The sequence below is a fragment of the Bos grunniens genome, chromosome 10 (assembly GCF_055505025.1).
Source record: "Bos grunniens cultivar Pamir isolate PY7600 chromosome 10, Bosgru_T2T1.0, whole genome shotgun sequence".
Taxonomy (NCBI): Eukaryota; Metazoa; Chordata; class Mammalia; order Artiodactyla; family Bovidae; genus Bos; species Bos grunniens.
Genome location: NC_141174.1, coordinates 69,370,022 through 69,658,379, shown reverse-complemented (window position 1 = coordinate 69,658,379; position 288,358 = coordinate 69,370,022). Strand labels below are relative to the sequence as shown.

At 38.8% G+C, this 288,358-nt stretch overlaps 2 protein-coding genes and 1 non-coding gene across 4 annotated transcripts; 1 reads left to right on the top strand and 2 right to left on the bottom strand.

Moving 5' to 3' along the window:
• Nucleotides 1-145,177: 145,177 nt before the first annotated feature.
• Nucleotides 145,178-146,539, bottom strand: LOC147364789 (uncharacterized). The gene has a single exon (XM_086318979.1). The coding sequence runs from the start codon at nt 146,185-146,187 to the stop codon at nt 145,645-145,647; it is 543 nt and encodes a 180-aa protein (XP_086175105.1). The 5' UTR covers nt 146,188-146,539; the 3' UTR covers nt 145,178-145,644.
• Nucleotides 146,514-267,314, top strand: SPRED1 (sprouty related EVH1 domain containing 1). 2 transcript variants are annotated; one of them, XM_086318978.1, is made up of 7 exons: nt 146,514-146,649; nt 206,234-206,408; nt 231,261-231,429; nt 233,600-233,649; nt 251,850-252,002; nt 259,528-259,629; nt 262,283-267,314. In XM_086318978.1, exons 1-7 carry the CDS (start codon nt 146,618-146,620, stop codon nt 262,931-262,933), a joined length of 1,332 nt encoding a protein of 443 aa, XP_086175104.1. In that variant the 5' UTR covers nt 146,514-146,617; the 3' UTR covers nt 262,934-267,314. The 2 variants fall into 2 exon arrangements, with proteins under 2 accessions (XP_086175104.1, XP_086175103.1); XM_086318977.1 differs by lacking the exon at nt 146,514-146,649 and having other exon boundaries at nt 206,181-206,408.
• Nucleotides 166,739-166,872, bottom strand: LOC147364788 (small nucleolar RNA SNORA70). The gene has a single exon (XR_015135628.1). It is a non-coding gene; the product is annotated as a small nucleolar RNA SNORA70 (small nucleolar RNA).
• Nucleotides 267,315-288,358: the final 21,044 nt, after the last annotated feature.

Below are 288,358 nucleotides of genomic sequence, written 5' to 3'. Positions count from 1 at the left end.
TGGGCTTTTACTAAGTATTTATCGGAGAAGGCAATGGCACCCCACTCCAGTACTCTTGCCTGGAAAAATCCCATGGACGGAGGGGCCTGGTGGGCTGCAGTCCATGGGGTCGCTAGGAGTCGGACATGACTGAGCGACTTCACTTTCACTTTTCACTTTCATGCATTGGAGAAGGAAATGGCAACCCACTCCAGTGTTCTTGCCTGGAGAATCCCAGGGACTGGGGAGCATGGTGGGCTGCGGTCTATGGGGTCGCCCAGAGTCGGACATGACTGAAGCGACTTAGCAGCAGCAGCAGCAAGTATTTATAGTATTGAGGTGATGTCTGTCAGATGTAATTTTGTTGAACGGGTCCTGTGACACAGTGACTAGCAAGGTATAGGGGGAAGAGGTATAGGTCTGGTGCCTCACCAATCCTAGATGGGCCCAGAAGGAGCACTGGGCTGTGGGATCCCCTCACAAGCTGGCAGAGAGCTGAAGCCAGTCAGGTGAGAATAGTCACTGGGTGGGGGGTAGTTTAGGGCATTGAGACATGGATTTTGGTCCTACCAAGTGTCTTGTTTCCTTCAAGTATGCTGCCCCGAATTCTAGGTGTTCAAATACGTTCAGGAGACACAAAACATTGAGAACCTCAATTTTATTTACCTTGGTTTTCTCTGTTTGGCTAGATGGAAATTGCCGTCAATGTACATAGAATACTTTTGGGGGTAAAAACAAAATGTTCTTGATTTGGCTTAATTAAGGATTGCTTATATTTTAGCAGAAGGTCACGCTTTGCTTGGTCATGACCACAGGTGATCCAGTTGTTGTAGCTTTTGCTCTCTTTCTCCACAGGCAGAGAAGGGACATAGTGCTATGATGCTGTGGTGCTATGATGCTACTGAAACCATAAATGGACTGCCCTCCTTTCTCCCTATCATAAAAGAGAATCTTTTCCAGTTAGTTCTGTTTAAGCACCATACCAACCCCCTCCTCTTCTTATAATGCATCTACCAGTAATGAGAGTTTCAACTGATTTACCTGGAGCCAGGTGTGATTTTGACTACAATTACAGGAGTCTTGCATATTTTAAGCACAATCTTAGGGTAATGCTTGCCATATGATCCATCAGATCACAGAGAAAGCTTGTTAAAAATGTAGATTTCGGAGCTTCTGTGGTGGTCAGGTGGTTAAGAATCCACCTTGCAAAGCAAGGGACACTGTTTTGATCCCTGGTCCAGGAAGATCCCTTATGCTGCATGGCAACTATGCCCACAGGCTGCAGCGACTAAAGCCCACACACTGTAGAGCCTATGCTCCTCATCAAGAGAAGCAACCACCGTGAGAAGCTTGCACACCGCAACTAGCAAGTAGCCCCCACTCTCTGCAACTAGAGAAAGCTCGCGTGCAGCAACGATGACCCAACACAGCCAAAAATAAATAAATTGATTATTTTTTTTAAAGTAACGCCGATTTCCTTAGTTTAATTCTGGAGTGGAATACAGAAATTTGTGTTCTAAGTAAGCACAATTGTCCTATGTAAATGCAGGAGATCCATTAAAAGAATCTAAGAAATATTGCCTTACTGTCTTGTTTATAAACTACCTCAGACACAATTTTCCAGTGTCTCTTTGGAATGTTTTATGTATTCCATAAAATAATAAAGCTGGTGAGGAAGACACAAATTTTAATTTTGTTATTGCATCTCAGTATGCAGATGCCAATTTTTATCCTTTGCTTTCTCCACCCACCATGTGAAATAATGGTTATGTTGCTGCTGCTTGACAGGAAGATGGTGACTTATAGAGAAGACCCTAGAGACAAAAAGCTAGTTCAAGGGCAGGAAAAGAAGGAAAGGCAATTTAGTGTGCTTGTACTTTGAGAAAATTGACTGGTGCACTGAGGAAGTGCTCTCTGGTGTTTCTATTTTGAGGAAATAAATGTTATTTGTAGCAGGGAAATGCTTTTAGAGAGTAGGGACTGTTTGTGCAATAAGGACTATTTCCTTTTAAACTTTTACAGAAAACAGTTTCAGGGCATGGACTTGGAGTGTGAAATGTGTGTGTCTGGAAAACTCAACACCAATATTCCTTTTCCTAACTTTGCTAGAAAGTAATTTTGCTGAACAGGTCCTGTGACACAGTGACTAGCAAGGTACAGGAGTAAGAAGTATGGGTCTGGTGCCTCACCAGTCCTAGATGGGCCCAGAAAAAGCACTGAGCCATGGGATCCCCTGGCCCAGGAGAGCTTTTGCCTTTGACTCCTTCTTCAATTCTTCAAATCAAATATACTGTCTTGCCCATTGAAGAATTTTGAACAACATACCCACTATGGAACTCACATCAGGTTTCAGCAATGGGTTTAGGGCAGCTGGTGATAGCAACTGGACATCATCTTACATGTTCATATATCACTGTTAATTTTGTTTAAGGCTGAGGGAACGCATATAACTGTCAATGGACATTTCCTACCTGAGACTAAAGCATTCCTTTTTCATCAAAAGGCTATTCACCCGTATGTAATAATCATTCATTGTCAAAGGTTTTTCAGAAAATTTCTCTCCCAGAAGTTTTCTCTGATTAAGGGAAAGCAGTAAGATTTCCACATCTCACTTCGGGATCTATTCCTGAGTACCTAGCATTAATTTCTATCTGCTGCCAAAATTCTAACTCCTAGCTGAATTTATGGAATATATGAGTGCACAAGGCAAAAGGCTTGGAGACAGTATGTAAATAAGAGGCAGAAATATATCTAAGGCTAGAGACTTGACTCAGAGAAGGCGATGGCATCCCACTCCAGTACTCTTGCCTGGAAGATCCCACTGACGGAGGAGCCTGGTAGGCTATAGTCCATGAGGTTGCTAAGAGTCAGACACGACTGAGCGACTTCACTTTCAGTTTTCACTTTCATGCATTGGAGAAGGAAATGGCAACCTACTCCAGTGTTCTTGCCTGGAGAATCCCAGGGACAGGGGAGCCTGGTGGGCTGCCGTCTATGGGGTCGCACAGAGTTGGACACAACTGAAGCGACTTAGCAGCAGCAGCAGACTTGACTAAACGTGGCTCAGCAAGTCCAGAAGAAAGCATAAATCTAAGGTCAGCTTTAGCAGAGAAACAAGAACTAAGCAAAGAAGCAAAAACGAGATTCTGTAAATAGATGGGAAAGCAAAAAGCTAACAAGAGCACAAGACGGAAGTTCAGTACTAGGGAACCACTCAGGTTAAGTAGTTGATAATCAGATCTGCCTGCCCAGAAAGCTAAGGCAGCCCAGTGCCAAAATAAAGGGGGAGCATCAGATGCAAAAAAAAAAAAAAAAAGTCCATTCTGAACAATAAGGAGCTGTCCTGGTCCAAAGTGTCTTAGCCATTTTCTGTCAAGACTGAACCCAGCATGTAGCCTGGGAAATTAACAGAAAGGAAGACAAATGATTGGGAAATAAGAACAGATCATATCCTTAAAGTTAGTATTGATAAATTCAAATATGGATGAGAGGGTGAAAAGTGATGTGGAAATGGAAAACAAAAATTATAAAAGACTCCAGCCAGGCATCATGTTCTCAGGGAATCCATTCTGGAATTCCCTGCCTGGGTTGAGGGCCCCTCCTGCTGCTCTCAGAGCCTCCCTTTTTTTTTTTTTTTTTTTTTACCCATTCTGGTATCTGCCACACCTTATGAAGATTATTCATCTCCCTTTACAGGCTGCAACCACCTTAAAGTTGAATCTTATGGCTTGATTATTTTTGTGTACCCTATGCATAGCGGTTTTGCAGTAAAGGTTTATCAAATGTCAATAATTACCTTTGCCTTATCACACTACAAGTTCCTTTTAGACAAGAAATACACCTTTATGACACTTCATAGTCACAGTATTTATCTGATAAAGAAGATGAACATTTCATCCATGCGCCCTTACTCTCTTAAAACTTATTCAAGGAAATTTCCTGGCAGTCCAGTGGTTAGGACTCTGAACTTCCACTGCAGGGGGCACTGAGTCAATCCCTGGTTGGGAAACTAAGATTCTGTATTCTGTGCAACACAGTCAAAAAATAAAATAAAAAGGCCACCCCGAAACCCACTGGGTCATTTGGGGTTTTTAAAAATTGTAATATATATATATATGGAATTTAGAAAGATGGTAACAATAACCCTATGTACGAGACAGCAAAAGAGACACTGATGTATAGATCAGTCTTGTGGACTCTGTGGGAGAGGGAGAGGGTGGGGAGATTTGGGAGAATGGCATTGAAACATGTATAATATCATGTATGAAACGAGTCACCAGTCCAGGTTCGATGCACGATACTGGATGCTTGGGGCTGGTGCACTGGGATGACCCAGAGGGATGGTATGGGGAGGGAGGAGGGAGGAGGGTTCAGGATGGAGAACACAGGTATACCTGTGGTGGATTCATTTTGATATTTGGCAAAACTAATACAATATTGTAAAGCTTAAAAATAAAATAAAATTTAAAACTTTTGAATTAAAAAAAAACAATAAGAAAAAAAAATTGTAATAAAACTCATTCTAGTAATATTTCATAGATAGGTACCCTATAGTCACACCAAAGAACCCTTCCTACTCCTACAAGAAGTATATTCCTCTTACTAATTACTTTATAGAAAGTAAGAGGTAGTTTCATGTAGTGTTTAAGAACACAGGCTCCATAGACCGACTGCCAGAGTTGGATACCAGCTCGTCCACTTATTTTCTGGTGACCTAGGACAAATTATATAACCTTTCTGTGCCTCAATTTTGCCATCTGTAAAATGAGGATAAAGGTCATTGTAAGGATTAACTATATCACTGATAATTTTTTTAAGTACTTAAAATAGTGTGCCTGGCAAGTAGTAGTCAGTATAGATTATATAAAAATTAACTACTGTCATACTTTGCCAGATACTACTGATTACTTTGATCAATAATTAGAATACCCACAATGTATTTGGGACCTTCCTCAAAAACATTACTGCTCTCTTTATTTCATATTTTCCCCTAGTTCTTGGTAAAAGATATTTTTCTGTAAAAACAGAAAATATGCTAAAATGGAGAAGATAATAAGTTATTGCTTCACTTATAAAAATAAGCTATAACTTTCTGAATCTATCAAATTCAGAGAATTTACCTGATGGATCTATGATGGGGTACTGAGGAAAGTGTGTCTCGTTTGTCTTAATCATTTCCTAAGAAGTTACTAAACCTGAGGTCATTATTTTTTATACAGGAAGAGAATCTCTTATACTTCTGGAAAATTTCAAAACTTTGCCAACATATTTTTTGATCACCCTTACTTCCTGTGGTGGGGTTCACAAACCACACCAACTTTCATAACTGCTGAGATTTACAGAATGAAGCCTCATTTGATAATCTTGCAAAAACTGATAGTACTTTTCTTCCTTTTCTAAATCACATATGACTGCTTTTCAGTTCAGTTCAGTTCAGTCGCTCAGTCGTGTCCTACTCTTTGAGACCCCATGAACTGCAGCACGCCAGGCCTCCCTGTCCATCACAAACTCCTGGAGTTCACTCAAACTCACGTCCATCGAGTCGGCGATGTCATCCAGCCATCTCATCCTCTGTCATCCCCTTCTCCTCCTGCCCCCAATCCCTCCCAGCATCAGAGTCTTTTCCAATGAGTCAACTCTTCACATGAGGTGGCCAAAATACTGGAGATTCAGCTTCAGCATCATTCCTTCCAAAGAACACCCAGGACTGATCTCCTTTAAAATGGACTAGTTGGATCTCCTTGCAGTCGTTAAAAAAAAAAAAATTCCAACCAGCCCCAAATCAGCTCCAAGCAGGTATATATGCCATTTCCCTGCTCCATCGCCAAGGTAGCCTGGGATATCCCTCTCCCTCATCATCTCCCTTACGTCTCCCCTAAGTTAACCCAACCTGGAATCTGTTTTATAGAGAAAGAGAGTTAATCTCTGGCCTCCAGGATTCCCTGGCTAGTGTCTCTAGTATTTAAATAAATTAAAACTGGGAAAATGAAAATCAAATTTATTTACCAAAACTGATCAAGAGCTAGAATGTAATTAAAAGTTATCATTAGTAGATTTCCCTGATTAGCATCTTTCAAATATTTTGAATAAAGGAAGATAGCCTATGACACTGAAATCACACTGGAACATAACTTCTTAAAGACCCAGGCTATGCTTCATGATCATGCCCAGAAAGAGCATTCGCTGTTTAATAGAATCAGAAAGTAAAGACAATGGAACTATAAATAAGTTGCTTGTGGAAACCTTCCAAAGTTGCTTTTTAAAGCATGGTTAATTTTTTTTTTTTTTTTTTTGTAAGCTTGCTGTTTGTCTCAAGTTGAAGAGAGAAACAAATTCCCCTTATCTGAGGTTTCTATTTTTTTACTTTTTTTATGTTGCTCATCTTGGCCTTTATAAAACACTTTTTAAAATTTTTATGTTGCTCATTTTGGCATTTTATACTGTACAATGTGCTTAACTCCAGTTTAAAGGTGTATTAATAGGCATAGGCAGGCCAATGATATCTCCTTTGTAAAACAGCAAAAAATAACTTCTTTTTGAAGTCCAACCAGCTCCCAGTATTAGAAGTCTAGAGCACAGTTGAGTCCTCTTCCTCAGAAACCCTGTTGTTACCATGGGAAAACTGTGAAATGCTCAAATGTGGGCAATGTTATAATTAGAACCAAGCGTGGGCTTCAGAGGACCTGTCATGATGTTTCTAGGAAGCAAGTTCTGCGTTGGCTTCGTAAGACATCCTTTTCCTACAATCATGACTCACTGTGACTTCCAAGGCTCTCTCCTCCTCCCAACTTACCCCTTACTTGTTCTGGGGTGGAAGACTGCCCCCACTGCAGAGAATGACGGATGAGTAGGCGGGTGTGCAGTCCACTAACAAGAACGCACTTCTAGGCATTGTGGAAGTGGGACAAAGGATTTTGCTGGGCATAGTCAGAGCTAACGATGTGCTGGGTATATGTTAATCATACATGGGGAGACTCATTGCTTTGGCAGCCTTAACCCACTCGCTAATCCAGCCAAGCCCTCCCATCCCTCCCTCCTTTCTTCCTTTCAGGAAAGCATGTGCAAGTTCTCCGCAAAACGATGAATCTCTTCTCCTCAGGGGAATGTACGAGTCAGAAATGCTTTTAAAAAGGAAAGAGGAGCCAAAGCTTTTGCATAAGTAGGCCAGCTGCAGAGCCTCAAGGGGGGAGTTGGGGGAGAAACCTCCTTGCGGCCAAGGCCCCAAACCTCCCGGCTGCCACTTGTTTCCATTGTCTGCCCACAACCCCAAACAAGCCAACCCACACCTCGATGACTGCACCCACTGTCATTTTCAGGAAGAGAGATGTTCTGAGTCCATCTTGGCATTTCTGTGAAATCACAGAAATAATTCACTGAATCACAGAACTGAAAGAGATGATCCAATCACTTGCATTTTTTAAATGATGAAAATGCAATCAGGAGAGTCTCTCTGACCTGCCCAAGGTCACATAGCTCTAGATACATAGAGCCAGACCTTGAATCTGCCATCTTTTTATTCCCCTTCTTCGGCCTTTTTCACAGGAGGCTTGTAATAGAAGGCCCTGATGGTAGATAACTTTCATCTCAATTCTCTTGCTGTGGTTTGTTTTACTGCTTTCTTGTCATTTTGTAATGTGTAACCAGCATACGGTTGAGCCAAGTCTGATTATGAAGATTTATCTGCAGTACTTGTTAAAAAGAGAAATTCCTAGGACTTTTCCTTGGAAGATTCTGGGATAGGTCTCAGGATTCATCTAACAAGTTTCCCAAGTGAAGCTTGGGATCAAATCAGTTCAAGGAAAAGCAGGGTACAGCAAAAGTTGGGGGGGCGGAAATGTATGTTTGATAGGCAGGGTGTTCCAACAAGAATAAAACAGGGGAGTGGAGAAGACCAGGAATTTTGCCTCCTAGCTGCTTTTTTAGTGGGTTAACCACTAGACCACACTTCCTCTCTAGGAGAGGCAAGGAATTAAAATCAAAGGTTTACCACTGATTCATGCTGCCTGCTAATGCTGCTTATTGCACCATGCTGTGACCCTGCTCTCTAGGGCTTGGAAACAGATGTGGGGAGTGAGCAGCCTGAGGTACTAGGGGGCGGGGGAGGTGGGGTGGAGGCAGACGGCCAGGAAAAGAACTTCCTCTGCTGCTAAATTTCAGGCAGGGGTGGAAGTCAGTCTAAATTGTTACCATGCAGATCTGGAATCATTTTTGCAATCGCCTGGCTCTAGTTCCAGGTTTGTGCATTCTACGACAAGAACTGAAAACTTGGTAATGCCCCTGACCTGACTTTTGCCTCTGCCCTCATCTGAATACATATTATGAAGTTACACATTTAGCTTGACAGTCATTTCATTAGACAAAAGAGAGGGGTTATCGTCCTTGTACCTGACCCTCCCTCCCCATACATAGTTTTTGAAAGGAAGTATAAAAGGGTTAAGCAATTTGACTAAGCTTACTCTAATCTCAATATTGTGGTTGTTTTGATTAAAAGTGCAATCAAACCATTTCAACTAAACTTTCCAAACTCTGTTCATTATATTCTTATTGGAAAACTGAAAAAAAACACTGTATTTATTTTCTCCCACAAAATACTTAGGTATGCCCACAGACGTGTAGTTTACCATGTCAATTTTTATCAAATGCACATGTTTCTTGAGTGTTAACTATTGATTCTAGAGATGGTTTTTGTGATTTCTTTACTAAGCCGGAAGCTCCATGACGGTGGGGCAGAAATTTCAGCTTTGGTTTTCACTAGAGGTTGCAATGTAGGAGTGCTTAACTGCCAGGGGTACTGCACTGGATTTCAGGCCCACAGGGTTTAAGGTTCCCATTTAGCAAATAAAAATTTGAATTTCAAATTTTTAACAATGTTACTCTAAGTATGTCCCATGCGATATTTAAGACATAATTATACTGAACAAATATTCATTATTTATGACATTCAAATTTACCTGGGCATCCTGTCGACCAATCAGGCAACCCTAGCAAGGGGGCTTCCCCATTAGCACTAGAGCCTCCAAGATGACCTCAAAAATGAAAAAATGCAACCCTGTCCCACCAGAAGGTTTCCAGTGTACTGCTTGAGGAGAAGCCAGTCTTTACACAAGAAGCATACTGTGCTTGTTGTTGTCCACTCAGTTGTGTCTGACTCTCTGTGACCCATGGGCTTCAGCACGCCAGGCTTCCCTGTCCTTCACCATGTCCCAGAGTTGGCTCAAATCCATGTCCACTGAATCTATGATGCCATCCAATGTTTCATCCTTCGCCCCTCCCTTCTTTTGCCTTCCATCTTTCCCAGCATCAAGGTCTTTTCCGATGCATCATCTTCGCATGAGGTGGCAAAAGTATTGGAGCCTCAGCATCAGACTTTCCAATGAATATGAGGGTTGATTTCTTTAAGGCTTGACTGGTTTGATTGCCTTGCAATCCAAGGGATTTTCGGGTCTTCTCCAGCACCACAATTTAAAACTGTCAATTCTTCAGCACTGAGCCTTGTTTATGGTCCAAATCTCACATTCATATATGTTCAGGTCAGTTCACTCACTTGGTCATGTCCGACTCTTTGCTACCCTGTGGACTGCAGCATGCCAGGCTTTTCTGTCCATCAGTAACTCCTGGAACTTGCTCAAATTCATGTCCATTCATTCGGTGACACCATCCAACCATCTCATCCTCTCTCATTCCCTTCTCCTCCTGTCTTCAATATTTCCCAGCATCAGGGTCTTTCGCAATGAGTCAGTTCTTCGCATCAGGTGGCCAAAGTATTGGAACTTCAGCTTCAGCATCAGTCCTACCAATGAATAGTCAGGACTCATTTCCTTTACAATTGACTGGTTTGATCTCCTTGCAGTCCAAGGCACTTTCAAGAGTCTTCTCCAACACCACAGTTCAAAAGCATCAATTCTTCAGTGCTCAGTTTTCTTCATAGTCCAACTCTCACATCGATTCATGACTACTGGAAAGAACCATAGCTTTGTCTAGATGGACCTTTGTCGGCTAAGTAATGTCTCTGTTTTCTGATATGCTTTCTAGGTTGGTCATAGCTTTTCTTCCAAGGAGTAAGTGTCTTTTAATTTCATGGCTGCAGGCACCATCTGTAGTGATTTTGGAGCCCAAGGAAATAAAGTCTGTCACTGTTTCCACTGTTTCCCCATCTATTTGACATGAAGTGATGTGACTGGATGACATCTTTGTTTTTTGGATGTTGAATTTTAAGCCAGCATTTTCACTCTCTTCTTTCACTTTCATCAAGAGGATCTTTAGTTCCTCTTCGCTTTCAGTCATAAGGGTGGTATCATCTACATTTCTGAGGTTCTTGGTATTTCTGTCGGCAATCTTGTGCTTTGTCCAGCCTGGCATTTCACATGACATACTCTGCATATAAGTTAAATAAGCAGGATGACAATATACAGCGTTGACACACTGCTTTCCCAATTTGGAACCAGCTGTTCTTCCATGTCCAGTTCTAACTGTTGCTTCTTGACCTGCATACAGGTTTCTCAGGAGGCAGGTCAGGTGGTCTGGTACTCCCAATTCTTGAAGAATTTTCCACAGTTTATTGTGATCCATACAGTCAAAGGCTTTGGTCTAGTCAGTAAAGCAGAAGTAGATGTTTTTCTGGAATTCTCTTGCTTTTTATATGATCCAATGGATGTTGGCAATTTGATCTCTGGTTCCTCTGCCTTTTCTAAATCCAACTTGAACATCTGAAAGTTCTCAGTTCATGTACTATTGAAGCCTCACTTGAAGAATTTTGAGCATTGCTTTGCTAGCATGTGGAGTGAGTCCAATTGTGCAGTAGTTTAAACATTCTTTGGCATTGCCTTTCTTTGGGATTGGAATGAAAACTGACCTTTTCCAGTCCTGTGGCCACTGCTGAGTTTTCCAAATTTGCTGGCATATTGAGTGCAGCACTTTCTGTGAGTGCAGCATCATCTTTTAGGATTTGAAATAGCTCAACTGGAATTCCATCACCTCCACTAGCTTTGTTCGTAGTGATGCTTTCTAAGGCCCACTTGACTTCACATTCCAGGATGTCTAGCTTTGAGTGATCACACCATCATGGTTATCTGGGTCATGAAGATCTTTTTTGTACAGTTCTTATGTGTATTCTTGCCATCTCTTTGTTAATATCTTCTGTTTCTGTTAGATCCATACCATTTCTGTCCTTTATCAAGCCCATCTTTGCATGAAATGTTCCCTTGGTATCTCTAATTTTCTTGACAAGATCTCTAGTCTTTCCTGTTTTATTCTTTTCCTCTATTTCTTTGCACTGATCACCTAGGAAGGCTTTCTTTTCTCTCATTGCTATTCTTTGGAACTCTGCATTCAGATGGCTATATCTTTCCTTTTTTCCTTTGCCTTTAGCTTCTCTTCTTTTCTCAGCTATTTGTAAGCCCTCCTCAGACAACCATTTTGCCTATTTGCATATCTTTTTCTTGGGGGTGGTTTTGATCACTGCCTCCTATACAATGTCACAATCCTCTGTCCATAGTTCTTCAGGCACTCTGTCTATTAGATCTAATCCCTTGAATCTATATTTGTCACTTCCACTATAAGGAATGTGATTTATGTCATACCTGAATGGTCTAGTGGTTTTCTCTACTTTCTTCAATTTAAGTCTGAATTTGGCAATAAGGAGTTCATGATCTGAGCCACAGTCAGCTCCCAGTCTTTTTTGGCTGACTGTATACAGCTTCTTCATCTTTGGCTGCAAAGAATATAATCAGTCTGATTTCAGCATTGACCATCTGGTGATATCCATGTGTAGAGTCATCTCTTGTGTTGTTGGAAAAAGGTGTTTGCTATGACCAGTGTGCTCTCTTGGCAAAACTCTGTTAGCCTTTGCCCTGCTTCATTTTGTACTACAAGGCCAAACTTGCCTGTTACTCCAGGTATCTCTTGACTTCTACTTCCATACTTGACTACTGGAAAAACGGTAGCTGTGACTATATGGACCTTTGCTGGCAAAGTGATGTCTCTGCTTTTAATATGCTGTCAAGGTTTGTCATAGATTTCCTTCCAAGCAGTAAGCATCTTTTAAATTCATGGCTGCAGTCACTGTCTGCAGTGATTTTGGAGCCCAAGAAAATAAAATTTTGTCACTGTTTCCACTTTTCCCCCTTCTATTTGCCATGAAGTGATGAGACCAGATGCCATGATCTTAGTTTTTTTAATGTTGAGTTTTAGCCAGCTTTTTTATTCTTTTCTTTCAACCTCATCAAGAGGATCTTTAGTTCCTCTTTGCTTTCTGCTATTAGAGTGGTATCATCTGCATATATGAGGTTGTTGATATTTCTGGTGACAATCTTGATTCCAGTTTGTTATTTATCCAGCCCGGCATTTAGCATAATGTACTCTGCATTTAAGTTAAACTACTAACACCCCAAAAAGATGTCCTTTTCATTATAGGGGACTGGAATACAAAAGTAGGAAGTCAAGAAACACCTGGAGTAACAGGCAAATTTGGCCTTGGAGTACAGAATGAAGCAGGGCAAAGGCTAATAGAGTTTTGCCAAGAAAATGCACTGGTCATAGTAAACACCTTTTTCCAACAACACAAGAAATGACTCTACACATGCACATCACCAGATGGCCAACACCGAAATCAGATTGATTATATTCTTTGCAGCCAAAGATGGAGAAGCTCTATACAGTCAGCAAAAACAAGACCAGGAGCTGACTGTGGCTCAGATCATGAACTTCTTATTGCCAAATTCAGACTTAAATTGAAGAAAGTGGGGAAAACCACTAAACCATTCAGGTATGACCTAAACCAAATCCCTTATGATTATACAATGGAAGTAAGAAATAGATTTAAGGGACTAGATCTGATAGATAGAGTGCCTGATGAACTATGGAATGAGGTTCGTGACATTGTATAGGAGACAGGGATCAAGACCATCCCCATGGAAAAGAAATGCAATAAAGCAAAATGGCTGTCTGAGGAGGCCTTACAAATAGCTGTGAAAAGAAGAGAAGTGAAAAGCAAAGGAGAAAAGGAAAGATATATTTGCAGAGTCACAGAGTGGATGGAGGAGCCTGATAGGCTGCAGTCCATGGGGTCGTGAAGAGTTGGACACAACTGAGCGACTTCACTTTCACTTTTCACTTTCATGCATTGGAGAAGGAAATGGCAACCCACTCCAGTGTTCTTGCCTGGAGAATCCCAGGGGTGGGGGAGCCTGGTGGGCTGCCGTCTATGGGGTCGCACAGAGTTGGACACGACTGAAGTGACTTAGCAGCAGCTGCAGCAGCAGAGAATAACGCGGAGAGATAAGAAAGCCTTCCTCAGTGATCAATGCAAAGAAATAGAGGAAAACAAGAGAATAGGAAAGACTAGAAATCTCTTCAAGAAAATTACAGATACCAAGGGAACATTTCATGCAAAGACTGGCATAATAAAGGACAGAAATGGTATGGACCTGACAGAAGCAGAAGATATTAAGAAGAGGTGGCAAGAATACACAGAAAAACTATATTTAAAAGATCTTCATGACCCAGATAATCATGGTGGTGTGATCACTTATCTAGAGCCAGACATCCTGGAATGTGAAGTCAAGTGGGCCTTAGAAAGCATCACTACGAACAAAGCTAGTGGAGGTGATGGAATTCCAGTTGAACTATTTCAAATCCTAAAAGATGATGCTGCACTCACAGAAAGTGTTGCACTCAATATGCCTGCAAATTTGGAAAACTCAGCAGTGGCCACAGGACTGGAAAAGGTCAGTTTTCATTCCAATCCCAAAGAAAGGCAATGCCAAAGAATGCTCAAACTACCACACGATTGCTCTCATCTCACACGCTAGTAAAGTAATGCTCTAAATTCTCCAAGCCAGGCTTCAGCAATATGTGAACTGTGAACTTCCAGATGTTCAAGCTGGATTTAGAAAAGGCAGAGGAACCAGAGATCAAATTGCCAACATCTGCTGGATCATCGAAAAACCAAAAGAGTTCCAGAAAAAAAATCTATTTCTGCTTTATTAATGATGCCAAAGCCTTTGACTGTGTGGATCACAATAAACTGTGGAAAATTCTGGAAGAGATGGAAATACTAGACCACCTGACCTGCCTCTTGAGAAACATGTATGCAGATCAGGGAGCAACAGGTAGAACTAGAAATGGAACAACAGACTGGTTCCAAACAGGAAAAGGAGTACGTCAAGGCTGTATATTGTCACCCTGCTTATTTCACTTATATGCAGAGTACATCATGAGAAACGCTGGGCTGGATGAAGCATAAGCTGGAATCAAGATTGCCAGGAGAAATATCAATAACCTCAGAAATTCAGATGACACCACCTTTATGGCAGAAAGTGAAGAAGAACTAAAGAGCCTCTTGATGAAAGTGAAAGAGGAGAGTTAAAAAGTTGGCTTAAAGCTCAACATTCAGAAAACGAAGATCATGGCATCTGGTCCCATCACTTCATGGCAAATAGATGGGGAAACAGTGGAAACAGTGTCACACTTTATTTTTCTGGGCTCGACAATCACTGCAGATGGTGATTGCAGCCATGAAATTAAAAGAAGCTTACTCCTTGGAAGGAAAGTTATGACCAACCTAGACAGTATATTAAAAAGCAGAGATTTTACTTTGCCAACAAAGGTCCGTTTAGTCAAGGCTATGGTTTTTCCAGTGGTCATGTATGGATGTGAGAGTTGGACTCTAAAGAAAGCTGAGCACCGAAGAATTGATGCTTTTGAACTGTGGTGGTAGAGAAGACTCTTGAGAGTCCCTTGGACTGCCAGGAGATCCAACCAGTCCATCCTAAGGGAGATCAGTCCTGGGTATTCATTGGAAGGACGATGTTGGGGCTGAAACTCCAATACTTTGGCCACCTGATGCAAAGAGCTGACTCATTTGAAAAGACCCTGATGCTGAGAAAGATTATGGGCAGGAGGAGAAGGGGACAACAGAGGATGAGATGGTTGGATGGTATCACTGACTCAATGGACATGAGTTTGGGTGGGCTCCGGGAATTAGTCATGGACAGGGAGGCCTGGTGTGCTGCCATTCATAGAGTCCCAAAGAGTCGGACACAACTGAGCGACTAAAGTGAACTGAACTGAATATTGTGGTAAACTGTATCAGAAAATGGAAAGAAGTCTAGACTCACAGAGCTTGGAGCAACTACACAAGATGACCATAGTCATGAAAGTTCTTAGAATTGGTAACATTTGAGCTGAGTCTTAAATGATAATCAGTTCATCAGACAAAGTTATGGAGGATTGAAAAACTATACGTTCTTTATCCATCATCTGTTGATGGACATGTCCACGTCCTAGCTATTCTGAATAGTGCTGCAATGAACATATATATATATGTGTGTGTGTATGTTTATGTGTGTGTGTATGTGTGTATATATATATATATATATATATGTGTGTATATATATATATATCAGAGAAGGCAATGGCACCCCACTCCAGTACTCTTGCCTGGAAAATCCATGGACAGAGGAGCCTGGTAGGCTGCAGTCCATGGGGTCGCTAAGAGTCGGACAGGACTGAGCGACTTCACTTTCACTTTTCTCTTTCATGCATTGGAGAAGGAAATGGCAACCCACTCCAGTATTCTTGCCTGGAGAATCCCAGGAATGGCGGAGCCTGGTGGGCTGCCACCTATGGGGTCGCACAGAGTCAGACACGACTGCCAGGTGGCGGTAATGGTAAAGAGCCTGCCTGCCAATGCAGTAGACTTTAGAGATGCAGGTTCAATTCCTGGGTAGGGAAGATCTCCTGGAGGAGGGCACAGCAATCCAGTCCAGTATTCTTGCCCAGAGAATCCCGTGAATAGAGGAGCTTGGTGGGCTGCAGTCCATGGGGTCACAAAGAGTTGAACACAACTTAAGTGACTTAGCATAACACAGCATCTACATACATAATGGAAAATTAATCAGTCACAAAAAGGAATGCATTTGAGTCAGTTGTACTGTGGTGGATTAACTTAGATCCTGTTATACAGAGTGAAGTCAGAAAGAGAAAAGTAAATATTGTATATTAATGCATATATATGGAATCTAGAAAAATGGTACTGATGATCCTATTTGCAAGGCAGGGATAGAAAAGCAAACATAAGAGAACAGACTTTGGACACATTAGGGGAAGGAGAGGGTGGAACAGATTGAGAAAGCGCTGAAACATATACATTGCCATTTGTAATAGATAGCTAATGGGAATTTGCTGTATAATATAGGGAGTTCAATGTGGTACTCTGTGACGGCCTAGAGGTGGGGGTTGGTATTGGGGGTGGGGGGAAGGTTAAAGAGGGAGAGGACATATGTATACATATGGCTAATTCATGTTGTTGTATGGCAGAAGCCAACACAATATTTTAAAGCAATTATCCTCCAATAAAAATAAATTTAAAAGAAAAAGAAGGAAAGTGTACATTCAGTGTGGTTGATGCACCTCGCCAGAGTTGATGGGTATCCAGAGGTGAGGTTTGGAAGGTTGACTGGGGTAGCTTTGTGAAGTGCCTTTATGTCATGATGAAGAATTTGAGACTTATATTGATGGATAGAGAATCCAGCAAGGGTTTTTCAGCTAAGTGGCATAATCATATCTGTTTTTGAAAGATAATTCTGGTGACAGATTGGAGTGGGCAGAACTTGTAGGCAGGGAGACCAATTAGGAGTTTATTGAAATAGCCCAGGCAAGAAAAGATGAGCTTATTTCAACTAAAGCAGTGGTGGTAGCAACAGTGAAGAAAGCAAAAATTACAGAGATATCTAGGTGGTAGAATCAATACAACTTGGTAATTGATTGCATAAGGGCAGTAAGATAGAACATACAGTTAATGTAGTATAAGTCTCCAGATAAATAAGGGACATTCTTTTTACTCTAATTTTCAATCTGTATACCTATCAATACTACTTAACTCTATTCATTTTTTAAGGTTTCTGTGAAAACTAATTAAATTTATTTATGTGAACCAGTTTGTCAAGTACAAAGAGATATAAAAATGTATTGGTGCTAACTGGATATGCATCTCCCTCCATAGACACTGAACTATTTGAAGACAGAAATTACATTTTACTCATCTTTGATATCTCTTAGCATACTATCTTGCATGTATAGATAACGAACACATGTTTGGAGCATTAAATCAAATTTGAAATTCTACAACGCCAAACCAAAGCAATGAACACAGTTTAGTTTAGTTTAGCTTTTTTTTTTTAACCATCCTGTTGATGTGTCTGAAAGCATATGACGCATCTAGTGAAAATGCCAACAAAATCAGGGCCGCAGGAGAATCAGTTACAGGAGAAATATCCACTTCAGTAATGCTGATATTGAGGAATCTCCTTTCTCTTCATTCACAGATATATCAAACACTGAAGGCCATCTTAACTGCCCAGATGGACTTCCCTCCTTACATTCCTCCCCTTTCTTATAAAAGAAATGATCTTAATCTGCTTTGGACATCACCTCAGTAGTGTCTGATAAATACCACCAGGCTCAGCTTAGTTTAGATGAGGAACACTGTCCTTATCTCTGTATTCAGTAGCTAACACCATGTCTGTGCTATGGTTGGTGCTAATAAGAATGTTTTAAATGCAAGAAGATGATAATTTCCAAACTGAGTAATGACTCAGACTTTGAATATGATTGAGTCTCCATTATCAACCAAGAATAATAAACTGTAATGTTGAATCTTACTATAAAATATGGGTACCACATTTTCAAATAATATGTCCATCAGATTTTTATCCTCCTAAAATAAATCCATTCCCTCACTCTTTTTCCTTCTTTTCTTTTTCCTCTTTGATTCTCCTTCTTCTTAGGCTACTTTGATTCTAAGGATGATCTTATTTTTTACTTCCCCATAATTGTTTTCTCTCTGTTTAGTGTCAAAATAATATCCACAGACACTGCCATAAGCAGAAGTCTTCTATTTCTGGCTGGTAGAAATTATTATTATTAGTGTCATAATGATGATGATGTTATTAACTATTATTCATAGTTATCATTTATTAAGCACATATCATTTGTACTAGAAGCTTTACATAAATTATCTCATTTAAATCTTTAGCAGTCCTATAAAATAGCTCCTATTATCCCTCTTTTATGTATGAGGGACCTGAGGTTTAAAAATATTAATTACATTATTCCAGGTCAAAGTATAACAGAGGCAGCATTCAGACAGGGTCTTGCTGAGCTCACCAGTCATCCACTAGCTACTAAATCAATGGTTCTCAAACATAACAGGCAACAGAATTCCCAGGAGGGCTTCTTAACCATAGGTTGCTCAGTCTCACCTCCAGAGCAATGCAGAATGATTCAATAAAACTGAATGGGACACAGAATTTTTAGCCTGCACTAGTTCCCAAGTGATACTGATTTTGCTGATCCATCAAGCATACTTTGAGAACTACTGGACTGAACATCACTGCCTAATATTGGCCCATTATTATTCTCCAACTCTCTGACAGTCATTGACTGGAACAGTGAGGATACAAAGATGAATCAAGCATTTTTGAACTTAGAAATTTGCAGTCTAGTTGAGGTGACAGACAAGCAAACAAAATATCAATAATACAAATATAATAAGTTTTGTAAAGTTATATGCACAGAGTGTTATGGAAGCACTGAGGGTGTTTGGCAAGTTCCACCCAGGTCAGGGTGGCCAAAGAAGGCACACTGGAAAAAGTTATTCTTAATCTAATTTTAAAGAATGACCAAGAACAAGAAAAAAGCAGAAGGGAAGGGTGTTTTGTTTGTTTGTTTTTCATGGAAACAGCATGCATAAAAACACAAAGATTGTACATGTTTGTTGTAGTAAGAAAATGACAAGTCTACTAAGTAATTGAAGAATGCTAGAGGTTGTCTTACATGTGACCTTGAGTTTGGATTTTATCCTTGAAGAAAGACTGTCCCCTCGAGACATGGGAAGATTCAAAATGGGAGCTAAAATTACAGTAAGAAATAAGGGATCAAGAAGGCATTTCAGTATCATAATTATCTGTGAGGTCAATTAAAAAAATAGATGAACCCCTAGCCAAGTTAACCAGGATAAAAATAGAGAAGACAAAAACGTATTAATATCAGGATTGAGATAGGGGATGTCCAATGAATTTGACTACTCAGATGAAATAAATACATTTTTGAAAACTCACTCAAGTAAAATAGATACTGAATAGCTCAATATTTATTAAAGCACATAAATTTATTAAGAGCTTAAATTTGTTTCTTCCTATAAAGAAAACTCTAAGCCAAGATAACTTTACTAAGAAATTCTACCAAATACTTAAGAAAAAAAATAATTTTATACAAAATCTTCCAGAAAATTAAAGATGGAGTATTTCTCAACTCATTCTATGAGGCCACCATTACCCTGACATCAAAATGAGACAGAGGTAAAAAAGAAAATTACTTTCAATGTTTCACATAAAGATTGATGCAAAATTATTAAGGATTTACAGAATTAAGTCCAAAAATATATTAAAAATAATATAGCCCAGGAATGCAAGGTTGGTTTAACACTTGAAAATCAATCAATATGACTACCCATATTAACAGAATATTTTTAAAAGTTCTCCTTAATACATGTATAAAGATACTTTATAAGCTGCAATATCTATGCCTGATAAAAAGTCTCAAAAAACTAGAAATAGAGGAAATTGTTTTCAACCTGAAATGGCAGCTACAAAAAGTATACAGCTAATGTCATACTTCATGAAAAGGCTGAATGCCTTTCCCATAAGATTAGGAATAAGGCAAGGTTGAATACTTTCATGACTTCTACTGTATTATAGTTCTGGTCAGTGCAATTAGGAAAAAGAAAAAAGAGACATCCAGATTGAAAAGGAAGAAATAAAACTGTCTTTATTAACAGACGATGTGATTTTCTATCAATAAAATCCTGCAAAATCTACAAAAATGCCACTAAATCATGTGTATATTACTAAATGGAATGTAATAGATGAGTTAAGCAAAACTATGGCACACAAGATTAACCTATATTAATTGTATAAGCTATACAATAGCAATGAACATTTAAATTAAAAAAATACAATTTACAATGATACTTGAGGATAAATCTGGAAAAAAGAGGTATATGATGTGTTCACTGAAAATTATAAAACACTGCTAAAATAAGAATACATTAATAAAGAGAAATACCATATTCAAGTACCAAAAGATTCATTTTATTAATGTAAATTCTCCTCAAATTGATCTGTAATTTCAAAACAATGTCAATCAAAATCTCAGCAGGCATTTTTGGCATTATGAGTTCTAAAATTCATATGAAAATGTAATGGACCTAGAATAGCCAAAGTAACTTTTTAAAAGAAGAACAAATTTCAAGGACTTACAATATCTTCCAAGACTTATCCTAAAGTTACAGATAAGCTACACTTATCCCAATATTATGTCAATGAAACAGAATCAGATCAGATCAGATCAGTCGCTCAGTTGTGTCTGACTCTTTGCGACCTCATGAATCGCAGCATGCCAGGCCTCCCTGTCCATCACGAACTCCCAGAGTTCACTCAGACTCACATCCATTGAGTCAGTGATGCCATCCAGCCATCTCATCCTCTGTCGTCCCCTTCTCCTCTTGCCCCCAATCCCTCCCAGCATCAGAGTCTTTTCCAGTGAGTCAACTCTTCCCATGAGGTGGCCAAAGTACTAGAGTTTCAGCTTTAGCATCATTCCTTCCAAAGAAATCCCAGGGCTGATCTCCTTCAGAATGGACTGGTTGGATCTCCTTGCAGTCCAAGGGACTCTCAAGAGTCTTCTCCAATACCACAGTTCAAAAGCACCAATTCTTCAGTGCTCAGCTTTCTTTATAGTCCAACTCTCACATCCATACATGACCACTGGAAAAACCATAGCCTTGACTAGATGGACCTTTGTTGGCAAAGTAATGTCTCTGCTTTTGAATATGCTATCTCGGTTGGTCATAACTTTCCTTCCAAGGAGTAAGCTTCTTTTAATTTCATGGCTGCAGTCACCATCTGCAGTGATTTTGGAGCCCAAAAAATAAAGTCTGACACTGTTTCCACTGTTTCCCCATCTATTTGCCATGAAGTGATGGGACCGGATGTCATGATCTTCGTTTTCTGAATGTTGAGCTTTAAGCCAACTTTTTCATTCTCCACTTTCACTTTCATCCAGAGGCTTTTTAGTTCCTCTTCACTTTCTGCCATAAGGGTGGTGTCATCTGAATTTCTGAGGTTATTGATATTTCTCCCAGCAATCTTGATTCCAGTTTGTGTTTCTTCCAGTCCAGCGTTTCTCATGATGTACTCTGCATATAAGTGAAATAAGCAGGGTGACAATATACAGCCTTGACGAACTCCTTTTCCTATTTGGAACCAGTCTATTATTCCATGTCCAGTTCTAACTGTTGCTTCCTGACCTGCATACAAATTTCTCAAGAGGCAGATCAGGTGGTCTGGTATTCCCATCTCTTTCAGAATTTTCCACAGTTTATTGTGACCCACATAGTCAAAGGCTTTGGCATAGTCAATAAAGCAGAAATAAATGTTTTTCTGGAACTCTCTTGCTTTTTCGATGATCCAGCGGATGTTGGCAATTTGATCTCTGGTTCCTCTGCTTTTTCTAAAATCAGCTTGAACATCTGGAAGTTCACGGTTCACATATTGCTGAAGCCTGGCTTGGAGAATTTAGAGCATTACTTTACTAGCGTGTGAGATGAGTGCAATTGTGCAGTAGTTTGAGCGTTCTTTGGCATTGCCTTTCTTTGGGATTGGAATGAAAACTGACCTTTTCCAGTCCTGTGGCCACTGCTGAGTTTTCCAACTTTGCTGACATATTGAGTGCAGCACTTCAACAGCATCATCTTTCAGGATTTGGAATAGCTCAACTGGAATTCCATCACCTCCACTAGCTTTGTTCATAGTGATGCTTTCTAAGGCCCACTTGACTTCACATTCCAGGATGTCTGGCTCTAGGTGAGTGATCACACCATTGTGATTATCTTGGTCGTGAAGATCTTTTTTGTACAGTTCTTCTGTGTATTCTTGCCATCTCTTCTTAATATCTTCTGCTTCTGTTAGGTCCATACCATTTCTGTCCTTTATCGAGCCCACCTTTGCATGAAATGTTCCTTTGGTATCTCTGATTTTCTTTAAGAGATCCCTAGTCTTTCCCATTCTGTTGTTTTCCTCTATTTCTTTGCATTGATGGCTGAAGAAGGCTTTCTTATCTCTTCTTGCTATTCTTTTGGAACTCTGCATTCAGATGTTTATATCTTTCCTATTCTCCTTTGCTTTTCGCTTCTCTTCTTTTCACAGCTATTTGTAAGGCCTCCCCAGACAGCCATTTTGCTTTTTTGCATTTCTTTTCCATGGGGATGGTCTTGATCCCTGTCTCCTGTACAATGTCACGAACCTCATTCCATAGTTCATCAGGCACTCTATCTATCAGATCTAGGCCCTTAAATCTATTTCTCACTTCCACTGTATAATCATAAGGGATTTGATTTAGGTCATACCTGAATGGTTTAGTGGTTTTCCCTACTTTCTTCTATTTAAGTCTGAATTTGGCAATAAGGAGTTCATGGTCTGAGCCACAGTCAGCTCCTGGTCTTGTTTTTGCTGACTGTATAGAGCTTCTCCATCTTTGGCTGCAAAGAATATAATCAATCTGATTTCGGTGTTGACCATCTGGTGATGTCCATGTATAGAGTCTTCTTTTGTGTTGTTGGAAGAGGGTGTTTGTTATGACCAGTGCATTTTCTTGGCAAAACTCTATTAGTCTTTGCCCTGCTTCATTCCGTATTCCAAGGCCAAATTTGCCTGTTACTCCAGGTGTTTCTTGACTTCCTACTTTTGCATTCCAGTCCCCTATAATGAAAAGGACATCTTTTTGGGGTGTTAGTTCTAAAAGGTCTTGTAGGTCTTCATAGAACTGTTCAACTTCAGCTTCTTCAGCATTACTGGTTGGGGCATAGACTTGAATTACTGTGATATTGAATGGTTTGCCTTGGAAATGAACAGAGATCATTCTGTTGTTTTTGAGGTTGCATCCAAGTACTGCATTTTGGACTTTTTTGTTGACTATGATGGCCACTCCATTTCTTCTGAGGGATTCCTGCCCACAGTAGTCAATCTAATTGACAGAAAACTAGTCAATCTAATCACACTAGGACCACAGCCTTGTCTAACTCAATGAAACTAAGCCACGCCCGGGGGGCAACCCAAGACGGGCAGGTCATAGTGGAGAGATCTGACAGAATGTGGTCCACTGGAGAAGGGAATGGCAAACCACTTCAGTATTCTTGCCTTGAGAACCCCATGAACGTATGAAAAGGCAAAATGATAGGATACTGAAAGAGAAACTCCCCAGGTCAGTAGGTGCCCAATATGCTACTGGAGATCAGTGGAGAAATAACTCCAGAAAGAATGAAGGGATGGAGCCAAGGCAAAAAGAATACCCAGCTGTGGATGTGATTGGTGATAGAAGCAAGGTCCGATGCTTAAAGAGCAATATTGCATAGGACCTGGAATGTCAGGTCCATGAATCAAGGCAAATTGGAAGTGGTCAAACAAGAGATGGCAAGAGTGAATGTTGACATTCTAGGAATCAGCGAACTGAAATGGACTGGAATGGGTGAATTTAACTCAGATGAAACAGAATAGAGGGTACAAAAACACAGCTACACGTGTACCAACAACTGATTTTTGACAGTGTAAAAGCTATTCATTGAGAGAGTACAGTGTTTTGACAAACGGTGCTTGAACAATTGGATATCCATATACAAAAAATAAAGTATCTCCCATCATACCTCCCACTATATATTTTAGAAGTAACTAAAGATCAGAGATTAGAGACCTAAATGTAACATCTAAAATTTTTAGACAAAAACAGAAGAAAATCTTTGTGATGTTGAATTAGGTAAAGATTTCTTGAATACAGCAACAGAGGCACAATCCAAAAAAGAAAAAATTGTTAAGTTTGATTTCATCAAAATTAAAAACTTCTGCTGTTTGAAGGACACTGTTAAGAAGATGGAAAATCAATTTACATGTCTGATAATGCCCTTGTAGCCTTGAATACATGAAGAACTCTCAAAGCTCAATACTATAAAAATAAGCAGCCCAATTAAAAAATTGGATGAAAAATTTGAACAGACACTTTCCCCACAAGTAGCAGACAAGCACATGGAAAGGTCATTAACCAATATTATCAGCTATTAGAAAATTAAATAGAATAAAAGAAGACCACATAACAAATGTCTACATACCTGTTAGAATGGCTAAAAATTTGAAGACTGACCATACCAAGTAAGTGGAGCAATTGGAACTCTCCTACCTCACAGATGGAAATGCAAGTTCAGTTCAGTCGCTCAGTTGTGTCTGACTCTTTGCGACCCCATGAATCGCAGCATGCCAGGCCTCCCTGTCCATCACCAACTCCCAGAGTTCACCCAGACTCACGTCCATTGAGTCAGTGATGCCATCCAGCCATCTCATCCTCTGTCGTCCCCTTCTCCTCCTGCCCCCAATCCCTCCCAGCATCTGAGTCTTTTCCAATGAGTCAACTCTTCGCATGAGGTGGCCAAAGTACTGGAGTTTCAGCTTTAGCATCAGTTCTTCCAAAGAAATCCCAGGGCTGATCTCCTTCAGAATGGACTGGTTGGATCTCCTTGCAGTCCAAGGGATTCTCAAGAGTCTTCTCCAACACCACAGTTCAAAAGCATCAATTCTTCAGCTCTCAGCCTTCTTCACAGTCCAACTCTCACATCCATACATGACCACAGGAAAAATGCAAAAAATGCAAAAAATTCACAGAAAAAAATGCAAAGTAGGTTGTTATTGTTTAGTCGCTAAGTTATGTCCAATTCCTTTGCAACCTCATGGACTGTAGACCACCAGGCTCCTCTGTCCATGGGATTTCCTAGGCAAGAATTCTGGAATGGGTTGCCATTTCCTTCTCTAGGGGATCTTCCTAAGCCAGGGATCTAACTCATATCTCCTGCATTGGCAGTCAGATTCTTTACCACTGAGCCACCAGGGAAGCCCATATAGAATAGGACTACCACTTCAGAAAAAGATTTAGCAGTTTGTTAAAATGTTGTACATTTACTATAGGATTTTCCTTCCATTCCAACCATTCTTCTTCTAGGTACATAATCAAAAGAAATACCCATATAGAGACTTGCACACAGATATTCAATACAGCTTTATTGGTAATAGTCAAAAATTGAAAATAAATAATTCAGATGTTCACCAACATATGAATGAAAAAACAACATGTGATGTAACTATATACTGAACTAGATCGCAGCAGTGGTCAAATAAACCATTCATACGTGCAGGAACACAAATGAACCTCAGAGTTGCTATGCCGAGAGAAAGCAGCCAGAGAAGAAAACCGGGACCTACTCTATGAGTCCATTTACCTTAATTCCTATATTATAAACTAATATACAATAAAAGAAATCAGAGAAGTTATTGCCTTGGGATGGAGAAGATGTGGGGAAGTTTGAGAGGGGATTAAGAGGTGCACAAGAAAACTTTTGGGTGTAATAAGCATTTATTATCTTGATTGTCATAATGATTTCACAGGTCCATATTTATTTCAAAACCTATCAAATGTACATGTTTATCTTGTGTCGATTTTTTATACCAGTTTATGTCAGCTGTACTTTATTAAGACATTAAAGAACTTATGTGTGTTGTGTGCTTTCAGTGTTTAGGACAAGAGAGGATAGAACTCTAGTCTATAATCTGTCAGTTAGTATATAGTTTCTGTTGTAGTTTAGTCTTTCAGTCATGACCTGCTCTTTTGCAACTCCATAGACTGTCGTCCACCAGGCATCTCTGTCCATGGCATTTCCCAGGCAAGAATGCTGGAGTGGGTTGCCATTTCCGTCTCCAGGGGATCTTCCCCACCCAGGGATCAAACCCATGTCTCTTGCATTGCAGGCATATTCTTTACTGCTAAGCCACCAAGGAAGCCTTATATCGTTTCTAGATATTATTTATTGGATTGACCAAAAAGTTCATTCAGGTTATTGTGTACCATCTTATGGAAAACCTGAATGAACTCTTTGACCAACCCAATAGAAAGAATTTTTCAATATTATACATTTATGTCCATAAATCACAATAATAATCTCACAGAAAGGTCTAGCAGGAATCAAAAGGCTCTAATTCTAGTTCTGACTCTGCCATTACCTAACTGGGTGGCCTCTGAAATCACCATGCCTATGGGCCTAGTTTCTGCATTTCCAAAATGAAGGCTTTGTACTACATGAAACAGCATCATACTACATCATAACACAGGAAGTAGAGAGAGAGAGGATGATAAGAGGAGCCAGGCTGGCAAAGCACCAGAACCCTTTCTCCTTGCTAGGGGCAAAATATTCGTGTCCCCCACCTCTAATTCATATGTTGATGCCTTAATTCCCATTGTGACGGTATTAGCAGTGGGGCCTTTGGGAGGTAATTAGGTGTAGCAGAGGTCATGAGGGAGAGCCCTCATGTTGGAATTGGTCCCCTTAAAAGGAGAGCAAGAGGCCAGAGCATGTGCTCTCTCCACCATGTGAGGATACATCAAGAAGACTACCTACAAGCCAGAAAAAGAATCTTCACTCAAACCTGACCATGCTATACCCTAACCTGGGACTTCCCAGTCTCCAGAACTGGTGAGAAATAAATATCTGTGGTTTAAGCCACACAGTCTACGGTATTTTGTTATATTAATAGTAGTCCAGACTAAGTCCTCCAACCAAAGTGGTTCTGCTCCTATCAGTTCTATGTAGTAACTTTGTCCATAACGCTTATTTTGAAAAATTGGTTTTCACAGCCTTCAAGAGAAAATTTATTACTGTAACTGTTAGAGCAGATGACCTCCAAAATCTCCTAAGATATTCTATAATTCTAATTTCTAAAATTAAACCTGCATCCATCAGGAGCAGGGATTTGTTTACAAAGCTACTTCATAGACTATTAAGAAACTCCCAGCAAACCTCCAGAAGCTTCCTACCCAAATCCTTTTGGTATTTTATTTTGATCCAAGCGGAAGTGATGCTCTTCCCTGTGTTTATCGGCAGTGTGCTCCCGAGGGTTTATGTCTGTGAGCAGAGGACAGCAAGATGTGGAGCAAACACTTCCTGTTTCTCCGTGTGCAGAGTCCAGCTTCTGTCCCAACAGCTCCTCCAGTCACATTGCTCCTGTCCATTCTCATGGTGGTTCTTAAGACCCCTAGAATTTTCCATCAGTGAGTCTAAGTAATTCAGAAAATCAGTCTCTCATAAGCCTTTAGACAGTCATGTGCCCAAATCTGCTGGTTTGTGTGGGAGTCATGTTTTCCAAGAGACCCCATCTGCCTTGCAGCCTCACAACTCTTCCTTCCAGCTTCTTTTCCTCCTGAGAAATTTATACGTTGTGCCTGTGTTCTTTTTTATTCCACTAATTGTAGTGACTCAGTTTGTTTTTATAGTGCCCACATCCTTTCCCCACAGACTTAGAGGATTGGAAACCTGGTCCAGTGGAAAGGAAACCTAGACTCTAATTCTGGCTTTGCCATTCAACTTCCTGTGTGATTTGGGGGGACTTAAGTCATCCTCCAGGCCTCAGTTTTCTCATCTTAAAATGGGAGAGTTAGATTCATTTTTTCTAAAGTATTTGACCTACTATCATTGATATGGAAGATAATTCTATGTTGTTGGTAACATATATTTAATAAGCATGGATTTATTTTAATATATGTTAGAAAAATATATGGTTGTTACATCAAAACAGCTTAAATTATATTTTAGTCTGATTAGGAGATTAAGAATAATTGGGCTTCCCTGGTGGTGCTAGTGGTAAAGAACCCACCGGTCAAAGCAAGAGATGCAAGAAATGCAAGAAACACGAGTTCCATCCCTGAGTTGGGAAGATCCTCAGAAGAAGGAAATGACTACCCACTCCACTATTCTTGCCTGGAGAATTTCATGGACAGAGGAGCCTGGCAGGCTACAGTCCATGAGATCACAAAGAGCTGGACATGACTGAAGCAACTTAGCACACATGCTAAGGACAATTAGATTTTTTTCAGTGAACTAAAATATTAAGCAGATCCAAGGGGTAACTGGATATGGAAGGTGGTTCATAATAGTAACCTGGAAATGGTGTTATATTTTGTCTCCATGTTTCACAGAAAAGCTACATTTCCCAGCTTTCCTGTGTTACTCATGTACTTGAATTCTAGCCAATGAAATATAAACATAAGTCATGTATCTCTTCTGCTGGGGACTTCCTTGGTGATCCAATTATTAAGACTCGTGCTTCCAATGCAGGGACACTGGTCTGATACCTGGTCAGGGAGCTAAGACCCTACATGCCACATGGTGCAGCCCCCCAAAAAAACAATTAAATTTTAAAATGTGCCTCTTCTGCGAGAAGCGTGTGCCCCCTTCCTCTTTTTATTCTCTCACCACAGCAACTTTGGAAGCTGTAGCATTATGATATAAAAAATCTGAGAACCTTGAATAATCAAATGAATGAACATGCCAACCCAAATTAGCCATGTGTGGCTTAGAAATAAACTTCTGTTGTGTCAAGCCACAGAGATTTCTGGGTTTATTATCCCAGTGTAGTCTATCTTCTGGTAAATACAAAGCATGATAAGATCATCAGGCTCCATCTAGCTCTAAAATTCTGCATTCTCTTCTTTGGTCTGGTCCCTTCCTACTCAGTTTTAACCTATACTTTTTTCTGACCCTCTAACTTCAAAGAAGTCCCTTCTAAACTAATTTGCTTATGTTTTGCCCTTCCAGCTATCTCTGTTTTTAGAAGTGGCATTTATCTTAATGATGGCTGTAGCTCTGGATAACTACATAGAACCCTCCCTGCATCCAGAGAGGACATGGCAATTAGTGTTGTTGCCTGTGGTGCCTTTGTAAACAGTCTTTGGTAGCCATCAGCTCTTTCAAGTTATACATAAATATAACACGTTCTGCAAGCCTTGTTCACTATTGATATCACTACTTCCAACAGTTAATGAGCCTGTATCCTTGTTTTGATAAAGTCCCTTCTCTTACGGTCTTGTGTCAGACCAGCCATCCTCTAACGACCAGCTACCAAAGGCCACTATCGAGATACGTTGTTAGAAGTGGTGCTATGAGAAGCTCATCTATCAACCTTGTTCGTAGTACCAACCCTTTTCAAATCCCAAACAGCTAGAAGAGCCTACTTTCCTCTAGCTTCATCATATGCCAGAAGAGCCAAACTACATGATGAAAATCATCGTTCAATCCTTGGAAGCTGATTACATTTTGAAACGTGTTGGCTTATGTTGTTTGGTTTTATCATTTAATGAATGGTCATAGATATTTGTTTGTAAAGTGATATTTTTCAAGAATCGTGATTTAAGGTCTGGATCAAATCATAGCCTCTTAGTTTTAATCACTGCCACTGTTCTATATACCTTCAATTTATTCAGTCTGCCAAATTTTTTTCTGCCTGTTCTCCAAAGAACGTTAAAGTTTGATTTAATGTTTTTTCTCTCATGCTTGATCAATCAGTATAATTGATATACTGAATGTGCTGCTCAGGCAATGAAACTAAGAAACAGCTGTTAACAATGTAAGCTGATGGAAATTTTTGTATTATGTATAGTGTTTTCTCTGCTCAAGATAATACAGAAAACTAGTTCTCTCGAGGGTCAATGTATATACCAGGTGTGACTCAAAGCAGTGGTTTTTACTCTGTGAGTTTAAAAATGGAATAATCATTGATTTGTTAATTATACCATAGAAACTTTCCAAACTGATTTGAAGATTACCTTAGAACTGCTAAAAATCTTCAGCTATTAAAAATACAGTATGTGTGACAATATTGATGTTCATTGGTAATCACAAAACTGTGGAATTGTAGATGAGTGGAAATGGAAGAAAGCCATGAACCATATAACTCAGTTCCTTATTTAACAGAAATGAGAAAAGTGGGACACAAATGATGACATGTTGTTACCTGATTTTTTCAGTAAGAAGTTTATTGAGATATAACTCATACACGAAAAAAATGTATCAATTTTAAGTATACAATTCAATGAGTTTCAGTGTATTTGGAAAGTTATGCCACCATCATTACAATCAAATTTGGAACATTTTTATCACCCCTCCCCCCAAAAAAGCCACATACTCATTAGCAGTCATTACCCATTTTCTCACAATCCCTCTGCTGCTGATGCTGCTTAGTCACTTCAGTCGTGTCCGACTCTGTGCAACCCTATGGACTGCAGCCTGCCAGGTTCCTCTGTCCATGGGATTGTCTAGGCAAGAGTACTGGAGTCAGTTGCCATGCCCTCCTTTAGGGAATCTCCCCGAACCAGAGATCAAACACAGGTCTTCTGTACTGCAGGCAGATTCTTTACCACTGAGCCACCAGGGAAGCCCCACAACTCTAGTCCTAGGTGAACAATCATCTACTTGCTATATTTACCTATTCCCAACACTTCATTTTGGAGAAGGCAATGGCACCCCACTCCAGTACTCTTGCCTGGAGAATCCCATGGACAGAGGAGCCTGGTGGGCTGCAGTCCATGGGGTGGCTACGAGTCAGACACGACTGAGCAACTTCACTTTCACTTTTCACTTTCATGCATTGGAGAAGGCAATGGCAACCCACTCCAGCACTCTTGCCTGGAGAATCCCAGGGAGCCTGGTGGGCTGCTGTCTATGGGGTCACACAGAGTTGGACACGACTGAAGTGACTTAGCAGCAGCAGCAGCAACACTTCATTGAAATGGAACCATGTAAAATGTGGTCATTTGTGATTAGTTCTCTCACTTAAGAATTTTTGAGTGTTATCCATATTGTAGCACGCATCACCACTTTATTTTCTTAAACTGCTGAATAATAATGTATTATTGCATTGCTGACTCACATTTTGTTTACCTGTTTGTCTGTTGATGGACATTTGGGTTGTTTTCACCTTTTGGCTACTATGAACAATGCTACTATGAAAATTCACATAGAAGCTTTTTTGTGAGCATATATTTTCGTTTCTCTTGGGTATACACCTAGGAATGGAATTTCTGGATTAAGTGGCAACTCTGCGCTACCTTGGGAAGAACTGACAGACAGTTTTCCAAACCAGCTACACTATTTTATTTTCCTACCAGCAGTCTAATGAGGTTCCAGTTACTCTGCATCTTCACCAAAATTTATTATCTCCTTTTAAAAAATATGATCATAAGCATTCTAGTGGGTGTGAAGTGGCATCTTATTGTGATTTTTGTTTGCATTTCCCTGATGGCTAATGATGCTGAGAATGAAGATTCTCATATGCTTATTAACCATTTGTATATTTTTTAAGTTGTGAATTTATTATTTATATTTTTTGGCTGAGCAGGGTCTTTGTTGCTGTGCAGGGGCTTTCTCTAGTTACAGTGAGCAGGGGCTATTCTTCGTTGCAGTACGAAGGCTTATTGCGGTGGCTTCTCTTCTTGTGGAACGTGGGCTCTGGGCACTTGGCTTCAATAGTTGCGGTGCATGGGCTTGGATGCCCCATGCCATGTGGAATCTTCCTGGACCAGGGATCGAACCTGTGTCCCTTCCATTGGCAGGCAGATTCTTAACCACTGACCAGTAGAGAAGCCCTGTATATTTTCCATAAACATCTATTCAGATCCTTCGCCCATTTTTAAATTGGCTTGTCTTTTTATTATCGAATTATGAGTTGTTTATATATTCTAGATATAAGTCCCATATGATATATATAATTTTAAAATATTTTCTCCCATTCTATCAGTATTCTTTTTGCTTTCTTGATGGTATCCTTTGAAGCACAAAAAATTTTAATTTTACTAAAGACCCATTTGTCTGCTTTGCTTTTCCTTTGTGGCTTGTACTTTTGGTGCCCATCTAGCCAGTCTCTGCCAAAATTATCATTCTCCTCTATGATAAAGTTGGAGAAGGAAATGGCAACCCGCTTCAGTACTCTTGCCTGCAAAATCCCATGGACGGAGGAACCTGGTGGGCTACAGTCCATGAGGTCCTGAAGAGTTGGACACAACTGAGTGACTTCACTTTCACTTTTCACTCTCATGCATTGGAGAAGGAAATGGCAGCCCACTCCAGTGCTCTTGCCTGGAGAATCCCAGGGACGGGGGAGCCTGGTGGGCTGCTGTCTATGGGGTCGCACAGGTTCGGACACAACTGAAGGGACTTAGCAGCAGCAGCTATGATAAAGTGGCAAAATAAGAAAATTTTACTCCAAAACCTTTCTACCCAAATTGAATGTCTAATATATATCTAATATATGTCTAATATCTCTTACTAAATATCAATCTTCCCTTGACCTAAACTTAGAAATCTGTAATTTTAGATTCAAAATTCTTTTAATCATCTTTTATACATTTTTGAAAATGACATAATATAACAAATTATTTTTATGTCAAAATTTAATTGTTCACCATATATGTTGGCAAAGATTGTGCATGTTTAAATATTTCTAATGTGTGTATCTTTACATATATGTCTTATTTAATTAGACTGAATTTCATAGGGGAACAAAAATCATGTCTTAGCTTTGCATTCCTGGCACCTGGAATGATATCTAGAACATCATACTCATTCATTTATTCAGCAAACATTTGTTAAGAGGCTACTTTGTAAAATTTAATGTGTACGTATTAGAGTACAAAAGAAGACAATAAAGAAATTTCTCTATCCTCAGAAAGCTTACAGTCAAAACTTCCATATCAACCAACAAGGTGACCTAGAGATCCTGAAACTCTGCTGCTGCTGCTGCTAAGTCACTTTAGCCGTGTCCGACTCTGTGCGACCCCATACATGGTAGCCCACCGGGCTCCCCCGTCCCTGGGACTTTCTATGCAAGAACACTGGAGTGGGTTGCCATTTCCTTCTCCAATGCATGAAAGGGAAAAGTGAAAGTGAAGTCGCTCAGTCGTGTCCGACTCGTATCAACCCCATGGACTTCGGCCTTCCAGGCTCCTCCGTCCATGGGATTTTCCAGGCAAGAGTACTGGAGTGGGGTGCCGTTGCCTTACCCCTACATAACATCTGGAAATGCCTCATAAAATATTAAAAATATTATCGTGGTGGCTTTGTAATATGTTGATTTGGCTAGGCTAACCTATGTTTTCCAGAAATCCCTTTCCTGTCTGATTCCAGTTAGGGATGGGCCCCAAGAGAGGTTTGGAGAGGGGAAGTGAGTCAGCAACCATTCTGTAATTCATACAGGTTGCTTCTCTGCTGATTATCTACTGACTTGAAGAAATAGATACATCAACTGCTCCACCTTAGCTCTTCACAAATCTTCCTTCAGCTGCTCGGACTCCTGAGCCAGGGTGTTTAACTCTGTGGCAAAGGACTATCTGCAGAATACTGGTATCACGAATGTCAGAGACCAAAAGTATTGACATGGTCTTCACTCTGTGCTGACTGCCCAACTCATGCTTGTGAGCTCCAAATTTTTATTGCTCTCTCTCTTTATATCCATCCTTCCTTGCCTGCTCTATTGACTTCAAACCAAGCCTGCTCTATTGACTCTCTGTAAGTACCTTACAGAGAGTTCTAAATCTCTAAGCTTCTACAATTGCTTAAGGTCAAATCCTTGTAAAACAATAACAAATTCTGCCTCTACTTGTCTACCTTCCTTCCTTTCTGTTTATCTATATTCTGCTTCTCTGGGTGAACCTTAAACCCTGAATGATACAACTATTTCAAATAAATAGCTTAGCCTGAAATGAAATAAGAGAAATTGGCTGAGGCCAAAAATCAAACACAAGTCTAGGGAACTAAGCAAGAGCTGAAGTTTTCTGTTCATCCAAACATCATAAATAAGTGTGAACAAAGTGGACTTGCTAGGTGCCAGGCATTTTTCTAAATATTTTACATATGTTAATTCAGCTAATATCCTTATTAACTTTATGAGGTATGTGCTATAATTATCCTAATTTTGTGAATGCAGAAATTAAGACGATTAAGGCCACAAAATTAAGGTCACAAAGCTAGCAAGTTGCAAAGCAGAAGTTGGAATCTAGGTAGTCTGGCTGCAGAATCTGTGCTTTAACTCTGCATTATAAGCCCTGTGGCCAAGCACTTCAGTACATAGTTGGATTAGGAATAATCTTTAATACTGTGAGGATAGAATTATAGAACGAACACTTTTCTATATAAAACCTGGGCTCAGAAAACCATCAATTTAAGCGGAAATTCCAAAATAAAGATCTCTCTGAAGAATGCATAACCTGAAGAAATCAAGACTTCACTTGATTATGAAGCCCATAAACTTAGAACTATAATTTAAAGTGCTGTAAGATCTAGAGGGCCCTGAAGCATCCATCTGGCAGAAGCAATTAATAGCCTTCTGTAGGAAAATACAACCTCAACATTAGACCTCAGAGAACTTCTATGCATAAGAGAAATAACAGAAACTAATTCGTAATTCTTTGAAGTCACTGTACCTACAAGGAACAAGCCACCATGTTTACAGAAACAAACCACCAAAAATCACAGAAACAGACACACACAGCTTTTAAAATAGACCCGCAACAATTTCAGGTATTAGAATTATGGATATAGACCATAAAAGACATATGCTTAGTGTGTCTTTTTTTAAAAATTAAGGGAATGATAGTATGAAAAAGAGCAGAAGACTATAAAAAAGTAAAATTCAACTAAAAAACAAATATATCTAAGATATAAAATGTGTAATTCACATTCAATGACTACCTCTGATCACCTTATGTCTTGGTTTATAATAACATTCTCCAACAGGGGTCCCTGGAGAAATGGCTGATTCTAGGACTTCAGAAGAAATATACAAAGTTAGGTTATAGTGAGGTTATACAAAATATACAAAATGAGGTTATAGAAAGTAAGAAAGTACAAAACGAAAACAAAAATACAGGGACACTGGAGCCAACTGAAAGAGCTCCCAGTAGCCAAAGCTGAAACAGTTTGAGCAACAAAATAAAATAGTTTTGGATTATATGTAACTCAAATTGTAAAATAAATGGTCATAGTCTGCTGCTGCTAAGTCACTTCAGTCGTGTCCAACTCTGTGCAACCCCATAATGGCAGCCTACCAGGCTCCCCCATCCCTGAGATTCTCCAGGCAAGAACACTGGAGTGGGTTGCCATTTCCTTCTCCAATGCATGAAAGTGAAAAGTGAAAGTGAAGCCGCTCAGTCGTATCTGACTCTTAGCGACCCCATGGACTGCAGCCTACCAGGCTCCTCCGTCCATGGGATTTTCCAGGCAAGAGTACTGGAGTGGGGCGCCATCACCTTCTCCAGGTCATAGTCTGTATTGACTTAAATAAATGATTGAAGCAATAAGTAAATGGAGAAGAAACAAATCTCCCATGAAGAATTCCAAATAATTTATCCCATATTCCATCATCAAAGAGATAGAGCATAACTCCCAACACCTCAGGCACGGGCTGTACTTAGTGACTCCTTCTAAGGAGGACACTACGGAAAGTGGATTATGTGGGGAGAGATTTTATAGTGGATAAATCTGACCAACACTACATCAGCCAGGTGATAAAAGTCAACATGAACAATCATAAATCTTGTGAATAGTATATACTTGAGATAATATGATGAGAAATGGTAGTTTGACTTCTGTAGTCAGAAATGTTCTAGTAGAAAGACATTTTACAAAACACATGTCCAAGACTCCTTAAAATTGTTGTGGTCATCACCAGGCAAGGAAAGAACTGTCACAGCCAAGAAGAGCCTAAGGAGACAGAACAGCTGAAGGTAATGTGGGATCCTGGATGGGATCCTACAACAGAAAAAAGAAGAGGCTATTAGCTAAAAACTAAGAAAATATAAATAAACATGAACTTTAATTGGCAATACCATATCAATATCAGTTCCTTAGTTACAATGAATATACCATACTAATATACTATACTAAATGTTAATAGAGGAACCTGGATTCAGCGTTTATGGGGATTCTCTGTACTATCGTTTTTGTTTTTCTGTAAATCAAAAACTGTTCTAAAAAATAAAGTTGATTATGTTTCTTTTTAAAAGTCTCACTAGATGGACTAAAAAGTGGTTTGGACATAGCTGAAGAGAGACTTATTTTTCTGGAAAATAGATCTGAAGATACTACTCAGAATTCAGCTCATAGATACAAAAAGAGGTTAAGAGACTAAGAAGGTATAGCAAAAAGCCCCAACACATGTCTAATTGAAACTCCAAAAAAAGAACAAGGAGAATGGATGAATGATGAAAGTTAAAGACAAAAAGTCTGAGAATTTTTCAGAATGAGAAATACAATTCCTTAGACTCAAGAATTCCAATAAATACCAAACAGGAAAAAAAAAAAAAATCAAGACAAATTGTATGCAAAAAGACAAAAAAGCAGTCAGAGGGTAAAAAAGCATAACTACCTAGAGGGTAACATGAATGAGACTAAAAATTGACTTCTCGATCAGAAGATAGTGTAATAATATCTTCAAAGCTGTGAGAGGAAATAATTTCATACTTAGAATTTTATATGTGAAAAAAATTAGTTTTGAAGAATGAGAATAAAATTAAGATATTGAATATTTGGATAAACAAAAATATAAAATATATTTTATGACACAGGTCATGTAAAACACACTGTCCATTGTTGTCTATTTAAGCCCTCATTTATAAGTGCGACTAGAACAGTAAAAAAATGAAACATAATCAAATTTTTCTGTCACCCATATTTCAGCAGCCTTGCCAGCCTATGACTACAAAATAAAGACACTGTTTATATCCAAACTATAATTACACATGCCCCAGCTGGCCTATTTTTGGAAAACAGTCTCCTTAGAGCTTCCCCCAGGTATTTCTAAGAGTTCCTCAGTGTACTACCTCACATAAACTTTGAAAAAAAGAACACCAGTTTCTTCCACACCAGCATTCTAATATTACACTTCATTTCTGCTGTGAATGATCTTACGTGCTCACCACTTCAAGGAACATGTCCATTCGCTGCTGGTGAACTACCACTGAGTTCCCCCCTACTCTGACCTCAGGAAGTGCACATTTTTCTCCCTGAATTCCCATATCATACCTATCTGTGACTTTCAGCATTATTTCACTAAAGATGTAAAGAATAATGTAATTAACTATAACATGAAGTGGCTATCAGAACATCTGATTATATCCAAAGAAGATATGATCAACAGATATACAGCCAACAAATGGTCAGTGGGCACATGAAAAGATGTTCACTATCATTAATTATGAAAGAAATGCAAATATAAGCTGCAATAAGATACTGCCTCATACCTGTTAGGATGCCTATTATCAAAAAACAAGAGACAGCAAGGACTGGTGAGGTTGTGGAGAAATTAGAACCATACTACACTGTGGGTAGGAATGCAAAATGATGCAGTCTACCCTTGAAGACAGAATAGAGGTTCCTCAAAAAATTAAAAGTAGAACAACCATATGATCCAACAATCCAACTTCTGGGTATTTATCCAAAAGGACTGAAATCAAGATCTTGAAATGATGCTAGCACGCCCATGTTTATTGTGGCACTATTCACAATGCCAAGATGTAGGAACAATCTAAATGCCCAAGATAGCTGAATGGATTAAAAAAATGTGATACAAACCTGTAATGGAATAAGCCCTTGAAACAGAGGAAATCCTGAAATATGTGACAATATGGATAAAACTTGAGGACATTATACTAAGTAAAACTAGCCAGTCACAGATACTGCATGATTCCATTTACATGCCATACCTAAAAGAGTCAAGCTCATAGAAATGCTCAAGCAATTGGTTAAATCAATGGTTCCAATCCATGTATTGCTGCACCAAATGGCCATTGGTCCCTTTTCATGGTCTCTCCTCACATATTAAGTGAAGAGATGAGCCTGTATGTATGTGGGGTAGAAGTCTAGTTCCCCAGTGTGCTGTGAAGAAATGCTTGGAAAAGATCATTGTATGAAAAGGGTCATATGAGCTGCTATTAGAAATTTCAACAGATATGTTTTATTTCCCATTACTTTAATGATCAAAGATAACATTCCACACCTGCAGTAATGTTCCTCTTCAAGGCAATTCGGGGACCTGGGCTTCTTTCTTCTTTGGGCCCTGCCATTCTCTAGACTCTACATCAATTGAATCCATCAAAGGAAAGAAGAAAGAGAACATGGAAAAGTCCAATCCACTTCTTAAGAGCCTTAGCCTAGAAGCAATACACTTCATGCCCACTAACATATTTTCAACAAGAACCAATCACAAAGTCAAAACTAATTGTAAGGAAGGCTAAGAGATAGTAGTCTGGCTTTGTGTTCAGAAAATAAGAAAACAGAGAAAATGGTTCATAAACAGCAGTTTTTGCAACCACTGCTGCTGCTGCTAAGTCGCTTCAGTCGTGTCCGACTCTGTGCGACCCCATAGACGGCGGCCCACCAGGCTCCCCCGTCCCTGGGATTCTCCAGGCAAGAACACTGGAGTGGGTTGCCATTTCCTTCTCCAATGTGTGAAAGGGAAAAGTGAAAGTGAAGTCGCTCAGTCGTGTCTGACTCTTCGCGACCCCATGGTCTGCAGCCTACCAGGCTCCTCCATCCATGGGATTTTCCAGGCAAGAGTACTGGAGTGGGGTGCCATTGCCTTCTCCATTTGCAACCACACACACATACAAATAATCAAAGAAAAACCAGCTTCTGTCCATAAGGCAACCTCCATCCAGATTTCCAGGGAAAAACGATCCAGTTCTGCTGGAGTACAGTTGTGCTAGTACACTCAATTTATTTAACTAATTATTTTACAGCCCAGTTTGAAGCAAGTACATTTACATTGCTTTATTGCATTCAGAGCTCCCCAAACAGTAGGTAGGGAGGCCTCTGATTTAAATCTGCATGACTAAAAGCACAACAATCCCTCCCAAGATGAACAAAAAGGTTTCCCTAAAGACTGATTCCTACCTGTCACTTTATGAGCCAAAACTACATTCAACTTCAAAATGGCAGTATTCCATCTTTAAAATTTTCAAATTCAGTCTCCACTGACTCCCTGTTACAATTAAATTATAAAGTCTTTGGGAATTCTCCATCTTCATATGCCACATGATGACTCAGACAATACATCTGACAAACCTAGCTGTCAATAAACATATGTGAAATTGAACTGATTTGATGTTGATGACCTTCTTCATCTTCATTTCTCCACTGGAGAACAACCCCTGAATAGTGACTTATGAAGACCCTTTAGTCTTTGTTTCCCCTTCATTATGTAGGAGAGCAGTTATGGGAAAGGCTGATGATTTTTTTCTATCAGATTGGAGCAAGAATGCATGTACACAGAGAGAGTTTACCTGAAATATCTGTAGCATAGCCTCTATATAAAAGTAAAAATGACTGTACAGGTTTTAGATTCAAATGAGCTAGTTAACCCAAGCCATTTGCACAAGAACTTTGAAGAACTTTTGTAATCCTGTTGTGTTAAGTAGGTGTGCCTTCCCACACATGTTTGTGTATAGTACTGACTACTTATCGTAAGCCCAGAGCCTATGTGTTGCACCAGGCTTTTGGCTTCACTAGACTCCTATACTTCTTTCTTCAAAATCCTGTGTCCAAGGAAGATCTGCATGCATGGATTCAGCATGTGTGTGTGTATATGCTCAGTCACTTCAGCTGTGTCTGACTCTGCAACTCCATGGACTGTAACCCGCCATGCTCCTCTGTCCATGGGGATTCTCCAGGCAAGAATACTGGAGAGAGTTGCCATGCCCTCCTTCGGGGGATCTTCCCAACCCAGGGATCGAACCCATGTCTCCTGCATCTCCTATGTTGCAGGTGGATTCTTTACCGACTGAGCCACCAGGGAAGCCCTGGATTCAGCATAGTATCAGCATTTATTAAATAGAATTTTTTGGCAGTTAGGTTCTCATGTAAGTCCCAGATTTTTTTTTCCTCCTGATTCTAAAGTTTAAGCCAGCAGCTATCATGTTTTCAGCCTACAATATATTCTCTACATACCAATGAGCTGATTTTTTTTTTTTTAAGTAAATCTAAACCTAAAGATTCCCTGGCGGTTCAGGTGATAAAAACTGTACCTGCAATGCAGAAGACTCAGGTTTGATCCCTGGGTTGGGAAGATCCCCTGGAGAAGGTAATGGCTACCCACTCCAGTATTCTTGCCTGGAGAAGCTAAACCTATAGCTGACACAATTTATGAGCTCTCCCAGAAGGTGGCTGAAGGGAAAAAAATAAATAAAAAACTTATAACAAACTGGGAATAGTAAAAAATTTCCTTAAGCTGATAACAAACATCTATTGAAAAGACCTCAAACAATACTTAATGGCAAAACAATAGAAAAATCCCAAGTTTTGTAAGAAAGAATATATGGATGCCTGTTTTCCTGGTTTTATTCAACATTTTATTGGACTATTTTTGTAGTCCAAGAGAACAAAATAAAATGTGAGGATAGGAAAAGAAGAAATAGAAATTATTGGAATTAACAGAAAGATAGCAAGGGTTCCATCTGCTAGCAATAATCAATTAGAAAATATAACAGTAGCTTTTCTAAAAAGTTCGTCCATTGTAAGAATAAAAATCCTAAGTGTACATCTTACCAAATATGCTTAAGATATTTATATAGACTATTTTTAATAATATTTTGAAGGGCATAAGAGAAGGTCTCAATAAATGAAAAATGTGTGATTTTTGTTGAGAAAAATTTAATATCATAAAAGTGGGAATTCTTTTCAACTTACCCTATAATTTCAATATAATCAAAATCCCAGCAGCGTTGTTATAAAGGTGATTCTGAGTTTTGTGTGGAAATATAAAAGGCTAAAGCAACTAAGACAGTTTTGTATTGAAGGAGAAGTGGTGGAGGAATGATAATATCCCACCAACTGTTGAATTATTATAAACCTACAGTTAAAAAAATATGGTATTTGCAGGGATAAATAAACAGACTGATGGAACAGAATAAAAAGCCCAGGAAAATATCCACATATATAGGAAAACTTGGTATTTGACAGAAGGTAGAAATGATATACCATTAAACAAACAGTACAAGAACTTATCTACATGGAAAAAGGTAAAATTAGAATTATCCCTACTATGTTCAAAATTACATTGCAGGTGGATTAAAGACTTAATTAAGAAAAGCAACATTTTAACTCTTTTAGAAGAAAACACTGGTGAACACAGGAAAGGTTTTTGCAAATAAGGCAAAGTTTAAGGCTTTTTAAAAAATGGATACATTGACTTCATTAACATTTAAAAATTTGTATTTCACAAAGTATCAAGAACAAACGAAAAAAGACAAACTATGTCCTAGGAAAATGTACTGACAACATATATAACAAATAAAGACTAGGTACCCAGAATATATAAATTATGTTGACAAATCAGTTTAAAAACAACAACTGAGTAGAATATTGAGGAAAGCTATGAGCAGGTAAGTCAAACACACAGGAAGAAAGCCAAATACAATAAAGCATATACAAATGTCATCTACAACACTAACAAAAGAAATGCAATTAAAACCGTGAGATATCCCTTCACTCTCACAAGACTGACACATATTTTAAAGTTGGTAATTCCAAGGATACATGAGGATGGGGTAAATGGGAGCTCTCATATATGCTGGTAGAAGGGAAAATTGGTTCAACTGAGCAATGTCTAATAAAACTGAAGAAAGAATTTTGAGGCAGCTCTTCTGTCTAGTTACATATCCTAGTACTCTATGTGTACTAAGAACAATGTGCAGGCATGAGTGCTAAGTCACTTCAGTCGTGTCTCTTTGCAACCCTATGAACTGTAGCCCTCCAGGCTCCTCTGTCTATGGGATTCTCCAGGCAAGAATACTGGAGTGGGTTGTCATGCCCTTCTGCAGGGGATTATCCTGACCCAGGGATTAAACTCAAATCTCTTACATCTCCTGCATTGGCAGACAGATTCCTTGCCACTAGCACCACCTGGGAAGCCTAAGAACAATAATTGCAGTCCTGTTTGTAAAAGTAGAAATAAATTGGGGAAAAAAAAAAAGAGAAAAACCCTACATATCATCTTGGGGGAGGGGAGTGGGTAGTAAAACAAATAATACAATTGAATACTACATTATACTTTTCATTTCACTTTATTTTATGTTATGGCTGTGCTGGGTCTTCATTACTGCTCATGGGCCTTCTCCTGTTGTGGTGAGCCATCCTTTAGTTGGGGTGCACAGGCTTCTCACTGCAGTGGTTGCTCTTCTTGCGGAACACCGGCTCTAGGTGCTCGGGCTTCAGTGGTTAGAGCTCACAGGCTCTACAGCACAGGCTCAATAGTTTTGGTGCACAGGCTTAGTTGTCCTGTGGCATGTGGGATCTTCCCAGACCAAGGACTGAATCCGTGTCTCCTGTGTTGGCAGGTGGATTCTTCATCACTGAGCCACCAGGGAAGCCCTACATTATGATTTTTTCACATCACATTTGCATGTATGTTAACATGTTATTAACATAGACAAAACTAAAAGCCATAATTTGAAACATTATTAAATCAGCTAATGGAAATATGAGTATCTACTAGGTATTTATCTAACCTTTTTGTATGCATAAAATATTTTATAATTTAAAACAATAAGAAATTACTATTTTACAGAATATTAAGCAGAATCAGCTGAATCCAGGTATTTCCCAAGTGATCTTCCTCTTGTGAATTAGTGTGGACAACATTTCACAACAAACTGATCAGTCAATTACGTCAATGAATTTTGACTGATTTTTGTTGTTGTAGTTCAATATTAGGCTGTGTCACCAATGAAAAGAGTATTTGTTAAATGTTGAAGTAATAAAACAACTTTTTTGCCTAAACAGCAAAATGATCACCCTCCTTTGGACACATTATGAAGAGTTCTGGGGCTTCCCTAGTGGCTCAGAGGATAAAAAAATCTGCCTGCAATGCAGAAGACCTGGGTTCAACCTGGGTCAGAAAGGTCTCCTGGAGAAGGGAATGGCAACCCACTCCAGTATTGCCTGGAGAATCTCATGAACAGAGGAGCCTAGAGGGCTACAGTCCATAAGGTCACAAAGAGTTGGATACAACTGAGTGACTAAGCAGGCATGCACACATGAAGAGTTCTACAAAGACAAAGCACAAATTCTCTAGGTTTCAGGCCAAGCATCTGTGTTGCTAATGAGTCTCAAGGATTTGGGAATTTTATATTTCTTCCTTGACTCTCAGTGTCATGTTCTGTGTAATGGAAGTTTGGACTAGGGATTTCCTAGCAGGAATACTAATATTCATAACTCAGTGACCTACAATTTGACTTGAGAACAAAAAAGTAAACTTAAGTTCAAGCATCCCAAGCTCAAACAAAAATGAAAAAAAAAATCTTTTTGATTAGTAATGTTTCCTGAAGAAGAGAGAAACTACTAATTAAGTGATTAACTGGGTGATTGAGTATTTTAAACCTCATCATAAATGCAAAGCATAACTTATTAATATTCTGGTTTTTGAAGGTCAGTGGCTGGTTGAGAAACTTAAGCAATTGAATTTAGAATATTTGCAAATACCCAACATTCATAAACCCTGTCTCTTTTTGAAGTCAGACTGCTACAGGCAGACAAGTCATAGCTTTGACTTTAAGATATGTCCACAACAACTGATTACTCCAAATCCTTTTATTTTTTATTTTATTTTTCTCTCCCAATGACTAAATGCGTACATTGTAAATACCTCTATAATTATAGTAAACATAGATAACAGTCTCTAAAATTGCAGCATACTATTTGGTGTTTCTAACCTATGGCCTGTCTATAAAGAGCTAGATTAAAAGAGGCCATCTGGGAAGTGGACTCAAACACCAGATTCCAGGTGTTTGAGAGGCAATGCAAAGGCATTTCCTTCTTTTCAGTACTTAATGAAAATGGTTTCAGTCAGTCAGTCAATTCAGTCGCTCAGTCGTGTCCGACTCTTTTCGACCCCATGAATCACAGCACGCCAGGCCTTCCTGTCCCTCACCAACTCCCGGAGTTCACTCAGACTCACGTCCATCAAGTCAGTGATGCCATCCAGCCATCTCATCCTCTGTCGTCCCCTTCTCCTCCTGCCCCCAATCCCTCCCAGCATCAGAGTCTTTTCTAGTGAGTCAACTCTTCGCACGAGGTGGCCAAAGTACTGGAGTTTCAGCTTTAGCATCATTCCTTCCAAAGAAATCCCAAGGCTTCTTCAGAATCTCCTTCAGAATGGACTGGTTGGATCTCCTTGCAGTCCAAGGGACTCTCAAGAGTCTTCTCCAACACCACAGTTCAAAAGCATCAATTCTTCGACGCTCAGCCTTCTTCACAGTCCAACTCTCATAAGCTATTTTCTAGCTTATTTACAGAAAACCTGGAAATCTGTCTAAAACTATATTATAAATAATATTTTAGTTGATTTCCAATCCCTTGTCATCCTTTCCCACTCCCTGACCCCCACAAGAAATCTCGAGTAATCCAAAACTCTATAAAATAGAACTCATGATTCAAATATGTTCAGCAATCATTGTTCTTTATATCTTTCATTATTGTTCACTCGCTAGGTTGTGTCCCACTCTTTGCAACCCCATGGACTACAGCATGCCAGGCTCCCCTGTCCTCCACCATCTCCCAGAGTTTGCTCAAATTCATGTCCATTGAGTTGGTGATGCTATCTAACCATCTCTACCTCTGCTGTCCCCTTCTCCTTTTGCCTTCAGTATTTCCCAGCTTTAGACTTATTTCTTTCATCTTTTTCTATTTTTTATTTAGCTGCCTCCCCCACCTCCTTTCCTATTTTTAGTTAGAATATAAGGTTTTCTATTTGTTGGTGGGTAAGCTGTAGGTCATATTTCTATTCTAGTGATTTCTCTGAACATATGTACTTAACTATATGTTTTTCTAACAAAATATAAATTATTCAGTATTGCTCTCTTTCAAAGAAATGCACTTTCCACTTAAGGATTCAATTCAGGAAAATTCTCAGCCAGTTTCCCTTCAAATATTGCCTCTCCAAGACTGCCTTCTATCTCATCTTTTATATAAACTAGACTCTCTGAACCTAATATCTATATGCTTTCAGAGTCAATGAAAGCATTATTTTTGTAGCCACCCACAGAAAAATCAGTATGGGTTTGCTTATACAGTAAACAAATATTCAGTTCCTCAACAAAACAGATCTTTTAATTCACAATATTTCCAGTAGTTTTTCTTTGAGTGAACCACTCTTGTTTGGCTCAATGAAAGCATTTAACTTTGGGTAAACTCCTTTTAAATTCTCAGGCTCATATAAAGTGGGAAAAATTCTAAAGCGTGTGTTTGTGAATGAATAGAGCCTGTGACTTGCCTGGAAAATGACTTTACAAAGGTCTGTAAGCAAGGTCTATCATAGTAAAATTATGGAATGGTCACGATAAGGAAAAGTCCCTAAAACATTTCTTTCACAACAGTACTAGAAACATAGGAACCATAAAATGTTCAATCTAAAGGAAGCAACATTTTTCAAAAAATACACTTGAGACATAGAAAGATTAAGGATGATTTCAGTTTCCTTTCAAGCTGTTGTCAGATTCAGTATTAAATCCCAAATCTCCAGAATTTCAGTATTCTTAATGCCATTCCACATTTCCTTCCTAAAATATTAGAAATATCTTAGCTATTACATCAAAACCCCTGCTCAGTTCACTCTCTAATCCAGCGGTGGAGAGTCTTGAATATCAGGGATCCCTGGAGTACCAGTGGAATAATGAGGGGTTACCCCACTCACTCACCAAATGAGTAAATTGGCCCTCCAACACTGAGCCCTGCCCAAGCTGCCAAACAAGAGTGGTTCACGCAAAGAAAAACTCCTGGAAATATTGTGAACTACAAGATCTGTTTTGTTGAGGAACTGAATATTTGCTTACTGTATAATCAAACCCATACTGATTTTTCTGTGGGTGGCTACAAAAATAAGGTTTCTACCAATTTCTTAAGAACTATATTGGAAGAGCTAATTGGCGGGAATTGATTAACTAGAAGAACTTTTCCATGGGCTAAAGAATGTCTAATCATAAGTACCAAAGAAAACTGATGCCTGATTGAAGAGGAAGGAAAAAAAATGTAAATCAAGCATGGAGGTAATCAGGCAGGCAAGATGAACTATGCCAGGGGCATGACTGTCCCTTGAAAAATGGAACTGAACAAGAGTTGAGTACTCTTTTAATCTAACAATTGATGAGTAATTTCAGTATTTCAGTTTGTGTTATATGCCCAGCATGCTACTACAGGTATCATGGGAAAAGGTCAAAAATTATTAGCAGCTGAGTTCATAAACACACTACACTGTGTTCTCTCTCCCTCTTCACACAGCAACAGGAAAGGGAGAACTGCAAAAGGTAAGAGATCCCATTTGTCAACTCTGGGTAAGGCAAAGCTGGATGTAAGTGGACTTTGCACACAAGCATATAAAGACACAGTTCTAAGTCAAACAAACGCAGATCTTCAATCTGGTTAAGGAGTCCAAAAAGAACCATTCATAAGCAAGAGAAGAGTAAGGGTATTTCTTAGCTCAGCTTAGAAGGGAGAATCAGATGAAGGTAAAGAAATGTGGACATATCAGGAAATAAAGTAGACTAATAAGATAAACATAGACTAACAAGATAAAAATAGACTAATCTTGCTGAAGAAATGCGAGACTGTCGGTATTTCTCTACCATTGTCTGCGGTGTTAAAGAAAACAAACTTGGGGGTTTGTATTTGAAACGACCATCGGGGATGGAGTTAGGAAGGTAATAGACGAAGAACTAACAGCAGAGTTGCTGTCCAATGGCCAAGGAGGAAATATAAGATTTTGTGGGCCATTTGGGTTTAATTATGAGTCTTTCTTTAGCAGCTTTTGTAGTTAGGAGCAGTAAACAAAAGAGGTGACTCTGAGGGTGTGAGAATCTGATTAACAGGACAGAAAAGTCAAACAGGCTAAAGAGATCACTCTGAAGATATTGAACTTTTACTCTCAGTGAGGGAGGAATCTAACATGGACAGGGGAGGTGAACTATAAGGACTGACAGAAATTTCAGAGATTTGGCAAGGAAAGCACCAGGGTGGATGGTCCCCAAATGTATGGCTCATTCCAAAGAAAGGTGGCCAGCAGTGCCAAATTGCTATCCCAAGGCATGTAGAAAACGCATGTCAGATCCAAGGTAATAACAATATCCATCAACCTGTTTGAGCACAGAGAACCACAGTAGGAGTCATCAAGCAGTAACACATAATCAAAGTAGTTGCACAGTTAGAGGCCCAAGGAGCTGAGAACCTCTGATTTAAGTAGCAGCGTAGGCAACAATGTCATATGCACCAACAGGGTCCAATCTCCAACAGAAGTTGACGAGAAATCAGCCCCTCAGTCAAAGGATCAGGCATTAGGATTATGCTTGAATCCCAGCAGAGACTAAAGTACAGATCAGAAGTCAGGGCAGAAGCCAGTCATAGAGGCCGGGTCTGTGCAGTGGGACGAGGGAGAAAACGCTGAACTAGGGCATTTTAAGCACATAGGCCACAGACCATTTCTCAAGTCTAACGCGAATCCTGAGGAATAAAAATATTTTTCTGACTCTAAACATATACCCAGGCTTGGTCCTTATCAGCTCAGAGGTTGAACAGAGCTAGCTTCAGGTTGTAAGGTTCCAAGTCTATAACTCAGTGGTTCTCAAACAGGGACAATGTCCCCCAGGTAACATCCAGCAATGTATGGAGGCATTTTTTATTATTATGACTGGGAGGACTGCTACTGCCCTCTTCTTAACAGAGCCCTAGGCTCTGCTAACCCTCCTACAATGCATAGGACAGCCCCCCACAGCAAAGAAAGGTCTGGCCCAATATGTCAATAGTATAGAGGTTGAGAAACTGCACAAGGATGGCTCTGGTGGGGACGAGCAACAACAATCAAAGACCAAGTGAGGAAGAAAACAATCACGTGGGGAAACTGTTATTACATTGTGTTCATTCATTCATTCAATCATCCTTTCAGCAAACACTTAGCATTTATTATGTGCTAAAGACTATCCTGGGCACAAGGGATGTGATGGTGATTAAGAAGTGATCCCTGAATACAAACTAGTACAGCCACTATGGAGAACAGTGTGGAGATTCCTTAAAAAATGAAATAGAACTGCCTTATGATCCAGCAATCCCACTGCTGGGCATACACACTGAGGAAACCAGAATTGAAAGAGACATGTGTACCCCAGTGTTCATTGCAGCACTGTTTATAATAGCCAGGACGTGGAAGCAACCTAGATGTCCATCAGCAGATGAATGGATAAGAAAGCTGTGGTACATATACACAATGGAGTATTACTCAGCCATTAAAAAGAATACATTTTTTTTTTTAATTTTTTTCCCCCACCCCCCGCGAGCGCCCATTGGTGCAGCGTCAGCCGCGCTCGAGCCGCTCCACCGTGCCCATTGGCTGCGAGGAGCTCGGGTCCAGGCCCCGGGGCCTTAGAGAACCTCAAAAAGAATACATTTGAATCAGTTCTAATGAGGTGGATGAAACTGGAGCCTATTATACAGAGTGAAGTAAGCCAGAAAGAAAAACACCAATACAGTATACTAACGCATATATATGGAATTTAGAAAGATGGTAACAATAACCCTGTATGCAAGACAGCAAAAGAGACACTGATGTATAGAACAGTCTTTTGGACTCTGTGGGAGAGGGAGAGGGTGAGATGATTTGTGAGAATGGCATTGAAACATGTATAATATCATATATGAAATGAGTCACCAGTCCAGGTTCGATGCACGATACTGGATGCTTGGGGCTGGTGCACTGGGATGACCCAGAGGGATGGTATGGGGAGGGACGAGGGAGGAGGGTTCAGTATGGGGAACACATGTATACCTGTGGTGGATTCATTTTGATATATGGCAAAACCAATACAATATTATAACGTTAAAAAATTAAAAAAAGAAGTGATCCCTGCCTTCAAGAAGTCTAAAAGGAAAGTCTGAACTTTACAGCCTTTATTCACTTTTATCAAAAAATGCCAAGGGGAATTCCCTGGTGGTCCAGCGGTTAGGACTTGTGCTTTCACTGCTGAGGGCCTGGGTTCAGTCCCCGGTGGGGGAACTAAGATCCTACAAGCCTTGTGGCTCAGCCAAACACACACACACACACACACACACACACACACACACAAACAAGAAACCAAAAAATAAATTTATTTCCTTTTAGTCTGCGTTTTGCAGAAAAATGTCAATTATTCCCATAGGTCAACATGGTTTGGGCTTAAAATCAGAGTGGATGCCTTCAGAAGATAGGAAATATATCTAACATTTCCAAGAGCATGACCTTCAACATCCTCAGGAAGAAAAAGGCCAAGAATAAGAATAAAGGTAGAAAAAGTGACAGATGAGGCCAACTCCATACAGAAGCCTCTTGAATAGCTTCCACAGTTTGATCACCAACCAAGAAGATTTTTTACATTTTTTTAAAATGTAGCTTAGAAGTGGAAGTGCACTTGGAAGAAGTGCACTGCTATTTGCAACTCACTCTGAAATGCATCAAAATATAATATAGATTGAGGCTGGACAGAAAGAGGATAGTTTGATTGAAATGTGGAAAATAAGAGTAGTACCATGTTAATGGTGTAGTCTGGGTGATGGGTTCACTATAAAAATCTTTCAACTTTTCTCTGTCTTAAAATTTTTATAATAAAATTTTGAAACAAACGGAACTTAACGCCCTACTTCTTACTTAGAAAAAAATGTAAGACTAAAACATGTATTTAGTTTTGTAGAGTAGACTCTACAAAAGGTTCTAGCAAAACTGAGATTAACTTTTGCTTCAGGAGTACAGCTGCAGTAGACTACATGTCATATGGTCCATGGACTTGACTTACTAGCTTCGTATGAGATCTGAGAAATGCACAGTCTCAGAATTCAAGACGTTCTCAATCAAATTCGGAGTTTAACTAGATCTCCAGGTGATTCATATGTACATTTAAATTTGAGAGGAGCTGGAATAATAGAAAGGTCAATAACCTAGCAGACCCAAGTTCTGCTTTTCATTCATTCATCAATTTTAAACTATATTTATAGAGTCCTATTGTTTTACTGGCCACTGTTTTAAATTCTGGGGACACAGAAATGCTGAAGATAAATTTTTACTTAAATTCTAATGACAGTCAATAATACTTCAGAAAATATATGTGCAATAAAACAAGTAAACATATTTAGAAAAATTGGCTGGAAGCTATTTTGATTAGGGAATTCAATAAATTCTGAGCAGAATCCTGAATAATGAGGTGACAAGCAAAGCAGAGGTGAGGAGACAGAGGGGACGGCAAGCACGAAACCCCAAGGCAGGAAATAGACCTCGCTTATCTGGAACAGAAATTCTTCTTCTCCAAAATAAAGTTGTCATAAAAAAAGATCCTTGAAGTCCTTCTAATTCTCCATTTCATGGCTATTTTTAAGATGACTATTCACGAGTGTCCTAGGAAGAATAGAGAATTGTATTTTCAATGGAATCAAACCCATGGCTACGCTTTTAAGATAGCAAGTATTAAAATGCCCACATGTCCAATGGTTCTAATCAGCATTTAAGTTGCTCATCATTCAAAAATTATTCTTCTGGTATTCTCTCACTTCCTCATCCCTCCATTCATACAGACAAGTCAAAGATAATTGATAATGATCAATCACCAACTAAGTGCTCAGGGAGACCTTGTATCTAGGAGTCATTCCCATCATATGAAAAGTGTGTTCATCACTCAGTTGTGTGGCTACTCTGTCCATGGAATTCTCCAGGCAAGAATACTGGAGTGGGTGGCCATTCCCTTCTCCTGGGGTTCTTCCTGACTCAGGGATTGAACTCAGGTCTCCCACATTGCGGGCAGATTCTTTACCATCTGAGCTACCAAGGAAGCCCTGTTCCCATCATGGTCCCCCTCATCTTCCATTTATTAGTTGATACATTAAACAGTCAATTCCACCTGCCAAGGATGCCAACATCCCTGGAGTTGAGAGTAGTTCTGATATTTAGCAAGTGGGCCTAAGAATATGCATAAATCTAGTCCCATCAAACACCCCGTGGGCTTCCTTTGGAAACTGTTTACAGTTGAAACAAGAGCAGGATGGGAACCAAGGAACTAAGTTACACACCTCTCTTCACAAGTTTCAATTAAAGCAAATGGCTTGGGCCCAAAATCTGCAGGGAGTTTGACCTTCCTCTCAATCCTAAATCCCCACCTCACCAGCATCAGGCTGCTGAAAGGAAGACAATAGGTATCCTGCTAACTTCATCTCCAGCTACTTCTGCTACATTGAGATACACTGAAATGAGTTTAATTCCTCAAATCCTCTTCATTTTCTCTTATGTCTAAGCCTTCAGTTCAGTTCAGTCGCTCAGTCATGTCCTTTGCGACCCTGTGGACTGTCGTACGCCAGGCCTCCCTCTCCCTCACCAATCCCGGAGTTTACTCACACTTATGTTCATTGAGTCGGTGATGCCATCCAACCATCTCATCCTCTGTCGTCCCCTTCTCCTCCTACCCTCAATCTTTCCCAACATCAGGGTCTTTTCCAATGAGTCAGCTCTTTGCATCAGGTAGCCAAAGTATTGGAGTTTCAGCTTCAACATCAGTCCTCCCAGTGAATATTCAGGACTGATTTCCTTTAGGCTCGACTGGTTGGATCTCCCTGCTGTCCAAGGGACTCTCAAGAGTCTTCTCCAACACCACAATTCAAAAACATCAGTTCTTCAGTGCTAAGTTTTCTTTATGGTCCAACACTCACATCCATACACAACTACTGGAAAAACCATAGCTTTGACTAGACAGACATTTGTTGGCAAAGTAATGTCTCTGGTTTTTAATATGTTGTCTAGGTTGGTCATAACTTTTCTTCCAAGGAGCAAGTGTCTTTTAATTTCATGGCTGCAGTCACCATCTGCAGTAATTTTGGAGCCCAAGAAAATAAAGTCTGTCATCGTTTCAACTCGTTCCCCATCTATTTGCCAGGCAGTGATGGGACCAGATGCCATGATCTTAGTTTTCTGAATGTTGAGTTTTAAGCCAACTTTTTCACTATCCTCTTTCACCTTCATCAAGAGGCTCTTTAGTTCTTCTTCACTTTCTGCCATCAGGGTGGCATCATCTGCATATCTGAGGTTATTAATATTTCTCCCAGCAACTTTGATTCCAGCTTGTGCTTTATCTAGTCTAGCATTTCTCATAATGTACTCCGCATATAAGTTAAATAAGCAGGGTGACAATATAGAGCCTTGATGTACTCCTTTCCTGATTTGGAACCAGTCTGTTGTTCCATGTCCAGTTCTAAATGTTGTTTCTTGACCTGCATACAGGTTTCTCAAGAGGCAAGTCAGGTGGTCTGGTATTCCCATCTCTTTCAGAATTTTCCACAGTTTATTGTGATCCACACAGTCAAAGGCTTTGGCACAGTCAATAAAGCAGAAGTAGATTTTTTTCTGGAACTCTCTTGCTTTTTCAGTGATCCAGTGGATATTGGTAGTTTGAGCTCTGGATCCTCTGTCATTTCTAAATCCAGCTTGAACATCTGGAAGTTCATGGTTCATGTACTGTTGAAGCCTGGCTTGGAGAATTTTGAGCATGACTTTGCTAGTGTGTGAGATGAAAGCAATTGTGCAGTAGTTTGAGTATTCTTTGGCATTGCCTTTCTTTGGGATTGATTGGAATGAAAACTGACCTTTTCCAGTCCTGTGGCCACTGCTGAGTTTTCCAAATTTGCAGGCATACTGAGTGCAGCACTTTCACAGCATCTTGTTTTAGGATTTGAAATAGCTCACCTGGAATTCCATCACCTTCAGGAGCTTTGTTCATAGTGATGCTGCCTAAGGCCCATTTGATTTCGCATTCCAGGATGTCTAGCTCTACGTGATCACACCATCGTGGTTATCTGGGTCATGAAGATCTTTTTTGTATAGTTCTTCTGTGTATTCTTGCCACCTCTTCTTAAGCCTTAAAATATGTCATTCCCTCTCCCTGGAATACTCTGCATCCACAACTCTCTTGATGGGTCATATGGTAGTTCTGTTTTTAGGTTTTTATGGAGCCTACATACTATTCTCCTTAAGTGTGTTAGTCACACAGTCATGTCCAACTCTGCAACCCAATGGACTGTTGCCTGCCAGCCTCCTCTGTTCATGGAATTCTCCAGGCAAGAATACTAGAGTGCATAGCTATTACCTTCTCCAGAGGCTCTACCTGACCCAGGGATTGATCCCAGGTCTCCTGCATTGCAGGCAGATTTTTTGCTGTAAGCCACCAAAATGGCTGTATCAACTTACATGAAGAAGGATAAGTTTCAGAATTGAAAACTTGCTCCTCTGACATCTTAATGTCCAAAAAAGAATTTCTTTTCAAGAGTCCCTAGGAATGGAAGCATAATATTTTTTTAAATACAAGAGAACTTTTTTTTAATCCAGGAATCCATGACTCCTGTGACAGCTGAAATAAATATACTGTCTTAATCATCACTATTCTCTTAAACCAGTTTGAGGAAATATGTTTTGCTTTTTGTTTAAACAGGAACAGATTGCTCAGGGTTTGGGGGAGCCAGACACAAATCAGAAAGCCCTTCCTCTTTCATTTTGCAAGTCGTTGCCCTCTGCCCAGCCCTAAGATATTTACTGAACTGCACATGAAACAGACTTCTTTCTCCTCTCCTGGCAGCCTTGTGTGGTGTTGAAGAGCGAAAGAAACGGTGAGCACTCCTGTAGCTGCCAGCCTCAGAACCTTAGCACCCACGGAGGAAGGCCATGAATTTTGCTCACCCTGGACACAGGAAACTCTGAACCCGAGTGGCCTGAGTCTAAACTTGGAGATGGAATTGGGGTTGAAAATTAACTCCTCAGCTGCTGGACAAGCTTAGCAAGTTGTGGAATGCTACTATTTACCAGACCAAAGGAGAAGCAAGTAATTGATATCTACTCCAAAAGTCTTCTGGCATTTCCCCTCTGGCTCTGAACTAACCTGTTCTTTTAAAGTTTCTAGAAGTACATAGAGAAGATCCCCTGTGCACACACAGAGGAAAACCAATATTTACTGAGTTTTTTTTTATGTACCAGGCACTATGCTGAGTGCTTTACAAGCATTATCTTATTTAATCATCCATACAATCAAGTGAGGTATTTATATTTATTGTCATTGTAGAAAGAAATTGATGCTTGAAGAAAGTAAGTACCTTGGCTACTTCATAAACAATAGAGCCTAGGTTCAGATCCAAATCTAATAAATTCAAAGCCCAGTATTTTTTTCCTCCTGCACCCGAGGAGTTGTACCTTGAAATCATAGGAAATTGTCTAACCCTTTGGAGGTAGCACAAAATTTTAAAAAGTTCTACACAGCTCATAACATCATAACTATTATTATGATAAACTAATAGTTGATCATTGCCAGAACATTGTCTCCAGCTGTATTGATAAGACTTTTCTGAAAGACCATTTTGACAAAAATTAGCTATTTAAAAAAAAAATTTTGGCCATGCCTCCCAGCATGTGGGATCCTAGTTCTTTGACCGGGGATGGAACCTGCACTCACTGCATTGGAAGCAAAGTCTTAACCACTGGCCTGCCAGACAACTCCTGACAAAGGTTAATTATTTATTCAGATAATCCAGCTTCCCATTACAACTAAGCATGATTCTGACATCCAGAAATTACATATTCCCGCCTTAAACAATAGCTCTAAGCACTTAGAATTTTCCCTAACATTATATATCTATATTTTATAGCCTCTATCCAGGTAGACTATAATGATTTATTTATCTTCCCCACTGCAGCATGAGTGTCTAAAGGATAGAGAAGCTAGAGGGAACATGATTCACTTTTGTGTTGCTTAACCCAAGTCCTGGCACTCGTGGCCACTCAGATGTTTTTGGATTGATTTGGCAGAGATCATGATTGTGAAAACAACTGGCTATAATGCAATTTGATAAGAACAGCCATTAAAATAGGTTCAATATGAGGTATAAGCATGTAAAAACAATCAATTAGTTCTCATTAAAAGAAGACGTGTTTGGGACAATTGCACAATGTAATGAGTTCACTAAGTGGAGAAGGAATTAGAAGAAAGGCATTGCAAAGATAGCACAGCAAAGGCAAGACAGCAGGAAATATGGAGCAAGTACTTAGGGACTTGTCTTCTTGTACTTTTCAGTAAGACAGAGAAAAAGCAACAAGACTCAAAAGAGTCAAGAATTTTTGTCATAATATCAAAGTGTACCTACTTATTTCCTTACATTTTGTGCTTATGAAGGAAGGCATGGCTGTAGTTCACAGGCTATGAAGCCTGGGGCATGCTTATACATAGGCCGTTCTCTTAGACTGCTTACTCCAAATATCACTTGTAGGACTTCAGGGGGAAGTGATATTGAGTGACCTATAAGAGTACAGATTACCAGTACTGAAGAAATCTTTTGGGGAGAGACAATCTCTTCCTCCTAAGAGTAAGAAGTGAAGTGCTTCTCATAGTATTTGTATATCAACATATCTCTGATCAAGTTATTTTGGGAAGCCCCATGGCCAAGGACAATGAAGGGAAGTAACATTGAAATCATCAGGAGCCCTAGGGCAGGTGGTTCTAAACCTTACCTACATTCTAGGATCATTTAGGGAACTTCCAGATACCCCGATCCTCAGGCCATGTCACTGACCAATTGATTCAGAATCTCTGGAGATGGAACTAGGCATTATAATGCTTTAAAAGCACCTTGAGAGATTCCCATACGCAGCTAAGTTTGACAGCAGCTGCTTCAAAGAGTAAACAAGTTGTTGGTGGTGGGTAGATGGGATGGTGAGGTTGTGATATATTTAGAGTAAATTTGGGATGAGGGAAATCTTTTTCCAAGGTTGAATTAAATATTTAATAGTACTTAAACAACTGACCTAAATGTGGAATATTTACAGAATTCTCAAGCAGGGGAAAAAGTGAAAGCTGTGACAGATTTTATTTTCTTGGGCTCCAAAAATCACTCCAGATAGTGGCTGCAGCCATGAAATTAAAAGACCCTTGCTCCTTAGAAGGAAAGTTGTGACAAACCTAGACAGCGTATTGAAAAGCAGAGACATCACTTTGCCAACAAAAGTCTGTATAGTCAAAACTATGGTTTTCCCAGTAATTATGTATGAACGTGAGAGTTGGACCAAAAAGAAGGCTGAGTGTAGAAGAATTGATGCTTTAAAATTGTGGTTCTGGGGAAGACTCTTGAGAGTCTCTTGGACTGCAAGGAGACCAAACCAGTCGATCCTTAAGGAAATCAACCTGGAATATTCATTGGAAGGACTGATGCTAAAGTTGAAGCTCCAATACTTTGGCCACCTGATGCAAAGAGCTGACTCATTGGAAAATACCTTGACACTGGGAAAGACTGAAGGCAGAAGGAGAAGGGGGTGACAGAGGATGAAATGGTTAGATAGTATCACCAAATCAATGGACATGAGTTTGAGCAAACTCCGGGAAATAGTGAAGGACAGGGGAGCCTGGCATGCTCAGTCCATGCGATCATAAAGAGCTGGGCACGACTTAGCAACTAAACAACAAGTAGGTTGACTGTGAATCACACTAGGGAAAACCCTGGTATAACAGATTGGCCTCTATTAACTCTACAGTGAGGACCACAGAGCTATTTGGAGCCTGGTAACCATGTGTGAAAGACATTATGTAGTAATGGATCATTGTTACATAACAGCAATCTCTAATCTATTCTTATTCCCAGGGACAATAATGCAAATATCCTTCTAGAAGAGCCAGGGCAGTATGTCAGAACATGAAGTACAGAATGTGATGTAGCACACAATTGCAATCTCACACACTGCTTTTCCATTTAATCATATGATTTCTCCAGCACCACCTACACTCCTGAATGTTTTGCTGAACAATAGCACATATTGGTCAAAATATTAAGACTGTGGAGGAAACCTTGCTAATTTCAAAATAAAATGCACCTATAGGGCAAAAGGTGAATACTTAAAAAAAAAATAGATGTATGCAAATATGCAAAGAAGAAATACAAGGATTTTTTTTTTCTCCTGCTCAGAAGATGAAAAGTTTTTTTCCAAGGTTGAGTCAAAGGTTTAATAATGCTTATGCGGTTGATATTAGTGTGGCATGTTTATAGAATCCTACAAATCTGTGGATTAGAAAAGCAGCTTTAGGTTTTAACAAATTTAAAGGAGAATACATTATGTTTGTGATTTTTTTAAAGCAGTGAAGATACTGTCTAACTATCTATCTGTGTCTTGAAAGGCAGTGGTCTTTCTGAATTTGTTTGTGAATTTGTAAGTATTTGGTAGTTGATTGACAAAGCTGGATTGTAGATAATTATCTGAAGAACTTGGGCCAGGAGCCAGATCCCTTTAGAAATGGCACACCAACTCTTCTAGTGTCTTCACCATTACCAGAGAAATGAGAGTCCAGGAAAGCAAAAAGAAGATTTCTCAGAGGTGTATGGTATCACATTGGAGCAACTTTTCCTACACACAGAAATACTGAGTCTTTTATGCCTTCAATATTCCCTTTTATAATGCAACCTCTCTCCAATAATTCACTAGACTGTAGCATTTCTGAAGATAGTAAATGTTTCCTGACTGTCCTTGAGGCATCTCTTGTACAGAATCTACTAACTAGTAGACCCTTCTTCTGCCAAGAACCTTGATGGGTTTGGAAATGAAACTTGGGAACTATGGGTGATTGAACTGAGTCTAATTCATGAAACCAGGTGGCCCCAGCATCTGGCTTATTAAACTACTTCACCACTATGCTTTATAGGAATGTCATGGCAAAAGCCATGTAGGAATTAGATAGATTACTTACAGTTTTCTCAATGCAATTAATTTGATAGATTCGAACGCTAGTCAATCCACACTAGTCATCACTGGCTTCCTATCACCACTTCTAATCAGCTGACTCCCATAACTGCAATGATCCCTCCTTGTTTATTCTCTCTTCTTCTAATCCCAATCCAGTGGTGAAGTACTTCCCTTCATTCTCACTGTCCCTGGTGGAGAAAAGTCTTTTTCTGTTCATGCCTTGATAGACTCTTTGGTTTAAGGTCTTCTCAGTCACCATACCCTCATCGCAATAGGTGCACTGAGCTCTAGTGACTAAATGCCCTAGCAGTGTTCAGGAGCTGCACCCTTTCAATCTCAGTCATCTGAGCCTCTCTGAATTCTAATGATTTTCTCTTATACTAATTTCATTAACTGTTCCTATCACCTTCAGATCATTCTAGGTTCGCTCCCCTAAGGTTCTATAAGTTCCCTTCTATGTCTTAGTCAAGACCTTCTCTTTCCTCCTTTGTCTTCCCTTCTCTTCTTTTCTTTTATTCTTGATTCCAACGAAAAGAATCTCATGCACACTTGACAAACACGATGGAAGCTTTATGAAAAGATCTCAGATAATGGAATCCAATTGTTTCATCAGGGATGGTGAACCGTGAAATGCAAAGAAGGGGAATTTTCCCCTCTTTAATACTGCTTCACTTCCTCATTGCTTTCTTCTCCTTCTTTATTGTCGCCCTGCAAAATGACAAAGACAACCACACCATAGCTCCCAAGTATACATCAACTCAGTTCAAATCCCAGATTCTAGGACCTAAGAATCCACATTTAAAACAGTCAAACTTCCATGAGCTCTTCACTCTTCACTCAGTAAGCCACGGCCTGATCAGGTGGGAAATTATGGTTTCTTGGGCAACGCATGGGTGGAAAAGGATCATTTTCAAAGAAATCTTATGGACACATATTATGCTATAAAAGTCCTTTACCTTTTTCTGTAATTTATTTGGCTTTGCTAAAATTTGGTTTTTAATCTTTTCCTAGATGATGTTTTCCAAACATTTTTAAAGCAACAGACTTTTTTTTCAGCAAAATATTTCACTATAAACTAAGATGTAAAACAGACAAAAAGCAGAGTTGTTCTGATTGAACAGGAGAGGGTAGAGAGCAGAGGCCACTTGTCCCATACATTTTGCTCCATGGTGCCCCCTGAAGACCTGCTTCAGCCCCTCGGGAAGCTCTAGGGAAGCCTCTTATGTTTATAACCAAAGATAGTCACTTCTATCAGGTTGCTCTCCTCAGTCCTGACTTACTAACTTTAGACAGTATCTTTCTGTCTGCTCACTATAAAAGATAAAGCACTTTGACTCAATTTTACTTCCTCTCCCTCCCTTCCTAGTTTGTAAAGTCAACTTACTTGTCCTTTTTTTCATTACTATTCAGTTCAGTTCAGTCACTGAGTCGTGTCCCACTCTTTGCAACCCCATGAATTGCAGCACGCCAGGCCTCCCTGTCCATCACCAACTCCCGGAGTCTATCCAAACCCATGTATATCGAGTCAGTGATGCCATCCAACCATCTCATCCTCTGTCGTCCCCTTCTCCTCCTGCCCCCAATCCCTCCCAGCATCAGAGTCTTTTCCAGTGAGTCAACACTTCGCATGAGGTGGCCAAAGTACTGGAGTTTCAGCTTTAGCATCAGTCCTTCCAAAGAAATCCCAGGGCTGATCTCCTCCAGAATGGACTGGTTGGATCTCCTTGCAGTCCAAGGGACTCTCAAGAGTCTTCTCCAACACCACAGTTCAAAAGCATCAATTCTTCGGTGCTCAGCTCTCTTCACAGTCCAACTCTCACATCCATACATGACCACTGGAAAAACCATAGCCTTGACTAGATGGACCTTTGTTGGCAAAGTAATGTCTCTGCTTTTGAATATGCTATCTAGGTTGGTCATAATTTTCCTCCCAAGGAGTAAGTGTCTTTTAATTTCATGGCTTCAGTCACTATATATATATATGTGTGTGTGTGTGTGTGTGTGTGTGTGTGTGTGTGTATATCATTTTTAACATCTGAACACAGGGTAATTAATAGCCTTTCTAACTGTCATTTCCATTCCTTGAGACACATTGTTGCATAAAGTACTTTTTCTTGTGGGCTTGCTCAGTCATTCAGTCGTATACAACTCTTTGGTACACCATGGACTTTAACCCATCAGGCTCCTCTGTTCATGGAATTTTCCAAGCAGGAATACTGGAGTGGGTTGCCATTTCCTACTCCAGGAGAATCTTCCTGACTCAGGGATCAAACCCTTGCATCTTGCATCTCCTGCATTGGCAGACAGATTCTTTACTATTCTGCCACCAGGGAAGCCCACTTTTTTCCTCACTGGTCTGTAAATACAAAGTTCATTTTAAAAGCATAAGCTCCTAGGAAGCAATGGGAGAGGTGGCTTATATTCTTTTAAATGGCACCCCTCACAGGAGAAAAGGCAGACAGATATGGTGTGATGGTGGAGGTGGTGGAATTCATCATCTCTGATTTCAAGAAGCTGAAAATCTAAATTTGAAACATTCTGGGGAGAGGGAGAAGAGGAATGGTTTCCTGTAGAAACTGAAGCAACCCTTAGATTTCATCGTCTATTTTCCTCCACAAATGCCTCTATTTTTTATTCTATACAACACAACAGAGCATTGCCACATTTAAGCATTGCTGGTATTGTTTTCAACCAACAGCAGCCAGTTTTCTCAGTTTTGTCAGGGCAATCCCATGCCACAACCTCAGACAGCTGTTGCATTGTACATAATGCTCATACTATTTTCCTTGTTTTTGACAAGAAAAGTCTTCCCTCAGTTGCTTCCTCATGCTCTCTTCTACTTTCCCAGCCCTTCTATGAGAAAAATGAAGACACTTTTTCAATTGACCTTCTCCATCAACATTACCTCCCTCTGTAAATGATTTTCTCAGTAATTCACTGACTCCCTTGGGCTCACTTCAGTTTCCAAGTAATTGGTTAGTAATTCAACACTTATGTTGGAGAAGGTGCTGAAAAACTGATGAGGGAAGAAAACTTGCATTAGTGCTAAGTTGTCAATGACTTTTGTAAGTGGTGATAAACATTAAGAATACTTAGGCAGAACAGATTATCCTGGCAGTGTTGGAAATAGGAAGGGACCACTGGGGATTCCATGGAATATGCTTCTCTGGAGTTTTCTTCTTCAATTGTTCTTATTTGGCTCTGAGTTTAGAATGGCTCAGTCTATGGGACAAAAGGGAAAGATTTTATGAGCTTTCAAAGTACCATCTAGTCAAGGTACATTCACCATTGAGCACTTAATTGATTGTGAGTACCTATTGGAATTTAGGAACATTTTCAAGTGTACAATCTTATTTGATCTTCCCAACCATATTATAAAATCAAGAAGGCAGGTCATATGTGTTTTTAATCCAAATCTTTTTGATAATACATCTTGTATTGAGTAAGTACATACAATAATACAATAATCAAAACTTCAAACTTGATATAGAATTAAAACTCCATCCCTCCTCCTGTAAGGATTTTGATGGGTAGGAAATCAGGAAAGTGGCTGGGTAGAGGAAGGAGAGTTCTTCTTTGTATCTCTCCTCCGTTTTGCTAACCAAGTTGTGATCCTTCCTTCTAAGGCCAAAGGGTCTGAGAAGGTAGAAAAGAGACTGGGGAGAGCAGAAAAGCTCTCACCTAATTAATGCTATCATAAAATGGTTCTGTGCGCTGGTGAGTAACACTGACTCTTATGGAACTCTTTAGCAGATTCTTAGAAAGAACCCCATCACTGAGGACTTCTTATCTGAGATTCCCTTGATGAGTCAGGCGGACTCCTCCAGTTCATCCTTCTAAAGCAAAGCAGCCTGTCTGATGCCTTTCAGATTTCTCAGAGGAGGAAACTCAGGTTTTCTCTCTATTCTAATTTCCTATCAAGTTCAGTGAGGATTTCTAAGAAGTCCTTTGCACTGGGCTTAAAATAAAGTAAAAGTACCTCATCTTCCCCCTTAGGGAAAGTTAGAACCACAACTGCTGCAGATATTCAGTAAAACTGAGAATGCATTCTATGTCTTATATAATGCTGTGTGCTTAGTCACTCAGTCGTGTGCAACTCTGTGACCCTTTGGACTGTAGCCCGCCAGGCTCCTCAGTTCATGCAGATTCTCCAGGGAAGAATACTGGAGTGGGTTGCCATGCCCTCCTCCAGGGGATCTTGCCAACCACGGGATCGAACCCAGTCTCCCACATTGCAGGCGAATTCTTTACCAGCTGAGCTAACTGGGAAGCCAAGTACTATACTACAATAAGCAAAAACTACAACAAAATAGGCGTTTCAGAGTTGACTTACATACAACACTCTGTTAGTTCCTGGTGTACAGCATAATGATTTGGTACTTCTACATGTTTCAAAATGATCATCAGATTAAGTGTACTTACCATATGTCATCATAAAAAAATACTATGTAATTATTGAGTATATTCTCCTCACTCTACATTTCTTACCCATAATTCATTTATTTTGTAACTGGAAGTTTATACCTTTTAATCTCCCTTAACTATTTTTCTCACCCTCCCCAGCCCCCTCTCTTCGGGCAACCACCTGTTTGTTCTCTGTATTTACGACTCTTTCTATTTTGTGTTTGCCCATTTGTTTTGCTTTTTAGATTCCCCATGTAAGTGATAATGTACAGTATGTGTCTTTCTGTATCTGACTTATTTCATTTAGTAATAATTCCCTTCAGTCCATCTCTGTTGTCACAAATGGTGAGATTTCCTTCTTTTTATGGCTGAGTAGTATTTCTGTGTGTGTGACATCTTTATCCATTCATCTGCTGATGGACACTTAGGTTGCTTCCATACCTTGGCTATTGTGAATGCATTTTAACACTCATGCATTTTTACTGCCCCCCCCCCCATTTATTGTGTTGATATCATATTTTACATCTCTTTGTTTTTTGTTCTGTGCCTTAGCTACTTATTATGCATATAGATTATTTACTATTTTTGTCTTCAGACCTTCTGACTAGCTTTATAAGTAGTTGCTCTATTACCTTTACTGTATATTTGCTTCTACCAGTTAGATTTTTTTTCTTCTGTACTTTTCATGTTTCTAGTTGTGGCCTTTTCTTTTCATCTTAAGGAAGTCCTTTTAACATGTCCTGTAATGCTCGTTTCATGGTGCTGATTGTGTGAGCTTTTGCTTGTTGGTAAAACTCTTAATCCCACTTTAAAATCTGAATGATAGACTGGACAGGTAGAGCATTCTTGATTGTAGTTTTTCCCTTTCCACTCTTCTGGCCTACAGTTTCTGTTGAAAAGTCAGTTGATAACCTTATGGAAGTTTCTTGTATGTAACTGATTGCTTTTCCCTCGCTGTTTTTAATATTCTCTATCTTTAATTTTTGTCATTTTATTACAGTATGTCTTGGCATGTTCCTCTTTGAGTTCATCTTGTTTGGAACTCTCTGTACTTCTTAGACCTACATGTCACTTTCCTTTTCCAGGTTAAAAAAGTTTTCAGCTACTATGTCTTCAAATATGTTCTTCAAAGCCAAACATTCTGGGGCTCAGCTTTCCAGTCAAGCTAGGAGCCCAGTAGGGGCTCAGACCCTTTGCTCCTTTGGGAAAGCCTATTCAATTGTGATAATCTTCCCATTTGTGGATTACTCTCCCAGAGAAGTGGGTCTTAACCATCTTATATAAGATATAAGGGTCTTATATCTCTTCCCCTCTTACTCAACTCAGTGTGGATGCTTCTTTTCATCTTTAGTTGTAGATCTTTTCTGCTAATCTTCAGGGTCTTCTCATTGATAGTCTTTTGTAAATAGTTTTAATTTTGGTGTGCCTGTGGAAGATGAGCTCAGGGTCTCCTTACTTTGCCATCTTGGCCATTCCTCTCACTGGTATGTTCAATGATTGACCTGCATTATGCATTTATTCCTACCTCCAAAGAGTCAGACATGACTTAGCCACTTAACAACAACAAGCCTCCTAGTGTACCTTCCTTTTTAGCCTAGAAAGCTAAAAACCACATTTTCTAGACTCCTCTACAGCTCGGTTTTGGGGGACTGTGAATTAGTTCTCATCAATCAGATGCAATTACTCAAAGATCAGAAGGTAGAAATGAATGAGAAGCTATGTTCCAGCTGTGTTTGTGTCCTATGGGCAAGGAAATCTTGCAGATTTGGCTTTTTCTCCATTCCTATAGTTTCCAGCTACTTGGATATTATTGGCAGCAATGGCTTCCTGATTCTAGCTTCCTGATGCCTGGATCACAATCACAGAATCATGTTCTTAAAATTCATAGGTCCAGTAAACCTCTTAATTTCCACCTCCTGAATGTGACAAGATAGTAGTTCCCATTCCACTCACAGATAGTGGTATTCTGTGAGTCATTACTGCATTCTTGGGCTAGAGCTCATTCTTCCAGCTCCTCCAGTAATCTCATATGCGCACGTGCACACACACACACACACACACACACACTATGTTTAATCCCTTTCTACTTAAAATACTTATAGTGCCTTTTATTTTTCCTATATAAAACTTGTTTGGGTCACCCTCTAACGTCAAGTCATTCCATAGGTTCCAATTCAAATGTGTCTTCATCCAGGAAATTTGAGTCATCACAAAATAAATGAAAATAAGTGGGAGGGTATTCCAGATGGGAGGTTACATTTTCTCCTATGTACTTTCACACTGCCCTATACATACTGTTATCATTGTATATATCACAGAATCCAAGAGTTTCCTAAAATTTATCTTTCTTCCTTGCTAGACTCTCCTACTTCTCTTCTAGAAAGAGAAATCTTATCATAATCTTTTTTGTACCCCAATCTCCTAGCACAGTCCCTAGTACTTGATAAAACTTCAATATATGTTAAATGAATTAATTACTGAATGAATGAATAGATGAATGGAATGTAAATAGACACTCAAACTGAAGTAAATGATAATCTTTAGTGAATCACTTCTTTTCTGTTTATACATAGCTTATAATTTTCATCTTCATACTGAGAACATTTTAAGAATATCTACTAACTCATGGATGTCAAATAGTGGGACTTTCTTAATGTTCCTTTCTGAAGCACTGTTCTAAAGGAGGAAGTGTAAAATTGCGTGAGTATTTTCTCCAGATTTAGTTTCACAATGAGGGACCACAAATTCAAACAAAAGTAAAGAGGTGCTTCCTCTTATCTTAATATAAATGATGTTACCATATAACCTCTAAGAAGACAGATTGTGTAGTTGTGTGCCTATTGAATACAATAATTAATGGTACAGTTGTCCCTTGATATCTGCAGGACTCCTGCAGAGGGGATTGATTCTAGGAACTCCATAGATATCAAAATCTGTGGATGCTCAAGTTTCTTATATAAAACATAGTAGCATAGTACAGTCAGCCCTCCGTATCTACAGTTTCACAGTTGTGAATATGGAGGACAACTGTGATCATAACTATTATATATATAGCCCTTTTATAGTCAGGAAATTAAGCTCTAACTAATAAAGAGCAGAGGAACTGAGATCCAAATCTGACTTTGATGAGAGACATACCTTAAATATGAAGACAGGTTACAGTGAAAGAGTGGAAAAGATATACCATGTCAAATTTTCCCAAAGAGAACTGATATAAATATAATAACATTTGATTAAGAAGAGTCTAAAGCAAGAAGTATGACTAGAATAAATGGGATACTTTATTTTGCCACAAGTATCAATTCAACAGAAGTCATAAATTTCTATGCTTTTAATAACATAACTTCAATGTATATGTGTATATATACATGAAACAAAATGGTCAAATTTATTAAAACAATAATTGAATATTTTAACATCTCTTTCAGTAACTGAAAAATAGGCAGAGAAAAAGATTAGTAAGGATATATGACATTTAATGATGTGATTAAAAATTATATAATTAATAGAGATGTAACACTATATTCAACAACTTTGTAATATGCATTTTAAATAAATGCACCTGGAACATTTACTAACATAGATCATAAAGAAAGTCTCAACAACATTTAAAGGATATAATCACATGGAGTAAATTCTTAGACCACAGTAGAATTAACTTATAAATCAATAACGGAAAAGAAACTAAAATATCCCAAAATATTTTAAATTAAACAGTATACTTCTAAATAACCCATGCATCAATAAATAAATTACAATGTAAATTTGAACATATTTTTAAGTATATGATAAGGAAGACTTGAAACATTAATACTTGTGGTCTGCAGCTCAAGCAGTGCTGAGAGAGAAATATATAACTTTAAATGCATATGTTAGAAAGAAAGGCCATATATCAAAACTCTAAGTTTTCTTCTCAAGCAACTAGGCTGAAAAAATACATCAAAAGAAAATAAGAGCAGAAATCAATAAGATAGAAAGCAAATATACACGGGGAAATTTAACAAAGGCGAAAAAAGATGATTCTTTGAAAACAGATTTTAAAATTGGTAAAATCCAAGAAAGATTAATCAAGGGAAAAAAGAAAAAATGTGAATACACAGAAGAACTGTACAAAAAAGATCTTCACGACCAAGATAATCACAATGGTGTGATCACTGACCTAGAGCCAGACATCCTGCAATGTGAAGTCAAGTGGGCCTTAGAAAGTATCACTATGAACAAAGATAGTGGAGGTGATGGAATTCCAGTTGAACTATTCCAAATCCTGAAAGATGATGCTGTGAAAGTGCTGCACTCAATATTCCAGCAAATTTGGAAAACTCAGCAGTGGCCACAGGACTGGAAAAGGTCAGTTTTCATTCCAATCCCAAAGAAAGGCAATGCCAAAGAATGCTCAAACTACCACACAACTGCACTCATCTCACACGCTAGTAAAGTAATGCTCAAAATTCTCCAAGCCAGGCTTCAGCAATATGTGAACCGTGAACTTCCTGATGTTCAAGCTGGTTTTAGAAAAGGCAGAGGAACCAGAGATCAAATTGCCAACATCTGCTGGATCATGGAAAAAGCAAGAGAGTTCCAGGAAAACATCTATTTCTGCTTTATTGACTATGCCAAAGCCTTTGACTGTGTGGATCACAATAAACTGTGGAAAATTCTGAAAGAGATGGGAATACCAGACCACCTGATCTGCCTCTTGAGAAATCTGTATGCAGGTCAGGAAGCAACAGTTAGAACTGGACATGGAACAACAGACTGGTTCCAAATAGGAAAAGGAGTTCATCAAGGCTGTATATTGTCACCCTGCTTATTTCACTTATATGCAGAGTACATCATGAGAAACGCTGGACTGGAAGAAACACAAACTGGAATCAAGATTGCTGGGAGAAATATCAATAACCTCAGATATGCAGATGACACCACCCTTATGGCAGAAAGTGAAGAGGAACTCAAAGGCCTCTTGATGAAAGTGAAAGTGGAGAGTGAAAAAGTTGGCTTAAAGCTCAACATTCAGAAAACGAAGATCATGGCATCCGGTCCCACCACTTCATGGGAAATAGATGGGGAAACAGTGGAAACAGTGTCAGACTTTATTTTTCTGGGCTCCAAAATCACTACAGATGGTGACTGCAGCCATGAAATTAAAAGATGCTTACTCCTTGGAAGGAAAGTTATGACCAACCTAGACAGCATATTGAAAAGCAGAGACATTACTTTGCCAACAAAGGTTCGTCTAGTCAAGGCTATGGTTTTTCCTGTGGTCGTGTATGGATGTGAGAGTTGGACTGTGAAGAAAGTTGAGCACCGAAGAATTGATGCTTTTGAACTGTGGTGTTGGAGAAGACTCTTGAGAGTCCCTTGGACTGCAAGGAGATCCAACCAGTCCATTCTGAAGGAGATCAGCCCTGGGATTTCTTTGGAAGGAATGATGCTAAAGCTGAAACTCCAGTACTTTGGCCACCTCATGCAAAGAGTTGACTCATTGGAAAAGACCCTGATGCTGGGAAAGATTGAGGGTAGGAGGAGAAGGGGACGACAGAGGATGAGATGGCTGGATGGCATCACTGACTCAATGGACGTGAGTCTCAGTGAACTCCGGGAGTTGGTGATGGACAGGGAGGCCTGGCGTGCTGTGATTCATGGGGTCGCAAAGAGTCGAACACGACTGAGCGACTGATCTGATCTGATCTGAACTTGTTAATATCAGCTATAAAAATGGAGACTTCACTATAAAATCACAGACATTAAAAAGATAATACATAAACTTGAGTTTAAATGAAATGGACAAATTCCTCGATAAACACAATTTACTAAAAAGGACAAAAAATATATATAAAATCTCAATAGTCCTGTATCTATTAAAGAAATTGAGTCCATATTTTAAAAAATAAAAACTCCTGGCCCAGAAATTTCACTCGTAAATTCTTCCAAACATTTAAGAAAATAAGAACAATGTTATGCAAACTAATTCTGATAATGAAAAAGAAGGACTACTTTCAAACTTATTTTATAAGGCCAGCATAACTTTGATGCCAAACTTAACATTACAGTGAAGGAAAATTTCAGGCCTGTGTTTTTCATGGACATAATGCAAAAATCACAAATAAAATATTATCAAGTTAAACCTATGGATACATCATCACAACAATAATTATGTGTCAATCAAGTAGGGCTTATTACAAGAATGCAAGGTTAATAAAGATTTTTAAATCAATGAAAATGAATAATGGAAAAAAATCTGTATGATTATTCCCATAGAGAAATAAACTTGAGTCAGTCTCACTTAAAATTCTAGGCTTTAAAAAAAGCAATTGAACATCATTGTATGAATAAGAAATACATTCAGCTAAAAATAAAAGAAAATAATAAAACTGAGTAAAAGTAGCTTAAAGAAAAGAGTGTTCATGAAGTCTGGAGGTAGACAGTTAAAGCTGTTTCAGTGTTTAATGATGCCATCTGGGATCTAGACCCTTTCTATCTTTCTGCTCTGCCACTTTTTGAAGTATGTGTAATAGTGCCCAGCACTATAGTAGGTGTTCAGTAAATATTTGTTGAATGACAGAATCAATGTGTTAATCTTCTGAAGCTTACAATCTAGTGACCACAAGATTAGCCTAATAATGGCCTTTTGGCCCATGTTCTAGGTGCAAAGAACAAAGCTGAAACGAGTTTGGTACCTACATCCAGAAAGCTAGAAACCCTCCAATTTTAACTCTTTGTATAGAACTGACCCAATTGGCAAGAGAATTTGAAGAGTAAGTATTTTTAGCTGGGCACATTATTGCCCTAAAAAAAAGGAGTTCTATTATTCAAAACAAAGAAAGAATAGGTACTGAGTCCCTCTTTATAGAAGGCACAATGACAAGCACTCTTAAATCCACAGTATAAGAAAAGGCTCCATCTCTAAGGAGACTGAAGTTTAACAATCAGATAAGAGAAGTAGAAAATAACCATAATACAGGGAAGAGGAAGATAAAATCCCTGCAAGAGGTTCAAACAAAGTAGTCCAGGAGATCAGAGGCAGAAATGGCAACATCTATTAGGGACAACTGAACAGCTTCATAAAATAAAACTTCTGGGTTTTAAAGATGGCCAAGATTTTCACAAGTAATCATGAGCAATAGTATATTTTAGCTGTAAAAGAACCAGTGAAAACAGTTAAGTAATCTGATATCTGAGGAAAAATAAATGTATGCTACTGTATCAGATAGTTACAGACTTTGCTTGAGATAAAACTAGAAACATATATTTGGGATATATCATGTGCTGAGTGTGTGCTGTGCTAAGTCACTTCAGTCATATGTGACTCTTTGCAACCCTATGGACTGTAGCTGGCCAGGCTCCTCTGTCCATGGGATTCTCCAGGCAAGAATACTGGAGTGGGTTGCCATGCCCTTCTCCAGGGGATCTTCCTGACCCAGGGTTTGAACAGGGTTTGAACATGAAGATGTAAGATGCCTCTCTTACATCTCCTGCACTGGCAGGCAGGTTCTTTACCACTAGCGCCACCAGGAAGCCCCAACTGGATCATAGGGTCACCCAATGCTGGGTGAAGAATTCAAACTTAATCCTTTGACAAAGAAGAAACAGTGAAGGATTTGGGGAAGGAAGACAAACATATGTGGTACTTACCCCACCTGCCAAGGTTTATTGAGATGATTGTGTCATACTATGATTTATAATAAGAAATATATGTTCAGTCTTTCTTCATCCTTATCTCTAGCACAGGTCTCCTAAAACTCTTGGAAGTTTCTAAGTGATGAGAGTAACAAAGGAGTCTTTTGTGATATTTCTGAGGTGACTTCTGGACGGCAAGGAAGGAAGGACTGGTGGCTGGTTGCCCAGGGAACCACCCCTGTGATTAGAGGGTTGGAACTTTCAGTTCCACCCCTCAGTCTCTGGGGAGAGGAAAGGGGCTGGGGGTTGACTCAGTCACCAATGACCAATGATTCAACAATGGGGTCTCCATAAACCCCAAAGGATGGGATTCTGACAGTTTCCAGGTTGGAGAAAATGTGGCGATTTGGGGAGATGGGGAGCCTGGAGAAGGTATGGGAGCTCCACACAATGCAAGCTCCAGACACTTCCCCCAAGCCTTGCCCTATACTTTTGTTTTACCTGGCCATCCTGAGAGGCATTCTTTTATAACAAACCTGAAATCTGGTAAGTAGGCTACGTCTCTGAGTTCTACAGGTGGCTCTAGCAAATTAATCAAATCCAAGGAGGTTGTCATTGGAAGGCCTAATCTATCACCAAGTCAATCAGAGGCCCGGGTGACAGCTTGGACTTTCAACCAGAGTCTGAAATTCGGGGAAGGACAGCCTTGTAAGCCTGAACCCAGAACCTGTGTGATCTGACGTGATCCTCATGTAGATAGTGTCAGAACTGAATTGAATAGTAGGACACCCAGCTGGCATCAGAGACCTGCTTGATGGTGTGAAGACTCACCCCTCCCCACTAGGCTGGAATTAGTACTAATAGCCTTACATTTTCATGTAACATTATATCAGTTTAAGGAGTACAATGCAATGATTTGATATACGGTTGATCCTTGAACAACATAGGAGTTAAGGGCACTGACCCCTACACAGTCAAAAATCTTTGTATAGCTTATAACTTGACTCTTTGCATAAGTGGTCCTTTTCATCCACATTCATAGTTATGCATCTGTGGGTCCAACCAACCAAGAACTGTGTAGTTCTGTAGTATTTACTATCAAAAACAAAATCCATGTGTAACTGGACCTCAAAACTCAAACCTCCTCTGTGTATATATTGTGAAATGATTATGGGTGTGGCACTTTTGAAAGTTTACTCCAGTATGTAAAATGTTTAGAACAGAGAGACAAATTTCCAGGTTATTGTGATTGTTTCAAGGAGAGATCCACATTTTAGGCATGCCGCTGCTGCTGCTGCTAAGTCGCTTCAGTCGTGTCCGATTCTGTGCGACCCCGTAGACGGCAGCCCACCAGGCTCCCCCGTCCCTGGGATTCTCCAGTCAAGAACACTGGAGTGGGTTGCCATTGCCTTCTCCAATTTTAGGCATGAAGAAGAACCAAACAGAAAGTTCTCACTGCTATAATGGTTTCAATTAAATAACAGGATGAACAAGAAAGGAAAGGCTGAATGAGAGAGGCACTGGAGAAGAAGAGCCATCTGGAATGGCAGTTGGCTGGATGCTGAGAATAGAGAAGAGGTGGCAATCTTAAGGTCTGAAGGAGGATGGGAACATTGTTAACAGGGGAAGAAGAGGACATCTAAGTGAATTGATTCAGCCAGCCCAAAGTTGCAGCTTCAGGATTCATCCACATGGACACAAAGAATTTCTCTGAAGAAACATGCCTAGGGAGAAAAAAACCTATCATAAACTCTTGGAAGGAGTTTGATTAGTGGAAAATGGAAGAGGAGTCAGTGAAAAAGAGAGAGAGGAAATGTAAGGAGGAGTTAGGAACATGACATTAGCAGGAAGGGGCCAAGGCCTTCCTGGCATCAAGAACAGAAGGAACAGAACTGTTTTCATAATTTTGTTGATTGATTTTTGGCGGTACTGGGTCTCTGTTGCTGTACAGGGCTTTTCTCTAGTTGCAGAAAGCAAGACTACTCTTCGTTGCAGAGCTCAGGTTTCTCATTGCGGTGACTTTTGTTGTGGAGCATGGGCTCTGGAGCATTCTGGCTTCAGTAGTTGCTGCACGAGGGCTCAGGAGTTGCAGCTCCCGGGCTGTAGAGCACAGGATCAATAGTTGTGGCACAGGGCCTTAGCTGCTCTGAAGCATGTGGGATCTTCCCAGATCAGGGATGGAACCCGTATCTCCTACACTGGCTGCCAGAGTCTTTACCACTGAACCACCAGGGAAGCCCAGAACAGATTTTTGTGAAGTATTTGCTTATAACCTATGTCCCTCCCTGATTCTAAATTACTTAAAAACAGGAAAGGCATAATTCATTCTTGTGTTTCCAGTGCACAGCACAAAGCCTGCTACTGAATAGTCAAGTAATGCAGAGGGATAAAGGGAGGTTGGAAGGAAAAAAAAAATAGGGCATTAGGAGGCTCAAAAGCAGAGACATTACTTTGCCAACAAAGGTTCATCTAGTCAAGGCTATGGTTTTTCCTGTGGTCATGTATGGATGTGAGAGTTGGACTGTGAAGAAGGCTGAGCGCCGTAGAATTGATGCTTTTGAACTGTGGTGTTGGAGAAGACTCTTGAGAGTCCCTTGGACTGCAAGGAGATCCAACCAGTCCATTCTGAAGGAGATCAGCCCTGGGATTTCTTTGGAAGGACTGATGCTAAAGCTGAAACTCCAGTACTTTGGCCACCTCATGCAAAGAGTTGACTCATTGGAAAAGACTCTGATGCTGGGAGGGATTGGGGGCAGGATGAGAAGGAGATGACAGAGGATGAGATGGCTGGATGGCATCACTGACTCAATGGACGTGAGTCTGAGTGAACTCCGGGAGTTGGTGAGGGACAGGGAGGCCTGGCGTGCTGTGATTCATGGGGTCGCAAAGAGTCGGACACGACTGAGTGACTGATCTGATCTGATCTGAGGAGGCAAGGAGGAAGATTCTTTAAAAAGTCAATTGGTGATTAAGAGACTGTTCTCAATAGAATGGTAGTAGTAAAAGCCAGCTTGCAAGTAGTTAAAGGTGTGACTAACATAGAATGAGGACAATGAATACAGAAAGCTTGAAGGGTGGTAAAGAGATCTGGGCAGTGAGTTTCGGAAAGTCTGAAACTGCGTTTTGTTTGTTGCTTTTTGTTTTGTTTACTGTGATCGGAAACTCATTTGAGATACTGTTCTCCAGTTTTTCCTTCTGATATTTAAAGCATTCACTCAGCTCTGTCCTTTCTCAAAGTCATCATGGCTTTTTTGGGGGGGGCGTTGTTCTCCCAAACTCTTAAGCCCTTAGGAAAAATGAGGGAATTTGTGGTTAAAGAAGAAGTTTCTTGAAGGAAAATGAAGGGAGACATATTTCCCCCAGACTAGAGTCTTCCTCTGGAGAAGGCAATGGCACCCCACTCCAGTACTCTTGCCTGGAAAATCCCATGGATGGAGGAGCCTGGTAGGCTGCAGTCCATGGGGTCGCGAAGAGTCCGACACGACTGAGTGACTTCAATTTCACTTTTCACTTTCATGCATTGGAGAAGGAAATGGCAACCCACTCCAGTGTTCTTGCCTGGAGAATCCCAGGGATAGGGGAGCCTGGTGGGCTGCCATCTATGGGGTAGCACAGAGTCAGACACGACTGAAGTGACTTAGCAGCAGCAGAGTCTTCCTCAGTCAGGGCAAGAAGTGGAGATAGAAAGAAAGTCAGGTTCCTAGAGAAAAGATGAGGGGCCTAGCAGTCCCTCAGAAGGAGGTAAGTCCTGAGAGACAGAGTGCTATGTGCTCTGTCTAGAAACAGGGCATCCAGAGCAAGCTCAGGGGTGATGCCCACATGCCACAAAGTGGAAACAGACTTCTCAGTGGTGACCAGTGACCAGGAGAACAGTGGCTGCCCTCATCACTCTTCTCCCATTCTCAACCCTTCCTACTGCAGAAGCTCTACTGGAGAGAAAGCATAAGCCCTAAGAAGGAAAGAAGTTAGCATATTTTTTTTACCACATCAGTAGAATGGCGCTTTGAGTCAGGAATGTAGTTGCATTATAAGGACAGAGAGGTGGGTTGTTAGCTGAGTTCGTGTGTGGACTGAGCTTCACTGCAGGGTGTTTGTAAGCAGAGAAGTAGGGCCCTGGAGATTGCAAAGTACAGTCAGAGGCACCCTGCACACACCCCATGATATGGGCAGAACCCCACAGATGACCAGCTGGGCTGTCCTGAAAGAGGAGCTAGGATAGGAGAAACAGGAGTTAAGGAAACGCTCCTCACATGATATCTATTTTTTACCTAAAATTTTGAAGCCAATTCACCAAAAGAGAGGACGGTAAAGGTTTAGAACGGCAATTTTAGGGAGTTGTATGAAAAGACAAACCAGTATATGTGTAGGTGGGCAGCAAGAAATGCCCAGCAGCCTTTGGGGAGTATGCAGTCTGCAGTTATGGAAACCAGCATGTGTGTATGCATTTATGCATTGATCTGTGTGTGTAATTATATTCTACCTTGTTCAACAAAGCATAGAAGGTGCTTACAGGGCATAAATGAGAACAGTAAAGTAAAAAAATAAACTAGAAGCTGAGAAAATATATAAATATAGACTAGAATTCATAAGGAGGATGCTGTAGGCCACACAATTCTGTGTTTCTCCAGCCAACTCTCAGCCACCTGTACAAATGTTAATAGCTGGGCTATGTTGTGGGAATAGTGTGAGAACAAAGATAAAGGTAAGAAAGTGAAGCCATTAGCTGCTCATGGCACTGAGCTTTGTTGGGAGAGTAAAATCAAGACAGAATGGATAGACTGAAAGAAATAGGGAGGGTGAATTTCAGAATACAATTAAGGAAAAGGGAGGCTGAGGCAGACTAGGAGGGACCTTGTGTGCCACCATGGAACCCATTGGACAGAGGAGGATCTGAAGTTTTTGTTAGGAAAGTGACAAGCTCAGTGACGTGGAAAACTATGTCTGGCAGCAGCATAGAAAGTATCTCAGTGGTTGTAAGATAGCAGTCAGGGATACTGCTTAAGACTCTAATGGAATAGCTCAACAGAGATCGAACTAGAGTGAAGTAATCACAAATAAAGTGTGCGGATAGGGGCTCTGAAGACAGTTCTCAAGGATTCAGTAAAATGGACTACCTTATTCACTTCCAAGGGGACTACAAATAAGCATGATCTTCCAAGAGGACAGCTACAATAGATCCATGTAACTTTAAAAATGTTTGTACTTCTTGAGCTCAAAATTCCTTTTCTAGGGATCTACCTTAGGAAAATAATCGGTGCTACAAAAAAAGTTTTATCGTCAAGGATGCTCACCATAGTGTTTTCTAAAATTCAAAAACCTCTTAAATGTGCAGGAATGAGGGAACTATTAAAAAATTATACCACATTTATGTAACACACTACTATTTGATCATTAAAAAATTGTGTGCTTAAGGACTGTGATAGAATGGGAGAAGCTCACAATAAACTATGAAGTTAAAATATTATCTTTTATATTAAATCTAAAATAATAGAAGGTTTGAAACAAATTTTCTAAATAAACATATGCATGAATTTGAATATTAGATTAAAATTCACCAAAATGTTAATTGGGTTTGCCTCACAGTGGTGAGACAGTAGATAATTTTTATTTTCTTCTCTCTACCTTTCCATATTTTCCAAATTATATTCAGTGAATACACATCAACTATATAACCAGACAGTTACTTAAAAAAATAACCAAATACTATAAAGCAAATTCACAATTCATAAGAAGTTTGTGTTACTTGAAAACACAAGTACCTGAGAGAGAAATAAGTCTGTGTCTCAGCAATCAAAGATGCAGTGAATGTGCATTACCATATGCTCCGTGATACCAACATTGCTTTTGCCATAGCCAAAGATTCTGAATCTAATTATGTTATCTTTGTGGTTTTACTACCCAAGAAAAAGGTGAATGAGAGGAATAAAATAAAATGTTACTGTTATGCTATCACAGGTACAATCAAGGCACAGACTTGTATGAGGATATTCTTATTATGTTTAGTGATATCCCTTTACATATCTTTTAAAAAATTCTTGATATAGTGTATTCAGATTCCAAATGGCCAGAAAATTCAAATAACCAGATTTTTCTGTAGGATATACAATCATCATTACTTTTTATAACCATTACAGTAAACTGCTTCAAGATACTTGTTATTGTCCCAAAACTCATGTGATGCTCAGAGTAGGGCTATTTTTCAATCTTCTAATTCTATAAAAGATTAACTCATACATGATATAATACATTTAATTATCTAAAATATTCAAGTAACCAGAGGAACCCCCTTATTCTCTAACAGTGCTGAGTGAAGACAATTTTCCACAAATTTATAATTTCTTTATTACTTTAGTAGCTAGTTGTAAAATATGAACAAGCGACTATGTCATCCTCATTTGCACAAATGTTCCTCTTGAACAGAAGGCGTGTAACTGAATGGAACTAAAAGAAACATCACCCACACTGACCAATCTTTCTTTAAATTCATGACATTCACAACTATTAATTTCAAGCATGCCCTTCACAGTGCCCAGCAATCACTGTGCATTTCCCTAGTCCTAATCCTAGGAAGATGATTCTGTATTTTCTCATCTCTCCTCAACCTTCCCACACGTCCTCTGCCTCTCTCAGCCTGATCTTCTCTTCTCAGCCCTTGACCTTGATTGTTATTTCACTGAGAAACAGAAACAATCAGAAGAGAACTTCCACAAGTTCCCACCCACACCTCCACCCACCCATCAGCATCTGGGCTCTAAATGCTGCCTTCTCTCCTGTTACCAGGGATGAACTGTCCGCGTTCCTATCTACGGCTGAACTTTCCGCTTGTTCACTAGATCCCAAGTGTTCTAAATATCCAAGAACATAGCTCCAGAAGTCCCTCCTCTTTCTTTCTCCTACATCACCATTCTTCCCTCTTCACTAGATCATTCCATTAACATACAAAATGATGTTGCTTATGTTGCCTTCCATCTACAAGCTCATGTTTCCATTCTTTACAGCAATTCCTCTAAAGATTTTTTTTCACGAAAGATTTATCTCTAAACCCTATTCTACCATTCTGTCTAGAATCTCCTTTAATCAAGCTTCTGCTTCTTATGCAAAAGAGGCTTTCCACCAATGGTACCGCACATTGCTAACCCAACAGCTAGTGCCTTTATCTGACCCCTCAATAATGTTTAACACCATTGTTTGTTCCCTCCTTATGGAACTACTTTATTCACTTGTCTTCCAGGATTTGCACTCTTGCTTTTCCTCCTATTTCTCAGCCGTTGCTCATTTCTCCATATTTCATCAACCTCTAATATGGGGGTACCCCAGGATTCAGTCCTTGGCCCTCTTCTCTCTCATGTGCATTTATTCCCTGCATGATTGCATTTCTCATCATGGCCTAACATTCTACCTATAAACTGACAACTCCTGAACTTTTATCTCTGGTCCAGACCTCTCCCCTGACTCCAAACCTGGATGCCCAACTGCCTACTCAATATCTCCACTTGGATGTCTACTGGGCATCTCTAACTTAACACTTAATCTTCCCCATAGAAGGCTTGCTCCTCATTTCAGTCTTCCTCTTTCTGTTTTGACCAAGGAGTCAACCTTGACACTTCCCTGTGTCTTATACCCTGGTCTGTCAGCAACATGTCATCTCTGTCTTCAAAATGTATCCAGAATCTAATGACTTCTCATCTTTTCTACCACTTCCTTCCTGACCCAAGGCATTGTTATCTCGCTTCTGAATTATATGAAAAGCCTCCTGACTGGACTCCCTTTCTCCCCTGTGGTCTACTCTCTTAAGAGTCAGAGAGATCCAAGTCATTACCATGGTCTACAAGACAGTGCACAGTTTACCTCACCCAAACCTTCCCCCTCTGACCTCATTTCCTATGATTCCCCACCCCCAACACACACACACTCTGCTCCAGTCACACTGACTTTCCAACATAGCAGACACACTCCCTGCTAAAGACCTTTCACTATAATTCCCTCTGCTCTTCCCAAGCTATCTCCATGACTCACTCCCTTGCCTCCTTCAGATCTTTGCACAGATGTCACCTGCTCCATGAGGCATTTCCTGACCATCCTATTTAAAACTGCAACCCGCCCTCTCCACCAACACACCCTACCCCTTTTACCTGCTTTATTTTCCTTCTCAGCACTTATCACCACCTGCCGTGCTATTGATTTTATTTATCTGGCTAGGGGTTAGACTGTGTTTACTGTAGCTATGGGTGTCAGAAATTATATTTTCCTCAGGTGTTTTTGTTTTTGCCTCCCTTGTCTTTGGGTTCCCCAAGAGGCAGTCCATGGGCTCGCAAGAGTTGGACATGACTTGGCGACTGAATAACAACAACAGAGGTGCCTTAAATATCATTTGAGATGCAGAGTTCTTTCAGTGGTTATTATAAAGGAGCCCTAAGGATGTGGTGGTCAGGTGTGGGGGAAGAGGAAGCATTTTATAATCCTGTGATTAGGTCTCAGTCTTCAGTGAGCTTGTCTCCCTGGGCTGTGATCTTCACAGGTGCTTGTGATTCCTCCCTCCACCCCCACCTCTCTGAACCCCCGCCCATTACACACTTATGACAGACAAGAAGGTTAAAGTGTGCGGAGCTGGGTATTTCCCTTCCCTTAGGTCAGTTAGTAAAACCCTGGTACATTAGGCTCTGATAAAATAGTTTCTCTTAAGGGCTCTGCTTAGTCACTCAGTCGTGTCCAACTCTTTGGGACCCCATGGACTGTAGCCCACCAGGCTCCTCTGTCCATGGGGATTCTCCAGGCAAGAATACTGGAGTGGGTTGCCATGCCCTCCTCCAGGGGATCTTCCCAATCCAGGGATTGAAACCAAGACTACTGCATTGCAGGTGGATCCTTTACTCTCTGAGCCACCAGGGAAGCCCAAAAATACTGGACTGGTAGCCTATCCCTTCTCCAGGGGGATCTTCCTGACCCAGGAATTGAACCAGGGTCTCCTGCATTGCAGGCCGATTCTTTACCAACTGAGGTTCTCTTAAGGGCAGACCTTGTTAAAAAGAACAGAATGTTCTGGGTGTATTTCAAAATGGCTACTTTCCCCTCCCCTGGCAGTAACACAAGGGGATTTCTCTCTGATCTTTACTGTGAGAACCTAATAGGGCTGCTGGAGGTAAAACTCACAAAAATGTGGGGTCCTCCCCTAAAAGTGAGCCTCTCTGAAGTTTTCATCTCTCACGCTTGTCCGCACGGAGCCTCTAGCAATTTGTCAATTAGGTTTTCCAACTCTGGCACTGGTTCCCAAGGAGTTTTCTGCCCCTGGGCTTCTGATTCTCTATAACAGCCTGTTTGTCTCTCCAATTTTCATGGCAGTGGTTTGTCTTATGACCTCAGTTTTCTGATGCATCTAAGAAGAGTTGTTGGTTTTCAGTTTGTTTAGCTTTTTGTTGTTGTGTGGAGGTAAGACTATTCATTGGAAAGACTGATACTGAAGCTGAAACTCCAATACTTTGACCACCTGATGCAAAGAACTACCTAATTGGAAAGGACCCTGATGCTGGGAAAGACTGAAGGTAGGAGAAGGGGACGACAGAGGATGAGAAGGTTGGATGGCATCACGGACTCAATGGACATGAGTTTGAGCAAGCTCTGGGAGTTGGTGATGGACAGGGAAGCCTGGAGTGCTGCAGTCCATGGGGTCACAAAGAGTCGGACACAACTGAACGACTGGACTGACTGGAGGTGACAAATGACTTCCAAACTCTTTACCTGCTGGACCAGAAACAAGAAGTCCATATTATGTATTTCAATCATTTATTTTTATCTATTGTCCTCCTCTCCCACTAGGATGCAAGTTCTATGAGGGCAGGGATGTTTGTCCGGTATGTTCACCACAGGATCCCCAGTGCTTAGAACAGTGCTGGTGCATAGTAGGCCCTTGGAAATTATTTCCTTAAAGAAACTGAATAAATGAAATAACACAGTCCAGTAGTTTCTGCTAGCCCAGAAACTTCTTATTGGACCGCTGAATTAGGGCCTTCACCTATACTGTCCCTCTACCTGAAAAGCTCTTTTTCATCCTCCACTTTGCTCTTTACTTGGTTAATTCCTGTGCATTCATGTGTGAGCTTAAATGTCAGCTCCTCAGGGAAACCTTTCCTGACCTTCAGGTTGAGGATCATGAGCACTCATAACCCTGCTATTCTCTCTCACACTTATTATGGTTAAATAGCTATATAATTATTTATTTAATATTTAATTTATCATGTTTATAAATTCTTTAAAGGGAGGAATATATCTCTTCTATTTACTTTAGTATCCCTGGCACCTAACAGACTGCTTGACATACATTGTGTGCTTAATCACTCAGTCATGTCCAACTCTGACACACATTCAGTTCAGTTCAGTTCAGTTGCTCAGTTGTGTCCGACTCTTTGGGACCCTATGAATGGCAGCACGCCAGGCCTCCCTGTCCCTCCCCAACTCCCGGAGTTCACTCAAACTCATGTCCATCAAGTCGGTGATGCCATCCAGCCATCTCATCCTCTGTCGTCCCCTTCTCCTCCTGCCCCCAATCCCTCCCAGCATCAGAGTCTTTTCCAATGAGTCAACTCTTCGCATGAGGTGGCCAAAGTATTGGAGTTTCAGCTTTAGCATCGTTCCTTCCAAAGAACCCCCAGGACTGACCTCCTTTAGGATGGACTGATTGGATCTTCTTGCAGTCCAAGGGATTCTCAAGAGTCTTCTCCAACACCACAGTTCAAAAGCATCAATTCTTCGGTGCTCAACTTTCTTCACAGTCCAACTCTCACATCCATACACGACCACTGGAAAAACCATAGCCTTGACTAGATGGACCTTTGTTGGCAAAGTAATGTCTCTGCTTTTGAGTATGCTATCTAGGTTGGTCATAACTTTCGTTCCAAGGAGTAAGCGTCTTTTAATTCCATGGCTGCAATCACCATCTGCACTGATTTTGGAGCCCCCCAAAAATAAAGTTTGACACTGTTTCCCCATCTATTTCCCATGAAGTGATGGGACCAGATGCCATGATCTTCGTTTTCTGAATGTTGAGCTTTAAGCCAACTTTTTCACTTTCCTCTTTTACTTTCATCAAGAGGTTTTTTAGTTCCTCTTCACTTTCTGCCATAAGGGTGGTGTCATCTGCATATCTGAGGTTATTGATATTTCTCCTGGCAATCTAGATTCCAACTTGTGCTTCTTCCAGCCCAGCGTTTCTCATGATGTACTCTGCATATAAGTGAAATAGCAGGGTGACAATATACAGCCTTGATGTACTCCTTTTCCTATTTGGAACCCGTCTGTTGTTCCATGTCCAGTTCTAACTGCTGCTTCCTAACCTGCATATAGGTTTCTCAAGAGGCAGGTCAGGTGGTCTGGTATTCCCATCTCTTTCAGAATTTTCCACAGTTTATTGTGATCCACACAGTCAAAGGCTTTGGCATAGTCAATAAAGCAGAAATAGATGTTTTTCTGGAACTCTCTTGCTTTTTCCATGATCCAGCAGATGTTGGCAATTTGATCTCTGGTTCCTCTGCCTTTTCTAAAACCAGGTTGAACATCTGGAAGTTCACAGTTCATGTATTGCTGAAGCCTGGCTTGGAGAATTTTGACACACATTCAGTTCAGTTCAGTTCAGTCACTCAGTCCTGTCCGACTCTTTGCGACCCAATGAATTGCAGCACGCCAGGCCTCCCTGTCCATCACCAACTCCTGGAGTTCACTCAAACTCATGTCCATCGAGTCGGTGACGCCATCCAGCCATCTCATCCTCTGTCGTCCCCTTTCCTCCTGCCCCCAATCCCTCCCAGCACCAGAGTCTTTTCCAATGAGTCAACTCTTCGCATGAGGTGGCCAAAGTACTGGAGCTTCAGCTTTAGCATCATTCTCTCCAAAGAATACCCAGGACTGATCTCCTTCAGAATGGACTGGTTGGATCTCCTTGCAGTCCAAGGGACTCTCAAGAGTCTTCTCCAACACCACAGTTCAAAAGCATCAATTCTTCGGCACTCAGGTTTCTTCACAGTCCAACTCTCACATCCATACATGACCCTGGAAAAACCATAGCCTTGACTAGACGAACCTTTGTTGGCAAAGTAATGTCTCTGCTTTTAGATACTCAGTGAATATTTGTTGTATGAATACAGACAGCAGTTGTCTAGGTAAGATAACTGTATTATTGATACTTAACAAATTGCCCCAAAACTTAGTGCTTTAACAATAACAATAATCATGTATTATCTCTTATATCTTCATAGACCTTCTATGGGTCAGGAATTCAAGCGTGGTTTTAGCTCAATGGTCTGACTGGAGGTCTCTCATGAGGTTATTGTTAAGACATCAGCCAGAGCTGCAACTATCTGAAAGCCTGTCTGGAGTTGAAGGATGGATATCTATGGTGGATCTTTCACATGGGTGGCAAGTATGCAGTGACCATTGATAGGAGGTCTCTGTTGTTTCTCCTAGTGACCTCTTTTAAGACATATTGTCACAATATGACAATTATCCCGCCCCCCAATATGACCATTAGATGGCCCGAGATGGGCCATCTAAGAGAGATCAAATGGAACTGTAATATTTTTTATGAGAAGTCACAAGTCATAATTTATGTCACTTTCTGTTTGTGAAAAGGAAGTTCCTACATCAAGCCCCATTTAAAGGGCAGAGGGCTTAGACTCCCACATTTGCAAGAAATTGTGTCAAATAATTTGTGCACATAAATTAGCCTATTAATGGATAAGGGAATGAGGAAGAATTGATGCACTAACTCAAAATCAAATTTCCTAATTTTGAAATAGAGAAGGAAAACAACTCTGCAATAGTTTAAGAGCAACAGAATAAAGAATCAAAACAGTAGATTAATATCTGGAGAGATTACTTTTATAATATAGTTGTAGAGGTCTAATGTTCATAAATTATTTTCTACATTAGAATATCTTAGGGGAAAGAAAGAACAAACGCTGGAAGATCAAATGCCAACAACCAACACAGTGATGCCGTGTGTGTGCATATGTATAATCAGTGTGTACGGTAATGAATGTGTTAGTCACTCAGTCATGTCCAACTCTTTGCAACCCCATGGACTGTAGCCCGCCAGGGTCCTCTGTCCATGGGGTTCTCGAGGCAAAAATATTGGAGTGGGTTGCCATTCTCTTCTCCAGGGGATCTCCCCAACCCAGGGATCGAACCTAGGTCTCCTGCATTGCAGGCAGATTCTTTACCATCTGAGCCACCAGGAAAAGAAGAAATGGTAGTTGTAAAATAACTGCACCTTACATCTTTTCAGGGGTTATAATACCTCTATAAATATCTGAAAAAGAAAATCTTCAGTCTGTCCACGCATTGTTGGGGTTGTGGGTGGAGAGCAGGGAGCACAAAGAATTACTTCTTCTACTTACTCATAGCAGCCAAATGTCTGACCCTAGGATGAGAGAATTAAATAGATAAAGTAGAAGGTTAGAATTTGAAAAGGTATCAATTACATATTCTATTGTAATAGTATGATCATGTATATTGCCAAGCATAACTTTAGCACAAGCCAGGATCCTCAAATCACGTTTTATAGAGAAGAAGATAGCCTCAATGTCTTAGTTCTCTTCCAGTTTGAGTGTATACTATCTGCTAAAAATCCTTCTCTAGCTTTAATTGACTGCTGCCATCTCCTTCCCTTCCTTTCCAGGGCCATTTTGAGCACGGAAGAATGGTTTGTAAATCACTTAAATAAGAAATAGCCCACACCACATAAGAAATATGTGAATGTAAGAATGGTGGTAATTTATAGGAGATGAAAAGTCTAGTTTAAAAAATACATGTGTGTTTGTACATCTGTCTGTGTGTATTCCTTTTTTTTCATCTGACTTCCTACTGAATAAAGGTTTCACATCAGTGACCTTTCTGTATAACAAAAATATATTCCTTTAGGTTCTCAAACATTGTTATTTTAATTTAATCACCATTAATAGATATTTTGTAAAATAATATAGATTTTTATACATTTTTGAACAAAGTATTCTAAATACTAACCTTTGCATGATAACTCCAGATTATCATTATTAAGCATTATTCTATATTTTACAAGGCAATCTAGTGCAGCAGAAAGATTATTAGATTAGGAACCACAAAAACTTCATCAAGGTTTTCAACCTCCCTTACAGTTTCTTCATCTATAAAATGGAAACAATACCTTTCCTGGATTCTTCATTGTTTATGATAATATTATATTATATAACATATGTAACTGTTATCAGTTAGTTTTTGATTATAAGAATGGATGTTGCTGTTCAGTTGCTCAGTCGTGTCCAACTCTTTACAACCGCATGGACTCCAGCATGCCAGGCTTCCTTGTCCTTCACTGTCTCCCAGAGTTTGCTCAAACTCATGTCCATCGAGTCAGTGATGCCATCCAACCACCTCAACCTTTGTCATCCCCTTCTCCTGCCTTCAATCTTTTCCAGCAACAGGGTCTTTTCAAATGAGTCAGCTCTTTGCATCAGGTGGCCAAAGTATTGGAGCTTCAGTTTCATCATCAGTCCCTCCAATGAATATTCAGGATTGATTTCCTTTAGGATTGACTGGTATGATCTCCTTGCAGTCCAAGAGACTCAAGAGTCTTCTCCAGCACTACAATTTGAAAGCATCAATTCTTCAGTACTCAGCCTTCTTTATGGTCCTACACTCATATCCATGACTACTGGAAAAGCCATTGCTTTGACCAGACAGACCTTTGTCAGCAAAGTGATGTCTCTGCTTTTAAATAACCTGTCTAGGTTTGTCAGCTTTTCTTCCAAGGAGCAAGCATCTTCTAATGTCATGGCTGCAGTCACCATTCAGGGTGACTTTGAAACCCAAGAAAATAAAGTCTGTCATTGTTTTGATTTTTTCCCCATCTATTTGCCATGAAGTAATGGGAGCCAATATCATGATTTTAGTTTTTTGAATGTTAAGTTTTAAACCAGCTTTATCACTCCCCTCTTTCACTTTCATCAAAAGGCATTTTAATTCCTCTTCACTTTCTGCCATTATGGTGGTTTCATCGGCACATCTGAGATTATTAATATTTCTCCCAGCAAACTTGTTTCTAGCTTGAGCTTCATCCAGCCTGGCATTTTGCATGATGTACTCTGCATATAAGTTAAATAAGCCTTGTCATACTCTTTTCCCAATTTTGAACCAGTCTGTTGTTCCATGACCAGTTCTAACTGTTGCTGCTTATTCTGCATACAGGTTTCTCAGGAGGCAGGTAAGGCGGTCTGGTATTCCCATCTCTTTCAGAATTTTCCACAGTTTTTTGTGATCCACACTGTCAAAGGCTTTAGTGTAATCAATGAGGTAGAAGTAGATGTTCTCTGGAATTCCCTTGCTTTTTCTGTGATCCAACATATGCTGGCGATTTGATCTCGGTTTCTCTGCCTTTTCTAAATCCAGCTTGAACATCTGGAAGCTCTCAATTCATGTACTGTTGAAGCCTAACTTAAAGGATTTTGAGCATTACCTTATTATCATGTGAAATGAGCACAATTGTGTGGCAGTTTGAACATTCTTTTGGATTGCTTTTCTTTGGGATTGGAATGAAAAGTGACTTTTTCCAATCTTGTGGCCACTGCTGAATTTTCCAAATTGGCTGGCATACTGAGTGCAGCACTTTAACAGCATAATGTAGATACTAAAATAAAGGACATTTTAGCTTAAGAAGTATTATGCAACTCTGATTTTGATGCTTTTATGTTTATTGTATATAAATCATGATTCCCCAAAGCAATTAAATTATGCTTAAATTTACAGTAAATAGATTCTGAGTAAATGGACTGTCCTATGAGGGGAAAAAAAAAATCTACTTTTGATCAATGGTTTTTATAATACCCATATTTAGTATACAGAGTTCTCTTTTTTGCTTATTTTTTTCCTTCTTTACTCTCTCAACCCACTCCAGTATTCTTACCTGGAGAATTCCATGGACAGAGGAGCCTGACGAGTACAGTTCATGGGGTCGCAAAGAGTCAGACACGACTGAGCAACTAACACTTTGTCACTTGCTCTCTGGTTAGTTGAGTTTGCTAGATGAGAGACCTTTGAATAACTGAAGTTTTATATTCTACGTATCTTTTCTTAGTGCAAATGTAAATGCCATGAGTGCTTTACTTAATACAATATTCCTGTGTTTATATCTCTGAAAATAGATATAAAAATACAGCCAACACTGACCAATAGAGTAGTTGGCAAGGGCACTGATCATGGTCATCATTGTTAAGTTTCCCAAGTTTTGGGGGAAAGTACTAAGCGATATATTTCTAATATTATCATCAGATTTTACTACACTGATGTCTCAGAAACCACAGGTTTGGCCAGCCACATTACCAAACAGAGTGAATAGTATTTGGGGCATTCTCTCTCCAGAGCTATTGTATAAAGCATGGAACCTCTCCTCCAGAGAAAACTTTCAACTTCACCATCCCAATTCCATCTCAGAACAAACAGAATAACTGAGCTATGGAAGCTACAGGATCCAAATTTGACAGAGATTTTAAAAGTCATGTCACTGTGATTGATACCTAGGATAGCAGCTTCTAAACAGTAAACTATGGCCCAGGGCATCAGAATCAACTGCCAAACCCACTGCTGGTTCTAACCTCATAGTATTGAAGATGAAGTGTAGGTATCTGTACTTTGAGCATAATGTCCAAGTGATTCTCCTGGACAAGTCATTTTTGAGAATCACTGGTCAAAATTGGAGGACTCAGGGTGCCCACCTCTCTGCATTATCTCACTGCTGATAGAAAATTCCATAGAGAGGCCCAGGATTTTGCCATCGCTGCTGTTGTTATTGTTTAGTCACTCAGTAGTGTCTGGCTCTTCTGCAACCCCATGGACTGTAACTCACCAGGCTCCTCTGTCCATGGGATTTCCCAGGCAAGAATACTGGAATGGGTTGCCATTTCCTTCTCCAGGGTATCATCCCGAGCCAGGGATCAAACCCAGGTCTCCTGCATTGAGGGCAGATTCTTTACCATCTGAGCCACCAGGAAAGCCCTCTAAAAAACATTCACATTAAAAAAAAAAAAAAGTTAAATTGATCAATGATGATAGCCAATGAAACAGTTAAAAATGATCTGTGTGTTGGAAAGCAAAGAACAGCTGGTAAAATAAAATCTCAGGAACACCAACTATTAAAGATAGCCTCCTGGCTCTCCACTTCATGAATGGATGACCCCCTCTGGCACTCCATCTATTTGTATAAGGCAATCCTTTATGCCTAGGAGCTTTGTGTGTTGAGTTGCAAAAAAAGATGTAAATGTGGGCTAAGAATAGCTTTTCCATCAGAAAATTTGAAGTCCATTAGGAAAGACAGAACTAATAGTCACTAAATAATAAAGAGGATACAGTGTAGGAACTCACTGAGACAATGGAAGTTCAAGAGATGGAAAACAAGTTGCACTAAGGCTGGGAAGATCAAAAGAGATACGAAGGATGGGACTTAGGTGATCTTGGAAGCAGGAAAAGTAGTAAACCCAAGCAAAGAAGTAGGAATAACAATCATAGGGAAAAGAAATAACAGTCATAGAAAAGGGAAGAGACCTACATTATTGTCCCCAAGGTGGGAGTTGGGAGCAGGAAGAAGAGATCAGCTCTCTATCCAGCGGACGTTGGCCAATAACCAACACCATTATTACATCTTGTTTTTCAGAGAACCCTTCTTCATAGGCATCGTCTGTCATAGTGAAGAGGACTGATTCTGTTTTTCCATTTTCCTCCATCAGAAAAGGGACTAATCTTTGATTTCCCTTTTTAAAAATATTTATTTATTTGGCTGCCCCATGACTCTTAGTTGCACCACACAGATTTCATTGCAGCAGGCAACTCTTAGTTGTAACATGTGGAATCTGTTCCCTAACTAGGGATCAAACTCACATCTCCTGTAGCGGAAGTGTAGAATTTAGCCACTGGATCACCAGGGAAGCCCCTAATCTTTCATTTCTGAGTGCTTTGATGTAAACTAACAAATTTCACAATTTTTAGTTCTCCCAGGTCCTCCAGTCCTCCTGTCATAGGTAGATAAAATAACCTTTCATATTTTAATGATGTATTTTGATCAGTCAGGTACATGTGTACCTAAAGGGAAATCAAAACATAGCTATATCATATTACGCCAGGCACCATGGGAAGTATTACACATACAGTATCTTATTGAATTCTCACAACATTTCATTACGAAACTCTTATCCCCATTTTTCAGATGAAAATCACACAAAAAAGAGAAGGTAAGCAATTTGCCCAAGTTCACACAGTAAGTGGTAGAGGCTAGAATTGTGCCCACATTTACTTTACTCCAAGTTAGTTAAACTAACTCAAATTTTCTAACAGACAAGAAATTAAGATACCTGATGTTACTTTATTACACCTAAGACCTTATGGTCACTGTGTAACAGAACCACCTATGATACATTTTTAACCTGTAAAGCTTGGATCCTACCTCGGAACTACTGAATGAGAGTGTCCGGGGCAGGGCTGGAAATCTGGAATAGTCTCTAAGCCCCACAGGTGTTTGTGATGTGCAGCCTGGATGGAGAACTATGATCCAGTTTAGTGGCAGGGGCTGAGAAACGTGTGTGTGGCCTAGATGCTACTTCTTTTGAATATATACAAGTCTGCATAAGGCTCCTCACCTAAAAATGTGTAGTATCTTTCTATTCATACCACTGGAAACAACCATAATAAAGAAAGCAGTGATGATGATAATAGAAGCAAGTTTGAGAAGACACTCTACCTTAGAAGAGCTCAACCAATCCCAAATTTGGAAGAGTTATGAAATGTCACTATTTCTAGTCAGCAGGGGCCTATGGGATTGTTGCATTCTCAAAAAAAAAATTTTTTTTTAATGTATTATACTAGCACTGTTGTTTGTGGTTTACAGATACACTTCTGGAGTTGAACCCTATTTAAGATGAACACAGTTACTGGCTTTGGTCATTTCAACATATATTTTTTTGCATCCTTAGAAATTATTTAAGTACTAAGAAGGGTCAGATTTGGGCATCATTAAATAACAACAGTCTTGTTGATCACGATCTTAATAGATTTAGATGTTTTCTTAATGAGCGTGTGGTTATTGTAGGCAAATGGGTTTGAGATAACCACAGCAGGCTATGAGAATCAAAATGGAAAGTATTTGGAAATAAAGTGGGATACATAAGTTTGGGTCAATCCTTCATCCTTTTTTGCCATGCTAAGTCACTTCAGTCATGTCTGACTCTTTGTGACCCTATAGAGTGTAGCCCGCCGGGCTCCTTCTGTCCATGGGATTTTGAGTTGGACTATAAAGAAAGCTGAGTGCCAAAGAATTGATGCTTTTGAACTCTGGTGTTGGAGAAGACTCTTGAGTGTCCCCTGGACTGCAAGGAGATCCAAACAATCCATCCTAAAGGAAATCAGTCCTGAATATTCATTGGAAGGACTGATGCTGAAGCTGAAACTCCAATACTTTGGCCACCTGATGCGAAGAACTGACTCATCTAAAAAGACCCTGATGCTGGGAAAGATTGAAGGTGGGAGGAGAAAGGGATGACAGAGGATGAGATGGTTGGATGGCATCACCGACTCAATGGACATGAGTTTGAGTGAACTCCAGGAGTTGGTGATGGACAGGGAGGCCTGGCGTGCTGCAGTCCATGGGGCTGCAAAGAGTTGGCTGAGTAACTGAACTGAACTGAGACTGTAGCCTGCTGGGCTCCTTCTGTCCATGGGATTTTCCAGGCAAGCACCCTTTTGGGGAGCAACAATTAATATCCCTGTTATTCAGAGGACCATTCCAAAATAATTATACTTGAAACTAAAGTTTCTTTCTTTGGGGACAAAAAACCATCACTTGAGTGTTGTCTATGTGAAATGAGACCTGTAAAGGAAACTCAGTATCTTTCATCTTCCTTAAGAACTGAGATACAAAGTAGAAGGCAAAATGAAACTAAGCTTCATAAGCTTTATAAAGCATCAATCATTTGCTTGATTGTGGCATATTTGAAGCTCTATACGAACACGTCAGTTCATAAGCAATTGAAAATTGCCAAGAAATATATTTGTGTTGAATTGTTTGACATTTTCTAAATATTAATGCAAGAGAATATATGTGATAAGTCAACTTCTGGAGATAGGAGGTTTACCTATCATTAGATTTTATGTAACAACTTATAACTGCCTAGGCTTTCAAAAACAGACAAGGACATAGCAATTAAAGAGCAGTTTTGAAACAGGTAAAACTCACTCCAAGCAATAAAATTAAGGTCATACATTTATTTGCCTACCAGCTCCTGCATATTCTTTTGTTGTTACAAATGGTTTAATACAGACAGGGAGGGCAACCTACCTAACATCCCCCTATTCTGTGATTCCCTAGGAAATGGCAATTATCACTGGAAATTAACAGAGAGAGAAAGTTGAAAAGAGAAGTTAGCATCATAATTTCTCGTTTTACCATGTCCAAACAGCAACAGATTTTTTTTTAAGTGACTAGTTTTATGCAATTAGAACCTTCTGCCATTTGATGAGAACACATTGTTGGAACTTATTCTTAGAGCAATTTCACCTAACAGAAACATCTCCAAAGCATCAACTGAAAAACAGACTTGTATTTAGCAGAGTAAAATCTAGAATAGCAAAGTATGTAGAGCAGTTTTACATAAATACTTTTGAAATCATAGGTTATAATGATCTACCAAATACTGGTGGTGATTCTGAAAGCACCATGGGCAGACAGAGGATCTGCTGTGTATCTGATATCATTTCACCAAGACCCAGTCTTCCCAGCAATGATTCTTTGCTCTCAGTGAGTCAAACAGACTCACTCTGCAAAGGTGAAGAAAGGCAAGAGGCTGAGTAATGTAACATTTTTTAAAGTGAATTCCCCATTTTACATCTTAGTCCTAGGTTTATAGAATCATAAAACATTCCATCCGGAAAGAACCGTAAAGATCATCCAGCAAGCCCTTCATTTTACAGGTGAGGAAACTTAGAGCCAGAGGACTTAAGTGGCTAGTTCAAGGTCATATTCCAAGTTCACTGCTGAACTACTGGGTATATCATCAGTTTCCCGGCTTATTAGAGAGAGAAAGAGACAGATTTCCCTTTCACATTCAACCAACTATAAATTCTTTGAGGTTAACAACTAGGTCTTTTTTTTTTTTTGGAAGGTGCTAAACCCATTGGTCATTCCCATATTAATGCCTTGAGTGCTTTAGACATGCAACATCTAGATGTTTCTGTGAAAGTGTGAAAGGGAGGTTTGTTTGCAACTATGTGGAGGGGAACAGGGAGACTCTATCCCACAGGAATGTAGGAGGTTTGTTGAACTTGCCATCACATTTTAAAAATGTCTATCCCTATGTCCTAACTAACTACTTGTATGACCTTAAGAAAGTTACTTGATGTCCCTATGCCTCAATTTCCTCATATAATCAGGATAATAACAATTACTTCCAAGGTTGTTGTAAAATTAGATTTCAGGTTGTCAAGTAAATTATGAAAATGCCAAGGAAATTGCCTGGCATTTGCTAGGTACTCATTAAACATTAGTTCTCTTTATTGTTGTTTTCATTCACCATTACCCCTACCAGAAAGATCTAATAAAATCAAAATGGTTTTTAAATCCCTGAGCCTAAATTTCCTTATCCAAAGAAGAGAGATAAGATAACCTACTTCATGGGTCCTTGTGAAGATTAAATGTGATAATGTCTGTGAGCAAGCTTGTAAATTATACACTATTATACACATAGGGGACTGATGCTGTTATTGTTGTGATCCACGTCCAAGTATTCCAGACTCAACACTGTTTTTCAATTGGCTTAAAACCTTCATCATTTTCCTCCAAATAGCTGACACTCATCCTTCAATTCCTAAGTTGCCTTCTTCTCTGCTCAAATTAGCCTTCAGTGTATGCTGGGGTGCTGGAGTGCTACAGACCAAAGCCCAGTCTCTCTGCTCTACCCAACTCCTTTACATACATGTGTATTATTTCATTTGGCACTTACTATATATTGTTAGCCATCTTTTTGCTCTTATATATTTGGATTCCTTTGGGCCACCCAGTTGGCAGTAGTGGTAAAGAACCCGTCTGTCTCCTGCAGGAGATACAGGAGACATGGGTTCAATTCTTGGGTCGGGAAGATCCCCTGGAGAAGGAAATAGCAACCCACTCTAGTATTCTTGCCAGGAGAATCCCATGGACAGAGGAGCCTGGCAGGCTATGGTCCATGGGGTCGCAAAAAGTCAGACATGACTGAAGCGACATAGCATGCAAGCACACATTTGGATTCCTTTACTAGATTTCTGGACTCTTCAAGGACAAGTAATATATTTTTTGTTTTTGTTTGTTTTTGCAAACTCACAAGTCTAGCAGAGTACTTCGTGATCAACTGATTACAGTATTGAATTTGGTCAATATCTTGTTTTACACTGTTTATCTTAAAAATAACCAGAGGGAATTCCCTGATGGTCCAGTGGTTAGGACTCCATGTTTTCACTACCAGGGCCCGGGTTCAACCTCTGGTCAGGGAACTAAAATCCTTCAAGTCACACATCATTGCCAAAAAATTAAGTTAAAAAAAAAAACCCACAGAAACCTTAGTGGAATAAAACAACCCTTTGTCATGCTTACTGATTCTGTAGGTCAGGAATCTGGACAGGGCACAGAGGGAATAGCTCATGTCTATTCCTATGAAAGGCTTGAAGACTGGAGGCTGTAGTCACCTGAAGGCTATTTGCTCACAATCAATGCCAGCCGTCTCTGAGAACTTATTAGGAGCTACTGACTGGAACACACATACATCTGTGTAATCCATGTTACACATCTCTTCACATGACTTGGGCTTCTTCACAATATTGTGCCTGCAAAAAAGACGCAGGCAGAAGGTGTGTCCTTCATGTAATACAGTACCACTTCTGTCATATTCTATTCATCAGAGAAGTCACCAGCCCCACTAGGTTCAAGGGAAGGGGAAATAAACTTCACCTCTAGCCTGAAGGAGCATGTAACAGTAAAAATGCCACTGCACCCATTTGGGGGGAACTATAATCTGACACAAGCCTTTATTTTTCTAATGAACTTACACCAAGTTTTTCTGTGTTTTAAATTTAAGGGGCTGTCTTACTCTTAAGTCTCTAAATAGATGAGTATCCCATATTGTTCTCCATCAAAAGGTGGCTTATCTTTATTAATACTACAAAGTTGGGTCCCTGATTGATTTCCTTGCCTGACAGTGGAACCTTTCCTTGACTCCAGTAACAATCTATTTCGGATGCTCTCATACTCAGTAGCTTACCAGTGACTACATAGTAAAGGGAGAGTAGAAGACTGTTTTTCAAGTTTATATGTTCTTTACTTTTCTATAAGATGTTCAGGATGTGTGTGTGTGTGTGTGTGAGCACTCAGTCATGTCCAACTCTTTGTGACCCCATGGACTTTAGCCCACCAGGCTCCTCTGTCCATGGAGTTCTCCAGGCAAGAATACTGGAGTGGGTTGCCATTTCCTTCTCCAGGGCATCTTCCTAACCCAGGGATCAAACCCGGGTCTCCCGTGTTGCAGGCAGATTCTTTACCATCTAAGCCACCAGAGAAGCCCTTACTTTTCTGTAAGAGGCTCAGGACTCCCTAGTATTAACATTTATCCACTCCTAACCACCAAAAAAAAAAAAAAAAAGACAAGGAAAAACAAACAAACAAACATGGATACTGTGTCAAATAAAGACATTACATCCCACAGAGTATGAAAAACTAATTCACAAACATACATTATCCTAACAGTGAAGCAGGCTTCTCTAAGAAAGATGCACAGTAGAAGTTCTCCATGATCAGTTTCGTACAGAAAACTTGTTCTCTTCCAAGACATGAAACAGGCAAAAGCATGAGACAGTAAAGTCTATATTTTGCCCTTCCTCCCCATGCATTTACACACACACACACACACATCCACCTCCTGTTAGTGCTTGCTCCTGCTCTGTCCACACTTACCAGCACAGGCTCCCATGATAGCTACTCACACCGGCCTTCTCGTCTGCTGAGAAAATTTCTTTAGTTTTCTCTATATAAAAAATTACATGATCTTCTAGACTATTCACCCAGCTTCTCAGAGTCCTAAAGCCAATTTGTTCTACCAGTCATGGTTCATTGGTTAATTAGTTATTCCTTCCAGGTAAACTATTTGTTATCAAGATCTTCTGGAGACCTAGATCCTTGGGCTGCAAAAAACAATAACAAAAATCAGCAATGCTTAGAAAAAGTCTGAAAAGAGTGAAAATCTTTTGACCTGCCAATTAGACTTCTGGGAATATATACCAGGTAAAAGATGCATGTAATGTAGATGTTTATCACCATGTAACTTATCATAATGAAAATTTGGAAATAATCTGAATATACAAAAGTAGGGGAATGGTTTAATACAGTAGAGTATATCCAATCAGTGAAATAATGACAGGGAATTCACATAATGAGATAATATACAAATATTTAAAATAACAAATTAAATATATATTTATTGCTATGGAAATTTTTAATAATACCAGTTCAGTTCAGTTCACTTCAACTGCTCAGTCATGTCTGACTCTTTACCACCCCATGGACTGCAGCACGCCAGGCTTCCCTGTCCATCACCAACTTCTGGAGCTTACTCAAACTCATGTCCATCAAGTCAGTGATGCCATCCAACCACCTCAACCTTCGTCATCCCCTTCTCCTCCTGCCTTCAATCTTTCCCAGCATCAGGGTCTTTTCCAATGAGTCAGTTCTTTGCATCAGGTAGCCAAAGTATTGGGGTTTTAGCTTCGCATCAGTCCTTCCAATTCAGGACTGATGTCCTTTAGGATTGACTGGTTGGATCTCCTTGTAGTCCAAGGGACTCTCGAGAGTCTTCTCCAACACCATAGTTCAAAAGCATCAATTCTTCGGCGCTCAGCTTTCTTTATAGTCCAACTCTCACATCCATACATGACTACTGGAAAAAACATAGCTTTGACTAGACAGACCTTTGTTGGTAATATATTATGAAATATAAAAGTAGATTATATAGCATAATATAGATAACCCTCTGGTCATTGTAAATATATTTTTCATATATATAAATTTTTTCACATGCATATTTTTTCTAGGAAAACCCTAAAAGAATATCTACCCAAATGTGTTATAAAATCTCTGGCAGATGTTTTGGGATTACTTTGATTTTTATTATTTTTGCTTATCTGAATTTTTTACTTTTACTCAATGATGAGTAATACTTGCATTTTTTTTTACAGTTAAATAAGTTACGATTAGAGGTAAGTCCGGAGAAGGCAATGGCACCCCACTCCAGTACTCTTGCCTGGAAAATCCCATGGATGGAGGAGCTTGGTAGGCTGCAGTCCATGGGGTCGCTAAGAGTCGGACACGACTGAGTGACTTCACTTTCACTTTTCACCTTCCTGCATTGGAGAAGGAAATGGCAACCCGCTCCAGTGTTCTTGCCTGGAGAATCCCAGGGACGGTGGAGCCTGGTGGCTGCCGTCTCTGGGGTCACACAGAGTCGGACACGACTGAAGTGACTTAGCAGCAGCAGCAGTAGCAGCAGAGGTAAGTGAGTAAAAAATTATTTTAACCAAATAGAGTTTTCCATTTCCCATCCAGTATTTCCATCAAAGTATATCAAGGACACAAATCTTACACACTGTTGTATTTAAAACAGATGGCCAACAAGGACCTAACATATAGCACAAGGAACTCTGCTCAACATTCTGTAATAATCTAAATGGGAAAAGAATTTGAAAAAGAATAAATATATGTGCAAATAAATATATATATATATATAACTGAATCACTTTGCTGTACGCCTGAAACTAACGCAACATTGTTAATCAACTCTCCTCCAATATAAAATTAAATTAAAAAAAAATTTATCCCATAATCAGCCATCCATTCTGTCCATAAGTAGTCTGAGTTTTAAGGGGCAGTAGGCAACTACTTTGTCAAAGTATATCAAGGACACAAATCTTACCGCTTAATACGTGTATTAGAGTAGGTAATTATCTTTAAATTAAAATGGAGATCAGTATCTGTACCTATAACAAAGGGTAAATAAGAAGTAGAAATTCAGGTGTCTAGATAATGTCTCTCCATCCCCTAGGTTCAATCAGAGTCAGATGAAGGGACTGTCGACCAGGGAATCAACACAGTGGGGAGTAATTAACCTTTGTGCTAAGTAATGAGTGGGAGAGCATATACTTACAGAAATTTTCTCAGAAAGAGTGAAACATGTGGCTTAAAGAAACATTTGGATAAGGCAAGCACTGGGATGCCATGTGAGCCCTCTCAGGGGGCATGCTTCAGACCCATTTTCTAAGGAGATGGGTCAGGTTAACGTCAGGGTGTCTGATTGCTGAATAGTGTACGTTAATTCAACAGTAGCACTGAAGTCCTTGGACCTTAAAAGAATAGACCTAACTCTGCTTCTAGCATTCTTTCTTCTGCACTTTCCTCTTGTAGTGCTCAACCTCTCCTGTACATAAATATTTAAAGAAAGTTGATTTGTAGGAGTGCCAAACTTTTAGTCTGCCTGCCTGGGTCACTCACATACTTCATTCCAATTCTGAATCCAGTACATAAATTCTCAGGGCTCAAGTCTCAGCAACATTACCAGTACTGGAGCTTCTGACTGTGTATCTTGACCATGGTGACGGCTACGCCAATCCATGGATATAATAAAATTGCATAGAACTAATGGGCTGCCGTCTATGGGGTCGCACAGAGTTGGACACGACTGAAGTGGCTTAGCAGCAGCAGCAGCAAGCACACATACACAAAGAAGTATATGTGAAACTGGAGAAATCTGAATAAAGCCTGCAGGTTGTATCAATGTCCATTTCCCAGTTGTGCTATTTTATTATAGTTGTGCAAGTTATGCATGAAGGGTGCACAGGATCTCTTTATATAATTTCTTCCAACTGCAAGCAAATCTGCAAATTGTCTCAAAATAAAAAGTTCACAAACATACACTCTAATTTCCTAATGGGTTAACATTTACCTTTCTCAAGGAATAGATGTGTATTTTAATGGCATCTTATGGAGACACTGCCTTTATCCAGAAAGCCAGTTGCAATAGCTGGCTGCATTACAGTATCTAGGATAGACACAGGGGAAAGATATTTTTGTGCAGGCAAGTCTTTTGGTAATGTTCACATCTCACGACATCGGCAGCTGCCTACTCCACCTACTCCATCTCCCTTCAGTGGATTGAAACTAAAAGTTTGTTCTTATTCATGAGGAGCTGTGCTTAGCCTTGTTCAGCTTGGTGACTATCTATGTACTTTCTCTGGGTTATAGAACAAAACTTAAGGAAATTGTTTTATTCTCATTTTTTCCTTTTATAAGGTGAAAGAAGAGATCTATTCTTGAAATGTATGTCTAGGACCTCAAAGCATGAGAAATTAAAAAGCCAGATTTAGTTGGGTGTGTAAAAGCTTCCTCCCTCACCCTCCTCTCAGACACGATGGAAGAGTAAAAGCCTTTTTTTCCTGTTGAAAATCAATCAACAAATATTTACAACCTTTTCAACAAGCTTTTTCAACCATTACTAGGTCATTAGAGAAGACTTCAAACTCCCTGGCCCTTTAAAGGCTTCAGGGATTTAGCTGCAGAAAATACAGCTACAGTTAATGGAGCTCCCACTCTGCACCATACTTCAACCACAGGTAGCTTTTAGGAATCAATTTGTGGTCCTGGACAAACGGGCTGCACTAGAATGGGAATGCAGTAAAGAAGCAACTGCGAAAGGAGATAAGCAATTAGAAAATTCTAGTTATTGTCAGAATGCTACTCAACTATATTAGGCTTCTTTAAACTAAAAAGAAAATATGTTAAGCTATAAAATAAACATTCTTCACTACTTGTACTTCATACTGAATAATTGAAAGTGAAGTGAAAGTCACTCAGTCTTGTCCGACTCTTTGCAACCCCATGGACCATATGGTCTATGGAATTCTCTGGGCCAGAATACTGGAGTGGGTAGTCTTTTGTTTCTCCAGAGGATCTTCCCAACCCAGGGATAGAACCCAGGTCTCCCACACTGTGGGCAGATTCTTTACCAGCTGAGCCACAAAGGAAACACAAGAATACTGGAGTGGGTAGCCTATCCCTTCTCCAGTGGATCTTCCCAACCCAGGAATCAAACCGGAGTCTCCTGCATTGCAGGCCGATTCTTTACCAACTGAGCTATCAGGGAAGCCCAAATAATTGAAAATGCCCTGCAATTAGGACATTTTGTAATTTGCCTTTATGAATAAGCTGTGGGCCAAGATGATAAATAATCTACTTAGAATGCTGATTTTATTCACTTCCCTGCACGTCTCTCAGTACTTGGGCAGCTTAGAAATATTGTGCTTACTTGCATGACCATGTTTACTCTTTCAGCAAAACATAAATTCCAAAACTGAGCACTTCCAACCTCACAGAGTGGGGAGAGGTGGTATATGGCAATTCTCTCTCTGCTGCTGCTGCTGCTGCTAAGTCGCTTCAGTCATGTCCAACTCTGTGCGACCCCAGAGATGGCAGCCCACCAGGCTCCCCCGTCCCTGGGATTCTCCAGGCAAGAACACTGGAGTGGGTTGCCATTTCCTTCTCCAACGCATTAAAGTGGAAAGTGAAAATGAAGTTGCTCAGTCGTGTCCGACTCTTAGCGACCCCATGGAATGCAGCCTACTAGGCTCCTCCATCCATGGGATTTTCCAGGCAAGAGTACTGGAGTGGGGTGCCATTGCCTTCTCCGATTCTCTGTACAGCTCTTTGATTTTCTATACATTTGAAACTTTTCTAAAATATAAAATTTACTAATTAAAAACCAAAACCTCATAGGGAACCAGAGTTAAGGTTAAATATATGTCTGAATAGTTTATTTTGTGTACTGGTGTCCTGGATTCCTCCTCTTTCAAGAAAATGTAACAGAGGCTACCTGCCCCCATTTCCCCTGCCCTCTATTTGCTGGGTTTTTTTGGGGGAAGGAATCTGTTCATGGAGGTGGGAAGAAATAACTGGGGGAAGAGGCCCTGAGACTGTTGTGAAGGGAAGAAAGGAGGACAGGCCAGCATGGTCTTAGGTACCTCATTCCTCAAGAGGAGAGCTGGGTGGGACTGGCTGACATGGGATGCAAGAATCCCTAAGAAAGACTCTTGCACAGAAAGTCAGTCATCCTCTTTGCCTTTTGCAGCAGAGAAAATGGCCACATCTGCTGGGAATGGAGAAGAGAAAAGCATTCTGCATTGGCATGTGGAATATTTAGGCATGCGAGACAGGACAGGCAAGACTGGAGTCTATGGCTCGTGGCTGGGTCAGGAAACACTGGCATTGCCAGACACAGAGATGAAATGCGTAGGAGAGACTGCAGTTCCTAAGACACTCACCCCACAGGGATTCCCCTCCCCTGTCTGAGCAGAAGGAGGAATCAGATTGAGTTGCTAGTTCCCACAGGGCATGGGGAAGGGGAGCAGAAAATCAATTTGCTGCAGTAGGGCATCCCAGCTCTATCCCATGACTGATATGGCTGGAGGGAAATCCTTGTTATGTAAGTCATCTCTGAAATGATTCACTGAATCACGCAATGTTGTTAAAATGCTGCATCTTTTGTGATAAACATCCCCATTAATTTTTTTTTAAGTACACTTACTTTAAGAGAGTCCGATGACGCAACCCATTTCAGAAAGAGTAAAAAATGGAACAGCTCTGCCATGTTTCAGCTTCCTCTCTTTCCAATCATGAGAAGACTCTTCAGAAACATCAGACCAATTAGACCTGAAATCCTGAGACTCCTGCCTCCACTGTACACACTCTACATGGCCTTTCGGGGGAAGGTTCACTCCAAATCTCCTTCTGAACTGTCTATAAAAGGAGGACAGTATCTGTCCAGGAGCAACCACCATATCTAAAGTGCCACTGGAGACATTTTATCAACTGTATCAGTATATACAGAATGCTAAACTGCATAGGGTACGACTTAGGATCTGAGATGGCAAGATCTAATATACTCTCAAACTTATACAATGATTCACATGGACTTTTCAGAAAAGTCAGTTAATTCCCTTTCCCCAGTCCTAAAAAGCCTAGAGGGGCATGCATGTATGCATGCTCAGTCACTCAGTCCTGTCCTACTCTTTGTGATCCTATGGACTGTAGCCCGCCAGGCTCCTCTGTCCATGGTATTCTCCAGGTGAATACTGGAGCGGGTTGCCATGCCCTCCTCCAGGGGATCTTCCTGACCTAAGGATCGAACCCGAGTCTCTTACATCTCCTGCATTGGAAGGTAGGTTCTTTACCACTAGCGCCACCTCGGAAGCCCCTAGAAGGGTATATAGCATGGTAGTTTCCTATCATAGGTCAACATGGAGGAAGCAACATCTGGGGGTTTCCATAGCTCTTTTACAGTTTAAGGGCTTGGAAATGACACTGGGATTCCCAGCAGCAGCCTCAGGAGTAGAGTTTCAGGATTAGAGACAGTGCGTGTACAGAATTGCCACAAACCTTCAAGAAACCAGAAGGGTTTCCCGATCCAGACATAGCAGCTGATTGCTAGCATGAAGGCAATGGCACCCCACTCCAGTACTCTTGCCTGGAAAATCCCATGGACGGAGGAGCCTAGTAGGCTGCAGTCCATGGGGTTGCACAGAGTCGGACGCGACTGAGAGACTTCACTTTCACTTCTCACTTTCATGCACTGGAGAAGGAAATGGCAACCCACTGCAGTGTTCTTGCCTGGAGAATCCCAGGGACTGGGGAGCCTGGTGGGCTGCCGTCTATGGGCTCACACAGAGTCGGACACGACTGAAGTGACTTAGCAGCAGCAGCATTGTACTTTCTCAGATAAAATTAGGAAAACAAATAATTCCAAAGTTGTAGACCGAACTCTAAATCTTCCTCTTCTCAAGACTCCCTGCTGTGCCCAAGAGATGGATTGTGGCTTCTAATTGTCCTTGTCCTTACTGTCTTTAAATGAACCCAGCTCACCCACACAAATGCATGGTACCATCACATGGAACACCCGCCAGCCGTAGGAATTTGGAATTCGTCTAGACCATTTCCTCTACAGAGATGAAGAAATTTGCCCAAGGTCACACAGCAGGGATGGGCAAAACTGGGGTTCAAATTAACTTTGCAAAACTGCAAAGCCTGTGTGATGGTAACCACTGTTGCTGGTGGCTCTAAGTGCTCCTTTAAAGGGAAAACAATGCTGCCAATTTGGTTTGACAGAAGACCTGGCCCGAGTTAAGAGCACTAGTGCTCAAGAAGCTAATAATACAACACATAAAGAATCTCAGACCCAGGAGGCTCTATCAGTTTCAAGAGTCATCATTATTTTATCTGCCAGGATACATCTCCTCTACCTGCATCTCACACTCTACAGGTTGCCAGTTACTGAACAGTATTAAAATGAGTTAGCACATATTTTGCATTTGCTGTGTTCACTGCATTTTACTGAGTGCTGTATGGGATTAAAAGAGGAGTAAAACATCTTTCCTGTCCTTTAGCAACTCAAGTCTAAAGGGTTGGGGGTAGGAGTACAGATATGGAGAATAAAACAAAACACAAATGCCTGTTATTCAGCCCAGGGTAAGATAAATGCCAGGAGAGAAAAACCAAATCCTGTAGAAACACAGATATTACCCAAATGATTTTTTTTAAGTACCTGAAGTTTTTTGCCATCAAGTTAACCCTCAGTTCACCTAATAATGTGTTTATCAGTTTACTTTGCCTGAAAATGGTCTTACCTTGCCATTGCCATAAGCCCCTCCTTCTATTTTTATAATAGAGAAGCAAAATTCTCCACTGTTGTTGTTTTTTTCCCCCGAGCATTCTTAACATGTTAGGACTTAGTTCAGATCTTTTTGAGAACAGCATAATTGGTAGGAATGTGATCAAGGGCCCTATTCACCAGAAATGTACACACGATTTATATGGCCAAGTTATGTCAATTTCAGGGGCATATTCTCAAGTCATGTAGAAGCAGCTTGAAGATTAATGCACACCAAAAAAATATTCTTTTTTTTTCTCAGATTGTTGCAGCACTATAGAAAGGCCATTCTCTCTGCTGGGCTTGTGTCAGCACTTCCCATCTAACCCTGTTTTTTCAAGTCTTTCAGACTTGGCTGTGAAACTGCCCTGTGAGTCTGAAATTCAGGAGACAGTATTGTAAGGCTGTTTTGATTAGATTTTTGCAAGTTTCCCTGTCTGAGCTGTCTGCTTATTACATGATACCCAAGGAAGGTTGCATAATTCTTAAGCTGCTGTGTTTCTAAAATGAAATGGGATTATCTACCTGACAACCAGGACTGGGTTCAGTATTGCTATTCAGGAACCAGTTAAAATCAATTGCTTGGTCCTTGAGAATTATATCTAAAACACTTTTGAGTTGCCTAGAAATTTGAGATATGTGATTTTAATCTCCATTTTGTGACATGTGAAGACATTATACATTTTGTCTGATTCTCTCCTTCCTGCGATTTTCTTCACCCTCTACAATCTGGACCTATAGAAAACCTTTCACATGCTTACTCTCACCCTCAAGTGATACACTTCACTCTGATGCATGGTCATTGGCCGCAATGGGTACCCTGATTTCCAGACAATTACTCTGTTTGGTTCCAATCTGTAACACACAGATTTCTCATTTCTCTTAGTGGTGTCAAGAAATGGGGTGTGTTTTTAGAGATGAAGCAATAAGGGAAGTTCACAGATGGGAGTGTTTCCTTGAAATCATTTTGCCCTTGGTTTCTGCAGGCTGCTGAGAAAGGCAGATTGGTGTGGTGGAAAGGGCATGGGCTCTGAGTCAACAGAAGTAGGGTGAAATATCAGTTTTACCACTGCATGACCAAGGGCATACTAATGGGCCTTAGTCCCCTCATCTACAAACCTGTGAAAATAACACTTCATTGATAAGGGTTAGGATTCACTCATTTATTCAATAAATACTGGGGGTATGGGGTGTTTTCTGTGTGCCAAGCACATAAGCATTGAAACTACAGATGTAGTGTCAACCCTGTGAAGTCTATGGTCGATAGTCAAGCTTGAATCTGATAATGACCTAAATAAAAGTAAAAAGGTAGAGTTACCAAATGACAAAGGAGAGGTGGCTTCCCTGGTGGCTCAGATGGTAAAGAATCTGCCTGCAGTACAGGAGACCTGTGTTTGATCCCTGGGTCAGGAAGATCTGGAGAAGGAAAGGGCTACCTACTACAGTGTTCTTGCCTGGAGAATTCAATTAACAGACGAGCCTGGTGGGCCCAATCCATGGGGTTGCAAAGAGTCGGATTGGACTGAGTGACTAACACACAACAACACAAAGGAAAGGTGCATGCTTGCTTTGAGGGTGATCTGCTTTATTTAACATCTACAGACTTAAATGTTGATCTCATGTAAATAGCACCATTAAATAAACAGCTGGAGTAGTTTTTGAACAAATATATGAGTACCGGAGCCTAGCCAAATTGACACATAAAATTTACCATTACAAGTGCCTGTTGGTACAGGTGAAGGAATGAGGTTTGACCCTTCTGGTTTTTGAAGAGTTAATTGCTTATCCCGGTATTCTTGGGATCTATTCCCAAAATGTATTTACTTCCATAGATTCTCACGGCATCTCTTTACAGGGACACCAGCTTGATGGAGACAGTTTCTGAACAGACAAAGCAAAGTTTTAGAAGAGGCACAATGGGCTTTGTAGTCCCCAGGATTCCCACCCACCACAGGCCCCACATGTCCCATGTTCCAGACTGAGGTGGTCAGCTGTCCGAGGAAGGGGTATGGTTGAGTGACCTCCCATCTTAAGAGTTTCCCACTCTGAAAGAATAAGGCAATAACTGTTTGGCTTGTCAAGGAAATTCCCTCAGGGAAATACTGGCTTTGAAACTTCACAATTTCAACAAGGAAGTTATAAAGGCCAACATCTAAGAGCTGAAACTCTTCCCCCACACTCTCATTAAAAAAGAAAAGGAAGTGGGGGGTAAAGACTTATCGTAAGTAGCTTCCCTGTGATGCTTTTGTGCTTGTGTGAAGAAATGAGAGTTACACATTATAGTTTAATCACATTGATTGCATCTGTGACGCATGCATGCTCAGTCACTTCAGTCACATCCAACTCTTTGCGACCCCATGGACTGTAGCCCGCCAAGCTCCTCTGCCCATGGGATTTTCCAGGCAAGACTACTGGAGTGAGTTGCCATTTCCCCCAGGGAGTATCTGTGATACCAAGTCATAAATTCCCCTTGGCATTAGCATTTTCCTTTTTAATTCACAAAAAAACCCTCCCTTCTGCTCATGAAGAAAAAAATGGCAGGCTCTGATTTTTTGTTCATATATCCCCTTATTCAAGAAGATAACCAAGAACAGAGAGTGCAGAGGGTATAAGGGACTCTGAAGACATTTAATCTAATGCCGCACCCATTTTTTTTTTTTTGTCTTTTTATAATCCAAAGAGGGGCAGCATATTTAATAAAGAGAAGAGGAAGTTTTCAGTAATATGGATCATTCTGCAGACCAGCTGATTTTTAGCTTCATTATATTTCTGGGGGAGGCTGCGCTGGGTCTTTGTTGCTTTTGCATGGGCTTTCTCTAGTTGCAGCGAGTGGGGAGTATCTTCACTGAGGTGAGCAGACTTCTCACTGCAGTGGCTTCTCTTGTTGTGGAGCACAGCCTCTGGGCACATGGGCTTCAGGAGTTGTAGCGCGTGGGCTCAGTAGTTATGGCGTATGGGCCTAGCCAGAGCAGCATGTGGAATCTTCCTGAATCAGGGATTGAACTTGTGTCCCCTGCAATGGCAGGCAGACTCCTATCCACTGCTCCAGGGAAGTCCTAGCTTTACTCTAAATAGAACAAAAGACAATGGGCTTAGGGACTTCCCTAGAGTTCTAGTGGTTAAGACTCCATGCTTCCAATGCAGGGGTATCGGTAATCTAGGACCCCATATGCCATGCAGTGTGACCAAAAAACAAAAGACAATGGGATTAGGCTTAGCATAAGAGATTGGAGTTCAGAGGATCTGTGTGATATTGAAAAAATTGTAAATGAAAAAGGGTTTCTGAGACAGACTGTGGACTATGCTTCCTGAAAAGCTCAGAGTGATGATAGACCATGATTTTCCACACCAGTAATATGAGCTCAACATTCAGAAAACTAAGATCATGGCATCCGGTCCCATCACTTCATGGCAGATAGATGGGGAAACAATGGCTGACTTTATTTTTCTGGGCTCCAAAATCACTGCAGATGGCAATTACAGCAATGAAATTAAAAGACGGTTACTCCTTGGAAGGAAAGTTATGACCAACCTAAAAAGCAGAGACATTACTTTGCCAATAAAGGTCTGTCTAGTCGAGGCTATGGCTTTTTCAGTGGTCATGTATGGATGTGAGAGTTGGACTCTAAAGAAAGCTGAGTGCTGAAGAATTGATGCTTTTGAACTGTGGTGTTGGAGAAGACTCTTGAGAGTCCCTTGGACTGCAAGGAGATCCAACCAGTCCATCCTAAAGGAGATCAGTCCTGGGTGTTCATTGGAAGGACTGATGTTGAGGCTGAAACTCCAATACTTTGGCCACCTCATGTGAAGAGCTGACTCATTTGAAAAGACCCCGATGCTGGGAAAGATTGAGGGCAGGAGGAGAAGGGGATGACAGAGGATGAGATGGTTGGATGGCATCATCGACTCGACGGACATGGTTTGGGTAGACTCCGGGAGTTGGTGATGGACAGGGAGGCCTGGAGTGCTGGGGTTCATGGGGTCACAAAGAGTCGGACACGACTGAGCGACTAACTGAACTGAACTGAATATGAGGACATACCAGTATGCTAAATATCAAAGTGTCTCAGCAAGAATTTTTCCTCACACATCTCAAGAACCAGTGGCCCCAGACCTGTTACTATTTAGGACCCCCAAACTGTTTCTTACTTTTACCGCTTCAGTTTAAAACACACCCAGAACTCTGGAGAAACAGAAATGGTTTGGACTGCCTGCTCTGAGGTGCGCCCCTCACTCCAACAGCTGGCACCACTGGTGTTACTTTGATTTCCTTGCTATAGTGTACATGATAACAAAACACAGACTCACGTGTGTTGATACAAACCGTGTAACTACACAAGCCAACCTAAAAATAATATAAATGGCAGATGGATCTAAATAATGTTCTATAACTTTTTTTCACTATGTGTAAAAAAATAGTGATTTTCTTTTTCCAAACAAAGTGATTAATTGCTCTTCTGCAGAGATACAGCATTTCCACCAGGTTTTCTGGTTATTTAGAAGTTGAGACAACCTGAAGTTTGCAGAGGCTTCATCACCAAGTGCCAACTTGACTTGAGGAACCATCTAACACCAACCTATCCCACTCTAGACAGCAACTGTCTGTTGTTCTATAGAGGTAGAACTGAGCAGAAACAAAGAAACCAATTAGACTCAAGGGAATGGAAAGGTAGAGGAAGAGAAAAGGGAAGTGAACTACTTACGTGATCACTTTTTTCATCCTATGATTTATCACAAAAATTATTTGTCAAAGGAGAGACATTTCATTCACCCCACACAACACAGCTTTCCATTCTCTCCTCCCCTTAATGAAACACCTCCAATCAATTTTTATCCATGACTGTCTGTTCTTGTTTCCATACCCTCTTCATGTTGTAGAAGCAAACACTGGCCACTTTATAAATGTGTAAATTCAACACAGAATGATTATTTATAATACAGACCACACCTTACCAGGGTGACATAATGTTGTTCTACCTGAAGTTAGGACAGAATGCTCTAACTGTAAGTAATCTGTCAAGATCCTCACGATGTATGTTTAGTTTAAATTGAGTTTGATTTAGATATTTCCAAATCCTGCCATATTTTTTTAAACAATTTTACACCTGTTTATAAGAATTTGAAAAGATTTATTACCTTGTGGGTATGAGAGAAAGGGACTTATTTCCTACAGGGAGGTCTGACATTTATTTTTGATGTGATGGATCAGAGGATGATATGGTTGGATAGCATCGCCACTTTAATGGACATGAACTTGGGCAAACTCTGGGAGATAGTGAGGGACAGGGAGGCCTGGAGTGCTGCAGTCCATGAGGTTGCAGTCTAGGGGGTCACAAAGAGGCAGACATGACCTAGCAACTGAACAGTAGCAGCAAATCAGGAATCAATGCAAAGTCCATGTTCCAAGGGAGAAAGGCTATTATGATCCGAATGGTTTCTCCTCCAAACTCATACGCTGAAGTCCTGTATCTGTAGATACAGCCTTTAAGTCTGAAGTCTGCAGAGTCTTTAAGGAGGTAAAAAAGGTTAAATGAGGTCCTAATCCTCGTACCTTGGCGTCCTTACAAGAAGAGACAACAGAGGTCTCTCTCTATGGACATAAAGAAGAGGCCATGTGAGCACACAGAGATGGTGACTACCTACAAACCAAGAGACGAGGCTACAGAATGAAACCTATCAAGCCAGCACCTTGATATTGGAATTCTACAGCCTCCCAAAGTATGAGATATAAATGTCTGTTTTGAAGCGTCCCAGTCTGTTGTATTTTGCTGTAGCAGCCTTAGAAGAGGCAGACAGAGATCACATTCATAATTGGGAGGACCAGGAGATGGGCCAGGACTCGAAAGCCACTGACCAATCTGAATGGCTAGAATACCCCCATGGTTTAGGAAATAAAGGGGAAACACCAGTGTGTACAGAAATGGGACATGCATTTATAGTGAACTCTGAGAACCAAGCCAGGGGATCGAATCAGCATGTGCAGAGCTTAGTGCCTTTAGAGTGGAAGAGGATTTGAATCCCTGCTCTTCCCAGCTGTGGGAACCCCAACAACTTTTCTTCAGCTTCAGTCTTCTAGTTTGTGAAATGAGGATAAAGATCCTAACTATTCGCTGTGAAGGTTAAATGAAGTATTTAGGCAAAGAGCTCAGCACAGGACGTGCCTCAATAGGAACCACTTACTCAAATTATCCCAAGCAAAGAGTTAGAGCAGATAGACCAGGGTTGCCACTTAATAGCTAGCTTAGCCAGAGGATGATGGCCAAACACAGCAAGGAGCGACAGTTCAACATGAGGGTCTTGGAACCACATCTCCAAAGGCGGAATGACTACCAGGAGCCCACGGCACTATAAGATATCATTGTTGGACCCATATCAGGGGCTGGCTGCTTGCTATCTGTTCTAAACAACTTTACTGATGTGGACAGATGTACGCCATCATTTTAGCAGAAAATGAAGAGTGTAAAAGACAGAGTAACTGGCCAAGGAAAGTCAACAAAGGACAGTGAGGCACCCCTGGGCCAGCAACCCCAGGCCTGGGTGTCAAGGAGTTGTTGTCTTTGCTGGATCTAGTGAGATCTGTGTTATAGGAAAGGGTCCTAACAGGAGCTGTGGCCTTTTCTAGTAGAACACAACTTTTACTTTTGTCTAGCTTGTTTCACTTTTTCTATTTCATATTCAGTGCTCTCATTTCATTTAATCTATGTTTTCCAATCTCTCCATCTCTTTTTTTTTTTTAATTTTATTTTACTTTTAAACTTTACATAATTGTATTAGTTTTGCTGTTCTTTCTCAAGCCTTTATCAAACATAGTAGAAAAGCTTTTGTATATATATATATAAATAATCTGTATAATATATATTTTAGAAAACACATAATTTTGCCTAACTGAAAAGTTTATGACATTTTGATTCCACTTGTTTTATTTAGTATGAATAGACTGCTAGATTTATAATTAAAAAATAAATATGCAACAAGCAACAAAGGTTTACTATACAGCACAGGGACCTATAGTTAATATCTTAAAATAACCTATAATGGAAAATAATTTCAAAAATAATATGTGTATATGTACAGCTGAACAACCTTGCTGTGCACCTCAAATACTGTAAGTTAACTATACTTCAAATATATATATATATTAAGAAAAAACAAAAAGCACACAAACACTGATAACCTGAGGCCTGGCAGGAAGGATGATGGGGAATAGGTAGATCCACCTCTCTTTCCTGTTGCTCTCTGCCTCCTTGGCTGGTCCCTCCTGTCAGCCAAACCCAGACAGAAGCCAGAGGTAAGGAAGCCCAAGTGGTTCAGTCCCTAGACATCAACCTCACAGGGCTCAGCTCAGGGAACAGTAGGGTATGAGTCTGAAGGGGCACAGAATACACAGTACAGTGAAACAGGGATAAAAGGAGAGTACCAACCCTCCGAATAAGAAGAGGCTCTGAAGGAACCGTTCTTAGAATTGAGACTAAACCTTCTTAAGAACCCTCCCCAGTGTAATCACATACTCATCAAGGCAGAAAGGAGCTAAGAAATTCCTCTGTCTCCTCCGGGGCACGAAGGGCCCTCCCTAACTCCGTCATCCAACACGTCTCCTCCTCTGACTATATTCCCTCATGTGCATTTCAGAATCCTCAACACCTGGCTTCTGCCTGGGTGGCTGCTCTTTTCTCCTTCAGCTTCCTGGAAGCTTAAAATTTTTTCTAGAAATTCTATCTCTAAACAAGCTCTGATGACCCTATCCTACGATACCTGGGGGGTGAGTTTGATTTCAAATGTTTTAGAATCTGGTGCACATCTGAACACAATTCAGGGAGGAAAGAATTAAGATCTTTTGCTTTTTCTTTAACCTGTGTCCTGAATGCTCTACTTTGTTTTCTGTTAGTCATTGAAGACTAATGGGACTTTGATCATTTTCATCTTGGAATGTATTGCAAAGATGTTGACTTTGGGATCTAGTCCCCTTGCCTCCACCCCAGCGGATATGCACTCATAAGTCTTGTTGACATTAATGAATAGTTGTGTGTGCACAGTGCAAGGATAAGAGAGACAACCAAGGGGTCAGAGCAGCCATTTCTTTGCTAGAAGCAAGAGCAATAAACTTTGTCCAACCAAGGAACCAGGGGAGTAGCAATGTAGGCTATTCTGTTTTCTTTATTCTATAGGGAAACATTATAAGTTCTCCTAATTAATAGAATCTTTTGTGCATCACACTCAGAAGAGCTTTTCCCTTTCAAGGAGGAATCTAACAGTGCAGCAAACATATGCATTTTTGGCTTCTTTTCAAGCCATATTTATTAACTAAGTGCTAGGGTGGAGGATGGTTTTCTTGCCAACAGGATTCATAGGACACAGCACTTGAAAGCACAGCAAGGAATGAACCATTTCTATGACAAGCACAATCGCTGCCTGTAACTCTAACTGAGCTGGTGCTGTCAGCACTGACCGCATAAACCACAGACGAACTGAAGAGCTTCAGACACCTGGGATTAAACACAGTCTCCCAGTATTAGGAGGTGCCGGGGCCGATCCCTGGGGCCACTTGAATTTAGAGAAAATAGCAGCTGGTCAGACAGAGACCATTTCCGACTTCTCCCCACCATTTTGGACACAGTGATCTTCCTGGGGCTGAACTCTCCCATATCCTGTTGCTGGAAAGGAGTATCCTATTCACCAGAGGGCCTATGCTACTCCACACGCCCTTTGCAAAACAACGTTTCTGGAAGAAATCCAATGACCTATGAAACTTAGGGAATCTGCCAGATACTTAAGACACAGGCAGGTTTTCTCTGGTGCCTCCTTGCCCCCCCTCTTCTGCCCACCTTCTCTCTGGTCTCTCTCAACTTCCAAAGTCAGAAATTTCTCCTTCCCTCGGAGGCAGCCTGAGAGGATGAGGTTGGAATAAAAGGTAGTTACAGAGTTCATGCAAGGTGACAAAGCTGGCACACACTAAACACTTAGCATTATGCAGCCACCCCTTAAGAGTGCTCCAAATCCATCAGTCATCATGGAAAAATTAGAAGCTTTACTGGATTCCTGCCTCTCCAAACAGATCTTCTGAACTTCTTAATGGACTCCGTAATTCAGCACTTGAGCATAGAGCTTCAGAGCAGCAAGTCTGTCTCTACAACACACTGTCAGGCAACTTGGAACAGGCAGAGAGGAACAAGTCAAAACAATCAGCTATTTCATTAAGGGGATAAGATTAACCTTGAATAATGCCCAAGTCTGACTCACATCGTCAAATATTATATATGATCTCTATGAGCAGGCCATTTTCCCAATTCACTGAAACATCTGCACATTTCAATGGGCTGAGCTTTACCCTGTCCACTGCCCTCTGGCTGTTTTTGTTGGAGATTATATAATTTAGTGAATGATGCAATCAGAAGAATGCTTTCTACCTGCGGTTTGTACATCATGTCTGGTGATTACTGCAACAGGCTAGATGGCTCGGAACCTTAGATTTCAACACCCTAAACTGCTCTGTGACCTTGGGCCTGTTACTTCCCCTCTCCTGGAATCCACTGTAAAAATGGGAAGGAGCACATATTCTTGCCTCTTTCACTGCTGGATTTGAAATACATGGTGAGTGCCATGAAAATAAGTACTAGTCTAAGAGACCAGTGCTCAAAGAAGTCAGGCTAAGAACCCTGGAAAGGAAGCAGCAGGGATAATTTAAAACAAAACTGTTTTGCTTTTTTTATTTATTTGCCTTTCTATTTAACTATGTGAGAAGCTCTGTGTTTAAAAGAGGACTCTGACTTAGATTTTCATTCAGAGATGTGAATTAAGAAAAAGAGAAATTAGAAAAGATTGGGAAGTAAAGAGTTTGCTTTGTTAGATATAAAAAAAGCTCACACTTTACCCTAAAATATATTCCACAAAGATCAATAATTTAAAAGCAAAAAAATGATGTAATGAAAACCCTAGAAGAAAATGGAATATTTTTAGAACTTTGGAGCCTTTCTAAAGATGTCATGAAATCCAGATGCCACAAAGGAAAAAACATTGATGGAATTACTACATAAAATTGGAAAACTGCTTTATAGAAAAACATTAAAGATATACAGAGTCAATACATTAAAGAACAAGAGACAATGTTTCATTCACATGTCAGAACAGTCAAATGTCCTCAACATACAAAGTCTTCTTTAAAAAAAAGATATGAAAATTATGAATATCAAAATGAGCAAAGGAAATGAAAAGGCAATTCAGAAAAAATATTCAAAAGACCAATAAATGTATGGAAACACGTTCTACCATGCTCATAATTAAAGAAACATAAACCAAAATCATATACACATGGATACATGCATGCTAAATCACTTCAATTGTGTCCAACTCTTTGCGACCCTATGGACTATAGCCTGTCAGGCTTTTCTCTCCATGGGATTCTCCAGGCAAGAATACTGGAGTTGGTTGCCATGCCCTTCTCCAGGGGATCTTCTCTACCCAGGGATAGAACTGGTGTCTCTTATGTATTCTGCACTGACAGATGGGTTCTTTACCACTAGCGCCACCTGGGAAACCCATATGTATATGTACACATTATAATATATACATTTGGCATTCCACATTTTTAATCGTTAGAATAAAAACTGATATATTCAAATTTTATTTGTGATTCAAAGTGATTCTTCTAGGAATTTGTTCTGCAGATATGTTCCCAAAAGTATACAAAGACTCTGCTTTAGTATTGTCATAACAGAAATCTGGAGATGGTCAAGTGATGCAATACTCTAGTGAATTGTACTGATGTATGATACAAATTGTCTAAGATTTATTCTTAAGAAAACAAACTCTAGAACAATAAACACTATATTTCCATTTGAGGTCAAGAAAGGATCTATAGTATTTAGAAGTGTGTGTGTGTGTATTGTTTAAATGGACTTTCCATTGTATCAATCTGGGCTGAGGTTTCAACATTAATAATAGTAAGCAATATGTTTCCCCATATTTTAAATAGCATTATTATTCATTCAGAACTTACTTAAAAGTATAAAAAACTTTATATTTTGACTTAGCTCTTCACCCACCTTCAGTCCAAAGGATGATCAGAGTGAGGAAGAAAAAAATTGATAGCATTATAGTTCCATGTGATTCCCTTCCTCATGAGGGAGGCTGAATGCAATGCCAGGAAGAGAGAAAGAAAGAGAAAACCTAAGAAAATGGCAAGCTCACCAAAGGGAGAAAATGCATCTCCCTCATCTCATTGCTTGTCAATCTGCAAAAAGTCAGAGGGACCCCTTCACACTGCTCTTACAACAGAATGTGGTCAGAGAGCTCTTGGGTGAACTTAATCTGTGTTACCTGGAACACAGGAGCACAGAATGAGGTGTCTGCCTCCCGCCTGGAGAAGGGTAAAAGCCAGAGATGGCGTAGAATGACCTGTAATAGCAGAGCAATGACGGCGGGCTACAAAGGGAGTAGCCATTTTTCCAGGGTTTGGTGGGGCAAAGATGGTAAATTTTTGCATGAGCTAGGCCATCTGTAAGTCAGTCAGGCTAGTGCCATCTTGAAAAGATCTTGCCCCAGAGTTCTGCCTGCTGGGGCAAGATAATTCCAGCAGTAATCTTCTGAGAAAGGAGAGGAATCGTAAGACTGCTCTTGAGGGAGATTCGTGAGAGGCGAGGCTCAGAGAGAGCATCTCCCACCGCAGGAACAGTTCAGAGAACAGAGAGCAGAGTCCCTGATTGGGCAGAAGTCTCTGAAAAACCCACAAAACTACTTCATGTAAGAAAAAGCCAGCAGTAAGTATCCACCGCCGGAGGGTTTAGATTTCTGATTACATACCACGCTTTGAGCAAGTCCTGTCCTTTACCTCGGATCCGCCTCCGCCTCCGCAGCCTCCTCCTGGAGGGGCGGGGATGCAGGGTTCACTGCCGGAATCCAGGAGTGAAAAGCTCTTTACAGGAGGGAAAGCCAGCGCGCACACTCCTGTTTCTACCTGCAGTTTTCTGAACCAAGATCAGGCCCAAGGCCCAGGAAGGGGAGAGATTTTAAACTAGATGTGAGAAGGAACTTTTGATTTGGATCATATTGACATCGAAATCATCCGAATTGACATCCAGTATAGTGTAGGGCTGCACTCTAGTTGCAGTGCTTCCTGGTGCCCAGGTTTCTCACAGCAGCAGCTTCTCTTGCTGTGGAGTAGGAGCCCTACTGTGCTTTCCCCCTTGAGTAGCTGTCGCGCAGGGGCTTAGTTGCCTTGCAACATGTGAGATCTTCCTGGACCAGGGATAGAACCCATGTCCCCTGCATTGGCAGGTGGATTCATAACCACTGAACCACTAGGGAGATCCAGATTGACCTTTTAAAAATATTTAAAAACACACACACTGTTTTTAACATCTAGATGTATTTGTAAAAGTGACAGGGTCTGCCCAATGTATTGTCCAAGGGTTGTGCAGAGATCTGAAGAATGACTCTGAAGTGTTTGGGGTAGAGGAAGAAGAAAACTACTTTTCTGATTTTACCCCACTTAGTCTGGCTCATTCAATATACCAGTTAGCCATGGTTAAAAACTCCTGAAAAGATAAACAAGAAACTCTTAGCTGTGTTACACAGCTAAGAATAGGGTGTCCTACAGGTGTCACACAGGTGGGGGCTTTACTTTCATTCATCTGTACTTTTTGCATTTTTTATAATAAAGACAAGTCACTCTGAAAATTTAAGATGTTTTCAGTATGGAGCTAATATGCATTTTGTAGCCAGATGAATTTATGACAACTCTCTGCCCTGGGGCATTTATATTAACAGTATCTTTCTTAGAATCTTCTCCTTTACCTTTAACACAGTTAACTACTGCCTACTTGGCCTAATCAGCTAGGATTGGGTGGAGTTCCCTGGCCACATAGTTGGCCCCATAGTGCACTAGAACTTTCTGGCCTCTATCCTTGGAAGTGTGCTGGAGAATAAATACCCGCAAAAAGGAGGCTCCAGACAGTTGATGCAGTGGCCAGTCAGGCTCATGGAACTAGGTGAATCTGCAGGGGCATTCCTTAAGTCTTTAAAGATGCTGATACATATATAAGGTACCATGAAGCGTTCCCAGGGTGAACAAGTGCAGGTCTACAGAGTTTTACGTCTTTCACTGAGATGCTTATTCATCCTCCCATCAATTCATCCTCCGTTCAATGTATTTTGACAGTCTAGTATTGTGACTGACCACGATGTACCTTACAGTTAGAAACAAATTGCTGACAATGCTGAGAAGAGGAAAGAGAAATTCCCCCAATGGCCCTTTTTCCTAAGGACTATTTTGTTTTTATTTCTGTAGTCCTTTCATGTCAAGTCGATGGGGTATTTGGTCTGCACTGTGTGTGCGTGCTCAGTGGCTAAGTCATGTCCGACTCTCTTGTGACCCCCATGGACTGTAGCCTGCCAGGCTCCTCTGTGCATGGGGTTTTCCAGGCAAGAATACTGGAGTGGGTTGCCATTCTCTTCTCCAGGGGATCTTCCTGACCCAGGGATTGAATCAGCATCTCTTGCATTGGCAGACGGATTCTTTGCCTCTGAGCCGCCTGTGAAGCCCTTGATTTGGTCTGCATCTCATGAATACCCATGGCTATGGGAAGGTAGTTTCTTGCCTTCAGATGAATTGGCCTGTGAGTGGGCTGCTCACCTGCTGATTCCATCAAAGAGACAGAAGGAATCTAGGAAAGACCTTGCTCTAAAGTCCAAGCAAAGGCGTCATGCCTTTGAGTTACAGTAGCAAAAAAAAGACAGTCCATCTCAATTTTGTCTTGCCTTTCCATGGAGGAAAAGTTTATGTATTTCACTATATTTACTCTTCTAAAAACTGGTTAGAGAGCTAATCCTTCAGGCTCAGGGTGTAACAACCAAGGACCCCTTTGTATTTGCTCCAGAAAATGCTGAGGAGGCAGTGAAGGAAAGGGGCACCGCAGAGGCTGTGCTGTCACCGTGCCCAGCCCAGTCCTGCCAAGGCCTCTTGACATCCGAGCACCACCCTGGGGTGCCTGCGTGTTGGGTCTTCCCGGCAATTATCACTCTGTCCTATGATAAATCCAAGGCAAGGTGAGAACCATGGATGAAGAGAGTCAGACACAGGGAAGTGAACAATGTAGGGAAAGAGGAAAGAATCAGGAGTCATTTCTGGTGGTAGAATCCATACCGGTGGCCATGAGCCAGGATGACATAAGTACCCGAGGTCAGTGCGGGACAGCAGAGGGCAAAAAAGGTGATGGGGGAAGGCAGAGGAAGGTGTGTCAAGAACTTGATTTGAAAAAAAAAATGCAGAGGCAAAGAAGAAACTTGAAGCATGGACAAATTCAATGTAAGACTGGCAGCCTTTCCTCTTTCAGCATGTTCTGTCTACTGAAGACAGCGTTCTGCTAGGTCATGCCATGACCACCCGCTGACCCCCACACCCCAGTAGGAGGCTGTACTAGTGAAATAACTAAGAGGATCATTAACCTGGATTTCAGAATGTGAGTATAAAGATAAAGGTAGATCCTAACACAGCTCTCTCCAGCTAGTTATGTAGTATGACAAGACTGCTGGGAAAGGAAGTTGCCCAGGGCTGAAATATAACAATTAATTAACAATGCAAAAGAACAGACTCTGAAAGGTAAGGACAGGAAGCACTCTGTAGTCCTATAAATTATTCCTGTTTATTGAGTGCTAAAAGCACAAGTTCCAGACATATATAAATAATATATTCGTATAAATAATTGAAAACACAAGGAAAATTACATAAGCAAAAACCAAATCTAAATTTAGCAAGGCCGCTGGCTTTCAGAATTCTTATAAACTGTGCTTTCACTAAGCCCCATCACCTCATCCAGGAGAATATCGAGATGAGAAATATTTTACTGTTGTGTGTCTACCTCGCCACAGCGTTTCCTTTCTTTGGTTTCCAGTTTCCACACCTAAAAAAAAAGAGGAAAAGAGGAGTGTGAATAAATGAGCTTCAACATCCCTTCCAGCTTTGTGACCATATTATTTCCTTAAAAATTACTATAATATTCACTAACTTGGATCCTGTTTATACTTTTATAGTTCAGGATAACAGCTTGTTTTAGGCTTGATTTTCTGTCTTCATTGTAAAAATCTCCTGTGTAAATCCTAACATCTCTGAGCATGCCAATCATCTCTAAATTTCAATTTTGTAATTTATGGTTTGACTTATCCTTAAACAGCACGTTCTCAACTAACATTGGTAATCTTGGTTTGGTGCTATTTAAACTTACAAATTACTCTCTTTGGCAAAAAGAGTATACTGTAACTACAACCTTAGTTCATGAATTGGCTAAATTGTTTCTCTCTCTTTGGGACATTAGCTTGTTGGCTGTTTCCTCCAGAGGAAGACTTTACAGGATGCCCAAGAGCTCTGGTGTAAATTAAATAAATGGGCTTCCTCTTCTGAGTTGTGCAAAATGCAGAAAGTGCATGCACTCCCTAGTCTTCTTTCCTTTAGCAATGGTTACACTCGATTCTAATGACAAATTCTCAAGTAGCCAACCAGAAGTCCTAGGTAATGAGAAAAGGGAAAGTCAGGTGCTTTCTGAGTTTGGCATAGCATTCAGCATTCTTCCTCGATGACTCTGTTTAAACTCAGAGATAACAGTTAAATCAAACTATCATTTACTGAATAGTGACCATGTAGCAGGCACACATTATCTCTAACCTAAGGCAATTTGGCAAAGTAGATACTATTATCTATACCCTTAGATACTAGTAGTATAGATATCAGTAACTACTATAGATACTATACTATAGATATTAGTGTCTATACTACTGACCTTTGAGTCTCAAAGGTTAAATGCCTAGTCTATGGGCACATAAGAGACAAAAAACAGGATTTAATCCTGAGTCTCCTATGACTCCAGTATTCACACACTACTTCTGAGATCCTTTTGAAGCAACACACTGCAGGGGTGAAGCCTGTCAGCCCTAGAAACAGAATACTTGGTTTCAAATCCTTGATCTAGAATTTACTATAATAGCTCTGAGGTCTTGCACAAGTTTCTTAGCTTCTTTGAGCCCTTCCTTTATCATCTGTTGATACTACCTACCACATAGGGTTAAACGATACAATATTGTATAATACAATAATGCTAGGCCATGCACTTAACATACTCCTGGAAAGTATTAATAACAAGCAGCTTATGGTGGTGGTTATAGTTGTTGTCATATTGTGCTCCCCCTAGAAGCAGAATTAATTCAAGTTCTGCAATGAAGCAAGGGCCTTTGCCTCAGTATCCACTAACAGCAGGTTCCTAATATGTTTGTTAATGATCTCTGTGGTTTGTTTGCATGCTCAGTCACTTCAGTCATGTCCAACTCTTTGTGACCCTATGAACTGTAGCTTACCAGGCTGCTCTGCCCATGGGATTCTCCAGGCAAGAATAATGGGGTGAGTTGCCATGCCCTCCTCCAGGGGATCTTCCCAACCCAGGGATCAAACCCGTATCTCCTGTATCTCTTGCATTGCAGGCAAATTCTTTACCCACTGACCCACCTGGGAAGCTTAATAATATATTTTTGTCTGGGCAAGGGGCTATGTGTTTTTATTTTACTTTTATTTACATTTCCTACATTAGAATGAATATTTTTCTTTACCTTATGTGTATGTGTGCATGTGCATGCACATATATATGTATGTATGTTCTATATATGCAGAGTCACAGTTTATCACAATGCCACAGAAATGTTTTATTCTAGAGTTTATCGTGTGGTATGAGGTAGCATTTCTGCATCTGAAATTGCTTATTGACTAATATCAATACAATACATGTACTTTGAAGAGTAACAAAGAATAGGTACTTTTCATTTTCTATTTTTTTAATAGAAATGTTATGAAATATTTATTTATATTTCTCAAACTTTACCTGGAAGGCAAAATTTACATCTTCAAAGACTAGGTTTGGGATCAAAATGTCACATAGTGAAAATATGTGTGTGTGTGTGTCTGTGTGTCCCATATCATTCATTTACTATGTCAGTAGGATGCTGCCAGGAGAAGGAAATGGCAACCCACTCCAGTATTCTTGCCTGGAGAATCCCATGGACAGAGGAGCCTGGTGGGCTACAGTCCAGGGGGTCACAAGAGTCATACATGACTTAGTGACTAAACCATCACAACCAACATGATGCTGCCAAATTCATCAGTTCAATTCCTGGGGAGATAACAATTATCCTTACATTATATCCAACTTATAGTTGATAAATACAGGCAGTTAGAAACAACTGTTCCCTCCCAAGCTATTCAGTCTAACAGAAAAAAATTAGTATCCATAATTGAGTTGGTTCCCTATGCTATACATGTTCAAGGAGGCAAATGAGATCCTTAAAATATTGCCAAGACTGGTCACAGTCACTTTCTGAGACAAAAATCACAGATATTTGAGGCATTAAGGGTTATGAACCTTGAATAGAAAGCTGAGGAAAGGTGTATTTATGTCCCAAACCCATGAAGTGGAATATAATAACCTCTCCATGAGTAGAATGCCATTCTCCTTAGTTAAGAAGATAGTGAAAGGGAAGGTGAAACTCGCTCAGTTATGTCCAACTCTTTGCGACCACATGGACTGTAGTCCATGGAATTCTCCAGGCCAGAATACTGGAATGGATCAGATCAGATCAGATCAGTCGCTCAGTCATGTCCGACTCTTTGCGACCCCATGAATCGCAGTACGCCAGGCCTCCCTGTCCCTCACCAACTCCTGGAGTTCACTCAGACTCACGTCCATCGAGTCAGTGATGCCATCCAGCCATCTCATCCTCTGTCGTCCCCTTCTCCTCCTGCCCCCAATCCCTCCCAGCATCAGAGTCTTTTCCAATGAGTCAACTCTTCGCATGAGGTGGCCAAAGTACTGGAGTTTCAGCTTTAGCATCATTCCTTCCAAAGAAATCCCAGGGCTGATCTCCTTCAGAATGGACTGGTTGGATCTCCTTGCAGTCCAAGGGACTCTCAAGAGTCTTCTCCAACGCTGTGCCCTTCTCCAGGGGATCTTCCCAACCTGGGATTGAACCCAGGTCTCCTGCATTGCAGGCAGATTCTTTACCAACTGAGCTATCAGGGAAGTCCAAGAAGACAGTGACACTTGTGATAATACTGACCTTAGGACCTTTGCACTGACTGTTCCCTCTTCCTAGAAGGGCTCTTCCTATAGAAGCCGCATGTCTGACTCTCACTTCCTTTAAGATTTTGCTCACATTTTAGGTTCTCAATGAAGCTTACCCTGATCATTTTGTTTAAAGCTGCAGTAGTCCCCCCTTAGCACTCCCTTTACTCTGCTGTACTGCTTTATTTTTCCATACTATATTCTTCTTCCTTAGGTTTGGTATTTACTGTCAATTATCTCACACCAACATGTAAATTCCATAAGGTCAGGCACCTCTATTTTGTTCATCAGAGATGATGAAAAAAATATTTGTATCTCAAGACCCTAGAGAAGCATCTAGAACATAATAGGTGCTCAACAAATATTTGTTGACTGTAAGCAGATACTTCCCAATCCACCCTTCTCCCCTACCCTCCCCCTTGGCGACACCAGTCTGTTCTCTACATCTGTGACTCTTTCTGTTTCATAGATAAGCTTGTGTGTGTCATATTTTAGATTCCACATATACATGATTTAATACAGTGTTTATCTTTTTCTGACTTACTTCACTTAGTACAATAATCGCTAGTTGAATCCATGTTGCTGCAAATGGCAACATTTCATTCTTTTTATGCCTGAGTAGTATTCCACTGTGTATGTGTATCACACCTTCTTTATCCATTTGTCTATCGATGGACATTTAGGTTGCTTCCATGTCTTAGCTATTGTGAATAGTGCTGCTATGTATCTTTTTGAATTATAGTTTTATTATTGTATACATTTCTTGGGCTCAGAGATCCTGGCGTAGTGATCCAGTCACACATAGTGGATCCATCTATACATGCATAGACCCAATCACACATACATTGCGATAGTCTGTTCATTTCAAGTATCTGATCAACCGAATCACACACGGTGGTCTGTCCTATTCACTTTGGGGTGATAAGCACTAATCCTCATACAATTAGATCTGTCTCAAACTGTATCACAATTCTCCAGGATTTTTATCAATGGCTTTTGCAATCTGCCTCACACAGAATCCTAGGATTCTGTGTTAAGGTGCTGTCAGAACATTTCACACCAAGAGCACAATAAGTGCAGTATGAAAGAGCTGCTCCCCTCTGGCCAATATTTGAAGTTTATGTGAGGATATAATTTCAGAATCTAGTGCCTTTCTCTGTTACTGTTTCCAGGTTATACTCATCCTTACCCTGTAGGACAGCAGTTCTACCCAACCACAATTAAGGATGATGCCTCTGGCGTCACCTGAGTATCTCCACCTTGTTATCTCCACCTATATAACTGATATTGTAAAAAGAGAGGAAATATATTGTATTACACCACAACTTACCACACTGATTCATGCTTCCTCAGTTTTTTACACCTTCCCCTTAAAGAGGACCAAGAAGTACACATGTATATCTTTATTATCATTTGTCATGTACATTTACAACAATTAACTAGATGGGTAGATAGAAATGTTACATCCTTGATCATTTTTAAACAGAATGTAAATGTTGTGGATTTCAAAGCATTTGAGAACTTCTGATTTAAGAATCATTTGAAAATTAATTCTGTCTTCCCTAGAATGAATTGGATCTAGCCCAAGGTGGATGTTAAAATCAAAGCTTCTTCAAAAAGTGTATCTAATTCAAGTGAGAGTAGGCATATATACCCTTACTAAGCATGGATCTAAAATCACTGGAAATGCTGAATGGTTGTTACAGTATTTCAAGCTCTTCGTTACTATAGAATCACTCACAGTATTGAATGGAGTATTACTAAGATAAAAAATTGTTTAAATCTCATGCAAAAGTAACAGGATTAAATGTGTCTTTGATGAATGATATTTAAAGAAAAAATTCTTTAACAAAAAAATCTTCACTCATATAAAACCGTCCAGTCCCTCTTGGCCGTCGTCACTGTGATTTCCTCATCTGTGGCTTCTTTGTCTCCATCTCCATGCTCTGATTGCAACTGTCACTGAGTCACACAGCATGCTCTAGGCATGGAGCCAGTTTGATTACAACAACTGCTTGTGTGACAGAGAAAGGTGGTTTTCAGGGCCCTAGCAAATGGCTCACCCAAGCTTCTGACTCTGGGGCATAAATTTTGACTGTCATTCACAAGATGGAAAATAAATATCCGCCTAACCTAATAAACCAACAACCTGGAAAATACATATGGACCCAGAGTTCGACAACCAGGACATGGTGGGAAGGATCAGATTGATCCCACTCTAGCCTTAACGTAAGCACAAATGAACACAAACACATTCCTCAAAAGCAGAATTTCCATGTATACTTGATGTATTTGCAATCATTTTTATTTTCCAAGGTCACTGTTGTGGCTTGCTCATGTTTTAATCCCTCATAAAAACAGTCGCTATTTTTACTCTACATGACTAGTTAATTCATATTTAAAATATTAACAAGTCACCTAAAGGCAGAAAGGTACCTGCTAGGTAACCTCATCCACCCCAAAACCTGCTAATTCAGGAGGAGAAATTTAAGTACTCTTTTAATCTCTAAGACTAAACTGCTCTGTTTTAAATTAGTTTTTTAGTTTCATGGAAACTAAGGCCTGTTTTGCTTTTCTTGGTTTTTACTTATCAAATAATATGGCGTTCTATCAATATAGTTAGTACAAAAAAGATTTATTTCTGTCGGGAAGTCTCTGGTGGTCCAGTGGTCAGGACTCTACGCTTCCACTGCTGGAGCAGGGGTTCCATCCTTGGTCGGGGAACTAAGATGCTGCAAGCCACATGGTACTGTAAAAAAAAGTATCTATGTAAATAAGATGTCCCTACCATGATGACAACTGTGGAGGACATCACTTTGTATTTATTTTCATGTCTTTATGCTTCCTTTTCTGGTTTGCAACTAAAGTATAACCTGGAACATGGAAAGTCTTTCAGCCCCTGGAAAGAAGTAAACCTTTTCCTGTGATATATCTGTTACCCTAATGGTGGTTTTCTTTCTTTCTTTTTTTTTTTTGATTCATATCGTTCATCTGACCAAAACCTTATTAAACTAAGTACTTAGGTATTTTTAGGGGAAAGAAAAATAGACTGAAAAATAATCATTGGAGCTACTATATAATGAATATTTCTTAGGCTCCACGCCTATGCTAGTGCTTTACATGTAGTATCTCAAACAAATCTACATGGCTGTTATTATTCTTATAATTACTTTCCAAATGAGCAAAGTTACAGAGGTTAAATTATTTCCCCAAGGTGACCTAATAAGTAGGGACTTCAGCCCAAGGCTCTTTGACCCCAAAAGCCCAGTTCTTTTCTGTTCACATACACAGTTAAAACCAAAGGAAAAGATGCATTTTGCTATTCCAGCCAGCAATTAGGATGGCAAATGAGACACATGTGCCTGAAACAACTTGAATTATTCTACAGGAATACTAGAGGAAATACAAAATGGTTTAGACAAAGGACCACTTTCTAGTGAAATAAACCAATGATAAAAGTAGAACTTGGGGAAGTCAATCCCAGACTGGAAAGAATCTGCAATTTTTAGTCATCTTCATTCTTCCTCCCCCTAGAACATTCATCTCCCAACTTAGCCAGCTTTTTTTTGTATTTTTGTTTTGCAGCTGGGATGGCCCCCAGGGTACTCCGCTTTCCGTAGATTTCTGGTCACAGTAGAAACTTACTCTTCTTTCCTTTTAGCTGAATCAAAGCTGGAGGTTTCCAAAAAGTATTCTGTGTGTGTGTGTGTGTGTGTGTGTGTGCTCAGTTGTGTCCGACTCTTTTCGACCCCATGGACTATAGCCTGACAGACTCCTTTGTCCTTGGGAAATTTTCAGGCAAGAATACTGGAACGGATTGCTATTTCCTCCTCCAGGGCATCTTCCTGACCCAGGGATCAAACCCGAGTCTCCTGCATCTCTAGCATTGCAGGTGGATTTTTTTTACCACTGTGCTACCTGGGAAACTCTCAAAAAGTATTCTACTAAGAAACAAAGGGAAATATTAACAGTGAGGAGAAAGAAGGGAAGGAGAGAAAGTAAAAAAAAAAATGGAAAGAAGAAAGAATATTTGAAATTACAGAAATCAGTGTTAACAAATGCCAGATTTATTTTTTAAGTTTTTCTTTTCTGGCTTTGTTTTGTTATCCAGTCCTAAGGAAAGTCTACTCCATGTCTTTTCAATTTAGCTAATTCAAAGATCTCAAGTTTCTTTCTTTGCCTTTCTTTGGGGGTGGGAGTAGGTGACAGCTAAGGTTTCTCTGTGAATAAAGTGCATACATTATCTTATTTCACTAGAAGGACCAAATACAGAATAGGAAACTGAGGTTCAAAAAAACGAAATACTTTTCGAAGGGTCTTGGGCCAATCAAGAAGATCTGAGCAGGATTACAGACACTTCTCTCACAGTTCCGCTTTACACACTTCAGAATTCTCCCCTTTTTGCCCTGAGGTACTTCCTCCCACTCAGTCCTTTACCTTCCCTCCTCCACCCAAAGGTTTTCCAGGGGAGGAAGCAGAAATTCAGTACTGGGGTAGTACACTTATGACTGGGGCTGAGGTCACATGCAAAGACTCTCAGAATGCTTGGGTTCAATTCCTTGTGGATTATGTGTGTAACTGTGTCATCTTGGGCAAATGCCTCAACCTTCCTGAGGTGAGATTTCTTCATCTGTAAAACAGGGTTGAATCCTGGTGCTATCACCTTAAGGGTGAGCACGAAATATGTAAATACCCAGGTGAAGTGATTACAGCAGTGTGCACAGATAGGCATTACATAATTGTAAAATGCTGCTATTAGGGAAGTTGCTGTGTGGGAAGGAATAAGAACTTAGAATTTTAACACTCTTCCTAAAACATGACAGAGTGTTACTCAATGCGTGAGTAGTGGGTCAGCTGATGGGTCATCTCCATGGTTTGGAACAATATTGATAAAGAGCAAGGAATATCTCTGAATTCCTACACCTTGGAATTGTCAGTTTAAATACAATCTACTATGTTGATCTTTGAAGTATGAGGAAAGAAACCACATCCTGTTGTTGAAAGATAAACTGAGGCATATCAACATTTTAAGAGTTTATTTGAGCAAAAACTGACTCAAATCAGGCAGAGACAAACCAGAAGTGGTTAGGAGTGCCCCATCAAAAGAGCTAGTGGAAAGACTTTTCTAGACAAGAGGCAGAAGCAAAGCAAGGAAATTATTGATTGGCTGTAATTGACACCACTCTTATGGCAGAAAGTGAAGAGGAACTAAAAAGCCTCTTGATGAATGTGAAAGAAGAGAGTGAAAAAGTTGGCTTAAAGCTCAACATTCAGAAAACTAAGATCCTGGCATCTGGTCCCATCATTTCATGGGAAATAGATGGGGAAACAGTGGAAACAGTGTCAGACTTTATTTTGGGGGGCTCCAAAATCACTGCAGATGGTGATTGCAGCCATGAAATTAAAAGACACTTAGTCCTTGGAAAGAAAGTTATGACCAACCTAGATAGCATATTCAAAAGCAGAGATATTACTTTGCCAACAAAGGTCTGTCTAGTCAAGGTTATGGTTTTTCCTGTGGTCATGTATGGATGTGAGAGTTGGACTGTGAAGAAGGCTGAGAGCCAAAGAATTGATGCTTTTGAACTGTGTTGTTGGAGAAGACTCTTGAGAGTCCCTTGGACTGCAAGGAGATCCAACCAGTCCATTCTGAAGGAGATCAGCCCTGGGATTTCTTTGAAAGGAATGATGCTAAAGCTGAAACTCCAGTACTTTGGCCACCTCATGCGAAGAGTTGACTCACTGGAAAAGACTAAGGGGACGACAGAGGATGAGATGGCTGGATGGTATCACCGACTCGATGGACATGAGTCTGAGTGAACTCCAGGAGTTGGTGATGGACAGGGAGGCCTGGCGTGCTGCGATTCATGTGGTCGCAAAGAGTTGGACATGACTGAGCGACTGAACTGAACTTGAACGTTTGCCTTATTTGGTGAAGCCAAGTTGGCTGTTTGTGATTAGTTGTTCTTAGGCTTCTGTTTCTTAACCTTGAGGCATTTCAGCTTAAGTTTGGGTTTGCTTACAGGAGCTACTAAGGCATTAAAGCCACCTCAGGGACATCCTTGGAGGGTCCAGTGGTTAAGACTCTGTGCTTCCATTGCAGGCGGCATGGGCTGGATCCCTGGTCGGAGAACTAAGATGCCGCATGCACAGGAGGGCCAAGAAAAAAAAAAAGGAAGCCACCTCAGTCTAATAGCCTTGTTTAATTAATTTCACATGGTTGGCCGTTTTCTTTTAATTTTTAATTGGAGAATAATTGCTTTACAATGTTGTGCTGGTTTCTGTCATAGAACACTGTGAATCAGCCTTAAGTATACATATGTCCCTTTTTTTCTTGAACCTCCTTCTCATCCCCCCCACCCCATTCCACTCCTCTAGGTTATTACAGAGTACCAGATTGAGCTCCCTATGTTATACAGCAACTTCCCACTATCTATTTTACATATGGTAATGTATATGTTTCAACGTTGCTCTCTCAGTGCGTCCCAGCCTCTCCTTCCCCTACTGTGTCTGCAAGTCTGTTCTCTACGTCTGCGTCTCTATTCTATTCCTGTCCTGCAAATAGGTTCATCAGTACCATTTTTCTAGGTTCCACGTATATGTGTTATTACACGATATTTGTTTTTCTCTTCCTGACTTACTTCACTCCGTATAACAGGCTCTAAGTTGGCCATTTTCTTAGTGTGTATATTTCTTTGAGCAAGAAAGAAACTATACAGGTAAACAGTTGTTTATCTTGGGGCTGGAACAAAATGCTTTCATACTCAACCACAGGCTTCCAACTATCTTTCATTCCAATATAGATGTTATGAAAACACACAGAGAGAAGAAAGACTGAAAGACAGCCCCAAATGTGAAATTCTTCTCCAAATGTACTGTTCCTCTTGAAGGAAAGTGTTATTTGTTTATCAAACAGATATCTATCTATCTAGAAAGAGGACTGCATAAATTGGAGAATTGACATTTCATAATGATGTCCATTTAAAGAAAAGTTCAGTGAATGAGATGTAGCTTCAAGTCAGGTCTGTTTTCAGTGACCTGAAGGATTTAAATGGGTCCTTTTGAAACAGATGAATTGTTTGTGTGATAGATCGAATATGTTTCCAAGTCTCTGATACAAAAAATAATGCTTTAAGAAAAAATAATATTCCTTCCATAAAATGCACTGAGTTCATATGAAGCCTAACTTCTGTCTTACCTATTGACCTTTCCAGTTTTAGGATAGTTTGGATGGGGTCTGGGAAACTGTTTTTAACAGGTTAAAAATTTTTAAATAATTCTGATGCACAGCAAAATTTGGAAACCACTAGCATACTTCTAAAAGACTGCTAGTAGTATATATTCTAGAGGAGGAAATGGCAACCCACTCCAGTATTCTTGCCTGGAGAATCCCATAGACAGGGGAGCCTGGCAGGCTACAGTCCATGGAGTCGTAAAGAGCCGGACACAACTTAGCGACTACACACGCTGTAGTATATTATACTGACATGATACTATTTATTTCATCCATCTCCTTGTCTTGTGCATCTAGGTTTAATCTAAGTTTCCACCACTATAAACTGTGCTGTTATTATTTTTCTTTATAGTAACAGCTAACATTTATTGCAAGTTTCCTAGGTCCCAGCCACTATCCTACACACTTATTTCCTTAGGACAAATTCTTAAGAGGCAGAATTATTCAGATAAGTTTCATATATTTGAAAGGTTTTTGATGCCCACTGCCAAGATGCCACTCCAGAAGGTTTGCTCCATGGCTGCTTTTGAGTGGGAAAACACTGACGGTTATGTTCCATGAAAACTAGTATTCAGCTATCAGCACCCACAAACAGCGGCTCATTCAAGAGACTTAGAAAAGACGCAGCACAATGTTCTGACTCGGTCATCATATCTTAGCTGCTATTGTTGCTAAAAGTAGCACTCCTGAGTGGCTGCTTCCAGGAATGGCTGTCCTGATCCGGCCACAGAGACTCTATGCCATTTCTGGGAACTGGCACATTTCACAGGCTGTCCCTTCCAGGGCCCATCAAGGCACAGCCATCTCCGGTAGTCAAGGGAACAGAAGGCAGGGTGGAAGTGCTGGATCCAAGATCTTTTTAAAAAAAATACAATTTAATATGAAAACGTTCTGATAGGAGACCAAAAAATATGTACTGACCTATGTGTACAGGTAATGAAGACAATAAAGCCCGTCTACAAAAAAGAATCAGGTAGGCATCCTGGAGACATCCAGTGAACAAAAATGAAATGTTTTTCTCTCCATTGCTCTCTTAATTTTAATGGAATGAAGTGTGTGGAGAATTCTGTGGGATGAATTACATAGTCATACCGCATCTTAGCCTTCTAACATGGAAAGGGGCAAAAGAAAGCATTTGGAGGGCTGGCATTTTTCCATGCAAGGCCAGTGTGAGATGTTTTGGCTACCTAAATAGATATTTTTAAAATTACAGCAGCAACCCATTATAATGCTAGCACTGGGAGACAAAGTCATCCTGTTTTCAAAGAAATCTGGTTGATTTAATTCATACAAATTAGCTCATTTAGGATCTCTGTACAAACAGCAAAATGTAAGCACTGTTTCACCTTTGCAAAGCAGAGGGAAACCACTTGGCAAAAGTGTGGGATTTTGAAACTGGAATGGATTTTCTTTTTCATTGGCTTCTCTAATCTTAAGAATATGGTAACAATAGAAATAATAAATAATTTCAATAGAGATGATCTAGTCCCCATTCTTATAAGTTAGAAAATTAAGACACAGAGAAGTTAAGGAACTTCTGAAGTTCACAGAGCTGGTGAATGGAAGTGTATTGTCTGACTATAAACCAAGACTCAATGTACTGTCGATTCCTTTATATTCTTTCCCTCTTGGCATTCCCATTTCTCAAGGAATTCAATATTGTACATTTAAAAGTTCCTCCTTTGAGGAAAAGTAGTCAGTAGAGTATTGCAACTACTAGCTAAAAGTGTTTATTTTTTCCTCTCTACTTACAATGTGCCTGCTATATGATGAAAACATCTACTCCTTCAAAAGCCTGGTGCATATTAAATGTGTATCTTATGATCGGGTGTGTCTCAGAGCAATCACTTTGTATGGATTTTAGAAAAGCTAATACTGGAATCAATTGGTGTGTGAGAAAGCAATGAAGAGGCAGAAAGAATGGGTTATTTCTTGAGTTTGCAATCAGGAAGATTAGGAGCAGTGATTAAAAACAACAAAAAACTAAGCTGTTTAGGAGAAGGTAATCAGAAGACCTGGAGAAGGCAATGGCACCCCACTCCAGTACTCCTGCCTGGAAAATCCCATGGATGGAGGAGCCTAGTAGGCTGCAGTCCATGGGGTAGCTGAGGGTCGGACATGACTGACTTCACTTTCACTTTTCACTTTTCTGCATTGGAGAAGGAAATGGCAACCCACTCCAGTGTTCTTGCCTGGAGAATCCCAGGGACGGGGGAGCCTGGTGGGCTGCTGTCTATGGGGTCGCACAGAGTCAGACACGACTGCAGCACCCTTTATGTTTATTTATATTCTAATAGCTCTTTCATTTCTAAAAGTTGAAAATTTTAAGGACTATGAAGTCTGCAATGTAGCCAGATAGGAACATGATACTTTGATAGGAAGCAATTTAACCAGGGCAGACGTGAAAATATGGGCTTCTGTGGCAGCTAAGATGGTAAAGAATCACCATGTTGCAGCAAATGGAAAAATTTCCTTCCTTTATATGGCTGAATAGCATTCCATTGTATGTATATAACATATAATTACATATCCTATATATATATACCTATATATACATACATATCCTATATATATTTATCACTCCTTAAGATGATGCTGTGAAAGTGCTGCACTCAATATGTCAGCAAATTTGGAAAACTCAGCAGTGGCCACAGGACTGAAACCACAGTTTTCACTCCAATCCCAAAGAAAGGCAATGCCAAAGAATGCTCAAACTACCACACAATTGCACTCATCTCACATGCTAGTAATGTAATGCTCAAAATTCTCCAAGCCAGGCTTCAGCAATATGTAAACCATGATATTCCAGATGTTCAAGCTGGTTTTAGAAAAGGCAGAGGAACCAGAAATCAAATTGCCAACATCTGCTGGATCATGGAAAAAGCAAGAGAGTTCCAGGAAAACATCTATTTCTGCTTTATTGACTATGCCAAAGCTTTTGACTGTGTGGATCACAATCAACTGTGAAAAATTCTTCAAGAGATGGGAATACCAGACCACCTGACCTGCCTCTTGAGAAACCTATATGCAGGTCAGGAAGCAACAGTTAGAACTGGACATGGAACAACAGACTGGTTCCAAACAGGAAAAGGAGTATGTCAAGGCTGTATATTGTCACCCTGCTTATTTAACTTATATGCAGAATACATCATGAGAAACGCTGGGCTGGAAGAAGCACAAGCTGGAATCAAGATTGCTGGGAGAAATATCAAGAACCTCAGATATGCAGATGACACCACCCTTATGGCAGAAAGTGAAAAGGAGCTAAAAAGCCTCTTAATGAAAGTGAAAGAGGAGAGTGAAAAAGTTGGCTTGAAGTTCAACATTCAGAAAACGAAGATCATGGCATCTGGTCCCATCACTTCATGGCAAATAGATGGGAAACAGTGGAAGCAGTGCCAGACTTTAATTTTTGGGGCTCCAAAATCACTGCAGATGGTGACTGCAGCCATGAAATTAAAAGACGCTTACTCCTTGGAAGAAAAGTTATGACCAACCTAGATAGCATATTGAAAAGCAGAGACGTTACTTTGCCAACAAAGGTCCATCTAGTCAAGGCTATGGTTTTTTCTGTGGTCATGTATGGATGTGAGAGTTGGACTGTGAAGAAAGCTGAGTGCTGAAGAATTGATGCTTTTGAACTGTGGTGTTGGAAAAGACTCTTGAGAGTCCCTTGGACTGCGAGGAGATCCAACCAGTCCATTCTAAAGGAGATCAGTCCTGGGTGTTCATTGGAACGACTGATGCTGAGGCTGAAACTCCAATATTTTGGCCACCTCATGAGAAGAGTTGACTCATTGGAAAAGACTCTGATGCTGGGAGGGATTGGGGGCAAGAGGAGAAGGGGACGACAGAGGATGAGATGGCTGGATGCCATCACTGACTCGATGGACGTGAGTCTGAGTGAATTCCGGGAGTTGGTGATGGACAGGGAGGTTGGTGTGCTGCGATTCATGGGGTCGCAAAGAGTTGGATACGACTGAGTGACTGAACTGAACTGAACCGAACTGAACTGAAGACTTAGAGGATGAGATGGTTAGATAGTATCACTGACTCAGTGGACGTGAATTTGAGCAAACTCCAAGCGATAGTGGAGACAGAGGAGCCTGGTCAGACACAATTTAGTGACTGAACAACAATGGAGGAGAAAGTTAGGTATCTGTTTCATAATACCTTTTGAAATAATGCTGGTTTTATTTAATATCTTTGGCTGGGGAAACTGTGCTAAGGGAACAATATGGACAGAAATGCACTTTATACTAATGGCACATATGTAGTCCTCCTTGAAGTATATGTATTGTTATTGCTAGTCGAAATACAACATATACGGTGTTGCTGTGTGAGTCGAGATAAAGCAAATTTTAAAAGTACATAATTAAAAATAGAATATCAAATACAAGAAGAAAAATTTGAAAAGCTTTATCTGCATCTTGAACACCACAGGTTTGCACTGTGTCAGTCCACTTATAAGTGGATTTTTTTCAATGAGAAATAGTACAGTACCACACAATCGGGTTGATTGAACCTGTGAATGTGGAACTTTCAAGATGAGAACTGACTGTGAAGTTATAAGTGGATTGTCTACTGTATGGGTTGGAGTCCCTAACCCCAGCATTGTTCAAGAGTCAGCTGTACTTCTATTTTTTTTAGTCTATTTTTCTTAGAAAAGACAGTGACCCATTCAAAATAATGTTTAGTAAATGAGGATTTTCATAACAGTTAATTCACAACAATATTCACCTAAGGGGAACAGCTAAAGAAACTGAGGCATATAGAAATTAATGAGAAACAGTTGGACTTGGAAATTCATTGAAGAAGAAACATGAATAAAATTAAGCCTCATGATTAAGGAAATACAAAATAAAACAGCAATAAGATAACATGTTGGGTGTACTAGACTGATAAAAACTAAAAGAGATTGTTAATAAACACTTTGAGGGACCTCCCTGATGGTCCAGTGGTTGGGATTTCCAGTGCAGGAGTTCTGGGTTCCATCCCTGGTTGGGTAGCTAAGATCCCACTTGTCTCATGGCCCAAAACCAGAACATAAACAACAGAAGCAATACTGTAACAAATTCAATACTTGAAAAAAACACTTTGAGTGAGAGTATAGAGAAAAGGGTACTCTCACACACTATTGGTGAGAAAACTTGATAAAAAAAATGGAACTGTGTTAGGGAGCTTGGGATCAACATGTAAACACTGCTATATTTAAAATGGATAACCAATAAGATCCTACTGTATAGCACAGGGAAACTCTGCTCAATGTTATGTGGCAGCCTAGAAGGGCGAGGAGTTTGGGGGAGAATGCATACATGTATGGCTGAGTCCCCTTGCTGTTCACCTGAAATGATCATAACATTGTTAATTGGCTATATTGCAACATAAAATAAAAAGTTTAAAAAAAATTTTAAATGTAACAGTTTTTGGAAGACAATTTGGTATTATCTTTCATTATTTAAAATGTTTATTCTCTTTGACCTTGTAATTTCACTAATATAAATCCAAGAGAAATCTTCACTTTTAAGCTCAAAGATAATTGTATGAGGGTGTTTATTAAAGGATTGCTTCTAAGAGAAAAATCAAAACCTGCAAATAATTTATGACTGATATCCATTTATAGACAGAAACATAAATTATAGTGTGAAAGTGTTAGTCACTCAATTGTGTCCAACTCTTCAAGACCCCATGGACTGTGCCCTGCCAGGCTCCTCTGCCCATGGGATTTAACAGGTAAAAATACTGGAGTGGGTAGCCATTCCCTTCTCCGTCAGGATCTTCCTGACCCAGGGGTCAAACACAGGTCTTTTGCATTGCAGGCAGATTTTTTATCAACTGAGCCACCAGAGAAGCCCAAATTATAGTATACTCACATTATACCATATAACCATTTATAGAAATGAACTCTTACTGCTGAAAATACACTTGACATGTTAAAAAGGAAGTAGAATAATATGCAAAACCTGCTTTATTATATGAGTATGTCAATAAATACATAGAAAAGGATCTGAAATTATATATTCTAAACTGCTAATCATGGTCAGCTTTAGGTAAGTGGGATTGGAGTCCTCACTTTTACTTTTGTACTACTTAGAGTTCTAAGTTTTTACAAGAGCACTTGTTTTAATTAATTTAAAACTGAACCAAAAAAGGTAGCTTAGTATTTTGTCTTTCCACTTGAGGATTACTGTGATGATATACGGAAAAGTCTATATAAACTTTCAACTCTGACATATTTAACTTGAGGTAGTCGGTTAAGTCTGGGGATTTCTTCATTTTGATATTGTTTTGTACCGTTTAAATGCACAGCTCTGACTTGCACATGGTGTATGATCACCCAGCTTCACGTGAGCTCCCTTCAAATTCTGAAGAGGCAGTGAGTAACTTCTGTCAACACTGTTGAGGGTACAATACTAGACATTTTGAGAAGATAAAAGAAATCTTAGAAAGTAAAGCTCCCATTGTCTTAACATGATATACAGGAATCTAAGAACATTTTGGAATAAAATAAACACAACAAAAAAATGTCAGTATAGAGTTATTGCATGCGTTCAGAAAAGATGAGAAAAATGGAAGGCTCAGTGAAAACTACAAGCAGCCGCCTTGGGCATTTAGTGCACAAAAAGCAGACACAGACAGTTCTTGAGTTGGGAATCAAAACAAAGTACATTATGTAAAAGATCCTTTTCTCGGAATATTTAGGTATTAATTAGTAGATTGCTGAAATAAACCAAAAGGACCTAAACAATAAATAACCGCCAGAAAACATCATTGAAAACAAACAAGCCAGCTACATAAATACTCATTAGGTCACGGGTGGTATCAAACAAACATACTCCAGGGAAAGTGAAGGTAGGTATCAGTGAAATGGGTAAAATATTTAAATAGGCTGAAATTTGGGGAGTGACTGTAAGAGCTTTATCCTCTGGGGGCTTCATCTTCAGCATTGACCTTGCTGTCATATAAAAATGTAAAAAAAGAACCAAACATGTATCAAGTCTCTCTTAGCTCTAATTGTCCCTTTGAAGGTAGAAATTTTACAAATAAAAAACATTAGCATTTTTTTTTTCCTTTTCACGCTCTCCTTGAACACGTGTAAAGACATTTTCAAGAATGGTTTTTCATTTCATTGTTCTTGCTTATGTTTCAAAATAATGTTTTATAGTAACTCAATGTGACATAAATAGGGAAAAAACATGATAGATGGATAAACAGATAGACAGATCTACATAGATTAGATATATAGTGGTCTCTGCCCTTGGTTTCTAGCACAGAGCTCTAAAACCCTTGTAATTTCCTAAATGATAAGAACCCTAGAATGATCTCTTGTTCTAGTGTTTGTCTTTGGCCCCTGTCCCTGACACAGACCTCCCAAAACTCTTGTAAATTCCTATGTGATAAAAGCTCTGGGAGCATCCTTTATTCTAATAAGGTGACTCTGGGTAGGTTCCTGGACAGCTCCTGAATCAGGGACAAGTCATGATTAGAAGCTTGGAATTTTTGGCCCCATCCTCTATCTTCTGGAGAGGGGAGGAAGGTAGAAACTGACTTAAATATTGATCATGCCTATGTGAGAAAGTCTCCATAAAATCCCAATAGTAGAGAGTTCAGAGAGTTTCTGGTTTGGTGAACACATGGAATCTCCACCCCTTTCCCTATACCTTGCTCAACATATCCCTTCTATCTAGATATTCTTCTGTATCCTTTATCATATCTTTTTATAATAATCTGTTGTGCTTTGCAATCCTATGGACTGTAGCCTGCCATGCTCCTCTGTCCATGGGATTCTCCAGGCAAGAATACTGGAGTGGGTAACCATTTCTTCTCCAGGGGATCTTGTGACCCAAGGATCATACCCGTTTCTCTTGCATCTCCTGCATAGCAGACGGATTCTTTACCATCTGAGCCACCAGGGAAGCCCATGATAAACTGGTATGAGTAAATATTTCCTTAATTAGGAGAGCTGCTCTAGCAAATTAAACCTGATGAGTGGCCCTTTGGAATCTCCCATCTATAGGCTATTACCTGGGCTTGCAACTGACATATGAAGTTGAGGGGGAAGTCTTATGGGGCTGAGGCCTTCACCTGTGAAATCTGATGCTACCTTCAGGCAGATGGTGGCAGAACTGAGTTAAACTGTAGGACATGAAGCTTGTATCATTTGTGTGGGGGAAAACCACTATATTAAAAGTGAAGTGTTCTGTGTAAAAGTAACAGAGACACATAGAAGAGAAATATACAAGGGAAGAATTGCTTTTCCCTACACAAAAGGAGAAAACTGATTTTTCTCCCCTAAATACTCACCTACTGTGAATCCTCTATTTTAAATAAAGCAAAACCAGTTGTTCCTGTAGCACTTTGTTCATAACTCTTACAGCACTTACCATGGTGATTTACCAACTTACATCTTATCTTCACCAGACATGAATTCTTTGAAGTCAAGGACTGCTTTAATTTCATCTCTAGTACTTTGCCTGGCATATAAATTAATTGATCAATTAATACTTCTAATATAGATATCTTCTGTGCACTTATCAAAGATGGATTTTTTTTTTTTGAGAGGTGGACTTAACACCACTCTGTAATGAATTTTGATGACAGGTTTTCTGAAGTGTCTCTCTCTATTCCTTACTGAGTACTTTTTGTTTTATAAAAGAAGATCAATATCAGAAGTGAAGGTGATGAAAAAGAATTAAAAAATCAAGAAATAATTATTGTTAGAATTAAATGAGTTACATTTCAAGTGATTGTCAAGGAAATTTGACATGTAGATATATGAAAAGTATAAAAGAAACTGTGAATTTGAATGAAAGCTTGACACAACCTCTAATGTCATTTATACATTTGACTGGATAGGAGCTCCAGAGATAAAAATTTAAAATATAAATTAAAAGTTGTCCTTTTGGAGTAATAAATTACTAATACCATGTAAAATATTTGATAAACACCTATCAGACAGCTCACATTATGTTATTATACAAAAGTAATTCGATACTTGTGAATATTGAGGTTTCATACAAACTTGGAAATGATGGATAACTAAATATAGATATTAAACAGATATACAGAGTTAACAATAATGTCATGGGACTATCAAGAATAACTATATTTCTTTCATGTAGACTAGATCAAATAATGTAGGATTGTAGAAAACAATTTTATTTTACCAAATCAATTCTAAAAAGCTCTATGAAAACTATCAGGGGATATACTTAAAATAAACCAGGACAATAAGTTAGTAAAGAGAGATTGTTCAAAGTACTTGGCACAGCTTGGCAGGGCACCCAGAAGGAAGACTGGGATGACCCTACAAAGGAAGGAAACTTGAAATAAACAAAGATTGGCTAAGACCCAGAAGATAATAAGGGTGTGAAGTGTTTTAGGGCTTCCTGATAAACAGCATTAGAGCTGAGGGTGGCATTCTCTAGTATGAATGAAAGTCAGTGTCTTTTTAGGATTTTAAATCTTATGGAGAATGAAAGCATCTCTCTCTAGTGATGTAAGGACTGGGCAGATATCTCTGGAATCGAAGTTTTCAGCATCTAATGACTTCTAAACACAGCATTTTTCAATATGGTGTATACTCTAGATTTTATCAAAGATACTAAAGGTATTATCATAGGATTCCAAAATGGACAAATTTGTGGATGCTAATAAGGCTACTGTCATGAGAGGTAAACAACAGCAATCATTTTTATTACCTGCCATGACATTTTCTCATATAACATTTTCTCTTGTATTTTCTAAATGCTTCCTTTGGATTGTCCATGTCTCCCTAGTTAGAATGCAAGTTTATGGGGAAAAAAAAAAAAGGGTTCACTCCCAGAACTTAAAGTAGTCCTGAATATTCTGTTACTTACAGGTATCAGGTTGGGCTAAAATGTTCGTTAGGGTTTTTGAATGCTGTTATGGGAAAACCCCAATGAACTTTTTGGCCAACCCAATATTTGTACCCATTCTCTTCTCTCTAGCCCCTGACTAGTACCCTATTTTCTTATGTAGACCATTGCAATGACCTTTTTATTGCTCTCCAAATTCCTCACAAATATATCTAGGAAGACATGGAAAACCAAAAGGAAGTATTTAGATAACATAAGATATTACACAAAGCAGATAATAAAAATACTATCTTTTCCCTCTAATACTGACATTTCATCTATAGCTTTCCTTCTGTCACTATCACCTAACCTTCTGCAGTCTATGAACCCTAACTATTAAACTATATATTATATATGTGCACACACGCACACAGAGGCACACAGGTGGGGGCTGGAAGGGCCAATGTTATATGTAAACATAGGATCCTAAGTTTGTTCTTACATGATAGTAGAGCAAGGAGAAGTCAGGACAAATTACAAAGTTTTAAGACTCCCTGAGTGGGTTGTGTAAAACTACCAGGGTTCACACATGCTTAGTAAAGTGTGACAAATTCCAACTGAAGTGCAATGTTGCAGAGTGAGAAGAGAAGGGAAACTTCAGCTTAGAAGCAGAGAGTTGAAAAAAAAGAATATTTTTTAGGAAAATAGGAAGACTTGAGAGAAGAGGGACACAAGGATGGAGAAGGAAAAGAGTAGCTCTCAAGGGCATAGTCCTCTATCACAGAGTCCCAGCACTGCAAGGAGCTCAGAATTCATGGTAGGCTTAATCCAGAGAGAAGCAGAGATAAGATGCTGAGTGGTCTAAATACTAGACCAGAAGGAAGAGGCTAAAAGGAATCAAGAACAAAAATCCTCTTTGGGGGACCAGGTAAAAGGGTTGGAAATAAAGGGGGGTTTATTTCCAACTTTTATACAAAAGTCTGAAGAACAACAGATCTGTTCAAGGTTAGGAAGGCCCATTTTTAGAAAGAAATCTATAGCAGGACTTAAGTTTCAGTGTGCAGGTGAATACTGGGGGATCTTGTTAAAATGCAGACTAGAATTCATCAGGGCTGGGGTGGAGCCCAAGAGTCTACATTTCTAATGAGTTCCCAGGTGGAGCTATGCTGCTTTGAGTGGCAAGGATTTATCTGGTATTAAATAAGGGTATTTAAAGCACTTTTATAAAAGAAACAGATCAAGGAATTAGTGCTTTCCAATATAGAGAGCTTCAGTGGGTTTATCAAAGACTTTAATTATGAAATTATCCTCCCTTTAACCCTTAGTTGAGGGCACTGAAAACATATTTAAGATCAAAAGAGGGAATACAGTGCCCCAGTTTAAACCAAAGATAACATTTGAGAACATAATTATTGTTAAATGTCTACTTTATTAAGAAGATCACTGTGTTGTTTACAGCTACACATGGGCATGTTCAAGTGCCCCCAAAGAACTTTCTGTGATGAAAGAAATGTTCTATATCTGAACTGTCCAATATGGTAGCCACTAACCAGCTGTGGCTATTGAGCACTTGAAACAAAGCTAGTATAACTGAGAAGTAAATTTTTAATCTTACTGAATTTCATTAAATTGAAACAGCCACAGGTGGCTAGATGCTGTTGTTCAGTCACTCCGTCATATCTGATTCTTTGCGATTCCATAGACTGCAGCATGCCAGGCTTCCCTGTCCTTCACTATATCCCAGAGTTTGCCCAAACTCATGTCCATTGAGTGAGAAGGGGATGACAGGGAATGAGACTGTTGGATGGCATCACTGACTCAATGTAGCTAGTAGCTTCCATAGTCATTAAAGCTGCTGGCATCACCAAAGACAATCAGATGATTTTGCCTTCAGATGGAAGTAGTTTTCCTATCAAGGCTCTAGAATTAGTTGCTGCTGCTGCTGCTGCTAAGTCGCTTCAGTCATGTCCGACTCTGTGTGACCCCATAGATGGAAGCCCACCAGGCTCCCCCGTCCCTGGGATTCTCCAGGCAAGAACACCGGAGTGGGTTGCCATTTCCTTCTCCAATGCATGAAAGTGAAAATGAAAGGGAAGTCGCTCAGTCGTGTCCGACTCTGTGCGACCCCATGAACTACAGCCTACCAGGCTCCTTCCTCCATCCATGGGATTTTCCAGGCAAGAGTACTGGAGTGGGGTACCACTTCCTTCTTCCTATGCCATGCTATGCTATGCTAAGTCGCTTCAGTTGTGTCCAACTCTGTGCGACCCCCATAGACGGCAGCCCACCAGGCTCCGCCGTCCCTGGTATTCCCCAGGCAAGAACACTGGAGTGGGTTGCCATTTCCTTCTCCAATGCATGAAAGAGAAAAGTGAAGTCGCTCAGTCGTGTCCAACTCTTAGTGACCCCATGGACTGCAGCCTACCAGGCTCCTCCATCCATGGGATTTTCCAGGCAAGAGTACTGGAGTGGGGTGCCATTGCCTTCTTCCTAGCCAACTCTTTGTGACCCCATGGACAGTAGCCTGCACCAAGCTCCTCTATCCATGGGATTTTCTAGGCAAGAGTACTGGAGTGGGTGGCCATTTCCTTCTCCAGGGAATCTTCCCAACCCAGGGATCAAACCCAGGTCTCCTGCATTGTAGGCAGACACTTTACCGTCTGAGCCACCAGGGAAGTCCCTAGAATTAGCTGCTGCTGCTGCTAAGTCACTTCAGTCGTGTCCGACTCTGCGACCCCATAGACGTCAGCCCACCAGGCTCCCCCGTCCCTGGGATTCTCCAGGCAAGAACACTGGAGTGGGTTGCCATTTCCTTCTCGAATGCATGAAAGTGAAAAGTGAAAGTGAAGACGCTCAGTTGTGCCCGACTCTTAGTGACCCCATGAACTGCAGCCTACCAGGCTCCTCCATCCATGGGATTTTCCAGGCAAGAGTACTGGAGTGGGGTGCCATACCAATCTGCAAAAGAGACCCCAGAAGTGTTCAGATCACATTCGGAGAACTGATAGGATAAAGGAATACACGTGCCTAACACCCACAGAACGCAGCTAAGAACAGCCAGGGAATTCAATCCTCCTTTTATCAAAAGCAGAGTTCTCCTACCAAGTCATCATCTATAGTAATACTAACTTGAAATAGAATATCCCATGAAGGATCCCGTCTTTGATAATAATATAACATTGATATAATATAATATTATGTTTTATAATAACATAATACACAGACACACACACACAGGCTTTCAAAGGAGAAAATTTGAGTTTCACCTCTAGCTGCTGCTGCTGCTGCTGCTAAGTCGCTTCAGTCGTGTCCGACTCTGTGCGACCCCAGAGACGGCAGCCCACCAGGCTCCCCCGTCCCTGGGATTCTCCAGGCAATAACACTGGGAATGGGTTGCCATTTCCTTCTCCAGTGCATGAAAGTGAAAAGGGAAAGTGAAGTCCCTCAGTCGTGTCCGACTCTTCTCGACCCCATGGACTGCAGCCCACCAGGCTCCTCCATCTATGGGATTTTCCAGGCAAGAGTACTGGAGTTGGGTGCCATTGCCTTCACCTCTAGCTACATTCTCACTAAGGTATGGCCTTTGGCAAGTCACCTAACCTCTCTGATCTTCAGTACTAATTCTGTCTGTAAATTGGAGTTAATAAAATGCCTAGTGGATAAGAGTGTGAGGAAAGTAACTTCCTGAAGGGCCTTGTAAGTTTTAAAATTCTATGCAATGGCACATTATTTATTACTCACTAAAAGGAAGTGATATGCCATATTTAAAACAGAATTCAAGGAACTGCCCAGATTCTTTTGTTGTATTGAACTTGTGTTGCATGCACGTGGCCTTGGAAATGTTATGTAACGGATATGTCAATCGTTCATTTTTGTTGAAATGGGATATAACCTTCAAGGAATGAGCATTCCAAAGCCATTTGGGAGAATGATGGTTTAAGGGAGGAGTGCTTTATTTAGTAGCATGGGCCCCCGTAAGCATCCTCCCTGCTAAGATTATACTGAAAAGAAAGGAAATCACAGACTGCTCATTTCCCTTGTACTGCTTGTAATCTCTTGGAAACTTCCTGTAAAAGGCAGTTATAGCATTACATGTAAACTGATTTCACACTTACCGGATACTACCAGACCAACAATTGCAGTCCTTTGGGAGAAAAATAAAATAGCATACTGATTCTTTATACTTTGTATTAGTTTGGAAGAACATGGAAACCCTAGTGATGGAGAAACAGACTCATGCCAGAGGCAAGGAAACTATTTAGAAACATGGTTACCATTTAGTAATTCCACTGAGAGGCCAAGCTCATTAGCCAAGAGACTGGTTACACTTAAAAAAAAATTATTCATTAAACAAAGTACAGCATGAAGAAAGAGTTCCCTTTGATCTAGGTACATATTAACTACAGTTTTAAAATACAAAATTTTAATAACATCTGCTAAGAAGTAATGTTAAGAGTAATTTTAGAAATGGCAATGTGTACATATATTTTATGTACCGTTAGAACTTTAAATGTTGGCATGGCTGTCTCCTTTTGGCTTTCCAAAAATACAAATACCTGCTGAGAGCTTATTAGTGCAAGGAACAGTGTGTGTGAAACACTGAAGTGCAGTAGTGTTGAAGTCACAATCAGAAGCCAGAAGGGACTCCTGATTGCCATCGAAGTGTCAGTCAATACAGCTTCATCTTTATACATGCATAAGGCCTTTGCATGATATTTGAAAAGCCTCCATTACTGAAAATCACTGCTAAAGAGAAAGCCAAAAAACATGAAATGCAGCCTCTGCCTTCAAGCCTTTAAAATAAACATGAAGTCAAAAAAGTTGATTAGGAAAGGGGAGATGGTTATCAATACAAGCATAAAACAGTGAAGAAAAAAAAAGAACTTGTGAAAACAAATTCTGAGTACAGAAGAAAGATAATCACTATGGATCAAGTGGTATCGAAAGACGGAGAAAGCCTTGGAGTGCTACCTGCCATCTATCAGCGCCTCCACAAGAGCAGGACACTTTTCCTCTGCTTGTGAACCCTGGTCTGACACCTGCATGGAACCCAAAACCCACTTGTACTTTGATAATGCTCTATACTGGCAATTAGTTGGCAACTGTGCTGTTGGTTCATGGATGCTTTCGGTAATTAATCGTCTCTGGTCACAAAGAGTTGGACACAACTGAGGGACTTAGCACACATACACACAACAGGCTAATTCCTGTTAGCCTGTGGCTGATTCCTAAACCTGAGGACAACAGTCCCAAGAACCACCTGTGAGCACCGGCTATTGTGACTGGCCTCTTTCCAAAGACCCACCTGAGCAAACACAGCCGAGCAAACATGTGTCCCCTGCCCTGCTGACCCTTGACTTGGCCATTGACTCCTTCTTGACTAGTGTTCTCTGGAAGCTATACCATCTGAATGGAGTTGGGACTTAGGTGAAATTTTGGTCTATATTTATCTTCTCATGTGGCTTGTCAAGTCTTATTGGATCCACCCTCCCTGTTGAACCAGCCCTCCAGCCTTGATCAATATATGCTTTAGCCTGTGATATACCTTGGACTACTCTTTTTTGTGTTCTCTGGAATGAACTCTCAGTAAGCGGTGTGTTCAGAGATGGGGTGACACAAGTAGTTGCAAGGAAAGTGGGAGAAGACAGTGAAGAGCTAAGAAGGACCAGGCACCTGGCATGCTTCTGAAAAAGCAGATTTCTCTGTCCCACTGCCAATCTGCTGATCACAATCTCTGAAGTGGGGCCTAGGAATCTGCATTAAAGCAGTGCTTGCAGTGTAAAAAATTTTTTATGATGGAAAATTTCAAATATATAAAATAGTACAGAGTAACCAATCTTGTTTCATTTAAACACTTGAATACTTCTCTCCACTCCTGACCCCACTGGCTTATCCTGAAGCCAATCTCAGATATCACATCATTACATATTTCTGAAAGATAAGGATGTAAAAAGCACAAACACAACACCAATTCTTTATAATCATCAGTCTCCACTTCCTCAATCTCAAATTTGAAAATATTTGTTTAAATCGGGATCCAAACAAGGTCTCACACAATGCATTTTGTTGTTATGTGTCTAGTACCTCTTAAGGTCCTAACACTGGGATAGACCAGATCAGATGAGATCAGATCAGTCGCTCAGTCGTGTCCAACTCTTTGCGACCCCATGAATCGCAGCACGCCAGGCCTCCCTGTCCAGGGCAGTTGCTAATAGTCAGTCAGACTAGAAGACCTCTGGGCTCTGAACCTCATTGTAGGACCACTTTTGATGTTTTCAGGGTAGAAGACTCAGAGCTCTGGCTATATAGACAATTTTTCTTTTAAAGTTAGTAAGATCTTCAACAACTGGTTGAGAAGACAGTTACAAGTGTACCCTTTAAAGAAGGGCACTAAAGTGTCTTGAGAAAGACCTGGGAAACTCTGAAAGCAGTGACCAGATTGGCGACTGTGTCTTGGTTATGCGATTGAGAACAATTTGGAAAGCCTTAATTCAAGCTGTTGATCATATCTTGCCCCTTAGGTAAGGAACATGTGTATAAGTGGCCAGCACAGTGCCTTGCACATGACAGCCAAGATGGTTTACATATCTTTTCTCAAACCCTGTAATTGATACATTGCCTGATGGACTTGAACCTCAAAGACACAAATCTTCTTCAAAAGAAAAGGAGGCTTTTGCAAGTGATCCAACTTATATTGTACTCACCCATAATAACCCCAAGAGCTATGATTTATTGATGGCTTATTAGGGACCAGGCCATGTGTCCAGCAAGTGTGGTACATGGAAGAAAACCAATGGTTTTCTGTTATAGGAAGCAACTGGCTACCGAACACTTTACATTGAACTTTCAGAGCAACTGCTACCACCTTGTCATGGAGTTTATTATTATCTCTGTTTTACAAAATCACGGTAACAGTGAGACTTACTGAGTTCTAAGTCTGTTCTAAGTGCTTTCTGTATATTATCACCTCATTAATCAGTATAGCTACTCTAGGAATTAGGTACTATTAGCCCAATTGACACAGGCACAGAGTTTAAGGAACTTGTCTGGAATACAAACTGTCTAGAACACAAATTAAAACTGATGGGACTTGATTCAAATCGGAGCTGCCAAAGTGGTGAGCAGTAGCACTGGAAGGAGAGCCGGCTAGTACCAATACCCGCAGTTAAAAGTTCCTTGCAGAAACAAGACCAAAAACGCAGATTCAGAGGTAACAGAGGTAACCTCTGACTATGGAGGATCCCTTTATCTCTTCCTGTAATCAGCACAGCCCCTTCCTCCCTCTGAGAAAGGACAATTCTGCTTTGAGGCTGGAAGCAAGAGTCACATAAAGAAACCTTAGAAATCAATAGAGTAGTTTTCTGGGCAGACTGACTAAACTTTATTCCCCCAAACGTTTATTAAACACCTACTGTGTCCAAACAGGCTTCCCTGGTGGCTCAGCAGTAAAGAGCCCGCCTGCCACGACAAGACACTGGGATTCCATCCCTGAGTCAGGAAGTTCCTCTGGAGAAGGAAATGGCAACCCCCTCCAGTATTCTTGCCTGGGAAATCCCATGGACAGAGGAGTCTGGTGGATTACAGCCCATGCGGTCGCAAAGAGTCGGACATGACTTTGTCACTAAAATAATAACGTCCAAAACACTGTTAGTAGGCTAGTGTGGGGCTCCTGAGAACAGCGACCATGACACTTTCTGGAGATAGCAAGAGGAGTGATGGTTTGTTGAGGAGTTCTCCCACTTTCTTCTTCCTCAGGAACTGTCCTACCCTTCAGGGTGGCAGGAGCAACGACCTTCATTCTCAGGTCGCACAAACCTAAGAACGACAGACAAGCACTGCGTACAGAGCTAGACTGATACCTAGGGAGATGAGTCAGAAACTTGGGACTCAGTCCCCCAGGCCAGATCATGTATAGGCTGGCTTTCTAGGTAGAGCAGGGATAATAGAATTTGCAGACAGGAACTCTGAGTCCTCCGGTCCCGCAGACCTCGACTCCAGCCCGCAACCCCAGCAGGTTTCTGTGCAAAAACCTTTTGAGCTGAATGCACACACTGCCCTCTAACAATGCAAACGTGACAGCTGCCTATTGAATAATCGTTCCGCCTCCGTTAAGCAGTTCGTGCGTGCCACAGAGGCATCTTCTGCGCTATAGTTATGCAACCTCACTCGCAGCGGGAGTTATTTCCTGTGCTTCTGGCTGCGCCAGATTCTTGTAACACGCCTACCCAGGGCTTCAATGGGAGTCGTTCTCCATTAACAACCAGTCTAGCTTACAGAGATGAATGCCCCGCGCAGCATACCCCTTGCGCAGTAAGAATCCAAGATATTAAAACTCTTTCTCTTCTCGCTCTTTCTCTCTCTCATACACACACACTCTGGGCATGCAGCTAGGAGACTGCAGCAGTGCAAGCAGAGGGACAGCAGGCGGAGCTCTCTTTGTACAGTCCCTCTCTCCAACCCCCACCAACTAAAGATGAACTCATGCCAGTTCCATTCTCTGCAAGGAAAACACACACACACACATACAAACACATAGCAGAACAGAGCGGCCTCCAGTTTCCTCCTGGAGCACACTGTCACTCTAGCTTTTCTGTTCAAACAACCAGGATATTCCAAAGCAAGTAACGGGGAGCAGCGCGCCGCAACAATGCAACCTCCCGAGCGGCTCCCCGTGCAGCTCCCACCCCCGCCCCCTTTCGCGGCGTGCCAAGAGTTTGGAGCGCGCGCACGCACACGAGCACGGTGCCTGCGTATCCCTCCGCCTCCCTCCTCCTCTCCCCGCTCGGTGGCTCGACAACGATTTGGGAAATGAAGGGAGGAGGGAACTACTTTCCTGAAACTTGCTATGCTGCACACGACTTCGAGTTGCAGTGATTCGTCCGGAGGTCGCAGCTTTTAGTCCTCCTACTTACACGCCCTCTCAGTCCGGGCACCCCGCGCGGCAACCCCGCCCCGTACCCGCTCTGGCCCTCCGGGAAGCCGGCGGCCTGCAGAAATCGCCAGGGACTACTTCGCCTCCTTCTCCCGCGGGCGCCCCCGGTTCGGGCAGCGGCGGCGGCGGAAGGAGCGGGCGGCGTGAGCGCTTCCGCCGCCCCCCTCGCGGCTCCCCTCTGGCGAGCGTGAGGAGCTGGCCCGCGGAGCTGCTGGTGGGCACCGTCTGGTGGGGCACCCGCGGCGGGTCTCCTCGCTCTCCCGCCTCTTCTCGGGACCCTGCCCCTCGGGCGTGCCGCTCTTCTCCGACCCGGGTGAGAGCGATACGTTCGCCCGACCCTGCCTCACACGCGCCCCGCCGCCCCCTCCTCCCTCTTCTGGAGTCGTCCCGGCCGGAGCGTGTCTGGAGGAATCCGCCGCCGTGAGGCCCCTCGCCCGCTTCTGCTCGTCCGGAAGGACCGGCCCGATCGCCGCCCGGGGCTGAGCGGGCAGCCGGCGGCGAGGCGGGAGATGGTGGGGTGGGCTCCGGCAGGACCGCGTCGCCGCCGCCCGGAGCCTGGCCTCGGCACCCCCCCGCCGGCCCCCACCAAGCGGATCCTTGCTTCCTCCTCGCCGCATCCCTGAGGGAAGCGCCGCCTCTGCTCCTGGGTTCTCAGTCCTCCTGCCTGCTCCTTCCTGGCCGGACCCCGCCGCGCTCCACCCGTGGCCCGAGGAGCCGGTGTCCAGTCCACCTTCGCAGCCCCCCCTTCCTTTTCTGCTTGGCTCCCACCCTCCCCGGCCTCCTCGGATCCTTTGGCTGGACGCTGAGGCGAGGGAAGAGGCTGGGGTCGCCACGGTGGAGGTTGTCGCCGCCACCCCCCTGCGGGGGTGGCCGGAGTTCCCGGCTGGGGGGGCACCATTCCGGGTGAGGCATCCACCATGGTGAGGCCCCTGAGCCGCTGCCCCCGCGCCCCCCCGGCCGCCGCTGCCTCCTGCCCCTCAGTGCTGCTGCTGCTCCTCTGCCTGCTGTTGCTCCTCCATCTCCAGATCGGATCGCGGTGAGGGAAAGATGAGCGAGGAGACGGCGACTTCTGACAACGAGTAAGCACCTCACTGATTTTGATTACTAACCGCCCCCACCGCCCCATTTTCCCTCGACGCCTCCCCAGACCTCCTCGGGGACTTGGGTGCTTGCAACCGTGGAGAGTTCGAGTGCATCTTGTTCTAGAGAAAACATTTGATTTCTTGAGCCATTTTATTTAATGGCAGGAACCCCGGACCCCCACCCCCAGCATTTAGTTGCTTTCTTCTGGGAGAAGGTATTGAATTTGGCCTGGGATGGCAATTGTTTGTCCATGAGATGGAATAATATGGATGGATGGAGGAGGGATAGCAATTATCCCACCCGGTGACTGGAAGACCTCTGGCCTGTCCTTTTTCACTTTAGCACACCAATCAACATACCTTAAATATCCATTTTGCCTCCTTTATAGCTGTTTCACTTGGAAACTAATGTGTGGGAGCACCTCCTGCATCAAACTGCACTTGAATCTTAATTCGATGAGTCAGTGTTTCTTAAATACCGATTAAGCCTCCCCCCGCCCCTCACCCTTTTTAAACTTATGACCTGTAAAATTTTTGTAAAAAATGGAGCTAGGGAAGCATTTTTATAATTTCGGTAGCTTTGGGGACACCTGAAGTGTGGGCGATGTTGAACTATTCTATTTTGCTTTTGCGAACGCTGGACTTGTCTTTATGAGGAGCATAGGAAAATTTTGAAATCTAAATTTTATCTTTCGGCTACATTGAAACACACCGTTCACGTCGATTTAACAGTGTTTACATTGCTGAACATGTTGATGACTTCATTCATTAACTTGTAGAACATCTCAGCTTAAGTTTTTGTTTATTTGGGCTGTCCTTATGTTTTCCAAGCAAAATACTTTGCCTTTTAAATATTTTGCTGTAACATAACAGCTGCCTGGAGGAATAATGAGGCTGCAACAGTTTTCTATTGAGACGGAATTTAATTCCAAGAGAATATTAGTGTCCGTTTTCTTGTTATTAAATTCAAGTTTTGTTTATCTTCGAAGGGTTGGAAAGAGTTAAGTGAGTTAGGACTAGTCCTAGGACGCATTCCTTTAAGTAAAGAGCATTCCTCGAGTCAGACCTTTCTGAGAGCTTTAAAGTCCAAAGCCTAGGCTTGTTTAACATAAAATAGCTTGAGAAATGCAGAGCAGCGTCCCCCCCAGCCCCCATCCACAACACACTCTTTTGACGAGCGGGGTGTGGGAGAAGGTGGATTGCTGCAGTGTCAGTGCAGTCTAGAAGCAGAAGTGGCCGCCATGTTCTCTCTCTTTTTGTGAATCGCCCTCATTTGCATAGCACACTTTTCATTCATAAAAAAATAATTAAACATCCATCACCTTGGACATCTTGAAAGGATTTCCCAGGAAGAAATTTGAAGCTCAACTGCCAGTCTTAATGTAAAGTTTTGAGTTCAGAAAGTAAGGAGAAATCGAAGTTATAGGTTAAATTCAAAAATATGCGCCCACACAAACAACTACCCCTGTTCTCAGAATGTTGACACAGTTATGTGGGAAATATCAGTTCGGGGAGGTGCTGGGATCACGTGATCGCCTCCATTCATAAAATACCTGGCTGGCCATTCACAGTGCTGTACACTGTCTCACAGCCTTCCGCAGATTAGACCTACTTTGAGAGAGATCAAGAAGTATCTCAGATAACGCTTAGTTAAGAGAAAAACTGCTAAAACCCGTGAACAGAATGACGGTACTTTTTGCTGATACCTTCTTTTAAGAAAGTAGCCTGGATCAAAATGTCAGGTTCTATTTTGGGGGTGGGGGAAGACTAATTACCATATTTAAAGTAAAATATTGAATACCTCCTTTTATGGATGCAGCTGATAGAAACGCTAATATGGAAATGTGAATTGACACACTTGTAAAATACAGTTTTTAAGTGGACTCTTGTAATACTTACCATGGACAAATTGAGAGAACAAGTTTTTTGTTGTAGTGATTACCAGTGAATGATAACTGCTTTTGCACTAAAAATGAATATAAATATTCCCGGTGATTTAATCTCAGAGATTTTGATATTCGAAGCTCCTAATGACAATATTTATTAATGGTAAAATTGCCTTTAAAATAATTAATGTACTTAGTATGGGACAATTTGGAAATTATCTCTCTCAGACTTAAGAATTATGTTTTCACTAATTTATCCTGGTTTGTTATTAAATTTTTTCCTGCTAGGGGCTTTGTTATGTTAATTTTGATAGGTCAAGAATAGTGTGTTTTAACATACCATTTTTGCCATGAGATGTTAACTCTTCGTGGGGACAAACTCTTGTGGGTTTTACTTTTTTTTGTTTTAGAAAGTGATGTGTTCGTCTGATAATCAGTTTTATTAGAGTCTGCATTGTTAGTACAGTAGGTAAATCAGAAAGAGTGAACTTCTTTGGAATGTAGACTTTATCCTGATAATTTAGGTATCTGCTCTTTATAATGTTTTCAAGTGGAAAATTTATTATTTATAATTACATGTATTAGGAAGAAACAGATGTTATGGTAGATGCCCTTAAAGCCTTAGCATAGTTTGAAATTGCCCTAATATATGGTTTTTATTGGAGCCTTATGTATATTTTTTCCTTTTTCTTTTCTCTCTTTTTTAAAAATCCATAATCAATAGGTAATTAGAGACTGTTCTTAACACTTGTATGTTTTTCACCTGATTTTGACTTTTAAAAAGAGTGCAGATTACCAGTGTCTTAAAAAACCATTAACCTTTTCTAGATAGTCATTGTGGTAAAATCAAGGCCTTTAGAGGCCTCATTTTGAAACCTTCTAGTACATGCTTATTTGAAATTAGAGTTATGTGTAGAGAGAGAAATAAATAGTTCTCAGAGGTTGATTGTGGGTATATATTTAATCAAGTAAGTAATGTATTTAAACTAAGTAAGTAATTCTGTAAGCCTGTAACACTTCGTCTTACACAATGCCACACTTGGGGAAGGTTGGTGAAAGTCTGCTTTTCTTCTCCAGCCTTCAGTATGAACTGTAACTGCGTTAAAAGTGTTACTAAAAACAACAAAAAATCCTCCATGCAAGAATGATAGTTTATTTCAAATGATGCACAAACTGGTCTTTAAAGTGAATAAGTAATGTATTTGCATTTCTGCCATTCACATAACAGTATTTAAACATTTAATACATAGTCAAACTCTCCATGAATCGTGTTCATTTATCTGGTTTTTACTATGTGCCAAGAGTAAAAATCTGTGATAAATGCTTTACACATGTATTATGTAATTTATGTATAAACATGTAGTTTCAGCAAAGTAGAGTTGCATAGTAGGGTACTGTCATACCTTAATATATATGAATATTTTCTGGTATCATTAAATATTTCCTAAAACATAATTTTTAACACCTACATTATATTCAGTGTATACCATATTTTAATTGATCTACTATTTTTCTGTTATTTCTGAACAGTGCTGCCTTTGATCCTAAGTTGTGTCTTCATCCAAATCTATACCTTTTTCTCCTTGAAATCGTCTAAAGATTGAATAAAATATGCAAATTTTAAGTTGTCCTACTCTTTCTGCTAAATTGCTCTCTAGAAAAGAAGACTCAACGTATGAGACTGCTTATGCCTTGAAATGTCTGTCCAATTCTCTTTGAAAAAAATTTTTGCCCACTTTGAAGGTGGAAATGAGATTGTATTCCTATTTTTTAAATGTCTGGATAATAAAATTGATTTTTTAGAAAACAGAAAACTTGTTGGTTGTAGAGCAACTGCACTGTTTTTAAATATAAAGAGGATTAAAATGATCATATAAAAGGCATTAATAATTTATGTAACTCTCACCAGCTTTTATGCGGGGCTTCCCTGGTGGCTCAGATGGTAAAGAATCTGCCTGCAATGTGGGAGACCCAGGTTCCATCCCTGGGTTGGAAAGACCTCTGGAGAAAGGCATGGCAACCCACTTCAGTATTCTTGCCTGGAGAATTACATGAATGGAGGAGCCTGGTGGGCTGCTGTCTGGGGTCACAAAGAGTCAGACACCACTATAATGTAAAGAACATTGGTCTTGGACTTGGGAGTTGAGTTTCTGTCCTAACTGTACCTAATTTATTCTCTGATTCTGGGCAAGTGACAGCCTTTGGGGCCCTCAGTTTGTTAACTTGTAAATCAAGGAATTTGAACTAATCATCATCATGGGCTCTTCTTGTTCTAAATTATCCTAAAGTAATACAGAGATAGACACACTGTAAGTCAGTCTAATGTATTAGACTGCTGCTGCTTCGAAGTCGCTTCAGTCGTGTCCGACTCTGTGCGACCCCAGAGACGGCAGCCCACCAGGCTCTGCCGTCCCTGGGATTCTCCAGGCAAAAACACTGGAGTGGGCTGCCATTTCCTTCTCCAATGCATGAAAGTGAAAAGTGAAAGGGCAGTCGCTCAGTTGTGTCCGACTCTTAGCAACCCCATGGACTGCAGCCCACCAGACTTCTCCATCCATGGGATTTTCCAGGCAAGAGTACTGGAGTGGGGTGCCATTGCCTTCTCCATGTATTAGACTACATAGGCTAATACATGTAACATATGTATTTGTTAATTGGTCAGTTTTATTAGATTGTTGATTTTGATATGTTTAAGCAAATGAAAAACTTCCAGTAGATCTCATAGGATGATGAAGTAGAAGCATGAATTTTGAAGAACCAAGATACATTTGGAAACAGTTGGTACATTCCTAATCTCTAAAGGCTTCCTCATTTTGAGCTTAATTTAATAACCCTGTGTCTTTGATAATATTCATCACAGATGGAAAACTTTTATTTTCTTAAATAAATGTGGTCTTTAGATGAATAAGTGAACAAAAGGCTTTTGGGGTAGATCTTAAGAGGAATGTATTAAGATACCAGCTCTCATGCTTTACTTACTGGCCTAGAAGTGTCAAAAGTCAGTCTTTTCATTTGGTTATTCACACAAATGTTAATCTAACACTAGAGGATAATTTCACATTTATTCAGTGTAAGAAATTAACTCAGATAATGAATTGTTCTTTTAAGTTTAACTTGCTGTTTATTACAAGTTTTGTGTGATAGTGGCATCTCATTTTAGAGTCTAGAACCAAAGTCTTAACAGACCCACAAGGTGTTGTTTTTGTGGCACTCAGAATGGTCTGTAATGGGAAGGAAAAAAAATTGTTGGTATATTTTTGTTTAAACATAGTTCATTATTTTTGTTAAAGCATAGTTAATGAGTACTGGATCTCAGACTGAGATGGTAATTGATGTAGACATAAGGGCTTATGTCTCAGAGTGCTTTTACTAATCTCTACCTGAAATATGTCTGCATTCATAATTGAAGAAAATACCAGCAACCATAGCAGGGTTAGAGGTACTTGAGACAGCAACTATGTTAGTTTCGCAGGGCTGGTCTAACAAAGTGCTACATGTGTCTCATGGCCATCTTCTCTTAAGGACACTAGTCATAATGGATTAGGAGCCCACTCAACTCCACTATGACCTTCTCTTAATTAATTACATCTATGGTGACCGTCTTTCCAAATGAGGTCACTTGCTGTGGTACTGGGGGTTGGGACCTAACGTCTTGTTGAAGAGATTCAGTTCAGTGCATAACACCAATAGATTCATGTTTTTTCCCCATACAGTACATTTCCTGTTTGGTTGTTTCAAATATCTTGAAATAGCACTTACTGCCATCACTAGTTTGAAATTATTATAGTTATTAAGCCATTGGTAGAGCTTGCATTTTAATATGTTAATACAGGAACATTACTACTCTATTAAAATTAAAAATATTTTAGTATATGTGCTGCCGAAGAAAGCACCAAAATTTAAAATATTTTGATAATTATTTCAATATAATTATAATTTTGTAATCTTACGTATTTTATTTAAAATCTTTAATATTCTGAGAAAGGAGGCCATTGACCTCACTAGAACTGCCAAAGAGGTCCATGGCACAAAAGGTTAAAATCTTCCTACTATGACTGAGGTCCTAAAGACTGAACCCAAAGAAAGAGATATAGAATAGGAAGGTTAAGAAATGTGAACAATAAGATGAACAAGTCCAAGATGCAGCTAACAGTTCCAAAAGAAGAAATAATGGGGGAGAGGAAATACTGAGAGATACTGGCTGAGAATTTTCAAAAAGTAGCAAATGAAACACAATTCAGTGAACTAAAAACAACAAAGCCTCACAGTCAAACTGGATTTATTGTGAGATTGCAAGAATGTCAACATGAGAAAATCAATATAGTTTGTCACATTTGAAGAACAAGGAAAATGATTGATACAATCTTAAATGCCAGATTGTCATTTGGTCTCTGCTTATAGTAGGGAAGTGAATGTCCATACTTTATAGATTTACAATATAAATGTTCATAAATATGGATTTATATTATTTTTCTGCTTCCTAGAATTTTACTTTTTCTGATTTAAAATGAGATTGTATTTGATCCACTTTTTAGGATTGCTTTTAGTTCAAGAATCCTGAGTGACTTTCTTTGTACTTTGCAAATCCACATTTAATAGATCATCCATGTTGCTTGTAAATGTAGGATTGAACAGTAGAAATTACCTAGTATATGAAATTTTAAAATTACTTTGGAAGGCATTTTCTTTCTATATTTAGAGTGTGAAGAATAAGCATTTCTAAATTTAAGAGTAGTTGGAAATGAAATTTTAATATCAGTTTTATCATTTTATTGCTAAATGTTATCTGTGAAACAGGTATTATAGTTTCAATAAAGGGCATTATGACTTGGAATGCAGAATTTAATTGTCTCTTGGTAGTATATAATGATACTATACTTATGATTAGACACATTTTGTTTGTCTCTTCACTTGATTAGAGATTAATTTCACAAATATGCAGTATTTGTTAATGTTTTAGTATCCAGTAGTTGGATTACCAAACTTTAGATGGAATTTAGTGAACTTTGACTTTTTTGATGCTACTTTTTCAAAGTTATAACTTTTACCACATCAGAATGTTAATGATTAACTTTGGCATAAAATCACCAAACTTCTTTCACTGTTCTGTTGTGAATTACATTGGTATTTTGAGATTGGAATTAGGGATCAGTTCTGGGTTTGTCCCTTTAATTATATGTAAAAGCATTTCAGAATTTTAGTTGCTAAGTTATATATATGGATTTCTTAGTTTTTCAGGTCAGATACCATTAGTAACTTTTTCTTGAAACTCAGTTCAGTGACATTTGAGTGCCTATTAGGCACTTGACTTTTCTTGAGCCCTGGAGATACAAAGATAAGTAAAACCTGATAACTGCTTTCACTATCCAGCAAGGGAACTAGATCCCTCTGAAATGTGCTGAGTGCTCTGGTTATGAAGTCTTCAAGGCTTAAGAAGAAAGTAATTTTACCGTTGATGAACTGCAGAGTGGGAGTTGTGTGTGAAGGAGGCCTTCAGAAAAGAGATGGTATTTAGGAGTCAGCCAGAGATGAGGGCAATGGGAAGAGGAGGGGCATTCCAAGAAGAGAGGCTGGTGGGGAGGGGGAACTGAAAAACAAGCATAGAAGATATTTAAGTAATCTGAAACTGAACTACAATATCTGCAAAATATGCCTATAGTTGAAGCCAGTGAAGAATTGCCCAAGGATAATGTTAAAAAGTAATAGAAAATGAATAGTGAGAATCAGGAGTGTTTTTAAGGGAGAGTGAGAAGGGAATGGCACCCCACTCCAGTACTCTTGCCTGGAAAATCCCATGGGCGGAGGAGCCTGGTAGGCTGCAGTCCATGGGGTCGCTAAGAGTTTGACACGACTGAGTGACTTCACTTTCCCTTTTCACTTTCATGCATTGGAGAAGGAAATGGCATCCCACTCCAGTGTTCTTGCCTGGAGAATCCCAGGGACTGAGGAGCCTGGTGGGCTGCCGTCTATGGGGTCGCACAGAGTCAGACACTACTGAAGCGACTTAGCAGCAGCAGCAGCAGCAGCAGCAGCAGAGAAGGGACAATAAAAGACAGAAAAGTCTTGAGAGGTAGGAGAGAAATTAGACAAAATGGGAAGTGATGAAATGGCGACAGCAAAAAGCAAGATTATGTAAGTTTAGGGGGAAGTTTGGAGTTGAGATTATTTATTAAATGAGGTGATGTTGATAATGGAGAAGAGGAAAACAAAAAATAAGGGAAGGTTGTTAATTGGGAGAGCATGGCCCAGGAAAGAGGAGTCTTGCAAACTGTTTAATTGCTTGGGTCAGATACTGTGCTAGATTTAATCCTCCTAATGACCATGTGAACTAAGTATTATCCATAGTTTTCAATTGAGATAACCAAGACTTAAAAGAGTTTTAGTAACTTACTTGTAGCCATGCAAGAGAGTGAGTGGTAGAACTGAGATTCAAATTGCACTATATTTATACCACACTGTACCTCATATCGGAGAAGGCAGTGGCACCCCACTCCAGTACTCTTGCCTGGAAAATCCCATGGACGCAGGAGCCTGGTAGGCTGCAGTCCATGGAGTCGCTACGAGTCAGACACAGCTGAGTGACTTCACTTTCACTTTTCACTTTCATGCATTGGAGGAGGAAATGTCAACCCACTCCAGTGTTCTTGCCTGGAGAATCCCAGGGACGAGGGAGCCTGGTGGGCTGCTGTCTATGGGGTCGCACAGAGTCGGACATGACTGAAGTGACTTAGCAGCAGCAGCAGCAGTACCTCATATATTTCATGGCCAGACTAGATTTTGAAGAAAAAAAAAATAAGCTTGAAGTGATAGGTTGACAAGTAGAAGTGACAACTGTTTTGAGGGATTATAAGTTTTGATAAAAAGAACTGGTAGAGGGCAAGTGGGGAAATCAAAAGATAGATTTTGATCAAAGAACACAGACTCCAGAGTGGTAACATGATGGAAGATTAAAGTAGAAACAGGTTGTTGGAGTAGAGGAACCAGGATTTTTTAGGATATTTTAAAAGTTCACTAGTATGGCTGTTCAGTTTCCTGGGTTGGTATCAGAAGTTGAGGTGGAGAGGAATCCTGAGCCAGGGCCATTGTAATTAATTAGTGTGTGGGATGAGCTGCTTAAAATTGAGTATGACTATTGACATCTGCCACTGCAGTTTTAAGGAACAGGAGTAAGGGTTTTGGAATTGGAAATTGAAAAGGAGGGTGTCACAGAGGATAAGAAAAGGGAAGGGCTTATCCTGGAGGAGTTGGGAGTATTGGAAGTGATAGGATCTCATATAATAATGGTGTTGGTAATTAGGAAATAGAAAGGAAGCTAGACATGTGAATAAATTATCCAGATTTGGAACTTACCATGAACTTAAAGAATTTTCTGAGAGACTGACCAAAATGTTGACTGATACTATAGGGCTTTATCTGAATAAATGATATTGTCTTTGACAGAACATTTTGTATTTTGGGGATACTTTAATCCTAATACGGTTATAAAGATCTTTTTGAAACAAAATTCACTGAATTTCTATAATTGACTTGGTATTCATAATTAACATGATCTGTGGTTACTACTGACTGTCTCATTAAGACTTCGGCAAGTCATGTAACCTGACTTTGTGCTTGATTTTCCATCTGTAAAGCCAGGATAACATGTCCCTACTTCAGTGGGATGTTAAAAGATAAAACGTAACCTTCCCTCCTCCCTCCATAACATTTTTTGATTAGAGATAAGAGAATATTAAAAAGAACTTTCAGTTCTTGAGGAGAAAGGTACTATGTTCATGAAATAATCAGTACTCATTTTCATTTAGCCTTAAGGTACGGTTACTTTTTGAAAAGGATTATGGACCTGATGGAAAAATTGTATTTGAGTTTAAATGTTGAAAAGCTGCTTTTCAGAAACACTTAAAATTTAAACATTCCAACACAAAAAAATAATATAAATCTCTATTGTGTATATTTTTCAAAGCAATTTTAGCATCTGAGCACATTTTGGAAATACGTATAAATAGATTTGATGTCTCTCCGTCAAAATTGGCTTCCCTGATAGCTCAGTTGGTAAAGAATCCGCCTGCAGTGTAGGAGACCTGGATTTGATTCCTGGGTCGGGAAGATCCACTGGAGAAGGGATAGGCTACCTACTCCAGTATCCTTGGGCCCTTGTGGATCAGCTGGTGAAGAACAGGCCTGAAATGTGGGAGACCTGGGTTCGATCACTGGGTTGGGAAGATCCCCTGGAGAAGAGAAAAGTTACCCTCTCCAGTATTCTGGACTGGAGAATTCCATGGACTACAGTCCCGTGTGATCACGAAGCGTTGGATATGACTGAACAGCTTTCACTTTCATAAAAATTAGCTAATTTCAGTGGGGAAGGGAGAAGGCAATGGCCACCCACTCCAGTATTCTTGCCTGGAAAATCCCATGGACGGAGGACCCTGGTAGACTGCAGTCCATGGGATCACAAAGAGTCGGACACGACTGAGCGACTTCACTTTCACTTTTCACTTTCATGCATTGAAGGAAATGGCAACCCACTCCAGTGTTCTTGCCTGGAGAATCCCAGGGATGGCGGAGCCTGGTGGGCTGCTGTCTATGGGGTCGCACAGAGTCGGACACGACTGAAGCGACTTAGTAGCAGCAGCAGCAGTGGGGAAAAGTCATCTTTTGCAGAGTTGAATGAAGGAACTTTCAGATTATATGGAGGAGGAAAGAAATTACTTTCATGGGAGATGGGAGGAGGAGTCTTTTTTTCAGGTTATTAAAGATTTAGATTTTTAATTTTTTGCCTGTGTAATCAACTAGGAACTCATAATGGGTGACATGAGCTAGATCTGCTAGCTAGAAGTTTGTTGCTGTGTCTTAGTGCTGACTTTGATTTGGACAGCTAAAGGTCTGTACGCTTATATTTAGTTCATTTTATAATCATCAGCAACTAAAGCAAAAATTTGTTTATATTTTGATTTAGCCTGATGTTTAACATTAATACTGTGTCATTTGTTATTTAGAAAATAATAGCCTTAGATATGTAGTTACTAAAACTTGGTTTAGGATCGAGTTTGAAGTTATCTATGAATCAAAGTCCTAAATGAACATAAATTAGGAGCTTAAAAATACGAGGAAAAATGTGTATGCTTTTTCTCTTGAGAGTTATTTTATTTGATCCAAAAAACTTAATCAACTTAGAGTTAAGAAAATATAACAAATAACTTTAATAAGTAGTCTATCAAATTAAGATATTTTTTCAACTCTATGATAATTTTTTCAAAAAGAAAGGGGAGAGAAGTAGATGAATGAGTGGACAAGCTGGCCTCTCTATAATCACCTGAGTTTTCATTTGCAGTTTTTCCTCATCTTGATACTTCAGGAGAGAGCAAAGTTAGCTTCTTAGTTTTATCAGTTCAGCTCAGTCATGTCCGACTCTTTGTTGACCCCATGGACTGCAGCACACCAGGCTTCCCTGCCCATCACCAGCTCCTGGAGCTTGCTCAAATTCTTGTCTATCGAGTCGGTGATGACATCCAACCATCTCATCCTCTCTCATCCCCTTCTCTTCCTCCCTTCAGTGTTTCCCAACATCAGGGTATTTTCTAATGAGTCAGTTCTTTGCATCAGGTGGCTAAAGTATTGGAGTTTCAGCTTCAGCATCCGTCCTTGCAAAGAATATTCAGGACTGATTTCCTTTAGGATTGGCTGGTTTGATCTCCTTGCAGTCCAAGGGACTCTCAAGAGTCTTCTCCAAAACCACAATTCAAAAGCATCAGTCCTTCAGCGCTCAGCTCTTTATGGTCCAGTCACATTCATACATGACCTCTGGAAAAACCATAGCTTTGACTCAGCGGACCTTTGTTGGCAAAGTAATGTCTCTGTTTTTTAATATGCTGTCTAGGTTGGTCATAGCTTTTATTTCAAGGAGCAGGTGTCTTTTAATTTTATGATTGTAGTCACCATTTGCAGTGATTTTGGAGCCCAAGAAAATAAAGCCTGTCACTGTTTTTTGATTCCCCCCACCCCATCTCTTTGCCATGAAGTGATGCCATGGTCTTAGTTTTTTGAATGTTGAGTTTTAAGTTATATAGGTCCTATTGAGTCTGAATCTGTACTGTGTACTCGGTCCCAGCATACATCATACAAAAGTAGTTTGACTTAATAATTACTGGCTAACGTCTAGTCATTTTTGGTTTTACACTATTTCAGCTAGGTCCTTAGTAGGAGGAAAACTGAGCTGAATCCTTTTAATTGATTTCTGATATCTGAATATCCCCACCAAACTAGTATGTTGAAATCCTAACCCCCAGAGACAATGGTATAATGGTGTGGGGCCTTAAATCATGAGGACGGAGGTTCCAGAGTCCTTGCACCATGTGAAAAGTCCCTAGCTGTGAACCAGGAAGAAGGCCTTTACCCAGCCATGCTGGCATCTCGATCTTGAACTTCTCAGCCTCCAGAGTTGTGAAAAATAAATTCCGGTTGTTTATTAGCTACCTTCCCCATTCTGTTGTATTTTGTTACTGCAAGCTGATGGACTAAGACACTGACTTTGTTTTGGGGAGGACAAAACAAGAACAAAACTCAGCATAGTTTTCAGTTGTTTCTAGTACCGTACAGATATATTTTTATTCGTTTTAATAGTGTATATATGAATATTATTTATTTTCCTCAAATATACTTAATTTCTATACTTACACATGGGTTTTTTTAGTAATCATTATTTTAATGTCTATAATAGTTCATCAAGTTGTACCATAAGTTTACATAGGTATTTTCTTGGTAGTGAACACTTTGGTGTCCAGCTCTTGGCTTATCAATAAAATTGTAATGAGCATCTTTTCTGCATACATTTGTTTTTTTTTCTGTTCAATTAATTTCTTAGGTACATTTATGGGACTGAAATACTTAATGTCAAAGAATATGTGGCCTTAAATTCTAATTATGAAGTGTTGATTTCAAACAATTGTATTTTTTGCCTATTGTGGATTATTTATAAATGCATTCTCATATTTCTTAGATTTCATTTTTATTCTTTAGTACCTTGTGGGTTTTTTACATAGCTCCCAATATGTAATTAAGTGGCAGCTAATGTTGGAATGAGTAGCAGCATTGTCTTAAAATCATTTGATAGATTTAGTCTTGATAACAGCTACTTGAAATGTTATTACTGTATTACTTGCAATTACAAAGGTGAGAAAACTGGGACTTAAGAAAGTTGAATAGCTGGTGGAGACTCCAAGGCCCATACCCTAAAACAGCTTTTAAACTCTTGACTGTAACAATAACAAATACTTTATATTTTTTAACAAAGTGTGCATAGGTACATACATGCATTCATACACACACACACACAAAACCTTTTGTAAAACAACTTGGACTTAAGATGACACAAGCTGATTTCTGTATTCTATAGATTAGAATTATAGGATATTTTATCTATTCTGTGTAAAAATAATGCTGCTTAAGACACTTGTAGTTAAAAGTGCCAGGTTCTGAACTACAGTGCAATTTATGGAATATTGTCCTTTAAGGATGTGTCTCCTTATTGGTACTAAAGATTTATATTTATGTTCAGCTTATTATTTCATGAAAATAGATAATATGAAAAGGTATAGGATTCTCAGGGCAGTGCATTTCAGGGTTGAGTTGTGAGGCATTGTAGGGGAATTCAGATTTGAATCACTGAAGCTAGGTTATAGATAATAAGCGTTACATCATTGCGTCTCAGATTTCTTTCACTGAAGTGCCCCGAATTTATCATTCATGAATTTGGGAGTGTATCCCAAAGCAGCTTGTAAAAAGTATATAGTTATTTTGAAATCTGATAAACAATTTCAAAGATACTATGAATATTGCATTTTAGTCAATAATTGAGTTGTTTTTTCAATATGAAATGGAATGTTTTTAATCATTTATATTAGGAAAAAAGGAAAACTTTTAACTGTAAAGTCTTTGTGTATTTATATCCTATGGCATTATATGCCTCTAACTTGTGTGGCACATTTCTGGGAGGAAGTGTACTCTGGTTAGAGGCAGCATTTAGAGTACATTAGGGTGTTGCTCAAGGGCAAGTCATGATCGTGCACTGTAATTACAGCAGATGCCATTTTCAAACAAAAAGTAAGAACGTAAAAATCCAGCAAAGATTAATAGAAACTTTTTGAAGTACAAAAAGAATACAATCACATTGTAGGAAACTTGGAACATAGCAGGAAATTACCCACAGAAGTTTTCTTTTCTGCACTCATGTTAAAAGTTTTATAAAGGCAAAAAATACATAGAAAGGATTTTAAGATTTGTTTCTCTAAAAATGTCACATAGATCATATGATTTATATATATAGTGAGTTACCTGTATCAGAAGGAATAGAATTATGCCAGTTGGCACATTATAAAATCTGGAGATCTATATAGAAAAGAAAAGAAACTCAGATTCTAGTCTCAGTTTTGCCATTTACTTATGTGAGTTAGAGCAAGTCTTTTAGTATCTGAGCATCTGTGCTTATGAAGACAGTAATCTTTTCTTACCCATAAATTACTTTTTGCATGAAAATTATATAAAAATGGATTTGTGTATGTATGAGTTTTGATTTACCAATGGGGAGAAGAAGTGTTTTTTAGATGATTGGGGGGAAAAAAAATAGAAGTAAGCAGAGAAGGCAGAAAAAGGAAAGGTTTTAGAAGACTTCAGGAAGAAGAGGAAAGCCTAGGAATTAGAATCGAAGTGTGTGGGCCTGATTGGGGAACTAAATGGTATCGGTACATATAAAAAGTATAGCTAAGTTAAAGATTATTTGTTGTTGTTCAGCCGCTAAGTTGTGTCCAACTCTTTTTGACCTCTGTGGACTGCAGCACGCCTGCTTCTGTGTTTTTTAGATTTGGTTTCCACTTCAGGAAACGGGAAAGAGGTTAGTTTAGTGTGAGGAGATTTTAAATCTTGAAATGTGTTTTAGTCTATAAATCATAGACTTTTATTCTACGATTTATTCTATACATCGTATGAATTTTATCCTGATACGTTCTTCCATTTTGGATAATATTAATTGCTGAAGTGTATTAAGTATTTTGCTGTATGTCAAACATGAATTACCTCATTTGACCTTTCATTCCAAAGCAGATTATGATTAACTTTCAGTTCTTTTTTTAAAAACCTTTGGTGCACGAAATTAGACTAATGATTATCTTGGTTTGTACTGTCATCATTGGTTTATGTATGGACCTCTGTAGTCTGTTATTTTTACTTTTTTATTTACTTGACAAGTATTCACTTAGTATAATCCAAGAATCAGGACATTGATGATAGCTAAAATCTACCTAACATACTGCTGTTATATTCCTTTGACCTCTTCGTAGAGGTTACTTTATCATGTGTTGTGTATATCATTTTGTTGCTGTTGTTCAGTCACCAACTTGTCCATGAGGTTGACTTTGCCACCCCACAGACTATAGCATGCCAGGCTTCTCTGTATCCACTATATCCAGGAGTTTGCTCACATTCATGTCCGTTGAGTTGGTGATGCTATCTATCTCATCTTTTGCCACCTGCTTCTCCTTTTGCCTTCAATCCTTCCCAGCATCAGGGTCTTTTCCAGTGAGTCGGCTCTTCACATCAAGTATTGGCCAAAGTATTGGAGCTTGAGCTTTAGCAGCAGTCCTTCCAATGAACATTCAGGGTTGATTTCCTTTACTTCCTGTTAAAAAAACCTTTATCATGTATATGTACGCCTAACAGTGTCTCATTATTTTTGAAATCTATAAAGGGGATATGGGCTTCCCTGGTGGCTCAGTGGTAAAGAATCTGCCTGCCAATGCAGGAGACACAGGTTCAGTCCCTGGACTGAGAAGATCTCCTGGAAGGAAATGGCAACGCACTCCAATATTGTTGCCTAGAAAATCCTATGGACAGAGGAGCCTGAAGCTATAATCCATACGTCTAAACAACAACAACAAAAGGAATGTACTTAGTGTATATTAACTCCTGAACTGATTTTTTTTATGCTCAGTAATGTCTTAAGATGTCTCCATTCTTTTTGTTATAGTTTTTTATTCATTTGCCCTGCCATATAATACTCCATTGTGTTACATTACCACAATATAGACAGTCTGTTGTCTAAGAATATTTGAGTTATTTTTAGGTATTTGCTATCATGAGTGTTACCACTGTGAACTTTTTTGCAGTATTCTAATGCATATATGCTAAAGGTTCTCTTTAATGTATTTGGGGTTAAAATAGTTGGATTTAAGTTATGTTGTAAATTTTCAAGTTTACAAGGTAATACAAAACTGTCCCCATGCAGTTCCAATTTGTACTCCTACTGGCAGTGTAAGAGAAGAGGTATAAAAACTACATTTTTATAACAGATGATATTTGCTAACATTTTTTTTTTTTTTTGCTTACTGTGTGACAGACACTGTTCTAAATGCTTACATGAATTAATAAATTTTTAAATTCCCACATCCATCCTGTTGGGCACTGTTACATCTGTTTTATAGATGAGGAAGCTGAGGCATGAGAGGACTAACCTATTAGTACATGATAGGATTCAAACTTCGTTAGGTCGGGATATCTTACCTTTCCAAATGCCCATTTATGGATTTACCTTCTCCTTTCCTTTTCCTCTGTCCCCATCAGTTTCTTGGTCTTTATTTGCTTTTGATAGTGAGTTTTGGTTATTGTTTCTTTATATTATTTTGTGTTAGCATTGTCCATTGTGTAGTCTTCCTTTAAAAAGCAATTTCTTAAAAAACCAAAGTTTTCTCATTTGTAGAATGAGTAAGATGGTTCAGATGATACCTAGCATTTTTGGCTCTAGTATTTTGTAACTTGACATAGTCTCCTATGTAGAAAATTTTCACATTTTCTGTTTCTTAAATCTTAAGATGTGAAACAGTTTAGAATGCTTTATTTCATTGTAAAATTTCACTTAAAGTTAATTGTTTATGTTTAATAGAATATTGTCAGCTTCCCTGGTGGCTCAGACAATAAAGAATCTGCCTGCAGTGTAGGAGACCTGGGTTAGGAAGATCATCTGGAGAAGGGAATGGCTACCTACTCCAGTATTCTTTCCTGGAGAATTCCATGGATAGAGGAGCCTGGGGGGCTATAGTCCATGAGTTGCAAAGAGTCAGACATGACTGAGTGATTATCTGTACATCAGCAAGCTATTAAGTAGCTAACAAAATTCTGGCATGGACGTGAACGTATACTGATTTCAGCATAGGCTTTTGTGTATACGTCTGTTGAGCTGAATGAAATTTTTTCCTTTAGTGTTTGTAAGTATTGTTCTTGAGGGGTTTTTTGTTTGTTTTGTTTTTTTAAGCCAGTCATCTTTGTACTCTGCTGCCACTTGATCTGTAAATGTTTTGTTTTTTGTTTTACCCTTTAGGTACTGAGTTAAGATAAAATATTATTTTAAAATTCTGATTCTAGTTATAGATGACAGTTTATTTGACAGTTTATTGGGTTAATATTGAATGACAAAGTTCTAGACCCAGTTGTATATACTTAATTATCTGTATATCTTGCCAAAGTAGGATATTATCTCAACCTCAGATCTTTAAGTGTTTAGGTGCTGTAAAAATAGCAGTTAGAACTGTTTCAGTAAAGTCTGTTAATTCAAATCCATTATGTGTGTGCTGCACGTGTAGTGGTAGTTAAATGTTGCAGTGCAGTGAGCCCTATAAGCATCAGTCATACATGTGTGCTGAAGTGGCAGGCCGATAGAAACAGCCAAACAGATGGAGATCAGGGTGTTGCAGCATTTCTTACTAGTCAAATTTAGTCCTTCTTCTGGTTTTTACATTGCTGTTAGCTTTGGCACAGTCATTAATATTGATTCTGAGTGAAATAGATAAAACAAACATTAATGAGCATTTCTTATTTGCTGGAGAAAGGATTGGAACTAAATTTTTTTAAGTTTTCTGGTGTTAAGCCGATAAGCTTTGGGGATACAGATGAGTAAAATCTGAGTCTTTTTGCCTTCACAGAGTTCTCAGTCTGATACTGGAAATACATGATTGGTTCTTTGGTAATGAAGGACTTGATTCCCTGCTATTGGAAAAGATAGTCCCAGAAGAGTGAGGAAAAACATTGAAAGTAAAAAGTACTTCATTTTGGAAAGACATGTTTACATGTTATGTATATAACTTTGTGTGTAGTTCAGTAATCTGGTGATTAAAGTAGCTACAGTCTTGTCTTTCAATTCACTTTGAAGTTTTTATGGTAGGATAGATTGTGTCTGAATGTGGAAGTGTTAGTCGCTCAGTTGTTTCTGACTCTTTGTGACCCAGTGGACTGTAGCCTGCCAGGTTCCTCTGTCCATGGGATTCTCCAGGCAAGAATACTGGAGTGAGTTGCCAGTCCCTTCTCTAGGAGATGTTCCCCACCCAGGGATTGAACCCAGGTCTCCTGCATTGCAGGCAGATGCTTTACCATCTGAGCCAGCAGAGAAGCTGTGAATTTCTCCAGGCAAGAATACTGGAGTGGGTAGCCCTGCCCTTCTCCAGGGTATCTTCATAACCCAGGGATCAAACTCAGGTCTCTGGTATTGCAGTCAGATTCTTTACTGTGTAAGAAAGGTAAAAGATTTAAGGACTTCCCTGGTGGTCCAGTGGCTAAGACGCCAAGCCTCCAACACAAGAGCCCTGAGTTCCATTCATGGTGAGGGAACTAGATCCCAGATGCTGCAACTAAGTTCACGTGCTGGAACTAAAGATATAGCATGCTGCAATTTAAAAAGATCCCGCATGCCGCAGTGAAGGTAGAAATCCTACATGCTGCAACTAAGACCTGGAGTAGCCAAATAAATAAAAATAAATTTTTATAACAAAGGAAAAAGATTTAGTGTCTTAACAACTTAGAGCTGAGAGTAGATGATTATTGTGAACTTAGCCTTTTTATGACTTTAGATTATGTATTATAGATAGTTACATTTATTGATGTTTACTTAAAAGATATGAAATCTTTATATATAAATCTAATACATATAAATCTAGTCTATATAAATAAATTATATATATTAATGTTTACTTAAAAATACTTTAATCTTTTCTTTTTAAAAATCATTTCTTTGGTTAGCAAGAGCTTTGAAATGAGTCATTTGTAATATTTTAGTCCACGTGGGTCAGGTTTTAGTGTAAGAACATGAGCTGTGTTATCAAAGCTAGATAAATGGTGCAAAAAGCCTAAATTTGATAGGAAGACAAAGGGGGCATTTTAGGTGAAGTACGTTGTTGCGGTTCCAAACTCAAGTAACTTGCCATGAACTTAAGCTACTGTAATTTTTCTCCATTTCTTCTTAATTATTGTATTAAAAACTATAGATTTTATGGGCAGAGAGGACAAGGTAGAAGCATTGAAGGGTTTACATACACATGCTGTTTTGTCATTGTCTCTCATCAGCCTACATCATCTTGAGAATTTTTCTCTATTGTATACTAAAGAGCTTTCAAAAGTTTGTGGCAGATACTGGTAAAGCAAGCATAAAATAGTTCTCATATTGCTGTGTTTCCTCAGAAATTTCATGTGTGTGTACAGTCTTAATTTGAAATAATTTTAGACCTACAAAAAGGTAAGAAAAAATGTACCAAGAATATTCATATATTCTTTGACTGGCTTTCTAAAATGTTGGTATCTTAAATAGCCAAACAGGAAATTAACACTGATAATAATATTATCTACAGACCTTATTTCAAGTTTTATCAGTTGTTCTATTAGTGTCCTTTTCTAGTTCAGGATCCAATCCAGCATTGCGTGTTGTAGCAAGTATTCACGTCTCTTTGTTTCCTGTAATCTGGAATAGTTCTTCAGTCTTTGTTTCATAATTTTGAAACTATTTTGAAGAATACTGACCAAGTATTTTGTAGAATGTTCTTCAGTTTGCAAAATTCTGATGCTCAGTCTTGATTAAATTGAAGTTAAACGTTTTGGGTGACAGTGCTGTAGAGTGAAGGTGTGTCCATGCTTCAGGAGGTCTGTGACGGTGATACGTCCTGTACTAATGATATGAGCTTTGATCATTTGGTTAACGTGATGTCTGCCAGGTTCTTAGTCAGGGCTTCAGTCAGTTGCTTCTTGTTCTGTAGCTTGGCACAGATGGACATTATGCCTTAACCAGTTTGGATACTTGCCAGTGTGCCCTGAGGCTTTCCAAAGGCATTGTGCATACCTGTCTGGGGCCTAGATTGGGGACACTATGCCAGTCATGAGTGTCCACTGGAAAGGGCTGTCTCCAGGGTCCCTTAGAGCAACCCATATAGGCAACACGATGCATACACTGCGAAGAGGCTGTTGTTTGCAGCCATGGTACACCAGGCCCCCTCAGGGAAAAGAGCACAGTCAGCTTAACTGACTGCAAATGAGTACTTCCATTTTGGCTTCACAATATGTTCTACGTTCATTTGATATTTTCCCTTCCACAGCTTTAGAGTCATTGTATTTATCCAAGGAACTCTAGTTTCTTTTATTGGAGACTTATAATGAGAAACTGTTACCTGAGTAGTAGGTGTGCTTATGGGCTTGCCACGTGGTACAGTGGTAAAGAATCCACCTGCCAGTGCAGCAGATGCAGGAGACGCAGGTTTGATCCCTGGGCCAGGAAAGATCCCCTGGAGTAGGAAATAGCAACCTACTTCAGTATTCTTGCTTGGAAAATTCCATGGAACGAGGAGCCTGGTGGGCTACAGTCTGTGGAGTCACAAAGAGTTGGACTTGACTGAGCACATGTGTACACACAGATGTGCTTATTGGCATTGGGGTGAGGCTGGTGGAGCAGACCCCATTTTGCAAATGAAGAGAGCTAAATTGAAGGTTAAAAGTCAGAAAAAAGTGATTGAGTTGGGACATAAACTCAGGCCTTTTCAGTCCAGAGTTCAGATTCTTTCCACTTGCTCTCCTGTATCACTGTAGTTCCTTCCTTACAGTTGTCATTTCCATTAATTCTACTATTTGTCTTTTTTGGAACAGATAGGCACACTCTAGTTCTTAATGTTCAAGAAAATTATTAAATAGTCAGTTCAGTCATTCAGTCCTGTCCGACTCTTTGCGACCCCATGAATCGCAGCACTCCAGGCCTCCCTGTCAATCACCATCTCCCGGAGTTCACTCAAACTCACGTCCATCGAGTCACTGATGCCATCCAGCCATCTCATCCTCTGTCTCCCCTTCTCCTCCTGTCCCCAATCCCTCCCAGCATCAGAGTCTTTCCAATGAGTCAGCTCTTCACATGAGGTGACCAAAGTACTGGAGTTTCAGCTTTAGCGTCATTCCTTCCAAAGAAATCCCAGGGCTGATGTCCTTTAGAATGAATTGATTGGATCTCCTTGCAGTCTAAGGGACTCTCAAGAGTCTTCTCCAACACCACAGTTCAAAAGCATCAATTCTTCAGCGCTCAGCTTTCTTCACAGTCCAGCTCTCGAATCCATACATGACCCTGGAAAAACCATAGCCTTGATTAGACGGACCTTTGTTGACAAAGTAATGTCTCTGCTTTGGAATATGCTATCTAGGTTGGTTATAACTTTTCTTCCAAGGAGTAAGCGTCTTTTAATTTCATGGCTGCCTTCATCATCTAGAGTGATTTTGGAGCCCCCAGAAATAAAGTCAGCCACTGTTTCCACTGTTTCCCCATCTATTTGCCATGAAGTGATGGAATTGGATGCCATGATCTTAGTTTTCTGAATGTTGAGCTTTAAGCCAACTTTTTCACTCTCCACTTTCACTTTCATCCAGAGGCTTTTTAGTTCCTCTTCACTTTCTGCCATAAGGGTGGTATCATCTGCATATCTGAGGTTCTTGATATTTCTCCCGGCAATCTTGATTCCAGCTTGTACTTCCTCCAGCCCAGCGTTTCTCATGATGTACTCTGCATATAAGTGAAATAAGCAGGGTGACAATATACACAGCCTTGACGTACTCCTTTTCCTATTTGGAACCAGTCTGTTGTTCCATGTCCAGTTCTAACTGTTGCTTCCTGACCTGCATATAGGTTTCTCAAGAGGCAGTCAGGTGGTCTGGTATTCCCATCTCTTTCAGAATTTTCCACAGTTTATTGTGATCCACACAGTCAAAGGCTTTGGCATAGTCAATAAAGCAGAAATAGATGCTTTTCTGGAACTCTCTTGCTTTTTCGATGATCCAGCGGATGTTGGCAATTTGATCTCTGGTTCCTCTGCATTTTTTAAAACTAGCTTGAACATCTGGAAGTTCTCATTCATGTACTGTTGAAGCCTGGCTTGGAGAATTTTGAGCATTTCTTTACTAGTGTGTGAGATGAGTGCAATTGTGTGGTAGTTTGAGCATTCTTTGGCATTGCCTTTCTTTGGGATTGGAGTGAAAACCGATCTTTTCCAGTCCTGTGGCCACTGCTGAGTTTTCCAAATTTGCTGGCATATTGAGTGCAGCACTTTCACAGCATCATCTTTCAGGATTTGAAATAGCTCAACTGGAATTGCATCACCTCCACTGGCTTTGTTTGTAGTGATGTTTTCTAAGGCCCACCTGACTTCACATTCCAGGATGTCTGGCTCTAGGTGAGTGATCACACCATCGTGATTATCTTGGTCATGAAGATCTTTTTTGTACAGTTCTTCTGTGTATTCTTGCCACCTCTTCTTAATATCTCCTGCTTCTCTTATGTCCATACCATTTCTGTCCTTTATGGAGCCCATCTTTGCATGAAATGTTCCCTTGGTATCTTTAATTTCCTTGAAGAGATCTCTAGTCTTTTCCATTCTGTTGTTTTCCTCTATTTCTTTGCATTGATCACTGAGGAAGGCTTTCTTATCTCTTCTTGCTATTCTTTGGAACTCTGCATTCAGATGCTTATATCTTTCCTTCTCTCCTTTGCTTTTCGTTTCTCTTCTTTTCACAGCTATTTGTAAGGCCTCCCCAGACAGCCATTTTGCTTTTTTGCATTTCTTTTCCATGGGGATGGTCTTGATCCCTGTCTCCTGTACAGTGTCAGGAACCTCAGTCTATAGTTCATCAGGCACTCTATCAGATCTACTCCCTTAAATCTATTTCTCACTTCTACTGTATAATCATAAGGGATTTGATTTAGGTCATATTGAATGGGTTAGTGGTTTTCCCTACTTTCTTCAATTTAAGTCTGAATTTGGCATAGTATAATATTTCAAAACAGAAAATAGTCTTTACAGTTCGAAAAATATTTTATTATATGTTTACTGTGGTTAAGGCAGTATGGTGGACATTGGTAGTATTTGAGTATGTGCTTATATGTTTTGGAAGGACATCATGCTGAGAATTTTGTTTGTTTGTTTACAATGGTATTTTTTTCCCCTCAATAAATAGCTGAAGGGTTGAGGTAGATGAGGGATTGGGGCTGTTGTGAACTGATTCATTGTCCAAGAATCTAAATGGCTTAGAGATTTATATATTATATATAAATCATGCTAAATAAATATGTAGTATTTAGGTTAATATATATTTATATATACCTCTTTTTAATGTACTGCCACTTAATAATTTTAGTAATGTTATGCAACCATTAAACAATATCTGTTGGCTGAGCACACTTAAATACACACTTTGTTGTTGCTTCTAATTCTTGCATTAACTTCTTGAATTGATACTATTTTTCCCATATTCCATGTGAGCAAAGAGAAGTGACTTGCCTAAGATCATAAAATCTTAATAAATACCATAAAGTGGTTTTAAATCCAAGTTGAACGCTGCCCACTGTGTGAAGCGCTGTTTATGTTATATATGTATTCACACTTTCAGAGTGTCCCTTAGTTCTCAGGTTGAGGGTGTGATGAAAAAGTTTATTCTATATACCTACATATGAGATTTTGAGGTCATTCTGCCAAGGTAGGAAGCCTAGTTCTGTCACTTACCAGTTTTGTGATCCTGGAGTTTTTTTAAATCATGTCTGTAAAATGAGGATAATAATTATATCTGCTTTGGAGGGTTATCTTGAGGATTAAATATAACTCATGGAAAGCATTGAACTGTGCAAATAGCAGGTACTGAAGTGTTAGCTGCCTGTTAATAATAGTAGGGGTAATAGTAGAAGTAACTAATACATTGCAAAGAAACATCAAAAGTTCAACAGTAGAATAAACACTAATAATTGACAGATACTATGATGGACTACTTGGGATAATTTTGTGACTATTGGATAATTCATAGAATCAAAGAAATTGGGAATGAGAAAGGGATTTGATTAAATAGCATCTTTATCTCTGATTTTTTTGAAAAAGGGTACTAAGGCCGTAAAACGAAGATCATGGCATCCGGTCCCATCACTTCATGGGAAATAGATGGGGAAACAGTGGAAACAGTGTCAGACTTTATTTTTCTGGGCTCCAAAATCACTGCAGATGGTGACTGCAGCCATGAAATTAAAAGATGCTTACTCCTTGGAAGGAAAGTTATGACCAACCTAGATAGCATATTCCAAAGCAGAGACATTACTTTGCCAACAAAGGTCCATCTAGTCAAGGCTATGGTTTTTCCTGTGGTCATGTATGGATGTGAGAGTTGGACTGTGAAGAAGGCTGAGTGCCGAAGAATTGATGCTTTTGAACTGTGGTGTTGGAGAAGACTCTTGAGAGTCCCTTGGACTGCAAGGAGATCCAACCAGTCCATTCTAAAGGAGATCAGCCCTGGGATTTCTTTGGAAGGAATGATGCTAAAGCTGAAACTCCAGTACTTTGGCTACCTCATGTGAAGTTGACTCATTGGAAAAGACTCTGATGCTGGGAGGGATTGGGGGCAAGAGGAGAAGGGGACGACAGAGGATGAGATGGCTGGATGGCATCACTATCTGGGTGAACTCCGGGAGTTGGTGATGGACAGGGAGGCCTGGCGTGCTGTGATTCATGGGGTCACAAAGAGTCGGACACGATTGAGCAACTGATCTGATCTGATCTGATCTGAACTTGCCCAAACTGTTAAAGTTGCATTGTATCACTCTCAGTGGAAACTTTGACTTTATGGCTGTTAATTCAATGTTCTTTCCACTACAGATTTTTCCCCTAATCTCTGTTAAGGGAAATGATTTATGTGGAATATCATTCTCTTCTTTATTTTTAGGAGTCCTTGATACCTACTGGTATCAAACAGTAATTCCTAAAATATAACCAATTAAGTTGGAGGATAATATATGATTTGCCTCTTTAGAGGGGTTTAATAGGAACAGCAGATAAATAAAAAAGCATCTCTGAAAGCGTGGTTTAGTTCACTTGCTGGGCAGCAGAATATTGGCATGAAATAGTTTATTTTTAGCTTTAGGGTGAGTTCTTTATTTTTAGAAAAGTAAAAAACAGATGCAAAGAAGATAATGATCATCTATATTCTTATCCAGAATTAATCACTAACTTAGTGTATTAAAAAGCAGAGACATCACTTTGCCAACAAAGGTCCATACAGTCAAAATCTGGTTTTTCTAGTAGTTATGTTCTATTGGTTGTGAGAGTTGGGTGATAAAGAAGGCCAGGCACCTAAGAGTTGATGCTTTCAAATTATGATCCTGAAGAAGACTCTTGAGAGTCCCTTGGACTGCAGGAGATCCAACCAGTCCATCCTAAAGGAAATCAGCCCTGACTATTCATTGGAAAGACTGATGCTGAAGCTGAAACTCCAATACTTTGGCTACCTGATGTGAAGAACTGACTTACTGGAAAAGACCCTAATGTTGGGAAAGATTAGAGGCAGGAGAAGAAGGGGATGACAGAGGATGAGATGGTTGGATGGCATCACTGACTTGATGGACGGGAGTTTGAGCAAGCTCCGGGAGTTGGTGATAGACAGGGAAGCCTGGTGTGTTGCAGTTCATGGCGTCGCAAAGAGTCGGACACAACTGAGCAACTGAACTGATGTCTGTTTCCTAGTATCAATGAGAAATGTATTCTTTACATCTTAACTGTAATCTTTTACTTAGTACAGCTTTTAAAATAAAAGCTTATAATTTGTGTGATGATGATTAAAATTTGTTTGGTGATGGCTGTTTTCATTCAACATTACCTGTTTTTAATTTCACCTGAGGACCATGGCTTGTAGTTTATAAGAGCCTTAATAGCACGCTGTTTTAGTTTTTAAAACACTGTATGAGAACCACGATGCTGATTTAAATCCAGTATTGCTCATAATTTAAAAGTGTCTCCTAAGTTTTAGTGTGTTTCCATGAGATATGAACATTTTGCGGGGCAGGGCACGAAGTGGTATTAGGCTTTGTATAAATGTGTTGTGTTGTCAAGGAGGACATGTTTACTTTGTGAAGTTACAATTACAGATTTGAAACATTTTTCTCTGCAGAAGGGGGAGTCAAGATCATGGAATAATTTTTTTTAATCATTTTTTTTAAGTAACTGCTATACTTCTACATTTAGACTGATAAAATTGTAGAAAAATGAAAAATATAGAATATTCCAAATACTATTCTTATTTTACATAAATGAAGCTGGGGATAAAGAGCAGCTTTTTTCTTTACCTTCTAGTCACAGCTTTTTAAATTGCAGAGAAGAACTACAACAGCATAAATTTTAAATTCTTGTTCAGTCACTTATAAGAAAGTCATTTATGCTTACTTAACCTCTTGAAACTTTAGTTTCCTTACCTGTTATATAGGATTAACACCATTTTGCAGGGTTATTTTGGAATTAAAAATAATAACTTTACTCCAAATAGATTGGGTATATAGTAAAAGCTGCATAAGTTTTGCTGTTAAATGTTGTTAGACCCTGGATTGCTTTGTTTCGTTTTGGTACTTTGATTGTTTTTGTGATTATAAAAGAAGAGAATAAAGGTTACCTCTGACTGTTGTGAATTTTTCTAGAATTTTTTTAAGGTATATTATGCACATTTTATCTTACTATTTCTCTAAAACTGGGTCTTCAGGATTTGGCCTCTTACCATGAGTGAAATATATAGCTCTTGCAGAGTTTTCAGCAAGAGTCATATGACCTGACTTATGTTTTTGTTTTTATTTTTTTGACCACACCTCAGGTTGTGTATGAGATCTTAGTTCTCCAACCAGGGATCAGACCTGCACCCCTTGCCTTAGAAGTGTGGAGTCTAAACCACTGGACTGCTAGGGAAGTCCCTTAGGTTTTTTAAAGACCACTCAAATGTTCTTGGCTTCTAAATATGCTAAAGACACTTCTATTTTTAAGTTACCTTCTTCCTCAAAAAAGTCCATTGATATTTTAAACTGAATTTCCAGTAGATAAACAGAATTTAGACAGAATTGTCATCTTTGTAATATTGAGTTTTGCTTTTAGAAAACATAAACTGTGCTTTTATCTGTTCAGGTCATTTATGCTCTTCATAAACATTTTAAAGATTTCTTTCTGTTGATCCTGCACATTTCATTTTAGTAATTTTATGTTTAATTGTTGTAGATTAGCTCTTTTAATAATCTTAACTCACTGGTAAAGAAGAAAGCCAGATAATTTTTATGTATTTTTTTATATCCAACTGCTACACTGTGCTTTCTTGTTTTTTTTTTAGTAGACCTTATTTTTTAGAGAAGTTTGAGGTTCACAGTAAAACTGACGGGGAGGTACAGATTTGCCACACACTGCCTGCCCAAACAGGTACCTAACTGTTACGTTGTCAACCTCCCCCACTAGAATGGAACATTTGTTACAATTTATGAACCTACACATCAATCATCATTATCACCCAGAGTCCATAGTTAACATTTAGGGTTTATTCTTGGTGTTGTAGCATAGTAATCACAGTTGTTTTAAATTCTTGGTTTGGTAATTCCAACATCTCTACCACGTCTGAGTCTGGTTCTGATCCTTTGTTTCTTTAAATTGTGTTTGTTACCTTTTATTATGATATGCCTTGTAATTTTTTCTTGATAAGCCAGACATGATGTATTGACTGAAAAGCTATAAATAGGCCGTTAGTAATGTGGTAAAGTGTGTGTGTGTGTGTGTAGGGGATGGGTAGGAAAGTGTTTTATAGCTCTGTTATTGTGTGTGTGCACATGCGCGTGTGTACCCACGCACTCAGTTGTGTCTGACTCTTTGTCACCACATGGACTGTAGCCTGCCAGGCTCCTCTGTCTATAGGATTTTCCAGGCAAGAACACTGGAGCAGGTTGCCATTTCCTTCTCCGGGGACCTTTCCCACCCAGGGATCGAACCCGCGTCTGCATCTCCTGCATTGGCAGTTGAGCCACAGGGGAAGCCCCCCAGTTCTGTTATTAAGTTTCAGTCTTTTTTTTGCTCCAGATTTATTGAATTATAACTGACAAAAATTCTTAATACTTAAGATTTACATCTTAGTGTTTTGACATCTGTATACATTATAAAATAATCACAGCAGTCAGTGTAATTAGCATATCTATCACAGCATATAGGTATTTTTTTTCTTTTTTCTGTTAAGAACATTTAAAATGAACAGTTAGCAAACTTCAAGTATATAATTCAGTATTGTTAATTATAATCACATTGCTGAACATTTGGTCTCCAGAACTTAGCTTTTTGTGATCCTGTGTCTCTGGATTGTGAACTTCTTAAATGCTGTTTCTAAGATCTTACCCCTCTTAAGGAGGACAAGATGGCTGAATTGGGTTGTAGTTGGGTATTTGTTTACCTTCCCTTAGGTCAGTTAGGTTCTGATACAACTTTAGGTGGTTATTGTTGTTTTAGTCAACCAGTTGTGTCTGACTCCTTTGCAACCCCTTGGACTGTAGCCCACCAGGCTCCTCTGTCCATGGGATTTCCCATGCAAGAATACTGGAGGGGGTTGCTATTTCCTTCTCTAGGGGATACTCCTGACCCAGGGATTGAACCTATTTCTCCTGCATTGGCATGTGGATTCTTTACTTCTGAGCCACCAGGAAAACCCATTTAGGAGGTTAAACTCTGGTTAAATAATTTCTCCTGAAGTCAAGCTTTGTTAAGAAGAACAGTGTGCTCCAGTGTATTTCAAAATGCTTTCTTTCCCTCTTCTGGAAATATGAGGGAATTTTCCCTGATATTTGCTGTGAGGACTTGTTAGAGTGCCAGGAAGGAAAACTAACAAAAGGGGGGGGTGCATTTTGAGGACTGAATTTTTAATCTCAGAATTGTTCACTCCCAGTCTCCAGCAGCCCATCAATACCCCCACCCCCTGCCACAGCACTGTTTCCCAAAGAGCTCTTTGCCCTCAGGCTTCTGATCCGATAAACTGTCATTCTCCACAGTCTCTGCCTCTTCAAGGTTGGGGGCAGTAGTTTGCCCTGTGACCTCACTTTTGTTACTGATCCCAGGAAGTGTTGATTTTTCAGTTTGTTAAGCTTTTTATTTATTGTTAGCATAGATTGGTGGCTTCCAAGCTTCCTATGGGCAGGATTAGAAACAGAATATCCTTATTTTTCTAATAAAAAATTTGTGTTAAAAGCAATCATATAATTTTAAATAAGGATAATTTTTAAATATGTACTTCGTTTCTCTTTTCCTCCCTCACTCCTCTTTAATCATATTACTGTAATATTAATTTTTTAACTTCCTCAGAAATGTCCTATAGCTGGCTATAATAGAAGTGCCTCAGATATTTTCACTTAGCAGTGTGTAGTAATTATGGAGCTTTTTAATAGCCTTTACCTGTTAGGTAAGTATTTTTCTGTATTAACTTTGTCAACAAAGGTCCATCTAGTCAAAGCTATGGTTTTTCCAGTAGTCCTTGTATGGATGTGAGAGTTGAACTATAAAGAAAGCTGAATGCCAAAGAATTGATGTTTTTGAACTGTGGGGTTGGAGAAGACTCTTGAGAGTCTCTTGGACTGCAAGGAGATCCAACCTGTCAATCCTAAAGGAAATCAGTCCTGAATATTCATTGGAAGGACTGATGCTGAGGCTGAAACTCCCAATACTTGGCCACCTGATGTGAAGAACTGACTCACTGGATGCTGGGAAAGACTGGGAAAGACCCTGATGCTGGGAAAGATTGCAGGCAGGAGGAGAAGGGGACAACAGAGGATGAGATGGTTGGATGGCACCACTGACTGAATGGAAATGAGTTTGGCCAAGCTCCAGGAGTTGGTGATGAACAGGGAAGCCTGGCGTGCTGCAGTCCATGGGGTCGCAAAGAGTCAGACAAGACTGAGTAACTAAACTGAACTGATTTCTGTATTTCTTTAGCAATATATATTCTTTCAAGAATATTTTCAAGAGTTAATGTTGAAATTTTTTTTAGCATCTTTCAAGGTAGTAAAGTCTGAAACAATGTATTTTCACTCCCAGATTAGTTTCTTTTTCAGCATTTGAATCTTGGGCTACAAGCTATGTAAAATAGTGTTTTCCTTTTAAAACTCTGCTCATGTTTCTATGTGTTTTTATTTATAGTACACATTATTATGTTGCTATCTGTATTGTCTATCATGCTCTTTAATAATGCATTTTAGATGGTGAACTCCTTGAAGAAAGTGGTGTCTTTTACAGAAAGTAGTCTTCAATAAGAAAAAGCACTATCCCTTCCTTCATGTTTCCTCTTCTTTCTAATTTACCTCCATTCGTCCTTAAGCTCTTAAAAGATCCAGAGTGCACTTGTTTCCTGGGAAGACAAATCACTCTGAGATCCTTGGTAGTCTTCCCTGAATGACACGTAATTGAAACAAGTTTTAATTTATATCTTTTGGGTTTTGCTTGGATTGTAAGAATGTACTTGCTTGCAACTCTCAATGTTGTTAGAGTTGGTTTTGGAGGCTCTTAGACTTACCTGTCCCAAATTAAAATTACTTGACCACAAGGGTGCAGGGGAATGACTGCTTCTGGAGGAACCGGCTCAGAGGAGAAAAGTAGAGGAAGGTAGATAATGAAAATTTCCCATTTTAATCTTGCTTAGTACTAAAAATTGTATAAAACAAATATTGTCTTCACAGAGGCTTATCAGTGTGGCATATTTAAAAGTAAGATGGGGTTGTATGTTTTTCTGTTCCTTTACTCAACAATTACATACATACTGATCACAAACTACATCTCTAATTACATTCTACTCAATACAGTAGTAAATGAGGAAAACAACATCCCTGCTCATGTGGAATATAAGTTCTATTAATAGGAGACAGACAATAAATACCTAAAGAAGTAAGTAAGATAATTTCAGATAGTCATAAGCATTATGAGGAAAATAATACCAAGAAAAGAAATAGAGTGTAATACATAAGAGTGGAGGGAAGCTGGATGTTGGAACTAGTTTAGATTCAGTTCAGTTCAGTTGCTCAGTCGTGTTTGACTCCTTGTGACCCCATGAATTGCAGCACACCAGGCCTCTCTGTCCATCACCAACTCCTGGAGTTCACTCAAACTCGTGTCCTTCGAGTCGGTGATGCCATCCAGCCATCTCATCCTCTGTCATCCCCTTCTCCTCCTGCCCCCAATCCTTCCCAGCATCAGAGTCTTTTCCAATGAGTGAATTCTTCGCATGAGATGGCCAAAGTATTGGAGTTTTAGCTTTAGCATCAGTCCTTCCAGTGAACACTAAGGACTGATTTCCTTTAGATTGGGTGAGTCTAATTTGAGGAGGATTCATGTTATCTAACACTTAAGGAGGAAACCAGTAGAATATCTCAGAGGAGTCGCCAAGTAAGTGCAGAGGATCTGGGGTAGAGGGAAACCATTTAAAGAGTGGAAAGAATGCTGTTGTGGTTGGAGATCGTGAGTGAGCTAGGAGAGGTAGTCAGAGAAGTGCTGTTTTATGTCTTTTATAAGTCATGGTAATGAGCTGTTAAAAGATTTTAGATTGCCAAGCTGTTTTAAATCAGTCGTTTAGTTATGTATATTGAATTCTTGAGTTAGTGCTTTCTTTTGGAACTTAATTTTTAAGATTATCTAAAGCTGAATACAGGAGAAGGCAATGGCACCCCACTCCAGTACTCTTGCCTGGAAAATCCCATGGATGGAGGAGCCTGGTGGGCTGCAGTCCATGGGGTCGCTAGGAGTTGGACACGACTGAGCAACTTCGCTTTCGTTTTTCACTTTCATGCATTGGAGAAGGAAATGGCAACCCACTCCAGTGTTCTTGCCTGGAGAATCTCAGGGATGGGGGAGCCTGGTGGGCTGCCATCTATGGGGTCACACAGACTCGGACACGACTGAAGTGACTTAGCAGCAAAGCCGAATACAAGAGTAACCTGGCTATATTGCCTGAAGTGATAGGGAATAAAGTATTCTGAATAGAATTTATGTGATAGATTTTAATCAATTTATTCAAAATGAAGATTAGTTTTATAGTTTATTAATATTCTGAGTAAGTAATTATTCCCCAATAGAGCTACACATCAAAACTCCTTCAGAAAATTTAAAATACAGCATTCCTAAGCCTCATCCTTTTGGAATCAAGGCAGTAGACAGTAGACTTTGGGAGTCTGTTTTTTAAAAAGATCTCCATATAATACTTAGAGAATGAACATGAGTTTTGGAACCTCTGAACCAATGGATTTTTTTTTTAATAGTAACTTTATGGAGATATCATCCATATAGCATACAATTCACTGATTTAGAGTCTAAAATTCAATGGGTTTTGGTATATTTGCAGAGATGTAGTCATCATTGCAATTAATTGTAGAACATTCCCAGCACACCAGAGGAAATCCCATCCCTATCTGCCATCTCACTGTTTCCCCTCAACCCTCTCCCCAGCTCTAGACAACCACCATTCATACTTTGTGGATTTGCCTGTCTGGATATTTCATATAAATGGAATCTTATAATACACGGTACTTCTATGACTAGCTTCTTCATTAGCATAATGGATTTTTTTGTTTGATTCTTTTTAGAAGAAAATTTTTATTTATACAATGATTTTTTTTTTCAAAAGAAATAAAGTACGATTGTCAGGAAAAAGCAACTGAAAAAACTGCTAAAATTGGTATTTTATATCTCAGGATTTCTAAAATTAGTTAAGTAAATTATAGCAAAATACCATGTAACAACAGTTGCTAAGTCCTGTCCAACCTCTTCAGCCCCATGGACTGAATGAAGCATGCCAGGCTTCCCGGTCTTTCACTATTTTCCAGAGTTTGCTCAAACTCATATCCATTGACTCGGTGATGTTTTCCAACCATCTCATCCTCTGTCGCCCCCTTTTCCTCCTGCCCTGAGTCTTTCCTAGCATCAGGATCTTTTCCATTGAGTTGGCTCTTTGCATCAGGCGGCCAAAGTATTGGAGCTTCATTTTAGCATCAGTCCTTCCAGTATATTTTCGGTATTGATTGCGTTTAGGATTGACTGGTTTGATTTTCTTGCTGTCCAAGGGGTGCTGAAGCGTTTTCTCCAGCACCGAACCAGTGAAATTTTTGTCTGGAGCAGGTTTGGCCATTAATTCCTGGTCATTAATGTGCTCATTATGAAAGAATTTGTTGGATTTTGCAGTTTTTGTGTTTAAGACCAAAGTGTAATGAAAATAAATTAAAGTGACGTTTAGTTTAGGGACTTAAAGATAAAGTACTAATTGGTTACTTGATGTTTCTTATTTCTTGCAATGTGTTGGAGATCCCAAATGCTGTGTTTATTTGCGTAGTTTTTCAGTTAAAAAGAAGTACAGTCATTAACGTGTATAAAAACTTTTTATTTCTGTTCAACTGAAGATTCACTATTTAAGACAGAAGATAAAAACTGCAGGTGAAACCAGTCTACATAGAAATGAACCAGTATTTAAGAAATCAAGGGACTTGATACAGGCAGGATTTCCAGCTTCTCTGAAAAGATCAAAATATTTTCATAATACTGAACTTGCATTCCTGCAAGGCAGCTGCTAGAATGGAGTGTTATATATTCCCTTTAGATGGCCAGAGTTCCCACCACGACAAGTATTATAAGCACTTAAAGTAGTAATCTTCATTCGTTTTTGACCTTTACTTTAAGATCTCAGATACTATTAGAGGTGTCTTATAGGCCGAATCTTGGGTCTTCTGTGAAATGAGAAGAGAGAAAATTCAAACATTTATTTATAGTTAGTAATTCCTTTCTAACAGTCTTAAAATGCTTTAACAGAAAGATATTAACAGAATCTGAATTATTACTTTAATTCTCTATTCCTAGAGAAATGAGTATTCTACGTTTAGTGTATCAGTCCATTAGTACTTTTGCATTCAAATCAAATTTCCAGTAAACTAGGCTTCTCTTTGGCATTTTAAGACAAAACCATTGTCTTGGTTTTCATAACATTGTATTCCTCAAATTTTCCTACCTATCTTGGTACTTGACCCATATCACTGACTCCTTTCTTCTTCCTTTTAAAAGGAGGAGTATTTCTTCCGAAGTTTAGTCTCAGTATAGCCTGCTTTTCTTTTTTACAGGCTTTTAATGCATTTTTGAAGCTTCCATTACCAGAATTAGTGGTAATTAAAAAATTACTGCTCTTAAAATTCAAGTTAGTTGTATTGTGATTTCTTTGAGAACAGGGGCTGTGTCTTACTCATTTTTTGGATACTTTTTGTTTAATATATTTTCTTGTAAAAGACATCCAGTCTTCTTCCTTATTTCTGATTTTTAAATCAGATATCTATTATATGCTTGGAACTGTTGGATTACTTATGTTCTCCATGGCTTTTTATTTCCTTTGAGTGTTCTCACTATAATTGATGCCAACTCTTATTCTAGATTGACGACAGATTCTTTTCTGCATCCTTTACACTCTGTACCACCACTGGACTGAACCTTTACAAGCTTACAATCTTGGACGTTATTTTTGACTACTGTATTTTTTGTATCCTCTCCTTATTTTCATGAAATTTGATCTGTTTCAAAGAATAAATTGAGGATTCTACCTTGAACTTCTACCTGTAAAGACACTGTTGTGTTCCCAGGTTTCATTATTGAAATAGCATTTGGATTCAAATAACATCTTCCTAGCTGCCTTTCTCTCTCTGCTTTCTGAATCTTCCCAAGTTTCCTGATCGATTTTTCCATATAATTACTCTTAGATATCAATTTAATTGGCTTCTCAAGTGATGCTAGTGGTAAAGAATCTGCCTGCAGTGCAGGAGAGGCAAAAATCACAGGTTCGATCCCTGGGTCGGGCACATCTCCTGGAGGAGGAAATGGCAACCCACTCCAGTATTCTTGTCTGGAAAATTCCATGGAGCGAGGAGCCTGGCGGGCTATAGCCCGTGAGGTCCCAAAGTGTTGTACATATCTGACCATGTACATACACACACCAATTTAATTATATCCTCCCTGCACAGAAGCCTAGAATAGTTCCCTTTTGAATATGCAAGGCCTTCACCAGTAGGATTCCTGTTTAGTCTAATTCATTTTTGTTGTCTTCAATAATCTTCCAACTCAAGCAAGAAGTTATATTGCATACTCTTTTGGCCTATTTTATGACATGCAACCCATTTTGAATAATTTTTTATCTTATCTTGAATCCCAGCTCATGTTATCTTCTTCAATATTGTAATGGTCATCAGTTGTCTTATTATGTCAAGTACACCTCAATTCCTCTTCTGTTCAGAGCTCTGTATTTTGGGGGGGTTGGAAATTATCCCTTTACGTTTAGGCCTTTAGGTTTGAGTGGGTTCATGGATGTGATTGGTTTAGGGCAGACAAATGAGAGACAGTGAGACTCAATTCTAGGACTTTTGAGAATGCTGAAAAGAGGCATTCTCTGCTGCAACTATAAAAATTTTGATTTCTAGAGCTAATTGGGTTGGTGGAGATACATAAGGAAGCTTAACCAGAGCCAACTTTACAATGAAGTCAGTTTTATTTAAAATTAAAACCCTTCCTGTTTGAAGCATTATCAGCATACTGCAAACAGCTCAATAGCAGGGATCCTGGTAAATTCCCATATTAACATTTGTATATTGTGTCCACACGCAGCTAGCTGTGTGTGTGTGCGCACATGCATGCATATGTACACATGCAAGAGAAATTACTTAATGTACAGGAATCCCAACAGCTTTTTGGAACTGTGAAAAATGAGATTAAAAAATTTATTTTTGAGTAAATGAATACATATAAATGTGAATATCATTTTTTATCAGTGAGCTATATCAATCGTGCATTTGCTTGGTTGTAACAGTGATAAAAAGCATAGGATTTCTATTCAGACCTTCGAATCCTTGCTGTCACTTACTGTCTAAGTAATTGGATATGGAAAAATTGAGGAGCTAAAAAACTTCACTACAAGGGAAGAAAAAGTAGTTTGCAAATTGAATCTTAGTTATTTTAGTCTAACTGGAGAAATATTGAGAATGTCTTTGTTTTGATCCCCAAGGGGAATCCCTGTACCTTTCGTTAATTGGCAGGTGCCAGACTTTCTCCTCAGAAGGCTTGATTTGGAGGAGCATATGTCCTGTCTTCCCACTTTTAAATTCTACTCTGCCAACACAAATTATCTGGCACTTATAAACTTTCTCACCTGCTCTTTGTCCCCACAACTCCAGATACATATCAGATGGTTATTTCTAAATGTTCCATCACAGTCCACTTTCTAAATAAGGTTTTACTAGAGTTTTTTTTGCCCCATCAGTGACATTTCAGTTGAGATGTTGTTGGAAGATAGTTTGCTTGTTGAAAACAGCAGTGTTCTCACATTTAGAACTTGTACTATTAAAAATACATGTGTAAGAAACTTTAGTCTTAAACAGAATATTGTTATAATTTAAGTTGCATATAATTAGGTAATACCCGTTTTCTGATCAATGATACCAGTAAGGTGAATTACATTGAGCAAGCACTTCCTTCTGTAAGTGTGTCCCCATCTACTTAGCAATTTCTCTTGTTTTGCATAATAAAGACCTAACCAAATCTTTTCTCCTTTATGAAAAATGACTTTGGGTTCGGCTCTGGCCCTCAGGAATTTTGGTGAAGATAGAACATCAGTTGTGTTAGTAGGCGACATTGTGCATTGTACGTGCCTGTGTGCTCAGCTGTTTTCAGCTCTTCTCTGTCCATGGAATTCATCAGCCAAGAACACTGGAGTAGGTTGCCATTGGCCTCTTCCAGGGGATCTTCCCAACCCAGGGACTGAACCCATGTCTCTGTGTCTGCTCCATTGGCAAGTGGATTCTTTACCACTGGTGCCACCTGGGAAGCTCACAAGGCAACATTGCTGATTGGTAAATGGCATTTGCCTTGGGAGGATTGTGAATGAACTAAGTGTATATACCTGGTGGGAAGCCAGAACTTTGATTTGCCTTGAGTGGGGTATATTTGTTTACCTTGCCAGGACTTGAGGAAGCTATGTCCATGGACTGTAATGACATATTTCGGTTCTTCTTTGGAATGTGGGGCTTATAAACTAAGAGTGTTTCCATACATTCACAATTGTATACCCATGGGATTTCATTCTGTTGTAACTGAACTGAGGATGTTGCAGTTGTCCTTTTGGTATCATCATTACCTGCATGTGAAATACTGTTTATTAGGCGTAGTAGGGGAGAGAGTAATGATGAAACAGGAAAATGTTAACTGTTAAGTTCTTGCTGTATACAAGGCACTGTTGGTGGTACAGGGAAGTTTAAGATGTGATAAATGGGAGGAATAAAAGATAATCTTAGAGGAGTCATAAAAATAAGTGCCTGGTGAAAGATATGTAATGAATACATTGAGTTCATCAGAAGGGGCTTTTATAGTCTTTAAAAGACAATAGGAGAGTTAAGTGATGATCTTTTACCAATCTGTAAAGACAATTTCAGGGAGAAAATATGATTGAAGGTAGGATTATACATACATTTATTTATTTCATGGCTACTTATATTTGTAAAAAAGAAAGTACTAGAGATTACCCACAAGTGTTTTAAGATAGAAAGTGAGTATTCCTAATTTTAAGAATGTCTTGTTTCAATAAATTCTTACCTGACAACTTATTTTTGTAATCTTTTTAATAAGATTCTCTGGCCAGTAAGGTAGCTGTTGGCTCCATATAACTATTGAGCACTAGTCAGAATTGACATGTGCTATATATGTTTGTCAGAGAAGGCAATGGCACCCCACTCCAGTACTCTTGCCTGGAAAATCCCATGGACGGAGGAGCCTGGTGGGCTGCAGTCCATGGGGTCGCTAAGAGTCGGACATGACTGAGCGACTTCACTTTCTCTTTTCACTTTCACGCATTGGAGAAGGAAATGGCAACCCACTCCAGTGTTCTTGCCTGGAGAATCCCAGGGACAGGGGAGCCTGGTGGGCTGCCGTCTATGGGGTCACACAGAGTCGGACATGACTGAAGTGACTTAGCATAGCATAGCATAGCATATATGTTTGTAAAATGTGCACCAAATTTCAAAGACTTGGTATGAAAAAAAATGTAAAATACCTCATTGATTATTTTATATTACCTATTTTAATGATATGTTGGGATATAATGGATTAAAGTATACTATTAACATTAATTGGAGAAGGAAATGGCAATCCACCCCTGGACAGATGAGCCTGGTAGGATACAGTTCATGGGGTCAGAGTCAGATACGACTGAATGACTGACACATTAACATTAATTCCACCTGCTTTTACTTTTTTTAAATGGAGGTTAAATTCACATACAACATAAATTTAACCATTTAAAGTGTACAGTTTAGTGGCATTTAGTATGTTCATGTTGTGTGCAGCCACCATCTCTGTGTAGTTCCAACCCTTTAATCACCCTTAAAAAAACAAATTCATGGGAATTCCCTTATGGTCCAGGGGTTAAGACTTCACTTTCACTGCTGAGGGCCCAGGTTCGGTCTCTGGTTGGGATAGGAAACTAAGATCTTGCAAGCTGCAAGGCCAGAAACAAAACAAAACAGCTACCAAACCCATATCCATTTAGCAGTTACTCTGCTTTACCCCACCCCTAATCCCCTGGCAACCATCAGTCTGTTTTCTGTGTGTAGATTTGTCTCTTCTGGATGTTTCATATAAACGGAATCATACAATATGTGATCTTTTTTCATTTACAATATTTGTGAGATACCATTTTGCAGGATATCAGTACTTTATTCTTCTTTATTAGGTGATGTTATGTTCATTATTAAAAGTATGGTAGACATTAAAGTCTCCAACTATTATTGTAGGTCTGTTTCTCCCTTCAGTTTTTTTGGTGTTTTCTTCATATAGTTTGGGACGCAGTTGTTTGGTGCATATATGTTTATAAGTGTTACATCTTCTTAATGAATTTACTTTTTTATCACTATATGATGACTTCTTTGTCGCTTATAATAATATTAATATAGCCACCTCAGCTCCCTTGGTTACTGTTTCATGGAATATCTGTTTTCATATTTCCATTTTTAACCTATTTGTAGTTTAGGATGTAAATTCAGTGTCTTATAAACAGTGTACAGGTAGTATACAGGTTAATATAGTTTAAATTGATACTGACTTGGCTTTAATAGCCTGTAACAGCTCTGCTCCTGTTCATCTCCACTACCTTTTATGTTGTTATTGTCACAATTTACATCTTTGTACATTAATGGGCCCCTTACATTATATAGATTAATAATTATTGGAAGCAAAAAGAGAAGTTACAGTCCAAAAAATGATAGTTTTATGTTTACCTATGTAATAACCCTTACCAGAGTTCTTTATTTTTTCATATGGCTTTGAGTTACTACCTGGTATCTTTTCATTAAGGATAGTTGCAAACTCCCTCAACCCTTTAGATATCTGAGAATGCCCTAATTTACCCTTCATTTTTGAAGGATAGTTTTGCTGTATATAGATTGGTTGACATTGTTTTTTCTTTCAACACCTTAGATATGTCATCCCACTGCCTCTGGCCTCCATTGTTTGCAGTGAGAAGTCAGCTGTTAATCTTATTAAGATTCCCTTATATATGATTAGTAGCTTCTCTGTCACAGCTTTCAAGATTCTTTGACTTTCAGCAACTCCAGTTTCTCTCTTCTTTTATCCCTTTATGAATTTAATTTCTTGGATGTGCAGATTTATGTCCTTATCAAATTTGAAAAGTTTTTTGGAGACTAAAGATATTCTTTTTAAAAGTTTTAATTGGAAGATAATTACTTAACAGTGTTGTGTTGGTTTGTGCTGTACAGCAATGTGAATCAGCCATAACTTCCCCTTTCTCTTCTTTTCTTCTAGCCTCCCCATTACATATACATATAGCATCCCATAGACTTCTTAGGCTCCTTTCATTTTTCTTCCTGCACCTCAGACTAGGTCATTTCAGTTGGCCTGTCTTTAAGTTCACTGATTCTTTAGCTTGCACGTATCTGCTGTGAAACTTTCTAATGCAGTTTTCATTTCATTTACTGTACTTATCAGCTCCCAAATTTCTTTTTGGCTATTTCTTATAATTTCTGTCGCTTTAATAATATTTGCTACTATGTTGTTTTCCTGGGTTCCTTTGCCTGTTTGAGTATAGTGAAGACAGTTGACTTAAAGTGTTTGTGTCGTAAGTCCAATATCTGTGAGTCCTCACAGACAGGTTTTGTTAATTTCACTTTTGAATGGCCATACTCTCATTATTTCTTTTCATACTTCATAAATTTTTGTTAAAAATTGAACAGTTTGAATATTATAACGTGACAACTCTGGAACTTGTATTCTTCCCATTTCAGTGTTTGTTTTATTGCTGGCTATAGGCTTTGGGTGTTTTGTTTGGTTGTTTTTCTGAACTGTTTTTTGTTAAAAGTCTTTATTCTTTGGTATATGATTCCTAAAGTCTCTGTTCCTTTTGTGTTTTGATGAAGATTTTCTTAAACACCAGGAGTTTAAAAAGAGAGAGACAGGGAGGGAAGGAAAATTCTGCTATTCTTTGCAGATTATCTCTGTATCAAGGCACTCCTTTAATGCTTAGTCAAGCTGTTTACAACTCTGCCTTACCCATTACTTGCTGCTGTGCTGAGCCCAGATGAAAACTGGTTTTTCGCACATCTTTTCTGAACATGTGTCCTGCCCTGGGTATGCACATGGTTTTCTTAATTTCCTAAAAGACTGTCTCTCCAAGCTTTCTCTCCTATGCTTTTGGTATATCAGTTGTTGGCCTCTTCTGTGATAATTGCCCTCAGCAGAGGCTGGTCGTTTGTTGCCTTACCATGTGTTTGAGGAATACAACTTTAAGACTAAGGTCTGCTGTGCCCTTTGGAACCAAGGACCAGGATTCCATGCTGAGAATGCAGACTGACATTTAAGTGCACTGCTGAGGCGGAGGTGGGAAGTGGGGTTAGGCCACTGGCAAGTAAAAGTACCACAAAGCCTTCCTACCATTTTAAAGTTGCCTTTTGATTTACCATTTGCTTCATCACTGTTAACCTCTGATTATTTTCTAGAGTTCTGACAAAGTTGCCTGACAATTTTTTTTTTGTTTTAGTATTTGTGTTGTGGGATATGCTCTTTGAGCTACTTTTTCTGCCATTTCACTGCCATCCTCCTCCTTTACTGTCTATTCTCAACTACCAGAAAGTTGAAGACTACATATATGGCTTCGATTGTATTTTGATTGGACAGCGCTGCTGTAGGATGCCACATTTTCAGTAAAAGTTGAATCTATTTATGTTGAATTTGAAAGGGAAAAAATGTTCAAAGGTCCCACAATTGCACAATTAGAATTAGCTATTTATGATTACACTTTTTATTCCCAGATTAGTGTGACATTTTCAGAGGAACTCTGTAAACTCCCCTGTATAGGATAGTGTTATTAACATTGTGTATCTGTGTACCTCCTTCACTGAAGGCGCCTCAATTTTTACTCAGTTAGCATTTGATTAAGTGTTTAAGCTACCTTGTGCTATCTGCTTCTCTCCAAATGCACTGTTGATAAGAAGACCTGAGAACTCTTCATACTTCTTCATTGGATTTTGTTTTTTATTTCTGGATTCAATTATACACATATTTGCTAAATGTCTATTTTATACAGGTACTCATTGGACTTACTTTCACTTGTTAGCCATAACCCACACTCTGAGATGTTGGTGATTTTTAATACTGAATGTGGAGATACTTATTTTCCTCAGCAGATTATTCTAGTGGTTAATTTGGGTCCATGCCACTGATTCCATATCTTTGGTGTCTCGGCTTGTTGCTTGACCCCTGAAGACTGGCATTCTGGATTTACGGGATTGGCAGCTTACCCTTGTTACTCCTCTATTCCTTGCCGTTAGATGCCAAAGTGTTATGTGCATTCTTAGTACGTGCAAAGGTTCTACCTAAATACTTGCCTCTAGGTGCGTTTGAAAAGTGAGTGCTCTTTCCCGCTACTAAAAGTAAGGTAAGATGAGCAGAACCATACTCTGGCACCATATTGAGAAGTTGTGGATACTAAATGTAAGAGAATCTTGTAGCTTCCTTAGGGAAAGCTATCTTTTGTTGTCAGTGAAATAATTCCCTCTTCAGAAGTGTCAGTTGAATTTCCCTGAGCCTATTCCCTGACCAGAGAGAGCAGTGATCTCACTGAATGTTCTTGCTATTGCCCCGATGCAGTCAATCTCAGGCATAAACAAACAAGGTTTTCGTTAGTGTCTTTGGTAGCACAGTTGAGATCAGACAGTAGGAATTTACTGGAGACCCTAAGAAACTACAGTAGTAAATTACTTTGCCTTCTTCCTACTTGGTAAAAGGGAACTTCTCATATAACTACGTCAGTCAGTCAGTTCAGTTGCGCAGTCGTGTCCACCTCTTTGCGACCCCATGAACTGCAGCACGCCAGGCTCCCCTGTCTATCACCAACTCCTGGAGATTGTTCAAACTCATGTCCATTGAGTCAGTGATACCATCCAACCATCTCATCCTCTCTCCTCCCCTTTTCCTCCTGCCTCCAATCTTTCCCAGCATCAGGGTCTTTTCATATGAGTCAGCTCTTTGCATCAGGTGGCCATAGTATTAGAGCTTCAGCTTCAGCATCAGTCCTTCCAATGAATATTCAGGACTGATTTCCTTTAGGATTAACTGGTTTGGCCTCCTTCAAGTCCAAGGGACTCTCAAGAGTCTTCTCCAACACCACAGTTCAAAAGCATCAATTCTTTGGCGTTCAGCTTTCTTTATAGTCCAACTCTCACATCCATACATGACTACTGGAAAAACCATATTTTTGAAAACTAGATGGATCTTTGTCACGAAAGTAATGTCTCTGCTTTTTAATATGCTGTCTAGGTTGGTCATAACTTTTCTTCCAAGGAACAAGCGTCTTTTAATTTCCTGGCTATAGTCACCATCCAGGGTGATTTTGGAGCCTCCCAAAATGAAGTCTGTCACTGTTTCCACTGTTTGCCCATCTATCTGCCATGAAGTGATGGGACCAGATGCCATGATCTTAATTTTCTGAATGTTGACCTTCACACCAACTCTTACACTTTCATCATGAGGCTCTTTAGTTCTTTACCTTCTGCCATAAGGGTGGTGTCATCTGTGTATCTGAAGTTATTGATATTTCTCCCTGCAATCTAGATTTCCAGCTTGTGCTTCATCCAGTCAGGCATTTTGCATGATGTACTTTGCATATAAGTTAAATAAGCAGGGTGGCAATATACAGCCTTGACATACTCCTTTCCCAATTTGGAACCAGTCTGTTGTTCTGTGTCTGGTTCTAACTGTTCTTGACCTGCTTCTTGACCTGCATACAGATTTCTCAGGAGGCTGGTAAGGTGGTCTGATATTCCCATCTCTTTAAGAATTTTCCACAGTTTGTTGTGATCCACACAGTCAAAGGCTTTGGCGTAGTCAATGAAGCAGAAGTAGATGTTTTTCTGGTATTCTCTTGCTTTTTCAATGACCCAGTGGATGTTGGCAATTTGATCTCTGGTTACTCTGCCTTTTCTAAATCCAAATTGAACATCTGGAAGTTCACAGTTCATGTACTATTGAAGCCTAGCTTGGAGAATTTTGAGCATTACTTTGCTAGCATGTGAGATGAGTGCAATTGTGCAGTAGTTTGAACATTCTTTGGCATTCCCTTTCTTTGGCATTGGAATGAAAAGCGACCTTTTCCAGTCCTGTGGCCACTGCTGAGTTTTCCAAATTTGCTGGCATATTGTGTACAGCACTTTCACAGCATCATATTTTAGGTTTTGAAATAGCCCACCTGAAATTCCATCACCTCCCTTAGCTTTGTTCATAGTGATGCTTCCTAAGGCCTACTTGACTTTGCATTCCATGATGTTTGGCTCTAGGTGAGTGATCACATCATCGTGGCTATCTGGGTCATGAAGATCTTTTTTGTATAGTTCTTCTGTGTATTCTTGCCTCCTCTTCTTAATATCTTCTGCTTCTGTTAGTTGTCAGTTGAATTTCCTAACTGACCTGTATAGACCTAACATACAACTACATAGCATACACATAAGGATATAATGTACTAATCTAAATCAGAAAAATGGAACAGCATTTCCTTTTTGCTTTAAATAAGAATTATCAACCACAGCTGACTCTCAAATATCAATTGAGTCCCTATTCACACTTTATCTGGTCGAAACATTTATAAAAGATACTAATCCAATGGTAGGCATCGGGAAAGACTTTCTGGAGAGTAATAAAAGAGCTATATAATGTATTATAATTTAGTGCTTGTCCATGTTCACCTGGGCATCCGTATCACCATATTCAGCAGGGCATACCGCTCTGCTAAACCTATGTCTGCTTTCAGAGGGTAGAAATAATTTTTCTCTTACCACCAAGGGACCCCCTCTTAAGCATATCTTTCCTTCCCAAAACCTTGTTCTAAGGTGTGAGAGTAGTCTGGAATCTTTTCTCCTGTCTCTCCACCTTCTGAGTTTGTATCTCCTCTCTTAGGACATGTCCAGTATGAGAATATCTGGTTTTCTTCAGGCAAGACCTTATTTGCTATCTACCCTTCTACAGAGCAGCTTCTTTAGTAAAATAAGCCAAGCATCTTTAGAAGAAATATATGCATATGAGATGATTTGTGGGATATTCTGCATAAATATGTGAAGAGAGCTGGGATTCCAGTCCTTATGTTTGAACAGGTGTCTGTGACTGAGGAGAACTATAAATTGTAAGTAAGTGGGAACAGAGCAAAGGTATTTCTTCTGTCAGGTTGATGGGAGGAGTATAGAGTACAGCAGGTTTTGACAGGGAGGGGAACAAGGCAATTAGATTAATCTGTGTTCCTTGGAAAAGTTGTCATTTTACTCTTAATGGCAAGTTCTAACTCCTGTTAGAGAGACAAATACTGTTTTGAGATCATAGCCCTTCAAGGCAGGGCGGGAGGTGGGGGGAGAGTGTGAGTGTGTGTGTGTGTGCACGTACATGTGTAAGAGTTTGGTAAATGTGTTTTTGAATGGGTTATATGTATACATGGTACAAAATTCAAAAAATATAAAAGGCTTTAATGGAAAGAAAACTACCCTTGTACCTCTCTTATTTCCCCTCACTAGAGAGACAGTTACTAGTTTTATTATGTAAAGTGAAAGTGAAGTTGCCCAGTCGTGTCTGACTCTTTGCGACCCCATGGACTGTAGCCTACCAGGCTCCTCCGTCCATGGGATTTTCCAGGCAAGGGTACTGGAGTGGGATGCCATTGCCTTCTCCAGGTGATCTTCCCAACCCAGGGATCGAACTTGGGTCTCCCACATTGCAGGCAGACACTCTACCGTCTGATCCACCAGGGAAGATTCTATTCATATATAAGTGTATGTGTGAATTTGTTTTCTGCCACAAATGGTGGTATACTAAATATACATATGTACCTTTAAAAAAATTTAATAGAACCTAGAGAGATCAGCTCACTTTGATAATATAAAGAGCTTGCTTATTTTTGTCATGGCTATTTGCATTGAATAGGTGTTCCATAATTTAATTTCCTATTGCCTCTTTTTAGATTGCTTTCATATTTTTTTTCTGTTAAAAGCAGTATTTTTCTTTAAACTTTGCTTATAAAGGTATAATTTCATACATGTAAAAAAGTGGGTAGAAGTAGCGTTTGCTGAATCATAAAGTATGTACATCTTAAGTTTTGATAGGTATTTCCAAATAACCTTACAAACAGGTCATACTTCTGTTCTACTCACTAACTTTTGTGTTAACATTTCTTGCTGCTAAGTCGCTTCAGTCGTGTCCGACTCTGTGCGACCCCATAGACGGGAGCCCAGTAGGCTCCTCTGTCCCTGGGATTCTCCAGGCAAGAATACTGGAGTCCCTCTCCAGTGAACTTATTTCTTGGTATCTGCCAATCCGATAAGTAAAAAAGGGCCTTTAATTTGCCCTCTTATTTCGAACAAAGTTAGGGGTTTTTAATATATGTATTTCATGGCACCTATATTTTTCTTCTGTAAATTTTGTTCATGAACTTTGCCTATTTTATTCTGGATTGTTGGTTTTTCTCTTACTGATTTTGAAGTTATTTTTAAGGAAATAGATACTGTGCTTTATTATCTGTTGTTTGTGTTAGACAGAATAATGTGTTGGTCCTCCCCTCACCCATAGCCCCCATACTTCAAAGATGTCCTCACTCTAATCCTTGGAACCTGTGAATGTGTTAGGACTTTGCAAATGTGATTAAGGTTATGAACTTTGATATGGGGTGATTATCCTGGATTATCTGGAAGGGTTTAGTCTAATCATACAAATCCTTAAAAGTAGAGAACCTTTCCTGTCTGTGGGACTGCAGTCAGAGAAAGATGTGATTTTAGAAGAAGAGTCAAAGAGAAAAATGTACCTGGCATTGAAGATTGAAGACCACAAATCAGGGCATGTGGATGACCTGTAGAATTTGGACATGATGAGGAAACCCATTCTCTTGCATGACTTCCTGAAAGGAATGCAGCAGTGCTGGCACCTTGATTGTAGCCTTGTGACGCCCTTTGGACTTCAGCTTATAGAAGTGCATACATTTGTGTTGTTTTCAGTCACTAAGTTTTGGGTAATTTGTTACAGCAGCAATAGAAGACTAATACATATTGTTTTACATTTTCTCCCTCAATTTGTTACCCTTTTTTCAAAAGTAAACTTTATGGTATTTTTACTGTGCAGGAATGTTTGTATAATTGAATTTATTTTTTTAATGGCCTCTGAATCTTAAGTCTTTTCTACTACAAGATTATTTTAAAATTTACCATATTTTATTCTAATGCTTTTATCTCATTATGAACTCTAGTATTAATGTTGGTTCCCTGCCTTCTACAATCTGATTTCTGACCACTAGTGAAAACTTTTATTTATAGTTCAGCTCTTCTGACATAAACAACTTCCAAAAATGAAATGATAGCATCAGTGCTGGTAATCAAGGAGTCAGAGGAATGGATAGTAGTCATGCCAGAAGGCAGGGATATACTAAGTGTTGGAGTTTTAAACTACTTTGGCAGGTTGATGATAACTGTTTAGCAGAACCTAGAATGGTTGATTTTAAAAGAATGTTTTGTGAATACCTCTATGTATATCCTTCAGATTTTAGTTTTATTTTTCATTCTTGTGGAAGGCTTCCCAGATTCTTATGACTAAATGTAAATGCTTCCGTTATGTAAGCAGTACATGGAAGATTTAGATAACTGATACTTACGTGTTTTTACTCAAAGAAAAAAGTTCTGATGCGGGCTGTCTCCTGGGTTTGTTATATAACACTACAGGACAAAACAAATTTAGACCATTTCAGAACACAGATAGTGGAACATCATAAAGTTAGTTTAATATATTAAGTCATTATAGAAGTAACATTTATTGAGCACCTAACTATGGACTTCACTGGTGGCTCAGACAGTAAAGTGTCTGTCTACAATGTGGGAGACCTGGGTTTGATCCCTGGGTCTGGAATATCCCCTGGAGAAGGAAATGGCAACCTACTCCAGTACGCTTGCCTGGAAAATCCCATGGCGGAGGAGCCTGATAGGCTACAGTCCACGGGGTTGCAAAGAGTCGAATAAGACTGAACGACTTCACTTCACTTCAACTATGAGCCAGGCACAGCGCTAACTAAGCATTTTGCACACATTTCCTCATTTAGTTCTCAAACCCTGCCATAGATGCAATTTACAGACCAGGAAAATGGAGGTACAGAAACTTAAGTGAATTTGTTCAAGATTATAACTTTTAAATGACACAACTGCCTTTGGAATTTAGGAAATCTGACTTGCTATTAAAACACAGTGTTACTAACTGCCATGTGGTTGCTTCAGATTGATGATTACTATGTAGGAAATTATAACTTATAGTTTTTAAAGTTGCCGATACAAAAGGAGTCTTTCAAGACCTTTGTCTTTTTAATGTGATTCCTTAATTTCCGTATCTGTAAAATGAAGAAATAACCCATCTCATTAAGGTTGATGTAGTAAAAGTTCTGCTAAAAACACAAGTCAGAGTATTCTACTCCTTTGCTTTTTTCACCCTGTGGTCTCTTCACTGTGATAGAGTACTAACTTTGTGCATGATGTGCAAGGCTTGATACGGTAAGGTCTGGTAAGTTAGTTCAGTTCAGTCTCTCAGTCGTGACCAACTCTTTGTGACCCCATAAACCACAGCATGCCAGGCCTCCCTGTCCATCACCAACTCCCGGAGTCCACCAAAACCCATGTCCATCAAGTTGGTGATGCCATCCAACCATCTCATCCTCTGTCGTCCCCTCCTCCTCCTGCTCTCAATCTTTCCCAGCATCAGGGTCTTTTCCAATGAGTCAGCTCTTATCAGGTGGCCAAAGTATTGGAGTTTCGGCTTCAATATCAGTCCTTCCAATCAACAACCAGGACTGATCTCCTTTAGAATGGACTGGTTGGATCTCCTTGCAGTCCAAGGGACTCTCAAGAGTCTTCTCCAACACCACAGTTCAAAAGCATCAGTTCTTCAGTGCTCAGCTTTCTTTATAGTCCAACTCTCACATCCATATATGACCACTGGAAAAACCATAGCCTTGACTAGATGGACCTTTGTTGGCAAAGTAATGTCTCTGCTTTTTAATATGCTGTCTAGGTTGGTCATCTTTCCTTTCAAGGAGTGAGCGTCTCTTAATTTCATGGCCGCAATCCCCATCTGCAGTGATGTTGAAGCCCAGAAAAATAAAGTCAGCCAGTGTTTCCACTGTTTGCCCATCTATTTCCCATGAAGTGATGGGACCAGACTCTCCTCGTTCACTTTCATCAAGAGGCTCTTTAGTTCTTCTTCACTTTCTGCCATAAGGGTGTTGTCATCTGTGTGTCTGATGTTATTGATATTTCTCTTGGCAACCTTGATTCCAGCTTGTGCTTCCTCCAGCCCAGCGTTTCTCATGATGTACTCTGCATAGAAGTTAAATAAGCAGGGTGACAATATACAGCCTTGACGTACTCCTTTTCCTATTTGGAACCAGTCTGTTGTTTCATGTCCAGTTCTAACTGTTGCTTCCTGACCTGCATACAGATTTCTCAGGCAGGTCAGAAGATGGTCTGGTATTCCGATCTCTTTCAGAACTTTCCACCGTTTATTGTGATCCACACAGTCAAAGGCTTTGGCATAGTCAATAAAGCATATATAGATGTTTTTCTGGAACTCTCTTGCTTTTTCCATGATCCAGCGGATGTTGGCAATTTGATCTCTGGTTCCTCTGCCTTTTCTAAAACCAGCTTGAACATCTGGAAGTTCACAGTTCACTTATTGCTAAAGCCTGGCTTGGAGAATTTTGAGCATTACTTTACTAGCGTGTGAGATGAGTGCAAATGTGCAGTAGTTTGAGCATTCTTTGGCATCATCTTTCTTTGGGATGGCATTTATTTTATTTCTTACCTTTCTTCTGCTTATGCATGCCATCCTCTTTTGAACTTAATATTGGTCCTTAAATATGACATTACTTGTGTCATGCTCCTCATGCCCTCCATGGTGTGCACTTTGCCTTTTTCTACCTGATGATACTGCTATTTCAAAATCCACATTGGATATGAAAATTAGTCATTTCTTACCATGTACTCCCATCTTTGGTAACATATCTTTGTCCGCTAACTTAGGAGTTTCTATAAGCAAAGAAGCATAACTTTAAATTGTGTTTATGTGTGAAACATATAAATAAATGCTCGCTGGATAAGTGAATAGATGAGTGAGTACTAATGTGGTTATCTTCTGAATATCATCTGCCTTTATATTTAGCTAAGAAAACAAGTTACTGACTACACTGTGAAGTGCTATATGATAAAATACTTCTATTAAATGCTTCCTTTTTCTCTTGTACCCAGTCTATGTAATAATATTTAATATTTGGATGATAATGTTTACTTAAAATATACTAGCATGTGAGATGAGTGCAGTTGTGCGGTAGTTTGAACATTCTTTGGCTTTCCCTTTCTTTGGGATTGGAATGAAAAGTGACCTTTTCTAGTCCTCTGGCCACTGCTGTTTTCCAAATTTGCTGGCATATTGCGTGCAGCACTTTCACAGCATCATCTTTTAGGATGATAGGTCCATAGTGGACTGGAATATGTTAGATGGATCCGTAGTGGACTGGAATACTGCCTTTCTTAGCTTCCCTTACAGGTGGGTGTGCGTTGTGACAGTGTGATATAAACTGATATGTCCATATAACTATGTTTATTAAGATACTTTATTATATAAAGTTCATTATAATAACTTCCTAGGTATTTTCTCTGCCCATAGTCTGTCTTTGCTACATTTTTTTCCTGCATTTTGAAGCTGTGTAAGTCTTTATTGAACACTCTCCTTCCTCCTTTGGTAGGAAGCTTCTTAGATCAGGGCGTAAATGATGTGTATTGGCAACATTATTGTAATAAGTGGTCAGTTTTTTTGGTGAAGGTATAATTGAAAACTGTTTAAAGTAATGTTAAATACATCAGTCAAGTTTTAAACAAATGTGCACTTAGAAGTTTTAAAGCATGAAAAGGTAGGAAGTTGGGTTAAGCTTATGGAAAGTTGGGATGGAGAAATTATCTGGAACAAATCCACACTAAACCAGGATGGCCCCTATATACAAAGAGAAACTAATGAAAATAGATTGCAGTTCACCAACCCTGTACAGCAGCTATGAAAACCTGGTAGCTGTTCGTAGTGGAAACAAGGTCATATATAGCTGAGAAACAAAAACCAATTTGGATTTAACTTCTGGATAGTGGAAAAGAATGTGTGCTCTAATTTAGTAAATAACAGGAATACTTGCTCTGCCAGACATGGGTGATTTTAGGGACTTTCTTACTGTCACAGAAAATAGAATATTCTGTTTGCTAAAATGACTTTAAAAAGAAAACAAAGTTTTATCTCTTAATTGGATGTAAAAAGCTTTAAAATAGGTATGTATGAGATCTTGCAAAAAGTTGCCAGCACAAATCATAAAGGAAAGAAATGTTTGACCATGGTAAGATAAAAATTTCATTCTTCAATGAACATTAAAAAATAAAAGAAGCCATAGTTTGGAAGAAGATATATGTAATTCACATAACTGGCAAATGATTAGTATATGTAATATGAAGCATTTATGCAAATCAACAGAAAAGGACAACCTAGTTGACAATTGGGATAATACAGAAGAAATGAAGAGGGGATAGTTGAGTGAATATATCATATAATCAGCTTGGTAATCAGAAAGCTAGAGGATTCTCCGAGGGAGAAAAGAAACTGAAAAAGATTATCTTGTGTATTAGACTATTGTTGTTTAGTCACCAAGTTGTGTTTGACTCTTTTGCCACCCCATGGACAGTTGCCCGCCAGGGTCTTCTGTCCATGGGATTTTCCAGGCAAGAATACTGGAATGGGTTGCCATTTCATTCTCCAGGAGATCTTCCTGAACCATGGATAGAACCTGTGTCTCTTGCATTGGCAGGTGGGTTCTTGGCAGGTGGGAGCCACCAGGGAGGCTGTTTTAGATTTAAAAATTCTTCTATAACTGTACTCTTTATTTGTTTTAAAAAATTGCCAAGTTGCATTTGAAAATTCAGTCATAATATGTATTTATTCACAAAATGTAGTAAAGTATAACTTAAGAATTATTCTGGATCATATATAATATGGTACTGTTATTTCAAAAGAAACTACATGGATCAATACAACTGAAGCAAAGTTTATCTTTGTGTTTGATCATCTTTTGCTCTATTGAAATAATAAATTCTAGATAATGAAGCTGATGACTGTTAAGAATTATAGATAATTATCTAATTAGAGATAGTTCAGAATACATCAACAGATCTTCTTGGCTTTTCTTCCAAAATAGAGCCCTGCCCCCCATCAGTCCATCCCTCTTTTGTCTGTTATCATTGTAGTTCAGTTCAACATTACCTCTCACTTAGACTTCTGCATTAATTGTGCAGTTCCCCTACTGTGAGTGAAGGATATATTTAATGTAGCTATTCAGATAAGATCAGAAATTAATGGTTGAGATACAGTTTAGATTTTGCATAAAATAAGGGAAACCAAGCAGTTTATTACAAGAGCATCTTCATTTCATTAGAATGAAAACTTGACTTGAAAAGTGGTTATTATGTAGTTCAGTACCAAAGGGACAAAAAGAGCTTTAGATTTTAGCCATTTTGGAAAATAATATTAAATGGTTGTTGTCATATTTGACTTTGTATTTATTTGTTTTTGAAACAGCAAGCTTTTAAAAATTGACGTATTTTGTTTGCTTTGGTTTTTTTTTGGTTTTTTGTTTGTTTATTTTTGTATTTTTTGCTAAGCCACGCGGCATGTGGGATCTTAGTTCCCCAACCAGGGATCAAACCAATGTGCCCTTTGGTACAAGTGTGGCATCTTAATTACTGGAGCACTAGGGGAGTTCCTAATTGACATGTGGTTGAGTTATAATATTATGTTAGTTTCAGATATACAGTGTAGTGTTTCAGAGTTTTTGTAGATTGTATTTCCTATAGATTATTACATGATAATATGTATAAGTCCCTGCACTATTCAGTATATCCTTGTTGCTTATCTGTTTTACATATAGTAGTTTGTATCTGTTAATCCTATACCCTAATTTGTCCTTCCCTCTCCCGTTTGATAACCACAAGTTTGTTTTCTGTATCTGTGAGTCTGCAGCACATGGCATTATTTTACTATTTTATGACTGAGTTATATTCTTTTTTATATATAATGTGTGTGTGTGTGTGTGTGTGTGTGTGTGCATGAACACTCAGTTGCTCAGTCGTGTCCTATTCCCGTGGACTGCCATCAGGCTTCTCTGTCTATGAAATTATCTAGGCAAGAATACTGGAGTGAGTTGCATTTCCTACTCCAGGGGGTCTTTCTGACCTCGGGATCAAATCTGTCACTTTTGTGTCTCCTGCACTGGCAGGCTGATTCTTTACCACTATGCCACCTGATTAGTGTTTGTATATAATATGTTAATATATGTTATATACACACACTATCTCTTCTTAATCTAGTCCTGTTGTTGATGGGCACACTTGGGTTGCTTCTGTGTCTTGGCTATTGTAAATACTGTTGCTGTGATCATTGGGGTACATGTATTTTTTCAAATTAGTGTATTCATTTTTTCCAGGTATATACCCAGGAATGGGTTATAAGGTAGTTTTTTTTTAGTTTTTTGAGGAACCTCCATACTAGTTTCTATAGTGGCTGCACCAGTTTAAATCCCTACCAGCAGTATACAAGGGTTCCTTTTCTCCACATCCTCTTCAACTTTTTAGATAAATCAGTGGGAACAAATGCTTTTCAACTGTTTTAAAGAAGATCCAGAATGAAATTCTGAGATTTTGACAATAAGAGTAGATTGTCAAGTAGCAGCTGTTGTCTCAGAGACTAACAGATTGCAAATATGATACCAGAGAGAGTAAAAATCCAACAAATGCTAGAATTTTAATTCCATGATGGAAAATACTATTTTTCTTTGTTTTCCACATTTACTAGAGTGGGCATCTATTGTTTACATGACCAGAAAAAAGAAAAACATTTATTGTTATTTTTAATAGGAGACTGATTTCGTTCCTTGCTCTTAAGTCCCATTTATCTAAGGAGTGGACTACAAACAGATTTTTATATGCTACAAGGCAGAGTATGATAAAGTTTGCAAGAGCTGCCACTAATGTCTTTGGGAGTGGTTGCGTATTTGAAACAAAAGAGTTAGTGATTTTATGTGGGAGAACAAGATGACATTTGATTAAAAGCACAGGTGAAAAGATTTAACTGTGGCACTCGGAAGGGTCTGTCAGCTCTCCCCCGCCCCAACATTTACTAAACAGCTTGAAAATTTTTGTGTTAAGTATTCTAGTCGTAGGTCTTAAACTTGAAAGCTGAATTGTTAAATTATAAGCTGATGTTTGTATATGAAATATACAAACTTATACAAATATACAAATGTACAAATTTATTTACATAAGCTTCCGGAGTACTTTAAAGTTTGAATGATCAACTTGGATTAATAAGGGAAACATTTATTTGGTTTGCTTGAAAACATGAGATTCAAAAAAAAGTTTATGTAAGTTATTAGCCAGCTTTAAAACCTCTTTGTTGTATTAAGGTGAACTATGAATCAGGCAACCTTATTTTTTCAGTAATGAAATCTTTATTTTATCTAACTTTCCTAGAAAGGGCAACACATCTCTTTTAGGTGGCACTCTGATAAAACAAAAACAAATTGGGAATAGTGAGGGGAATTATGTTAGGGATTCTTTTGTTTAAAACATATTCTTACACTTATAAGTAACATTCTAAAATTTTTACAGTATTTTGAGTAAAGCCAAGATATAGTTAAAAAGTGATTTTTTAATTTATTTAAATTACTTTTATCAGACTAGATCTGATAGAGTGTCTGATGGACTATGGAAAGAGGTTCGTGACGTTGTACAGGAAACGGGGATCAAGACCATCCCCAAGAAAAAAAAACGCAAAAAAGCAAAATGGCTGTCTGAGGAGGTCTTGGAAATAGCTGTGAAAAGAAGAGAAAAGGAGAAGAAAGTTTTACCCATTTGAATGCAGAGTTCCAGAGAATAGCAAGGAGAGATAAGAAAGCCTTCCTCAGCGATCAGTGCAAAGAAATAGAGGACAACAACAGAATGGGAAAGACTAGAGATCTCTTCAAGAAAATTAGAGATACCAAGGGAACATTTCATGCAAAGATGGACTCAGTAAAGGACAGAAATAGTATGGACCTGACAGAAGCAGAAGATATTAAGAAGTGGCAAGAATACACAGAAGAACTGTACAAAAAAGATCTGCATGACCCAGATATCCACAATGGTGTGATCACTGACCTAGAGCCAGACATCCTGGAATGTGAAGTCAAGTGGGCCTTAGAAAGCATCACTACGAACAAAGCTAGTGGAGGTGATAGAATTCCAGTTGAGCTATTTCAAATCATCTTTCAAAAAGAAAGATGATGCTGTGAAAGTGCTGCACTCCGTATGCCAGCAAATTTGGAAAACTCAGCAGTGGCCACAGGACTGGAAAAGGTCAGTTTTCATTCCAACCCCAAAGAAAGGCAATGCCAAAGAATGGTCAAACTACTGCACATTTGCACTCACCTCACACGCTAGTATAATAATGCTCAAAATTCTCCAAGCCAGGCTTCAGCAATATGTGAACCGTGAACTTCCAGATGTTCAAGCTGGTTTTAGAAAAGGCAGAGGACCAAAGATCAAGTTGCCAACATTCGCTGGATCATCGAAAAAGCAAGAGAATACCAGAAAAACATCTATTTCTGCTTTATTGACTATGCCAAAGCCTTTGACTGTGTGGATCACAATAAACTGTGGAAAATTCTGAAAGAGATGGGAACACCAGACCACCTGACCTGCCTCTTGAGAAATCTGTATGCAGGTCAGGAAGCAACAGTTAGAACTGGACTTGGAACAACAGACTGGTTCCAAATAGGAAAAGGAGTACGTCAAGGCTGTATATTGTCACCCTGCTTATTTAACTTCTGTGCAGAGTACATCATGAGAAACATAGGGCTGGAAGATGCACAAGCTGGAATCAAGATTGCTGGGAGAACTGTCAGTAACCTCAGATATGCAGATGACAACACCCTTATGGCAGAAAATGAAGAGGAGCTAAAGAGCCTGGAGAGTGAAAAAGTTGCCTTAAAGCTCAACATTCAGAAAACAGATCATGGCATCCGGTCCCATCACTTCATGGGAAATAGATGGGGAAACAGTGGCTGACTTAAGTTTTTGGGGCTCCAAAATCACTGCAGATGGTGACTGCAGCCATGAAATTAAAAGAAACTTACTCCTTGGAAGGAAAGATGACCAACCTAGACAGCATATTAAAAAGCAGAGACGTTACTTTGCCAACAAAGGTCCATCTAGTCAAGGCTATGGTTTTTCCAGTGGTCATGTATGGATGTGACAGTTGGACTATAAAGAAAGCTGAGCACTAAAGAATTGATGCTTTTGAACTGTGGTGTTGGAGAAGACTCCTGAGAGTCCCTTGGATTGCAAGGAGATCCAACCAGTCCATCCCAAAGGAGATCAGTCCTGGGTGTTCATTGGAAGGACTGATGTTGAAGGTGAAACTCCAATACTTTGGCCATGTGATGCAAAGAGCTGATTCATTGGAAAAGATTCTGATGCTGGGAAAGATTGAGGGCAGGAGGAGAAGGGGATGACAGAGAATGAGATGGTTGGATGGCATCACAGACTCAATGGACGTGGGTTTCGGTGGACTCCCAGAGTTGGTGATGGACAGGGAGGCCTGGCATGCTGCGGTTTGTGGGGTTGCAAAGAGTCAGACATGACTGAGTGACTGAATTATACGATAATTTTGGAGAAACTGAGAAATGAAAGGAAAATACTTAATTTTACCATCCTAAAATAACTGGCAGTGTTTTTATGTATTTTCTAATAATCTTACAGTTTTATATTTTTAAAATATAAAATATGCTAAGAAGCATTATACAGATTGTAAATGAGAATTAGTAATAATCACAGATGATAAAATAAGAGTCTGTGCTCTGAGGAGGATAACTGCTTCTGCACTCAAGTTAAAATGTACTCTGATCTTCTAAATTGGGTTATTTTACTCCTTAGATTTCTCCAGTCTTGCAGAATCTAGTATAAAATTCTCAGTTTCCAGTTTACTACATAATCAGGTGAGAAGAGTCAGGATCCTGTAGTGAAATAAACACTTAAATGATTATTGGGACCTTGAATTTTGGTTTTGATCAAAGTTCCACCTTGTGACTTTGTAACTTCACTGAACCTCAGATGTGCTGAGCTTTAAATGCATGAGTTCAATTCACAGATATATAATTTGAAGCAGATACGTCTAAGATAATGTGCTGTTTCTGGATATCCTTTGATTAAATTCTTGGTTAACCAAATAACCTTCATTTACTATTACTTCTATCCCGCCCAGCTTCTTGGGATGGTACTTGTTCCAGCTTAGCCCATGAGGAGGATTAGAATTAGATACCTAATTCAGTCTGGTCTTTATGTACCCATACCTCCTCTGGCCAATTCTCTGAATGGAAGATTTTTAACAGTTGAGCCCAGATAGGTAGGAATCAGAGCCTGTAAGTAACTGAATCATAAAAAGCTTAGAATGGTCATATGTAAATTTAAAGACTTTTAGAACTTCTTTGCAAAGAATTATTTTGACCCTAGTAATTAATAGAGAGTTATGTTTGAATTTGCAATTTTCCCCCCCAGCTCCTACCTGGCTTTGAATTACCAGTATGACAAATACTTCAATTTTAAAATCTTTGTTGTAGTACTAATAATAAACTTAAAACGATACACAGAGTTGCACACGACTGAATGACTAAGCACAATAATACATAAGTGTTTATTAGGTGTTAGGCTTTGTTTTAGTTTATTAAAGGTGGGTATTATAACTCTCTCAAGGACATATAGGTAAGATGCTGAGCTAGGATCCAACTTTATAATGAAGTTTGACTTTAGACTTCTTACTCGACCAACACCGTGCAACTTTAAAAGAATACAACTCTCTGACAGAAAACCACTTGTGTTATGAAATATGAAGAACTTCTAAAAATCAGTAATAAAAGGCAACATAATACAAAATAAGCGACTTAAAAAGAAGGCATACAAATGGCCAGCCAGCATATGAAAAAAAAGCACGACGTCACGCATTCATATACTTACTACAGTGAGTATGGTTTAAAAAGTTGAAAACACCAAATGCTGGCACAGATGTGGAGTAACTGAAACTATCATACGTTGTTGATAGGAATGTAACGGTCCAGTCACCTTGGAAAACAGTTTCTTATATAGTTAAATATACTCCCCTATGACTCATCAATTCCATTCCTAGGTAATTATTCAAGAGAAATGAAAACATCTACAAAAAAACATAAGAATGTTTATGAAAGCCTTATTCATAATAGCCAACACCTCGGAACATGAATTGTGATGCATATTTATTTATTCAGTGAGAGGACTGACTACTTAGTGTTGACAGAGAATGAAGCCCTCATGTGACAACACAATAAGTGAAGGAAGTCAGATAGGGAGGGTGCAAGTGGTGCTTCTGTTTGATTCCATACATAAGAAGGCCCAGAGCAGGCAAAACTAATGTGTATATTGGAAACCTTGTGTAGCAGTGGTTACCTTGGTTACCTATTTGATGGGCAGGAGGCCTCAGGGAATTTTCTGAAGTCATGAAAATGTTCTTTATCTTGATGTTGGTTGTGTAGATGTGTATGTTTGTCAGAATTTGTGAAATTTTATACTTAATATCAATATATGTGATTATATATAGAGTATACAGCTCAGTCAAATAAATGTCGATATATAAAATAGAAAAAAAACAAGGAGTGGGTCTCAGACCCAGAGTGCTCAGAGGCACTCTGACAACAGAAGAGACAACTGGCAAAGAACATTCAGAGATATTAAGTAGCACAGAATTATTATGTTGCACCTCAGTTGATAGTTGTAATAACCAAGACATGTGTAATTTTCAGTGTAATTTTCTAAGAAACTCAGTGTAATTTTCTAAGAAATTGGCAAGATATTTGACTTTTAGAAAGAATATAATGATTATTGTATTAGAAGTTTTAGAACTAAAATGCTTAGATGTCAGTTATCTAGAACATTACTATATGAAACATTTCTTAGATTTTATGTAAAAAATAGTTGTGGAATATTAGGAAGTAATTCTGAATGGAACTGGAATGTGGTGTACCTCAAGAATAGTTTGCCAAAAAGAGAGCATGAAAAGACCAATTTGCCTGATGGGTTAATAAAACATTTCTTTATATATGTTTGTGTGGTTTAGATTTCTAGTTGTTAGGGAAAAATTGAAAATGTACCTGAGCTAAGCATGTTTGTTTCAGCATTTTGTTTATAATATATTTCAGAAATGTTAGAAGCATAGAGGTGTCACAATTAAATGTGCTAGAATACAGCAGTATTTTGTCTGGTTGTATGCTAGGAGACGGACGTACATAGACAAGTTTGATGGTAGTCTCTGTAGTTTGTCTTTGCTACTGCCAAGTCGCTTCAGTCGTGTCCGACTCTGTGCGACCCCATAGACGGAAGCCCACCAGGCTCCCCCGTCCCTGGGATTCTCCAGGTTGCCATTTCTTTCTCCAGTGCAGGAAAGTGAAAAGGGAAAGGGAAGTTGCTCGGTCGTGTCCGACTCTTGGCGACCCCATGGACTGCAGCCTATCAGGCTCCTCCGTCCATGGGATTTTCCAGGCAAGAGTACTGGAGTGGGGTGCCATTGCCTTCTCCAAGTTTGTCTTTAGGATCCTTCATTACTTGTTCCATGGCAATCAAATTTGCTTGAACTACTCAAGTGGTGGAATAAGAGATCTGTAGTCTTTTATTGTGAGATTGATCTTCAAAATAAAAGTTAACCTCTAAGTTAGTTACTCTGGGTTTTGACCTTTTTCAATTAGATTACTTTCTCTGGACTGTCATGGAAGTAGTAAACACTTAGGTACCACACGTTAAGTGATGTGGTCTTTGGTTTCTCAAAGAAGACTGACATATTGGCTGGTTTTTTGTTTATGGAAAAGCTAATTTCTAATCTTTGCATCTATTTTAGTAATAGTTATGCACGAGTGCGAGCTGTGGTGATGACCCGGGATGACTCAAGTGGTGGATGGTTACCACTTGGAGGGAGTGGACTAAGCTGCGTCACTGTCTTCAAAGTCCCTCACCAGGAAGAGAATGGCTGTGCTGACTTTTTTATCCGTGGAGAGCGACTCAGGGACAAAATGGTAATGAATAATGCATCTTTTGCTATAATTTTAAGTTGTACAGAATGAATTTTCTGTAAAATTATGATTAGTATACTGTTATTTATGGCAATTGTTTTTGTCCTAGATTGATGATTGTTTCTGTAACTCTTTTAAAGACAGCACAGTATGCCTGTTTTCTTTGCATGTGGGACTGGTATTATTGTACACATGTTGAAGGGGAGCTGCTTTTCTGATTAGGTTTAATGCAAGAACATTCATGAATAGTCCCCCTAGTTTTAAACCAAGTGCACTTTCTCGCCTTCTCCCCACTGTTACTTAAATTGGAGATTGGCGCTATAGTCCCACAGGCCAAATCCAGGCCTGTCGTGTGTTTTTTACAGCCCATGAGTTAAGAATGGATTTTGCATGTTTAAATGACTGAAAAAAATCAGTAATGGTTTATGAACGTGAAATTCAAATTTCAGTGTCCATAAAAAAATGTGTTGGAACATAGCCAAGCTCATTTGTTAACGTTTTGTCTGTGGCTGCTTTCACACTGCAGTGATAGAGTTGAGTAGCTGTGGATATCTGGCCCCTACTCTAGACTCTTGTGTTCTCAGATTCATGCTCCCTTCATCCTCTATCAGCCGAGGCTCATCATGTGACTAGTAGGTGGCCATCCTAGGTTATAACTCTACTATCTTCTACACAGATAAGTGTTTCCTTACATTCATATGTTTTAAATTTTGAATCCAACCTTTGGTAATTTTAGGCATCTACTCTCTTAATTAGTGTAGAAAACTGTTTCTCCTTTATATCATTTATGAGCCGAAAAATAATCATATCTGAGAAGCTGAGAAATGTTAATGTCATTTCTGCATCAAGCAGAACTTAGAAAATGAGAATAAAGTTCTCAAAATTTCCAAGGCTCTTGAAAATAGCTAGAATTCCCTTTAACTATTAATATGTATTTGTAGACTGCTTTGTGAGCTCATTCAGCATCTATAATATTATTTCTATTGAAAATGTGTTTTAAGTTTTGAATAATATTCATATATAAATATTTTGAATGAACCTACTTTTAATTTTGATTCTTGGTTTCTGCATATTTTTTACTCCTGAATTATTTCAGTAATTTAAAAGGTTAGCTAACTTGTCTGTGCTCCAGTTTCTGTCTCAGTTAAATCTGATTTAATGACTTCTCTAAATCATCTTGAAAGACTTTTAACTCTTAATTTTTTACAAATTTAGGATTCCCTTCTGACGATGTATCTCAGTTAATCAGAATGTGGTTTTAGGCTTATACGAAACCCCAGTTGAAGTCAGAAGTATGTATAATAAAGTTAACATGTCATCTCTAAAAGTGTAAATGTTTAAATGTGGTTCTGACCTTGGATAACACACTGCCCAGCATATACTGATGCTTATTTAAAATATAGCCTGTAGACTTCTAAGAAAGAGCCCATGGTGACCTGTACTTACATGTAATGCTTTTTGTCCAAGCTATTGATGACTGGGAAGTGTTGGAGAAGTTGTAGGTTTTAGAAACTGAGTAAAACAGTCACAGTCTAAGTGGTTAAAGAACCCACCTGCCAGTGCAGGAGATGTAAGAGATGTGGGTTCGATTCCTGGGTCAGAAAGATCCTCTGGACGAGGGCATGGCAACCCACTCCAGTATTCTTGTCTGGAGAACCCCATGGAGAGAGGAACCTGATGGGCACCAGTTCATAGGGTAGTGAAGTCAGACACGACTAAAGTGACTTAGTACACAGCACACAAAGGCATTTCTTAATAGTAGAGATGGAAAAAGAGAAGAAAGATATCAAAGGTGGAGAAAGAATTAGAGAAAAACATCTTGCCGAGAAAGCATAAGAACATGGAATGATGACCTAGATATGAAATAGAGAAAGAAAAAAATCAAAATGAAACAGAACCCAGTCAGCCCTACATATCCATAGGTTTCACATCTGTGGATTCAAACAACCACAGATGGAAAATATTTGGAAAAAGATTCCAAAAAGTGAAACCTAAATTTGCCTTGTGCTGCCAACTATTTACATAGCATTTACTTTATATTTGGTATTATCAATAATTTGGAGAATCATTTAAAATATATGGGAGAGGGGATGCATATGGTTATATGCAAATTCAATGCCATTATGTGAAAGAACTTCAGCATCTGCAGATTTTGGTGTCAGCAGGGGCCAAACAGACAAGGCAGATACTGGAACCAGTCCCCTATAGATACCAAGGGACTACTGTATTGGCCATATTAATGAATGTGGACAGTTTACTTGAAGGTAATTAAATAAGGAACCAAATTTGCATCACTAGGAGTGAAGGCTAGTCAGAGAATAAGCTCAGATTGATGTTTCAGGTGGTTGCTCAGAGTGTGATTTTTGACATAAAGCTTAGTGAGAATAAGCCTGGGATTTGGACATAATCCAAACTTACTTTCTGTGATGAGACATAAAAAAGTGCCTTTAACATAATCCTAAGGTGTAAAATAATAAACTAACAAGAAAATAGGTCCTTTTGATGGAAACACTGACCTAGGAATCATAACTGTTGTTTCAGTTAGCCGTTTCTCCTTGAGAAAGCTTACTGTTTGTGAAATAGGAAGGATAAATGTATCTCTGTAGGATTGCCTTATTTCTGTAGGGAATAGCTGTAATAAAGCATTTGAATTGTATGCTCAAATTGTATGATCAAAGGCAGAGCAATAATACATGGCTATAAATTGAAGATAGCAGTTTTGTGAAGTCTCAAGACAAATGGGAAGTGACACTGATATAAACATTAATTGGCCCCCTCTGCTGCATAATACACTTCTAAGATACTTCTGAAGCAGTTATAGAATTAAAATATGTATTCGTTTTCACTGCATTTTGAGGTCATTAATGTCCATTTCTATAGATATTTTTACCGATTGGTTTTAATTTAATCCATTTTTCTGGGTTCTAGTAATATAAAAAAGATGTTCACTGTGATGGTTGAATCCATAAGTTTGCAAAGTCTTCCCAAGTTAATGATAGTTTTCTTTAAAATCCTTCTTGATGATAAACTGCATTTTAATACTGTTCCTGTGTAATAATCATTTAAAAAATACTGCTAAAAAAACTCTGTTCTCTGTTCATTTTGTCTGTTGGTGACATCTTAGAATCTTCTACCTTGGATGAATTCTAGAAATAAAGTAAGATACCTGCCCCTCATACCTCAGGAAAAAACTTAGGCCCTTTAAGAAAGAATAGGTAATTATTAATGAGGTGCCTATAGCCACTGGCATAGCTAATAAATACTAGATATTTTAAAGAGGGCTTATAATAGTCAAAATACTGGTAATAGTGGTGAAGATGAAAGATAACTTTTCTGAAGAGTGAAAGAAGTATTTGGTAGAAAGTTTTTCCAGTCTTAGGTTTACAGTACTTGTTTTAAAAATGTCCTATTATGCTTCCCAGAGGCTTATATTTCACTCTTTTTTGTTTGTTTATTTTGTTTTAATAAGAAAAGGAGCACAAATCGAGAAAGCTGATGAGGACTTTTTCAGAAAGGTGACATTTTGTATAATTGGCTTGGTACTCATTCATTCATTTATTCAGAGTGAACTGAAATTATTTCCTATGATGCTTGCCTATAACTTGCTTGTTTTTGTGAGTTTATTTCCAAGTTGACCTTTTGATGATCTACATTAGAGCTTCCCAAGCTGTATGCCATGAATAGATATAAGTGGCAGGAGCTGCCCAGGCTGGTTACCTCTTAACCACGAGGTTCCTCCTCTTTCCTGATTGCCTTATAATTGTTGTTCTTCTGAGTACGCCTGATGAAGAAGTTGGAAAGCACTGCTTTATGTAATTGGCTTTCATACTTTGTTGATAATTCAGAGAAATTTTTAAAAACACTAGGCTTTGGTGGTGTAGCCCAAGATAATGAAAGTACTATCTTTCTCCCAGACACTTGGAGATAGATATATAGAGTGGTCTCTGACAAGCATATATTCTCAGAACCCTTTTCTTGATATGTATGAGTTGTATCCTGTGTTTGCTTCTAAATCTTTATAGCTTTAATTTCTCCCTTAAATGCCAACTAAAACTTAACTGTTAATTTGTACAGATAATCTTTACTATAGAGCTTTAGATTCCCCATGATAGAAACTCTCTTTTGTATTCATTTTTATATAGTTGCTCTTCTCTATTAGTGTGACATTTTTATTTTATAGGCTGACATTTTATCAACTTACAATATATATAGGTTAAATTGTTTGACTGTTTTTAGTTGAATTTTATATGATTAGAAAATCTAAAACATTAAATTATAGCACATTTTAAAGTCTTTATAAGTACCTGAATAAACTTTCAGTAATATCAAAATTTTGCTAAAACATTGCCTTCTAAACAAAGTTTTAAATAACTTTGGGGATCTAAATTAGCAATTCTTAAGCTTTTGTAGTAGGACAATAAAATACTATATATTCACTAATTAATGTTATTGTGCTTTTTAAAACATACTGTGCCAAGAGATGACAAAAGTGAAGTAGGCTATGTAGAAAGATACAATCAGACTCTACAACCCCTGGGTTACTTAATATGTTCTGTGGAAAATGGAAGAATTCACGGTGCAGTGTTAAAGTAAATTAGAAGATAGCTATCATTATAAACTTAGAATTTATAAGAAATTTTTCTTCCTTGAAGAAAGAAAAAATAGGAAAGATCAAGTTTAGAAAGTTGCCAAGGAGATTAAGTAATTTTTTTGATTAATAATTAGGTTGTGGATAAAAAGTGGTTTATAAAAATTAAAATGCCTATGAAATGTGGCACTAGTGGTAAAGAACCTGCCTGCTAATGCAGGAGATGTAAGAGACGCCAGGGTCGGGAAGATCCCCTGGTGAAGGGAATGGCAACTCACTCCAGTATTCTTGACTGGAGAATCCCATGGACAGAGAAGTCCCGTGGGTAGACTGCAGTCCATAGGGTCGCAAAGAGTTGGATACAACTGAAGTGATTTAACACATAACACACACACGTGAGATAACAGTTATATTATTTAAAATGGTACATTTAAAAATATTTTGTTCTTGTTGCACTGGGTCTTTGTTACTGTGCATGGGCTTTCTCCAGTTGGAAGGAGCAGGGGCTACTCTTTAATTATCATATGCAGGCTTATCATTGCGATGGCCTCTCTTGTTGCAGAGTGTGGGCTCAAGGGTTTGCGGCTCACAGGCTGTAGAACTCAGGCTCAATAGTTGTGGTGCATGGGCCTAGTTGCCCCGCAGCATATGGAATCTTTCTCAACCAGGGATCAAACCAGTATCCCCTGCATTGGCAGGCAGATTCTTAACCACTGGACTACCAGGGAAGTCCAAAACTTTCGAACTTTTTAAAAATGGAATTTCTTACAGTTACTAGAGCTTAAAGCAAAATTAGAGTATTTGTTTTTTAGAAAAAGAGTAAAGTGATTATAACATAGCAGTAGCTTTATTAAAAATGAGACTCATTTTCCTTACCACCATGGAAAGCCCCAAAAGAACAGGGAAACATCTTTGTACCTTGGATTGAACTTTATAAAAGTACAGAATAACAGTTTACTACTTAGCTTTTTCCACTGTGCCAACTGTGAATTTTTCCATTGTGAAACTTCAGTCCTTCACAGTACTCTTCTCCCTCTAAAAATCAATTCCATTAATTAGCTCTCCCCTTAGGAACTCAGCAGCTCTCTCTCAAAAGAGACTGGTTCTCCTGTTCACCATAGTACTAGAGAGTTAGGGAAATGAGTTGGCTGGGCGTAGAGGTAGTGTCAGCATTTTGTTCCTTATTCTCCTCACAGAAAGTTCTATATAACCCACACACTTAAATTTTTTATTGATACTCTCTGTACCATTCAGAACACCATCCTTTAGCTTTTATTTTCATCTACTGATCTTAGAAATTCCCTCTCAATGCCAGCTTTTCCACATTGGACCCTCAACATCATTTCTTGGCTACTTTACTTTTCTTCTGGTCTTCATTTTATCAGGTTACTCTTCTGGATCTGCTTGTTACCAGAATTTTGTGGTTTCATGTCATTTCTGTTTTATTTCCCACCCCTTTCTGTACAGTTTCATGCTTACTGTATTATCTGTGTGTCCCATTTCACTAGATTTCTTCTGACTTTAGTATCTTTTATTTCTTTTTTAATCCAATGTGAATTTTCCTTGTAAATCATTTAAACCACCCATTTATACACATTTCAGTGGACAATATGTTGCTGAGTTTTAATCTTACCTTACACTAAAGGAATATCACTGAATCCACGTTACTAAAAGGGAAAGTTCAGTATTTAAAGATGAGTCTTTCATGTAATAGCTATATATTGAGCATCTATTTGCTAGATATCACTGTTCTAGGCACTGGGGATATGTAAATGAATGAAGACAGAAACCTCAGTTCAGAAAAGGCTTCTAATATTTTTTCAAAGCACAGTTTTACCTCTTTCTAACTTTTATATTGCTTACAATACTGAACTTTCTAAAGCTTGTGTCTGATAATTCCTTTAGTAGTTCCCCTCAGTTTCCTAGAGACAATTTCATCTCCTTAATTTCACCACAATAAACTTGTACAATCTGACCCTTACATCTTTGAATCTATCTGCTTGTTTCCCAAAGGCAACATTTCTGCGATATTGCCTTACTGAATTACTCATAGTTCACTAAAAGCATACATTGAACTTGGGGAAAATGTTATCCCCTTTTTTCCATTAACTAAATAACTATGAAAGATAGCATATTGCAGGTTTTATCTGGAATGGAGAATGTGGACATCCATCTTGCTGCTGCTAAGTCGCCTCAGTCGTGTCCGACTCTGTGTGACCCCATAGACGGCAGCCCACCAGGCTCCTGTGTCCCTGGGATTCTCCAGGCAAGAACACTGGAGTAGGTTGCCATTTCCTTCTCCAGTGCATGCATCCACGCTAAGTCGCTTCAGTCATGTCCGACTCTGTGTGACCCTGTGGATAGCAGCCCACCAGGCTCCTCTGTCCACAGGATTCTCTAGGCAGGAATACTGGAGTGGGTTGCCATTTCCTTCTCCCTCCATCTTGCTAGTCTTGAGGAAATAATAATGTCAGGAACAATTTCTGTAGTATTGTCACAGGTGAATCACAGACGGACAAATAGGAAATTTGAGTTGGAGGAAGCTCCTTGGGCAGACCAGTTTTGCTGTGAAGGGTTGTGATAGAAAGAAATGCTAATGATGGCATTCATTTAGTTTATTTTTTATTTTTTTTAAATTTAAATTTATTTATTTTAATTGGAGGCTAATTACTTTACAATATTGTATTGGTTTTGCCATACATCAACATGAATACGCCACGGATGTACACGTGTTCCCCATCCTGAACCCTCCTCCCACCTCCCTCCCCGTAGAATAACCTGTTCATTTTAGGGTCAGTCCGTTGGAAAAGATAATAAATTGTATGGCTAATTTTTTGTACAATGATGAATTTTGTGAGCTCACAGCAGTTTGATAATAGTTCATTCTTGAGTATTATCGATATTCTTTGAAGAGGAAGAAATATGCCTGCTGTATTTCTGTTCTCTTTCTTTGGGAGCAAAAAATTAGTACACACTGTATGGTTTCCTGAAAATTTTAAGTTTTAGAATATTCTCATATTACCTTCCTGGTTGCTTTTATTTCCTCTTTTTTAGAAAACATCAGCTTAGCACTTCAGCACTCTCTTTACAGATGACACTATACTTCCTCTTAATTTTTTTCAATTTTTTTTCATATTTTATTTTTTAAATTATGAAAGTATGATAACACATTTAACAGAAACTTGGAAAATACAGAACACAGTTATTAAAGCATACAATTCTACTATATACTACAATTCTTTTTTTAAGTAGATAAAATATGATTTTCTGTTGAAGTTTCAATATCAAACTCTCAAAAGTTAGCAGAGTGAATAGAAAAGTAGAAGGATATAGTAGACCTAAAAAACACTATGAACCAATGCAACATAATTAAGATTTATAAAATATTCATTTAATAGGATGCAAATTCTATTCAAGTTCCCAAAGCAGAAGACATTGGAACATATCCAGGGATGTAAAACAAGGTTTAAAAGATTTCATGGTCCAGAGATCATACAGAGTCTATTCTCTTATCACTGTGCAATTATGTTAGAAAATCAGTATTAAAAGGTATTTGAAAATAACCTGCATATTGTTGTTGTTCAGTCGTTCAGTCATGTTTGATTCTTTGCAGTCCCATGGACTGCAGCACACCAGGCATCCCTGTCCTTCATTGTCTCCTGGAGTTTGCTCAAACTCAAGTCAATTGAATCAGTGATGACTTTTTTTTTTTTCATTTACTTCCTATATTACTTGTTTTGAATTAACATCATTTCACTCTTTAGTTATTGATTTATATTGGTTGATTTAGTTAGTGAGGTTCATGATTATCTTGGCTTCATCTTTTCCTTTTATACCTGATTGTAATATATTTCACATTCTTTCCATTACATTCTCATTGCCATTAAGCTATTATAATGGCTAACGTGTATATATGAATGTGCACCCAGTTGTGTCCGACAATCATTTTGTGTAGTCAGTGTTTTTCAGTTGTGTTGATAGGTGCATAGTGGTAGCTCATTGTAGTTTTAATTTGCATTTCCATAATGGTTAGAGTTGAATATCTTTCTGTTTAGTTATTTGTATCTTCTTTGATGAAATATCTCTTTGTGTTCTTTTCCTGTTTTCTCATTGGATTGTTTGTTTTTTTGCTGCTGTGTTTCAAAAGTTTCTCTTTTTATTTTCCAGATACTAGTCCTTTATCAGGATATATGACTGCAAATATTTTCTCCCAATCTATAGATTGTCTTTTTAACCTTCATGGAATATTTTATAGAGCAAAGTTTAAATTGATGAAGTTCAGTCTATCTGTTTTTCCTTTCATGGATTTTGATTTTGGAATCACATTAGAGAATGCATTTCCTTACCCGGGGTCCCTGAAGATTTATACTATTTTAAGTTTTAAAATTTTACATTTCATATTTAAGGCTGTAGTCCATTTTAAGTAATTTTTTTATATATGATGATTAAGTCAGTTTTCATTTCTTTTGCCTATGAATGCCCAGCTGTTTTCTAGGACCACTGCTTGTTCATCTGTTAAATTACTTTTGTGCTCTTTCACTATGAAGAACTACAAGACCTTCTAGAGCTAACACCAAAAAAAAAAAAGATGTCTTTTCTATCATTGGGGACTGGAATGCAAAATTAGGAACTCAAGAGAAATCTGGAATAACCATTAAGTTTGTCCTTGGAGTACAAAATGGAGCAGGGCAAAGGCTTACAGTTTTGCCAAGAGAATGCACTAGTTAGAGCAAACACCCTTTTCCAACAACACAAGAGAAGACTCTATACGTGGACATCACCAGATGGTCAGTACCAAAATCAGATTGATTATATTCTTTGCAGCTGTAGATGGAGAAGCTCTAATCAGTCAGCAAAAGCAAGACCGGGAGTTGACTATGGTTCAGATCATGAATTCCTTGTTGCAAAATTCAGGCTTAAATTGAAGAAAGTAGGGAAAACTGCTAGATCATTCAGATATGACCTAAGTCAAATCCTTTATGATTATACAGTGGAAGTGACAAATAGATTCAAAGCATTAGATCTGATAGACAGAGTTCCTGAAGAACTATGGACAGAGGTTCGTAACACTGTACAGGAGGTGGTGATCAAAACCATCTCCAAGAAAAAGAAATGCATCATGGCAAAATGGTTATCTGAGGAGGCTTTACAAATAGCTATGGAAAGAAGAGAAGTGAAAGGCAAAGGATAAAAGGAAAGATACATCCGTCTGAATGCAGAGTTCCAAAGAATAGCAAGGAGAGATGAGAAAGCCTTCCTAAATGATCATTGTGAAGAAAGAAGGAAATAATAGGATGGGAAAGACTAGAGATCTCTTCAAGAGAATTAGAGATACCAAGGGAACATTTCATGCAAAGTGGGAACAATAAAGGATAGAAATGGTATGAACCTAACAGAAGCAGAAAATATTAAGAAGAGGTGGCAAGAATACACAGAAGAACTGTACAAAAAAGATCTTCATGACCCAGATAACCATGATGGTGTGATCACTCACCTAGAACCAGACATCCTGGAGTGCGAAGTCAAGTGGGTCTTAGGAAGCGTCACTAAGTACAAAGCTAGTGGAGGTGATGAAATTCCAGGTAAGCTATTTCAAATCCTAAAAGATGATACTGTGGAGGTGCTGCAGTGAATATGCCAGCAGATTTGGAATATTCAGCAGTGGCCACAGGACTGGAAAAGGTCAGTTTTAATTCCAGTCTCAAAGAAAGGCAATGCCAAAGAATGCTCAAACTGTCACACAGCTGCACTCATCTCACATGCTAGCAAAATAATGCTCAAAATTCTCAAAGCGAGGCTTCAACAGTATGTGAACCGTGAACTTCCAGATGTTCTGAATTTAGAAAAGGCAGAGGAACCAGAGATCAAATAGCCAACATCCATTGGATCATCGCAAAAGCAAGAGAATTCCAGAAAAACATCTACTTCTGTTTCATTGACTACACTAAAGCCTTTGACTCTGTGGATCACAACAGACTATAAAAAATTCTTAAAGAGATGGAAATAGCAGATCACCTTACTTGCCTCCTGAGATATCTGTATGCAGTTCAAGAAGAAACAGAACTGGACTTGAAACAACAGACTGGTTCCAAATTGGAAAGGAGTACATCAAGTCTGTATACTGTCACCATTTTTTTTACCTTGTATGCAGAGTACATCATGTGAAACACTGGGCTGGATGAAGCACAAGCTGGAATTAGATTGCTGGGAGAAATATCAGTAACCTCATATATGCAGATGATGCCACTCTTATGGCAGAAAGTGAAGAGGAACTAACGAGCCTTTTGATGAAGGTGAAAAAGGAGAGTGAAAAAGCTGGCTTAAAACTCCAGACTAAAAAAATGATGATCATGGCATCTGGTCCCATTACTTCATGGTGAACATATGGGGAAACAGTGAGAGACTTTATTTTTTGGGGCTCCAAAATTACTGCAGATGATGACTGCAGCCATGAAATTAAAAGATGGTTGCTCCTTGGAAGAAAAGTTATGACGAACCCAGACAGCATATTAAAAAGCAGTGACATTATTTTGCCAACAAAGATTGATCTAGTAAAAGCTATGGTTTTTCCAGTAGTCATGTATGGATGTGAGAGTTGGACTATAAAGAAAGCTGAGCACTGAAGAATTGATGCTTTTGAACTATAGTGTTGGAGCAGACTCTTGAGAGTCCCTTGGACTGCAAGGACATCAAACCAGTCAATCCTAATAGAAACTGACCCTGAACATTCATAGGAAGGACTGATGCTAAAGCTGAAGTTCCAATACTTTGGCCACCTGATGCAAAAAATTGACTCATTAGAAAAGACCCTGATGCTGGGAAAGATTGAAGGCAGGAGGGGAAGGGGATGACAGAGGAAGAGATGATTGGATGGCATCACCTACTCAATGAACATGAGTTTGAGTAAACGGTGGGAGATGGTGAAGGACAGGGAAGCCTGGCGTGCTGCAGTCCTTGGGGTCACAAAGAGTCAAACATGAATAAGCAACTGAACAACAGCTCTTACTAAAAATTAGCTGAGAGTTTTTTTGTAGGTTCTCCATTTTCTTCCATTGCTCTGTCCCTCCATAGGAATCACATACTGTTTCACTGTAGCTGTATTGTAAGCCCTAATAGTGGGCAAAGTGATCTCTCCCATTTTATTTTTCAATATTATTTTAACTGTCCTGGTATCTGTGCCTTTCCATATAAATTTTAGAATGAAATTGTCATTGTCTACAAAATTGGTTGGTCAATTTTGGGAGAACTGACATCCTTATTGTGTTGAAAATTCCAATCTATGAGTGTGATTTGTCTCCAGTTTAGGTCTTTCAGTTTCATTAGCATTTTGTAATTTTCAATGTATAGATCCTAAAGATACATTTTGTTAAGTGTGTATCTAAGTGTTTGATTTTCCATGGAGCAGTTTATATACTGCTGTCTTTGTAGTTTTGATTAGTGCATGCTCAGTTAGTGTGAACAGGAATTCACTTCATCAGTCTTGCTGAACTATGAGGTGTTTTGGTAGATTCCTTGGGGTTTTCTAACATAGGCCATTGTTGTCATGTATAAATATGAGCAGCTTTATTTCTTCCTTTTCCATCTGTATGCCTTTTATTTCTTTTTCTTTCCTTATTACAGTGGCTAGAACTTTAAATTCTGTGTTGAATAAGAATGGTCATAGTGGACATCCTTGGCTCTTTTAGATGTTAGCAGAAACAATTCACTCTTTCACTCTTGAGTATGATATTAGTTATAGAGTTTGTTACAGATGATTTTTATTGAGTTGCTGATAATTTTTTATCATGGATGGATTTTGGAATTAGTCAGATGAGTTTTCTGTGTCAGTTGATTATGTTCACATCTTCAGCTTGTTGATACCGTAGATTACACTTTTTTTTTTTTTCCAGTGTTGACTCAGCCTTGTATTTCTGGAATAAATCCCACTAGATCATGGTGTATAATCTTTTTATATGTTACTGGGTTTGATTTGCTGCTATTTTTTGGAGGAGTTTTGTATTTAAGTTATTGAGAGGTACTGGTCTGTAATATTCTTTCTTTTGGTATTACTATCTTTGTGTGGTGTTGGTGTCAACGTACTGGTGGCCTCATAAATGAATTGTGTAGTACTCCTTCCTCTTCTGTTTTCTGAAAGAGTTTGTGTAAAATTGATGTTAGTTCCTCTGAAAATATTTGGTAGAATTCTCCACTGAAACTGTCTCAGTGTATAGAGATCTCTCTCTCTCTCTCTTTTGGCCACTCGGCAACTTTTAGGATCTTAGTTCCCCAACCAGGAATTGAACCTAGGCCCTTGGCAGTGAATGTATGAAATCCTAATAATTGGGCGGCCAGGGAATTCCCAAGAAAAGTCTCTTTGCAAGCTTTTAAATTACAAATTCAGTTTCTTCAAGGCTTATAGGACTATTTAGGTTCATCTGTTTTATCTTGGTTGAGTTTTGATAATAATGTGATTTTCAAAGAATTGGTCCACTTCCAAGCTGTCTAATTTGAGTGTAAAGGTGTTTTTAGTATCTCAAGTACTCTTTTTTTTTTTTTCTTTTTTGGGGCAAGGAATACAACTAAGTCGGAAAGCTAGCTGACGAAGAAGATGGCAGACTAATGTCTGAAATAACCATCTTCTCAAGTGCTTTTTGAAAGGCTATAGGATCTTAGCAGCAACTCATGTTTCATTCCTAAAATTGGTGATTTGTATCTTTATTTTTAGCTTGTCAATCTTACTAGAGATTTATTAGTTTTGCTTTTCTTTTCTTTTTTTTTTTTTTGTAGATCAGCTTTTTTTTTTCCTCCCCATCTATTTTCAGTTTCTGTTTCTGTTGATTTCTTTTCTTTGGTATTTTCTTCCTTCAGCTTGCTTTGGATTTATTTTGCTCTTCTTTTTCAAGTTTCTTGAGGTAGAAACTTCAGTTATTGATTTGATACCTTTCCTCATTCCAATATCCATAGTTTTTTGAAAGACTTCAATTTTTTTAATATAAAAGTTTGACTTTATAAATTTTAATCTCACTTATTAAATTAATCAAATCTTATATATCCTTTGTGTGTGTGTGTTTGTTTCAACTTAAAGGTTAAAAATCCACAGCTGTCATCATGTATTTGGATATTCTTGTGTTTTGAATGGTTTTTGTGTTAACGTGACTATTGCTGTGTAAGTCAGTTAACAAAGGTTCATGGCTGTTAAAGTCTTAAGTCACCGAGATTGATTTCATCAGAATTGTATGGACCTCTCTCCAAATTATGCAGACCCAATGGAGGGTGAAGAGAATTGTTTAAGTTTATTTAGTTTTATTCTTTCAGTTCAGAGTTCTGACATCCTGTGCGGACTTGGGAGAGAGTCAAGTAAAGAAGCTGGGTCACACTGACTGTGCCCAAGAATTTGCCACTAGGAGTCAGAGTAGTAACCTAATTGTGACAGTTCACTTCTCTGTTTTGTATCTCATCTCCTCTTCCCTCATAACACCCCATTTCACTTATATTTTCTATGACTCCAGTTTCCTGAATAGTTACAGGTTTCTAATGGTTTTCTATTTTTTTCATTCAGCTTTGATAAGTTATAATTTTTCTTGGAAATTGCTGTTTCACTTAGGTTTTCAAATTTGAGATCTTAAAACCTTACACTGATATTACTTTCTAAATCTTTGCTCTGCCTTCCATTTTAATTACATAGTCACAGTGTAATTATCATATTTAGGAAATTTAACATAAATATAGGTCTTTAATCTACAGTCCATATTTCAGTTTTGCCAACTCTTTTGATAATGTTCTTAAAACATTTTTTGTTCTCTCAGTACAAGTAGCATTTAGCTGTCATGTGTCTTTATTCTTCAATCTGGAGCAGTTCTTCAGGTTTTTTTCATGACATTGTTTCAGTTTAGTCGCTTAGTCGTGTCCAACTCTTTGCAACCCCGTGGACTGCAGCACGCCAGGCTTCCCTGTCCCATCACCGACTCCTGGAGATTGTTCAAACTCATGGCCATCGAGTCAGTGATGCCATCCAACCATCTCATCCTCTGTCTTCCCCTTCTCCTGCTTTCAATCTTTCCCAGCATCAGGCTCTTTTCCAGTGAGTCAGTTTTTCACATCAGGTGACCAAAGTATTGGAGTTTCAACTTCAGCTTCAGTCCTTCCAATGAATATTCTGGACTGATCTCTTTTTAGGATGGACTGGTTGGATCTCCTTGCAGTCCAAGGGACTCTTGAGTCTTCTCTACCACCACAGTTCAAAAGCATCAATTCTTCAGCACTCAGCTTTCTTTAGAGTCAGACTCTCACATCTATACATGACTACTAGAAAAACTATAGCTTTGACTAGATGGACCTTTGTTGGCAGGGTAATGTCTCTGCTTTTTAATATGCTGTCTAGGTTGGTCATAACTTTTCTTCCAAGGAGCAAGTTTCTTTTAATTTCATGGCTGCAGGCACCATCTGGGATGATTTTATTGTTGGTGATTTTGATGGCCCCAAAATAAAGTCCGGAGAAGGCAATGGCACCCCACTCCAGTACTCTTGCCTGGAAAATCCCATGGATGGAGGAGCCTGGTAGGCTGCAGTCCATGGGGTCTCGAAGAGTCGGACACAACTGAGCGACTTCCCTTTCACTTTTCACTTTCATGCATTGGAGAAGGAAATGGCAAGCCACTCCAGTGTTCTTGCCAGGAGAATCCCAGGGACAGGGGAGCTTGGTGGGCTGCCGTCTATGGGGTCACACAGAGTCGGACACGACTGAAGTGACTTAGCAGCAGCAGCAAAATAAAGTCTGTCACTATTTCCATTGTTTCCCCATCTATTTGCCATGAAGTGATAGGACTGAATGCTATGATCTTAGTTTTTTGAATGTTGAATTTTAAGCCAGCTCTTTCACTCTCCCCTTTCACTTTCCTCAAGAGGCTCTTTAGTTCCTCTTCACTTTGTGCCATAAGGATGGTGTCATCTGAGTATCTGAGGTTATTGATATTTCTCCCAGCAGTCTGGATTCCAGCTTGTGCTTCATCCAGCCAGGCATTTCACATGATGTACTCTGCATGTAAGTTGAATAAGCAGGGTGACAATATACTGCCTTGATATACTCCTTTCCTAAATTGGAACCAGTCCATTGTTCCATGTCCAGTTCTAACTGTTGCTTCTTGATCTGCATACAGATTTCTCAGGAGGCAAGTAAGGTGGTCTGGTATTTCCATCTCTTTAAGAATTTTTCCATGGGTTGTTGTGATCCACACAATCAAAGGCTTTGGCGTAAGTCAATAAAGCAGAACTCTGTGATGTTTTTCTGGAACTCTCTTGCTTTTTGATGATCCAACGGATGTTGGCTATTTGATCTCTGATTCCTCTGCCTTTTCTAAATCCAGTTTGAACAGCTGGAATTTCATGGTTCACATACTCTTGAAGCCTTGCTTGGAGAATTTTGAGCATGACTTTGCTATTGTGTGAGATGAGTGCAATTGTGTGGTTGTTTCAACATTCTTTGACATTCCCTTTCTTTGGAATTGAAATGAAAGCTTATCTTTTCCACTCCTGTGGCCACTGCTGTGTTTTCTAAACTTGCTGGCATATTGAGTGCAACAGTTTCACAGCATCATCTTTTAGGATTTGAAACGGCTCACCTGGAATTCCATCACCTCCACTAGCTTTGTTCATAGTGATGCTTCCTAAGGCCTGCTGGACTTTGCATTTCAGGATGTACTTGGGTATAATCTCAAAAATGACAGAATGATCTGTTTGTTTCCAATGCAAACCATTCAGTATCATATTAATCCAAATTTCTGCCCCAACCAATTATGCTGAAGAAGCTGAAGTTGAATGATTCTATGAAGACCTACAAGACCTTTTGGAACTAACACTCAAAAAAGATGTCCTTTTCATCATATGGGACTAGAATGCAAAAGTCGGAGAAGGCAATGGCACCCCACTCCAGTACTCTTGCTTGGAAAATCCCATGGACGGAGGAGCCTGTTAGGCTGCAATCCATGGGGTCGCTAAGAGTTGGACACGACTGAGCTACTTCACTTTCATGCATTGGAGAAGGAAATGGCAACCCACTCCAGTGTTCTTGCCTGGAGAATCCCAGGGACGGGGGAGCCTGGTGGGCTGCCGTCTATGGGGTCGCACAGAGTCGGACACGACTGAAATGACTTAGCATAGCATAGCATAGAATGCAAAAGTAGAAAGTCAAGAGATACCTGGAGTAACAGGCAAATTTAGCCTTGGAGTACAAAATGAAGCAGGGCAAAGGCTAACAGAGTTTTCATGAAACTGACATATTTTAAAATATTGGCTCCTGCCCTTCTTTTTGTGGTAGCTGAACTGTTATTATTTGGGAAGAAACTACCATTTTGCCTTCTGTTACTTTTTAGATTTTTTTCTAAAGTCCCATTTATCTCAGAACCCAACTTTAAATACAAATTTCTATTAGTAGATAATTAGTAAAAATGTGTTATTTGATAACAATATAGTTTCATATTTTATAGAATGCCTTGGTGTCCTTTATAAAGGGTTTTATATCATCCAGATACAAAGTTTTTTATATCATCCAGAAAACTAAAGGTCATAATAGGAGGCAGCTATTTGAGTTACCAGGTATTGATTTTGTTTGTCAAGTGATTTAACTTTAAAATGCAGTTTTTATTTTTAAAATGAAATGTTTTTTCTTTCATTCAAAGATATTTCTTAAAGTTACCAAAATAATTTCTTTGTCTAGTTACCAACTATACTACATCTTAGATAATGCTTTCTGTAAACATGTAATTATCTACTTGTAAGGTAGCATATGTAATAAAGTTACATAGTAGTTTGAAAGTACATATTTATTTTTACTCTGCTTTCCCAAATTATTACTTGTTATTAGTGAGACAGAAATGTACTTATATCCATTTTTGGCTTGGTCTATTTTAAATGCTTCTGACAAATAGTCCAGTAATTTGCTGTATATTTCCCAAAATAACTTGAAATATATCTTCAGAAGTTTTAGTTAATTTAGTGACTCTCAAACCCATCCCCCTCCTTTTTTTTCTTTATAATATATCCTAGAATTTCTTTCAGAGAAAGGAAGAATGTTGGAGATTGTAATGTTTTCACTCTCTGTAGAATCAATCTGTTAACAAGCTCTTTGAGGTCCTGAGCACCTTTATTTATCATTCAAACTCCTCCCCATCCTGTACTCAAAAAAGTAAATACTGACCTCTCAGCCTTTGTAGCAACTTTTCTATTATGGGCTGGTTGCATCACCTTATGACTAACATCACCCTTGCTGCTCATATGTATTGAAGATCTGCTGTGTGTCAGATGCTATTTGAATACTTTGTGTATATTACCTCATTTAATTCTTAAGTCAGATGGGTAATGAATGGTGAACACTGGAGGGGACCCAGTTACTGTAAGCTTTAGAGCCTCTGAGCTTAAAATTAATTTATATACCGAAATCCCTCTTATGCTTTCTTTTTTTCTTCTTGGGAAGTATATGTGGATCGTTCTGTTTCTACTATAATTCATATTTTAATCATTTTACTTTGGAAATATTTTGCTCATGTGAAGAATATCCATTCTCATTAACCATCTTTCTTCTTTTCCTTTCTCTTTTAGCTCTTAGCCTGCTTCTGTAAGAAAACCACTTCTCTTCCTTCTCTGCCTTCATCTATAATAGATTTTGATATATTTAATGCTTACAGTAGATTTGCTTTCCTTAAATTCAGAGTTCACCTATGCATATGGTTGTTTTTTTATAATACCTATTTAACCTTTCTAGAAGAAAAAGAGTATTTGTTCTTTTTGTTATCACTAGCTCAAAAGACCTTAAGATCTTATTAAAATAGTCATGTTCCAAAAGTATTTATCTAGCTAGAAAAGACTTGTATATCTTAGCCAACTTAGATCTATTCAGATCTATATTAAAAGTGCAAAGCTGTTATACCAAATAACCCTGTTTTTCTTCCTTCCTTAAAGTCCCTTTCCTAAAGCTGATCCAGTCAGTCTATTTGCAGTGATTAAGTTCTACTCAAATCTGATCAGGTCTATTCATATGTAAGAGTCTGAAATTTTCTCTCTCTCTCTCTTTTTTTTTTTTGGAGGTGATCAGCATAAAAATATTTAAGTGCTTTTGAATTTGTTGCTTTTTCTAGTTAAGTTTTTTTCATTACGCTTTTTTATAGTTTATAGTAAATAATTATTTTTTCCGAATCCCAATAAATTTGTAGATGGTCAAGAGTTCAGAAGTTATAGTGTTGATTTTAAAACTCTTTAATTTCTTCTTTGTTAACTAGCCACATTCTTGGTGGATCCATTAGGGGTTATTGGTAACAAGTTACTTTGCATATGTTCTTTTGTAGTTACTCTTGTTGAGTCACTCTTAATATTCACTTTGCAGTTATTTATGCTCAGTATCTTTTCTCCTTATTATTTAATATATAATCTGTCTTTAGCGTAGAAATGAGGACAGGGCCAATGATCTTCTTTCAGATTTATGTGATTAATACATTCTAATTTATAAGTCAAGCTCTGGGAGTTGGTGATGGACAGGGAAGCCTGGCACTCTGCAGTCCATGGGGTTGTAAAGAGTTGGACACTACTGAGTGATTGAATTGGATTGGACTGAATTTATAAATGTCCTTCATGGTTACTGTGGAGGTCTGATGAAATTCACACTTCTAGAACGCCTTAACCCCAGAAAGAAGCACATTCAACTAAGAAGTAGCAAAGCTGTATTAATAGTTTTAACAACTTGTTTATTTATGATTATACTTTTAATGGCTTCTGGTAGTTGCTTTTAGGGTACTCTTCTTAAAATTATTCATTTTGTGCTAAATCTTCATGTAGGAAAAAATAAAAGTTCTAAGAGTAAGTATAGGTCATGTATTCTGGGAGAGCTGTAACCACTTCAGGCCAGTAGAACACCTGTTACTTTACTGGATTAGTAATTAATAGATATGGGACTTCCCTGGTGGCTCAGCAATAAAGAATCCTCCTGCCAATGCAGGAGACACAAATTCAATCCCTAGGTCAGGAAGAACCGTTTGGAGAAGGAAATGACAACCCACTCCCATAGTCTTGCCTGGGAAATCTCATGGAGAGAGGAGCCTGGTGGGCTGCAGCCCATGGGGTTGTAGAAGAGTTGGATACAACTTAGCTACTAAACAACAGTAACAATTAATAGATATAACTCTCTATTGACTAATAATTTATCTGGTTAGCTTATTTTTCCTGCAGCATAAATAATTCACCTGGCACCTTTGGATTGGTTGATTGTCATCCCTTGGCAAAAATGTAGTTGCCATTTTCTACAGTTTCTACAGTTCCAAACACAAATGTGGTAAACATTGAACTCTGCTTCCTATATGCCTATTACTGTTAATATAATATTATGGTGATCTTACAATACAGAATTAATATAGTGAAAACTGCAATGAACTAAAGTCAGAACATATTGTTCTGATATAGTTGAGAAGTGGAAGTAGAAGATGGGAAGAATTCACTAATTTTTAAGAATCCTTTCAGCCCTTAAAGTTATTTTTATTTTTAAAGAATGGAGATTTAGTATTGATGGTGGGTAAAAGCCTTTTTAATCTCGTTGATCTTTTTTAAAAATTTGAGATAGATGGGTTTTATTCCTATTATTTAATAAAAGTATTATTTATATTGTCCTTAATGTTATGAGTACATTTATTTTTTAAATGCTACTTAAAGTCAGAAGCAAAACAGTTTTTTAATATCTTGCATGACAAGAGATTTTTATACTTCAGATGTGGAGGCTTTGATAATTATGTAAATGCTGAGTGATGCAGAATGTTCTAGGAAGCATATTTTTTAAATTACTTCCAAAAATCATGAGTCATTTGTTGTGTCAATAGATTACCTGCATTTTTCTTTCCTGACACCTATTCCTAAATTCAGAATAGCTACACTGTAGTAGCCTTTCCCTGTTTTTCATTTGCTGAATCCTGTCCAGCTCTGCCACCCCATGGGCTGCAGCACACCAAGCTTCTCTGTCCTTCACTATCTCCCAGAGTTTGCTTGTCCTAAATAATAGTTATTTTTGTGGTATGCTAAATATATACTATGCACAGTATGATATATTTTATATCCTAATGTTACTTTGTAGGTAAAAATTAATGACATAAATTGACATCTACTTCAGAATTAGTTGGCATTTTGTTTTTGTACCAAGTTGGTATGGTGTGTAACCTCAATATTTATATAACTTTCAGGTGGAACACATTTTTGCATAAGTACTTGTGTGAGTCAAAGAGCTAGTTCATTATCCTTACTGTTTCCTCAGTGTATTTAAAAACTCATTTTAAAAACTTCTTTTTCTTAAAAAAAAACACAAACTTTCTGTGTGTTTTGGGACCCTGTAAAAAATAGATGCTGTTTGTAAACAAGTGGTATAGATGAGTATAGATCATGTTGAAATTTTTCTAGCAGATAGTTGGAAAAGAACTTAGGGAAGTTTTGAAAAAGAGTTAACAGCATTTTCATCTATTAAAAATTAATTTAGTGACAGTTTTCATGTAATAAGACTATGGCACCACACTCAGGTTTTTATGTCCTTCCCTTTTTTGACAATTGCAATTGAGCAGTTTTCCAAAATATTTATGTCTTTTCCACTGTTTATGAATTAATATGTTATTTTATGAATTAATATAAATTAACTTATGAAGTAATAAATTAAGTAAATATGTTGCAGTAATCTATAATACCAATTTTAACTTCTTGAATTCCAGAACTTAATTATGAATTTTATTATTATTATTACAAAATGGTTTTTGTGACAGTTTGTAAAGTACAAGTGCTAACACACTTTGCCTGTAAGCAAGCAGGACATTATTTTGTTTTATTTGTCATTTATTGCAGAATTAACAAAACTTACTATCAGATATGATTTTTTCAGTGATATGCTGGTAAAAGTTTAACAATAAGCTTTTGGTGGGGGAGTTGGTAGAGAGAGGCAGTTTATAGCTTAACATCAATATGAGATATAATAGAATCAATATAACATCACATCACTGCATATGGAGTTGGGAAGAAGTGATTAGTAAGTACTATACCAGTATTTTTTCTTTTATTACCTGTGCTTTTGGTGTTATATCCAAGAAAATGTTGCCAAATCCAATGTCATGGAGTTTTTGTCCTATGTTTTCTTCTAAGAGTTCTGTTGTTTTAGGTCTTCTTTAGGTCCTTGATCCATTATGAGTTAATTTTTACATGTGGTGTTAGATAAGGATGAAACTTCATTCTTCTGCATGTGGATATCCAGTTTCCTAGGACCATTTGTTGAAAAGACTTTTACTTTCTTCCATTGAACAGTCTCGTCATTGTTGTCAGATATTTTGATGTGGTTTCCTTTTTGTTGGTTATTTTTGTCTTGAAAAGATGTTCAGTTCAGTTCAGTCACTCAGTTGTGTCCAACTCTTTGTGACCCCATGAACTGCAGCACGCCAGGGTCCATCACCAACTGCCAGAGCTTGCTCAAACTCAGGTCCATCAAGTCGGTGATGCCATCCAACCATCTCATCTTCTGTCATCTCCTTCTCCTCCTGCCTTCAATATTTCCCAGCATCAAGGTCTTTTCCAGTGAGTCAGTTCTTCACATCAGGTGGCCAAAGTATTGGAACATCAGCTTCAGCATCAGTCCTTCCAGTGAACATTCAGGACTGCCTTTAGGATTGACTGGTTTGATCTCCTTGCAGTACAAGGGACTCTCAAGAGTCTTCTCTGACACCACAGTTCAAAAGCATCAGTTCTTTGGTGCTCAGCTTTCTTTATAGTCAGACTCTCACATCCATACATGACTACTGGGAAAAACCATAGCTTTGACTGCATGGACCTTTGTCAGCAAAGTAATGTCTCTGGTTTTTAATATGCTGTCTAGGTTGGTCATAGCTTTTCTTCCAAGGAGCAGGTGTCTTTTAATTTCATGGCTGCAGTCACCATCTGCAGTGATTTTGGAGCCCCCCAAAATAAAGTCTGTCACTGTTTCCATTGTTTCCCCATCTATTTGCCATGAAGTGATGGGACTGGATGCCACGATCTTAGTTTTTTGAATGTTGAGTTTTAAGCCAAGTTTTCACTCTTCTCATTCACTTTCATCTTCACTTTCTGCCATAAGGGTGCTGTCATCAGTGTATCTGAGGTTATTGATATTTCTCCCAGAACTCTTGATTCCAGCTTGTGCTTCATCCAGCCCAGCGTTTCACATTATGTACTTTGCATATAAGTTAAATAAGCAGGGTGACTATATACAGCCTTGGCATACTCCTTTCCCAATTTGGAACCAGTCTGTTGTTCCATGTCCATTTCTAACTTGTTGCTTCTTGATCTGCCTACACATTTCTCAGGAGGGCAGGTAAGGTGGTCTGGTATTCCTGTCTCTTGAAAAATTTTCCATAGTTTGTTGTGATCTACACAGTCAGAGGCTTTGGTGTAATCAGTAAAGCAGATGTAGATATTTTTCTGGAATTCTCTTGCTTTCTTCTATGACTCAACGGATATTGGCAGTTTGCTCTCCTAAATTTTGTTAAGTGCTATTTCTGCTTTTTCAGATGAGATCGTGTGGATTTTTTCCTTGCATTCTGTTCATGTAGGATATTACTTTGATCAGTTTTTATGTGTTTATAACTGTCCTTGCATTTCGAGAATAAATCCAGTTTGGTCATAGTATGTATCGTCCTTCTAATGTACTGCTGAGTTTGGTTTGCAAATGTTGAGGATTTTTACATTAAGGATTTTTGCGTCCTTCATATTCATAAAGGATGTTGTTACATAGTTAGTTGTCTTGTAGTGTCTTTGTTATCAGGATAATGCTGTCCTCATAGAATGAATTAGGAAGATTTTACTCTAGTCTTTTGATAAAGTTTGAGGTGCTGGTATTAGTTCTTTAAATGTTTGATATAATTCACCAGTGAAGCCATTAGGCCCAGGGTTTTTCTTTGTCACGAGATGTTTGATTATTGATTCAGTCTACTTACTAATTATGTATTTATTAAGATTTTCTTTTTGTTTCTTACTTGATCTGTCTTGTTTTTCTAGTAATTTGTCCATTAAATCTAGGTTATTTGATTTGTTGGTGTACAGTTGTTCACAGTACTCTCTCATAATTCTTTTTATTTCTGTAGAATTGGCGTAATAATGTCTCCATTTTGATTCTGATTTCTCTTTTTCTTCTTAGTCCTTCTAGCTCAAGATTTGTTCATTATTAAAATCATTTTGAAGAGCCAACTTTTGGTTTCATTGATTTTTCTCTATTATTTTTCTGGTCTCTACTTTGTCTCTCCTCTGATCTTCATTATTTCCTTTATTCTTTTTGCTAGGTTTGGGTTTAGTTTGTTCCTTAAATTTTAAAGTTATATTGTTGATTTAAGATTTTTCCTTTTTTTTTTTTAATGCAAGTGTTTATACTTATACATTTTCCCCTTAGTACTGCTTTCTTTGTTTCCTTTAAGTTTTGGTATGTTGTATCATTGTTTTCATCCTCTTTAAGTGTCTTACAACTTCCCTTATGGTTTCTTCTTTGATAAGTTGGTTGTTTAATTCCCAGAATATTTTGAATTTTCCAATTTTCCTTTTGTTATTGATTTTTAACTTTATCTTAATTTGGTCAGAAATACTTTGTATGATATCCATATTCTTTAATATAGTGAGATTAATTTGTGGCCTAACATATGGTATATCCTGAAAAATGTCCCTTGTGCATTTCAGAAAAACGTGTGTTCTGTTACTGAATAGAGTGTTTCGTATGTCTGTTTGGTCTAGTTGATTACTGTGTTAAATTCTCTATTTCTTGAAGGATAAGGTCCTTTCTACTCACCTTGGCTTTTGTAATTTGTATGCAGGCTGTGCCAGGAACATGTGCACAGCTGTCTGCCCTATGGCTGGAAATGGGTATGAGGGTTGGTGCTGCTACTAAGCTAATAGCTGAAATTGACCAAAATTAACTGCAGTTTACTGTCCATGTCTTTTCCTGAAAATTACAAGCTTTCAGCAGACTCTAAGGTTCCAACATAGTTACATCCGATAGATATTGCCAGCCAGTTTTGTCTAGGTAGGGAGATAGATACCTGGGGCTTCTTAAGAACTCTGCCATCTTTCCAGAATCTTCTTTAATCCCATATTAATTTCTGAATCAAGTGACTTTGTGAGTAGATTAAGTAACAAGACCTCACATTAATGGAGGGATGCTTTTATTAAAATATAACAGCCCTTTTCTCAACTAACTTTGTATTTAAGAGTTATGTTAAATTCATTTGATACATGTATAGTAATTTTTGGCATTTAACTTTTGGCAGGTGGTTTTGGAATGTATGCTTAAAAAAGACCTTATTTACAATAAGGTCACTCCAACATTTCACCACTGGAAGATTGATGACAAGAAATTTGGCCTTACCTTTCAAAGTCCTGCTGATGCTAGGGCTTTTGATAGAGGCATTCGGAGAGCTATAGAGGATATTTCTCAAGGTAGGTTGTTTTGACTGTTTCCTTAATTTATTAGTTACATATAGTAGAAGTGACTTCAAGGGCTCAAAAAGAGAGGAGCAGTCAGAACTTTCAAAATCCTGCATGTGTGTGTTACTCATATCCTTGTTTTGGTAATTATAAGCAGAAAATGTATAATAATTAAATATATGTTGACTCTAGTTAATCTATGACAAAACCTTTCTTAAGTCTTTACCTGATTTCATTAATAAGGATTGGCAGAGACTGCAACCTATCCCTTTGTGTATCTTACCAGTCTGTTAGATCATAAACTCTAAAGCTTGCAAGTTTAAAAGGGAGGAAGAATATTTACATGTAAGACTGGGTTTTGCTTAATTAAACAAAATGAAATCACTTCAAAAGTCATTTCTTTCCCCCAAAGAAGTCATAACTAAGATTTAATTTGTTTTTTTAATTAAGAAAGAAAATATATCTGTTAGTAGAAATAACCTTCTTATACAAAGCAACTGAATGAAAACGTGTTGACAGCATGTGACTTGTACATTTTGAAGATGGGACTTTAGTAAAAAAATTAGAAAACGTGAACTAATTATGAGACAAGCCAGAAGCAAGAACATCAAAAAACTTAGCACAAATATGTATTGTTAGTGAGTGAAGCTGTAGTTAAATAATGTTTTAGCTACTTTAGAAGACTAGAATTTGGAAAACAATTTTTGATTTTTTATTCAGAAAAAAATTCCATGAAATGATGGCAGTCATTTTATTCTTAGTACAAGAACCCATAAATTCTCCCTATATCAGTGTTCTTATTGTTGGCTGAACATGTGAATCAACCTGGGAGGCTTTTGAAAAATAGAATAACTGGTCCTCACTCCAGACCACTTGAATCCAACTACTTGGGGAATAGAGCTGAGGCATTCCTTTTTTCTTTAACGTTTCTGTGCATTTCAAATGTGATGAGAAATTATCAACTTATATATCATGAATTTAGGCAGGAGGTGGGGGAGGTGAATATGAATCTTTAGATTCTCCTGTAGTGCTTATGGTTCTTAAACTATTGCGAAAAACTTAAAAATAAAAAAATATATGATTCCAAATGCCTCATCCAGCAGAGATTCTGACATTACTGGTTTGAGATTGTACTCTGGCATCAGTATTTTTTTTTTTTTTTTTTTTAAGTTCCCCGGTTAATTCTGATATTTAGCTAGTGTGGAAGAAGCAGTACTTTAAAAAGAAAATTGTTATCCCTGGCTGCTGGAATTTTGTGTTTTGAATTAATTTTATGCCCACACTCATACCCCCATAAGAGCATACTTCTGTCCCTAGGATCAGATAGAATGGTTTATCTTTTTTAAAAAGTAGTTAATAAGGAGAAGCTCATAAACACCTCGCCAAATAGAGTAGACGACAGTACTCAGCCTATCTCATTGTTTTTGAACTTTAAAAAAATATATACTTGGTAGCATTATTACCAGCCACTATTACAGATTTTAAAAATCACACTAAATATTTCTTACTTAGCCTTCTATGATAGTAAGAATAAACGATGCAGCCCTTTCCATAGGTCAACTTTCTCTTCAAGGGTAGCAAATAAACTCAGGATACTTTGCTCAAATAAATTCTTATTAATTTGTTGAAACTAAAGGCACTCTTGAATGTGATAAAAAGTTCTATAGAATCATTGGTGCTCAAAAGTCAATAACAACAAATGACTATTGATTATCAATAGTGGATTCAAGCTCATTTGTTTTCTTTATTACTAAAGTGACTAAAATCCTAGCTGAGGTACTGAATACTGTTTCTTAGGTCAGAGTGTTTAGAAAAATTGGATAAATCATGTGGGTATCTCCTGAAGAACAGAGGAACGTAATGCATATACTCTTCTAGCAGTTTGAGTATTTCAAAGAAATCAAGGGGAGGACTTAGTAGAGATAGTGCACTTTCACAGAATACATCTCTTTAATAAGTAACTGGAAATTTACCTGTAGAAGAGGAAAACAATCACTTTATTCTCTGTTTTTCTTAACAAAGGGGCAAGTATGAGTGGCCAACATCTGACTAGTTGCTGGGCAGTCCAGAATGATCTCTGATCAATCTTCTATACTATCTTAGTGATACTATCAATTAGTCAGCAACTCTAAAATCTAAGACAAAAATTCTATGCTTAATCAACTTTTACTTGTTTTCTTAGGATGCCCATCATTTAAAAATGAAGCTGAAGGAACAGAAGATAATTTACAAGTAAGTAGTTTGACTTCAAAGGAATTTCAAAACCTGAAGGATGTGGTGGAAATCACTAGCCTTAATAAATAAACAATTCATATAAATTCTTAGGAAATTTTTAGATGCCATATTTGTCAGGAAATTTGTGTGTATGTATGTGTGTGTATATGTATACATATATACATTTTACATTTAGAGAGAGGTTGATTTTGTTCAGTTTTTTTTTTTTTTAATGAAAAAAACTTGAAAGATTTTATTTATAATAGCATCAAAAAGTATAAAGTTTCTAGGAATAAATCTAATAAAAAACTTGAAAGAAAAAAACTTGTTAGAAAAGCCTGATTATAAAGACTGAAATTTTCACAATTAGAAGATTCAATATTGTTTAAATTGCAATTTCCCCTAAAATTGATTTGTATGCAAACCCATTCAAAATCACAAATGTTTTTGTATAGAAATTTATGATGTGATTCTAAATTTTTTTTTGTAAATTAATTAATTTATTTTAATTGGAGGCCAATTACCTGACAGTATTATAGTGGTTTTTGCCATACATTCACATGAATCAGCCATGGGTTTACGTGTGTCCCCCATCCTGAACCCCCCCTCCCACCTCCCTCCTCATCCCATCACTCAGGGTTGTCCCAGTGCACTGGCCCTGAGTGCCCTGTCTCATCAATTGCCTTGCATCGAACCTGGACTGGCAATCTGTTTCACATATGGTAATATACATGTTTCAATGCTGTTCTCTCAAATCATCCCACCCTCACCTTCTCCCACAGAGTCCAAAAGTCTATTCTTTACATCTGTGTCTCTTTTGCTGTGAGTTTGTTCAGTTTTATAAGGAATTGGCTCATCAGACTGTGGGAGCTGGCAAGTCCAAAATCCACAGGGCAGGCAGATAGGCAGGCATCTTGGAAATTCTGGCAAGAGTTGATGTTTTGGTCTTGAGTCTGAAGGCAGTCTCAAGGCAGACTTCCTTCCTCTTTGTGGGACCTCAGTCTATAAGTCTTTTCATAATGGGTCCCTCCCACTTTATGGAGGATTATCTCCTTTACTGAGTCTACTAGATTTAGATGTTCATCACATATGAAAATTACCTTCACAATATTTAGACTGATGTTTGCCCAAACCACTTGACACCATGGCTTAGTCAAGTTTACAAATAAAATTAACCATCACAGATATCCCATTCCATACATAAGGTACTTGTATTAAAAATTCATAGAAAAATAAGTGCGAAATGTTGATAAGCTTGAACACCCTTAATCTCAGGAGGTAGTACAAATTAACATTCTTTAGTTACCAAATTGTCAAAGATTTTAAAAGTTAATTTTACCCCTCACTGGATCTTTCCATGAAGTTGACAGATTGACCCTCTGCTAGAGAAAATGTAGCTTGGTAGATTGTTTTTAGAAAGCAGTTTGGTAATACATATTTAAAAGCCATAAAAATAGAAACATTCATGCCTGTTGATCAAGTAAATGAATTTGAAAGGATAGAGATACACACAAAAATTTTATAAACAGATTTTTGAGCGTGTGTGAAATACTGATAATAAAAATTATCTAAATAGAATGGAAATGGTTGAATTAATTAAGGTATCTTTGTCATAAGACCCGTAAAAAAATTTTATTATTTGTAATTTACTTGTAATATATTGAGTAGTAAAAAACATAATTATGTGGTGTTATGATCCATCATTACTCAACTAAAATGATAAATAATTTTGTTGGTTGCTTTTGGATTGTGGGATTCTGAGCTGTATGGTTTTCTTTTTAGTACTTTTAATATCCTAAAGTACTAGTACTTTTAGAATAATAGAGAAAAAAACCAAATTTATATGTATACCTTATATAAATTTTCATATTATTATAAACATAGAAATCACCTAAAGATGTGGCAGACTGTTTTATGTACATTTACAATCAGAAAATAAAAATGGTTTTCATTTTGAAAATGTGAGAAGTATAGCAAAGTTCAAAAAATAAAACATAAATATGCTGTCTTCCATGATAACCATCATACATATTTTTAAATGTAGCCTTTGAGTGTTTTTCTGTACAAGTCAATAGGTATGCATGTGTTACCATATCATTGTACTATAGATTTTTTCCGAAACTTCACTTAAATAGGGAATATTTTTATGTGCCCTTAGTGTTTCAAGTTTACGATTTTCAATCTTTTTGTGTCTGTAATTTGCTTTCAGTGGATGTATCCTAACATATTTATTATACATTTAAGAGTTCTTATTTGTGTTGTAATATATGAATCTATTTATTTTATTGACCACTAGTTATTATTTTATAGTGAATTTCAGTTAATTAGGTGTAAGTAATAAAATACAAAATAAATATTTTTTTAGTTAATTATTTTCCAAAGTTCTATTTTGTTCTGGTATCAACGAAAATAATGCTGGACTGGATGAATCACAACCTGTATGCAGGACAATTTAGAACCAGACATGAAACAACAGACTGGTTCAAAATGGGGAAAAGGAGTACATCATTCCAAATGCCAGACTGGATGAATCACAAGCTGGAATCTAGATTGCCAGTAGAAATATCTGCAACCTCAGATGTGCAGATGATACCAATTAATGGCAGAAAGTGAAGAGGAACTAAAGAGCCTCTTGATGGAGGTGAAAGAGGAGAATGAAAAAGCTGGCTTAAAACTCAGCATTCAAAAAAGTAAGATCATGGCATCCAGTCCTATCACTTCATGGCAAATAGATGGGGAAAACGTGAAAAACCGTGTCAGATTTCATTTTCTTACAATCCAAAATCAATGTGAACAATGACTGCAGCCATGAAATTAAAAGATAGTTGCTCCTTGAAAGAAAAGCTATGACCAACTTAGCAGAGACATCAGTTTGCTGATAAAGGTCTGTATAGTCAAAGCTGTGGTTTTTCCAGTAGTCATGTATGGATGTTAGAGTTGAAACATAAAGAAGGGTGAGTGCTGAAGAATTGGTGCTTTGGAACTGTGGTGCTAGAGAAGATTCTTGAGAGTCTCTTGGATGGAACAGAGATCAAATCAGTCAATCCTAAAGGAAATCAGTCTGAATATTCATTGGAAAGACTGAAGCTGAAGCTCCAATACTTTGGCCACCTGATGCGAAGAACTGACTCATTGGAGAAGACCCTGATGCTGGGAAAAATTGAGGGCAAGAGGAGAAGGGGATGAAGAAGGGGATGACAGAGGATGATATGGTTGGATGGCATCACTGACTCAATGGACGTGAGTTTACGCAGACTTGGAGACAGTGATGGTTAGAGAAGCCTGGTGTGCGGTAGTTCATGGGGTCACAAAGAATCGGACACAACTTAGCAACTGAACAACAATCACAGCAATCAAAGAAAATATGGGGTTGGAAATGGAAAAGCGTTTTCGGAATTGCTCCCTATGAAGAGAGTGAATTTCTTTAAAATTCATCTATTAAAAGAGTTTTTTAACATTCTGCTTTGGTTTTGCTTCATTTCTACATATAACATTGTATAGAGGAATAACTTCTGCAGGATTTGTTTGCAAACTTTGTACATATCACAGTCAATGGTTTTGTAAAAACGATTGTCTTCTTTTCATAATCTTATTTCCTTCTAGTGCCATATATGTCAAGTCTTTGGTATGGAGTAGTAAAATGGGCAAGATATGAATGAGGAATAATAAATTTATCGCAAGAGGCAAAAAAAAAATAAATAAAAATTTAGAAATAGAAGGGGATCCAGGGGATCTTCCTGACCCAGCTTTCGAACCCGGGTCTCCCACATTTGTAGGCAGACACTTTACCCTCTGAGCCACCACAGAAGCCCAGAAATAGAAAGGAGGAGCCCAGTGAAGAGAATTACTGTATAACCAAAGCAAGAAGAGTAGTTACTCTGTTGCTGGCTTCTTGGAATCTGTGCTTCATAGTAGAGTCTCTCTATTGCCCCCAGTCCAGCAGGTTACACAAGCACCCCTGAAACAGTTATTTATATTTTATCTTCATTAGACACTTAAGCACTTGCTTGGTTTTTATTTTCATAATAAAGTAGAAAATGTGCATTGTCACTAGAGACTCTAAAATAGGCTTCCACTTAAATGTAATTTTACAAAGAGCAATTTTTATGTCAAATTTTAATTCTTGGTTTTTACTTACTGTGATGTTTTTAAAATAGGTTCTTAAATTATGTTCCTTTTGATGGGATCTGAATCTTGTCCCTTTGAGAAGGTGCTATACTTAGTGGGTTGTTACTGAACAAAATGCATATGGTAGGAATGACAAGAGTATGACTTCCAAAGGTAGGCCATAGGAGATATTGCAGCTTCTTTCTGGCTCTCTCGGTTCACCATACTGGAGGATGCCAACTGTCGTGTCATGGGGACACTCAGGCAATTCTGGAGATGTTCTTGTGGTGAGGACCTGAAACTCTGTGACAGTAAACATGTTCATGAGCCATCTTGAATGCAGGTCATTCACCCCCAAAGGAGACTTCCAATGACTGCAGTCATAGCTAATGTCTTAACTGTAACTTCTGTAGGGAATGTGAGTCAGAACCACCTTGTTAAACTGTTCCTGAATTCATAACCTAGAGAAACTAAAATAATAAATGTCATTTTAAGCCTTTAGGTTTGGGGATAATTTATTCCTGATACAGATTTTGCTACCTGTAATGGGATGTTGCCATAACAAGCACTTTAAAATGTGGCATATAATTTGAACTTGGGGACAGTAGTTAGAAGCTTAATGTTAAGCCTTTGAAGAGACTGCCAATGACGACTGAAGTGAAAATGAAGAAAACCATATTGGAAACTAAGAAAGGAAATCACTGTTATATAGTAGCAGAAAGTGGAGCAATACTGTCACCTATACTGATACGTGAAATAGATAATGTTCTGCTTCTGCTTATTGATAAAACAGAAGTTGGCAGAAACAGGCTCAGGAAGGACTCCTAAGCAAACAAATAAAAAAAGAAGCAGGACTTGCTGGTTTTGAAAAATCTCATCCTCTCAATATGTTGAACTATGCTAAAATTAGGACTTGGCTTCCAGGCAGAGGTAAGTCTAAGGCACTCAGATAAGTTTGTCTTAAGATGAAGCCAGTGTTTTGACTATAACATCCTTTGTTAATATCTTTTCTATATAATCAGAAAGATGTAAGGTGAGCCTCAGAGAACCTTTAATTAAAGTAAGAGGGCTTACAAACAGATTAAAGGTATTCTTAGCAGAAATTTGAAGTAGAAAAGAGTTTAAGTCAGATTTATGACTACGCTTTTTATCTAACAGAGTGAAGCTTGGTAAGATTGACAAGAGACTTACAAAGTTTTCAAAAGAGTTAATTAGCAAAAATATCACCAACCTAAGGCGTGACCCCTTAGATCCCCCAAATTCCACTGGCACAAAGCAGGTTTAAAAATGTCGTACATGTAAAATTTGACTACCTTTCATAAAATGGAAAGATAACTCAGACATAGAACCAAAATCTCAAAGGGCAGAGCCAACAGCTTTGGAGAATTATTCCCATATTCAAGGAACTTCTAACATATTCCCACCTTGATTATAGAATTACTTTGGATCAGCGACTCTCCCATTTTCTCCTACTTTGAACCAGAAGGTTTTATAGCAGTTATCCTCTACCTGCCCTGCCATTGTATTTTGGTTGTATGTGGAGCAGATCATTTCTCTCTTTAGTTCACAGGTCCTCAGAATGAGAGAGAGGAAATGTACTTATTCCTGTTAGTGAACAGCTAAGTTGCTCCCAAATTTCTCACTTAAAGAAGCTATCAGATAGTAAATGTTCTTTGTGGTAATTTATTATGCAGCCATAGCTAGCCAATATCTAAGCAGAAAAGGAAGATGATTAGAATGAAAGCTAATATTTATAGTCATGTTCATTTTATCTTACTCCCATTCTGAACTTCTTTAGATATACATCTCCCTTAGGCTAAATCCCATCTTTCAAAAGAAGATTGTATTACATCTTGGTTTAATAGTGCTTTTATAACTAAAAGGATGTTTGGGTAGGAAAAAAATCAGTTCTTATTAGTTTAAAAAAATTCTGAGCCTGATGATGTATATGTGATATATTAACTTTAATTTGAAGGATACTGAGAGGCTAGTGAAATGTGACATTTTTGAAAAGAATCAACTTCCAGAATTAAACTGACAAAAGTCTTAAGTTTACCGTAGTGCCAGTTCTCAAGTACCTCATTCTTATTTTGCAGTGTATTGGAAGTTATAAAGTGTTCTAATTAAGTTAGCCACCTTATTAGGAATAAAGTTTCATAATTCACCAATGGACTTGACATACATAACATTTTGAATTTTAGTGCAGGTTAACTGTAGTTTATCATAGTGGTTATGTTGCTGCTGCTGCTGCTGCTAAGGCACTTCAGTCATGTCCGACTTTGTGTGACCCCACAGACGGCAGCCCACCAGGCTCCGCCCTCCCTGGGATTCTCCAGGCAAGAACACTGGAGTGGGTTGCCATTTCCTTCTCCAATGCATGAAAAGTGAAGTCGCTCAGTTGTGTCTGACTCTATGTGACCCCATAGACAGCAGCCTACCAGGCTCCTCTGTCCATGGGATTTTCCAGGCAAGAGTACTGGAATGGGGTGCCATTGCCTTCTCCGGTGGTTATGTTAGGTTTACTTTATTAGTAATTATTTGCAAAGGTAACTAAAATGGCGTTAAAAGAATAACCCACTATCTTTTTAACCCCAAGAAAATAACTGTTATAGTTACATCATAAATGTTTTTAAGACTTGAAATATCAGTGGAATCCTCTCCATTTTGAATATTTATTAATTTGCTCTATAAAGATTTGAATAGCTGTTTTGTTCTAATAACTACACTAAACATTTGATTATTTACAGTAGACAACTTTGAGCTTTCAGCAGTTATCTTCATCAGTATCAAAAATCACTGGAAAGGTATTTACCTTTCTCTTTCATATATGTCTTTGAAGGATGTCATAACATCATTATTTGGATTTAAAATCATATCTTGCCCATCTTTTATCCCTAATGTTTAGTACAGTGTTGACCATATACCTGGCTGGTACTTAGGAAAAGTTTATTGAAGAAAAATCTTCAAAACTAAGGTGTTTTTAGAAAAACGAAAAACCCCAAGTAGTAATAAGGTATGAGTGTTCTTTCTTTTCATTTGGTTTCTTTCACTATTTTAATAAGCCACTTAAGATGGGGTTTTTTTGTTTGTTTTCAAATGCTAGCTTATATTTGCTTTAAGATTATTTTAAATTGTTTTTCCAACCAGAGTTATTAGTTGTAACAGCTCTTACTGTTCAGACATGCTAGGTTTGTAACAATCCATAAAACTTGCCTCACGACTGGTTGTGATTATAAGAACAAGATCTCAGATTCCATGCTTTGGGCAGAAGAAGGACACCTAATTGATCTGAAGTGAGACCATATCATATTATCTCTTAACCACTGAGAAATACTTGACTAACTTATCCTTTTTTAGAATTAAGTAGTGTCATTTTTCAGCCAGATGATTAAAAGGATTCTAATGTACCTTTATTTTTTAAAGTCATTTGCTTTAGTTAAGGAGCATATGAATTGTTCATACATTCATTTTCAAAGGTGGTAGGTAGCACTTTAACATGGGTCATTAAGTACTATCTTATAGTTCAGTTCCTGTAACCTTTGTATATTTTAGACTGAGTTTTATTTGATTACTAACAAGGGAGAAAAACTGTATATAATCTTTTTGCATAATGTTTGTCATTGAATTTTTTTCTTGACTCTTAAACTTCATGTAGACTCTTTGGATAGTTAGAAAACTACAAAGAAGAAATCAGGAATCATTTATCCCTACCCCAGAGGTAATTGCTGTTTTAAAGATTTTGGGTACTTCTGCCTCAGTTTTTCTGTTGTATTCAAATACCAAGTAGGGAAAACCACTAGACCATTCAGGTATGACATAAATCAAATCTGTTACAATTATACAGTGGAAGTGACAAATAGATTCAAGGGATTAAATCTGATAGACAGAGTGCCTGAAGAACTATGGATGGAGTATAGGAGGCAGTGATCAAGACCATCCCCAAGAAAACAAAAGGCAAAAAGGCAAAATAGTTGTCTGAGGAGGCCTTAGAAATAGCTGAAAAAAGAAGAGAAGCTGAAGGCAAAGGAGAGAAGGAAAGATATACCCGTTTGAATGCAGAGTTGCAAAGAACAGCAAGGAGAGATAAGAAAGCCTTCCTTAGCGATCAATGCAAGGGAATAGAGGAAACCAATAGAATGGGAAAGACTAGAGGTCTCTTCAAGAAAATTAGAGATACCAAGGGAACATTTTACGTAAAGGTAGGTACAATAAAGGATAGAAATGGTATGGACCTGACCAAAGCAGAAGATATTAAGAAGAGATGCAAGAATACACAGAAGAACTGTACAAAAAAGATCTTCAGGACCCAGATAACCACGATAGTGTGATCACTCACCTAGAGCCAGACATCCTGGAATGCAAAGTCAGGTGGGCCTTAGGAAACATCACTATGAATAAAGCTAGTGGAGGTGATGGAATTCCAGTTGAGCTATTTCAAATCCTCAAAGATGATGCTGTGAAGGTGCTGCACTCAATATGCCAGCAAGTTTGGAAAAACTGAGCAGTGACCACAGGACTGGAAAGGCCAGTTTTCATTCCAATCCCAAAGAAAGGGAATTCCAAAGAATGTTCAAACTACCGCACAATTGCACTAATCTCACACACTAGCAAAGTAGTGCTCAAAATTCTCCCAGCAAGGCTTCAACAGTATGTGACCGTGAACTTCCAGATGTTCAAGCTGGACTTAGAAAAGGCAGAGGAACCAGAGATCAAAGTGCCAACATCCATTGGATCATAGAAAAAGGAAGAGAATTCTAGAAAAACATCTGCTTCATTGACTACACCAAAGCCTTTGACTGTGTGGACACCAAACTGGAAAAATTCTGAAAGAGATGGGAATACCAGACCACCTTACCTGCCTTCTGAGAAATCTGTGTGCAGGGTAAGAAGCAACAGTTAAAACTGGACATGAAACAATGAACTGGTTCCAAATTGGGAAAGGAGTATGTCAAGGCTGTATATTGTCGTCCTACTTATTTAACTTATATGCAGAGTGAAGTGAAGTGAAAGTCACTCACTTGTGTCTGAATCTTTGCGACCCCTTGGACTATACAGTCCATGGAATTCTCTAGGCCAGAATACTGGAGTGGTAGCCTCCAAGGGATCTTCCCTATCCAGGGATTGAATCTAGGTCTCCTGCATTGCAGGCAGATTCTTTATCAGCTGAGCCACAGAGTACATCATGTGAAATGTTAGGCTGGATGAATCACAAGCTGGAATCAATATTTCCGGAAGAAATATCGATACCCTTAGTTATGCAGATGAGACCACCCTTATGGCAGAATGTGAAGAAGAACTAAAGAGCCTCTTGATGAAGGTGCAAGAGGAGAGTGAAAACGCTGGCTTAAAACTCAACTTGAGAAAACTAAGATCATGGCATCCAGTCCCATCACTGCCTGGCAAATAGATGGGGAAACAATGGAAACAGTGACAGACTATTTTCTTGGGCTCCAAAATCACCCTGGATGGTGACTGCAGCCATGAAATTAAAAGACACTTGCTCCTCGGAAGAAAAGCTATGAGAAACCTAGACAGCGTATTAAAAAGCAGAAACATTACCAACAAAGGCCTGTCTAGTGAAAGCTGTTTTTTCCAGTTCAAGTATGGATGTGAGAGTTGGACCATAAAGAAAACTGAGTGCCAAAGAATTTATGCTTTTGAACTGTGGTGTTGGAGAAGACTCTTGAGAGTCCCTTGGACTGCAAGGAGATCAAACCAGTCAATCCTAAAGGAAATCAGTCCTGAATGTTCATTGGAAGGACTGATGCTGTAACTGAAGCTACCTGATGTGAAGAACTGACTCATTGGACAATATCCTTTAGCTGGGAAACTTTGAAGACAGGAGGAAAAGGGGACAGCAGAGAATGAGATGGTAGGATGGCATCATTAACTTGATGGACATGAGTTTGAGCAAGCTCTAGGAGGTGGTTATGGACAGGGAAGCCTGGTATTCTGCAGTCCTTGGGGTCACAAAGAGTCAGACACGACTGAGTGACTGAACTGAACTAACTGAAAATCATCATTAGAATCGATTTCTTCTCCATTTTGATTGTGTCCTTGATCGGATTTTTGTTTGTATTGGTAACAGTAGAGATTGTGGTGATTGAAATTTAGTAAAAAGTCATAGAATTTGAACCCACACAGTCTGATTTGAGAGACCTTGAATTTAGCCATTATATTATGTAACTACGACTGATCTGATCTGATACTACGGTTTATTTAACCATTCATGTTTCTTTGAACATTTACTTAGTTTCCATGGTCATATACATTAATTTTTGTTGGTATTTCTGAATGTGACCTTAGGATAAAATCCTAGAAATATATTCACCAGTTAAAGGATTGTCTAAAAATTTTTAGTTTGTAGGAACTATGCAACTACAGCCTGCCTATTAACTAAGAAACAGATTTACAGACAATAAACAATCCCTGAACACCTAATACCACTTTTAAGCCAAACCTAACTTTTTGCGTACACCTATGGCTGATTCATGTTGATGTTTGACAGGAAACAACAAAGTTCTGTAAAGCAATTACCTTCAATTAAAAAATAGACAAATTTTTTTAAAAAATAAAAAGAAAACATAGGTTAGTATTTCAGTTGATTAATCTAGGTTGAAGAACTTGTTTTTCTTATTTTTGCTGGACATTGTATCTTGGTATTTTTCTTATATTCCTTCCATATTATTTCATCACTGATTACTGTGTTCAGATTGCCTAAGCAAAATACTGTATATGCTATTAATGTTGTAAGACAAAGCTCATAGACTTGTAAAATTAAAAATTCAAGGTTAGTTTATTCCTAAGATAATGAAAAATAATTAAAAGAAACCTAGGGAACATGAGACATTTGTGGTCAAATCTAAAATGCGTTGCTGCCACATCAAAGTATAAATAGTAATTTTGTTGGGCTTGTAGAATTACTAGTAATATATTCCCCCTTTCTCTGCTTTCTAAGTTTGCATGTGCTCAGTGCTCAATTGCTAAGTTGTGTCCTAGTCTTTGTGACCCCATGGACTATAACCAACCAGGCTTCTCTGTCTAGGAGATTTCACCAGTCAAGAATACTGGAGTGGGTTGTCATGCCCTTCTCCCGGTAATCTCTGGATCCAGTGATCGAACCCATGTCTCTTATGTCCCCTGCATTGGCAGATGGCCAACTAGCACCACCTAGGAAGCCCAAAATACAAGATTTCTTATCAAAGAACATTTCTGTTCTTTTCCATCATGCTAAAATAAACTAGTAGTATAATTATTTAAAACTTCTCTTATTAGATATGACCCAGTCACACACTCAGACCTGTGATTTGTGATATATAAGAATTAAAGTTTGGTGCAGTTGATAGACTGTAATACTCATTTAACTACCTTTCTTCACACTAGATTATTTATTGGGAACAATACATTTTATTTTATTTTTTTAATTTTATTTTATTTTTAAACTTTATGTAATTGTATTAGTTTTGCCAAATATCAAAATGAATCCACCACAGGTATACATATGTTCCCCATCCATTTTAAAAAATTTGCAGAACAATGCTATTTTCTCTGCCTCAGAATTAATTTAGGGAGACAGGACAAAAGGAGGAAAAAAGCAAAATCTGTATTTATTTTCTCTACGACTGTCTTCTAGACTTATGTTCTAATTGAGATGGAAAATAGATGGGGAAACAGTGGAAACAGTGTCAGGCTTTATTTTGGGGGGGCTCCAAAATCACTGCAGATGGTGACTGCAGCCATGAAATTAAAAGATGCTTACTCCTTGGAAGGAAAGTTATGACCAACCTAGATAGCATATTCAAAAGCAGAGACATTACTTTGCCAACAAAGGTTCGTCTAGTCAAGGCTATGGTTTTTCCTGTGGTCATATATGGATGTGAGAGTTGGACTGTGAAGAAGGCTGAGCGCCAAAGTATTGATGCTTTTGAACTGTGGTGTTGGAGAAGACTCTTGAGAGTCCCTTGGAGTGCAAGGAGATCTAGCCAGTCCATTCTGAAGATCAGCCCTGGGTGTTCTTTGGAAGGAATGATGCTGAAGCTGAAACTCCAGTACTTTGGCCACCTCATGCGAAGAGTTGACTCATTGGAAAAGGCTCTGATGCTGGGAGGGATTGAGGGCAGGAGGAGAAGGGGACGACAGAGGATGAGATGGCTGGATGGCATCACTGACTCGATGGACATGAGTCTGAGTGAACTACGGGAGGTGGTGATGGACAGGGAGGCCTGGCGTGCTGCGATTCATGGGGTCGCAAAGAGCGGACACGACTGAGCGACTGAACTGAACTGAACAGCTAAAATTGTTAATTTATACTGCATCCTTTTGCCTCTGCACACAAAAATTGCTATATTAATCTTAGAGAAAGAAAAAGCTAAACGATCTCTGAGCAACCATAGGAGAGTAATTACTATACAAGCCTATGAGAGTGAAGCAGGTTTCCACTGTACATTAAATATTGGCGTAGTTTACTTTTTAGATAATACAGAGGAGCCAGTGTACTAAAAGCATTGGATGTATGTTACAGCTATAGACAACTTTTTAAAAGATGAAGATTGTGCATATGTATGTACATTCTTTGTGGCATTCATATATTAAATTTTCTGCTCTTGTGGAAGATTTTCCACCACCTAATTTGAGGTTATATCCCTATTCCTGTAGTTAATTACTTCTTCTAAAGAGTTACAATCCAATTAAAAAATTCAAAAGTTAGCCAGAATACTTTTTGCCTTTTTACTCTTACGCAAATTTTTAAAAATGTTTTGGCTTTTATTAATTTTAATAACAAATAGTACAAATTTTTTTAATAAAATGACAATTTTTTTCGTATGAGTTTGGCAAAAAATTAAGTGCTTTATCTTAGGCAAGTTACATAATCTCTTTAAGCTTTAGTTTCTTTTGTGGAGTAGAGATAAAATAAGCCAACTACCTTGAAGGGTTGTTGTGAGGATTAAATGAATTAAATGAATTAAATCATGGATCAACAGACATTTAGGTGATTATAGAATATTGACTAGAGTTCCCTGTGCTATGTAGTGGTCCTTGTTGTTTATCTCTTTTATATATAGTAGTGTCTATATGTTAATCCCAAACTCTGAAAAGGAGTTTTTCTAGTAGAAAATAGAAGATAGTCTTTGTGGGCAGAGGAAATGACATGTACAAAGAATCAGAATTGTGAAATGTCAGACGGTCCTGGAGAGAAACAGGGTAGTAAATAATCTTAAACAGAAAGTGATTATAAAACCGTGGAGTAGGAGCCATGGTAAAGTGACAGACCTGTACATGCATTTGTTAGTGCTTTTGTTCATTCTCAAAGTTTCTTGTTCATGGAAAGAAAACACTAAGTTTTAGTGAGGCCTAGTTCATTATTATAGAAATTAAGTAGCATATCCACAAATAAGAAAGTTGTGATAATGCCTAGATGTAGAACATTGTTTGTGGATATGTAAATTGTTAAAAGCACCTTGGAAAATAATTTTTATTTTATAAATCAGAGCATACATGTGTTTTATAATTCCAGCATCTCTACCTGTGGTGTAGGTACCAGAAAAATTCTTTTAAATGTGTATCATGAGGCCTGTAGAAGAATGTTCTTAGCACTGTTGTTTGAAATAGCAAAAAATTAAGTGTTTTATCTTAGTCAAGTTACATAATCTCTTTAAGCTTTAGTTTCTTCTTGTGGAGTAGAGACAAAATAATGCCAACTACCTTGAAGGGTTGTTGTGAGGATTAAATGAATTAAATCATGTAAAGTACTTGGGACGTCTGATACATAGAAAATGTTTAATATATGTTAGCTGTCAACACTACAAGTGAAAAGGAGTGAGCTATTGCTACATATGTCAACATGAATAAATTTCATGCAAAAAAAGTTGAGCAAGAAAAGCAGGTTCCATAATGTCCCAAGTAGCATGGTATCAGTCAAAATCCAGAAATATCTATAACTAAATATTGTTTAGAAATAGTATTTGTGTGGTAAAACTGTACAGAAGCGTAAGAAATTGGAAATAAACAACTACTTCAAGATAATATTTTCCTATACAGGTGGTATAGATAGGGGATGCTATTGTCGTATTGATGTTATTTGTTGTCTTGGTTATTTCTCTTTTTGAAGTTGGGTGATAACTATGCACATATTTACTTTATTACCTTTATGTTATTATATCTGTAGTCCTTTATATAAAATATTTCCTAAGGGAAATGTCAGTGGTTTGGTGTATATCCTTCCTTATACTGATAAAATTTTAAAATATCTATTTATCCATTCAACTTGACAAATAGGATCATGTCATATTAACAATTGTATACCTAGCGTTTTTTTTCATTTAGCAATTTTTGTGAGTACTGCATACAGATCTTTTTAATGGCTTTTAGAATTTATCATATATATATATATCATAAATTTTTAACCAGTCCCATGGTCATACAGCCATAGGATATTTTCTTTGTTCTTATCTTTTTTGTTAAAAAAGAGTGCTAAGATGATTATTTGTTTATGTATGTATCTGTATAAAAGTTTCTCAAAGAAGAATTGCACTCTCACCAACAGTACAAAATATTATTTCTCCATACCCTTCCCAGTATCGAGTATTATTATGTATATTTTCCATCCTTTCTAGTCTGTATAAAAAATTGGCATCATAGTTTTAAATCTTTAATTGAAGTCCACCAGGTTTTCATGTATTTATTACATTTCTTTTTCCTATGAAATAAACGAGACTTTATCTTGTATCTCAGTGCTTCTAGAGTGAGAGAGCCCATTTCTATGGATTGCATAAATTGTTTATCTTATGAAAACATTCCTCAGACAGTAGTGATTCTCTGCCCTCTATTTTCCAGTGTGTATAGGGCTCCCCAACAGAGCTTAGATAATTGGATACCTTATACGGATTCTGAGTAGGAAAACCAACAAATTTTCATGCCTAAACTTTAACGAGGCAATCATTTAGAAACCTGCTAAAATAAGAGGCAAAAAAATAATGAAAGTTTGCATTAAGAGAGTAGCTAAGTGGGTATGGAGAAGAGAAAATGGATTTGAAAAACACTCAGAATTTTAGCTTGTTTTTGAAAATTATTTTATTTTATTGACCAAAAGAGATATTCTGCCTGAATCTGAAGGGTTTGAAACAAGGCTTGAACAATGTCTCAGTTTATTATTTCAAATACAGAGTGGCGGGGGTGGAGGGGGAGGGGATCTACTTAGACTGGTTCATTAGTTAATGAATTATTTGAATATTTTGATAGAATATAATTGTGTTATATTTTAAAATACTATGATTTTACATGAAAATAAAGGGAGAAAGTATATACCTATATTTTAAAAGAAACCCACCTTATAAAAAGTGAACAACTCTTGAAAATTGGAAAAGCATTCATTATCATACTCAGGAATAGAATTAGCATTCATTTTATATCCTTTAAATCTTTTATCTTTTCATGTTTAAAATATGTAAATAAAATTTTATATATGGACTTTTTAGCATTAATTCTCCACAAAGTAGATATTATTCATAAGCCTAATTTCAAATGACCACTTATTATGTTAAGTGGACATACCATAATTTACATAACCATCCCATTAATTTGGGACATTAAAATTGTTTCTTCATTTTTACTATTAAAAAATTTTCTGAGGAAAATATTTTATGTCTAAAGCTCTTTCCATTCAGTACATTTTTTTTCTTTACTAGATCGAGTAAATGTTCAAAATGTATACATGTTTTTAAAGCTTTTGATATATTTTATTAAAAGTGCTATTCAGAAATGGTTGGCCCAGATTTTACTCCTGTGTATAGAATTAGCAGTGAATGAGAATGACCATTCTCCTGTCACCACTTTTTTTTTTTTAACTTCATCAGTTTAACATACATCTAAATTTAAGCTTGCTGAAAGAGATACAGTTAAGTAGTAGAAAAATGCCCCTTTTCTGTTAGATTCTCTACAAATGTTAGTTTCTCACAATTCACAGATAGTATATCCCTTATTGTAGATTGTAGACTGTACATTGAATGTTTATTTGTTTTACCAGACTCCTGAAAGATGTTTTAGTTATTTTATTAACTGAGACACTTTGAGGTGTATAGCTGTAAATTTACTGTGTAGTATGAAATAATTCTTTAGGTAGTTTGGTAAGCATTTAATAGTTGAACTAAATCATTTATTACCCAACTATCATCCACATGTTTGTTTAATAATGAAATAATACTTTTTATATTTCCCTTTAAAAATGTATTTAATCAAAAAGAAATGTATTTACTGTTTAATGTACAGAATATAAGTATAATTAACCTTAGTCATACAGTAAAACACTGGGTCATGAAACCATTTTATATTTGTTCAGATACATATTTTTAAGTAAGTTTTATTTTACAATTGTTAAATGATTTCCATTAGATTAGAATGCAGTAAAGACGACCTGATCCAAATAGTTGTCACCATAAAAAGCATAATTATTTTATGACCATTCCTGATACTATGACTAACACTGCAGTTTGTGCTTATTTATAGTTTTTAATCTCTTTGAGTTATCTCAGCTGACCCTGAGATTTTTAATACAAATATTGTACCCACTTTATAATAAAAAGGAATTGTGATTTAGAAAAGTCAGTTGCTAAAATTTTATACCCTAGGTGGATAAGACAGGGTTTCAACCTAGGCCCTTTCTCTAAACCTTTTTGTTGTTCTCGTTGTTTTCTTCTATTCAAGTTGTTTATGATTTTTGACAATTACTTGGGTCATTTATTTTGAAAACTCTCTGGAACAAATACATTTCCTGAATTTCTTTTATTCTTCTCAACTTTTATCATGCATTTTGAAAGAATGTTTGCTGAATACCATTATCTAGCCAACTCCTTTGCAGTAACTGAGCATTGTTATAACAGGGGGCAACTATTAGGAAAATTATATAAAAATAGCAATTAACTGGGTTTGACAGTTAGTTTTCAGTAGGCAGTAGATTCTCAGATACATTTTTAAAGTTTAATTGCTTCCTGATAAAATAGCAGCTTTTAGTTTTCAGAGCATTTTCGTATATATTCTCACTAAATCCTTCCAGTAGTCCATGTAATAAAACTGTATAGGTATTATAATTATTTAATAATTGAAAAAACTGAGTTCCAGAGAAATAAAATGTCACAAAACTACTTTGTTTCAGAGCAAGGGCCATATGTGCACTTATAAATTTATCATATCTTGCCATTTAATGAGTATTATTGTTGAATTTTAAAGTAAGCCAAATTTTAATGTTTTTATTTTTATAAAATAAATTGTAAAGGTTTCTCCTTTTAAAAATATTAGCCCTGTTATGATTACTGTAAATATTTTAGAGTGAGGCAGTAGACGTATTACTGTCATTTTACTTGGTTGTCACTGTTTCTTCCCAGATAACTATATACTAATGGGAAAAATAATAGCAAGTAGTTATCTCATTTCTTAAAAGAAACAAAACCTTCTCAGGACTTTCTGTTTTCTGATATGCTAAGTTTCACTTATTCAGTATTTATTTCACAGAAATATTGTTTATGAAGTTTCAAAGCATTTCATTCATGACTCACTGATTGACATATCTCCTTTCCTAAGTCTGTATATGATTTGAATCCTTCTAAGTAATCCATAAATTAAGGCTAATAATTAATTTCCTTATTGAACAAGATCATAGACTACTATCTTCCTTCTTTGACCCCTCATATCATACAGTACAGTCTTTGGTACTGTGTAAAAAACAATTTTTAAAGAAAATTTTCAAAGTAACAATTTTACTGATTTGCATTTTCTTCCTCATAATTTCTTCACTGTGTACATATTACTTTTAGTTATAATTAACAGCTTTACTATAATCAGATACATCTCTCACATGGCATGGTTAGCCTTCTGATTCATCCTATATTGTTTTCTATAAGACGGTCCCTTTTGCTCATAAACTTGAGTTTTTTTTTTATTTTAATTCATATTCTGTTATTTTGACATGGCTTCATAATGTGTGTTTGATTTTGGGGAACCGCCATACACAGTGATGGTGCTACATATTGACCAACTTGCTGAATTCTTGTTAGTGAAGGTATTTTATTTTGTTGTTTTCATATTCTGGAAACTAATGAGTTGGGGATTGTTCCCATTAGGCAGCTGAAGAAGATACTTCCAGTTCTCTAGTGAAAGATCATCTTTTCCATCAAGATACCGTGGTTACCAGTGAGCCTTACAGAAGCTCAAGACCTTCTCCCTTTGAAGGTCTGAATGCCAGAAGTGTCTACCTACGAAGCCAAGCCAATCAGGTGAGAAAATAAATAATCTTTTCCAGCATCAGGGTCTTTTCCAATGAGTCTGACTAGAAGCCTGACTAGAAGCTTATCACTTTTGTGGATCTTGTTAAAAGAACTAGTTTTTGGTTTCATGATATTCTCCATTAATTTCCTGCTTTCAATGTAATTGATCCCTACACTAATTGTTATTGTTTCTTTTCTTTACCTTATTTTGATTGAATCTTCTTTTTCTTGTTTCCCAAGGTTCAGTTCAGTCCATTCGCTTAGTCATGTCTGACTTTTTATGACCTCATGGACTGCAGCACGCCAGGCTTCCCTCTCCATCACCAGCTCTTGGAACTTACTCAAACTAATGCCAATCAAGTCTGTGATGCCATCCAACCATCTCATCCTCTGTCGTCCCCTTCCCCTCCTGCCTTCAATCTTTCCCAGCATCAGGGTCTTTTCCAATGAGTCAGTTCTTTACATCAGGTGGCCAAAGTATTGACGTTTCAGCTTCAGCATCAGTCCTTCCAATGAATATTTAGGACTGATTTCCTTTAGGATGGACTGGTTGGAATTCCTTATAGTCCAAGGGACTCTCAAGAGTCTTCACCACCACCACAGTTCAAAAGCATCAATTCTCCAGTGCTCAGCTTTCTTTATAGTCCAGCTGTCAATCCATACATGACTACTAGAAAAACTATAGCTTTGACTGGATGGACCTTTGTGGCAAAGTAATGTCTCTGCTTTTTAATATGCTGTCTAGGTTGGTCATAGCTTTTCTTCTAAGGAGCAAGCGTCTTTTAATTTCATGGCTGCAATCACCATCTGCAGTGATTTTGGAGCCCAGAAAAATAAAGTCTGTCACTGTTTCCATTGTTTCCCCATCCATTTGCCATGAAGTGATGGGACTGAATGCCATGATCTTAGTTTTCTGAATGTTGAGTTTTAAGTCATTGTTTTCACTCTCTCACTTTCATCAAGAAGCTTTTTACTTCGCTTTCTGCGATAAGGGTGGTGTCATCTGCATATCTGAGGCTATTGATATTTCTCCTGGCAATCTTGATTCCAGTTTGTGCTTCATCCAGCCCAGCATTTCTCATGATGTACTCTGCATATAAGTTAAATAAATAGGGTGACAATATACAGCCTTGACGTACTCCTTTCCCAATTTGGAACCAATCTGGTGTTCCATGTCCAGTTCTAACTGTTGCTTCTTGACCTGCAAACAGATTTCTCAGGAGACAGGTTAGGTGGTCTAGTATTCCACATCTCTTTCGGAACTTTCCACAGTTTATTGTGATCCACACAGTCAAAGGCTTCAGCATAGTCAATAAAGCAGAAGTAGATGTTTTTTTGGAACTCTCTTGCTTTTTTGATGATCCAGCAGATGTTGACAGTTTGATCCCTGGTTCCTCTGCCTTTTCTAAATCCAGCTTGAACATCTGGAATTTCACAGTTCGTGTACCGTTGAAGCCTGGCTTAGAGAATTTTGAGCGTTACTTTGGTAGTGTGTGAGGTGAATGTAATTGTGTGGTAGTTTGAACAATTAAGGTAGAAACTTTGATTATTAATTTTAGATCTTTGCTAAAAATACATTCAGTGCTATAAATTTCCCTCTGTGCGCTACTGTCACTGTATCCCACAGCATTTGATAAGTTGTGTTTCATTTCTTTTTAGTTCAAAATACTTTTGATTTCTCTTGAGATTTCTTCTTTGACCCATGTGCTTAGAACTCTGTCGTTTAGCTGCTACTTATTTGGGGATTTTCCAGGTATCCTCTTACTGAATTCTAGTTTAATTCCTCTGTGATTTGAGAACACACATTGTATGATTTCTACTCGTTTAAGTTTGTTAAGGTCCATTTTATGTCCCAGATTGGTCTGTCTTGGTTAATGTTCCATGTAAGCTTGAGAAAATACGTATTCTATTCTTGTTAGATGAAGTTTTCTTTAGATGTCACTGTATCCATTTGTTTGAAAGTATTGTTTAGTTCACCTCTGTGCTTACTGATTTTCTGCTTGCTAAGTCTGTCCATTTCTGAGAGAGGGATATTGAAGTTTCCAGCTATGGTAATTGGTACATCCATTTCCTTGCAGTTTTACCAGTTGTTGCCTCATGTAACTTGATGCTGTGTTGTTAAGCATGTACACATTAAAGATTGTTATGTCTTCATGGGAGATTTAACCCCTGTATTATATAATACCCTTCTTTATCACTGGTAATTTTCCTTGTTTTGAAGCTCCCTCTGTCTGTATTTGTATTTTCTTTTGGCTAGTGGTAGCATGGTATATTCGGAGAAGGAAATGGCAACCCACTCCAGTACTCTTGCCTTGAAAATCCCATGGGTGGAGGAGCCTGGTAGGCTGCAGTCTATGGGGTCGCTAAGAGTCGGACATGACTGAGTGACTTCCCTTTCACTTTTCATTTTTGTGCATTGGAAAAGGAAATGGCAACCCACTCCAGTGTTCTTGCCTGGAGAATCCCAGGGATGGGGGAGCCTAGTGGGCTGCCATCTATGGGGTCGCACAGAGTCAGACACGACTGGAGTGACTTAGCAGCAGCAGCATGGTATATTATACTTCATTCATTTACTTTTCCGTTAACAGTAAACTGCTTTACAGATAGTGGGTGAATTCTATATTAGCAGTAATCCTAATTCCTCCTTCCATTTCTTCTGTCATTGCTGTCATCCATTTCACTTTATATGCATATACCTGTATATGTATAGGTATGTAAATATATGCTGATTTTTGAGCAAACCTCTCTCTTAGCTCAATTAAGAATAAGAAAATTAAAAGTTTATATTATTTTCCCTTGTTTCTCTTAAAATTTTCCATTGTCATGTAGATCCAAGTTTCTGACCTATATATTTTCCTTCTCTCTAAGGAACGTCTGATAACATTTCTTATAAGGCATGTCTGCCAGCAAGAAATTTCCTCAATTTTTGTTGCCTAAGGAAGTCTTTCTCTCTCACTTTTTAAAAACTGATCTTTTTTTTAATTTAAGGTGTTGCTTTTACATAATAGTTTATGCCTCTTAATCCCCTTCCCACATGTTGCCTGCCGCTTCCCTGTCCCCACTGATAGCCACTCATTTGTTTTCTATATCTGTGAATCTGTTTATTTTCTGTTATATACAATATTGTGTTAAATTTTTTAGATTCCACATATAAGTGATGTCATACAGTATTTGTTTTTCTCTGCCTGACTTACTTTACTTAGTGAAATAACCCTCCAAGTTTATCTATATTGGTGCACAGGTCAAATTTCCATTCTTTTTTCATGACTGAGTAGTATTCCAGTGTGTGTGTGTGTGTGTGTGTGTGTGTGTGTGTACACTACATCTTACCCATTTGTCTGTTGATGGACACTTGTTTTCATATCTTGGCAATTGTAAATAATGCTGCTATGACCATTCCTTTGTGGCTCAGCTTGTAAAGAATCCACCTCCAATGCAGGAGACCTGGGTTCAATCCCTGGGTTGGGAAGAGCCCCTGGAGAAGGGAAAGGCTACCCACTACAGTATTCTGGCCTCAGAATTCCATGGACTGTATAGTCCATGGGGTTGCAAAGAGTTGGACACAGATCTTATAGATAGAGTGCCTGATGAACTATGGACTGAGGTTCATGACGTTGTACAGGAGACAGGGATCAATACCATCCCCGTGGAAAAGAAATGCCAAAAAGCAAAATGGCTGTCTGGGGAGGCCTTACAAATAGCTGTGAAAAGAAGAGAAGCGAAAAGCAAAGGAGAAAAGGAAAGATATAAGCATCTGAATGCAGAGTTCCAAAGAATAGCAAGAAGAGATAAGAAAGCCTTCCTTAGCGATCAGTGCAAAGAAATAGAGGAAAACAACAGAATGGGAAAGACTAGAGATCTCGTCAAGAAAATTAGAGATACCAAGGGAACATTTCATGCAAAGATGGGCTCCATAAAGGACAGAAATGGTATGGGCCTAACAGAAGCAGAAGATATTAAGAAGAGGTGGCAAGAATACACAGAAGAACTGTGCAAAAAAGATCTTCATGACCCAGATAATCACGATGGTGTAATCACTCATCTAGAGCCAGACATCCTGGAATTCAATGAAGTCAAGTGGGCCTTAGAAAGCATCACTACAAACAAAGCTAGTGGAGGTGATGGAATTCCGGTTGAGCTATTTCAAATCCTGAAAGATGATGCTGTGAAAGTGCTGCACTCAATATGCCAGCTAATTTGGAAAACTCAGCAGTGGCCACAGGACTGGAAAAGGTCAGTTTTCATCCCAATCCCAAAGAAAGGCAATGCCAAAGAATGCTCAAACTACCTCACAATTGCACTCATCTCACACGCTAGTAAAGTAATGCTCAAAATTCTCCAAGCCAGGCTTCAGCAATATGTGAACCGTGAACTTCCTGATGTTCAAGCTGGTTTTAGAAAAGGCAAAGGAACCAGAGATCAAATTGCCAACATCTGCTGGATCATGGAAAAAGCAAGAGAGTTCGAAATAAACATCTATTTCTGCTTTATTGACTATGCCAAAGCCTTTGACTGTGTGGATCACAATAAACTGTGGAAAATTCTGAAAGAGATGGGAATACCAGACCACCTGACCTGCTTCTTGAGAAATCTGTATGCCGGTCAGGAAGCAACAGTTAGAACTAGACATAGAACAACAGACTGGTTCCAAATAGGAAAAGGAGTATGTCAAGGCTGTATATTATCACCCTGCTTATTTAACTTCTATGCAGAGTACATCATGAGAAACGCTGGGCTGGGAGAAGCACAAGCTGGAATCAAGATTGCCGGGAGAAATATCAATAACCTCAACTATGCAGATGACACCACCCTTATGGCAGAAAGTGAAGAAGAACTAAAAAGCCTCTTGATGAAAGTGAAAGAGGAGAGTGAAAAAGTTGGCTTAAAGCTCAACATTCAGAAAACGAAGATCATGGCATCTGGTCCCATCACTTCATGGGAAATAGATGCGGAAACAGTGGAAACAGTGTCAGACTTTATTTTTGGGGGCTCCAAAATCACTGCAGATGATGACTGCAGCCATGAAATTAAAAGACGCTTACTCCTTGGAAGGAAAGTTATGACCAACTTAGATAGCATATTCAAAAGCAGAGACATTACTTTGCCAACAAAGGTCCATCTAGTCAAGGCTATGGTTTTTCCTGTGGTCATGTATCGATGTGAGAGTTGGACTGTGAAGAAGGCTGAATGCCGAAGAATTGATGCTTTTGAACTGTGGTGTTGGAGAAGACTCTTGAGAGTCCCTTGGACTGCAAGGAGATCCAACCAGTCCATTCTGAAGGAGATCAGCCCTGGGAATACTTTGGAAGGAATGATGCTAAAGCTGAAACTCCAGTACTTTGGCCAACTCATGCGAAGAGTAAACTCATTGGAAGAGACTCTGACGCTGGGAGGGATTGAGGGCAGGAGGAGAAGGGGACGACAGAGGATGAGATGGCTGGATGGTATCACTGACTCGATGGACCTGAGTCTGAGTGAACTCCGGGAGTTGGTGATGGACAGGGAGGCCTGGCGTGCTGCGATTCATGGGGTCACAAAGAGTCGGACACAACTGAGCGACTGAACTGAACTGAAACGACTTTAATTTTCACATGAATATTGGGGTACATATATCTTTTTGAGTTAGTGTTTTTGTTTCTTTCAGATATTTACTCAGAAGTGGAATTGTTGGATCATATGGTAGCTCTATTTTTAGTTATTTGAGAAACCTTCATACTCTTTTCCACAGTGGTTGCACCAATACATTGCCACCAGTCTCCTTCACTTTTGAAGGATAATTTTACAGGTTACAGAATTCTAGGTTGGAGGACTTTTTCACTTACCACTTAAATTATTTCACTTCACTCTTCTTGTTTACTTGGTTTCTGCAAAGAAGTCCAATGTAATTTTTTTTTAAAGTAAATTATTTTTCCTCTGGCATCTTTCAGAATTTTTTTTATCTTTCTTTTTTTGTTTATAGTTTGAAAATTATATGCTTAGATGCTTTTCTTTTCTTTTTCATTTTCTTACTTGATACTCTCTGAGCTTCTTGGATCTGTGACTTGACATCTGACATTAATTTGGGTAAATTCTTAGTCATTATTATTTCATATATTTCTTTTGTTATTTTCATTCTTTTCTTCTTCTGATCATTTTGTCTTGTGTATATGTACAAAATTACACATTTTGAAATTCTTCTACCATTCTTAAATATTGTTCTTTTTTTCCCCCACTTTTTGTTCGCTTTCCTTTCAATTTTGGAAATTGCTATATTCACATACTCAGAGGTGTTTTACCCAGCCATGTCCAGTCTACTAGGCTCATCAAAGGTATTCTTAATGCTCTTAGTGCTTTTGATCTCTAGCTTTGGGGTAGAGCTGGTGGTGGTATTCTTTATTAGGATTTCCGACTCTCCGTTTGCATTGCTCATTTGTTTTTGTATTCTATCTTGCTTTATATTTTAGAGTGCTTAGCATATTGATCGTAGTTGTTTTAAATTCTTAGCCTGCTGTTTCTAATATCCCTGTCATATCTGGTTCTGATGCTTGTTGTGACATTTCAGAATATATTTTTGTCCTTTGGTGTAATTTTTAATATTTTTTTGATTGCTAGGCATCATGTGCTAGGTAAAGGAACTACTGTAAATAAGCCTTTAGTGATAGAGTGGTAATGTGTGTGAGGAAAGAAAGCATTTTATGGTTGTGATGAGGTATCAGTCTTTAAGGCTAAGGGTTTCCCTCTGGATTGTGCCTTTCAATTATATATATATTGTTTCTCCCCCTTTAGGTGGACCAGGTGGTTTGAGATGATCAGGGTTGGGTATATATCCCCTCCTGACTCTGATAATATCATAGTAGGTCAGGCTCTGGTTCATTAGTGTTTCCTGAGGACAAGTCTTGTTACAAAGAGTGTTCCAGCACATTTCATAATGGTTCTTTCTCCCGTCTCCATGCTGGAAGCATGCAGGGATTTTTCTGATACTTACCGTGTAAACTTGGTTGAGCTGTTAGAGGTAAACTGACAGAAGCTTGGGAATGTCACAATTACTGCCTTCCCCCTCCCCTAGGAGTGTTTAACTCCCAGTTTTCTATCCTGAGCCTCCAGCAATTTGTCAGTTACCGTTGAGATTTTTTTTTTTTCCTACCCTGCACTGGTTTCCATGGTGATATCTACTCATGAGTCTCTGCAGTCTTAGGTGTGGGGTTTGTCCTGTCTTCGTCTCTCATGGATCTAAGAAGAGTTGTTGATGCTTTTATTATTATTCCCCCTTTTTTTTTACTTGTAATTGCAGCAGAATGGCAAGTTCAAGTTCCTTACATGCTGAAACTGAAACCAGAAGTGAAGTGTATGCTACTTTTTAAATTTCATTTTAAATGTATTGAGAAAGATCTGAGTTTAAATAACAAACAGGATGACTCATAATAATTTTTATTAAAACCATTTTGAAAAGCCTTACTACTAATAGATTATGGAGTTTTGAAATACATAGTTTCATTAAAAATAAAATAAGAAATGTGTTCTTTTGTCACTAAACTAGGAATTGTTTGTATTTTAGATAATGTTCAGTCATCCAGGCCTAGACATTCAGGACAGAAGTATAGAATATGGACAGCGGCAAATGCCCAAGGAAAGTGGAGGCCTGAAGTCCCAAAATAAGGTAAGAAATCTTAGTTTTATCCTCTGATTTGGCATGTAACTAATTAACATATGAGTGAAATTTCCAGTCTTTCTAATTCTCCATGTAGTTGAATTATACTAGAGTTATTTTTTAGTGTTATAAACTTGCTTATTTTTTATATATACTTCTAAACCTCATTACTTAAATTTCCTCCAGATTTCTGGTTTGAGTCTGGGAGATTGTTACAGTGTGTTTATCACCAATAGGAATTGTTGTAACTTTCTGCATCCATCACTCCATCTTTAGTCCACACATGGATTTTTTTAGCTGCAATTCCAAATATCTGGAGAATGAAAGTTTGGAAGCCCAACCTAGATCATGGGCTTACTTATAAACTAGTCACTGTGTCTTGTCACACTAGTCACTTGTATGGGTGAAGGGAAGGGTCATTTTGATATATGCCCGAAAGATGTACTTTCCCCCCTGAAACAGCCTCCCAGAAAGGTGAGAGAGTGTAGTGTGCTTTTCAGTCATTTTCAGAGACACGTATAACCAGACTATGAATACGTACACTTTGTGTTAGTTTGCTAGGTCTGTCAAGAAAATACCACAGACAGAGTGCCTTGAACAACAAAAATATATTTGCACACAGTTCTGCAAACTGGAAGTCCAAGATCAAGGTCTTGATACATTTGGGTTCTTTCATGGCCTTTCTCCTTGGCTTGTCAATGGTCACCTTCTGATTGTGTTCCTTTTTTTCTCTTTACACACACATTTCTGGTGTCTCGTTCTTTGTGTGTCCAAATTTCCTCTTCTTATAAGGACACCAGTCAAATTGGATTAAGGCCTACCCTAAGGACCTTAGTTTAATCACTTTTTTAAAGGCTCTATTTCCAAATGCATTCACATTCTGAGATACTGGGGTTGGGGCCTCAACATATGAAATTGGAGGAAACACAGTTCAGCTCAGTTGAATTCAGCTGATGTTCTACCCTCTGGCCCCTCTTCTCACATGCAAAATATATTCACCTCATCATAACACTCTGAAAGACTTAACCCATTCTATTTTTTTTAATATAAATTTATTTATTTTAATTGAAGGCTAATTATTTTACAATATTGTATTGGTTTTGCCATGCATTGACATAAATCCGCCACGGGTGTACATGTGTTCCCCATCCTAAACCCCCCTCCCACACTTAACCCATTCTAGTACTGTCTCTAGGTCCAGTGTGTGCATACTAAGTCACTTCAGTCTTGTCCATCTCTTTGTGACTCTATGGACTATAGCCTACCAGTCTCCTCTGTCCATGGAATTCTCCAGACAAAAATAATGGAGTGGGTTGCCATGCCCTATTCTAGCGATTCTTCCAACCCAGGGATTGAACCCACATCTTATGTCTCCTGCATTGGCAGATGGGTTCTTTACCAGTAGCACCACCAAGATCTCATCTAAATACCATCTAAGTGTGAGTGAGACTCAGTTTGATTCATCCTGAGGCAAAATTCCTCTGGGCCCTTGAGGGAAGTGGCCCTACTCCCTTGGTGATAGTGTCATTCCTGAGAATTTCCCAGGGCTTCAAGTTCAGTTCTATTTTGTTTTTAAAATTACACTTCAGTTTATCACTTTCCTCTCATATTTTACTATAAACGGCAAGGAGGAACCAGGCCTGTATCCTTAGCACTTTTCTTAGAAATTTCTGCTAAATATCCAAGTCCATCACTCACAAATTCTGCCTTCCGCTAGAATACAATTCACCTGCATTCTTTGCCACTTTATAACAAGGGTCGTCTCTCCACCAGCGTCCAACCGTGTATTTATTTCTTGTTTCCATCCAGGACCCTCACCAGAAATGCCTTTAACGTTTGTGTTTCTACCAGGCCTCTCTTCACGATTACCTAGACTTTTTATAACACACACCTCAAAACTCGTTCAGCCTCTATCCATTATCCAGTTCCAAAGGCATTGCCACACTTTTGTAAGCACAGCATCCCACTCCTTGCTACTGAAATCTGTATGAGTCAGGGTGCTCCAGAGAAATAGAACCAACAATATGTATATATAAAGAAAAAGACATGTACTTTAAGGAATGGCTTATGTGATGTTGTTAAGTCTCTAAGTCATGTCCGACTCCTTGGCAGTCCCATGGACTGTAGCCCACCAGGCCCTTCTGTCCATGGGATTTCCCGGGCAAAAATACTGGAGTGGGTTGCCATTTCCTTCTCTAGGGGATCTTCCCAACCCATGGCTGAAACCCACTTCTCTTGCTTGGCAAGTGGGTTCTTTCCCACTGAGCCACCTGGGAAGCCCTCTGGGAGGCCCTACTCATATGATGGCATAGGTACATACATACTCAAAATCTTCAGAGTAGGCTGTCATGCTTAAAACCCGAGCAAGAGCTGTAGTCTGTATCCAAAGGCAGTCTGCTGGCAGAATTCTTTCCTGCTCTTTCTTGGTCAGTCTTTGTATTATTAAAGCCTTGAACTGATTGGATGAGGGCCACCTATGTCATGGAAGATAATCTGTTATGCTTATATAGTCCACCCTTTGAAATATCTCTTCCAAGAAACATCTTCACTTAAACTTGCAAACTAATTGACCAAATATCTGGGCACTGTGGCCCAGGCAAGTTTAGGCAATATAATTAATCTTAACTGTTATTATTGCAATTTTCATCTCTTTCATTTTTAGGTCCCTTTGAAATCAATTCGACATGTCAGCTTTCAAGATGAGGATGAGATTGTCAGAATAAACCCTCGCGATATCTTAATACGTCGCTATGCAGACTATAGACATCCTGACATGTGGAAAAATGACCTGGAGAGAGATGATACTGACTCCAGTGTTCAGTTTTCTAAACCAGACAGTAAAAAATCAGACTATCTGTACTCTTGTGGGGATGAAACTAAGTTAAGTTCGCTCAAAGACTCTGTGGTATTTAAGACACAGCCTTCCTCATTAAAATTTAAGAAGTCAAAACGAAGAAAAGAAGATGGTGAACGTTCTCGCTGCGTATACTGCCAGGAAAGGTTTAATCATGAAGAAAATGGCAGGGGAAAATGTCAAGATGCTCCAGACCCTATTAAGAGATGCATATATCAAGTTAGTTGCATGCTCTGTGCAGAGAGCATGTTGTATCATTGTATGTCAGACTCAGAGGGAGATTTCTCTGACCCCTGTTCGTGTGACACTAGCGATGACAAGTTCTGCTTACGATGGTTAGCCCTAGTAGCTTTGTCTTTCATTGTTCCATGTATGTGCTGCTACGTCCCTTTGAGAATGTGCCATCGTTGTGGTGAGGCGTGTGGGTGCTGTGGTGGGAAACATAAAGCTGCTGGATGAAAGCATCCAGTGACGAAGTGAGCTTAAAATCCTTGTGTCCAGGAATTAGCTAACTTGGATTTGTGGAAGCTTTTGGCAAGCATTATGCAGTCTTGCCTGGTATCCTTGGGGCCACACGTGGAGGAAGCAGAACTTATCGATTCTTGGCATTTCAACAAATGCTCGCCATGCCCTTTTCCCTGGAGTGCATGGCATGTTTTGTTAACAGGTTGTCAAGAATATTTGCAAAAGGAAACCATTTCTGGTTATTGGCAATATAAAGTGAACATAAAATATGATCCAACTAAAAGGGATTAAATTTTTTTGGCATTTTTGTATATTTATGCATTAGGTGATGGGACCTTTAAAGGTTTAAATTCATTAAGATATAAACTAAAAGTGCACTAGGGGACAGTTGGATTTCAATCTAAGAAAAGTTAACACTTGGGAATTGTAAGAAGTAAAACAAGTGCAACTAAATCATTTATTAGTTGTTTTTTGAAAGCAGTTTTATGTATAAATAACAAATGTTTATATTTAACTAAATAAAAGGTACGAATTATTACATATAAAGCTTTTCTTCCCCTTCCTAGTTCTGAAGTAGATGTACATATATCTACTGTCACATTCCATTATATTTTGAATATTTTACTCATCTAGTTAATAACGTTTTTATTCTATGTGAATGATTTTATATTTTCATCGTCATTTCCCTTTGGCTACAGTTTATATTGAGTTATATCTGTACATTCTGGTAATCTAAAATCCTTATAAAATATTCTAATAGCCTTGAGTGACCAACTTTTTTTTTTTTAAGCACAGATGTAATTGTCTAATGTTATGATGGGAACATAACACTTATTTTTATATAAAAAGAGACTGAGTAAACATTATAGAAAAAGTGAGGTTTTGGGTTGTTTTGTTTTGTTTGTGGTATTCAACCAGCAAGTTGTTTTCTTTCAGAACTTCCTCCTTTCAAAGAACTATATTGCATTTACAAATGTTTTACAAGGTGAAAAGTGCAACTGGATAGAGTCAAACAGTTTCCTCCTGAGATTTCCACTACCATTCTCCTAATCCAGAGTATGTTCAGCTGTGTTAATAATATTTTAGCTCAATCCTCAGTGCTTATTGTCACATAACAATGATAACTTTTCTCATTTTATTTAAACTGACCAGAAGCAAAATTATGCTAAAGAGTGTGCTAAACTACCCCAGAAAAATATTCAATCCAACATCCTGAATGAAATCTCTCGTATGTTTAGATTTATTTTCTCTTGCAGAGCATAGTCCTACTGGATGTTTTATTTGCAAAGTAGTTGCATAAATGTCCGGCAAGCTGTTTGGAGTACTTTGGGGTCAAATTGTCTTCTTTTTTTAAGTGTTACATTGAAACTCTAACCAAGTAAGGGGTTCCTAAAGAACATTCCCTTAAAGGGATAAAGTTGAGAAGTGTGCCTTTTTTTCAATGGCTTGAAGTTTCAGAAATGATCAAAATTAAAATCACACTACTGTTTGAAGCTCATTTTCTATGCAGGTTTTAAAATGTCATTTACATAATCATTCTTTTTACATATCACACTTAAAAGCTTGTGTTAGCTTTCTTCTTTTGCCCCAGATCAAACTGAACAATGTACATAACACTGTCTGTCTGTAAAATACTTTTTTTTAAGAAAGCATTTATATTTATATGACAGCTTGAACTGACAACATTGTGTATATAGATCATCTTGAAGTATTATTTCACATTGAAAAGAAGAAAAATATATTGATAACTATAGATGTTATGAAGAAGAGGTTATTTCTAGTTTTGTACTAAAAATCAATTGGTTGAACTAAGTCCAAAACACGACACCGTAGCAGCAGTTTTAAGTCTTATTTTTACTGTTTATATATTTGGATGCTGCTACGCCAGATGATCTTCATCCCTGAAGTTTTCAGCTAAACTTGGTTTCCTAGAATAGACTGTTAACTTTCAAAATTACTTTTTATTGATAAAATGGAAATACTGGTTTTCCTTGTGACTGAATTTTCATATTTGTAAGTGCTGAGTTTATAATTCAGGTTTGAGCAGGTGTGAATAACTGAAGAAAATAACTTGCTGGCTATATAGGAAAATGCTGTGGAAATGAACTGTGTATATACTTCTGGGAAGAACAAATTTAATCATTTCTTCTGTTGAGCACTAATCAGTATAGTGCAACTCCTGGTTCTGTACTGTATTTTATATGCAACATATATGCTTTAATATTTTAATGTTTGTGCATTAATATTTTCAATTTGTTTAACCACTTTGCTGCTAAGATCTTTCCGTCCCATCCCCAATTTTTCCTTTACAATTTTTAAACAAGTTTCTTCATTAAAAACTATGGTGATGAAATGGTTTTTATTTTACCTTGAATTTTTATAGTTTAACACACCAAGGTTCCAAATCAGTCTAGAAGGCTAACTCATAATGTTACCTGAATCCCTTATGTGGAAATTTTCTCTTGAGTAAATTAGAATTATTATGTGAAAACAAATGAATAGGTTAAATTTCTCATTCTTAAACGTATAGATACGTTTGGGAGCATTTTCTCAGTCTGCATACAGATTTGACACTGCCAATTGGCTTGTCCTCTAAAATCCTTCTTTTCAGTTTTAATCTGATCATATAAGCAAATGGCTAAGCAAAACTGTTTAAGTAATAGTAAATACTGAAAGTGAAAACAAGAAGATTTTGATCTGATGGCTTGTTCAGAATTAATAATTCTTAAATGATTTTCCTCTGACTTGACAGGGGAATCACTTGATTTCTGAAGAAATACGAGGTATGTAACTTCAGCACCACCTACTGGATGATTTATAGACCATATGTGAGGTGGCAGTTGGGATCCGACAGGGTTCATCCGTACTGCCAGTAAAGGGCTATTTAAGGGGCGGCCACCTCCAAATGGAGAAAGCAGGAACAAGAAATATCTCAAAAGAACTGTAAAACCAGTCTTTTCCCTAATGTGTCTTATTGGTCCTGAAAGATTTTAAGCACTTTTTTCCTTACGTATCCTGTTTTAAATATTTATCAATATTTGGAACTGGCAATCAAACTTAATGGATGTGCCGAAGCATTTATAGAACCAATTCTTTTAACTTGTAAAAGCCATTGCTAAAATGGTATTCTTTTCCTCCCATTACCAGTCAGGGAGAACTTTTTAGAAAAAATAAACATCACTGTATTTCATCATGACAACTTCAGAGAGTGTGTGTGTCTCTGGGATGATATTGGGCAAGGGTTAGAATTTAAAGGGGAAAACTTAAAACTACCTATTTTCATTGGTTATTCAGCAGTGCCTAAAATGAACTTTTGAAGTAATACAAATGCGCTTTCAATTCATGTGTATAGTGCCATCTGATATCTTGGGTAAGTCTTGCTTTTTCTTTTTCTCTCCCCAGCCCCTCTTAAGTGATCACCACAGAGATGATTCTTATTATTTATATGTCTCCAAAATGCAGGAAACATGTACTTCCCTCCACATTCAGAGAAGCTTAAGGATGTTTGTTTTATGGAAATTCACTTTAGGTTTTGTGATACACTTTGGAATATGTGTTTTAAGATTGGGTTTTTTATTTTAGCCCAAAGAGACATTAAATAAATATAACATTTTACTACATAAAAATTTGAAAGCTTGTTACCTGGAAAACATAAATTCTTAACTAAATATTCTCATTCTTGATTTCCAGGATCACGTATCTAAGTATATGGGGAAGCACTAGAAACTTGCATCATTGTTGCACCAAAAAAAAAGAGATTGGTCTCTACTCCGCAATAATAGCACCATAAGGTGTTTTTCAGTGAGTCAAAACATCTAAAAAGAAATCACAACCTGAGATAATTTATATAAGCCAAAAAATTTTTTTTCTTTTTAAGGGCTTTTAAGGTATTAAGGTACTGTTTGCCTAGCAGCCAGGTGGTTATAAAACTTTCATATGCTTTGATACACTGATGTTAGCCGTTGTTCCTGAAAGCTCCTTAAATTGCATAAGTTGCTAGTTTTGAGATTTTTCAATAATAATCTAGTTGAAAAGCCTTTGTATTAAAATACACACAGATTTTTGTGAACATTGCCATATGTAGTGTCATTTGCTTTCTATTTTTGACCTCAAAAGTGCCTCACTTGTATATTATTTCCATTGAAAGCTTGACTGCATTCTTTCTAATAAGCAATGAAAAATTGTTTAACTCATGCCATAATGTATCTCCTTAGATATAGTTGACTAGCTTGCCAGTTTTGGATATATAATGTAAATATGCATATATAAGTTTGTAACTGTTTTTGTTACATCATACCCGTGTAATTGGACATATCAGATGATATCATAAGAATTTGTTTTAATTACCTGATTAAACCTATCATGAAATATAAAAGGACTTTTTCTTACTCTTCTAGAGGTTAACAAACTATGAGATAGTAATTCTTACAGGAGAAAGCACTAATAGAAATGGAAGTTTTTGATCATAATTTTAAGGTGTGTTTTAACTGAAAGTTCATGTGTAGTTCATTTTAATGACTTACTTATTCACTCATGATTATCTCCAGATTTATTTTGTAGTTTGTTACCTGATACATTATTCGATTTTGGAGCATGTTACAACTAAATCTGGATTAACTTCATTAAATGATACGTGGGAAATTTTTAACCCACAACTATTACTCTTTTACACACACACACACAGACATATATATATCATAATACCAGCATTTCACTTAACCTAGTACTATAAGCAAGAATAAATGAAAAATTATTAGTACAATGTTCAAAAAATCATAGTATTTAAACACCAGAATAACTTTTGAATTGCTTTATTACATTTATATATATTTGAAAGATCAAGAATTAACTTTATACCTCTATCATGAATTATGAAATACAGTCTCATGTGTTTATTTAAAGGTTTTCAGATTTACTTTATATTCTTCACATCAAGTTAATACCCACAAGTAAGTAGAATAGTTTTACACAAGAGGAATTGAAACTAGGGTTTCTGCTCGACTGTCAATACAGTGTCAGGCACACAGTGGTCCTTAAAGAAAAATCAGCATTAATAATATGAAAGCAGGAGTCAACTCAAAATTTAACTACTCTTAAGATTTGCAGTTTTAGAGGGATCCTTAAAATAATGAGAAAATATATTCATAATAAAAGTCTAACAAAATCATAGTTGAAATGGTGTTTTCTTTTGTCTAGCAGTCTTAATTTTTGCTACATAATGTTTTTAATTGATTACTTTTAGTTCTCAAATAACCCTGTAATGTAAGTATTATCCTCATTTTACTAAAGAGATTTAAGCTTCAAGAGGTTAAAAATGTACACAAGATCAAATTAGAGTTACCAGGTTTGAACTGTCGTATTCCGAATTCCATGCTTTTAGTCACAGTGCAGCTTCTAGTTTTGTTAAAGAGTCACAGATGCACTTAATAGAATAATCATTGTTCTGTTAAAAAGAAATTATATTTAAGCTAAACAATGTTGATTATTTGCCTTAAAAGACAAAACCTGTCTTTAAACCAGAGTTGCATTTAGTATCAGGGCTGCTGTTAACATGTGATGATGAGGTATGTCCAGTCTTCCTCAAACTTAATTCTAACCTGTAAATAATACAATAACCAAGCAGCTGCATACACTTTGGAATGAAAGTAAGATAGGAAGAATTCCATTTCCTATACCAGAAATAATGTCTTCAACTTCTCCAAATCGATGAAGGGAAGATTCATGGAGAAGAAATTTCAATAGGATATTATAATTCTTTTTGAAATTCTTACCCAGAATGACCAGCAAGCTTACATGTTTGTCTTTCATCAGAGGAATCCATGGTGTTGCACTCTCAAATTTTAAGAGAAAACAAAGTTGTATGAATGTATAAGCTTCCAGCTGGTTAACAATTCTTACTCAAGTTCTTGTTAAGTTATCAAAGTAAAATATACAGATAGCCTGAAACCCCAAAGTTCTTAGAAAGAAATAGGGGTTCAAATCAAATTATTTAAGATTACTGAAAAAACTGAGTTCACTGCCATTTTAGGACTGGAAGACCCCTAGAAATTAATACAATACTCTTATTTTACAAATGTAGGAACAGGTCCAAAGAGGTTACAATGTTAGTACAAGGTCATCAAATTCTGTAGTAACACGGCCTGCACTAAACGTAGCATCGAACTTCCTACTGTGTGTCTCTTGCAAGCACCATAAATTCAGTAAGCCCAAAACTTACCCCATTCCTTAAACCATTTTTCTCTCTTCTGCCTTACTGGATGGTGATACCACTGTACATCCAGGAATCTAAGCCCGCAACCTGGTCATTGTCTTTAGTCTCTCATTTTCCTTTCTGTTTGACCATCGTCTCAGTTTTCTGCAGCTCCATGTCCTAAGGGCCCTTCAGATCTGCTAACGTGTCTATCCTTCCTGCCACTGTCCTAGTAGAAGTCACTTCACACTGCTGATGCTGCGGCTTGGTCATTGAATCACTTGAACATCTTTGTTTTTAACAAAAGATTGACTATAGTGTAAGTATGATTAGAAGGTGAAAGTAGACTGCAACAAAATGATGATAAATTGAGGTCTTCTGATTGAGATATCCCCAAATTTAGACAGTGGTTTGTGTAGGATTGAGGAGTCAAATGATAGTGACTTGAAAGAATACTTCAGCACCTGGAACCAACTGGGGAACTAAGAGCAACTTGATCAAGTGCAAACAAATGATAAACTTCAAACTGTATATTCCCCTTTCCTTAACACCCATTCCTTTTTTTCAGTAATACATGCTTGTTTCTTGTGATGGTTGTTTTCTGAGAGCCTTGGTGAAAGAAAAGTCTGTTACTGGAAACCTTTGGAATCTTATTGTTGATAATATTAAAAGTAAATCAGTAGCTTCATAATCAGGTGAGCCCATATTCTAAAAGTTTTCTTTACTTTTTACAACTCATTTTTACCCTAAAGCAACATCAAAAATAGCCTCCGTGGTACAGATTCTTTTTCTTTTGAATGTTTCATCTCCAGACCAGGCCAGTTGTTTTAAGGATGTTGGGGAGGTGCCGTTTCATGTAGAGTAGTCAGAGGCTATGTAAATTTTAAGTAGGAAAAGAATTATCTAGGTTGAAGGAAGAGCAAATGTAAAGGGTCTGAAGAGAAAGGAGTTTGGCTTATTGAAAGAACAGCAGGCTAGTTGGACTAGAGGTGGCAGAATGAGGAAACTCATGAAAAGAGGTAAAGTCACAGAGTACTAGGCACCTGATCTTGGACCTTGGAAAGCATGGGAAAGAGTTCAGATTTTATTCTGAGAGTGATAAAAGTCCACTGAAAGTTTTTGAACAGGGACATTTCATGATCTGGCTGCTATGTGGCCTTTTTTATTTTTTAAATGATTAATAAGTTTTTATTGCTTTATATCTACTATTCCTCTCTCTCCAACTGAGAGTATTTTATTGTAATTAGCCCATTTTTGCTTCAGCATTGTATACTGGATGTGTTGGATAGAGGGGCAGATCAACTGACTCTCATATCTGTGGAGAAGAAATATGTCTCAAAGAAGAGAAATACAGGAGATCCAGGACATTAAGCTGGATGCATCACTAGTAAGGTTGCCTCACTTGGAAATGGATTGATTGTATTCTTGGTGTAGTTAGAAAGGATAAAAGGAATAACTGATGACCTGAAATATGTGCTTTTCTACATTTTCAAGCTTCCCCTGGGGGTAGGTTGAGGCCATAAGACGAATTCTAGCCAGATGATTTGAGGGGTCGTGGTGTGTTTCATATTTGGGGAAGGCATTTAAGAACCAGTGTGCCTCCTATGTCTCTTGCTCTGCTGAGGATTTCTTGGAAGTCCGTGGAAAGCTGGTGTAACACAGTGGAGGAAGACCACCTGAACTTCTTCAGACCTGACTTGAGTAAGAAATAAACCTTTATGTTAAGGTGCTTTCAGATCAGATCAGATCAGTTGCTCCATCATGTCCAACTCTGCGACCCCATAAATCGCAGCACGCCAGGCCTCCCTGTCCATCACCAGCTCTTGGAGTTCACTCAAACTCACGTCCATCGAGTCGGTGATGCCATCCAGCCATCTCATCCTCTGTCGTCCCCTTCTCCTCCTGCCCCCAATCCCTCCCAGCATCAGAGTCTTTTCCAATGAGTCAACTCTTCGCATGAGGTGGCCAAAGTACTGGAGTTTCAGCTTTAGCATCATTCCTTCCAAAGAAATCCCAGGGCTGATCTCCTTCAGAATGGACTGGTTGGATCTCCTTGCAGTCCAAGGGACTCTCAAGAGTCTTCTCCAACACCACAGTTCAAAAGCATCAATTCTTCGGCACTCAGCCTTCTTCACAGTCCAACTCTCACATCCATACATGACCACAGGAAAAACCATAGCCTTGACTAGACGAACCTTTGTTGGCAAAGTAAGGTCTCTGCTTGTGAATATGCTACCTAGGTTGGTCATAACTTTCCTTCCAAGGAGTAAGTGTCTTTTAATTTCATGGCTGCAGTCACCATCTGCAGTGATTTTGGAGCCCAGGAAAATAAAGGCTGACACTGTTTCCACTGTTTCCCCATCTATTTCCCATGAAGTGATGGGACCAGATGCCATGATCTTAGTTTTCTGAATGTTGAGCTTTAAGCCAACTTTTTCATTCTCCACTTTCACTTTCATCAAGAGGCTTTTGAGTTCCTCTTCACTTTGTGCCATAAGGGTGGTATCATCTGCATATCTGAGGTTATTGATAATTCTCCCAGCAATCTTGATTCCAGCTTGTGTTTCTTCCAGCCCAGCGTTTCTCATGATGTACTCTGCATATAAGTTAAATAAACAGGGTGATGATATACAGCCTTGATGAACTCCTTTTCCTATTTGGAACCAGTCTGTTGTTCCATGTCTAGTTCTAACTGTTGCTTCCTGACCTGCATACAGATTTCTCAAGAGGCAGATCAGGTGGTCTGGTATTCCCATCTCTTTCAGAATTTTCCACAGTTTATTGTGATCCACACAGTCAAAGGCCTTAAGGTGCTTTGGGGGCTTTATTTATCTTGTTTTCTTTCAGCAACATATTTTAACATGATCTAAGGTGTAATCATTTTCCTGAATCATTTTAGAGCATTGATTCAATTTTGGCCAGTGAAAGCAATTAGAAAGTGAATCACTGTTTGTACAATTTGTGTTAGTAGACCATTAATCTGTTCCCATCGTCACTAAATAAATCCTAAACTTTAAAGAGTATCTGTCTAAAGAAGCAAAACTTTGTTGACTGTCTTAGGTTGTTTATGTGACTTTGTCTAACACTGAGTACAGGAAAGAGTCATGCAGGATATAAAGCTGAAGATTTTTAAGTTTGCTGCCATATCCCCAGTGGCAATCCCTGGGGATGAATGAAATATGATCAGACTTTATCTTATGAAGGCTCATATGTCATGTCAAAAAGTTTAAACTTTATCCTAATGATTATAAAAATCCATGAATGCAAGGGGGATGTGATGATCAGATTTACATTGTTGAGCAGTTATTGTATTAAATTAACCAATATTAAGGAGACCCTAGGATGAGCAAGACAGACAACTGCTTTCAGGGAGCTTTTATTCTAGTTCAGGGAGAGGATATTCAATAAACAACTAAATCACAGAGTTGCAAGTTACATCCCTGGGTGGTCAATGACATCTCAAGACAGCTTTTGAGATGAAATCCAAGTGTCACTAGGCAACCAGTCATGTGAAAATTAGAGAAAAGTACATTTCAGGAAGAGGGAACAGTCTTCTGGTAGAGACTTTTGGTATTCATATCTGACTTGTTTCTTCTTGGCACACAGGAGGACACTCTTCCCCACCATCTTGCAGGTGGGTGGGGTTATGGACAAGTTCTGGAAAATGGAGTGTGAGAGGAAGTGATATAAATAATTTTCAGACTGATGGAAGACCCTCTAGCACCCTCTTCCTCTACCATAGCAGTCATAGATAAAGCTGCATATTGAGATGATAGAACTCTTGAGACTGAGGCAGTCTGAATTACTGAGTCTTTTCATGGACGAGTTAATTCATGGACAAAAATTACCTAGCCCTTCTGGATACTTTGTGTGACTTGGGGATTGTGTCTCACAGTGGCATAATCTATCCCCATCCTGTCTAATGCAGGCCCTGAGCTGGGAACAAGCTTTACTGGGGTTACAGGAAGAGCTAGAGGAACAGAACAGGAGTACAGTGAGCATGGGGAGAACATCAGAAGCCTGATTACATAAGGTTTGCGAAACCAAGGTAAGGAGATTTTACTTTATACTAAATATGAGAGGAAATAATTGAAGGGTTACAATTCTAAAGATTACAAATCTAAAGATTATGCTGAGAACTACACAGGGAACTGACTGGGGAGGAGGAAGGCAAAACAGAAAGGAGGAAAGCCAGTTGGAGACTGTCAGTCTTTGTGAGCTATTCTTGTTTGGATCAGGGTGGTGGTAGTGAGGATGAAAAGAAGTGGACAGACTTTACATATGTTTTGCAGGAGACCAAAAGGACTTCCTAGTGGGTTAAACAGTGGGTGAGAGAAGGGAATCAGTAAAAGAGAGTAATTTGGGAGCTTAAATCTGGAGAGGTGTTAATGTAGACAAGCCTGGGAAAAGGGCAAGTCTTGGAGGGCTGGGGAAGCTGTATCACATTTGCAGTGACTGTTAGACCTCCAAGTAGGGAAGTTGACTAGGGACTTAAATATATGAATATAGTTTTAAGGAGCAATTAGAGATGTAAAATTTGTGTAGAAATTATTTTGCCTTGACATTGTGGGGCTCATAGTAAAAAAGCTTCATCTAATGAACACGTTATACCCCAGAGTTGCAGGACATAATTTGTTTTCAAACATGTTTAGAAAATTTCTAAAAGTTGACTATACATTGGGCCAGAAAACAATTTTGGTCTAAGACAGATAGAGCTCTGATTTCAATGAAGTTAGGAAACAAAAAGATAATTAGAAAAAAAAATACATATATACAGAACATTAGAATCATGTTTCTAAATAGCATGTGGTTCAAAGTGGCTTAAAATAAAAATTTGAGATTCTTTAGACCAGGACAAAAATAAAAATAACAAATATAGAAGCATGAAAGATGCAGCTAAAGTAGGATTTGGAGAGAAATTTATAGGTTTAAATTCTAATATTAGAAAAGAAGAAAGTCCTATGAACTACTAAAAAGCCAATATGTAAAGTTAGAAAAGTAATGGTATAATAAGGATGGAGAACATTTATAAAGGAAGAAAATAAGAGTTGACCTGAGATAAATAGACTGACAGGTATTTCTCCAGGAAAAATGAGTTTATTTGGAATCACCTGAGAATTGCATTTCAGGGTCTGAAACCATGGTGGGCAACATGCATGTCTACCTGGCAAGGGAAGGAGAATAATTTTATAGAAAGGAAAATGATGTTGGGAGGGCTGAAGTCCATGGCTTTTCACTGGGCTGAGTCTTTGCCAGGAGAGACAAGGGGTCATTCCTGTTGGTCTCTGCCAGCACCGTAGAGCATGAGAGCTCGCCATTCTGGTCTCCTGACTCTCTATAACTAAGGTTTCTGTTTATTAAATTTTTTACAGAGTGTAAGGTTGAAATTTAATAAACTAGAAAACATGCAATATAGAAGCTCAACTAAGTCAAAAGTTGGCTTAATTGATAAACTTTCAGCAAAATTGGATCAAATAAAGGACAAATAAACATGATTAGCATTTTATTTCCAACAAAAATATATTTCAAAAACAAAGCTGAAATAAAGACTTGTTCAAATATATGAAAGCTGAAAGAATTCATTACTACCAGACCTACACTCTAATAAATGTAAAAAAGTCAGCCAGGATGAAAATGATACCAGATGGAAATCTGAATATAAACAAAGGAATGACAAGCTCCAGTAGTAACTACATGATCAAATAAATTCTATACTCATATTTAATTTTTTATGAGAATATTGATGGTTTAACCAATAATAAAAATAATACAGCATGTGGTATATAAGAGATGTAGAAATAAAAAGTATGACAATAACCCAAAAGCCAGGAGGAGAGAAATGAATTTATAAGGTTCTTAGATTATATGTGAAATGTTATTGCTTGAAGACAGACTGGTAAATATTTATACTGCAAATTCTAAAGTAACCTCTGAAATAGCAAAACAGAGTTATGCAAAGATTTCTCCTATCCTTCAGGGCGATAGCCTTATATGGTATATGTGTTTTCTCAGTCTCTTCAGTTTATCGACTCTGAGACCTTAAGGGCTATAGCCCATCAGGCTCCTCTGTCCATGGGATTCTCCAGGCAAGAATACTGGAGTGGGTTGCCATGTCCTCCTCCAGGGGATCAAACCTCTCATCTCCTGTGTCTAATGCATTGAAGGCGGTTTCTTTACCAACTGAGCCACTTGGGGAAGCCACAGCCTTATATTATTAGGCTGGAAACTAGTTCTCCAGACTGGGCCCCAGCACATAACCTGCAAAACAAAAACAGTCTTTAAGTTGTTTTCTTAAAGTAGCCAGCCTTTGGATCATTGGCTGTCAGCACCACAAGCAAAGGACTTTGAAACTATAGTTTCCTTAGGCAGGTCTTCTAGCTTCACTAATCAAAGTTTAAGGAAGGAAGTCAATAGAAAACTTCATGTTTGCAGTCCAGAGCAATCCTTTCAAGTATATGGAATCTTCAATGACGAAGTATAATTTCCACTCGGCAGATCTGACGTTAATTTAAATGTTGTTTACCCTTTAGCGCTACAGAGTACTCTTCATTTTGATTTGTATTTGCTAAATAAATGAATGTTTGGTTATGTGGAATCAGTAAATGAATCACAGAAAGGGGAGGGCCCCCGAGGCTCCCCCCTACAACCCCACATTCCCACCTCACCGTGGTTAGAAATCTGTCCTCACAGAGCTTGTCATGTGATTGGGCTGCTTTTGCCTTGCTTCTTCTACACTATATCATGACAACTGGCTACTTTTGCTTTTCTGAATTTTTTTTAAAATTGGAGTATAGTTGCTTTACAATATTGTGTTAATTTCTGCTATACAGCAAAGTGAATCAGCTCTGTGTATACATACATCCCCTCTTTTTTGTATTTCCTTTGCATTAGGTCACCACGGAGCACTCAGTAGAGTTCCCTGCGCTGTACTGTCAGTTCTCGTTAGTTACGTGTTTTCTACATAGTCGTGTACATATGTCAATCCCAGTCTCCCAGGCCGTCCCACCTGTTTCCCCCCTTGGCAGCCATACATTTGTTTTGTTCTCTATGTCTGTGTCTCTCTTTCTGCTTTACAAATAAGTTCACCTGTACCATTTTTCCAGATTCCACATATATGTTAATATACGATATTCATTTTTCTCTTTCTGACTTACTTAACTCTGCATGACAGTCTCTAGATCAGATCCATCCACATCTCTGCATATGACACAGTTTTGTCCCTTTTTGTGGCTGAGTAGTATTCCATTGTGTTTATGTACCACATAGCTATTCCTCTGCTGATGGACGTTTAGGTTGCTTCCATGTCCTGGCTATTGTAAGTAGTGCTGCAATGAACATTGGGGTACATGTGTCTTTTTTAATTATAGTTTTCTCTGGACATATGCCCAGGAGGAGGATTTCTAGTTCATATGATCATTCTATTTTTAGTTTTTTAAGGAATCTCCATAATGTTCTCCATGGTGGCTATATTAATTTACATTCCCACAACAGTGTAAAGAGAGTTTTTTGGTCACTTTTAACTTAGATCTCGATTCACAAAATTATCTGAACTCACTTCTAATACGTTGCTCGTAAATCTTACTGTGCATTCTGCACAGACCTTGCATGTGCCAAATCTATCATTCCCCACCTCCCACAGTAACTAAAAGATACATTCATTACTTCAATATTTACCCAGTGTTAGGGTCCCTTCTCTGAAGAAATTCTGGACAGATATTTGAAAGACTAAAGAAGTGGAGAAAATGTAGTTAGACAACTTTTAGTCTCTTTTCAAAAGGTTTCAATTTACTGCCTCCTCTAGAGAAATTTGCTTTCCTTCTCAGTCAGTAAGATGCAAATAATAATATTTTCAAATACTAACCCATATGGTTGAATATGTTGTTCTGTTTCTCTACTTGGTAAATTATTATGGTTCATAAAAATATTTTATGCCAGCTTTCTTTAAGAAAATTTTAAAAATGCAGTAATGCCACCTAATATTTAAATAGGATATGATTTCACAAATGAAGTTACTTTGTTTTTTGCGTGAATGAATGGACAGAAAGGAACAGGAAAAACATCTCCAATCTCAAGTGTTATATACCTTGTTCTCTACCCTTAACTTTGAGAATAGTGCCTGAGGGTGGAGGGTGAGGTGGGAGACAGGGCAGGGAGGTAAAGACAAGAAGACTGAAATTTAGAGTGGAGAAAAAAGAGAGGGAGTCTGGGCTCTGGTCCTCTGACCTTTCTTCATTGGCTCCTCAAATCACCCTTGAGGATGATTTGAATACTGTCGTCCCAAAGATTCCACCCTGGGACCACTTGACTTGCAACTCAGTGCACATTTCTGGGGAAATCTTGGTTTGGTGGGGCTTCCACCCTTGTGCTGCTGCTGCTGCTGCTAAGTTGCTTCAGTCGCATCCAACTCTGTGCGAGCCCATAGACAGCCTCCCAGGCTCCTCAGTCCCTGGGATTCTCCAGGCAAGAACACTGGAGTGGGTTGCCATTTCCTTCTCCAATGCATGAAAGTGAAAAGTGAAAGTGAAGTTGCTCAGTCGTGTCCAACTCTTAGCGACTGCATGAACTGCATCCTACCAGGCTCCTCCATCCATGGGATTTTCCAGGCAAGAGTACTGGAGTAGGGTGCCATGCCTTCTCCACCACCCTTGTGCAGTGACACCCAACTCTATAACTCTGGCTCAGACATTTCTCATGAGTGTAAACTTGTGTTTCCCAGTTGCCAGTGGACACACCTGTCTGACTCTCTCTCCCATAGAGCAAGAGTTGGCAAGCCATAACCTGTGATCAAAGTCTGTCCTGATGCCCATTCTTACACAGCCTTCCAGCTAAAAATGCTTTTTAATTTTAAAATGATTGAATAATATTTCACAACATGTGAAAATTATGTGAGATTCAAATTTCATTATCCATAAATTAAGTGTTCTTGGAACATAGCAATGCTCATTTGATTGACTGTAGCTGCTTTATACTACAGTAGCCAAGTCGAGTGGTTAAGTCTAGTTGTGGCAGACACCATATGGTCCACAAAGCCTAAAACATTTACTCTCTGGGCCTTTATAGAGAAAGTTTGTTGATCTCTACTGTGGAGTGATGCTGTGTGATTCCCCAGGCTACATCATAAAAGTTGATGCTGCTTTTACTGTGTTGACAGGAATACTCAACTTCGAAGGCTTCAGTTATCACATGCTGAGCCCTTCTTGAATTCTAGACCCACAGAAACCATGAGCAATAATAAAATGATTGTTGTTGCTAAACCGGTACATTTTGGAATGATTTGTTACACAGCAGTAGGTAACTTAAACACTGCCTTTACTTTTTATTACTACAACCAGCCTCTTCTTCGCTCCCTCTTGATCACTGTGTTATCATTTCCAATCATCCGTTCCCTCCCCTAAAGAGAACTTTGCATCATCATCCCCGTTATGTCTTCCATTGTTTGGCTTGGCCACCTGGCTTGCTTGGGTCAATAGAGATGTGAGTGGATGTGGCTTCTAAGAAGAAGCTTTTAGAGGTGTACCCTCTGCCATGAGAATAAAGCATCTCCTAGAGGGGCTGGTGGTCTTCCTGAGTCCTAAAATAGGGAGACATGGGGTTTGCACCCAGTCCACCTACAACCTAGGGTAGAACCTCAGAGATGCAGAGCTGCTGAATCCCAGCTGGTCCATTGCTGATAGGTAACATGAATGACAATAACCTTCCTTGTTGCAAACCGTTGAGAGTTTGAATTTTCTTGTTCCTCAGCGTGACTTAGCAAAATGAACTTCTACTATGTGCCAAGACCCTGCTGCCGCTGCTGCTACTAAGTTGCTTCAGTCGCGTCCGACTCTGTGTGATTCCATAGACAGCAACCCACCAGGCTCCCTGTCCATGGGATTTTCCAGACAAGAGTACAGGGGTGGGTTGCCATTGCCTTCTCTGGCCAAGACCCCAAGCATATACAAAATACATTTCAGTGGATTGCTCTGGTCCCCTCATCTCCTGCCATCACTTGACAGTCTCTCCCTAGTGCTGCCATGTTTTATGTGCTTTGCACACCCTATTTTCTCTGCCTGGAATGCCCTTGGCTGCCTTTCAAATTATACATGCTCCTCAAAACTTCATATCATCTCCTTTGTGGTGGTTCCCCCAAAATTCCCTAACAGTCTTTCCCAGCATATTCTCCAGCGGTTGTTCATATGCCAGTGAACACTTATCTTTGTATGGTGATACCTATTTCTGAGTCTTTGTACCCTGCTAGACTGCCATCCTCCTAAGGACAGGAAGAGTATCTTTTCCATGTATGCATAAGTCCCTGACCCTTGCACAAACCCTAGCACTGAGAGTACATAAGGAACATGTTAAACTGTGACCGCAGACAGAGGGAGTCCTGAGGGTGAGGGACTGGATTTAAGGGAAAACCTTCTGTTTGGAAATCTCTCCTTTCTTGCCTCCAGCATTTTCCCGAAGAACAAATCAAATTCAAATAACAATCAGGAGCAAGCTTAAAGGGTGAAGGAGTCATGGATAAGTTTGGGGGTTGGTTTTATATATATGAGGCTCAGTTTGTTTGCCAGTTTGTTTATTTTAGTACTACCATACCACCCATCATGTCCTTTCCCTTTAGTAGTTTCCTTGTCCTCAAATCCCCCAACCAGTGAGTTCCAGGCAGCCACACAATTGACAATATCCTAGCGCTCCTTTCAGAGAACTCCCAGGGTCTCTGCTGGAGCAGACGTTTCTGATTCACTGACACCCCCTTTGGGGGCCTCTGTTAGAGCTGGGGCAGCTTTCTGAGAGAAGACAGTTGAGAGAGTCTAGTGTTGCTCAGTCCCCACCAGGGAGGGGCCGAGGTAAAGGGATGGGGCCTCCTCTGCCCTTTAGTGCCCACAGCACATGGTGTGGAGCATGGCACCTTTTGCTTGATTGGTGAGAACTGCTGGTCAACAGAAATGGATTGTCCCGCGAGCATGATCAGGACACATTTAGGTGAGTCTTGAGTTTTCCATGTGTAACAACCAGTAAGAAAGGAACAGAGTAACTGTCAGTGTTGGGAGTATTACTTGTTATGTGCTTGTGTTACTTAACTGTAACTCTGGCTCTGCCTCTAGCTAGCTCTCTGGGCCTCAGCGAAATGAGTGGTTTGGAAGTCACTGAGAGCTAATGTTCCCTTAAACCTCTGAGATTCTAAGATTTCATAATGGATTTAGCAGCTGCAGGGTTTTGATGATGTGCCCAGAAACACACACCACAATTGGATCAAGATTGTGAAAGTGCCGATCTTTAAATAAGGATGAGTAGGGGAACTGATGAGATTTTGGTGAGGATAAAATAAAATGCTGGATGTGAACATGCTTTGGAAATGTCTATGCATTTTGCATGACGTGCTGCCCACATTGAAGAGTGAAATGCTGCGTTCAGTAGCTTGCTATTTCCTTAACAGAATTAGTGATTAATTCATACTAGTGATAGCCCACAAAGAGAAATAGCTGGAAGCAGGTTCTATTGAAAGATGGTATAAAGAATAGAATGGTCCTCAGATTATTTATGGTCTTCTGCCCTTTCTTTGCTTCAGGAATCAGTGGTTGTCATCACCATCTGATCAGTCTGCAAGTTAGAAACCCAGTCCTCTTCTGGACCCACCCTCTCCTGCATTCCCACTCCCAGGGCTGCTGCTCAGTGAGACCTCCTTGGTCCAAGCTGCCATTGCCTCTTGCCTGGACTCCACCATTTGTCTGCTCCACCCACACCCATCTTTGCCCTGGCCCATCTTCCTCAGCCCCTTCCCTACTCTTCAAGCCAGATGGTGTGTCTCCCCTGCTCAGCTCCCCTCTGTGGCTCCCCACTGGCCCTGGGACAGAAGCACAGCCTCTTAAGACTGCCGTGTGCACTCTCCAGCCCCTTTGTCCTCTAGCCTTGAGCCATTCAGGCTTTTTTCAGCACAAGCTCCCTCCTCAAGGCCTTTGCTCAGGCAGCCCTACACCTGATATGTCTCCCACCAAGTCTCCTCCTCTGATGAACTCCTATTCATCTTTCAAGGAGCCCATTTCCTCAGGAAAGATTTCCCCGGATTCCCTGACTGATTGCACTCACTCATGGCTTCCTGTGTGCACTTTACATTTATTTGTGTGATTATTTGATAAATCATAAACTGTACTTCCATGAGATCAGGAACTGTGATTATTTTTGTTCATCATTTGAATTTCTAGCACCTAGCAAAACAAGAGCTCAATAAATATTTTTTTAAATGAATAATATTAATCATTGCCTTCTTCTCCTAGTCCTCCCCCGAGTCCCAAGTATACCAGGACCAGAATACTCCATGTTATTAGATCAGTTTTCCTTGGTAACAACCACCACAAGGGGCACTGAGGTCATTTTGTACTTGGCATTGCAGGTAACTTGAGTGCAGAGTGAACACTGAAGGGGAATGAAAAGTGCTGTAGATGAAGTAAGACATACCTGCAGCCCTAGTGTCCAGGAGACGTTCTGCGTGTTTGTCTATGAAGGGCCTCTGTGGACAGAGGGTATCTACCCATTGGTCCCTGAGCAATATGGGCCCTTCCAGTTCTGAAAAACAACAGAAAGGAAATTCAGGAACCCAATGCCTGAATCACATGGTCTGGAAGTGACCAGAAAAATCATGGGCATGGCTTAAATTGTATCCATGGGGTTAAGCAAAATCAGCCCGCTCAAAAGAATTATTAAGGCAACTATGAGAAAGAGATTAGAGTTGGTTTTTGCTGTACCTTTAAAGTCCTGCTTCTTCAACAGAATGATTATATTTGTGTCTGGTATTTTTTATCTTTATATCTCTATATGAAAGACACACCTTCTCAACCTCTCAGTTTCACTCAGGACATTAGACCAACCTTTCCTTCCTTCTTGATACTTTCTTCCTTTAGCTCTAGGAATACTCCTTTCTGGTTTTCCCTAGACTCTTGGTTCTCCTTTTCAGTTTCCTTTGCTAGCTTCTCCTCTGGTAACCTGCTAATGTGTATCCCTGGGCTTGAGCCTCAGCCCCTTTATCTTCTCTGAGTGATCTCATCCGGAAATACGGCTCTAATTACGATCTGTTAACTGAAGGGCTCCCAAATTTATATCTCTGACCTTTCTGCTAACTCCCAGACTTGCATAACCAAAACAAAAAAAACCACACACACACAAAAAAACATTCTCAACATCTCTATTTGGATGTGGTGCTGGCTACTTGCCCATCTGTCCTGTGTCCTGCAAGGCCGACCATTATGTAAAGTGTGAAGCATCACCAAGCTGTCTTTCCCAACTGGAGGCACTGGCATCAGATAGGAAAGTCTGAGGGGAGGAGTTTGAGTAGGCATGCCCTTGTCTTCTGCTTTGCCCGCTCACCAGCTGCCATTATCCTTTCTGGCTTCTGATAAGCCCACTCTTCTTCCCCTTGTCCCGTGAGGCCTGGAGCTGGTCGCAGTCACTGTTGTGTGCTGTGGCTTATCCAGGGAGCTTCCCCACCACTTGTTGGTCTCCTTTCCCCCGCTCTTCCAACAATCCCTTTACTCAGCTCTCCTCAGGGCTCCAGTTTGAATGTATGTCTGATTTTTGCCTGACTAATGGAAATGGATATCTCCTAGGCTTCTCAAACTTAACACAGCCTAAATAAGACTCCCTCCCTCCTAAACCTCACAGTATAGTACGTTACGTGGCACCAGCGTGCATCCCCTGTCCTACTGTAAAATGCCAGCATTTTGCTGAGGCCACGTGATTTTTGTATGAAGGTTCTTCATCTGTAACTCTCATCTTTAACAACTACAATTGTAGTTGTAACAGTTAGAAGTCTGGGGCTTATCCCAAATGCTGTTTAGTCCCTTCGGAATGAGAATTTCCTACCATTTCTCACTACCTTTTGAACCCTTCAATGACATAATGTTATTCATCTTTATCTCATCGCCCAGAGCAGTATTTGAAATACAATAGATGACCAAAATAGGCAGGCTGGATTTTTTAGTTAATAATGTTTGTTAGATTTCGGTCTACTTAAAAGGACCCTTTTTGTTCTTGTATATCTAAACTTTTAATAAAAGTGTAAAACATACCTGATTTGTGTGATCTTAACTTACCTAAAAGTCATTCTTTTTCAACCTTAGTGTTCTACAGCTTTTAACTCAAATTATTCTAAAGTGCAAGGGATGAGGATTAACTAGGAATGTTTTTGGCTTTTGAGTTGTTTTTGAGCTGAATAAAGTCCACAAAACTACTGGGAGACTTACATGACCAGCTGTTATGTGACCCTGTAGAAGGAAATGTGCATTTGAAAAAAAAAAAAAGACAGAGTATAAACAGTAAACATGCTGGGAGGTCAAGCTGAGAATGGGAAGAGAAGGACTGGGAACAGGAGGGCTGAGACAAGGGACTATTTCACACCAGCTCTGAAGGAGCTAAGCATTTTTCCTGATGTCTTTAAAAGAAATGTTAGCCGTTTGGGGGGAAGAGCTGACTGTGGCTATTTATGAATGTCATGTTGCTAGGTGACACCACAGGGATGAGCACCATGCTAACCTATCACTGATTTGCAGAACTAGCCATGAGGGGATATACGGGGGTGGGAGACAGCATCCAGGAAGGGATGCAGAGGCATGGGGACAAGAAGGGTGTGGAGGGCATGAATCAGCTTTAGAAAAGCCTTCATTTCCCCCTCTCCATTCCTGTAAAATGATCTGTGCAGGAGCTTAGGCCCAACCTTTCCCCTGCTTTCTCATTCGGGGGCCCCTTTGTTGCCAGCAGCCTTTTCCTCTCTTATGACATTTGGCCTCCTCTGGGAGAACATCAGCTCTGCTTCCTGCAAAAGCCAAGTCGGGAAATCACCAGGGAGGAAACCCAGGAGTCAGGCTCCCCATGCGGCTCGTCTGAGAACGGGCATTTCTTCTCCCTGTGCATACGTGGCGTGGGAATGTGTGGGAGGCCGAGGGTCCTGCCTGAGTGGAACCCAGGGCGCGAGAAGGATGCTGTGTGTGCTGCAACGTGATGAGAGTGCCTTCCGAGCAGCTGACCACCTGCCATTTAAACACAGTTTTTAGCCACTGAAATCATAGTGACCTGAAGCAAAGCCAATCACTATTTTGAAAGGGGCTCCTCATGTTTAGTTCATGCAGCTGGCCGGAATCAGTGAAGAGCCACCCCTGGGATATTAGCCAGCATCCTGGGGCTGGAAGAATTTATGAATGCTTTGGGGCAGGGTGGTATGTGTGCTTGTATTTTGTAGGCCTCTGTTTCCTGAGATTACTCCCACCTTAGGGACACAGGCTTAAGGATAATCGCAAGGTGGATACTTTGAGCCTTGGCCAAAACACTTGCTGGAACTAGGAATGCCTTATCGCTGAGACTGCAGTGAGTCTTCTGCACCTCCTAGTGGCCACAAGTTTGTGCAAATTAGGTCCCTTGTTCCTCCTGCTGCAGCCGCTGCTCCTTGGGAAGATGGGGTCGGTGCTGTTCTGTCTCATCTGGTTTCCCTGCTTTTGCTTGTGGTATGTGCAGTGCACTTACAGCTCCATTCCAGGTCTCCGAATTAGAGAAGAGGTTATCCTCAGTGATTCTAGTTCTTGAATGTGATCTCCGTCAAGAGCCCTCTGTTAGTCATCTTTATGCAAATTTTTAAAGGATGATTTCTCATCATGAATAACAAGATGGCTTCTAAGTGAAATATTAAAAACAAAACAAAACACATCTTTCTTCTTCCTGCTGATACCCCTGCTCTCCAAGGCAAACGGCTTGGTAAGAGAGAACAGGGCTGGGCTTTTGACCCTTTTGTCCTCATAGCCTGATTGGTGCTCCATGAACACTATATGTGGAGGCCTTGTATTTGAGATAGCACACTAATTTTGAGATAAAAAGATGTGTTATTATTAAAAATTTCAAACCTATTCAAAGAAGATGGAATAAGTATAATAAACATTCAATATGCAAAACACCCATCTTCAACCATTTTCAGCTCAGAACTAATCTTACATATATATACTTTAACTTTCTCCCCCGCATCAAGTTTTCTAAAGAAAATTCTAAAAGGATTGTAAACATCTGTAAACATTTCAGCAGGTATCTCTAAAAGATAAGGACTCCTATAAAAATATAAGTAATACCATTATCGCAGTTAAAAACAGTTAATAGTAATTCCTTAATATCAACCAATATCCACACTGACATTTGTATCTTCTTGTATGTCTCGTAATTTTTAACAGTTTGCTTATTTGAATCAGGACCCAAATAAAGTCCATACATTGTGATTAGTTGGTATGTCTCAAGTCTTGATTTCTTTTCCTTTTTCTGCCTTGCAATTTATTGTTAAAGAAATGGGGTGGTTTGTAGTTTCCCACAATCTGGATTTTACTGCTCACATCTCTGTGTATATAACATCTCCCAGTATATACTTGGTATTTTCTGTAAATTGGAAATTGAGTCAAAAGTCTTGGTCTGAGGCAGGGTTTTGTTTTGCTATTTTTGGTGAGATGACTTCATGGGTGGTAGGTGCAAAATACGTTGTTGCTTTTCTTTCTTTCTGTGATATTATCAGCTGTTAGTGTTCTGTCTGGTACCATTAATTCATCAGGGGCTGCAAAATAATGCTTTTCTAACTCCTTTGTTCTTTCTTCATTTATGAAGTGAGATTCTCAATAAAAGGGAAGTTCTCTCAACAACTATTTGCTTACCCTGAGGCCCAGATCATACAAGACAGGCAAGATAATGTTTGATTTTTTTCCCTTCACTTACGAATTTTCAAAATAATAAGGTGGTTTCCTAGAATCCTTCTGAAGCAGAATTTTTTTTTCTTTGAAGCATAAGGGTTTTGGTTTTGTTTTGGGGTTTTTTTGAGTATTTTTTAATCCAGAGACTCTCGGATTTAACATATTTGACATGCTTTAATCCTTTACACATCATTGTCTTTATTGATGTTCCCATTATCCTATTTTTGGTTAGTGGAGGCTGAAGCAGTTTAGCTTCCCCAATATTGTCCTGCTGGTGGTGGTGGTATACTCACTTATTTATTCACTCATCAAAGTCATCAAACTTTCCCCCACTGGTTTTAGCATCCCTTTCTAAACTGTTGACATTCCACCAGAAGGTGAAGCTTTCTCTTTCCCACATTTGTTTATTATTTATTTCATTATGTAATGTGAACATTTTTTTCAAAAAAAAATTGACCATTTTTATAAAATGTCCGTCATTATTTCTAGCATCAGTTTTTCTTAAGTATTTTTATTTGAATTTACTATAGTCATTCCAGCTCACTTGTGAGTGTTACTTGCATATTTTTTTATCTTTTAAGTTTCAGTCTTTTTAACTTGTCTCTAAAGTTTAGCTCCTAAAGACGATATAGTTTAATTTTATTCATTTTTTGTCCAGTCTAACAATCTTTACTGTTTGACTGGAGTACACTTCATGTAAGTGTAATAAGGCAATATTTTTCCCTAGATGACTGGCTAGTTTCACTTAGCACTATCCCAGTGCCATCCGTGTTTCTGTGTATGGCAGAATTTTCTTCCCTTTTTTTTAGATTTTTAAAATTTATCTTTTATTGAAGTATAATTGATCTTACAATGTGTTAATTTGTGCTATGCAGCAAAGTGATTCAGTTATACATATATACATTCTTTTTTAATATTCTTTCTTATTATAGTTTATCATGCTGCTGCTGCTGCTAAGTCACTTCAGTCGTGTTCGACTCTGTGCGACCCCAGAGACGGCAACCCATCAGGATCCATTGTCCCTGGGATTCTCCAGGCAAGAACACTGGAGCAGGTTGCCATTTCCTTCTCTGATGCATGAAAGTGAAAAGTGAAAGTGAAGTCGTTCAGTTGTGTCCGACTCTTAGCGACCCCATAGACTGCAGCCTACCAGGCTCCTCCGTCCATGGGATTTTCCACGCAAGAGTACTGGAGTGGAGTGCCATTGCCTTCTCCGGTGCTATACAATAGGATCTTGTCATTTATCCATTCCATATATAATAGCTTACATCTACTAACCCCAAACTCCCCCTCCATCCCTCCGCCCTCCCCTTCCCCCTTGGCAACCACAGTTCTGTTCTCCAAGTCTGTGAGTCTGCCTCTGTCTCATAGACAGGTTCATTTGTGTCTTATTTTAGATTCCACGTGTAAGTGACATCATATGTATTTGTGTTCCTCACTCTGACTTATTTCACTTAGTATGATAATCTCTAGTTGCATCCATGTTGCTGCAAATGGCATTTTTTCATTCTTTTTATGGCTAAGCATTCCGTGGCATATATATTTACCACATCTTCTTTATCCATTCATCTGTTGATGGACTTTTAGGTTTTTTCCCTGTCTTTGCTTTGATCACAGGGGTGCATGTATCTTTTCAGATTATAGTTTTGTCTGGGTTTTGTCTCTTTGCCCAGGAGTGGGATTGCTGGATGATATGGTAATTATGTTTTTGGTTTCCTGAGGAACCTTCATACAAGCTTACATTCACACCAACAATGTAGGAAACACGTTTTACTTTTTTTTTTGTTTAATTTTTCTAGTTGTTATAAATGGAGGAGGAGTTCTGAAACAACCCAGTCTACCAGACCTGGAAGCAGAATTCCACTGAAAGGAAATGTGAAGTATGAGATCTGTTTTATGAAGGATGATGTGTGCCAAGTTTGCTAATGTTTCCTTGGATGCCATATTAGTTGTTTATTATTCGCTCTTTAACAGATTAAAAAATTAACATTCTTATTCTATTTCTACAAAGTAAAAGGTGATATTTAACAGTAATCAAGGAAAAACTTTTAAGAAATTTGTGCTATGGAGAGTTTTGAAAAGGAATGTCTGAAAAACATTTCCATCATCTCAAAACTTTGTTGTCACACATAATATCAGGTTGACTCTTGTAAAATCTCTCATTTGCACAGCTGTTAAAAACTGGAACTCATGGCTTTCTAACCTATTTAAATTTTCTAGCTAAAAAAAATTTCCAGTGAGTCTTGAAGTCATTTGTTAAAAATACAACATTTTCCAATTGTTTGCCCAACAGCAGCAGCAATGGAAATTTGCTAACCAGATTTCTCCCTTCTCCCCAAAAACCCTTTGTAAATTGGCAGATGAAATTTAAATAATATGAACCATAGTTTAGTAAACATAGCCAATAATGTACTTCTTTCATTTCGATTTACATATCTTTGTGAATTTTTTCTAGTTATAGCTTCTGTAAAAATCAAGTAAAAAAGCTGAATTTACTATCAGATATTTGAAGCATATTCAGTAATGTTCAAATTTATTTCT

Excerpts from the sequence above, each read along its gene's own strand:
- SPRED1 (XM_086318977.1), top strand. The coding sequence starts at position 206,196 with ATGGAAAAGCTAATTTCTAATCTTTGCATCTATTTTAGTAATAGTTAT. Across the intron at positions 206,409-231,260 it reads AGCGACTCAGGGACAAAATG|GTGGTTTTGGAATGTATGCT; the intron begins GTAATGAATAAT and ends AACTTTTGGCAG. Across the intron at positions 252,003-259,527 it reads TACGAAGCCAAGCCAATCAG|ATAATGTTCAGTCATCCAGG; the intron begins GTGAGAAAATAA and ends TTTGTATTTTAG.
- LOC147364789 (XM_086318979.1), bottom strand. The coding sequence starts at position 146,187 with ATGCGGCGAGGAGGAAGCAAGGATCCGCTTGGTGGGGGCCGGCGGGGG.